The sequence below is a fragment of the Martes martes genome (assembly GCF_963455335.1).
Source record: "Martes martes genome assembly, chromosome: 11".
NCBI lineage: Eukaryota > Metazoa > Chordata > Mammalia > Carnivora > Mustelidae > Martes > Martes martes.
This window is the reverse complement of record NC_137899.1, coordinates 101,450,689-101,735,726: the sequence shown is the minus strand read 5'-3', so window position 1 is coordinate 101,735,726 and position 285,038 is coordinate 101,450,689. Positions and strand designations below refer to the sequence as shown.

The 285,038-nt window shown below is 49.4% G+C and overlaps 8 protein-coding genes across 10 annotated transcripts in view; 4 read left to right on the top strand and 4 right to left on the bottom strand.

The window, feature by feature from the left end:
• The first annotated feature begins 26,794 nt into the window (after positions 1-26,794).
• On the top strand, positions 26,795-48,651 carry ZNF746 (zinc finger protein 746). 2 transcript variants are annotated; one of them, XM_080818462.1, is made up of 7 exons: positions 26,795-26,917; positions 29,857-30,156; positions 30,289-30,370; positions 31,400-31,513; positions 43,165-43,356; positions 43,858-43,983; positions 45,315-48,651. In XM_080818462.1, exons 1-7 carry the CDS (start codon positions 26,894-26,896, stop codon positions 46,376-46,378), a joined length of 1,902 nt encoding a protein of 633 aa, XP_080674588.1. In that variant the 5' UTR covers positions 26,795-26,893; the 3' UTR covers positions 46,379-48,651. The 2 variants fall into 2 exon arrangements, with proteins under 2 accessions (XP_080674588.1, XP_080674587.1); XM_080818461.1 differs by having other exon boundaries at positions 30,244-30,370.
• Positions 48,652-59,854: 11,203 nt separating this feature from the next.
• ZNF777 (zinc finger protein 777) lies at positions 59,855-87,930 on the top strand (the record flags this gene model as incomplete). The annotated part of the gene is made up of 6 exons (XM_080818760.1): positions 59,855-59,971; positions 63,882-64,733; positions 65,682-65,808; positions 67,963-68,076; positions 82,845-83,096; positions 86,445-87,930. The coding sequence occupies 6 exons, from the start codon at positions 59,855-59,857 to the stop codon at positions 87,599-87,601; spliced, it is 2,619 nt and encodes an 872-aa protein (XP_080674886.1). The 3' UTR covers positions 87,602-87,930.
• A 47,342-nt stretch (positions 87,931-135,272) lies between these two features.
• On the bottom strand, positions 135,273-152,413 carry ZNF783 (zinc finger protein 783; the record flags this gene model as incomplete). Its single annotated transcript, XM_080818982.1, has 7 exons — positions 135,273-138,440; positions 140,301-140,393; positions 141,465-141,593; positions 148,926-149,054; positions 149,218-149,344; positions 149,428-149,829; positions 152,390-152,413. 7 exons carry the CDS (start codon positions 152,411-152,413, stop codon positions 137,602-137,604), a joined length of 1,743 nt encoding a protein of 580 aa, XP_080675108.1. The 3' UTR covers positions 135,273-137,601.
• A 6,953-nt stretch (positions 152,414-159,366) lies between these two features.
• Positions 159,367-174,917, bottom strand: ZNF212 (zinc finger protein 212; the record flags this gene model as incomplete). Of its 2 annotated transcripts, none has more annotated exons than XM_080818071.1 (5): positions 159,367-161,433; positions 162,173-162,262; positions 164,146-164,272; positions 164,567-164,956; positions 174,771-174,917. In XM_080818071.1, the coding sequence occupies 5 exons, from the start codon at positions 174,915-174,917 to the stop codon at positions 160,571-160,573; spliced, it is 1,617 nt and encodes a 538-aa protein (XP_080674197.1). In that variant the 3' UTR covers positions 159,367-160,570. The 2 variants fall into 2 exon arrangements, with proteins under 2 accessions (XP_080674197.1, XP_080674198.1); XM_080818072.1 differs by having other exon boundaries at positions 159,367-161,430; positions 174,771-174,912.
• Positions 174,918-182,120: 7,203 nt separating this feature from the next.
• ZNF282 (zinc finger protein 282) lies at positions 182,121-206,232 on the bottom strand. Its single transcript, XM_080818537.1, has 8 exons — positions 206,006-206,232; positions 203,299-203,718; positions 197,189-197,315; positions 196,575-196,694; positions 195,147-195,266; positions 193,113-193,226; positions 191,846-191,959; positions 182,121-185,356 (listed from the first exon to the last, which is right to left on the bottom strand). The coding sequence occupies exons 1-8, from the start codon at positions 206,168-206,170 to the stop codon at positions 184,563-184,565; spliced, it is 1,974 nt and encodes a 657-aa protein (XP_080674663.1). The 5' UTR covers positions 206,171-206,232; the 3' UTR covers positions 182,121-184,562.
• A 5,567-nt stretch (positions 206,233-211,799) lies between these two features.
• On the bottom strand, positions 211,800-241,545 carry ZNF398 (zinc finger protein 398; the record flags this gene model as incomplete). The annotated part of the gene is made up of 6 exons (XM_080818758.1): positions 211,800-218,284; positions 219,576-219,689; positions 228,816-228,929; positions 229,481-229,607; positions 237,930-238,286; positions 241,522-241,545. 6 exons carry the CDS (start codon positions 241,543-241,545, stop codon positions 217,134-217,136), a joined length of 1,887 nt encoding a protein of 628 aa, XP_080674884.1. The 3' UTR covers positions 211,800-217,133.
• Positions 241,546-260,617: 19,072 nt separating this feature from the next.
• ZNF425 (zinc finger protein 425) lies at positions 260,618-271,429 on the top strand. Its single transcript, XM_080818967.1, has 4 exons — positions 260,618-260,747; positions 261,686-261,812; positions 264,734-264,889; positions 267,223-271,429. Exons 1-4 carry the CDS (start codon positions 260,730-260,732, stop codon positions 269,175-269,177), a joined length of 2,256 nt encoding a protein of 751 aa, XP_080675093.1. The 5' UTR covers positions 260,618-260,729; the 3' UTR covers positions 269,178-271,429.
• Positions 271,430-277,587: 6,158 nt separating this feature from the next.
• ZNF786 (zinc finger protein 786) overlaps positions 277,588-285,038 on the top strand; it is a 14,459-nt gene continuing 7,008 nt past the window's right edge. Inside the window, exons 1-2 of the mRNA XM_080818790.1 lie at positions 277,588-277,709; positions 283,377-283,503. Of these exons, the coding sequence (XP_080674916.1) occupies positions 277,692-277,709; positions 283,377-283,503 (145 nt within the window). The 5' untranslated portion in view covers positions 277,588-277,691. The remainder of the gene's footprint in view (positions 277,710-283,376; positions 283,504-285,038) is intronic.

Sequence of the window (285,038 nt, the reverse complement as noted above, 5' to 3'; positions counted from 1 at the left end):
GATTCTTTTCCTCTCTTTTCCTGTCTTCTTTTGGCAACTATAGGAAGAGACCCCGGGAGTTGAGAGATGAGATCCCTGCACCGTGGAATGGAACTGGTAAAAATCCACAGGAGTCCATGGAGCTAACAGATTTCTCTTGATGATAGGATCACACAAAAGATGGTGAGTGTGAGGCTGACAGACCCTGGAACCAGAGTGTGTGCAAGGGAACCAGCAACTTCGTCTGCTATTGAGAGTGACCTAGACTCCTGGGATTGGCTTTTGCCTAGAATAAAAAACAAGGAGCTAGAGAATGAAATCATTAGCACTTTTCCTGTGCTGACCTGGGTGGGGACAAGTGTCTCTAGGGGACAGCAATTTTCTCACTGTCCACAAAAGGTGGACTCACGGAGATGCAGAACCCGATCACAGCTCCAATAAAGCCACACCCCTCCCCATAGCAGACACCTGACTCCTTTGTTTCAATTACAATCTCATCAGGGACATGCTTTCCTCCTCCTCTTCTGCCCCTCGTTCCAGCACAAGATGCTACCCCTGCTTAACAGACAGGACAGAAACAGCAAGACCGCAGCTCTTTGGTTTCCTGCCACATCTCAGAGACCCCTGTCTTCGCCTTTCTTCTTTCCTGTTCTTCTCAAGGAAAGCATGCCCTTCCCCCCTTCCAAGTAAACCACTCCATCTTCACTCTGGTCCCCATGACTGAACTGACTCAATTCTTTCTCCATCTTGTTCCTTCCCCTGGCCAAAAGCCTGCTCCGATCTCTAGCCTAAATTAGATTGGGCTTTCCACCTTCCCTGTAGCTCCTCTGTACTTCTCTCTCTGGACAAAATTAGTCCTCATTCTCCGACTCTACTTGCTCACACTAGTCCTCATCCTGTACATCTCATCTGTCACCAGGTCCTGTATATTTTATCCTGAAAGCTTCTCTGGAATTCTTTTTCTCCTCTGCATCCACTTCCTTACTCCATCTGCGTCACTGGCCAAGTTTTAAACTCTGTTAGCTTCGGTTTCCTCGCCTTAAACAAGGACAAGTTTCTTGCGACAAATATGGTTAACTTCAGATAAGCAGCTAGATATGGTACTAGCACATAGTAGGTGCTCAAAAAAATAATACCAGTTAAGGAAGGGTCTTTTGGCAAACTCGGTCATGTAAGCACTCTCTGTAATATCTCTTAAGTGATGTCCTGAGATGAAGGGACTGGCCTTGCTGTTTCTTGGCAGTCTACAGGACTCCCTATGACCCACAGAACAAAGTCTGAATTCCAAAACCTCCCTTACAAACAGACCCTCCTCTGTTGAACGTTCGTGTCTGACATTAGGTCACAGTCATGTGCCCTCCACCCTGTCCCCTGCTTAGTCATCATGTGCACAGACACACACGTGTGCACCCACTCTGCACGCACAAGTACTTGCAAACCGGTACCAATGCATACCTTCTAGACCCAGAAAGTGCTCCAAACATATGGCATCTTTGTTTCTTTGTGCATGTGCTCCCCACACACTGCCTGACATTCACCATCCAGACCCAACTGACCCCACCATCTCTGCAGAGCCCTCACTGAGTCAGCCCAGAGTGGCCAGGCTCCTTTCTAGCTAATATATTTTATGTTGCAAATCACTCTTCCTCACAAGGAGAGCCTCTGAAAAGAGTGAGGAAGGAAAACGTCTGAGTAGATTTCGCTCACCTCTGGACCCCTGGGCCTGGCCTCTTGCTCAGCAAAAGAAACATTTGAGGAATTTAACTGAGAGGGCTGATTGCTCTCTGGGGTTTTGTCCTGTCCCAGGGAGAGTGGGGGATGGGAGAGGGGAGGCTGCAGAGCTGCTGCCAGAGGGCTCCTAGGTGGCCCAGGGGAACCCGGGGTAAGGGAGCATATGCACCAGAAAGACAGGCGCATTTTCAGTGGGCAGCATGCCTGCTCCCTACAGGTCAGCCCTGCTTATTCAGGATGGGAAAACCACCTGGGTGGCTTCAACACAGGAAAGGTACTTGCTGGGAAGATACACTCATTCCTCTGTGGGGAGACAGGACACCTAATAGCTTAGATCTAGTGCACCAGACAGGAGACTGAGAGGTCTCTGGATCTCATCTTCATGCCCACTACTCACTCTACATTCTGTTTATTGAACTGTTGTTCAATGTCAAGATCCCTCTCCCTCAGTTAAGTGGGTGAGCTGTGGAGATCAGGAAACTTCTGTACCCAGGCAAGTTTCCAGCTCTGAGTCCTTGTCTGACTCAGGAACCCACGGCCTCTTCAACAACCAGGCAACTTTTCTCCCAATTCCATGGCTCTCTGAGGTGGGCAGGAGATCTGTTTGAGATGTCAGCCCACAATTATTCCCACAAGCTAATAGACTCAGAAGGCCTGCAGGAGGTAGTTGAGGTCTACCTTGGCCTTGGCCTTGGCAATGGGAGAGCAGCAAAAAGAGAAAAAGAGGATCACTGGAGGTGTGTTATAGGTTGACTGGGTATGTGTGAGGCTTAGAGGAGAGAGCATGGCCTTGAACCACAGCTGTGTCAACCCAAGACCTCCCTCACCTAGTCTCTCCCCAAACACACCAGTCCCTAAGAGTCCTATGTGACAAGAACATAAGTCTCTGCAGGAACCCTGCAGACCAGAATGCAGGATGCCATGCCCATTGCAATCCAGTTCCAATGCAAACCCTTGGAACATAAATAAGGGGGCACCTGGATTTGAACCAGGGACCTCTTGATCTGCAGTCAAATGCTCTACCCCTGAGCTATACCCCCAGGCTGCAGACTCTATATAATTAATACCTTTCATTGTCTCTTTGGTAACACTCAGCTCTGCAAAATGAAGTCATGGCCCCCTTCCAGAACTGACTTTCTGGAAGTTGCCAGACCTGGTTCATAGTAAGACATCCTCTCTCAGCCCTGCGGCTTCCCAGGCCTCAGTCCCTGGTGGGGTCATTAGCAAGGAAAAGAGAGAAGCCACCTGAAGAACCCCCAACCCATTGCCTTTTCAGTGTAGCCCAAGAGCTGGCCAACCTGTTACCAAGGAAAGGTTCTGACTTGCTTGCTGGGTTTTCAGCAGGCACCAGATTACCCTTTCTCCATCAAAACCACAGACCCAGGCCTCCCCGGCCACTTTGATTCAAGGAGAGCAGACAAGGTCAGGTGTAACCACGCTGCCGTTCAACACGCTTCCATTCCCTTAATGTTTACAGGAAGCTGGAGAGGATGGTCTCTATCTTTCACTGGCCCTGGAGTCCACAGACAGAAATGGACTGTTGGTTCAAATGCTATGAGCTCAACAGAGATTCAGGGTTTTTATTACATAAACTGGGCTTATAGGAACAACTCTTTAGACACCGGAAAGAAGTCTCTAGTTGGGAATCAGCTTAGACCAATCGTAGCATCTCTGCCACAGGGAACAGAGACAAGGACCCCCTCACCCCTGGTGGCCTGGTTTTATGAACTTCTCCAGAGGACATTGGTCCTAGAGTTTCACATCCACTGGAAAGAATAACGCAATATCCACTAAGACCAAAATCGTTGTCTTTAGCAGACACTCTCCAAAATAGTTCAATAATGAAAGGACACACGGCCACCATCTGTCCATTTACCAGAGGGCAGATTTGCAGCTGATAATAACAACTGACATCTGTGTTCTAGGTGGTGTTCTAAATGCTTTAAATTCTCTCTCTCTCTCCCTCTCTTTCCCACACACACACACACACACACACACACCCTATGAGGTGGTACTACCCCCATTTTATAGATGTAAAACCTGAGGCACAATGGAGACTGGGAGCCACTTACCTGGGGTGACACTCCCTACCTCACCCCAGCAGTGACCCCTAGAATCAAACCAGACCCCCCAGACCCCCCGCAGGAACTTTCGAGGTCTTCTTATTGCGGCTGGATGTATGCAAGGACTAACTTGTCTTCACAACTGCGAAGCATGGCAAAGAGCTTGGCACTGGCCGGTCACTGGTGTTCAGTGAGTCAATGAGTGTAACTGGATGATCTGTGCACAACAACCTCCTGGCGCCTTTCTTCTTAACTGGGAAGCAGCAGGAAGGACTATCCAAATTTACACATAAATAAGGGGGCACCCGGTTCACGGGGACCTCTTGATCTGCAGTCAAATGCTCTACCCCTGAGCTATACCCCCAGGCTGCAGAGACTCCGTAAGTAATACCTTTCATCATCTGTTTTATAACACTCAGTTCTGGAAAATGGCCTCCTTCCAGGACTGGCTTTCTGGAAATTGCCAGACCTGGTTCATGGCAAGACATCTTCCTTCAGCCCTGTGGCTTCCCAGGCCTCTGTCCCCGGTGGGTCATTGGTGAGGAAAAAAGGAGAGAGGCTGCCTGGAGAACCCCCAATCCATTTCTCATTGCCTTTTTTATTCAGCCCAGGACCTGGCCAGCTGTCTCCAAAACTACCCACCCCATCAGGGCCCCCACTCTTTACTTTTCTCCCTTCAGTGAAGACAGAAATGGACTCTAATTCAGACAGTGTTGCAGAGCTCCAATAGTTAGGCAACCCTCATCTGAGTAGCTAAGTCAGGCTTTAGACCCAGAAGGTTGAAGCAAGTACAGGAGTGGGCACTGGTGTGGGAAAAACCAGATCCCCAGAGGGAAATGTCTATCATACAGGGAGAGAACCCGGATGCTGTGATTTGTCTCTGTAGGTCTCACCATGACTCCACTGTGCCAAACTGTTTTTGCTGGGAAGAAGAGGTGAGGGCGATGATTTAAGGTTACCATTTACTGTCTGATCCTGGGAAGTACTGTCTGATCTCTGGTCTGCCCTGGAAAAGCCCAGCAGAATTCCCAGCATGTGTCTCTGCCTTCTCTTTGAAGACCTAATAGAGTGGAAGAAATTAGATATAAAGAGAAAGGAGAAAAAGCTAGATGCCAAGAGAGATATCCAGAGCATTGGTATAGGTAAACATGTAAGGGGCAATCCACCCAGATTGCCTTGTGCAAGGGCTGACCTGTGGCTTCCGATTTCAGGGAGGGTCATAATTAGCGTGGATGAAAGGAAATTGGAACATGGGCAGCAGCTGTGAATAGGAAAAATGATAGGGCAGGGGGCACCTGGATTTGAACCAGGGACCTCTTGATCTGCAGTCAAATGCTCTACCCCTGAGCTATACCCCCCTGCTTGGTAGGAGTGTCTAATAAGCACCTTTTACCTTCATCTTCACATCCAGAACTCCTATAACACATGGGGAGTTTCTACTTGTCTCCAGAGAGTTGATCAAACCAGCAATTTATTCCTCCACAAACGCACCCCAGAAAGGTCCTTGCCCAGTGCCCAGAGCCCCCAGCCTCTCCCCTCCACACGCCTGCATCTCCCCCTGTTCTTCAGTCTGCGATGACAGCAGCAGCCAAAGGAGCATTGACTTTGACTACTGGAAGGGCTTTTATGATTCACTTGTCTGAGTTTCTCTTATTCTACACCACAGAACAGCAACTTGAAGAGATCCTGCCTATCCTCTTTGGAGACACATGCAGTACTTACATCTGAAGATGTCTCTCCAGTATCCGTGCTTATTCACCAAACCTGGAGGGTGGTGGGGGCAGCTGGGGAGGTTAGTGAAATTTCCAGTCCCTGACCCAGACCAAGGAGCTGTCCTAGAAAATCACGGAGACATGAGGACTACACAGAGCCAGAGAACTCCTGAGCTACAATGAAAAGCTCTATCCTGAGCTACACCTCCACCCACAGAACATGGATGTTTTTAATATGATATTTTGTGCTTTTATTGAAGTATCTTTTTTAAAAGAGTTTATTTATTTATTTGACAGACAGAGATCACAAGTAGGCAAAGAGTCAGGCAGAGAAGTGGGCCCGATGCGGGGCTCGATCCCAAGGATCCTGGGACCTTGACCTGAGCCCAAGGCAGAGGCTGAACCCACTGAGCCACCCAGGCGCCCCTTATTGAAGTATCTTATGCAATTATTTTTAAGTCAGATAGTGTTTTTAAAGCTTTTCACAAAAAACTCAATCCTTTGTATCTCCCTCCTGCCACCCAGAGGCAACCACCCTTTACTGTTTTGTCTGTTTCTTTTCATCTCTTTGCTGCCATGATTTCAAATAATATAAATATCTCATAATATGCAACATCTACCTTAATCAAGTTTCAACATCAATTGTCTTAGTTTTATGATGAAGATTATAACTTATATATCTCCTTCCTTTCTCAATTTTCTGTTATAACTATATCTCAACTTTTGGTTAAATAATTTTCTATGTTTCTGTGTTTAATATTTTCACTGTTACTAGTTAATAGTTTTCATAGTGCTAAGTGGAACTAAGAATTCTGGTAAAACTTTTTGTTTTTCCTGGAGTTAGGGATAACCTCATGTTTCAACTGCTTAGTTTTCTTGGAATATCTAAGATTTTCCACAACCTTTTTTTTTTTTTTTTGATTTTCCACAACCTTTAATCACTCCCTAGCTACCCCAAGAGCCAAAATGAACTCCAAGGAAGCAACTCTAGCTTCTCCACCCCCACTCCCTCCTGGCTGATGGGGATGTCAGGGATGAGGACGGCCTGCTGAAGGCCAAGATGGGGACACGGGGTCGGGGATCGGGGGTCGGGGGTGTGGAGGGGAGGGCAGGTAAGGAGGCTGCCCAGCAAAGGAACAGGCCTGCTGGTGGGCTGGGAGGCACACTGAGAACAAAGGAAAAGCAACAGAACAACGAGACCCTGGGTCTCGGCTTCTAGGGTAAGAGTGCGGACCAAGAGGTCTGCTTCAATCCTGAGTGCCCCTCATGTAGTCTGACTTAACACGCACGCAAACGGTTCTGAACGTCTCACTACTTTGCACCTCCTGCATCATGAATCTGTAAAGTTTACAAATAAAAACCACACAGTTTGGAACCTTGACAAAGCCTACTCCGGCCTCAGAAAGATGAGTTCCTCGTGGCAAACCCCCTGCTTTCCCTCCTGGCCCCACTCACGGGCCCTCATCCAATGAAGGCAGCTTCCCAGAGACTCCTGGCTTACCTTGAAAAGACACGTTTACGCCTTGGGCCTTCAGGAAATAATGTTGATTAAATAGTACCACCCGGTTCTCCTCTGGAGGAGAAAGGGCAGAGTGGTCTGCGGTGCAATGCCGTGTCTTTCCCACCAGAGCAGAGTGACCTGACCTCAATGAGAAATAAAAATGGTTGCAGAGAGCAGAGGCGGGAAAGAAAAGTCTGGAGGGCTGAGAAAGGATGGAGGGTTTCGGTAGACTAAAACCAAATTCTGAGCCTTGAATATAAAGCCCTTCAATCTCTGGCCCCTGTTTCCCTTGGAGCTCCAGCCCACCCCTCCTTCTCTGTCCCCAGGCACTTAGGACACCCCTGGGGACACTTTATGTCCCAGCGTTGGGTAAGCTCTTTCTCCTGCCCTGATTGCCCTTTCCTGCATCTCCGCAAGAACCAAGAAGGCTTCCTGGAGGAGGCACCAGCTTCCTTCCACAGTGCTCAAAACATGCAAAGAAACCGCCTTACCCCTTACCACATAATGGTATTTGTCTCTTAGGGTAATATTTTATGTGACTAAGCAGATTGTAGCTACAATAATATTATTATGGACTATTATCATTCCCTTTGTTGAGGAGGGGGGGGGGACCTGCCAGGGAATATGCAGGACTGGGTTTTGATTTTTGCTTTTAGCTGTTGCCTTTGAGTCTATGGAGAGGTCAAATAGAGTGAGAGGTTTCCTGATGTCCCGAATGAGAATTTCAAGTGGAACGAAACAGAGCAGTAAATTGACACCTTGAAGTCTGATATAGCTTGCAGGAATGACTGGGCGAGAAACAGAATGTTGACCTGAAATGTGAACGCCCTTGAGGGACAACTGGTCCACCATCTAGATGCCCGCACAGAGCATACCTGAGCACTAATTAGAACAGAACTGAAACCACGGCCTTTCCAGTCTGCCTCCGAAATTCCACCAGCCAGCATTAAAGAACTCCCTAACCGGGTCACCTTGTTCGTCTTCCTGAGAAAACACGCTGCGGCATACTCACCCTGGTGGGGGCTTTCCGTCTGAGCAGCAGAGACAGGCGCGTGGAAAGCAGATACCCCACGGTGCATTCCCGGGGTCCCTGTATGGACGCAGGGGGCAGAGAAGTAGCCCCAGGGTGGCATAGGGCCTCATGAGCCAAGTGGCTTACAGCCCTTCATAGGCAGAAGCCAGCTCCTGGCCGTCAGCGTGCTCCCCGAAGGGCCCCCTCGCTGCCTTTCCTTAAGGCCCCTTGCTCTGTGCACGCGCGCCCTGCAAAGGCAGCTCAGAGCAGAGCGACCGGAGCCCTAGGGGTCCGCTGCGGGCACCGTCCTGTGCTCAGCGGGGATGGAGTGCGTGCGGGAGCAGTCGAAGCTCCGTTCTCCCTGCCACGGAGGTGGCCCTGTGTGATGACATCTGCAAGGCTCTAAGGGTAAGTGTTCACGGGGGATCTCGGTCAGTCCTGGAGAAGTTCACCTGCAGCCACAAGAAGCTGGATCTGGCAAAGACCGACACCATCCGAGCTCCCTTCTCTCCTTGCAGGAAAACTCAAGTTCGCAGGACCCAGGGGCGGAAAGGCAGTCCTTCCGAAGTAAAAACCTGAATAGGGTAGGAGTCGTGTGGATTGAATGAGAGACCACTTGATCTGTAGGTAGACCCCCTGTCTCCTCTGGTGCCCCGGTTCTAGCTGGCTCCTAAGCACGTGTGTCGCCCCATCAACACCTCTGTTTATCTTTGGTCAGCCCATGAGACCAGCTCCACCACAGACTGGATCCACTCCTGCCCACCTCCTCCTTCCCTGGCTCCGACCTCCTTCCACCTGGCAGTCCGGCAGCTTTCCCTCACCCCAGTGCAGGACCGAGACATCTGAATGCCCCGATGTTACCCTAGAAAGGCATTTAGAATGCTCCAGAACAGCAGTTGCTAAACGGTGCAGCCCAGAAGAATTATCTAGTGTTTCTGTGATGTGGGTGGATGAAAAGGAAGGAGGAGGGTGTCATTGAGAAATCAAGCTCCTCGGGCCCCACTTCAGGCCGGTAAACCAGACTCTCTGGACTGGGGGCCTGGGAAATGAATGTGTTTCACCATGTTCCCTGGTAATTCTCCTGCTCAGACACCTTGAGTCCCTATATCATCTTAACAACACAACACGGTCATGGCTTGAACCACATTCCTGGTTCTGGGACTTTCCTTTGTCCCAGTCTGCCAAACATCAAGGGCCAGGCTGAAGGTACCATTTGGTGTAGGTACTAAAACTAAACTTGAGTCAGGGGGCACCTGGATTTGAACCAGGGACCTCTTGATCTGCAGTCAAATGCTCTGCCCCTGAGCTATACCCCCTACTTTGCTAGGTGTCTAATAAATACCTTTTCACCTGCACTGCCACACCCAGCTCCCCTGTGCACTGAAATTTCTATTGAATTCTAGAAAGTTTCCCTTTAGGAAATGAGCCCCTTTTGGCCCTGTTCCTCCCCCCCCTCACAGAAATCCCCCCCCCCCACCTAACTCTAGCTCCCAGAAACTTCTTTGCTCACAATCTTGCAGCCTCGTTTTTCTTAGCCCCACTTTGAAGGCACTGCTTGGAAACTCACTGCTAAGAGCTGGACCCCTTCTGCCTTCCTGGTGGTCCGCAGCAAGCTCCAGCTCCTTGCAGCCTGCCTTCTGCACCCTCCCTCCCTCCCTCATCCCCCGCCCCGCTGGATGGGTCCCGGGCTTTGTTGCTCTTTTCCCCCTGCTCTGTGTTCTCGCCACCACCACCTCCTGACCTTTGTCAGGGTCCCGACTGAACCCAGACAATTACTGGAATTATTTAGCTGGAGAGGTCTCAACCCCCCATTCTGGGACCCAGGAAGCTGTCCCAACTGTCCCAAGGAGCCTCCTACCAGAAGGTCAGCCCAGCTGGAGGAGCAGGGACTGTGTGCGAGAACCAGGACCCGAGATGCCTCTGCTGGACGGACCCTATCGCCGAGGCCCAGCACCGCAGCCCCAGCGAATGAACCTGGCTGGCCCCTGGCCAACACACCACCAAGATCAAAAGGCCATTGACCTCAAAAGCATAGAGAAAAGACACCCGCCCAGAGGGCCACAAGAGGCCGTGAGAGTGCCTGGCTTGTGTGTGTCGGGGGAACCAGCACCCTGCAGGGCACAGAGACTTGGAAAGGAAAGCCCGGGGAAGGGGAGTATCTCCCTGTCATTCCTCCAGCCTAGTCTAGTGCCTTACATTTATTCCACAGGTAATACATCCTCCTTGTTGAAAAAACGCAAGACAGTATCTCCGCATTTTCTACAGCGCCCACCATGGCATTAAGCGTCAAAATTAGCAGGCGATAAATTTGTTGGATGGTCGTACAGATAGCAAACTTCACAAAGGCTTTTAAGCATGGAGTAAATACAGATGATCTGAGGCGCCACCAGCCCAAGCAACACCGCTGGTGTTTTGGTGTCTGTCCCTTTAAACTTCGGCACCCACTTCCCCCAAGTTGGGGCGCCCCTCTTTATTGCCAGAGATGAGCTGGTTCATGGCCACAGACGCCCTTACCAGCGGCTCTTCTGGCTCTCTTAGCCACATTCTCCTCTTTTACTGAGAAGGGAAAAGGCAGGGAAGGAGTCAGAGAAATCTCCAAACTAAAATTTCTCTTGTTAAAAAAAAAAAAAGAGAGAGAGACTCACAAAATCCATTAGGAGGGCGCCAACAACAATACAACAACAAAGACCCCCCCCCCCATGAGTCATGATACTCAGTGGGGCAATGTTGGAAGCCTTCTCTCGAGAGCTAGAAACAAGGCAAGGATTGTGCCTAAAACCAGAGACGGTGTGTTAGGACAAAAGAAGGGGAGGGGAATGGAATGGAAGAAATAAAACAGCCATCATTCATGGATACTCTGATTATCCCACTAGAAAATAACCACAAATTATTTGAATTATCAAGTTTAATAAACTTCAGGATAAAACATAAAGGTATTAAAATCAAATCTACTTCTGTACACCAGTCATGAAGAATTAGAAATAAAACATTTGAAAAGATGTCATTTAAAATTGTAAGAAAAATACAGGATCCCTAGGAATAAATTTAAGCTGTACAAAACCTTTTTTTTTAAAAGATTTTATTTATTCATTTGAGAGAGAAAGTGAGAACGCGCACGCGCACGTGGATGCACAAGCAGAGGGGAGGTGCAGAAGGAAGCAGACCAGAATCCTGAGACCATGACCTGAGCCGAAGGCAGATGCCCAACCGACTGAGCCACCCAGGTGCCCCCAAAACCTTCATTTAGACCATTTTTAAGTTTCCTTGAAAGACATTAAAGGAGACCTAAGTGAACAAAGAAATATGCTATGTTTTTGGATAGGACGAAATAATAATTTGGTAAAGATGTTAATGCTCCCCAAATTCATCTGTAGATTTAATGCAATTCCAATCAAAATCCCGATCAGGATTATCATAGTGCTTGACATTCTAGTGCTAAAGGTTATGCAGGAAGAGAAAGGGCTGGGGACAGATAGGGTTTTCCTAAAGCAAACGAGCTAGACATGAAAACTAGCCCTATTAGATATGGAAACTTATCATAAAGCTGCAAGGCCGTGTAGGACTGACACGAGGGTAGACACGCAAGACCAATAAAGCAGGTTGAAGACTCCAGAAATGGAGCCATCCATAGAGAGAAACTTGCTCTATGGGGGAGGTGGTATGGCAGGCGGAGAGCGGGAAAGGATGCACTTCCCAAGACAGGCACCAGGACAGCTGGAGACCCGAGCACAAAATAATCCCCAAGTGGATGGAAGACTTGAATGTAAAAGATACATCCTTTAAACTTTCAGAAGAAAATATAAGAGAAACACCCTGAAGGAACTTGGCATAGAAGGATGTCTTCCTTAAGACACGCACCTAAAATCCATGAATAAAGGATCGATGATGCATTCTAGTTCATTAAAATGAACTACCTTCTCTGTACTAAAAGCCTCCAGAAAAAAAGTGAAAAGGTGAGTCACACATCAGGAGAGATTTGCCGGGGGAGGTACAGTCAGAAATCAGAAACTACACTGGGCATTTCAACGGAGAGAACGTGATGGGGGGAACTGGTTCAGTCCTTAGGACGCACGAGGATAGAGAAGATAGAGAAGAGCCGGGCAAGGCAGGCTTCCAACCCCAGGAGCTGAGAGGGAAACAGGGAGGAGCTGGCAGTTATCAGGATGGAGAAGCCCGGAGGCGGGGCTCCGGAGAGTGGGGGCTCCGACGGGGCCCGTGAGGGGTGTTGGTGTCTCAGGATGGGGTGCTGGGGTTTCAGGGCTCCGGGAGCATCTTCCGGGGGAGCACTGCCCATCAGCCTGGTTCAGGAGCGCCCAAAGAAAGCCAACAACCGGAACCCATATTGTCCGTGTGGAAAGGATCATCCCTAGGGCTAACCTGGCAGGAACAAGCAGAACAAAGCACTCTCCGGTTGCCTTCTGTTCCGCTAGCTTATTTTGCATTTTCTAGGATAAAAGTGGAACTATACTTTATGTACTTTTTTGTCTAGCTTCTTTCACTCAGCAGAAATGCTTTGGGATTTGTCCCTGTTGTCATGTGTGTCAATAGCTCATTTCTTTCCCTTGCCGGGTACTGTTCTATGGTAGGGCTCTATTAACACTCACCACTCACCTGTTCTGGTCTTTTGTGTTACTTCCAGTGTCTGGCTATCATAAATAAAGCTTCTTATAAACATTCATGGGCAAATCTTTGGATATATGCTTTCATTTCTCTGGCTCTTCCCTGAGAGGACATGGTCATAATGCCTTGACTTGTGAATCATTTTAATGTTTTACATTTCAAAAACAAACAAAAAAACCCCCCACAATAAGTAGGAGGGGATAAACCTAAAAACAAATATAAACAAAACCCAAAAGCCTAGTGATATGTCATATTGATAACATGACCACAAAAAGAAAACATTCTCACTGCTATATATATATATATAGATTTTGAACTACAACGAGACATTGAACTTCACTTGGTAAGTTGCTTTGGTATAACTTCCAAAATCTATTTTTGAGCAAACGAGTAAATATATTGATATTCGGGGGAACCAGGGCTCTAACTGTGGGGGGCAGGGGGTATTAATGTTGAGTGGAGGAAGGCAAGGAACTGGAATTCCCCCTAGAGAGGGACTGGAATTGTCAGCAACAGTGTGATACACACGGATGTGCACACGTGTGCACACAAGCATTTCCTGACACCCCCCGCCAAAAATGTCTGGAAATGACATGGTGGCAATGAGCACTCCTAATGCTCGTATTGTGGTTACTAAATACCATTAAAAGGAACCAGGAACTCTTGGAGAAATGGGTGATTCCAGGGCCGGGCAGGAAACCCAACAAGTGAACAGTGCAACATCTCATGCCACAAAGTTTGAGAAGGTCCCAACTAGTCAGTACAAGTCAACAGAACGCAGGGCTCATGTGAAAAGGCCTCGTGCTAGCTCAATTTGGAACAACTTGAGCATCCGAACAAAGATAGGAATGTGTGATAGCTCATCAAAGAATCCATGAATAGGGTTTTTAAAAAATTTTAGGTGGAGAAAGAAAAGCTGTTCTTTCCAAAAAAGTCAACTAATCAATGTAAAAGGACTGATAGAAATATCAAATCACCATTTTATAACCATCAGTGTAATAACGGATCTTGGTAAGAATGATTGATTAAAGGATGCCAACTTTGCAAGGTGAGGACTGTTGGGAAATAGGATACAGAAAAATCCGTCAACCATCATTTTAACTGAACCATCAAATTCAGCTTCATCAGTAGTGGGGCCAAGTGGCATCATTGCCTTTTGCTGTGATGCACGGACATAAGGTAAATATATATATATATATATATATATATATATATATATATATATACACACACACACACACACACACATAACACATAAACATAAATATAACATAAAACGTGAGAAGGACGTAGTATATCACCTATGTAGTCATTTTGCCAAAATATTGAACTTCAAATAATGAGGAAACGATCAGACAAATCCTTCTCTCCAAAAGTAAACCACTATCCTAACTGTTAACACATCCTCGGGCCTCTTCGTGGACTTTACATACTCTTGGCGAGATCCAGCCGTGCTATCTTGCGAAAGCTGACCGCAGGGACCATTCTGCCAATCGCCCGACGGGGACCTTCAAAGCTGTCAATTTCACAAAAGAAAACAGAAGACTGGGTCGAAGCAATCTAAACACGAGGACCACCACATAGAGTGCGCGAGCCTTGACTGCATCCTATGTTGGAAAGTAAAGGCAGCTAACGACGACGTTATTGGGAGAATTGAGAAATATAGACTATGGATTGCGTAATAAATCCTGGATCGCAAGATTGACAAGCCTCCCACGTGTGTTGTGATTAGGTAGAATGCCTTTGTTCTTCGACTCTAGTCTAGTTCTCTAAGGAGTCAGGAAAAAACCCCATACACACACACACACACACACACACAGACACACACACACATAGAGCAAATATGGCAAAATGTTAGCAACTGGTGACCCGGGTAGGGTATTAAAATTTTCATTGTACCATTTTTATAACTTTCCTATGGATTTGAGACTTGTTGAAATAAAAAGTTAGATTATGTTTAGAACTCCCTTTATAAACAACAAGAAGAAACATCATTACCAGGAACCCAAAACCCACACCTGTACCTCCTCCCAGTCGTTAACAGCCTCTCTCCAAAGCAACCGCTATTCTAACTTCTGACCCTGTCTGTGTCCTATGTTTGGATTTTACGATATCTGTCTCCCTTTATTGCTTGTGATATCCTTCCACACTACCATGTGTAGGAAGGGTTTGTTGCCTTCTATAGCTGTATGGTGTTCTGCTAGATGAATATTCATTATCTAAATTCCTGTTGAAGGGGTGCCTGGGTGGCTCAGAGGGTTAAAGCCTCTGCTTTCGACTCGGGTCATGATCCCAGGGTCCTGGGACCAAGCCTCGAATCAGGCTCTCTGCTCAGCAGGGAGCCTGTTTCCCCCCTCTCCCTCTGCCTGCCTCTCTGCCTACTTGTGATCTCTGTCTGTCAAATAAATAAATAAAATCTTTTTAAAAAATAAATAAATAAATTCCTGTTAAAGAAAGTTTAAGTTGTTGCCAGCTTGGTGCTATTACGAAAAAGTAGCTAAGAAAACTCTTGTGCCTGTCTTTGATGGACTCGTATGTGCACTTCTGGTAGGAGCACAATTGTCAGATCACAGCTATGCAACCGTTCTGTTTCAGTAGTTAATGACATACAATTTTCCTGGATGGTTGTATCTCCCAATTTATTGGCCATTTGGACAGTGTCTTTTGTGGAATGCCTGCTCCACTCCCATTTTTTCTGTGGGGTTGTCTGTCTTTATTCTCACTGATTTGTAGGCATTACTTTTATATTTGGATACAAGTCCTTTGTTAACTATATGCATTGCAAATATCTTCTCTTTGACCTCCAGCTTTCTTGAAGCTGTCTTTTGATGAACTGAATTCTTTACTGCAATGGTCTGATTTATCATTATTCCCCTTTATGGTCCGTGCTTTCTGCATTCTCGTGAGTAAATCATTACATTTTCATCAGATCACAAAGATATGCTTTTCAGGTTTCTTCCAGAAACATATTGTTTTATTTATTTATTTATTTATTTATTTATTTATTTATTTTACATTCAGAGCCACGGTCTACCAGGAATTGATTTTCATGGACGGGATGAGAGTGTAGACCTTTTTCCACATGGTTTATCCAACTAACCCAGCCTCGCACGTCGGAAAAGCCATTCTTTCCCTCGCTACTCTGTGCACCAAGGTTGTCACAAAGCAGGTCCCCACATATGTGTAGATCCGTTTCTGGACTTTCTCTTTGGCTCCATAGATCCACATAATTTCTCACCCGTCATTACCACCCCATCTGATTACCGTATATGCGATCTCTAGTGGTACAGTTCACCCAGCTCTGCTCTCCTTCACAAGTGCGTTACTCTTCCCGGCCTTCTGCATGCCCATAAAAATTTTGGAATCAATGTGTCAATAGCCACAAAAAAATTATGTGATTTTGGTTGAGATTATTCAAATCTACAAAGATGGGCGGAGAACTGCTATTGTTGCTTTTCTCGGCCCTTCATTCTACTAACTTCGTATATCCCACTACCTTTTTTGTCTTTAGCTTTTCTCAGTGATGGTTTCTAGGTTTCTGTAGAGATTATACATCTTTATTTTTATTCCTCAGTAGTTGGTTTTTTGTATGATATTGAAAGAGAACTGTCCATGGTTTTTCTACCTTTTAAATTTCTGTTGTATGGAACTAGAATTGATTTTTGTATTGTCATCTTGTATCCAGTGATCTGGAAAATTCACTTAATTCCAGTGGTTCCTCCATATACTCTTTTTTCAAGATTTTTTTTATTTATTTGTCAGAGAGAGAGAAAAAGTTAGCACAGGCAGAGGAAGCAGCAGGCACAGGGAGAAGCAGGTCCCCGCTGAGCAAGGAGCCCGACGCGGGGCTTGATCCCTGAGATCATGACCTGAGCCGAAGGCAGTCACGTAACCGACTGAGCCACCCAGGCGTCCTCATCTGTAGATTCTTTGGGATTTTCCGCACACACAATACTATCAACTGTGATTAATGGCAATCTTATTTTTTCCGTTCTTATTATCTGTGCTTTTTCTTTTTTTCTTTCTCCTTACTGCACTAGCCAGGACCTTGGAAACATAGTCCAATAAACGTGGTAACCGTGGAGGTCCTTTCCTCTTTCCCAGTCTCAAAGGAAAACCTTCCAGTATCTCATTAAATGTGACGCTTACTGTGAAAATCTTCTAACCCCCTTTATCAGGTTAATCACATTACCTTCCACGGAGGGCTGAGTAATGGCCCTCGAAGATATCAAGTCCTAATCCTCGAATCCTATAAATGTTATGTTAGATGGGGAAAAAAATGTCTTGGCAGAGGTGATTAAGTTAAGGTCTTGAACTGGGAGATTATGCTAGATAATCTGAGTGGCCCTGAATGCCTTCGCAAGTGTACTTACAAGAGGGAGGCAGAAGAAGACTTAACAAGGACAAAATTGGAGAAGGAAATATGACTTAGAGGCCAAGACTGGAGGGAGGGAGGCACAAACCGAGGAACGCTGGGCAGCCACAGGAAGCTAGAAGGGGCGAGGGATGGGTTCTTTCTCTGGGGCCTGCTGATACCTTCAGGTCAACACAGTGAAACTGATTTTGGATTTCCAGCCTACAGAAGTATAAAATAATAAATGTGGGTTGTTTTAAGCCCCCAAGTCTGAGGCTCTTTGTTACAGCAGCCATAAGAAACTACACTGCCCCTGAGTAGTATGCTAAGTGTTTCTACATCATGAAGAGACGTCGAGTTTTTCAAATGCTGTTTCTGCATCTATGAAAATGATTGTGTGATTCTCCTCCTTTATTCTATTAATGCGATGAATTCTATTGATCAATGGTAAATCAACCTTGATTTGTTCCTGGAGTAAATCTGATTGGTCACGATGTTTTATCCATTTAGATATTCTCAGATGCATCTAGGTCATAAGAAAGATTGGCTTCTACTAGTCCATTCTTACCTTGTTGGGTTTAAATGTCAGCGTTACATCGGCCTCATAAAATATGTTAGGGAGTGTCCCCCATTTTTCTAACTCTTTGGAAGACCGTATATGTGTTTGCTATTAGTTCTTCCTTATATTTGGAATAGTTCCCCAGTGAACCCATCTGAGCCTCAAGTTTTCCTTCTGGGAACATTTCTAGTTCAGGAGTCTATTTAATAGACATGAAAATATTCAATTTTCTATTTCTTCTCGGTCAGTTTTAATAAATTGTGTTTTTCAGGGAATTCAACAATTCCTTGAAAATTCCATCTAATGTTTCAGATGTCTTGGCATCGAGTTGTTCATAATATTCCTCTTCTACCTCTTTGGTGTCTCCGGGACCTAAAATATTCTCTCACTTGCCATCCCCTCCCCCCCCCCCTTTTTAAGTAGGCTCCACGCCCGATGTACAGCTTGAGCCCGCCCCTGAGATCTACCGACTGAGCCCACCAGGGACCCCTCACTTGTCAGCAGCCTTCATATTACCCATATGTACCTTCTCTCTTTTTCTCTTGATCACTCTTGCTAATGGCTTATTGATTTTGTTGGCTTATTCAATGACAAACTTTGGCTTTGCCATCCTATCTACGAACACTTGTGCTAGCTTCGGCAGCACGTGTACTACCTACGAACACTTGTTTTCTGTTCATATCTTTGTGATTTCATTCCTTCTGCATTTGGGGGGCGGTTTACTTTGTTGTTCTTTTTCTCATTTCTTGAAATGGTCATTTAGATTACTGATTTCTCAGCCTTTCTTCTTTTTCTAATATGTGCATTTAAGGATTTAAATTTCTATCTAAATGTGATTTGAGCTGGAAAACGCAAACTTTGTATACGTTCCATTTAATTATCATTCATTTCAAAGTATTTTCTAATTTCTATGAATTATCTAGAAGTGTGTTGTTCAATTTTCTGCCCCCTCGTGCTTCAGACATTCTGTTTCCTGTCTGGAATGTTCCTTCCCCAACCTTGTCTGCTTTGCAAACTCCTGCTGACCCTTCACTGTTGGGTTCAAGTAGTGTGCTTCGAGAAGCCTTCTCTGCCCACCCCAACCCTCTAGGCAAGACGTAGCCCCCCTTCCCTCTACTGGGTTTGTCTCCGGATTTATCCTCTTCTCATTGCTGGTGTCCACATCCGTCCCTCACCGAACAGGGAGCTCCTTTTAGGTAGTGATGCACCTGTCATCATTGTGCTGAACCCCAAGTGGTTTTTGTTGAACAAATGAACTTGGGTGCTTGTTTTCCTTGGACAGTTTTTGGGGTTTTTTTAAAAAAGACTTTATATATTTACTTGTTAGAGAGAGAGCAAAAGCAGGGGGAGCAGCTGGCAGAGGGAGAGGAAGAAGCTGGCTCGCCGTGGACTGGGGAGCTTGATGCGGAGCTCGATCTCAGGACCCTGGGATCATGACCTGAGCCAAAGGCAGAGGCTTCACTGACTGAGCCACCCGGGTGTCCCCCTTGGACAGTTTTAATTTCAGATATTCCCTTTTATCCACAGGAACCTATTAAGTTGTTCCCAGATTTTCTAGAGCTGAGGTCCAAATTATACCTCCCAGACTATCTCTTAGCGCCAATAAGTGACATAAAAATCCTCTGTGATACTAAAACCCTGGGGGTTTTGTTTAGAAAATATGGTCACCTTGATTATATACTCTTCCTGCCCAGTACCAGGCTGAGAATCTGCTAGTAACTCAGTATGGACTTGTTGACTCATTTCTACTGAGTGGCTTTTGTCCCTAGCCAAGCTAGAAATAACTCAGTGTCCCTATAAAATACTCCTAATTTCAGCTGACTAGTCTTTGAAGTGACAGGTTCCCCCCTCCCCCGAAAATCATAAGGCAGTATTGTATTCATTACGAGGTCACCCAGAATGAATGACTCAAGGGTTAGCCTTATAAAACTTCAAAATCTCTCGTAAAAAATGAGTCAGAATCTAGTAATAAGCTTGATTCTATTGTAATTAATAATGTCTTTCCCGGGGTGGGCCATGTTCTGCACAGTAAGTGTTCTTTAATGTACACGGTGAGAAATCTAATTCTCCTATTTTCAAAAGCTGTGGGGAACTATTCAATAACTTCAGTTACTGACTGTTTAAAATAAAATTAAAAACAAACTCTGATGCTTGTTTCATGTAAGTCTAGATTTTTCCACATGTGGAGTTTGCTTAAAGGAAGGCCCACCTACATTCTTTTGCTATGTTCCTCATCTTTACCAGCTCCGAGTGACCTCACTTCTGCCCCAGAGAACCCAGACCCAGAGCCTTTCCCTCTGTTGAGGAAGCCTGGAATGCCCTAGGCTTCAAGCCTTCATTCCTGAGCCTCAGAGCTCTGTCCCCGTGGAAGGTGCAGGGACCCTGGGATGATGGGTCACTCTCTCAGTTGTCATCGTCACTGGCACCCTCAGCGTAGGCAAGTTCTGACATCAGTATATTAGAATAACTGAGGCTACAGAAGGTTCTAGAAAGTATGAAGGTCAATCACAGATGCCAAGGCCCTGAAACTTCCTCTACACATTTGCTACGTACCCACCTTACCCCAGCTCTCTCTCTCTCTCTCTCTTTTTTTTTTTTTGAAGATTTTATTTATTTATTAGAGAGAAAGCATAAGCACAGGGAGCAGCTCACAGAGGGAGAAACAGGCTCCCCACTGAGCAGGGACCCCAATGTGGGACTCGATCCTGGGATCATGACCTGAGTTGAAAGCAGACGCTTAACAACTGCGCCTCCCAGGTGTCCCTTACCCCAGCTCTCCTAAGCCAGCCACAGGGGCTGACCTCCAGGTTGGCTGAGAATGGAAACAGGGGACGGCTGGGTGGCTCAGTCGGTTAGGCATCCAGCTCTTGGATTCAGCTCAGGTCCTGATGTCATGGCTTGTGAGACCGAGCCCCGTGTTGGGCTCCACACTCAGCAGGAGTCTGCTTGGACATTCTCTCCTCTGCCCCTTCCCCTGCTCTCTCTCCCTCGCTCACTCTCTCTCAAATATATAAGCAAATCTAAAGAAAAAAAAAAAACAACAGAAACTCGGCAGCACTTGAGACCCCAAAGCTAGCTTTCTCCGAAGCATGGCTCTCCCCACCACCACTACTGGAGGCCCCAAGTGACAAGGGGGGTGGGAGCAAGAGAAAGGTCTTGAAGCATTGAATCATCATATTTTTTTTTCCAGTAGTCAATAAGTCCAAACAATCTTTTAAAATTCAAACAAGCATGGGAGTGTTATAAAGGAACTACAAGGTCGTCATGGATCGTCCTGGTGTTAGGAGAGGCCCTGGCACGGCCCCACAAAGGAAGTCCAGAGGCAACTGTGAATTCTCCAGCACTTTGCAACTCAGGCGCACAGGGCAGCATTTTCTGTAGGAGCCCGGAGTCCCTTCTTTTTCCTGCAGGGGTGAGAAGTCGGCCTTGAGCAGACACCACCTGCAGCCGAGGACACCTGCCCTCGTGCCTGGCCAACCTCCACCGGGTCCTGGTATCAGTCAGGATGGGCGAGGTTAAGCTGCGGTAGCGATCGACCCCCAAACTGTGGGACTTATTACAGCAAAGGGTTTCTGTTTGTTTGTTTGTTTGTTTGTTTATGTTCCTGTTGCTGGGTTGGCTGAGGGTCCTATCGAGTGTCTCCTCCCTCCAGGATGCAAGCTGAGAGAACAGCCCCCTTCTCAAATATTGCTGAGCACCATCATGGAGGGAAAGAAATCCCTGGAAGGCTCCAACTTACCAGGAAATGCTCCGCCCAGAAACAACAACTCATTGACCAGACCCAACCAGAAGAAGCCAGGAAACACAATCCAGCCACGTCCCTCGGGGGAGCCAGCTGGAAAGATTTGGGGACCAGCAGTAATGACTACCACAACCTTTTGGAAAGGTCTAACACTGAACCTTGGGGCTGTGTGCTTGGTCCCAAGGGAGCAGCTGGAAAAATGGAGGTCCCTGCACACGGCTGTACCTGTCCCAGCATAGGTGGTACAACGGGGGCTCCTGATTCAGCAGCCCCTACATCTGGACAGTCTGAACCACAGCATCGGGGCTCTCCAGTCCCCTGGGTTGACAGAAGATCTCATGCTCACCCGTTCCCCACCCTCTCCTGCTGGGTGAGCTACAGACCATCCATGACCACCCACCTTGGATTTTTCTAGAAGAGGAGAGTTGACAGCAGCAGCCATGGGAAGGGACCAGCAGGGGGTGATGCGTTTATGAGACCCTCACTCATCACACCACAGGAAAAAATTAAGATTAATACCATGGGGAGCACCTGGGTAGCTCAGTGGGTTGGGGCCTCTGCCTTTGGCTCAGGTCATAATCTCAGGGTCCTGGGATCGAGCCCCGTGTTGGGCTCTCTGCTCAGCGGGGAGCCTGCTTCCTCCTCTCTCTGCCTGCCTCTCTGCTTCCTTGTGGTCTCTGTCTGTCAAATAAATAAATAACATCTTAAGAAAAAAAAAAGATTAATACAATGGGATTACCACGTGCTCTGTTAACTTACCCTAGCAAGCACAGCAGAGGGGACAAGAAAGAAGAAACGGTGCGTGCTGTCAAGGAGCCTATAATCTGAGGCAAGTCAGGACACGGTGACCTTGTGTTATCATTTTTCGCTAAGTCCCAAATGAATGGTACCAATATGAAGCTATGGGCTTGGCCAAGGCAGAGTTCAACGGCAGACTTGATGGGAATGGAAAGGCTTTGTAGGAGACTTAGGGCATGAGCTGGTCTGGGACAGACTGGGGGCGCGTCGTGTGGATAAAAGGGAGAGGAAAGAACATGAGGAAAGGCACAGGCATGGAAATCCTCACGCCTGCTTCCGACGCAGGTACGGACAGACCGCACCATCAAGTTGGAAATGGAGGGGGAAGTATAGAAGGTCTTGTGTATTTTTTTTAAAAAAAATGGAGTGCCTGGGTGGCTCGGTCGGCTGAGTGGCTGACTCTTGGTTTTGGCTCAGGTCCAGATCTCAGGGTCATGAGATCAAGCCCTGTGTTGGGCTCCATGACCACAGCTGCTGCCGAGTCCATTTGAGATTCTCAGCCTCTCCCTCTCCCTCTGCCCTTCCCCCCCCCACTCATGCTTGCTCATGCTCTCTCTCTGTCTCTCTCAAATAAATTAATTAATTAAATAAAATTTAATCGAACGGGGGGGGAGAGAGGTCGTCTTTACTCTTTCTGCAAACAGAGGCTGGAGAGCCAGCTAGGGAGGCTTCGCGAAGGATTCTTGTCTTAGGTGGAAGGTTGGGCCACTCATTCTTTCCCCAGCTTGGCCGGGCATCAGAGCCCCAGCCCCACCCCTGCACCCACCCCCTGCTATAAGCTTGTTAAAAATAGATCCTCTTTCTTAAAAAAGATTCCTCCACAACACTCAGGACCTATCCCGCGGGGATTTTCCTTCTGTACATCTGGGATGGGATCCAGAAATCCATACCCTTCACCAGCTTTCCCACAGACAGAGCTGGTCTGAGAATCCACTAGGATGGGCAGTTTCTACCCAGAAATGGCACATTTCAAAAGTGGAATTTTTAAGTCACGTTCCTGAAAACTAGCTCCTGTTCATACTCACTCCGTTTCTACTGCAAGTATGCACCCCCCATTCTCTCTTTCTCTCTCTCTCTCTCTCTCCCTCTCTCTCTCTCTCTCTCACACACACACACACACACACACACACACACACACACACACGGCCGCTCAGCGCTGGCTGGAATTGTTGCTCACATCGTCTCCACTTAATTACTGCGCATCATTTACAGCTCGTTCTCTCTCTCTCTCTCTCTCTCTCTCTCGATTGTTCCTTCCTTCCTGTTCCAGCTCCTGCTGCATTTGGCCAGACGTTCTCTCCCTTCACGCTCAGACTCTGCAGGATCCTCCCAGTTAATCTCATCCCCCTCAACCCTCCCCACACCGTCTTCGAGCAGGTCAGTCTCCCTGTCCGCATCACAACTGGCTCATTCATGCTCAGCCCCAACTGAATCCAGCTCCTTTGGCCTGAGCAAAGTTTGTAGAGCTTATCACAATATGGCTCAGCCTATTTTCCCTTGTGGTTTAAAGTCCTAGCCAACCGGGACCATGACCGTGTTCCTTCTAAACATGCTTTGTACCTTCCTGCCCCCATTTTTTTTTTCTCTGCTGTTCCCCCAGCTAACATTTCTACTACCGCCCTCTGGTCCGGAATGCTCTGGGTTTATGAAAATTCTGCCCATCCTTCAAGATCCGGTTCGAATTTTTATCTACTTTAAAAGGTCTGCCCTGTTTGGAAAACACAGAGAAAACTATACACACGCGTAACACACACACGTGCACACCCACACTTTCTTCCCAGTTGTGTGCTAGGCAGTTTGCCAGCCTTGGAAAGTACAAAGATGAATGGGTCCAACCACAGGCGGGTTCACATGGGTGTGGCTTTCAACTCTGCTCGGAAGGGGCACCCTCTGTTGGAGGTGGGAACCGACACAATCAGCTCCTCCGTCCTGGGAAGAATTCATTCCCGAGACATGGGCTGTGCCCCGCCCCACGCTGCTCACACCCCCACGGTGAGGCGGTGACACATTGCATCAGGGAAGCCCGGGACCCTGAGGGGCCCTATCACCATGCAGGTAACACCTCTGTTTCCTTGGAAAGGAGAAAACCCCCTTCTCCAAGGTAATCCAGGAACCAACGTGTGGTATCGTGACTATGAACAAGCTATCATGCAGGGCCCAGCATGGAGCCCACGGTGGGAACAGACACAGCGGTCTTCACTTGGGTCAAAGCAAATTGGTGGTGGCACGAAGGCCAGGCCCAGGAAAGTCACAGAAGAGCCTCGTCCAATCTTCTCACTGTACATATGCGAGGCCGGCTGTCTTGCCTGGAGATCTGCGCCAGCTAATGGCACAACTTTCATTATTTCTCTGACTCCCACTTCCTCCCGCAATAACCCCAGGGCACACGTCCCAACTTAGACAGGCTTGGGTATGTTCCCATGGCTGTTTTTTGTTTCGTTTAGTTTTTTAATCAAGGACCTTACCATGAAGCTAATAAATCTTAAGATTCAGATCACCTGCCTGGCACCAGCTCTGCATCTACTTTTACATTTACAATTTTGTGAAGTTTTTTTTTCTTAATAATATTCTCTAAATCATATAAGATATAACCATTTCAAGCCCATAAAATGTGGGTCCACCCTGGCAGAGGAAATGTGTTATTTGGGAGGGGAAGGAATCCTGTGGAAACAAAGCTAGAAAGAAGAAACACAAATAGGAAAAGGACCATGGGCAGTTCAGGAACACTCTCCCACAGTGAGTGCGTCTATGATAGCCTTTCAGGGACTTATCCAAAAGACAAAGGGGTGCCATGGGCTCCAATGTGGCAATCCCCTATCCTTCGCCCACCCCATCCCTACATTTGAGGGGCAACCTTCAAGAGCTGGGGGCATCTGAAAACAGCTGGGCTTAGCATCAGTAAGAAAAGGAAACCTAGGCTCGGGGAGCAGATTCTGGAGTGAATCTCCCCCTACCCCTGGGGAGATTCTTTTACACGCAGAGAAGAAGGCATCGTGGGTGATCCCCATCGCATTGCTTGCTCATGGAGACAAAACAAAGAGCATGAGAAGAGCCCGCCTGCTAGACCCCAAAGCTAGACCCCAGTAGAGAGGTCTGGACCACGTGGGGCACAGGTTGCTTTTTAGGAAAGAGTCCCTCTTAGAGGAAACTCTGCAAGTTTGAAATGCGCCTTTGTGACCACATGGGGGCCCCATTCAAAGGCTCCGTCCATCCCGCTAGCCTGGGTTTGCCTCTTAAGGAGTTTTTCCAATTATTTATTTAATTTTTGCCTCCCTTTTGTTTAAAAAATTCTGTTCTTATTGCTACAAAATAAAAACGGGAGTTGAAAAAAAAAATGTTAGAAGACGTATAAAGAACGGCCCGTGGTCTCACTGCGCAAGAAAAAGGAAGCTAACTTGTGTTGCTCTGTAGGCTTCCCGACTCGCGCTGGTGTTTTTTCTTTTACACAAAACTGAGATCATTCTGGACAGACTTCTCCTCTTAAAATACCACGAACGCCTTCCCACAGCAAGTTCTTCACCAAAACAATTATAAATATGGTATTGTGTTCATTCCACTTAGAAATATTTGTTATAAATAATAAACACATTACGGAAAGTTCGAAGTGGCAGTCCACCGGGATTTACCGAACTACTTTCCTGTCGTTGGCAGAATTTATTCTCTTTCAACCCAAGACAGACGTGAGTTACAGCTGTCCAAATAAACAAATAAATACATAAAAAGCCCAAATTGCCTGGCAAAGACCTAAAGCCTGGGAGGCGACGTGGCGGATGCCCTGTGGGGGAAGGCACGGGTCTTCTGGGACTGTCGCCGCGGTCACCCGGCCCGGCTGGTCCCTGGAGCCGGGAGATTCCTTTTAGTAAGCGAGTCCCTCGGGGTGCGTAGGGTCCGGAGCGGGAGACGGGCAGTCGGAGCGGGAGTCGGCTTGGGGTCCAGGCGGTACATCCGCCTACGCCCAGCCAGAGGCCGGTGGGTCGGGGCGGAGGGGGGGTGGTCTGTAGGCGCGTGGGTCGGGGGGGACAGGGGCCAGTGGGTGGGGCAGCGTTGCGGGGGGGGCAGTGGGTCCGGGGGTCAAGAAACAGCATGGGCCGAACAGCATAGGTGGTGGTTCAGGGGGTCGGGAGGCTGGTGGGCGGCTGGCCTGTGGGTCGGTGGACCTGTGGATCCAAGTGGGTCGGCGGGTAGGGAGGCCGGTGGACCTGTGGGTCAGTGAGTCAGGGTGTCGGAGGGGTCGGCGGGCTCGTGGACTGGTGGATCGAGAGGTCAGGGAGTCGGGGGGTGGAGGGGTCAGAGGTCGGGAGGTCGGCGGTCGGGGGTCGGGAGGCCGGTGGGTCGGGAGGTCGGGGGGTGGTCTGTGGGTCCGGGGTCGGGCGGTCGCGGATTCGGGAGGCCGGTGGGTGGCGGGGCCGGGAGATCCGGGGATCCGCGGGCCGGTGGACCGGCGGGTGGGTGGGTCCGCTGGCCGCGGGGCGGGGCGGGGCGGGGCGGGCGCCGCGCCTGCCGTTCGCCTCTCCCGGCTGCAGGTGGGGCTGTGCGGCCGCGCTGCCTCCAGGAAGCCTCACGGGCCTGCGCCGGCTCCCAGGATGCAGTGTGGACCGGCCGGGCGCTGACGGCGGCGGCGCGTCTGCGGGCGGAGCGGCGCGGGCCGGCCAGCGAGGAGCGCGGCGACGCGGGCGGGGAAGGCAGGGCCGGGCGGGCGCCGCCTGCGGAGAGGCCGGGGGTCGGCCTGCGTGGAGCCGCGCGGCGGCGGCGGCGGCGGCGGCGGCGGCGGCGGCGGCGGCGGCGGCGACTTCCTCCGGGCCGGGCCGGACAGCGCACGGCCATGGCCGAGGCGGCCGCGGCTCCGGTAAGGGCGGCCGGCGCGCACGGACGCGCGGACTCGGGGCCCGGGCCCGGCACTCGGCGCCGCAGGCCCTGGGGAGGGGCTCCGTGGGCCGGGCCGGGCCGCCGGGCCTGGGCTCCGGCGGGCGGAGCGCGGGGTCCGCCGGGGCCTACGGCGCCCGCCGGCCGGGCCCCCCATTCGCGGCCGAGCCCGAGCAGGGCGGACCCGGCCGGCCCCGCAGCGGAGGCCGCCCCACGCCGAGTTCCTGCAGCCCTCCGCGGCTTCCTGCCCCCGCCCCATCCGCTGGCCCCTTCCTCTCCGCGCCCCCCACCCCGCGTCTCCTTTCTCTGCCCACCGCTCTGCCTCAGCGTTCCCTACCCCCCAGCTCCCCCCAGCGGCCTGGTGGCACCTGGGAGGTGTCCGAAGCCGCTTCGATTCCGTACACGCCGAGTGCCCAGCCTGATCGAGGTCGGGGCGGAAGACAGCTGCTCCTTCTCGTAGAAGCGGGCAGGCACCAACCCTGTTAGGCATTATTTTGTCCTCACAACAAACCTGTGGGGTAGGTGCTCGTTCCGTCATACAAAGGAAAAACCCGAGGCCTGGTGAAGTTAACTTGCCTAGGATCGTCCAGCTAGAAAGTGTGTGAAAAGACACAGCTGGTCTGTATTCAGGGACACATTGTGTGCTGGGGGAAGCAGACAGGTACACTGGTGAGAATGGTGCAAACAGTGAGTGAGTGGTTCTGGCATTGAGGCAGAAAGGTGCTGCGGGAGGGCAGGGGAAGGAGAGGGAGGCGCTGGCACCCCTTCACGGCCTGTGCTGCTGTGATTTGAGCTGGGCTTTTAAGGAAGGCTAGGATTTCATCAGGCTGAGTGGACCGGTGCAGCTTTCCAGGTAGGGAGGACAGCTTGCGCTCGGAGAGAAGGCGGTGCCCAGCGGGTTCAAGGACCAGCATCCAGTCCCTGCTCCATGCAAGATGGTTTTGGTGAGGAGGCAGTGGGAGAGAAGGCTGCAGGGAGAGTTGGAAGGGCTTTTAATGCCTGGACTTCATCCTATGGGGGGGCGGGGGCGGTTCCTGGATGGATTTGGAGTTCTCCTACCATGGGCTCCTCGAAAGCATAGGGTTTCTGCTTCCCTGGTTGGAAGTCCGAGGGCAGCCCCATATTACCCACCCACCGTTTAGTATGGAGCTGGGCCTGCGCAGAAACAGTCACCACCTCCCACTAAATAGTGCAGAGGCCCTAGGGCTCCCTGCGCCCGTTGAAATGGTAAGCACACTGCGTGCCTGACCTTTTATAAAGGGGTTTACGGAGGTGTCCTTTTCCTGCAACGCAAAGGTTGCTGTCCTGTGGCAGTCAAGGGCACTCAGAGGCTGAAAAGGATCTCAGTCGCTGGGGAGCTGGGTGACTTCTAGAGCAGGCTCTTGGAGGCTGGAGTCAGGTGGCAGGGACTGATCGGAAAGGACAAGTGGGCAAGGGAAGGGGTAGCGGCTGCTGTGAGGGTGGCCCAGGGAGCCAGTCCAGCGCAGTCCCTGCAGCCTCGGGGCAAAAGCACCTGCTTCCTGAGAGCAAGAGTCCCACCCACCCCAGCCCTCTGCCCACCAGCTCCTCCCCAGCGAAACCCCTTCCTTCCTCAGGTCAGAGGTCACCTCGCGCGGTCTCCTTCCAAACAACCACGGAAGCTCTGATGGGGCTCGACAGTGTTTTTGGCCTCTGCTCACACTCTCCTCTCACTCTTTTCCACCCATGTTGTAGTTCTCAGTGCCTTTCTCCAAATGAGCCCACACTGCTCCCTACTAGTCACTTCTTCGTTTTGCTATTGTTTGGGAATAGTTTCCAGAATGTTCTAAGGAGACATGGGTCCTCAGGCACAGCCAGAAGAAAGTGCAGATACCTGGACCTCCTCTCTGACCCAGAGGGCCCACCTTTACATGCGGGTGGGTCGGCCAGTTTGGCCCCTCCTCAAGGCAAAATGTGCCCTTTCCTCGTGGTCTCCCAACTGCCACCTCTCAGGTCACTCGGGCTACGTGTGACGTTTCCAGCAACAAGGAAGTCGTACGCATTAAAGTCTAACTTTATGGCATATGTTTTACCTTCCTCACCAGTCTGTAAGGTGTGTCCCTGCTCCCCGAGGAGCTACAGATGTCAGACTAGTTTTCCCCTTGGGAGCGGTGAGGACAGCGAGAGAAACAGAGTCTCAGAGGGCCCAGCGGACCCGTGTTGATTTTGTCCCCTTGACTCATGCCTGCCACGTGGGTCAAAAAGTCACTCTCGGCTGGCGGAGATCTGCAGTAATGGTGATTGTTAGTTTGAGGAAGAGTAACAGCAGAGGACAAAGTCAGACAGCACTGGGGGGAGAGGGATTAGCTGTTTGATTTTTACGTTTATTAAAAAAAAAGGCACGAGATGCTTCAAAACAAAACAAAAACAGTTGAGCAATGCTCATGTTTGTGCCGGTTCAGTGAACCAGCTGTTTTGTTTTGTCTTTTGTTTTTTGCTAGGTCATCATCCATAGACAGTCCTGCGTGATTATGATGGGAGGTGCTGGCTGGGCGCTGGTGAATCTGCGGTTTACTATTTATCCGCTGAAACGCCCCAGCAGCGCGAAGGCACTGTTTATTTAGCAGAAGTGCACTGAGCACCTTCCACGGGCCACGCACTCTGCTGCAAAAGCCGGGTTCAGGGATTCAGCTCGGGGAGATGCGGGAGGTCCCCAGCCTGGGCGAGCTGAGCCCTCCCCCGGCAGGAAGGCACCTGCCCAGACGGTGGCCGAGTCTGAGTTACCCAGAGAAGCCCATCCTAGGCTGAGATCGGGCTTGTGGCCCTGGGCATTCCTGCTTTTAATCCGAGCTCTGCGCTCCACGCCCCCCCCCCCCGCCCCGCTCCCCAGCACCCAGGGGAGAGGGGCTGAAGGAAGGCGGTGGATGGAATGAATGAGGGTGCACTTCTCTTTGATTCTGAAAGATTTCTCCATGGACGATGGCGGCCACAATTCAGGCCATGGAGAGGAAGATCGAATCACAGGCTGCCCGCTTGCTTTCGCTAGAAGGTCGGACGGGGATGGCCGAGAAGAAGCTGGCGGACTGCGAGAAGACGGCCGTGGAGTTCGGGAACCAGCTGGAGGGCAAGTGGGCCGTGCTGGGGACCCTGCTGCAGGAGTACGGGCTGCTGCAGAGGCGGCTGGAGAACATGGAGAACCTGCTGAGGAACCGAAATTTCTGGATCCTGCGCCTGCCTCCGGGCAGCAAAGGGGAGGCCCCCAAGGTAACCCTCGGGCCCCTGGGGTGGGACAGCCCGAGGGACTGTGCCTGTAAGTGTGTGGGTGAGCATGCGTGACCCTTGTGGTTCCAGGTGCCCGTGACCTTTGATGACGTGGCCGTGTATTTCTCTGAGCAGGAGTGGGGCAAGCTGGACGAGTGGCAGAAGGAGCTCTACAAGCACGTGATGCGGGGCAACTACGAGACGCTGGTGTCCCTGGGTAAGGCATGACACTCATTCTCCTGTTATGTGTGACTTTGGGAGTCCCCAGACCTACCTCTCCATGCTGGTGGTTTTCGTCGCAACAATGTGTAAATCACTAGAAAACTCTGACCACGCAAGGAGTTTTCTTCTTCTCCTACTAAAGATGAGCACCAGGTGACCGAGTCGAAAACTCCCTCTACCTGGTGACATTCATGGGTGGCCGCACAGAGAGGGGTGGTGGCGTTTCTCTAACCAGGCATGGAGCATGGACGTCTCCGTCCTGCCGAGACAGAGTCTAAAGCCTCGGACTGCTCTCGGGTCCAGGACGGGGCTGCTGTCGTCATCAGTGGGCCTGCTGTAAAGCCTAGGGCTGCTCTCAGGCCCACATTCCTTTAGCTTTCTCTTACAGGGGTATGTGGCCTTTCTGGTGAGTTAGTGGTTAGTGGAGAATATGGGCAGACCATGCTTCTCGTGCCAGCGCTGTCTTCACGTCTCAAGCTTCTGCTCCCTCAGACCCTTAGGGCCACTGTCATTGTCCGCGTGCAGTGGCCCCAGGAGGCTGTTCCTCCCTGAGCTGCTTTCCTCTTGGGATGGTTTCTGTGTGACCCCAGATCTGGAGGCAGTTAAGGTCTGCTCAGTGATGGTGGGAACAGGGGCAGGCGTGATGGTATATTTCAGTTTACAGAAACACACCGCTTCTTAACGGGGAGACCCTACCAGAGTGTCTTCACCTGGGCACGGACTTTGGGGCCAGATGATTGGTTGTCGTGGGGCTATTCTGTGCCGTGTGGGATGTTCCACAACATCCTGGCCTTGACCCACCAATGCCAGGAGCACCTCACCCCCAACCCCCAGTCATGACCATCAAAAATGTCTCCAGACTGCGAGATGTCCCCCAGGAGACAGAATTGCCCACGGTTGAGAACCAGTGCTCTGTACTAATCTAGAAGTTTCGATTCTGGGCCATTCATGGTTTCCCAGGCTGCCTGTCACCAGCTCTGAATGGAACCACATGGCGAAAGCTAACCTTTATGTCCTTCCTCAGACTACGCCATCTCCAAGCCTGAGGTCCTCTCCCAGACCGAACCGGGGAAGGAGCCGTGCAGCTGGCGTCGCCCTGGCCCCAAGGTTCCAGATGTTCCTGTGGACCCAAGTCCAGGTGAGTGGCTGAGAGAAGGCCAGGGACACCAGGCAGGCATGTGGAAACAGGAAAGTAGGGGGTCAGGGAGGGCGTGACTTTCCCAGGAAGAGCGGAAGAGAAACCTCAGACTTGAAAGTTTTAAATCTAGGTTTTTTAATAGCTGAGTTATGACCTGTAGCCTGTGCCCCTAGCACTCTAGGAATACTTCCCAGCGTGGAAGCAGGCGACAAACCTAGTCTTTTAGAAGAGAGACAGAGCCAGTACACACAATCAGGGAAGGAGGGGGCAGGACACGTACAGGGAAGGTAGGAGTGGGTTGGAGACAAAATGTAATTCCTCCCAGTTCTATGAAGAGCCAGCCTCGCCCCCCGCCAGGAGCCAGTCCCATTGGCTGGCCACATGTTTCAACACGATTAGGGCGACAGACTCATTTAAGGTGAATCTGGATACCTGGTATCACTGTTTCGGATTTTTCTGGAGCCAGCCAGCACCTCTGAAAGCTAAGGGAGGGATAGACGGAGAGAAGCCGGGAGGAGACCCCACCCCACGCCCACCCCTGCAAGCCCGAGCCTGCTTTCCGCACAGAACCGCCGTGTCTGTCCCACCTGCCTTGGGTTCCCCTGGCGTCCGGACACCTGTGTTGCTAAAGAGTCTCGCTGTGTTTCATTTGTGATTAATGACACGCGTCTCCCGGGTTCGCAGCTGGACCGCAAGTGGCGGGGGGGGGGGGGGGGGGTCCTGCTGCCGAGCAGCGCATGCGCAGAGCCGGCCACGTGGTCAGCGCTCCAGAGCGCGCTCACCAGGGGCGCTCACCTCCACCGACGTCCTTTGAGACTTTGCTAGGTGCCAGGGACAGAGCTGGAAGTGGAGGACGGAAGGATGACTCAGCAGAGCGCTGCAGAGTCTGAATGGAGAAGAGGGCGCCTCCGGGCCTGGGAGGGGGGTCCACGGTGGGCTTGGTTCAGTTGACCCACACCGTCTCCGGGGAGGCCTCTCCGGTTCGCACGCTGTCATCGGAGAGGGGTCCAGAAATGCAGTGGCTGCTGGCGAGACCCCCACACACCCTCCCGTCCGACACAGATTCCACTCTCTGCCTCAGGCCCCACAGCAAGAGCCCCGTTGCCCCCGCCCTAACCTCTTCGGGAGAAGCCAGACCCCAGCTCACTCCTCAACTCTCCTGGGCTCGTGCATCCCCCGGCAGACCTCCTCTCCACTTCTTTTCGGTTCCTAAATTCTCCCTCCGTGCTTTGGGGAGCTCAGTCCCCAGCAAGAGCTCAGATCTGCAGACTCTTCCCGGAGCATCCCCACCCATTCTTGTCCACATGAGTTCTGGTTCTTTGCAGGGCTTGGCACCGGCTGCAGGGCAACCCTTTCCCACATCCCTCCCAGCCCCGGCCTGGAAACCAGCAGTGTCCCTGCTCCTCCATATGGCTTCGTGCTAGTGTCCCCTTCTCCCTGGAAACCCCCACCTCTCATTCAGATGCTTCCTGTCTTCCTGCCGCCTCCTGCAGACCTCATCTCTGCTCTTACCACTGTAGCTGGCAAGGGCAGCTTGGACAGAAGGTGCTCTGTGCACTGGGAACACCCCAGCCTCCACTCCCGCTCCACCACCCACCCCGAGGTCATTCCCCCCTTGCTGACAGTGATGCACCCCTCGCCTCCTCTCACTTTGAGCTCAGCCCCCCAGTGCCCCGACCCCAGCATCCAGCAGAAACATAATGCTGGTGAAATCCATCTCCCTGTCCTGCACCTGCTCCCATGCAGCTGCACATGGCTGGGGAGACCTCCCCACAGCTCTCTTTTTCTTACCTGCAGTCTCAGGGGTGTCTCCTTGGTCCAATCAGCTGTGCAGAGGTTGGCAAACTGTGGCCCATGAGCTTACAATGGTTTTCATGTTGAACAAATACTTTTTAATTGGAAAAAAAAAAAAAAAGAAAGAAAGAAACAATACTCACAGCCCCCCGCCCCCGCCAACCGGCCTGTCTGTTGCACCTGGGCACTGTTCTCCATGTTTGCCACCATGGTCAGACACCCCCACCCCACCCCACCCCCCCGCCAAAGGTGCGCTCCACGGGCACTAGATCCAGTCCAGGCCACCTTAGCAAGGACTCACGCCCCCCATCCTTCCCACCATCATCTGCCCCTGCCATCTCTTGCTCGATTTGAACACCGACCCCTTGTGACCGCACACCCCTGTCGCAGCTGCCCCTTTTCTGCCCTCCTTGTGTCCTGCTCCCCAGGAGTGCCCTCCTTCGGTGCCTGCTTTCTCCCATTCCTCTTCCACTCCAGAGGTCCTTCCATCAGCACCCCTGTCAGGGCCACAGGGGCCCCCATAGCGTTAAAGGTCTGGTCTTAACCATTGGCGACATTTGCCACTGTTGATCACTCTCTTCCCAGATTTGCCGCTTTGACAGGATGCCTCCCCCTCCTGGTGTCCTCCTGGCTTACTTAACACCTTCCCTTTGCTATTTCCCAATGCTCTTTCTGGCCTCTAAGCGTCGGGGTGCCCTCCATCCTCTCTGTGTGGTGGTCTCCGCATGCCAACCGCTTCCGCAGTGTGTCCCCTGCCGGGCTCCTCCCTGAAATCACACCTGGCTGCCTGGTCTGTCCCCATCCAGGTGGGATAGACATCTTATGCCAAGCACGCGCCCAGCGGAGCTCCTCCTCCCCTCGTCCCCCACCCCCAGGTCTCCCCTGCTGCAGTAGACCACTGCCCACCCTCCAGCTGCAGGCAAGACCCGGGGGTCAGCCCCGACCCTTTCTCACACATACCGCCACCGGAGATCCTAGTAGCAAGCACTCCCTTCATACTCGTCCAGAATGCTGTCACACCCTGTCTCCTCTACCCTGCCACCCAAGCCCATCGTTTCCTGTGGTCACCTCCCGACCACCCTCCCCTCTCCTGCTCTAATCCCTCAGAGAAAGCCCTACGCCCTTTCCTTCAAAACCCCTTACCAGCTTCCCACTGACTCATGCTTCTGTTTGTGTCTCGCTCCCCCTGTCCCTGCCATACCGTCCTCCCTGCTGCTCCCCTCAATGCCCCGGGCTGCTCTAGTCCCCGAGCCTTTGCAATTGCAGTGCCCTCCGCCAGACACCCTTCAGGTCCCCCCGCCCCCCGGGGCTCCATCCATTACCTCCTTCAGAGCTATGCTTATTTAACATTTAAATCATCACCTTATTTAAAATTGTGTCCCCTGTTCCCACCCAGAATTTCCAGTCTCCTTTCCCTGCTTTGGTTGGTTCCACAGCAGAGAGCATCATCTATTATGTGTATTTCTAGATTGTGACATATATTTCACATTTACAGAATCAATAGGGATACAGACAGTATGTATATTTCAGAGAGAAGAGATGATAGATTTCGCATTTGTAGATTACTGTATGGCCAGCGGGGCTCTCTCCAGGAGGGTGTAAATTTCAAGAGGACAAACACTTTTATTTCTTTTGTTCATGTGATCATTCCAGGCACCTCGAACTGCCTAGCGCTGAGTAGAAATTCAACAAATATTTGTCAAATGTATGTAGTTACGTAATTTAAAATATTTTTGTGTAAAAATATGTGTGGTAAATTCCTTGTTAGATTTCCTCGTCTCGCTCCTCCGCAGGGTAACCCGTAGTCCTGAAGTGGATGTTTACCCTCTCCATCCGCGTTTTAAAACTTTCGTTTAAAACTGTTATGTCCACATGTAGCCATAAGCAATATATAATATGGTTTTGTGTGTTTTGAAAAATGGTATCCATGTCAGTATATTGACCACTCGGTACCGTGTATTTCAGATCTGTCTCTGTTGATGCAGATAGATCAAGTTCATTCATTTTAGCAGATGCTTAGTGTCCCCAAAGCAACTACATTCCAGCTTGTTCTCCACTGGTCTGTTGATACGCACTTCAGCTGTTTCTGGTTTTTCACTCTCACGAGTGGTGCCGCAGTGGGCAGTCACCCCTGTCTGTGTCCGTGTGCTGCGGCCTCTCCAGGGAACAGGCCGGGGGACCCCCTGCACCGCCAGGCATGCTTGTCTGCACCTCCGCCATTGCCATGGTTACGCAGCTGGTCCTGCTACTGTCAGCAGCCGGGAGTGCCCGTTGTCTCACATCCTTGCCCTCCTTCAGCAGTAGCTCCTTGCCGATCTGATGGAGGTTGAAATGGCATCATGTTTTAATTTGCCTTTCCCTGACTCTCAGTGAAGCGAAGCACCCTTTTCACGTGTATCTGGTTTCTTCAATGAATTGTCTTTTTCTGTTTTTCTGCCGTTGCTTTTCACTCTCTTACTGATTCAGACTTCCGTCTGTAGGTTCTGGATCCAAACACTTTGTCTGTTATTTGCATCACAAATATCTTCTCCCAGCCCGTGGCAGGTCTCTTAACTTTGTCGTGCTTGTCCAGAAGTTGTAATTTTGGGTACAATCAAACTTACCAGTGTTTTCCTTTATGATCTGCTTTTTCTATCTTAGGACAGCCTTCCCTACCGCCCTGCAGGTCAGAAGGACATTCTTCTCCATCTTCTTACGAAACTTTTAAAGTTTTGCTTTGCACATTGAAGTCTTTAATCTATCAAGAATTAATATTTGTGGGGTTCCTGTGTGGCTCAGGTCATGATCTCAGGGTCCTGGGATCGAGCCCCGAATTGGGCTCCCTGCTCAGCGGGAAGCCTGCTTCTCCCTCTCCCACGCCCTCTGCTTGTGTTCCCTCTCGTGCTGTGTCTCTCTCTGTCAAATAAATAAATAAATAATTTTTTAAAAAAGAGTTAATACTTGTGTAGGTTATAAGGGAGAATTTAAATTTTTTTCCCCACAAAGACATCTGATTTCCCAACAAAATCTGCTGAATAGGCTCTTTTCTCAGTGATTTATAATAACACCAGTTTGGTCATGAACCAGGTTCCCGTGCACGCACTTGGTTTCTGGGCTCTTTATTTGGTTTTTTTGGTCTTTGTCTCTGTGCCAACACTCCCTGTTTTAGCTTCATAAGAAGCTTTCATATCTAGAAGACTAAGCCTTCCCTACTTGCCCTTCGAAACGTTCCTTGACTATTCTTGGACCTCTGTTCTCGATGAGTGTCAGAATCTTGATGTCAAGTTCTCAGAAAATCCTGCTGGAATTTTGATGGGAACTGCATTGACTTTGTCATTTCATTTCTGGAAAATTATGAGCATATGAGCCTGTCTCCCCATGGGCAGACTCACTGAGTGAAGGCTGAGTGGCCTGAACGGCTTCACGGTTTTCTCCGATCGTGGTTTCTATTGTGGATGGCATTTTCGCATTCACTGTATCTTAAGTAGTTATTACAAGTCTATGGCTCTGCTCTTAACTTCCTTTAGTAAAAGACTCCTTTTGCCAACCTCATTATTTCTAGTAATGGACCTGTCACTTGAGATTCTCATGGATTTTGTTCTGTAGACAGTTGTACCTTCCTCAGATAACACCAAAGTTATCTCTTCTTTTAAAATTGTTATAACTTTATCCTTCTTGTTTGGCAATTTGTCCAGGATATTGTTGTGTGGTCCCGGCGTCCTTCTCTGTGAGGTGCTTCAAAGGTCTGGGCGGTAAGGATGGTTTTTGCCATAGACTTTTTTAGATTTTATTTATTTATTTGACAGAGAGATCGAGATCACAAGTGGGGGGGGGGCGGAGCAGGCTCCCCGCCCCCCGAGCAGAGAGCCCGATGTAGGGCTCGATCCCAGGACACTGGGATCATCACCCGAGCCGAAGACACAGGCTTAAACCACTGAACCACCCAGGCGCCCCTGCCATAGACTTTTGATGATACTCTTTTTATAATTTTTTTAATTTTTTATTAGTATATAATGTATTATTAGCCCCAGGGGTATAGGTCTTTGAATCGGCAAGTTTACACACTTCACAGCACTCACCATAGCACACACCCTCCCCAATGTTCATAACCCCACCACCCTCTCCCGACCCTCCTCCCCCTGGCCACCCTCAGTTTGTTTTGTGAGATTAAGAGTCTCTTATGGTTTGTCTCCCTCCCGAACCCATCTTGTTTCATTTATTCTTTTCCTGCCCCCCAAACCCCTACGTTGCATCTCCACTGCCTCATAGCAGGGAGATTGATGATACTCTTATTAAAAGTTTATAGACATGGGACACCTGGGTGGCTCAGTCAGTGAAGTGTCTGCCATCGGCTCAGGTCGTGATCCCAAGGTCCTGGGCTCGAGGTCCGCAGCAGTGCTGAGCCTGCTTTTCCCTCTGCCTGCTGCTCCCCCCTACTTACACTCTCTTTCTCTGACAAATAAACAAAAATCTTTAAAAAAAAAAAAAAAACTACATACAGAACAAAATCCATGTAACCCTTAAAGAATAAGGGTCAACACCCACATTCTCAAAACCCCAGCATCAGAAATAGATCACAGCCAGAACCTTCCATGGCCCCGAGGTCCCTCTCTGATCCCATTCCCCTCCCTCCCTTTTACAGGTAACCAGAAAATTCAGAAGGAGGTGTGATCAGTCCCTTGCTTTTCTTTACATTTTTATTCCTTACGTATGTATGTAGATATTCCTAAATAACACTGCTTCTCTCACGGGCCCTTGTTTCTGAGAGTCGCTCTGTGTTGACACAGTACAGCTGCCCTCATTCCTTGTCACCACTCTGGTTTTCTGCTTTACGAGGGCGACACAGGGCATGCATCCTTCTGTTGGTGGGCGTTTGTGCTGTTTCTAACATGTTTCCTTTTAGGAACGATGCTGTTGTGAAAATTGTGAAGCATGTGTAGAAGTTTCTCTAGGTATAGACTTGGGAGTGGAACTACCGGCTCGTAGGAAAGATGCGTGTTCAACTTCTCCAGGTCACGTCTGAGCGCTCTGTAAGCCAGCCTGCGGCCGACACCTGCCCACGGCGCCCGGCCGCCCACTGCCCCTCGTCCTCGCCAGCCCTGGAAACGCCTCCCATCCTCATTTCTGCCCATCTGGCGGGAGCACACCAGTTTAAAATTCCCATTTTAAAATGTGCATTTTCCCAATTAATGAGATTGAACGATATATCCTCTGTGTATAGGCCACTTGTCTCTCTTCTCTGGAATAACCTGTGTGTCCCTTTTGTCTGTTTTTCTTTTGTTTTCCCCTTACTTATTGACTAGTTGGAGCTCCTTTCTTGTTCTGAATATTAATCTTTTTCTCGGGCGTGTGTATTGCCGGTATCTTCCCCCTTTATGGTACATTTTAAAAAACAGAGGCTTTTGATTTTAATATACTTGAATTTTACCTTTATGGTTTGTCATTTTCATGTCGTATACAATTAAGAAATTTCCCCTAGGGGCGCCTGAGTGGCTCAGTGGGTTAAAGCCTCTGCCTTCGGCTCAGGTCATGATCCCAGGGTCCTAGGATCGAGCCCCACATCGGGCTCTCTGCTCAGCGGGGAACCCCCCCCGCCCCCGCCTACTTGTGATCTCTGTCTGTCAAATAAATAAAATCTTAAAAAAAAAAACAACAACAACAAAAAAAGAAACTTCCCTTACCTCAAGGCAGTAATCCACCATCTCACGGTTCAGCTCTGAAAGGTCTGCCTTTCACATTCAAGTTCTTAGTGGCAGTGGGAGGGCGGGACCCTGGTTCTTTCTCACTAGCACTTTGGGTCTTTTCCCTTGCTCTTCGGGGGTCACCTCCCTAGTGACCCTGTAACGAGTTCTGTGAGACATCCAGATGGCATGGTGCTTGGGCTTGCATTCACTCTACTAATCACATTGGAGAGAAAGGGCCCCTTTGCTGTATTGAAGCACGTTTTGGGGGGAATGTCCTAAGCCCCCTTCATTTAGCTCATCTGTCTCATGTGCCTCCGTGAAGTTGTAGAACTTTCTCCGAAGAAGATCTTGTATGGCTTTTTGTTGTTAGATATATTCCTAGGTTCCTTGTATCATTTTTTGTTTTTATTTTTTTAGATTTTTTTTTTTTTTTTGTAAATTGCTGTTGTCAGTGGTGTTGTTTCTTTGGTTTTGTTTTTGGTTTGTTTTGTTTTGTTTTCAGAGAGAGTTTGAGAGCTGGGAGGGAAGGAGCAAAGGGAGAGAGAGAATCTTAAGCAGGCGCCGTGCCCAACACGGAGCCTGACACAGGATTCCATCTCACAACCCTGAGATCAAGACCTCAGCCTGTCAAGAATTGGAAGCTTAACTGACTGAGGCACCCGGGCACCCCAGTGGTGCCTTTTTTTTAACATGGTTTTTCTGTTTGTTGCTGATGTCTGCAGGGAGCTGGGAGACAGAGAATTCTTTTTCCCAGCCCCTGTTCTCATCCAGGACGGGCTCAGTTCTGTGACCTCTCTCTCTCTCTCTCTCTCTCTCTCTGCCCTCGGGCATCTGTCCAGAAGGCCCACCAGGAACATACCTCATCATCAGAGGATGCGGGAGCAGAGGTGGACAAGCACAGTCCTCGCCCATCCATCATCTTCCCGTTGGGCAATTGGCCACCCCCAGGGGCCAGGCCCTCTCTGTTGTTTTGCTGAGGATAAGTTCCTTCACTGTGGCCCAGTGGGGGGACTTCTTATCCTAAAGTCAGTAGAGTTGCATTGATTACTTGACCCTTAGTTTTCTACCTGTCTTCTCTTTCTTAATATAAACATACAAAGTCATAAAATACCCTCTAAGTACCATTGTAGATGCAGCCCACACCTTTTGATAAATATTATCTCAGGGGCGCCTGGGTGGCTCAGTGGGTTAAAGCCGCTGCCTTTGGCTCAGGTCATGATCCCAGGGTCCTGGGATCGAGCCCCGCATCGGGCTCTCTGCTCAGCAACAAGCCTGCTTCCTCCCTTCTCTCTCTGCCTGCCTTTCTGCCTACTTGTGATGTGTCTGTCAAATAAATAAATAAAATCTTAAAAAAATATATTATCTCTATTAGAATTAGGTTCCACATATCTTCTCATTTTTCATTATCATTTGTCCTTAGAGCCTTGGATTGTTTAGAAAACATACATATTTTTAAATTTTAGTACCAAGGAGGAGTTTGGGATATTTGTTCTTGATTTCTGACTTAATATTATAGTTAGAAAGTAAGTGCATAAAGTATAAATCTTTTAAAATTTACCGAAGTTCATTTTATGCTCTCGAAAGTTCATTTTTCCTGACTTCTGTGTGGCTTGAAAAACGTGTGTGTTCCTTGTCTTTAGATTCTGCTACGTCCGTGTGACCAGGTTCTCTAATAGTGTCACTCGAATTTCCTATAACCCAGAGTCAGGTAATTTATCAGTTACAGAAACAGGTGTGTGGAAACCCGCCACTGAGAAGTTGGAAGCTGTTTATTTCTCCTGGGGTTTTGCTTTATTATTTTCTTTCTGGTCAGTGTAACATTGCACAGTGACCCTTTTTGTATTTTTGTGAATACTTCTCTTTTCAAAATGAATTTCCTCTACTACGGTTTAACTACATCTTTTTTATTTTTATTTATTTTTTAAGATTTTATTTATTTATTAGACAGAGATCACAAGTAGGCAGAGAGGCAGGCAGAGAGAGAGGGGGAAGCAGGCTCCCCGCTGAGCAGAGAGCCCGATGCGGGGCTCGATCCCAGGACCCTGAGATCTGAGCTGAAGGCAGAGGCTTAACCCACTGAGCCACCCAGGCGCCCCTGATGACATCTTTTCTAAAGAGGTCTTTATTCTGGCTTTTATTCTTTTACTCTGCTCTCGCATCCTTCTGTTTTAGGTGCGTCTTTTGCAAACAGCATACGGCTAATTTTCTTGTCGGTTTTTAGTGTGGTCATCTTTACCTTTTAAATGTCCAGAACGGTGGCCACTAGCCACATGTGGCTGTTGGTCACTTAAAAAGTGCTGCAAAGGGGTGCCTGGGTGGCTCAGTGGGGGAAGCGTCCGCTCAGCGGGGACTCTGCTTCTCCCTGCCCCCCATTTCTTGTTCTCTCTCTCTCTCCCAAATAAATAGATAAAACCTTTTTTTTTTCAAGTGCTGTAAAGAGGAAATATACCAACGTTGAACATTTTGGATATATCGGGTTAAGTAAAATATATTATTAACATTAATTTCACCTGTTTTTATTTATTTATTTTTAACATAACTACTAGAAAACCTAGAATGAGCTGTGTGGCCTGCATGGTTTCTCCAATGGACAGTGCCGGTCCAACCTGCTTACACCGATTGGGAAATTTTGCAGTATTCTCTCTCTGAATATCCTTGCCCGCCTTCTCCCTACTTGTTTATTTGGAATGTCTTCATACTATCCTTCGTAACAGCGCACGTTTCTTCGTATATTCAGCTCTGCCCATCATTTCTTATGTGTCTTCTAATTAGCTCACCGTTCTTGGCTTGGTTTGCGTTCTCTTGTTTCCCCTATAGATTGGATTTTTAAATTCCAGTGATTTTATTTTACAATTCCAAAGTTAGAGTTTTTCTTTTTTCAAACTCTGATTGGTCGGTTTGGGGAGTCTCTTATCTGTCAGAGTCTCCCCTTTTTATTTTTCCAAATATATTAAACTTTGTAGTCTGTGTGTGATCATTCCAGTAGCCCACATCTCTGTGGGCAGGTCCTGCGGCATAGGACCTCTCCGACCCCCCGAGGTGGCCGCTTTTCCTGTTGAGCTGGTGATCTGTAGTTGTGAGCCCCCCAATGCCTGCAAGCGGTGGAAAATGCTTTCCTCCTGAGACTCTCTGTCTGCCTCTGCTGGTCCTCGGGGCCACCACGGCCACGGCCTGGAGGCTTTCAGGCCACTCTGTGGTGTGACCCCGCATGGACAGCCTTGGGCACAGGCTTCGGTGCATCAGCTCCCAGGCTGAGACTTCGGTCTCTGTGCCCTTCCGCGTGTCCTTTTTTCTGTAGTTCTTGGGAGTCAGTTCGGCCATGACTCTCATGTCGTTTGGCCCCTCTTCTGGTTGTAAATTTAGTTTAGTTTTTTTTTTTTTCATGGGGACCTGAGTTGGGGGGGTGTCCCTGGAGGGCAGGTTTGCATTTGCCTGCGCTGGGGGGTGGCCTCCCGGATTGCTGGGGCGGTCAGCCAGTGTTTCCGTGCATTTCCCGGCGTCGGTTCTCTGCACCATGTCGGGGGTATGGATTCAGTGTGGACGTGGGGAAGTTCGCTTTCTCAGGGCCCACCCATGGCGCTAGACAGGCGGCAGCTTCCTGGTAGCGCCCTCGCCCTCAGCTGGCTGGAGTTTTTCTAGTCCCTGGCTCACTAGGACCAAGGCTCCTGGGCTCGGGCAGGCAGCTCAGCGGGGCTCCAAGCCTCGCTTGGGCATCAGAGCTCAGCCCCTAAGGCCCGTGTCCTGTTTCAGCAACTCGCTGGGTCGCTTCGCTTCTGTTTGAACTTTGGATTGACTTTGCATTTGCTCTTTGATTCTTATATCCGGGATCTTTCTTTTCTGCTCACTTATATACAGGTGGAGGGAGGTGAAGGGGGTATATTTGGGGTGACTATGTAGCATTTCTGTGTTAAAAGTGAGGGCAGGAGTTGCCAAGAGCAGCCCAGTCTTGTGCATGGATGGACCAGAGCCAGCCCTGAGAATGCTTTCCCTCCCTACCCTGTGCTCAATACCACATGACCTCAAGCTTTGCCCAGAAGGCCCTCGGTCCCTGCTGCTCCGGTCTTCCATTCCCACTGGGTTCTCTTGCTGCTTGACCCCTGCAAGGCCCTGTGTCCACGTCTGTGGCTGGATGTGCGTCCACCCCATGCCCGAGGGGGCCTGATGCTGTATGTTCACACCCTTTCCCTTTTTTAGGCTCGGGCCCCCCAGTTCCTGCCCCTGACCTCTTAATGCAGATCAAGCAGGAGGGCGAGCTCCAGCTCCAGGAGCAGCAGGCGCTGGGGGTAGAGGCGTGGGCAGCCGGACAGCCAGATATCGGGGAGGAGCCGTGGGGCCTCAGCCAGCTGGACTCGGGAGCAGGAGACGTCTCGACGGATGCTGCCTCTGGTGAGTGGCCGCACCCAGAGCAGACACCAGGAACGAGATGCCACAACAAAGGGCAGGGTGTGGGGAAGGAGCTTCTGGAAGCACTGCGGGCTCTCGCACATCTGGCCTGACTCACGGCAAAGTTTTCCCACCTGGAGGCAGAGGGCTGTACCAGATGATACTCTGCGGGCCCCACCGTGGGTGGCTTTGATGATGCCCCTAATCTTGGTATCCCTCGGCCTGACCTTCGCCAGCCGCACTCCTGCTCTTGCCCCCACCCGTGGGCTTTCAGATTGCCAGATGCCTCACATTCGAGAGGCGTGTATGAAATAAATACCATCTGAGCTTCCTGGGGCCTCAGAGAAGGGGCAAAAGAGAACTGGGTGCGGGAGAGGACGGGGCCGTTAGGCTCCCGCAGAAAAGGCCCCGCTGGGATCGTAGGGTCCAGCCTGCCCTTCCTTTCACAGGGGGGTCCCCCCTTCCTTCCCCTAACCCACAGGCTCTGATCTCTCTTCATTGCAGGCGTCCACTCCAACTTTTCAACCACTATCCCACCCACTTCCTGGCAGGCGGACCTCCCTCCCCACCATCCCTCTTCGGCGTGCTCAGACGGGACACTGAAGCTCAACACAGCAGCCTCCACAGAAGGTACGGGGCAGAGAGGACAGGAAAGGGTCACATCTTCCTGGGAGGTTGCCTGGGGGCCCTCACTGTTACCCGTGGACTGCCCTGACCTTTCGGCCAACAGGCTGTTAGGTGTCTGTGATGTTGGGACTCTGTCAGTCTGTCCTTTATCACCTTCCAAATTCTTTTTTTTTTTTTTTTAAGATTTTATTTATTTATTTGACAGACAGAGATCACAAGTAGGCAGAGAGGCAGGCAGAGAGAGAGGAGAAAGCAGGCTCTCCACAGAGCGGAGAGCCCGACGTGGGGCTCGATCCCAGGACCCTGGGATCATGACCTGAGCCGAAGGCAGAGGCCTTAACCCACTGAGCCGCCCAGGCGCCCCTCACCTTCCAAATTCTTAAGCTTGGACAGCCTTTCTCGACAATGTTTCCGGCTGTCCCTTTTTCATGTGGTCTTAACCAGTCAGCCCTGGGAAGCTGATCCCTTGAGAGGACGTACCTTCTGCCCAGGCTCAGCAATCCTGGCTCCTCGCCGGCATCGCAAAACCAAAAGCAAACCAGAACCGCTTCTTAGGTACCAGCAAAACAAAAGACAGGTGTCTGATGGCCAGAATCGGGAGGAACAACAGCCAAATTTATGTATTGGCTTTCCGTTTACTTCTGTTTTGAAGGCCGGTTGTCTGTTACTTAAACATTTCCATCATATTTTAGCCCCACCCCCAGAATGTGCTAGAAGCCTAGGTCCATGATCTAAAACTTCAGGATGTGAGATTCAAGTACATTTATATAAAATCAAACACATCGGTACTATTTCACTGAGACTTTTTCCATGAGCAAGCTGGCCACATTCACTGAATGCTTGCTGCCTTCCAAAGATCGTGCTGAGTGCTTTCAGACGTGTCGTCGGGTTTAATCCTCAGACAACCCTGTGAAACGGGGTCTTCACAGGGCGGAGAGCTGCCTGAAGCCCACAGCTGGGGGAAAGGGGGGTGTACAGTACAATCGCACATCCCCCTGAGCCCACCACGGGGCTTCTGCATCTTGGTTACTTGGCCACCTGTGCTCAGCCTCAGGAGAAAAGCATGATGAGCCTTAATAGCCAAAGTGAACCTGGGGCGTGGTGAGCTGCTGTGCTGGTGGCTTTGCCTGTGCGGGTCCTTCCCCGCCGACTGGGGCAGCCCCAGGCCCACCGCGAGGGGCTCTGCTGAGCCCCATCCTGAGGCTGGGAGGGTAGGGCTCAGAGGTGATGGGGCTTGAGTAGCTGCGGACTGACCCCGTGACAGTGCCCGGGCTTCCTTCTCTAAGCAGGTGTGGGGACAGAACGAGACGGCGTCTCTCTCTCTTTCTCAGCAGATGTAAAAATTGTGATCAAGACAGAAGTCCAGGAAGAGGAGGTGGTGGCCACACCCGTGCACCCCACTGACCTAGAGGCTCACGGGACCCTGTTCGGACCAGGCCAAGCCACGAGGTTTTTCCCTAGCCCCGTCCAGGAAGGAGCCTGGGAAAGCCAGGGCAGCTCCTTCCCCAGCCAGGACCCCGGGCTGGGCCTGAGAGAGCCCGCCCGGCCCGAGCGGGACATGGGCGAGCTCAGCCCCGCGGTGGCCCAGGAGGAGGCGCCCCCCGGGGACTGGCTCTTTGGGGGGGTCCGGTGGGGCTGGAATTTCCGGTGCAAACCGCCCGTGGGCCTGAACCCGAGGACTGGGCCCGAGGGGGTGTCCTACAGCTCCCCTGACAACGCAGAGGCCGTGCTGGACCCCAGCCAGGCCCCGAGGCCCTTCGGAGAGCCGTGTAAATACCCCGGCCGGACCAAAGGCTTCGGCCACAAGCCGGGCCTGAAGAAGCACCCGGCGGCGCCCCCTGGCGGGCGGCCCTTCACGTGCGCCACGTGCGGGAAGAGCTTCCAGCTGCAGGTCAGCCTGAGCGCGCACCAGCGGGGCTGCGGGCTGCCCGAGGGGGCGCCGGGGGCGGCGGCGGCGGCGGGCGGCGGGGCGCGGGACGGCAGCGCGCTGCGGTGCGGGGAGTGCGGCCGCTGCTTCACGCGGCCCGCGCACCTCATCCGCCACCGCATGCTGCACACGGGCGAGCGGCCCTTCCCCTGCACCGAGTGCGAGAAGCGCTTCACCGAGCGCTCCAAGCTCATCGACCACTACCGGACGCACACGGGCGTGCGGCCCTTCACCTGCACCGTCTGCGGCAAGAGCTTCATCCGCAAGGACCACCTGCGCAAGCACCAGCGCAACCACGCGGCGGGGGCCAAGGGCCCCGCGCGCGGCCCGCCCCTCCCGCCGCTCCCGGCCGGGCCCCCGGACCCCTTCAAGAGCCCGGCCTCTAAAGGACCCTTGGCCTCCACAGACCTTGTGACCGACTGGACTTGTGGCCTGAGCGTCCTGGGACCCAGCGACGGCGCCGACCTGTGAGGCACACACACACACACACCCCCAGGCCGGCGGGGGCGCCCCGCCCCCCCTCGCCCCCCCACAGGCTGCACGTGTCTCGGACCCCCCAGTCGCAGACTGCGGGGTGGTGGGGAAGGCTGAGGCAGGAACGGAGTCTGGGGGGAAGCAGATTTCCACGTTGCTGAACTGATCACTGGAGAAAGAAAACAATCCGGCTTCCACCTCTAAACAAAGTAGAATTCTCTGATTGTGAAACTGAGCAGCATAGAGTTTTAAGTAATTTAATTATGAAAACTTTTTTTTTTTTAAATTCTTGATGAAAAAAGCTGGAAAATAGTCGTAGCACCAGTTTAAACTTTAGAGTGTACTTTTGGTTTCTGGAGCGCGTGTTTGTGTGGCCTGTGTCCTTACCAAGTCTGACAGTGAGTGTGCCCGGAGTTGGCCGGCTGGGGACACGGGTGAGGAGGGTCCTTCCCTCGCACCACTGACTCCTAGGGATGGGCTCATGGTTGCACAGATCTTGGTGGAGGTGAGACACCTCTGGGCCCCCCAGGCTGTACTCCCGGCCCCCCCCCCCCCGGGGCTGTAAGCTCCTCCCATCACCACCTGCGCTGCAGTGTGGAGACCTGCCCCCCCCCCCACCTGGTGTCAGCTGGGAGAAAGACTTGCCCACCAGCAGCCAGTCCTATTTCCCAGCTCTCCTCAATCTGAAAAGGCCCCCCAAAGTGCTGGCGTATTACAGGCCACCTGCCACCCGTATGGAAAGGGATCTGGGTGGTGTCACCCTGTTAGGTGACTCAGAGCCATCTAACGGAGAGTCCTCTGAAAAACCAGTGTTAGGGCTGCAGAGGCGAGGCAGCTGAGGCCGGCAAGTGGGAGCCTTGGCCGTCACCTACCAGCAGAGCCAGGAGCAAAGCTGGCCTGCCCGCCCCTGAGCGGGGCCGCTTTCCACTCCAGCGAAATGCTTCTCTTTCCTTTTCTCTCTGTGTAGTGTTTCTTCATTGTCAAAATGCTTTCACTTCGCATCTCATTTGATGACTGTGACCTTGTGAAGCACGCAGGACAAGTGTTCTTTCTTGTTAGAGACGAGGAAGTAAATTCCTCAAGGGGGACACACCCCAGCCCGTCTCAGTCGAGTGCGCGGTGCCGCGCCCACGGGTGAGGAGGACTACGGACTGGACGCGGCTCATTTTCCCCGGAGCATCAGTCCGGGGGAGGGAAGGTTTTCGTCTTTGCCCTCTTAAGATTTGTGCCACATCTGCCAGAGCAGAGTCGGCGGGCGTCAAGACGTTACCTGAGCACCGGCCTCTTTGGTGAGTGTGCTCGGTGGCAGCTCCGAGAGGCTGGCCAACGGCCAAGTGCTTGCTCACTCCCCATCTGACACCTTCGAGGTCGAACTAGAAACGGCCCAGGTTTCTTGATTCTACCACAGTGCCGTCCCCGCCACACAAGTATCCATTCCCGTTTTGTTGGAGCAGCCGCCGGTCCCCTCGCCCCAAATGGGTGACTCGTCTCCCCCGAGGAGCGAGAGACCATGGCTTCCGTTCCGTCAGCTCCCTCGTGCGTACTTTTATTAGGCAATAGACTAGTTAAGAAAATTGTTTCTATGTACTGTATATTTTGTACCTGTTTACACTTCTAATATTGATATAACTGATATTTTGAAAAACAAATGAAGAGGAAACATCCTGTTAAAATAAAACCTAACCAGCACCAAGGCGCTTTGGTTGGTTCCGTTCTTAGACCCGTGTCTTCAGCCCTGATGCCTCCAGACCCTTCTCGCCGGCGAGCTGGGTGGCCAGCTTCCTCACGCCCTCCCCCTGCGCGTGGTCACCTCAGGTCCGGGAGGCCACCATCCCCGAGAGCCAGGAGTGGAAGAATCTGGAGAAGTTTGACTCTGTGGAGGGGAAAACTGTAGCCCGGCCCGTCACTATGCTTCAGAATATAATCATGGTCGGTGTAATTTGGCTTTATGTAATTTGGTACGATGTACATGAGGAAAATAGGTCTGGGAGCGAAAGGCAGAACATCAGAGAACACCGGATGCTGGATGTTCTCTCCTCGAGTCTTGTCTTGGCTGGCCAGGAGCGAAGAAAGGACCAGCGATGCCTGGGGTCGTTGCATTCCTGGTCCGGGACTGAAGTCGGCCCTCGGTGTCTGAGCCGGGCTCACACCCACGTCTCCATCAACCAGAGTTAACGATTGTTCATGTTTTCTCTTGTGCAGTCGGTCGTTGTCACATTTTGATCTTTGTCTTTTTAAGAAAATGAAAATGTGAAATAAAATCTGCGTAAAATTGCCCCAAGGGCATGGGAGTGGGACATGGAGAGAGAGTGGAAGTGGGTCTCACCCGCCCATTGTGGTGATGGCGTCCCTCCTGGGACCCGCGAGACATGTCTCCAGTCCTGGGAAATGAACAAGGGACACTTCTGGTGTCTGCCCCGCTCACCATGCCTCCAGCCCATCACCGTGCTCCGCCGTTCCCACACGCCTTCCCGCCACACGCCCTGGGTGCTGCGGGAATCCCGTGTCTCACGCCAAAGCCCTCAGCCATGTAGTGGTTCGCTCAGTGGACAACTCCCAAGGCTCTGGCTTGGGTGCACTCTCAAAACAGGGAATTTGGGGAGGACAGGGCTTTGTGGGGGCAGAGGGTAGAGTTGAGTATCAACACCCCGAAGGGACACTCAGTGAGCAGTTAGGGAGACCAGGCCAGCACCTTGGGCTGGGCCCCCCCCCCCCCCGCTTAGGCCAGAGCACTGCAGTCCCTTCTGATCTTAGTGTCCTCTTGCTGCTAGGAAAAAGGACCACAAACTTTGTGGCTTAAGCCAGGAGAGATCCGTTTCATACTTCTAGAGGTCAGAAGTCCAAACTGAACCGTGGGGGGCTAAAATCAAGGTGTCAGCAGGGCTGCGTTCCTCCTGAGTCCAGTAAAGCATCCGCGGCCTCGCCTTCTCCCACTTGTAGAAGCCACGCTTGGTTCGTGGCCCTCATCTCCCGTGGCAGTCACTCCAAGCTCTGCTTCTATCATCACATCATTTTCTGACCCGGACTCTCCTACCTCCCTCTCAGAATCTTGCAACGGACTCTGGGCCCACCCAGATAATCCAGAATAATCACTTCATTTGGAGATCCTAAATTAAACATACCTGCAAAATCCCTTTCGCCATGTGAGGCACTATCTTTTTTTTTTTTTAATTTTGTTTATTTCAGACAGAGAATGAGAGAGAGAGAAAGCACAGGCAGGGGGGGAGGGACAGAGGGAGAAGCAGACTCCCCACCGAGCAGAGAGCTGGGCGCGGGGCTGGATCCAGGAACCCAGGATCATGACCTGGGACATAGACAGATGCTTAACCAATTGAGCCACCCAGACGTCCCATGTAAGGCACCATACTCACAGGTTCTAGGGATTAGGATGTAGACATCTTGGGGGGGTCATGTTCGGCTTACTACACATTCCAAATTCCAGGGCAATCCCCAACTCCTGTCTAAGGCCAGGCCAAGTCCTCCGTGAAATGTCCTACGTTCTGGCATCAAAGTAATGTGCTTAAGTGAGAATGCTTGACAGGTCGTCATGCCCCGCCCCTCCCTCATCTCAGCCACCCTCTGCTGCCCATGGAAACGTACCCATCTGCGGCCCGCCTCCTCCCAACATCTTTCTTTACTTTCATCTTTCTGTGACTTCGTTCTTGTCCAAAGATGGCCCCCATCCCTTTCGACTTTCCGTTGTTCCGTAGCAGCGCTGTATCTTTGTCCTGATCCTGGCAGACTTAAGACAAGAGGGGTCAACCGCGCCGCAACCATTGCAACAGCGTCAAGACCAGTGAGGACGGGGCTGGCCCCTTTAACTATTACTCTATTTTGTCTCCACTCTCGGGCAGATACCCCTCCCCCTCGAGGTTCCTGTTACCTTCTCTCTCTCCTCTCTGTTGTCCGTCAGTCTTTATTCCACATCACTGAAGCCTCGCCAGAATCCTCCTGGACCTCGAGGATGGAACTCCCAGCCCATCCTGCCCCCACTCCGTCCCTCATACAGATCCGGGGTGACCTTTCTAACTGGGAAATCCGAGCACTCTCACTCCCTGGCTTAAAGCCCTTCGACGACACCCATGACCTACTGCTGAAAATCGCAATTTTAGGCCTGCATAGCCGACCCCTCGTGAGGGCAGCTTCTCCGCATATTTATCTTCTGCCTAAACTGAACTACCTCTCTTCCCTGAGCACTGTGCTGTTCCATGTCTCTGCACATGCTGTTCCCACTTCGTGCCGTTGCCCCCCCCCATCGGCTCCACAGTGCACCTGGTACACCCCTTACCCCTCAGGAGATGGCTCAGCATCACCAGCCGTCCCTGGGCTCTGCAGGCGGCAGTGATGCCTCCCCTGTTTCTCAGAGACCCTTGTTCACACTCCTTCGGTCTTCATACTAGACTCTCCCCTACTTTGTATATAATGTGTTCCTGGAAATGTGTATAAAGGTGTATGTATAAAGACAAGGCAGAACACTTACACAAATCCTAAAACAGGCTTTATTCCCTGACATCTAGAAACAAAGTTCCTGATTTGATGTAATTGTCAAGCTCCTTTTAACCCCGAGTCTTGTGCAAATTATACATGATTATTTAAACACATTAAAAGCACCACTTAGGCATTAAACATATACACTTAAATAATCTGTCTTTAAAAATAGGGCAAAAAGGTGGGGCACCTGGGTGGCTCAGTGGTTAAGCCGCTGCCTTCGGCTCAGGTCATGATCTCAGGGTCCTGGGATCGAGTCCCGCATCGGGCTCTCTGCTCAGCGGGGAGCCTGCTTCCTCCTCTCTCTCTGCCTGCCTCTCTGCCTACTTGTGATCTCTGTCAAATAAATAAATAAAAACTTAAAAAAAAATAGGGCAAAAAGGAATAAATGCAAATATTGTGGGTTGTAGAACCTGATAGAAACATCTGTAAATTCCAGATGGGATATAATAAACATAATTTTAAATACGGAGCTCGGAAAGGAATAAAGGGAAATCCTATTGTACCAGAAATGAAGACAAAACTACATCCAGGTTGTAAGCAGGCGAACAGTGGCTGCGTCTAACACGGTGGGGTGAGGAGAAGGGTATAGAGGCCTTGGGCCCGTGAAGATCAGAGTTGGAGCTGACGCTTCGTCCAGAGAAAGTCCTCTGAAGACCTCGACTTCAGAAAATACATGGTTCAGAAAAAATACACTCAACTCTAAAAGACGATGTGCTGGGTGGTCCTCAGGAAGGGGATGCTGAAACCTAGTTTCAGACAACAGGATGTTGTGTTCGCTTCAGCCACATACACACTGAAGTGCAGGACGTTTACTGCACAATGATGCTATAAATGGTAAAGGCAGAAGGAAGCAAGATTTTGCAGACAATGTCTCAGACCAGGACACAGACCTAACATCCATGGAAGGGAAGAGGAATGCGAGCAGGTTTGGGCAGCAGGAACAGAACATACTGTGGTTCTGACAGAGTTTGAGCCAACCAAAGGATTCTAGAGCAAATAATTCCTGTTAGGGGAGTCCTGTGTTGAGTGGAAACGCCCAGACCCTCGCACTCTACCTGCTCCCTCACTGGTTGGCGCTGCCCAAGAACAGCGTGGACTTAGCTTGAAAGCCAAGGCGTTTCCTGAAGGCATTAATGATTGGAGCTGTGGGCTAACTGCATTCCTTGTAGCTGGATGGTAAATTCTGAAAGATCTGTGTGGCCGAACACCATGGCTGTCACAAATGACAAAAAGCTTATGCCTCGGGCTGGGCTCTGGGTGATGGCAGTGGGCAGGGCAGCATCATCATTAAGAATCTAAAACCACAGCTTGTACATCATGGAGGCTGGGATCCAAATTTACATTACCCACTGGGCTGGCCAATTGACATAAAACCTGGACAAGGGCCAATGAGAGTGCTTGTGGTTTCTGGCTGAGGAAATGCCGAAACAGGAGGAACTATCCCACAGTCCAGACCACGAGCTCAGCTCACTATAAGCTCACAATCACAAATTACAAAACCCTCAAGGACACAGTCCACCATTAGTGAGACTACAACAAACACCGGGATCAAAATCTAAGAACCTGAATTCATGTACAGATCATTCAAGATCGAATGTAACAGGGATAGTTTTATAATGCGCCAAAAACTAACAGAGGGCAGAAAGTAGAAGAAGCAGCATGGGGAAAACCTGGTAAATAGAAACAAATCAAACCTTAAGAAAAAGCAAGGTACTATCAAAAAGAAAGTAACATTTGAAAAAAACAAAAAAATTTTTGGAAATAAAACAGTCACTGAAATTTTTAAAACTCAGCAGACTGGTTAAACAGTTGACCAAGACACAGCCAAAAAGAATTAGTGAAATGAGCTACAGATGAGAAAAATACCCAGAATGAAAGACAGAGAAAATCATGAATGGAGCTATACGATATGTTTAAGAGCATAGACGAAAACACCTTCCATACATTTATCTAAACAGATTTTCTCATATAGAAAGAGATAATTAAGAAATTAGGAGGAAATACATTTTTAAGAGAACGGCTGACAATCTCCAAGACTTGGAAGACATAAATCCTCAAATTCAAGAGGCCCGAAGGTAAAGCCACACATTAAAAAAATCGTGGTGAGGGGTCCCTGGGTGGCTCAGTGGGTTAAAGCCTCTGCCTTCCACTCTGGTCGTGATCCCCGGGTCGTGGGATCTAGCCCCGCATCGGGCTCTCTGCTCAGCGGGGAGCCTGCTTCCCCCCTACCCGACTCTGCCTGCCTCTCTGCCTACTTGTGATCTCTATCTGTCAAATAAATAAATAAAATCTTTAAAAAATAAAAAATAAATAAAAAATAAAAAAATCGTGGTGAAACTAGAATCACCAAAAACAAAAGGAAAATCCTAAAAGCTGCCAGAGAAAAAGACAGATTGACATGAAAGGAAAAGGAGTCAAAGAAGACTGTGGAATCTTCTAGGACAACAACAGAGGTCAGAAGACAATGAGCTAACACCTGCAAAGTGGTGAGGGGAAAACCGTCAACCTAGATTTTGTACCCTGCTCCATTATCACACACGACCAATGCCAAATAAAGACGTTTGTTAGGAGATAAAAACTGAGAACGAAGCAGTCATAGACCCTCACTGATAAACAGCTGAGGACTGTCTTTGGGAAGAAGAAACTTAAACCCAGTACAGAGGAGGAGCAATCATAAGGAGAATCATGAGGGGGGAAAACATAGTAAATATGGGTGTATATTAACATACGTGGACTTCATAAAACAATAATAAAGATAAATTTGGGAGATGCAAAACAAGGTATCTACGACACCAGACAGCGTGCAAGACAGAGCAGGAGGCCAGTGAAAGCATCCTGTGGTCCTTGTGATTTCCAGAGAAGGGCAATCATACATATTTGTAAGTCAATCAGACCTACTTAAATGTTCGTAACAGCCCCTGAAAGAATAGGAGTAGAGCGGCTCCTAGCAGTGCGAAGGAGGGTGAATTAGGAAAACTTGATTCATCTGACAGAAGGTGGGAAAGGGGGGGAAGGAGCAACGTTACGGTAAAGATCACAAAATAAGGTGACAGAAAAAACCCAAATAGGTCTCTCTAGTCACCGGGAATAGAAAAATAAGTTCATCCATCGAAACACGCATTGTCAGATTATAAAGCTAAACAAAGATCCATCTCTATGTGTTGAAGTTTTAGTGAGAAATATTCGTTGGGGCATGAATCTTCTCTTCTCCGACGACTGCCCCATGATTGCACTATGTCAGCCCTCCTCTCGGTGGCTATTTGGTACCATGATGACGTGTTGTCAGAAGTCCAAAATGTTTCAAAACTTGCCCTCACCAGAAAAGTCTTCCAGCCTCAGTCTGAACCGTGTTTGAACTTCAGTGGCAAACTCAGGCAGAACGCGTGTCCCCTCCACCCCAGTGTGGTCTCCATCTGTCTGGGGCCCCAGCAGCTTGGGGTGCAGAGAGCACAAGGTCTGGTCCTCCAACACTTCCTCCTTTCTCTCTCCGGTCTTCCCACACTTCACCTGGATTCCAACTTAGGTCTTCACAAAGCCTCACTTTTGGCCAAAGCATGGAGAGCTCCAGAAGGACATGAAGGAGGACATGCTCGTGTTGTGTTGCCATAGAAACTTCGTTCAGTTTGGTTCTGCCTGGGATTGCGGGGCTCGACTGGTACAGTGGTTTCCAGGAGGGGGGAGTGGTGTAGTACTCAGCTTTACCCCCAATTCCTCTGACGTGGAGAAGCATTTCCAGAGGGATATCAAGAAATGTCTGCCCCTGACTCTTCCCAGAAATGGCCCCCCATGATGTGGTCTGTGGCATGTGGGCACCCCAGGGGTCCCCTGCCTCCCCCCCGCGCTGTGCTTCCTCTACAAGAAGGCAAGGAAGTGGCTTGGGTCTTATGTTGCACCACTGGGGTTCGAGGGGAACTGGAGCAGGGTGGGACTAGCCCCTCCTTTTCCCTGTGATGTCTTTAAGCCTTCAACAATCTCTACATTAAAAGCCATCTGTGGGGCGCCTGGGTGTCTCAGTCGGTTGAGCGTCTGCCTTCGGCTCAGGTCACGATCCTAGGGTCCTGGGATCGAGCCCTGCATCGGGCTCTCTGCTCAGCAGGGAGCCTGTTTCTCCCTCTGCCTGCCTCTCCCCCTGTTTGTGCGCACTTGTTCTCTCTCTCTCTCTCTGTCAAATAAAATCTTAAAAAAAAAAATAAAACTTTTAAAAGCCGTCTGCCTCCATGTGCCAGTGTGCTCACAGACTTCGGGGGACACAGAGCAAGGGCTCCTCTTCTTCCCTATGAAGGAAGAGGGAGCCTAGAAAGGGCAGTGAGCAAAGTCCTGGGCTCCACAGAGGACACTGACTGCTCAGGAAGGGGAGGATTCTCTCGAGTCCTCTTTGTGTGCGCACGTGCAAGGAGAGGGGGTATCAGCTCCAAGGGGTGCTTCCCGGTAGAGCTCTGCAGGGGAGTGACTGTCCCAGCTCCTTCTGGCCACAAGAAAGTAAACTGTGGGGGCCTTAGCCTCGATCCCCAGACAAGGACAAAATGACACTTGCCGTCTTGTCACATGCTATTTTCAAGAGACAAGAGTTAAACTCAGAAGTACAACACGGTGCAAAGAGTTGGGGGAGGAAAGCTCCCCTAGCAAACACTCATGTAAAGGAAACCGACTAGTAAATACCTTTAGACAAAGCAGACTTTCATGCAAGAAGCATTACTAGGATAAAAAGGATTCCTGTATTATTATAAAAAATAATAACCTATAATGTACCTAACAGCATGGACTCAGGACATATAAAGCAAACAATGACAGAATTATGATGAAAATTCTGGAAAAAAATCACAATGGGACATTTCTATATACCTCTATTTGATAAAACAAACAAAAATTAGTAAGAATTTAGACTATTTGAAAAACCTGTTTAACTAATTTTATCCAAACAATTAGAGATTCTATGTTCAAGTATATATGAAATGTTTACAAAAACTGGCTGCAAAGCAAATCACAACAAATTCCAAATAACCAATTCTATTCAGACCCCTTTTCATAATCACAACGTAATAAATTAGAAATAATAAAATACACAAAGTGTTTGTAAAAGAGAAGGATGATTTAAGGGAAAAAAACCACCTTTTGCTGCCATTTTTTTTAAAAAAGGTTTTATTTTTTAAGTAATCTCTACACTGAACGTGGGTTCAAGCTCACAACCCCAAGGTCAAGAGTCACATGCTCTGGGCCACCTGGGTGACTCAGTCAGTTAAGTGACGCACTCTTGGTGACGCGGCTCACAATCTCCCGGCTGTGAGATCCAGCCCTACATAGGACTCCACACTGAGCGCGGAGTCTGCTTCAGACCCTCTCTCCCGGCCCCCTCCCAACTGTGTGTGTGCAAGTACCTGCTCTGTCTCTCTCTCTCTCTCTCATGCTCTCTCAAATAAATAAATAAATAAATAAATCTTAAAAAAAAAATCTGCATGCTCTACAAACATGTAAGCGAGAGAGCCGCAAGATTTCATTTTAACACTGCTTTCCATGTTTGGTTTTTGGGAGGCTTATTGGGCAGCCTGCTTCTCCCTCTCCCTCTGCCATTATTCCCCAATTTGTGCTCTCTGGCTCTCTGTCAAATAAATAAATAAAATCTTTAAAAAAAAATACATGTCTGGTCTTTGGAACAATTCCTACTGTAAAAAGTTTATAGCAAAAAAGTTCAGCTGATTACAGAATTTTTATTTAATATTATCAAATATACAACTAGTAATCTTGAGGGGGGAATATACCGAGAGGATATTCAGTTATAAAAGTAACTTCATGTAAAACATGTCAAAAGGAAGGCGTATTTTTATTTTTCCACTTTTCACATATGCTAGAAGACAAAGAAAAATAAATTCAAGCAGTTAATTAACTCTTGGGTGATTGAAGTCTTTCATTTTGTTTTGGTAACAAGAAATCCAAAATTAGTACTGAACTTCTCATCTTACATTTGTCTGAAAAAAAATGATCATATGTTCATTCATCTAGGTGTTTCTCCGTGGGACAGGAGCTGATTAGTTGATTTCCGGGCCCCATCAAGATTCTAGCTGGTTTAGTTGCAGAAATTCACAAGCTGACCCTAAAATTCAAAGGGAAGTTCAAGGCATCCCAAATGATCCAAAACAACTTTGAAAAACAAGAACAAAGTTAGAGGACTCCCTTCCTGCTGGTAACATTTAGAAACATAAAAGGTATGCTACCAATAACAAGGATGGTGGCTAACCCTCCGTAAGATTAATGCACAGATTAACACACCGTGGTGAGGGGGTATAACTCAGGGGAGGTAGGCTGTTCAAAATTAAAGCTGTATGTGTTAAAACTTAGGGCAACCATTAAAAATGAGGCATAACTAATAATAAGTGTACAGTGAAAACAGCATTACTAAAAAAAGAAATACTCCATCCAAATGCAGGCAAAGAAAGAAGGAACAAAAGAAAGAGAAAGAAATTACCGAAGACCTGGAAAACAAAGTAAACAACTAGTAAGATGGTCGATGGAAATGCAATCCTATCAGTAAGCATGTTAAGTCTGGTGACAGGGTTCATATCCCTAATACGTTCTTTTAAAAGCACCTATAAACCAATAAGAGAGGCGCCTGGGTGGCTCAGTGGGTTAAAGCCTCTGTCTTCAGCTCAGGTCATGGTCCCAGGGTCCTGAGATCGAGCTCCGCATCAGGCTCTCTGCTCAGCGGGGAGCCTGCTTCCCCCCCCCACTTGTGATCTCTGTCAAATAAATAAATAAAATCTTAAAAAAAAAAAAACAATAAGAAAAAGACTTCACAACAGAAACACTGGCAAAGGAAATGGAGAGAAAATTTGAAGAAACCAAGTGTCTAGGAAATGGGAAAAGATGTTTCATTCTTTTAATAATCAGAGACATAGAAATATCAATATAAAGGAAAGTAACTATCATTTCAATTCAAACTCATCGTGTTGACAAGGTTCAAAGCCCATTATCAGTAAATGTTGGCAAGGCTGTGGAAACAGGACCCCACGCCCAGCTGGTGGGAGTGTCACTGGGCACCATCTCACTGGTGAGCAATTTGGTGAATTTAGGGAAGAGGCAGACGCTCCTGTCACCCCCTCTTCTGTGTCTGGGGGTCGCTCCCAGAGAAGCTCAAACATAGGCAATGAGACATGAACACACATGTTGCTGCCAGCAGGTTTGTTTTCATCCCCGGCGGAGGGGGAAGTAAACTGGACTTTATTTATTCAATGAAATACTATACGGTGGTTAAAATGAATGAACCAGCTATTCTTGTTTAAACAGGACTGTATCTCAAAAACAATGATGCTTTTAAAAAAAAAAAAACTGTAACCTGATATGGAATGAATTACATCATTCACATAAACATTTAAAATACCCAAACCAGTGGTATGCCCTGTTTACTGATGCACCAAGACATAGGTGGGATCTCCAACCTCTGGGAAGGGAAGGAAATGGACCGGCCCTGGCCTTATCTGTATCCATAACTTTCCACTTTTAAAGAGACATGTATCTACGCTGCCAGCGGACTGAGCCCTGCTCCTGTCGCCTTCTAAGGCAGCCCCACCCCTGGCCTCCCTGGGGTCCCATTAGGTGAACGAAGATATTCTACTTTTCTTCCCCTCCCCCACTAAGTTAGTTCCAGTTGGGTTTTCTCACGTGGATCCAGGAGGCCTGCCTGTACTTTCTCTCTTCCTCGCCCCCCACCCCCTCCCCCATTTCATTTCTAGTTCTTGCCTCCTGGTAGATGTTCCACAAATATGGATGTACGTGAACCTGTCCAGGCAAGGGAGCCGCCAACTCTAAGATCTACCCTTTCTTTTGGGATCTCTCTCAAGGTTATAAAGAGCATTCCTGCAAGGGGCTGGAACAGCAACTTGGGGTAAACATGTCCCTTCCCACTCGGCCTCAGTTTCCTCCCAAATGACGGGTCGGGCCCCTTCCAGCCCTAGCACTCTATGATTCTCGGAATTGTGTCCTCTCCTGTCGAAAACAACACTCGGGCATTTCACAAAAGCACCCAACCCCCTTGTTACCCTTGGAACCACAGTCCGCTTCCCGGGAACCCGGACTGCACAGAGCTGGTCACATGAACCCGGGCTTGCTTTGGTGTGACGGGTTTCTTAGATCCCTTTGTGAGCGCAGGTTTTGAAAGGGAACGACCCGGGTTCTGGGTTTGAGAGGAGCAGGGGGATCCGGCGGGAGGAAGGCTGTCGGAGCCAATCAAGCCGCCTCCAGACCCCAGCACGTCGCCTCGGCCGCGCGCGGCGGTTTGTGCTCGGCTCTCCCGCCTCCGGGTCTCGCCCGAGGCTGCCCGGGGAGGCGAGGACCCCAGGTGAGAGGCCGGGGGAGGGGGGCCGGCCTGGGGGCGCGTGGGGGGGCAGGCCGCGCGGTTCGGCCCGGGCTCCACGACGGGCTGGCCCGGGGCTCAGGGCGTGTCCGTCGCCGCCCGGCTGCTCGCTCGACACTGTTCGCTCCTACCGGCTGTAGATGGAGCTGTCTGGGTTCCTGCAGCCTCCGACGAGCCTCGGAGTGTTTCTCTTTAAACGGCCTGAGAGGGACATGCCTCCCAGGATGCAGTTTGTATCAACATGGCAGCTGCTGTGCAGCTCCCCTGCTGAAGAGGCGCCGGGACGGCAGCGCAGCTCGCAGCCGGGGCCGGGGCCGGAGCCGGGGTCGCAGCCGCGGCCGCAGAGGGGCCGCGCGCGGGCCGGGGGCCGGTGCTGAGGGCCGGGGCCCAGCTCGCGGCCGGGGCGCAGCCCGCCCGGCCGGCCGCACCGCCGCGCGCCCCGCTCCGACGCCGCCGCCCGGCTCGGCCGCTCCGTCCCCGCCCGCCCTGAGCAGGCCGGGCCCGACGGCCGCGCGAGCCCGGGCGGGGAAGGCAGGGCCGGGCGGGCGCCGCCTGCGGAGAGGCCGGGGGGCCGGCCTGCGCGGGGCCGCGCGGCGGCGGCGGTGGCGACTCCGGGCCGGGCCGGACAGCGCACGGCCATGGCCGAGGCGGCCCCGGCTCCGGTGAGGGCGGCCCGCGCGCGCACGGACGCGCGGACTCGGGGCCCGGGGGACGGCCTGCGCGTCCCGGGCTCGGCGGCCCGGCCTGGGGTCTCGGTAAGGGACAGAAACGCCGCGACGTGGGGGGTTGGGGGGGGCCGGCGGGCTCGCGCGCCCCTTAACGGGGGCGGCGGGGGGGGCGGGCTGCGGGATGGGAGCGGGGCCGAGGATCCGGCCGCCGTCCGGGCGAGGCTGCGGGGACGCCGGGGCCTGGCACGCTCGCGGGCCCGGAGGTGGGCGCCCGGGGTGGCGCGCCTCGCTCCCTGCGGAGCCGGCGCTGCGTCCGTCGGGGTTGCCGCCGCACGTTTTCCGCAGAGCTCGCCCCCGCCGAGCCTCCCGCGGCCGGAGCGCGGCGCTGACGCGGCTCTCCCCATTTCGCAGAGCGGAGACACTGAGGCACAGTCACCTGGCGGCGACCTGCCCGGCCTGCCCCAAGGTCACGTAGCGAATCCTCCGTGGCCCGGTGCCCGCGTCCCCGGAAATGCCAGCCTTCTCGGGCTGCGGGCCTGGACGGGGAGGGGGCGGCTCTGGTGGCGGCCTCCCCTGGGTTAGGGGCCTGGCCCGGCGCGCGGTGGACGCGGCCCGTCGGGGGGGAGGTGACGGCGGGGTGAGAGGCTGGGCAGCGCCCAGCCGAGCGGTTGCGTCGTGGGGAGCAGGTGACCCTCGGGCTCGGGCGCCTGGGCCTCCAGCCTCTGCGTCTGGAGCTCCCCCCCCTCCCCCGCCAGATTTTGGGTGTCCAGACGGATGGGGTCTGGGGAGCGAGCTCCTAAGGGTTTCGTGGCCGATGGTCCTGCTTAGTGGGCCATTCTTAAAAACGAGCCCTGAAATCTCCCCGCAGACCTGCTCTTTGAGATGCAGTGGCCGTGCTGGAGAGCAGGATGGCTGCTGGGAGTCAGCGCCTGTGAGCCTCAGTTTACTGTTGTGTGGAGGGGGTCGGGATACATGCTTTCTAAAGAGCCTCCCGGTTCAGTAAAAATAGTAATCATCTATTGAAAAATAAAGCAAAATGGAGATTTAAAAATGCCTCCCTCTGGGCTTCGGTCTCCAGGGCCCTTGAATGATGGTATATAATTCTGAGTTAACCACACTGGGCCATTCAAGAAAATGGCACGGCTTTCTTTTTTTTATAAATCGGTATGAATGGTGATGTGTTTTTTCTGCTAATATGCATGAGTCCTGGGGACCCCATCCACTTGGGATGCATGAGGTAGGGAGGGTGGGTTAAATCCTAGGATCTATAGTCTAGAATTCTCCCCCTGCCCGCAACAGTTTGAGAATGCAAGCTTATTAATCTTAGATACTATATTCATAGCTCCATCCCTCTCTTTATGCTTAGGGTAAAATTGAGCCACAGGTTTACTGATACGGAGGACATTATAGCAAGGGGCTTTAATTTGGGGGTAGAGGATGGGCATGTTCCTGTGCCCCCCCCATCCCTCTACAGTCCTCCAAATCTGGAAGTGGAGAGAGCCAGTCTAGTAATAGCAGAGAAATGGTATTTTCCTTTGAGCTCTGATTAGACTAGTTGGTAACCGTATCTTACTCTGCTGGCTTTAGGCTTTAGGTACTGTACTGGAGCTTTTTATTATTAAAATTAGTTTTTTCATTGTTTTAGTTAAACCCCTGTATTACTCAGGGAGACTAACTTGGCCCCCGGGGATTTTTCCTTCTTCCCATTAGTTGTAGGCAAATACCTTAATCCCCCTTCGAAGGACAGGCCCATAGTGTACCTATTGTGTTCCGTTATGCTGGTCATTTTCTCCTGGCATCTGAGGCTCCCGTCCCAGAGGGCTGTCCTGTCTGCCCTCACCTGTGACAAGTTGAGACGTAGCTTGATGAATCTCCAGGTTTTGGGGTCTGTGAACCCCTCGAAAGTGTTTGCAGAATTGTGTGTGTGTGCCCACCTGTGGTTTGGTTTTGTTTTGTTAGTTTTTTGAGGGAGAGAATCCACAACTTTCATTAGGTTTCAAAGGGGTCCGTGAAATGTCTTTATGGGTAAGGCCTTCGCAACCATAGACCCTCCCACAGGTCTATGTTTACTCTCCAGGCGTCTCTGAATTTTAGAGGCAGAAAGGATTCAGAACACTTAACCTGACCTGCTACCTGGGTTGACAGCTGAGGCCCAGAGGCAACCTACGGTGTCTGCGGCCAGCCTGCGGTGTGACCTTGGGCGAGCGGGTTGGCCTCTCCAAACTTCCACGCCTCCCTATGCTAAGTGTGGGTAACAGTTCTCAGAGTCCCGGTTTCATAGGGCTTTCTGAGGATGACGTGAGAGATAGCCCTTTGAAATGCTTAACGCTGTTCAGGACGCACAGTAAATGCTGACTAACTGTTAGCTGTTATCTGACTAATAAGCTCTCACATCTGGTTAGCTGCAGAACTATTGGATCATACTACCTCGAGAACATTCCGCCTGCACAGGCCTTCAGTTTCCAATTCTTGGCTTACCGTGTGGTGGTGTCTCGGTGAAGGCCTCGTAAGTGAATGAATGAGCAAATAAAGGAAGGAAAGCGGTAGGAGACACAAATTAGTTGAGATGGCTCTGATAGAGGACCGAAGCAATGTCATTCTGTCCCCTAACATTGTTTTTTCACGTGACCCAATCATTTATACTGTTCATTCATTCAGCAGACATTCATTGAGCACATACTGTGTGTCAGACTGGATATGCTCCCTTTCAAACAAAGAGAATGGGAATTCCGGTTACATTAAAGATCACTTGTACTTGGCACAGCAATGGGTCCTTCAGCAGATTCACTGAAGAAAGATACGAGCAAATGGACAAACACGTTATAGAAGAACTTCTGTTCGGTTCCGATAGCGCTGTTGATGGGCTCCGTAAACCCAGAGCTGGCCTCTCAGAAGATCTTGGCTTCACCTCCCTGGTGACACAAGAATTCTCCCAACACGAATGTGGCAAAGGTCGGGGAACAGGGAGAGAGTGAATAATGAAAATCCCCAAAGGAATCAGTCTTTGTTTCAGTTCTAGTCCCCCTGCCGTCTTGACGGGAGTCACAGAATGGCTGACTTCCGCTCCATTTCCAGCCTCTCCAGGCCTTTGCTCCTCGTTCCCCACCGCACCGACCACAGGGAGGAACTCAGACCACCAGAGCGCACCTCCTGCAGTGGGCACTTTGGCTCCCGCGTACAAGGGGCTGAACTGCGGTCCCTTGGCCTGGCTCGGGCAGGGTCTCTCCTCTCTCTGTCAGCCTGGGATACCCAGAAGCCCATTCAGCCTCTCCCCATAGACATGCTTGGAGAAATTGTATTGATAAGTCCACAATTCAGCTTTTATCAGAGTCGGGGAAACTTAAGGTTTCCCTTAAGTTTTCCCTTAAGACAGAGGGCACAGGGACTGCCTGCTGACACAAGCAGGAGCAGTGGGGCCAGATGTCAAGTTCATCATCGAGGGAAGTCCTTTAATAGCCCTGGCCCCACTGGGGTCTCCTCCCACCTTGCTGGGAGTCTGGGGGTCGTAACGGTGCCCGGCACTGACAGTTCTGCTCTTTTGGTTTACAAAGTCTTATTTTCTTTGATGTTCCGTGCTCAAACTCAGTGAGGTGGCAGGTGTGTCAGATACTGTCTTTGTATTATGGGCAAGGACACTGAGAACAGAGAGGCCGAGTGAGCCGGCAGCAGTCGGCGTGAACAGGACCGAGAACAGAGGCCTGTATCTTTTCCTCTCGTCCACTCCTAGTCCTGGGTGGTCCCCGTGAGATGTGTGTTGTGAAGAAAGAGGCAGCTCTACCAACACAGAAGGTGGCCACCTCTTCTTTGTTGTTAATAATAGTTTTATAATTGATACCTAAATCAGCTCTAGGCTCTGAAGAAGAGACTCGTGTCCGCGCAATGTATCTTACTACCGGGAAACCCACGACCCTTTTCGGTGGGTGCCGATCCTTGGCATTTACTTTGCCATCTGGATTCTGTGGCCTTCAATCCTGTCCTTTCTCTCCTTGAAACACAGGTCCAGCAGCTGGACATGGAGACCCAACGCTCGTCACCTCTGTCATTCCCCAGTGTTCTGCAAGAAGAAACCCCGCGTCAGGCCCCTGCCGGAATCCCCCGAGAAACTCTGTTCCAGTCCCGTGTTCTTCCCCCCAAAGAGATTCCTTCTTCGTCTCCCCCCATTCCCCGACAAGGCTCCCTGCCCCAGACTCCCAAGCTAGAGACCTCTGGCCGAATGCCGCATGTTCTCCAGAAGGGACCCTCACTCCTGTATCCGGCCGCTTCTGAGCAAGAGACTCATCTCCAGGGTCCCCTGACTTCCCAAGAAGAGACCCAGTATCCACCCCCAGCTGCTGCTGAACAAGAAATATCACTTCTCTCCCACTCCACCCCCCACCAAGAAGCCCCACTCCACTCGCCCGAAGTTCCCGAGAAAGACCCCTTGACCCTTTCCCCCACAGTTCCGGAGACTGACATGGACCCCCTGCTTCAGAGCCCCGTTTCCCAAAAAGACACTCCCTTCCAGATCTCTTCCGCAGCCCAGAAGGACACACCACTCCCTACGGCGGAGATCACCCGCTTGGCCGTGTGGGCTGCCGTCCAAGCGGTGGAGAGGAAACTGGAGGCCCAGGCCATGCGGCTCCTGACCCTGGAGGGGCGGACGGGGACGGCCGAGAAGAAGCTGGCGGACTGCGAGAAGACGGCCGTGGAGTTTGCGAACCACCTGGAGAGCAAGTGGGTCGTGCTGGGGACCCTGCTGCAGGAGTACGGGCTGCTGCAGAGGCGGCTGGAGAACATGGAGAACCTGCTGAAAAACCGAAATTTCTGGATCCTGCGCCTGCCCCCGGGCAGCAATGGAGAGGTCCCCAAGGTAAAGCCATCCCAACTGGGGCCTCCCGAGGAGGGATCCGAATTGCACATGTGTTTTAGGAATTCCATATAAAAGAAGGAAGAAGAGGAGGCTAAGGAGGCAGATGTAATGATACCTAGTTGCCAGCGTAACTTCACCAAGCACATGACACGCCAACAGCACGTTTGTCCTGTTGGCTAAGCCCTGGGTGAACAGGTCAGAGAACCGCCTAGTGATCAGGGATGGTCAGTTCCGAAGGGCGTTCAGTTCGCAGTGAGTGGGGCTTGGTGCGAACGTTGGGAGTTCACTGTCAGAGGTGGACGGAGACCTTGGTGGAAGGTTCCGGGGCTCTGTCCTGCTCCACGTTTTATCAGTTGATTTAGAAATTATGTTAATGCCAGTAAAAATGTGATTTCAAGAGGTATCCTAAAAAAACAGAGAATAGTTAGGTTTTAATATTATTTTCCCAGAAGATCCTGAACTTGAATGTGGACTGGTTTTCTTTCTGTTCTTTTGTGTGTTGTCCCTGTACACAGCCTTGTGTAGGGACGGGACTTGGACTGTATTCTCTAGGCCAGCCCTTCTCAAATGTTAATGTGCGATCTTACTAAATGCAGAATCTGATTTAGTGGGTCTGCATTTCTAGCAAGTTCCCCGGTGTCATTGCTGCTGGTCTGCAGACCATGCTTTGTAGCCACAAGGATTATCCCATTAGACAGAAAAACAGACCAGACAAAATGAGACCCTTACTCTGTGGGGCCAGGACAGTGGCTGAAGTCAGGCCAGATTTCTAGAGAGGTCTGCGGTGAAGACCCACCGCTGGGCCCTTGGGCTTTTCCCACTGCAGTCCCGGGAGAAGGGGGTTGAACCAGGGCCTGGGGCTGAGAGCCATTCGTTGCCTTGGGATTTGGCGGCTGAGGGCCCATGACCGCTGTCCAGTTGGTCCAAGCTGAGTTTGTGTGGTTCCAGGTTCCTGTCACCTTCGACGATGTCGCCGTCCACTTCTCTGAGCAGGAGTGGGGGAACCTGTCCGAGTGGCAGAAGGAGCTCTACAAGAACGTGATGCGGGGCAACTACGAGTCTCTGGTTTCTATGGGTAAGGAGAAGGTTCACCCACGCTGGGGGGCTTCCCTGACACCAGCCTGAGGTTCATTTGGAGACGTGGGGAGTTCTGAATGCCAGTCCTACCAATAATCAGAAACAAGAAAAACCGAGTTTCAGTTTTTCTAACTGGTTCACGACCAGTTAGAACAAACGCCCCCAGGCACCAGGGTAGCAGCGATGAGGACAGCGTGTAGACAGAGCACAGCTCCACTGAAAAGCCACAGGGACAGGTGGGAAGGAGACAGACGTCAGGGTCCCACCTCTACATTATTTCCTCCCGGCTCTGTACGTTTATGTTTAATGAGTCTGTCCAGGAAATTGTTACAAAGCAGAGTGTGAAGGGCTTTATGAGAATCAAGTTACTTAATCCCCACTTCTCCCGAGAGGGCACTCTCGGGACAGGTACGAGCCCTCGCTCCCCTTCGCCCATTCAGGTGACTGAACACTGTCACTGATGGAGAGCCTATGTCCCCCGGGTTCTTATCTCCTCTGTGCAGAGAGGAGGCTGTGACCCGGGGGGTCGATGCTCATGCTGGGTTCCACCAGCAAGTCACAGTCTCACCAAGGACTCTCTTCCCTAGAAGTCTGTGCATTCTCATTGTTTCCATTAATAAGAGTATTTCAGGAGGAAAACCTGGGAGAATATACTTCATTTTTATACACATCCTTCTGTCTGGTATGGGGAACTCTTTGGGCACGCAAAAAAAGTTAGGAAAACATTTACATGTGCAAGTCTATGCATAGAAACTTGGATTCTTGCTAGAATTGTTCATTGAATCTCCACATACCTCCCCATTGAGAGAACTTTCTTCTATTTAACTAGTTTTTTGTTTTCTTTTTAAAGTATATGCATAATTGAAATTTCAGTTTATTGAAATTGTTGAAAATTTAACAATTTAGATTTATAGAATAAAGAGCAACCCCCATGCCCACCCCCAGAGGTAACCAACACGATCCCTTCGGCCTGCGTCATTTTCCATCCTCAGTTGTGCACGTGCAAACACACTCTAGTGCACAGGCCGCCTGTGGCCTGCACGGATGGGGACCGGTGACTTACTCTATCGAAGGATGGGCCCTAGGCCGCTTTCCACAGCCGCACAGGTAGGCCTGTTCAGAAGGATGTGTGGCCTTCCAGGGAGCCGCTGGGCGTCTGACCTTCTCGCTGTGGACAGAGAGCAGGCTGATCGCATCTCCTGCCTGCTGCCGAGTCCGGACTCCGCGACCCCATGTGTCCGTGTGTGCCTGCCTGGGTACCGCAGGAGGATGGCTTCCGAGGAGGGCGTCTGCTGGGCGAAGAGGAGGCCCGCTCACAGTATTGTGGCCACCTCCTCCCAAAGGCTGTGACCGTCACGCCCCTGAGCGTGGCAGTGCCGTCTCTGCGCACCCAGGCTCGAACTGATGGCCTTGTTTTAAATAGTTGTCCTTTCTGATGGGTGAAGAATGACACCTCATTATTTTCATACGGGGTTTTTTTGTTTGTTTGTTTGTTTTTTTGATGAGTAGTGAACTAGTGCATCTTTTCCTGTCTTTACTGGCCATTTGCATTTCTTCTGTGAATTACCTCTTTACAGTTGCTTTTTTATCTTGTATGAATCGTGGTGGCTCTTTAGATAGAATAACGGATGTTAACCATTCACAAAGAAGCCACGTGTGGGCGCACACGTGTGTGCACGTCTCCTCCGCGTGTCTTCATCTGGTAACTTCATTTCCGGAGAGCTTTAAACTTTTTTAAATGTGAGGGACACTATCCGTGCTTAGTTTTTTAGCTTCTGGATTTTTGTCAGGATTCGTTTTTTACCCTATAAAATTTCAACTCTCTTGTGTGCCTTTGTCATGAAAAGCCCCAGCTGGGATTGGCAGCCCGTGAGCAGCCACGGGCACCGGCGACAGGGTCACTTCCTGCTGGTGTGCACGTGGCTGCTGCCCCCCTGCCCGCGCGCGTGTGCAGGCCCCTCACACATGCACGCACAGGCCTGCACGCCGCCGGAGCCTTCAGGAGGAGGGCTGGGAACCTGGCGCATCTCTTTTCCAGCATTGCCACTGGTCGCGTGTCTCCTCCTCGTGTCCCACTCACACAGGTGACACCTTTAAAACAGCCAGCGTGACCTCACCACATAGCATGTCTTTTTTCCTTCTTTCTGCCCAGACTATGCAATTTCCAAACCAGACCTCATGTCGCAGATGGAGCGTGGGGAGAGGCCGACCGTGCAGGAGCAGGAGGACTCCGAGGAAGGCGAGACGCCCGCAGATCCCAGTGCTGGTGAGTGGCTCTTGGGTGGCCCAGAGCTCTGCCTTCCAGATCTTCCAGCCCTCAGGAGGCCCGGCGTGGGGTGTCGCCACCCGCAGCAGACCCCGGAGGGCTGTGTTAGCAAATGTGTGCAGGAAGGAGGCCTGCAGGTGTGAGACCTGCCTGACGCCTCCTTGACCCCCCCCCCGCCCCCCACCAGTGGCCCAAGCGGCTGAAAAATGAGAACACCATTGGGTTCATCATCTTAGGGAGTTTCTGACATGACCAGGTCTCACCTCCCTCTGGGCAGGAGACAAAACCAGAACTGAAAGAAAAGCAGTCACTTGTCAGGGTGCTAGAGATGGTGCCTCGTGGAGCATTCCAGAGAAGGAATGCTCACCCCAGTCCTGCAGCTGGTCAGTGGAGGGATAGGGACAGACAGACTGGACGGGAGACGTCGTGCGATGTGCAGAATGGTGTGTGGATGGGGTGGTATGACAGAGGCCGCGGAAAGGCGTGTGTCTCAAGTGTGGACCCGGGCGTCAGATACCTGTTTTTGAATCCCGGCTTCTGTGCTCACCGGCAGTCTGATTAAGTTAACTCGGCCTTTTGGGGAAGCTTATTTTCCCCATTCGTAAAATAGGACGGGTCCTAGTCTCTAGGGCCTGATGGGGTGACTGAGCTGTACTGGCAGCCCAGTAAACCCCAGGCGCGGTCATTCTGCGTGGGCGTTGTCCCTTGCCAGCCCCCGTGCCTGCCCTGCTCTTGCAGAGCGTGGTCTGTGTGTGGAGCTCCTGCTTTGGAATTGCCTTTGGACTTGAATCATCCACCTTGAAGGTCTGCAGTGGAAGCCGATCCTTGTCCTTCACAGCCAGGCATCAGGGGTGATCCTATCTTTGGAAAAAGGATAATCCAGCCGGAGAACTCACCAGAGCCAGAGGCCAGGTCTTGTTATGAAATAATGTCATTGGTTCTGGGACCTGTCAGCTGGATCCTCGCAGGAGGTCCAGCAACATCTAGGGTAAAGTCAGCTCCGATGACTGAGAGCTATAAGTGACAGAAGAGACAGAAGCCTCTGGAAAAATAAGTGCCGGCATCCCTCAGAGCAATCGAGTACCTTCCTTCCTGGAGATTTGCGAGAGATTTAAGTTGAGAATAGAGGCTGGTCTCAGCTCATTCTGGCAGACAAAAAAAGTTGATTTAAAAGCAGGTGAGGGGCGCCTGGGTGGCTCAGTGGGTTAAAGCCTCTGCCTTCGGCTCAGGTCATGATCCCAGAGTCCTGGGATCGAGCCCTGCATCGGGCTTTCTGCTCAGCAGGAAGCCTGCTTCCTCCTCTCTCTCTGCCTGCCTCTCTGCCTACTTGGGATCTCTCTCTCTCTCTCTGTCAAATAAACAAATAATCTTTAAAAAAATAAATAAAATAAAAGCAGGTGAGACAGGGGACTTGGGAACAAAGCATGGCATGTGGCAGAAGGTCCTTTTGTTTGGAAGAAAATAAGTCTGTGTCCACAAGGTTTGAGTGGCCGCAGCCAAAAACAAGGATCACGTGGGAAGAAGAGAGAAATTCAAAGCAGAAAAAGTAAGAACCAGGCCTGGGAGGCAGAGAATGAGAATCTAGGCGAGTGGGTCAGGGTAGATACCCTAAAATCTGATGTCCCAGTGGGGTTCTGTGGTCTAGGTGCTGCTCCTCGCGCATTATCTCACACGCGCTGGGACGACAGCCTCCGTCCCCTGCCCCGTCTGCTTGTTCACACCCTCGTCACAGACGGGCCTCCCACAGAGCAGGGCCAGAATCGAAAGCAAAAAACCTCAGCCCGCTGGGCCCCAGGCCGGGTTTGTTGTGGTACACGTGCGTCCGCGGCCAGAGCATCACAGAGGCTGCCTTGTGTGGCTGGAATGTGCCATTTGTTCCACGGACCATCCTCAGACACTTGGAGCCCAGATGGGAGGGAGCAACAGGGGCGGATGTGGGAACCCCCGCCACACAGGGCTGGCTGGGAGCTCGCACCTCCGTGTGTGACCGGGGCCCTGGCTGCTGGAGAGCAGGATTGCTCTGTGACCCTGCCCTTAGCAGAGCCTATTACCAGAGCTCCCACATCTCACCCCTTAGAAGGGGGGGCTGCAGAACTGGCTCTGGTGTGATCCTGGTGGGGAAAAGCCTAGAAACCTGAGATCTTCCAGAGTTCCAAGTACACTGAACATGACAATTTTATGAACTGGCTAAGTGAATGTATTCAATAAACTATTTTTTTATGGTTTGGATCCCTGAGGGCAAAAATGCTTCTGATATCGACCCAGCTCTCAAAACACTCAAGCGGGGGCTCCCATTCATGGCCCTCAAAGGGGGGTAATGAAGGTCTGGGGAGGGCAGGTCCCATTTTTACCTAACAAATTAGCAGAGAGTAAAATCAAACCAGAAGGCATGGCTGAAATCCAAGGTCTCAGTCTTTGTGAAAAGCAATTTGATATTTTTTTAGTCTTAAAATATGTTTTAAATATTTAAAATGTTCATATACTCGACCTAAGAATTTCCTTTGCTTTCTGAGAGTCTGTAGCACGGAAAGTAATCCAAACCATGGGGGCGCCTGGGTGGCTCAGTTGTTAAGTGGCTGCCTTCTGCTCAGGTCATGATCCCAGGGTCCTGGGATTGAGCCCCTCATCGGGCTCCCTGCTCAGCGGGAAGTCTGCTTCTCTCTCTCTCCCACTCCCCCTACTTCTGTTCCCTCTCTAGCTGTGTCTCTCTCTGTCAAATAAATAAAGAAAATCTTAAAAAAAAAAAAAAAATCCAAACTGTGGATTAAGATGGACAGATACTATATTGCATTATGCAGACTCTCATACGGCCACTAAAATCATCAATGAAGTTTTTATACCACATGTTTCATTTGTATGTTTATTCTTTAGTTCTTGTTTTTGCTTTTAAGGTTTCATTTATTAGCAAGCACAAGCAGGGGGAGTGGCAGAGGAAGAAGCAGACTCCCCGCTGAGCTGGGAGCCTGACTCGGGGGCAGATGCTTAACGACTGAGCCACCCAGGCACCCCTTCAGGGGTTTTTCTGGACCAGGCACTATGTCAGGAGACCGATAGTAATAACTAATCCCATCCCCCCGCAACCACACATTCCATCCACTAAGGAGGGCAGTGGTGCTATGAAGACAAAGCATCCGGGCCGTGAGACACAGCTTGGACGACTTTCTAGTGGGGACGTAAAGGGCGAGTAGGAGTTCTGGTTGCCCCGAGGAGAATTCTTTGGAGGGAAGAAAGTCTGGAAGCGTTAAAAGCCAAGATCTGAGCTGGAGACAGACATCTGGGCGTTGGTAGCATAGACCAGGTCTGGAGAGGGAGACGGGAGAGAGCACAGGCCATCCCCCTTGGGAACCCTGACTTTTAGAGCAGATTTGGAATATGCTGGTCTGGGTAGGGGCCCAGACGTTAATGTTCTTTAAAACAGTTCCAGGATTGGGACGCCTGGGTGGCTCAGTGGGTTAAGCGGCTGCCTTCGGCTCAGGTCATGATCCCAGGGTCCTGGGATCCAGTCCCACATCGGGCTCCTTGCTCAGCAGGGAGCCTGCTTCTCCCTCTGCCTGCCTCTCTGCCTGCCTGTGCTCACTCTCTCTGACAAAAAAAAAAAAACGAAACAGTTCCAGGATGATTCTCACACACAGCCAACTCTGAGAACCACTGTTGAAGGAGTTGGAGAAGGAAGGAGGAGGCAGAGGAACCGGAGGAAATAGAAGGACTGGTCAGAAAGGTAGCAGGACAGGAGGATAGGTGGGGCCCTGGCTGGCTCAGGCCGTAGAGCGCGTGAAGTTAGGGTAGTGCATTGTGGGGTCTTTCAAGAGAAGAGGGTTTCCAGAAGGAGGGGGTGTGGTCAGCTGTGCTGAATTCCGCGGTGTGGCTTAGTTAGGCAAGACTGACACATCCGTGGGACGTGCAGGTGGGCCGCGACAGTGACCTGGTGGTGTGATGGGGCAGAAGCCCGTCGGAGCGGGCTGAGGGGGGCCGCGGAGGTGAGGGAGCCAGCACACGTCCTCGCTGTTTCAGGGTTAGCCGTGAGCAGGGAGTGGACAGACGGGGCCTCAGCTGGGGGTGGACCTTGTTTGCTTCAGGTGGGCCTTGCTCACGTGACGCTGATGGCCGGGATCCCGTCGATAGCGGAAGTGACCGATGTAGAAATGGAAATGTAACTTGAAGTCCGTGATGTAAACAAAAGATAGAGAAAAAATTGAATGGAAATGTAACAAAATCGTATTTCTTTACACTTTGTAGAATGTTCTCGAGTAAGTATGTATTACTTATTCAGTAAAAATAATTTTTAAAAAACCCACATGAAGAAAGACCTCGAGTTAAAGATGGCAGGTTGAACATGTGTTTACTCCTACCTCCCAGAATCCTTCTAAAGCAAGAGCGAAGGGCTTTGAGAAGGAGTGAGCGGGGAGACAACAGCGAGCACATTCTGGAAGCCCCGCGAGCAGATGGCTGGGTGATCACTGATTTAGAAAGCTACATCCAAAATTGGGATTGGGGAATGCAGAAGAGGAACTGCATGTGCACTGCACCCCCATTCCCTCCTCCAGACTCGGGAAGGAGCAGTACTGGGGACCGTAGGTACCTCTGGAAGTGGGGCGAAGGTGGGCTTAAAAACAAGATAGATCAGACGTCTTTCACCTCCCCTCTGCGGCCTCCCTCGGTCCCTCCGCCAGCATCTGCCTCTCCCGGCCCTGGTGGACAGCTGGGCCTACTTCTCTGGAGAAGGTGGACAAGACCATGTCTGAAGGCGACACCGGGCCCCGTGGAGGGCAGGGCACCTCGCTGGCTGCACGGTAGGCAGTGAAGCACGACATGCAGGTACTGAGCTCTCCAGCCTTCCTCCCAGCCTGGCTCCCAAGCCGTAGCAGACATCCAGGATGAAACCCCCAGGCAGCATACTGGATGCGTTTTGCCTGGAGACTTCGGGGACCAGCCCATGGTATCTTCCCAGGAAATGACTCAGCCAAGCCATCCGGGTGGGAAGCCCATCAGCAGTAAGCCCTCCTTAAAGGCACCAAACTTTTCAATCTCTTTTGAGTGTTCTACTTTTAAATATAAACAGATAACCAATACCGCAGACATTTGGGGAAAGCCTCTAATAAAGGAAAAGAAAGCAGAAAAAATAAATTTCAAGGAAACAGAGACTATGCAGAGAGATTTCTAAAACTGGGTTTAAACACGTATGTATTTATTTGTTTATATTTACGTAATATATATAACATATGTATTTCACATTCCATAAGGAGATAAAAGAAGTGAATACATCCACTACACAACAGTATAATGCTTATTGGGGCGCCTGGGTGGCTCAGTGGGTTAAGCATCTGCTTTTGGCTCAGGTCATGATCCCAGAGTCCTGCATCGGCCTCCCTGCTCAGTGGGGAGCCTGCTTCTCCTTCTGCCCCCTGGTTCCTTGCTTTGCCCTCTCTCTCTCTCTCTCTGTTAAATAAATAAATAAAATATTTTTAAAGTATGATGCTTATAAATAATAGAAAGGAACTCTTGGAATTTAAAAATACTACAGATTAAAAACTCCAACTAACAGTGTTAGAAGATAATGTTGAGCACATGTCCCAGAAAATAGAGCACAAGACAAAAAAGAAAATAGTGACAGAATTTTAAAAAGTAAAGGGTGGAAGTCCAACATCCAGATAATAGGAATATCAGCAACCACAAAAGGAAGGAGCGAGAAGAGAAAAGAAAAGAACAGGAAAGAAAAGGGGAAAAAATAGGGAAGAAGGAATTAGCAATGCAGTAATTCAAGGAAAATTCTCAGCACTGAAAGACACGGTTTTCTAGATTGAAAGAGCCCAGCAAATATCCAGAACAGTGGATGAAAACAGACGCATGCCTTCGATACATCAGCAAGAAATTTCCAGGCAGCAGAGGTCAAAACGATCCTACAAGTCTTCAGAGAGGAAAAAAAAAAGCTCATACAAAGGAACAAGAATGCGAATGGCTTTGGACTTTTCAATGATACTGGAAGAAGACAGTAGAGCAATACCTTTAAAATTCTCTAAAATTTCAAAATTGGAAAATATTTTCCAACCATTCTAGAGTTTTATATCGGCCAGGTGATTCAAATTAAATGTGAGAGATGAAATCAAGACATGTTCAAGGTCTCCCGTGCACCCTTCCTCCAACTGGGGGAGGCAAGTCGCTGAAATGAGGAAGTGCACAAAGAAAGAGGTGTTGGGAGTTCCAGCAGAAATGAGGCGGGGGGCGGGGTCCCCAGGGCGCTGCCCAAGGGGGATCCCAAGAAGACAGCTGTGCACCTGGAGGCGACCAGTCCGCACTGGGGCACATCAGAAGGTTGTAGAAAATTGTTCTCCCAAGTCGATGAAACTGAGAAATACCCATTATGTCCGAATGCTTTGAGGAGAGGCAGAAGAGGTCGGGGAGTTTGGAGCTGACTTAATGAAATTCGTAAGCCGAGCCAAAGAAGGAATTATGAGCTCCAGGGAAAGCAAAAGACACATAGAAAATAGCTGTGGTATACTCCACAGTCCAATGTTATGTAACATTTATGTGATCTAATAATGTAAATGCCCGAAATTCCTCCAAGCGGACTTGCAGACTAAAATGAAGGCCTCGGGGATTTGGAAGAGGTTTCGCCTGGTTGGGGAGAGAGGGCCTCCTGTCCAGCTCTTGGAAGCCGACAGGTGATGTTTACGCTGAAAATTCGAGGGACTCCTCGAATACATCCACAGCACAGAAGTATGATGCTTACGGGGGCACCTGGGTGGCTCAGTGGGTTAAGCATCTGCCTTGGGCTCAGGTCATGATTCTAGGTCCTGGGATCGAGCCCCAGTTCAGGCTCCCTGCTCAGCGGAGAGCCTGCTTCTCTCTCTGCCCCTCCGCCTGTGCACACGCACGTCTGCTCTCGCGTGCACTCTGACAAATAAAATCTTTGAAAAAGGAAAGAAAGATAATTCAAGGAGTAGCAACAGGAGTGTTCCTTAGAGTTATGAAGGGAATAACAGAAGAGTCAACCGGAGGAATTGGAGGTGTTGGTCTGGGGCAGTGCGGCTGGGCATGGAGGAGAACTTTTTAAAAATAAGTGTTGAAAAATGTTAAAGCTTTGGTAACATTAAAAAACTTCATGTAGGGCATCTGGGTGGCTCAGTTGGTTAAGCGTCTGCCTTCAGCTCAGGTCATGATCGCAGGGTCCTGGGATCGAGCCCCGTATTGGGCTCCCTGCTCCATGGGGAGCCTGCTTCTCCTTCTGTGAGCTCTCTCTCTCTCTCAAATAACTAAAATCTTAAAGAATTTTTTAAAACTTGATGTAAAAACAGTATCGTGGATGTTAACGACAGAGTAAAGTTTCTGTGTCAAGGCTCGCTTTCAGATTTACCCCTAAGAGGAGGATTACCTTCATGACCAGAACTTACTGGTCATTATCCTAAAATGATAAAACAAAACGAAGGAGACCACAGCAGGCTTAAAGTGCTGTCACAAAAGCAGTTCCTCTGTATTAATGTCACAGTTCTTCTGTAAACCTAAAAATATTTCAAAATAAATGTTTATTTTAAAAAATTTTTTAAAAATCAAAATCAAAACAAGTTTTGAGAAACTAACCCTCAGCATGTGTGCATGTGTAACTTTTTAAAGATTTTATTTATTTATTTCAGAGAGAGAGAGAGCACGAGCGGGGGGGAGGGGCAGAGGGAAAGTCTCAAGCACATAATTGGAAGGAACACAGTGAAGAGAATAATGTGCCACTTTCCCTCTCTCTGCATTTATTCCTTCCGAATTATGCTGATGAAACTTCAGAGACTTACTGGAAAGTAAAAACCATGTTGCCACATTAACCTTCACAAGCGCAAGACAGAGAAATGATGGTCGACATTGGCTTTCCAGCATCTTTATGGCTGTACTTTCTGTTAGATTTTTAAAGTTTCTGACGTCTTCTTAAAGTCTTTCTTAATGCATTTTTTAAATTTTTTATTCTTTATTTTTTCAAGTTTATTTATTTAATCTCTGCACCCAACCTGGGGCTCGAACTCAGGAGCCAGAGATCAAGAGTCACACGCTCTTTGGACTGAGCCAGCCCGGTGCCCCGATTTTTAAAATGTTTTTTAAAAAGTTATACGGGGACACCTGGATGGCTTGTTGGTTAAGCATCTGCTTTTGGCTCAGGTCCTGATCCCAGAGTCCTGGGACTCGAGCCTCTAGTCAGGCTCCCTGCTCAATGCAGAGTTTGCTTGAGACTCGCCGTCTGTCCCTCCCCCTGCTCTCTCCGTCTCTCAAATAATAAATCAGATCTTGAAAAAAAAAAAATAGACTTTCTGCATCCAAAGATAGATCCATTTAAAAATTTGATACGTATTTTAAAATGTCCCTCAAAACATGGGCGCCTGGGTGGCTCGGTGGGTTAAGCCCCTGCCTTCGGCTCAGGTCGTGATCCCGGGGTGCTGGGATCGAGTACCACATCGGGCTCCTTGCTCAGCGGGGAGCCTGCTTCTCCCTCTGCCTCTCACTGACATTCTGCCTGCTTGTGTGCTCTTTCTCTCTCTCTCTGACATATAAATAAATGAAATCTAAAAAAAAAAATTTAAAAAAAAAGCCCCTCAAAGCAGTTGTGCCAGTTATGACACCTCCAGTTTATACACAGACGTGAGACTGCCTCTTTCCCCATACCCCTGCCAATAGTGGGTTTTATTTATCTTCTTATTATTTGCCCCAGTGATGGGTAGAAAAGACAGTATTTTGATGCTTTCACTCAACTTCTGTAATGATGTTGTGCCTCTTTTCATACCTTTATTGATCACCAGAATGTCTTATATTATGAATTATCTTCTGATCATTGTCCTTTTGGATTATTCATCATTTTATTATCGATTTGTAAAAGCTTTTTAAAAGTTAAGGATAGGGGTGCCTGGGTGGCTCAGGCCATGATCCCAGGGTCCTGGGATCGAGCCCCACATTGGGCTCTCTGCTCGGCAGGGAGCCTGCTTCCTCATCTCTCTCTGCCTGCCTCTGTGCCTACTTGTGATGTCTGTCAAATAAATAAATAAATCTTTAAATAAATAAATAAAAGTTAAGGATATTGGGCGCCTGCGTGGCTCAGTCGGTTAAGCATCTAGTTTCGGCTGTGTGCGTGCACTTGCTTGCTCTCTTGCAAAAATAAAATGTTTTAAAATTTTTTTCTAAGTTAAGTTATCCTATGTATGCAGATATAGTTATTTATTAATTTATTTGAGAAAGAGACAGCATGAACAGAGAGGAGAGGGAGAAGCGGGCTCCCGGCTGTAATGCGGGACTCGATCCTAGGACCCTGGTATCACGACCCGAGCAAAAGGCAGACGCTTAACCGACTGAGCCACTCAAGTGCCCCTATATTTTTGAATATATGATTTGCCTTTGTATTTAGTATTTGTGTGTGTGTGTAATGGATATTTTGAACTTTTGTGTGTTCAGATTTTATCAGTTTTAAGTTTCTATGTATTCAAATTTACCCATAACTAACTTTATGGTGTCTGGGTTTCATATTAAGTATAGAAATACTTAACTTAGCCCCTTTCATTCAGTAAACATGATTACAGGTCTTGGGCCTATGAGCTTTTTAAAAAGCTCTAAAAATATTTGTAATCTGAAATAAAATATTTCTTGCTCCAGAAAACAGAAAGAAAATTCCAAAAGGCAAATAGTCAAGTATTTTCACTAAGTATCTGCAAATATAGCATTATATCAGCTTCATTAACTATTAAATGTAGCGCTCACAAACACATGATACATTTGGAAACAATTCGTAGGGTTGATTTTTTTTTCTTTATTTCCCATCTTGCAAGAGTTCTCAGGAATAAATGTAATTACAGAGATCACAAACCAAGCACAAATTAGATCAGTTCCTCATCACCAAACAATGTCAAGGCAAAGCTACGGAAATTCTTCCCAAAAAATGTACACCTGAAAATGAGAGTTGGTTTGTGTTGGGCACACGTGACGTCTGCTGTGACCAAACAGACAGCTTCCAGAAGGAGGATCTGGAGTCCCAGGGGGCTGGGAATAGCCTGTTTTTTTCCTGACACTAGGACAAGTTTATTAGTTGTGTCTAAATTTCTGTTTCATCAGTAATTTACTTTGATGTGATGCCAGTTGTCGCCCCTCCATCCGCTCACTCCCACCCCATTTATTGAAAACTTTTCCCCAGGGGCTTGAAGTTCTACCTTTGATCATAAACTGTAGTCCTGCAATTTACAACGCTTTAACTTTTTTTTAATGGGAGAACAAATCGCTGCTTAGAAATGCAATCGGGGTGTCAGTACTCTTTCAAAAGTTGTGTGGGGTGGGGAGACTTTTTTGGTGGGAGACCACTGGCTTCCCTGCTGTCTAACAAATGGAGGAGAGGCACGCAGATGAGTAAATACAGCACCTTGCAAGGGGAAGGAAAAGTAAACACCATGGAGAGGGGCGCAGTTCCGTGCAGCTGAGAGCATCGTAAGAGGTTTGGCCGAGTGAGGTCTTGTAGTAGGGGCGGGTCCTGGAAGGCAGCGGTTTCGAGCTGGAGTACCAATGCCCCTAGAGGTGCGTGGAGACTTCCCAAGAGGGATATGACATAGATGGCTTTGAGGGTTCAGTAAGTCCTTAGTTGATCTGTTCTCATTCACAAAACTCGTCAGTGAGGGCACCCAACACATGCAGCCCATCCTCATCAGCCGCACCCCACCCTGGTCCCCATCTTATGAGGGAGTAGTTCTCCGATGTATAAAAAACCCTCTGGGTTACAGAGACAGTCCAGACCGTAGGGGCACGTGACCACAAATGCAGTGCCCTGGGGCCTGGGTGGCAAATTCTTTTTTTTTTTTTAAGATTTTATTTATTTGACAGAGAGAGATCACAAGTAGGCAGAGAGAGGGAGGAAGCAGGCTCCCTGCTGAGCAGAGAGCAGAGAGCCCGATGTGGGGCTCGATCCCAGGACCCTGAGATCATGACCTGAGCCGAAGGCAGAGGTTTAACCCACTGAGCCACCCAGGTGCCCCTGGATGGCAAATTCTTTTGCAAGTTAGATCCCTTGCAATACTTGGCTTTCAACAAAATTGAAAGAGAACCTAATTAAGTTGTCAGCTAATGGGTCATTAGAAACAATTTTTGATGCTATGTTAACCATGTGCTTTCACAGCATTATAATTCAGAGCAAATTCAGAGAATCAAGTGACGATTCCACAACAGAGCCCCTGCCAGCCCATCTATATGTCTATGTAAATGAGCTTTGCCAATGCTTTTGTTTATGAAGCAGATTTGATCCTGAACTCCTGTCTCAGTCACGTGATAAGAATATTCATTCTCAGATAAGCAAACTAATTAGGGGACAAAAAATTCCTCTCCATCCTCATAAGAGCTGTTTCCAACAAGTTTTTAGTTCTCTATCTTGAGTAACTGTGAATCATTATATACTACTAATAACGAAGGATAACTTAAGCCAGGAAAACAGTCAACACTTAGAGCCCCATGGTTATTAGAAATGAAAGCAAAATTAATCTTTCAATTTACATACACATTTGTGCAGCAGAGTGGTAGACCAGGAGATCAGTAAAAGGCTTCTCAGCATAAAAAGATGTTCTATTGGGATAAAATTCTGTGGGCAAAGTGGGAATGGAAATAGAAGTTCAAGGTGAAGAGGAATGATATAAAAATTTCAACTATCAAAGAAGAACTTGTTCGTGTAGGTTTTAAGTGAATAATAGTGGGTCGAAAATTGCCGCCGTTCTCAGATCCCACTGGCGACATTCAAGAGTGACGGAAGAGTTTATTTCAAACCATCAATATTTACAGTACGCCAGAAATGACATCTTTTGCAGTTACTGGAGCATTTTACATGTTTATTCAAAAAAGTGCAAAGGGGTGCTTCATTTTTGAAAACCACTTTAGAGGGAGGAGGCAAGCAAAATATCTTCAGGAGTTTGTGAAGTGAGGGAAGGCATTTTTATGATGCTGGGGTCCCGGTTGTGCTGGTGGCTGTAGGGCAGGGACAGGGATTACAGAGCGAGAAGCGGGCACTGCAGGGAGAGCGCGATGGCCCCAGGAACAGGGCAGGCTAAGGCAGCGAGCAGAGGCGTCACCGTTACCGTTACCGTGGTGCCTCCCCAGGTGGGAGAGAAAAGGGAAGTCAGCAGGGTGACTTGGAGCTAGAGCAGGAGCCAGCAAGGATGTGAGGGAGGGTGACCTCATCTTTTTTGTGAGACTGAGAATAGGAGGAAGAGGTTTTGGAAACCTGGTTGTAGGGGAAGCTAGGCAGGGTCCAGGTTTAAGGCTATGGCCGAGGCAATGGGACCATCCCAGCTACTTTATATTCTGCTGCTCCCCATGGCTATCAGGAGATTGGGTGGCAGCTCCGAGGAGAATGAAAGGATTGCCAGGCACCAGGGAGAACCCATTTTGGGTCCTGTGGCATCAGCTGCCCGCCTGCTGGGTGGGTCTGGTTTCCCGGCTTTTAGCTTGGGGATCACGAGTGGGCGTGATTAAGAGCAGGCAGGCTTCCCATGGGCATGGACGGTTGGGTTAGTTTCGGAGGTTCCCGGTGTCTTTCCTCTTTCCACAGCACTTTCCACCTTCGGACACCCCATACAATGTATTAATTCTGTTTATTGCGTTGGGAAAGGTGTATGAGGGTGGGGGAGCTCTCTTACGTTCACCAGTGTCTCCCACGTCATTAGAATACCCCATCGCACATAGTTGGTGCTCAGTAAGTAACTGGTGCTTCAGTGAATTCAGTGAAGGAATACATGCGTCTGCTGATGTGTTACACGTTTATAATCTCCTTCATTAACAAACAGATTTTCGGGGCGCCTGGGTGTCTCAGTGGGTTGGGCCTCTGCCCTGGGCTCGGGTCATGATCTCAGGGTCCTGGGATCAAGCTCCGCATCGGGCTCTCTGCTCAGCGGGGAGCCTGCTTCCCTTCCTCTCTCTGCCTGCCTCTCTGCCTACTTGTGATCTCTGTCTGTCAAATAAATAAATAAGATCTTAAAAAACAACAACAACAAAAAAGTGATTTTCAAGCTGTGAGGGAGTTTCTGCTGGCACAGCTCTCTCCACGGGGAAGAAAGTAAAGCTGAACCCCTACCTCACACTCCACACAAAATAAAAATAAATTCCAGATGGAGCAAAGACCTTAATGTATATAATAAAGCAATAAAAAGCTTGAGACATACTCCAGGAGACCCTGTGAACCATCCAGGAGCAGAGGAGACCCTCTTAACGAAGAAAACCCAGAAGCCATGAAAGACAGACAGACATGTGTGACCACAGGAAGACTTGAAGCAAGTAGTCTGATGAGAGATGGCTCAGAGTCAACAGACAGACACTAGATTTGGGGACTGTTTGAAATGCTGATAAGAGAAAACGGGTTATCTTTAGCACAGGAACCAAAGAACGCTCACCAGTTGACGAGAACAGAACACAGTTGATACGGAATTGACTTGAAAAGGCCAACAAGGAAAAGAAACAATATTCAATGACCCTCGTCAGGAAAGTGGGATTAAAGTATCAGAAAATTACCAACGTACGCCCGTCTGACTGAGGAAAATATGAAAGAGCAGTGGCGTCTGTCTCCAGCAGGGAGGTGGGGAGGAGGCTGGGCTCCCGCGGGGCTGGTGGAAACATGTATTGTCGCAACCTTGTTCAAGAGCAGCTCATGACATCTGTCAGATTAAAAATAACCACACCTTTGACTCTGCGGCCCCACTCCCAGGACTCGCATGGAAATCAAACCCCTATTTTATAGTGAGACATGTAAATCCACCTGTGATCGTGGGATAGTTTGGCATGTGAAGGGCCGGAACAAAACAGCGCCAGTTCCTCTGGAGGGGACGGTGGGACACGCTGCCAGCCTCACCGCGGGCTGTGGACAGCGCTGGGGAGGAAGGCGGTGGCCTACAGAATGGCTTTGCAGCGATTTCTGCAAGATAGCTAAGTGAGGAAGCGGATGGAGAGGACTGTGTAGATGCCCATTTTTTTAAACTAATAATGGCCAGAAAATAAAAACAGATAGACATAAATGTTTGCCCTAAATCCCTAGAAAAGCATAGAGGAAAATGCTAGGTTGCTGACAGGGCTAACCTGGGCAGGTCACAGCTGTGAACTGGGAAGGGAGGGGAAGAGGAGGACCAAACAAAAGAGAAAAACTGCCGCGCTAGAAGATTACATGCTAAGTCCCGTTTATGTCAAATGATGCCCGTGTGTGTTGACATGAGAAGTTACCTGCAGACCTATGGGCAAGTTAAAAAGAAGTCAGGGCAACGTGTGTAATCAGAGGCTGTTTTAAAACAAAACTGAGAGCTCCAAGTGCATGTGTGTGTGCGTGCTTGTAACTGTGGGCGGGGATGGGGTTCGGGGGTGTCCGGCCTGTCTGAATCGGACCCCAGGGGCCTGGGCTAGGAAGGTGTGCAGGGTGAGGAGGTGATTAGCCTTTTCATTATTCACCTTGACCGTGAGGGAGGGAAACTGTCTGCTGACTTTGACTGGCCTGACCCAGAAAACAGAATTAAGATCCCGTTTGTTCAAAAACAACAAAAAACAACCCTGATAATACTGTTTTTAAAATTGTAGGGGTCATAGAATACAAACTCCACATGTATTTTCACTTTACTCCGGTTTGTACTGATGTTCGAGAAACTTCTGTGTCTGCTCACTCGACCCCGCACTATAGTTCCTCCTGGTCTCTAAAATGAGAATTTTTGAGATGTAAATCCTAGGCTGCAGAAACCTCATGTAATGAACGTGTTCTGGGTTCTTCTATCCTCTCCCCCTCCCCACCCCCCCTGCCTCCGCAGCACACGACGGGATCGTGATCAAGATCGAGGTGCAGACCAACGATGAGGGCTCCGAGAGTCTGGAGACGCCGGAGCCCCTGATGGGGCAGGTAGAAGAGCACGGCTTCCAGGACTCAGAGCTGGGCGACCCGTGCGGAGAGCAGCCGGACCTGGACATGCAGGAACAGGAGAACGCGCTGGAGGAGTCCACGGAAGGCTCCAGTGAGTTCAGCGAGCTCAAACAGATGCTGGTGCAGCAGAGAAACTGCGCAGGTCAGTTGGAAGGGGTGCGGGCTGTGGGGGGGAGCTGCTGCCATGAGGCCTGCAGACAGGCCCCTGCTTGTGGGAAAGCTGGGCTTCCCTTCAGACAGGGTCGTTTGACCTTGACGGGTCGACAGGTGTGACAACCCCGGGCACGGATTCGGGGGTGGGTTTCTTGCCTCCAGATTTATAAGAATCTGTCTCTGGGCTTGGAAGAAGGTATTACAGCCAAAGACAAAGTCAGATGCAGACCCAAAGGGATCTCCGAGATCACCTCTCCAGCTCCCTCCTTCTACAGGCAGAGAAGATCAGACAGATTGCCCAAGGCCAAGCCGTTATGGCAAGGGTAGAACTTCCATCTCTGCTATGTTCTTTTTTTTTTTTTTAAGATTTTTATTTATTTATTTGAGAGAGAGAGATCACAAGTAGGCAGAGAGGCAGGCGGGGTGGGGGTGGGGGGGGAAGCAGGCTCCCTGCTGAGCAGAGAGCCTGATTTGGGGCTTGATCCCAGGACCCTGAGATCATGACCTGAGCCGAAGGCAGAGGCTTAACCCACTGAGCCACCCAGGCGCCCCTCTGCTACGTTCTTGATAGTTCTTAGGTCACATTAGAAGTCCCAGTAACCCAGAGAGCTCAGCCCTAGCCAGGCATGTGTTTTAAAATAACAGACTGTATGGTCTCTTCCTGGTACGATCTGGCCATCACTCATGTTTAATTATAAAACCTCTGGGTCACTCTCCTGCACACCTTTGGCTCCGTGTGAGTTCAAGAACAGTGAGGAAGTAGGCTTTCAGCGGCCTAACCTCAGGACATCTTTTGTGGCTGATTGTCTGACGCTGAACAGTCCTTTCCGTCCTGAGAAAAGCCCAGTCTGGTCATCACGGTGTACTTTTCATATACAGCATGAAATTCAGTGAGCTGCCACTCATTCAGGGGCTTTCAGCTATAGTCATAAATGAAATCAGCCTGACCCTTTCTTGAATGACCCCCATCTAGTTTTGGAAATAAGATTATACTCAACTTACATGATGGTGAACTGGGAAGCTTTTTCTTTTTTTCTATATTTTGAAAATAATGTATAAGGTAGGAATTAAGTGAATTCTACCAATTTTTTAAGGAACACACTTCACTTAGGTTTTGTTTTTTTGTTTAGATGTTTTCTTTACGTGCCAAAGAGCCATTAATTATCATAGCAGTTTTGATACTATACTATTGTACATAGAAATGTATCCACATCCATTTTATTTAATAGGTTTTTAAAAGTATGGTGCTGATGATTGGTTGTTGTTGGGTTTTTTTTTTTTTTTTGAGACTTTATTTAACACAGAGGGAACACAAGCAGGGGGAAATGGGAGAGGGAGAAGCAGTCTTCCCACTGAGCAGGGAGCCCGATGCAGGGCTCGATTCCAGGACCCTGGGATCATGACCTTAGCCGAAGGCAGACGCTTAAGCGACTGAGCCACCCAGGTGCCCCTGTGCCGATGACTTTTTACATTTTTTCATTTTGCCGGTAGAGAATCCCCTTTGCAGGTGGCCTTTCCGCACTTCATAAAATATCACGGACGTCTTGCTTGGTCAAAGATGTCGATCTAACCCCTTGCTTCTGAATAACCGCGTGATATCCCCAAAGGCATTTTAATCCACAGGCTGTGTCTGTAAAACAGGGGAAGGTGCAGGGCACATTGTGAGGCTGAGCTGCGGCGGGGCCTCACATAGAAATGTCAGCCTGCCCTCTGGGCCTTCATTCTAGTGGGACCTCAGGAAAGTTCACACGGTACTTGGTGGGACTTTGCATCCTGGATTGCGTCCCTTGCTGAGAATCTTAACAGGGCCCAGGCAGTGCTGGCCCTGACGAGAGGCCTGAGCTGGGACTGGCACATCTGTGTCCTGACTGTGACCCTGCTGTTTCTTGGGTTCTGAGGAGCAAGAGGAAGGCCCAAGGCCCAGTGGTCACTAGCGGCTACTTTGTAAGACCTGGGCCAGCTCACGCACACCACCAGCTTGTTTCCCTGGCGGTTGAGGGGGCAGACTAGATGGTCCCTAAGTTAGAAGCTCTGAAGAGGTCTGGCTTTACTTACTTAATTTGGAATGATCACTAGGTATCTCTGGGCTTGGAGGCCCCCCGTGTCTGTGAAATGGGGCTAATCCTTGCTTGGCTTATCCCATAAGAGATTGTGAATAAAACAACAAGCTCTCAGGCAAGACCTGGAAAAGTTCTCATTAGTTTGCTGTTAAGAATTCTGCAAAAGCAGACTGTAACGGCAGCTTTCATCTGACAGGGGCTCAGAGAAGGGAGCGCCTTTCTCGTGTCACACAGTGACTAAAAACAGACTCTTCAAGTAGCCGTGTTTAGGGAGTGCATAAGTACAAGGCATTTAAGAAAGTGCAAAGAGAAGTCAGAGGGCACTTCTTTTCTCTAGGACTAACATTCTTGGGGAACACTCTAGAACACCGTGTAGAACAGCTAACATCTTGGGCCCTGAAGGACCAGCCCAGAGGACAGAGAGCTGGGAGGAGGAGGACATCCTACAGTTGTGTTCAGGGAGCCCTTCCTGGATGGGAGGGACCCCACACCCGAGGCTGGGGGAAAGGCAGGAGAAACCTTGGCCCTAGCTTCAGACTTGGTAAGGTCACAGCAGGTGGGTCACCCACCTGTGTGGGTGTCGTGCTGCAGGTGAGGCCAAGGTCCTAAGCCCTGGGCAGGCACCCCAGTGAGTGTTGCTGGCCCAGGAGTGGTTGAGGGCCGCACTTTGGGACGGTCAAGGAAGATTTAAGGGCAGAGCCGGGACTGGAGCTGGGTGGTATGTGGCCTGTGTGATTTGGAGGCAGGGAGAGTAGGGGGACATCGCTGGAGGATGGGGAGTACAGACACCTGGGGAGAAACCCACAGGTGCCTTCAGGAAAGCCACAGACCCGGGAGGCTGGGGGATTTGGGGTAGAGGAGGCCTTAGAGCCTGAGGAGTCAGCCCTCGGGTAGCTCCAGTGGAAAAGGGAGGGTCCGTGTCAGGTGGTAACTGGTAGGCACCCTGGGCCCGAGTGCCCCCCTGGGGGCCCCTGCGGGCAGCTGCTCACCACCCGCTCGGGAACATGAGCACAGGCAGGGCCGCCTGCCCCTTCCTAGCTGCACAGGGTGCCCAGAGAGGGTTCCTGAACCGAACCCGAGGCCCACGCGGGTAACACCTCCAGCACCGGGGAAGTGGGGACCGTGGGCAGCGGGGAGCGGAGGGGAGGGTTTTCCCACATGGGGCCGGCAATGTGCGGGGGCACCAAGGCGAGGCCACCACACCTGCCTCCGTCCTGGGTGCAGGCCCCCGGGCCGCCCCTGACGTGTGTCCTTCTCTCTCCCTGTCCCTGGAGCAGAGGGGATCGTGATCAAAACCGAGGAGCAGGAGGAGGAGGAGGAAGAAGAGGAGGAGGACGAGCTGCCGCAGCACCTGCAGGCCCTGGGCCCGCTGTCCGGGCGCTACGAGGCCGCCATGTACCAGACCCCCCTGCCCGGGGAGCTGTCCCCCGAGGGCGAGGAGAGCCCCCCGCCGCTGCAGCTGGGCAAACCGGCGGGGAAGAGGCTGGCGCCGCCGGCGCACGGGGAGCGACACCTGGGCGACAGCCGCGGCCCGTCGAGCCAGCAGCAGCGGAACCGGCGCGGCGAGCGGCCCTTCACGTGCATGGAGTGCGGCAAGAGCTTCCGCCTCAAGATCAACCTCATCATCCACCAGCGCAACCACATCAAGGAGGGGCCGTACGAGTGCGCCGAGTGTGAGATCAGCTTCCGCCACAAGCAGCAGCTCACGCTGCACCAGCGCATCCACCGCGTCCGCGGCGGCTACGCGTCCCCCGAGCGCGCGCCCGGCTTCGCCCCCAAGCACGCGCTCAAGCCGCGCCCCAAGTCGCCCAGCTCGGGCAGCGGCGGCGGCGGCCCCAAGCCCTACAAGTGCCCCGAGTGCGACAGCAGCTTCAGCCACAAGTCGAGCCTGACCAAGCACCAGATCACGCACACGGGCGAGCGGCCCTACACGTGCCCCGAGTGCAAGAAGAGCTTCCGCCTGCACATCAGCCTGGTGATCCACCAGCGCGTGCACGCGGGCAAGCACGAGGTCTCCTTCATCTGCAGCCTGTGCGGCAAGAGCTTCAGCCGCCCGTCGCACCTGCTGCGCCACCAGCGGACTCACACGGGCGAGCGGCCCTTCAAGTGCCCCGAGTGCGAGAAGAGCTTCAGCGAGAAGTCCAAGCTCACCAACCACTGCCGCGTGCACTCGCGCGAGCGCCCGCACGCCTGCCCCGAGTGCGGCAAGAGCTTCATCCGCAAGCACCACCTGCTCGAGCACCGGCGCATCCACACGGGCGAGCGGCCCTACCACTGCGCCGAGTGCGGCAAGCGCTTCACGCAGAAGCACCACCTGCTGGAGCACCAGCGCGCGCACACGGGCGAGCGGCCCTACCCCTGCACGCACTGCGCCAAGTGCTTCCGCTACAAGCAGTCGCTCAAGTACCACCTGCGGACCCACACGGGCGAGTGAGCGCGCCCGCCGCCCCGCCGCCCCGCCGCCGCCGCCGCCGCCGCCGCCGCCCGGCCCGCCCCGGACATCTGCCGGCCGCCGCGAGGCCCCAGCCGGGTGGGCGGGGCCGGGGCGCCCCCAGCCCCTTTGCTGTGAGCCCCCCTCCCCCTCCTTTCGTCCCTCCTCCCAAGGACACCGGGGTAGTGAGACCAGGTCGCTTGCTGCCGTGTTTACCCGGGTGGGGGGAGTGCGCGGACCTGGGGAACCCCTTCGGGCTGTTAATTTCCTTGACAATAAAATGGATGAAACCAATCAGCACGGGGGGAGTGATTTGGCCGCCGGCCACTCGGAGGGGCGGTGCAGGGCCACTTAGTTGGGGACTAGAACTTTATAATTACCTTTTGGATACTGTGGTTCTATTTGATAATAATAGAGTAATTTTTAAAAGACGAGCGTTTCCTGTTTGCCGTTTTTGTTTGGTTTTGAAGGGGAGGGCTTGAGAAGCTGGCCGAGGGACCTGTGTCTAGTGTCGCTTGCCAGGTTCCCTTGAGCCCCTCTTCTGTGCTCGTTCCCGTGTTGGGCGGCGGTGGGGGCTCAGATCCCACAGATTATAAAGTCAAGGAGGAGACGGGGCTGCCGAGCTTGAGGTAGTGAATGGATGTACGGAAAGGCAGCAGCTGCTGGCTGCGGCGAGGAGGGGGGCGCTCAGGGGGGGCAGGGCGCAGTGGACGGTGGTCAGGGAGGTTTGGAATGCGCTGGGGAAACAGTTACACTGTTCAACGGCAAAAGCTACGTGCCTCCCCCAGGACCAGGCCGACTTCCCTGCCAGCTCGAAATGCAGCTCGGGGCGCAGTGGCATGGCCCGGAGTGCAGGGGGGCACAGGGAGGGGTGGGGAAGGGGTCCGGAGGCCCCTGGTGCCAGTCGTTGGGGAAACCACAAAAGGTTCCAGTGAGACCTTTTTTTATGTGTATGTTGTACCAAAGCTACCCTATTTGGAGTTGTCAAATGCGCAGATGCACCCTGGGTCTAGGGACCGGTTCCTGTCCAGTGGCCCTCCAGTGAGGTCTAGAAAGAGAAACTGAGGGCGCGTGACACTGGCCACAGAGTGAGTCACTCTCGCCCTGCTTCTGGGCTCCTCTGTGACCTGGAGAGAATTCGGGCCATCAGAAGGGACAATTCCTGGAGGCCCGCGGAGGGCCGGGCTCAGCCTCCTTGGCCTGGGGAGGCCAGACTTGGGCCGAAAACAGGGAGAAGAGCTGGAGAGACGAGGACTGCTGAAGGGAGGAAGATTAAGTCATGAGTCAGGGCGGAGAGGAGTGGACAGCGTAATTACAGAGTTCAGAAAAGAATTTAAGAGCGAAGGTGCCATATTTTTGACTCGGAAGAGACCAAGAGGTCACCAACTGCCTCCTTTATAGAGACGCACAGAGAGGGGAAGTGATGCTCAAGGTGTCACATTTGAAAGGTTGGGACGTCTGTGTTCCCTGAAAATTGTCTGCAAGGCTGGTAGAGCAGGCAGCGGGAGGAGGGCCGGGCCGGGCTGGGACGGGGAGCTGGCAAGGCTGGTCTGGGTCCTGGGCTGCAGAACCTGACCCAGGGCCAGGCGGTGACACCGTGTGCAGTAAACCAGAGGTGCCAAGAGCGGGTTGGGTGCTCCACCCACCACAGGAAGAGGAGCCTGGAGACGTCAGAACCCCTTCTCGGGGGAGTGGGGTGTCAGAGTGGATCCTGTGGGCTGGGGAGGAGTCCAAAGTTGGGAAGGTGGGTAAGGCCTTGTCCGTGCAGGGATTCTTAAAGGGGGGGCTGTGGAAAGTGGGCTCCCGTGTGAAGAAGCAGTAACTAATGACACCCGCAGAACTGGAGAAAGGGTTTATGTAGAAAACCAAGGTCAAGGAGGTTGGCTTGAGGCGGACTCGGCGTGCACAGAGGGTCTTGGATCTGGGATCTCCCACGACTGTAGAGTTTGGTTTGAGCGTGTGCGGGAAACCACTGCGGAGTAGGGAAGAGGCGTGAGGCAGTTGGGGCCAGGAGACCGAGGCTGACGGGCCGGAAACCGGCCGTGGTCTGCCATCTGGGTGAGCCGGCCAGGTGCAACGGGCAGGCCACAGACCGTCTAACCGGTGGCTGGAGGTTGCAGGGATGACAGAGGAAAGGGTCCTGGGCCACACCGGCACATCGAAAGCCCGGAAGAGATGTCAGCAGAGGTATTTGGAGATACTTGGTGGACGGCCACTGCCACCCAAAACCTCTACTAGTCCAGGAATTTGAGGACCAGAGGGTTCTGGAGATGTTTAGACGAGAAGGAGACCACAGTGGTCCGGGGAGGTCACAGTGGCTTTGTTATACGTGGTTACCAGGACATCCTCAGGCCATCGTGGCTCACGTAGGAATGGTGAGCCTTTCTTTTCCTAGGAAATCTGGTTGTAAAGGGTTAAATACAGTCGGAGACTGGTACTTCTTGTGCAGAACTGGGCTGCAGGGGGGCTGCAGGGGGTTCTCTGTGATTCTACCTTCCCTCCCTTGGCTCTAACCCCCTCTTCATGCCTCTGCCCCCGAGGGGCCCTGAACTCCAAGGTGTCCTCTCGTCCCAACTCCCTGGCCCAATCGTAATTCTCACTTCCCATCCACCATAATCTCCGCGGCGCCAGAGGCCAACAGCTATCAGAGGACGGTCACTAGAGCGTAGACCGACTCCGGAGTCCGAGAGATGTGCATTTACACTTGACCGTTGTATGGCCTTGAACCGGTTAATTAACAGAGTGTCCACCTCGTCATCTTTTCAGTGGGGATAATAAGCCTTCCATTGTTCTGAGGCGTCAGTAACATGCAGAATAGATAGCAAAGACCTTGGCGCATAGTAAGTTCTCGATAAAAATTTGCTAATTTCATTATTAGTTCATGGTTAAAGACGACTTGGTTTAGTAAACACGGAAGTTCAGGTAAGTAGTGGGCTGTGCTGGAACCTGAAAGAATGAGTCTCTGAGAAGGAAATGTCCCCCACAGGCAGAAGCAGAAAGGTATTTCGGCGCGAGGACATTCAAAGCACATGGACCACTCCATCTTGGTCTCGAAGCCAGAGCGGACAGGGATTTAAACTCACCTCTCAGCCACAAGCCAGAGCCCGCAGTGGGCAGCGCCCCATCTTTCTGGGGATCGGACACCCTTTCCCAGGGTTTTCTTAGGGGGCCCTTCCTTGAACTAGAAGGCCAGACTTTCAAACTCCTATCTTGTCAGTCACCATTGGCCCCACAGGGTTGTGCACCAGAAAGAGTTAATTGTCATGAAGCAAATGCTTCTTTTGAAGACTTTAGGTCACACACATTTTATAGGTGAAGAGCTTGAGGCTCCGAGAGGTTAAGTAGACCCAAAGTCACACAGCAACCAAACGGGACAGTCAGGATTTGAACTCCGGCCTTTCCACCTCCAAAACCCACGAGCCTGACCGCCGCGTTCTTTCCCTGGGATCCGAACGGTCGTTGGAAAAGGAAAGCCAGCCCTTCTTTCAGAGTGTTTCATTCTATCCTGAGGGCAAACTTTGAGGAAACGGTAGATCTACTGAGCCGGACAGTCTCTGAGCCATATATTTGCCAACACCACAACCAGAGCGAGAGACTAAAAAAGAATTTTAGAGGCAAAAAAAGGCCTCGGGGTCAAGTCTGTGGCATTGCAGCTGGACAAATTACTGTCCGTGCTGCCTCCTCCCTCAGGTGTGTGTCGGGTGGAGGGGGCCAGAGGGGCAGCGGAGGGAGCAGGGGCTGGGTCCAGGGCCCTGGGGACTGCTCGTTGTCCTACAGCTCCCAGTGCTGAGGAAACACCAGTACTCCCAAGCGGAGTACTGGGCTCCAAGGCCAAACGGGGAGGGAAGAGGAAGCCGTCTACCACCTTGACAGCGCTGAAGACTGCGGCCTAGTCCTCTCGACCAAGCCTGTGGGGGTCCGGAAAGCTGGGACCATCCCAGGCACATTGAGGCACCGTCTTCCCAGCGAGAACCCCACCTCCGTCTCTGCTCTGTCCCTCCTGTCTGTCAGGGTAGCTTTGACCAGCCAGGTGTCTGTGGGAGACCTTTCCCGAGGCACAGTCATGGAGGCTCCTCGGATTAAGGGATCAGGGACGGAGGCCTCCGGGGGCCCTACTGTTGCCGGGGCAACGGTGAGTCAGGCCAAGGCCTCTCCTCCAGCTCTGGAAAGCCTCTCGCTGCTTCCCAGGCATGGTGGGAACGTCTAGGTTTCAATTTTTTTAAAAATCCATTCTGCCGTAACCACTTCTAGCTGGGTTCCTTGACGTGAGTACTGTTAGTTCAAATATAATAGAATCTAACACTTTTAATTTTACTTCCTGCAAGAGGTCACTCCAGGCAAAAAGGATTTTCTTTTTTTTTTTAAGAAAGGGAGAGAAGAAGGAAAAGGAAAGAGAGAAACACTGAATCTAGCACTAACCGTGGCCTTACACAAGAGCTTCCGGCCGGCCATGAGCCCCGGCCTGGAGTTCATCAGGGACAGTAATAATAACCGCGATTCACGGGGTCTGCCATGTTCCAGGCACTATGCCAAGTCAGTGCTTTCATTTCATCTCATCCTGCGACGACCCGAGAAATCGGTATTCGGTCCCACTTTTCCAGATAACGTTCAGAGAGGTTAAGCCACGAGTCTAAGATCACACAGCCAGAACCGAAACCTCAGCGTGTGGGACCAAAGTGGGTGATGTTATTAGGGGCTGTTATATACGGTCCCCCAATTTCATCCATGTGGATCCGCAATGAAAATGGCAAAGAGTACTATTTCTCTCTGATTCGCAGCTCCGACTGTCCCGTGGGCACTTGGGAAATTCGGCTGGCACCCACCCTGGGCAGGCCCGGATCACCTGCGGGCTGGTCGGGGTCATGCAGAGAGGTTGCGGGGTGCTCCCATGGGTGGGCCGCCCAGCTAGTCCCTGTTTTTTTTTATTTTTTTATTTTTTAAAGAGTTCTTTATTAACTTGAGAGAAAGAGAGCCAGGGGAGGGGCAGAGGGAAAGGGGGAGAGAGAGAGATCCTCAAGCCGACGCCATACTGAGCACAGAGACTGATGCGGGACCCGATCCTGTGACCCTGAGATGTGATCTGAGCCAAAATCAGGAGTTTGCTGCATAACGGATTGAGCCACCCTGAGCCCCCTGGCCCCTGTTTTTTTTTTTTTTTTTTTTAATTTATTTATTTGACACACAGAGAGAGAGATCCCAAGTAGGCAGAGAGGCAGGCAGAGAGAGAGGAGGAAGCAGGCTCCCTGCCGAGCAGAGAGCCCGATGCGGGGCTTGATCCCAGGACCCTGAGATTATGACCTGGGCCGAAGGCAGAGGCTTTAACCCACTGAGCCACCCAGGCACCCCTGGCCCCTGTTTTTAAACATGAGCCCCCCTCCTGCTTCAGGCATTTGGGAAGAGAGCTACATGTCAGGGTCAGGGCTCCCCTTCTGTTTGTTTCAGAATTGGGGACCTAATTAGCAAGCCATTTGCTTAACAGAGAAGGAGCTGGGTGATTATTACAAAGAAAACGCACCTGCTAATAAAATCACACTCTCGCCTTCCAGGTCTACACCACCTGTTGGTTCTCACCGTCCCTTCCACTGCCACCACAAGAACGAAACTCCCTTTCTCTTTGTAAAATAATACCCAGGTTCTCAAAATAACTCGAGTATAAGACAGGAGTACCACTACTGTCTATCAGCCAGAGTCATGGAAAGTTGAATTTTAATGGCAAAATATACCAATGAAAATGTCTATGCTCATCAGTAATTTTTATTTAAATAATGAATATCAGGATAGCCATTTCCTTTGAGATTCAGTATCGTCTAAGTATACAACCTTTTTAAGAACTATATTTAATCAGGGGCACCTGGGTGGCTCAGTAGGTTAAGTGTCTGCCTTTGGCTCAGGTCATGACCCCAGGATCCTGGGATCAAGTCCTGCATCAGGCTCCTTGCTTAGTGGGGAGCCTGTTTCCTCTGCCTGCCTCTCCCCCTGCCTGTGCCTGTTTTCTCTCTCCGACAAATGAATAAATAAAAATCTTTTTTTAAAAGTGTGATTTTAAAAAGAACTATATTCAATCAGTTCTTTGTTTACAGGGTACACAAATACTATGGCTGTGCCCTCAAAAAATTGAAATTGATTGGATTTAAGGTAAATTCAGCAGAAAATTAAGCAGGTTATGAAACATGACTTTTGCCATTCTCCCACTGAAGATATGACCCAAGAGCCACATGGTTCCACAATCAGATTTTCTGCAGGCAAATTACTTATACAAATTCTAAAATCTAAGATAAAATGATTTTGCGTGTATTATCCTGCTTAGATTAATCGTCATCCCTAAAAGTCACATTAATTTTGTCCAAAAGTAAAAGCAGTACATTGGTTTGTATAGTTACCGCTTTGAACAATTTAATAACATATATCCAACTAAAATAACGATTATCCCTTCCCATTTAATGCGGTGGATTCCTTCGCTTATCTTGACTGCATTGATGATTTACTAGCCAAAGGTTTGTAATACATTTTGAAATAGGTTTGGGGAAAAAAATGAAACTTCAAACATTTCAGAACATGCCAAAAAACCAAGTCAATATCCAGACCAAATTACACCAATCTCCAGTATATTTAATTTAAACAGTAGACATACTGAGAAGAAAGACACATTTTTCTTGCCCGAATCTGTGCCAGTTCCTTCAAGTCTTGGAATGAGCAGAAACTGCATACAAACATGCTGGGGTGTTCATTTTACCAAAAAGACGACTCACATTAGTATGTAATAATCGCATAATAGAATTTCAGAATTTAATTTAAAAACCCTTCTCTCCCAAAAGAAAATAGCATTGTTATTTGCTTTCTGTGAGAGGAATTTCTGAGTCCCAAACAATAAAAGTTTATCTTTTTATTGAATGAGCCCTTTATTTCTTCAAGAGAAGGTATCAATTCTCCTCCGAAAATGTAACAGAAGAAATCATTTTATTTACCACCAGTATGAGGACGTTTAACCACCTCCACACCTGTGAAATGAAGCCGATTCCTTGGAAGAAATGAAATCGGTAGGAACGAAATCTACAATATTTTAGAATCTCGGCTTAAGAATTAACACATCTTCATTAAATTTACAGTGATCAGCCAAAGGCTCTGCGCGGCATCTGGCCGTGTTTTCAGGCTTTTGTTTTTAGCCCCAGAATCTCATTTAAACACCTCCGCCTTCCCAACGTAAACAAGTGAAGTAACCGGGGTCGGGTGTCACGTTGGAGCACCCCCACCTCGGGGGAGGGACTACACCCACCTGCTCCGCCCTCTGCGGCCCCGGGGCTGCCCTGGAGGTCTCTGACCACCCTCTTCCCTTACTCCAGCTTCTCCCAGTTCAATCCAAACTCTGTGTGTTGCTTGCACCCAGCGCCACATCGCAGGCTTACTTAGTTCCCTGATAGGACAGGGGGGTTCTTAAGTTTCTTTCTTCTTGGGGGGGGGGGGGGTATATGCATTTCTACTCTCGGTAACCTCTCCATCACTGGGCAGATGTTCTCATCAGACAGTGGCGAGTCGCAGTGAAATCCAGCGAGGTGACACTCTCCAAGAATCCCTGGAAGGCAGGGGGAAATAGCACAGATGGCCAGAAAAGCCCTGTCAGAAGCTGCAAGGATCCCCAAAGTTATTTTTACAGCAGTCGCCTACACGGGGAAGGCGAGAGGAGATCCAGGTCCAAGTGGCGCCTGCAGGACCCTTGGCCGCACAACATGCCTGCGGGCAGCCTGGAGGGTCACCCGGCTCCTGGGGGCTCCCCTGGGCTCCCCCGAGCGCCCCAGGCTGACCCAAGCGAGGGGCTCCGTGCACGTTAAGCGATGGGGTGAAGGAGCCACAGGTGAGTGCGCCGGACGGAACACAGGTAATGGCCCCGTCTCTGCCCCATGGGGATGCCGACGATTTTCTTCATTCAAGCCAAGACAAAGCCTTTCAGAGATACGTATTTTATCATTCCCTCCGATATTTCAGCCCCAGTATTAGAGCCCCCGGGTCACTGCCAGATCCTCCTACGGCAGTCGCGGGCTGCCCAGCGCGACGACAGAAAGCCTCCGGGCTGCCCCGCCTCGGGAGGAGGGTGACGCAAGGGCCCGCAGGCAGCAGAGCCCGGCCGCGGGCAGAAGGAGCCAGTGGCATCTCCCTGGCCGCCGGGGAGCCCTCCCTCCCCTCCGCGGCCTCCCAGAGCTGCGAGCCGTCGCCCTCGCCCGCCTGTTCGCACAGGCCCGCGGCGCCGCCGAGGCCGTTCCGCTCCCGGCGGTCGCACGCTCAGCCCCCGCATGGCCCGGGCGGCCCCGGGACGCGACCTCCCGCCGCGCGGCCCCCACCCCCACCCCGGGCCCGGCCGCACCGCGCGCCCAGCCCCCGCGCCGGCCCTTCCCGCCCGAGCCCTCCACGCCCCCGCCCGCCGGGCCCCGAGCGCGCCCCTGGGTAACGGGGACCGGCGCGGCCAGCCGTGCTGCGAGCTCACGGAGGGGCAGGAAAGCCACAGTTTTTAATTTCAGAACGTTATTTCCAGAGATTTATTTTAAATACACGTATATATGCGTTATGCACATTTAATCTTTAATGGCTTAAGTTTTTAAAATTCCTCGGCCCGAGCGGCCTCCCGCCCCGCCGCAGGAGGCGCCCCCGGGCCCTCGGCCTCGCTGCCCGCGCCCCCGCCACGTGGGGCGGCCGCGGCCGTGCTGCCCCCTGCCGGCCGGAGCCCGGAGCCCGGAGGCCGCCGCGCGCACCTGGCCGCCCGCGGCCGCTCTAGGAACGCGGGCCTCTCGGTGGTGGCGCGGGCGGCTGCCGCGCGCCCACCAGGGGCCCGTCCCCAGAAGCCGGGGGTCTCTCCCTCCGGGGCGCCCCGGGGCCGCCGCCTGCGCCGCCTGGGGCCACCGTTTCCGGCGTCCTCGGCTCCTCGCGCGCCCCGCCGGCCCGGCCCCGTCCCCCGAGCTTCGTGGGGCCCGTTCTTTGTGCAGATCCGGGCGCGAACACAAAGGCGAGGCCTCGGGGTTGGCCGCGCGCCGGTGGCGGGGGGGGGTGGGGGGGGCGGCAGCGACCGCCCCGGACTCCCGCAGCCGCGGGAGGGGAGAGCGGGAAGGGGGTCGCGAGGCGCCGCGGGCCGCACTTCCTTCGGCCGCTGCCCGCGGGCTCGGCTCGCCGGAGCGGGAGGCGGACGTCTCGGCCCCCCGCGGAGGTGGACCGGGACGAGCGCCCTGACGACGGGCTGGACTTGCTTGCACTTGCACACAAGTGCGGTACTGGTCTCGCTGTCGCCGAGAGGTGGCATTGCCCTGTCAAAGGGTATGGACGTTTTCCCCCCCCAGGCTTCTGATGCACACGGCCAGGCCTTTCCCCAGAGCGCCCACCAGCTGCTGCTTGTCTGCGGCCGCAGGTCCGGTCCCCGCGGGCTGGGAGCGGGGGAAGGCGGCTTCTGCGGGGGAGGGCAGCGGGGTGCACAGTCGCCGGGCGTTTGAGGAACAGCGTGTGGGGTTCCGTGTGACCCGGCAAGGCTTTGGAGCCGGGGCTCGGTCCTCGTGGGGCCCGACTCTCGGCTCTCCATGGATTTGAATGCTTGGAGACACGGAGCACCTGGACGGATCCTGTGAAAATGCGATTTGACCGTGATCTTTAGCTTGTCACCCTCAGCGGGGCTCCCCATTGCTCTGAGGGCAAAATCCAGAATCCCAGCGGGGCCCACCAGGCCCTACCTAGGTCTGCAGCGATATCGTGGGCTTTGGATCAGTTTCCCAGAGTTGCCATAACAAAGGACCACAGACTGGGTGGCTTTCCGCCACAGAAGTTGAGGGGGAATCTGTTCCCCACTTCTAGCTCCTGGCGGTTGCCAGCAATCCTGGTGTCCCCTGCCTTATGAAGGCTTAGGTCCAGTGCCTGCCTCTGTGATCACATGGCATCTTCCTTGTGTGTGTCTCTATCTGGGTGTCTCTCCTTTTATAAGGACAATGGCCGGATTAGATTAAGGACCGACCCTAATCCAGTATGACCCCATCTTAATTTAATTATATCTGCAATGACCATATTTCCAAATAATGCCACATTCTGAGGTTCCTGGAGGCACATGAATCTGGGGGGACCCCATTCAGCCCCCAAGGGGCTGTCTCCCCTGACTCGGGCATCCTGCCCTTCTCTCTGCTTTTCGGCTCAGGCTTCCAGCTCCTGCGCCACTCGTCTCCACCCAACTTCCCTTTCTCCCGAAAGGTGTGGTGATGACACCGCCTCAGAGAAGCCCTCCGGAGCCCCACAGTCTAGGGTCACCCCGCCCCATGTCCAGGGTCATGGCAATTATCACAGTCACCGCTGAAGGAGTACCTGAGAGACGGTGTGTCTCCCGAGGGACCGGCGTGCCTCCTCCACTAGAAAGTTCCCTCCACGTGGACGGGAGCCAGGTAGACCGAATGAACAATAACAAACCTAAATTCATGGCCAAGGGGACTTACAGACCGACACGGCAGGCCCTGGGTTGAGTCCACTGCAGAGAGCCCATGAGGAGGGTCTCAGAGCTGGTGACGTGGGGACACAGGCAAGACAATCTCCATACAGCCTGGGCTCCGCCCTTCCCTCCATGACACACAAGATAAAACCCACCGGCTGACCCTGCCCCACCTCGCTGCCCTCCACTTGATCCCCTGTCCCGCTCCGTCCCTTTGCTGTGGCCACACTGGCACAGGTCACACTCCTCCGTCCTGCCAGGCTCGTCCCTGTCCGAGCCCCAGCAGAGCGGTGCCCACAGCTGGGAAGGCTCTGCGTCCGCATCGGACCCACCGGCTTATCATCCAGACTTGCGCTCGAATTGCCACGTCCCTGAGTACCGCATTTCGCCCCTGTCACCCTCCGTCCCATCACCCTGCTCCGTGTTCCTTTCGTGCTTTCCTTCTCTGCAATCATCTGCTTCCTGTCTGTCGCCCCACACCGCTCAGAACACGGGTTCCTAGAGGGCAGTGTTCACTGCTGAGCCCTCGCTCAGTGCTAGCCGGAACCTGGGACGGAGTGGATTTTGTCGCATGACTGAAAGTTATTTAAAACCCTGTAGTTTCTGTTTCTTCATCTACAAAATGGGCGTCCTCTTAGCTACTTCCCAGGAGGTAATAGTTGTACCGCCTCCGAGGGTCCTTGGGAGGATTAAATGGGAAGAGGCATGAGTAGGGCCTCCGACGTGCTAAACACTCAACATACCCGAGCTACCGTCAACGTCTTAGGTTGACACACATCCTCACCCGGAGGGGACCAGGTTGGCGGCTGGGGTGGTAGGACTTACCCCCGGGGATTCCACCCTCCTGCTCCTCCTGGTACCCGCCCCCCACCGCCAACAGATGGAGTGTGGTATCGTGGAAACAGCCACGCACCTGGGCCCAGGAGGTCTTGAAACTGAGTCTCTTGGAGACTTTCGGAGGCTGTGTCCTCATCTTCAGAGTGGAAGAAACGATTCCTACAAAAGCTTAAGTGCGTAATATGTAAATTATAACGTATATTTCCCAAATTAGTATTCCATTGATTCTTTTGATCGTAAAGCAATTACTTATTAATTTTATCAATAGGAAATGGTATTTATTGCAATTAGTAGAAGGGAATAGTGTTTTGTTTTGTTTTGAGAGAGAGAGAGAGAGCACATGCGAGTGGAGGCAGGGCAGGGTTGGGGCCCCGAGGGAGAGAGAGAATCCTAAGCCGGCTCCTCGCCCAGCACAGAGCCCGACATGGGGCTCCATCCCAGGACCCAGAGATCATGACCTGAGCCAAAACCAGGAGTTGGACACTTAACCCATTGAGTGACCAGGTGCCCCTAGAAGGGAATATTCCTAAATTTGTAATATTTATTGGTTTTTCTGATTCTGAAAATAATACATTTTATTGTAGAAAATTTTTTTCTAATTTGATAAACGTAAAATATTATAATGTTTTAATTTGGATTTCTTAGGTGCCTTGTTAGCGCAGTAGGTAGCACAGCAGTCTCATAATTTGGATTTCTTTGGTTTTATTAAGATTTATTCTGATTTACTGCGATTGAACACATCTTCGATGGCCTTTGTCATTATACGTGGGCTCTTTAGTCATGAAAGATATTAGTCTGTAATATTTTGTCTATCATAAATGATGAGGATATTTTCCAAGTTGCTATTAACCTTTTGATTTTGTCTACCTACCTAAACTTTTAATGCTTATTAACCAAATCTATTGCTATTTTCTGTTGGGATTTCTTCTACTGGAATGCTTTCTTTGCTGTTCCCAAATCAGTTAGATATTCATTTTTACTTTTATTTATATATCATGCTTTAGTCCACTTGGACTTTATTTTGGTACACAAAGAGAAGCTTAAGTGCTACTTTATTTTTTTTTAAGATTTTATTTGTTTACTTGACAGAGACACAGCTAGAGAGAGAACACAAGCAGGGGGAAAGAGAGAAGCAGGCTCCCCGCTGAGCAGGGAGCCAGATATGGGGCTCAATCCCATGACCCTGGGATCATGACCTGAGCTGAAGGCAGATGCTTAACAACTGAGCCACCCAGGTGCCCCTAGTTGCTACTTTAATAATTTTCCCAAAAGACCAACTGAATTTTTCCAGCGTCGTTTACATAAACGGCCTTTCCTTTCTGTGTGGCTCTCAGGCTAAAACCCGGGGGTGAGGCGTGTAGACAAGCTAGACTGCTTGGATTTGCAACCCCACTTGCTAATCACTGCACTTCGGATTACTTATGTAAGATCCGGGGACCTCAGTTTCCTCATCTGTAAAATGGAGGTAACAGTCACAGCCCCCGTGGTCCGGGATTGTCTCGAACATAATGATGGCGAGATCAACCTTCGTGATTATTTTATTACGCTGTGACCCTGCCATGGCGGTTCCCAGGTCTGGGACTCAGGTGTGCCATCTGGCCTTAGGCTGTTTTCGGTCGCCTGCTCTAGTAGACAGCCTCTTATTTGCTAGGACAAGCCCTCCAGTGCTGTACGTGTTCTTTTCACAGTTCTGGCAACTTGGCTCCCCTATTCTGTTTTATTTACTGGGCCTGGTCTCCCATTCACAGCGCAGGCCAGGAGTTAGTTTAGGGAAGACGATACTGGATTTAGGAATGGGCCCATGAGGTCTCAGCGGCTTGGAGAGGGGAGCAGAGCGGAGCAGAGGGCCCTGAGTGACACCAGGGAACAGGGCAAGAGGCACAGAAGGAGGGCAAAGGAGAGAAAGGACTGCAGGGGCGCTGATGAGAGAAGATGTTAGACGGGAAAAAACCAGGTGGTCCGAGCTGCGCATGGAGAGGGCCTCTGGAGGCCTGGGATTCCGAGTCTAGATAAGGAGAAGGTCCCCGATTTTCTGCTGCCTCTGGCTGTGGGCACCCGACCCATTCATCCACCTAACCCGGGGAAGAGAGCGAGCCGGTGTTCAGAGCAGAAAGGCCAGTTCGGGAGGAAGCTGGAGGCCAGGGAGGCCACAGAGGCCACAGAGGCTGGTAGGACCAGTTGCAGCTGGGTGGGGTAGAAGAGTGTGTATGTGACAGGATATGTATACCTGGGGGTATAGCTCAGGGGTAGAGCATTTGACTGCAGATCAAGAGGTCCCCGGTTCAAATCCGGGTGCCCCCTGTGTGCACTGTTTTATCCCACTTTCTGGCAGCTCTGGAGTCACAGGTGAGGTCAGCCTTGCCAGCCCAGACATAGTACGCAAGCTACTTACCTAAGTTTATATTTGCCAGTAGGCACTTTAAATAAAGTTAAAAAAAAAGGGGGGGTGGGGGTGGGAGGGTGGGGCGGTGGGTGAAGAGTGTCAAAAGGTACAAATTTCCAGTTAATTACAGTTAAGTCCTGGGAGGTAAGGTACAGTGTGCTGGCGACAGCTAACAATACTGGGTTGTGCGTTTGGAAGTTGCTAAGAAAGTAGAGTTTTTATAAAGATTTTATTTATTTAGAGAGAAAGCAGGGGGAGAGGTAGAGGGAGAGAGGGAATCCCAAGCAGACTCCACCCTGGAGCTCTCACCCACCCAAGATACAACCTGAGCCCAGTGCGCCACCAACTCAGCGCCCCAGTGGCCTCTACCAGAGCACCTCTTAAAAGTTCTCATCACCAGGGGACAAATGTCTAACTCTATGAAGTGACGGATGTTCACTAGACTTCTTGTGGTGCTCATTTCACAGTATACACAGATACTGGGGAATTAGATCATTACGTTAAACTAATACAATGTTAAATGTCAGTTATATCTCAGCAAAGGTGGGACATTTTTTAAAAAGATTTTATTTATTTATTTGACAGAGGGGAGAGAGAGAGCGTGTGCGCAGATGAGCAGGGGCAGAGGGAGAGGCAGAAGCGGGCTCCCCACTGACCAAGGAGCCCGAAATGGGACTTGATCCCAGGACCCTGGGATCATGACCTGAGCTGAAGGCAGCCGCTCAACCGACAGAGCCACCCAGGCACCCCAAAGGTGGGACACTTTTAAAAATATAAAGTAGAAAGAAACTGGTGAAACTGATTCTGTATTTTGATGAAATAGATCTGAGACATTATCATTTCAACATGTAATCAATATTAACATTTATAAATGAGATATATCTTATGTTCTGTGGGATTTTGGGACTCTCTGAAATCTGGTATGCACCTTCCTCCTGAAGCCCCTGTCCCTCTGGACCAGCCACCTGTAGATGGTGCGCACTCCTGAGCGGGGGGAGCCTCGTAGGTTTCTGGCAGTTTGCAGGGGATAGGTGGGTGTGGGTGTGCTGGTCGGGGGGGCTCCCCTTGCTTCCCACCACTATCACCATCTTCATCAAGCATGACAGCGATACCTGGGATTAAGTCATATAGAAATACACACACACACACATATAGATGTCTCGCTAAGATCAGTTTCTCTAGCACATTAGAAGTGTTCAGTAAACATTAAGTCTAGTTCTCCCGGGTGTCTTGGGTGTAGCTACCAAAGTGAGAAGTCCCAAGCAGGTCTGCCTGCTCAGGCGGGGAGCATAGCTCAGGGGCAGAACACTGGTCTGCAGACCGTAAAGTCCCTGGTTCGAGTCCACAAGTCCCCTGTGGTTACTGCAAAGCTCTCTCCGGTCTGTTGCCGTCTTGCTCTCAGCCCTGCCTGCGCCTCTGATGCTGGGGTTGCCTTTCTCGAAGAACTAGCGCTGAGCTCCCCTCTTATAGAGAGAAAGGTTTGCAGGCAAGTAATGTCATTATTTATATTAAATTATGTGAAAAAGCAAGTGCAGTACAGTGTGTACAGTCTGCTACCATTTGTGTTTATTAATAAAGTCCGAGAGAGCCTAGTTGTAATTCCTCCCATGCACGGACTGTGGAAGGTCGTAAAAGAAGCTGTTAATCGGGCTTTCCTCCACGCACAAGAAGAGGGAGCCTTATACTGTGGAAAGAGCCAAGATGCCCTTCAACAGACAAATAGGTAAAGAAGATGTGGTCCATATACACTATGGAGTATTCTGCCTCCATCAGAAAGGATGAATACTCAATTTTGTATCAACATGGACAGGACTGGAGGAGATGATGCTGAGTGAAATAAGTCAAGCAGAGAGAGTCAGTTATCATATGGTTTCACTTACTTGTGGAGCATAAGGAATAACACGGAGGACATGCGGAGATGGGGAGGGGAAGGGAGTTGGGGGAAATCGGAGGGGGAGACGAACCATGAGAGACTGTGGACTCTGAGGAGCTAACAGGGTTTCGGAGGGGAGGGCTTGGGAGGGGGTCGGGGGAGCCTGGTAGTGGGTATTGTGGAGGGCACATACTGCATGGAGCACTGGGTGTGGTGCGTAAACAATGAATCTTGGAACACTGAAAAAATAAAATTAAATTAAAAAAAAAAAAAAAAGAAGTGGAGCCTGAAGATGGGATTCGAGTTGCTACAAACTCATGATAAAACTTTCGTGGATGAGGCTGTTGTTTCTCATGGATGAGCAAAGAGAGGTTTCTTGAGATGGGATCTACGCCTGGTGAAGATACTGTGAAGACTGTTGAGATGGTAACGGAAGATTTAGAAGAGCACGTAAACATAGCTGATGACTCAGGGGTCGGGTTTGAGGGGATTGACTCTAATTGTGAAAGAAGTTCTCCGGTGTGTAAAATGCTATCAAACAGCATCCCCTGCTACGGCAAAATTGTTCGTGAAACGAAGACCCAGTCGATTCAGCAAACTTCACGGCTGTCTTCTTTTAAGAAATTGCCACAGTCGCCCTTTTAGCAGCCACCGTTCTGATCGGTCAGCAGCCTCCGACACTGAGACAAGAGCCTCCACCAGCAGAAAGATTATAACTCACTGAAAACTCGGGTGATGGTTAGCAACAGGTGTTTTTAAATTAAGGTATGTATATATATATTTTTTAGACAATACTATTGCACGTTTAGTAGGCTGCATTACAGTGTAACATAACTTTTACATGCACTGGGAAATTTAAAAAATTCTTTTGACTATTAAAAAAAAAAAGAAGAGGGAGGCTTGGGAGAGTTTTGACTGCATAAACTTTTTCACATTTTATTCTTTAAATCTGTTTATTTATTCTTAACATTTTATTTTTTTAGGGGCACCTGGGTGGCTCACTTGGTTAAGCATCTGCCTTTGGCTCAGGTCATCATCCCAGGGTCCTGGGATCAAGTCCCCCATGGGGCTCCCTGCTCCCCCAGCAACCTGCTTCTCCCTCTTCCTCTGCCCCTCCCCCCTGCTCATGCTCTATGTCTCAGTCTCTCTCTCAAATAAATAAAATCCTTAAATTAAAAAAACTCAGGGGTGCCTGGGTGGCTCAGTTGGTTAAAGCCTCTGCCTTCAGCTCAGGTCATCATCCCAGAGTCCTGGGATCCAGCCAAGTATCCCACTCCTGGCTCCGCAGAGGGCCTGCTTCTCCCTCTGCTCCTCACTCCAACCGTGCTCACTCTCTCTCAAACAAATAAATAAAATCTTTATATATATATATATATATATATATATATATATATATATATATATATATATATTTTAACCTTTAGGTTCACGGCAAATTGAGAGGAAGGTATAGGAATTTCCCACAAGCCCCTGCGTTCCACCCCGGCCCCCTCCCCATACCCTCCGTGCTCAGCCTGTTGATGTCTCCTCACCCCCCAAACCCCTGGCGACCACTGGACTTTTGACCGTCTCCACAGTTTTGCCTTTCTCGGGGAGCCACACAGCGCGCAGCCCTTCCAGACTGGCTGCGTCCCTCAGTCACGGGCCCCGAAGCTCCGTCCACGGCCACCCCGCCCGTGAGCTCCTTTCCCTTCACGCGAAATACTGTGCCTTTGTCTGGACGCGCCGCGGTTTATTTCTCTCTTCACCTCCTGACAGTTGCTTCCAACAGCAGGATTTTTCGTGCCTTTTGAGCATTATGTCCTATGAATTCTACGAGTCCAGTATTTATCGTTTTAAAATAAAATATACGATTTTAAAATAAATTATTTAAGGTCTCACCCACCCAGACTGGTGGGGAATCTGGTGGGGGTCTCCTTGAATGTCCTCACCCTTTCCACTGAGTTTTGCCAGAATGCCCAGTGTGTAGGGGGCATCTGGGTGGCTCAGTGGGTTAAAGCCTCTGCCTTCGGCTCAGGTCATGATCTCAGGGTCCTGGGATCGAGCTCTGCATTGGGCTCTCTGCTCAGCGGGGAGCCTGCTTCCTCCTCTCTCTCTCTGCCTGCCTCTCTGCCTACCTGTGATCTCTGTCTGTCAAATAAATAAATAAAATCTTAAATAAAAAGAAACACACAAAACATGCATTTAAAAATCCATTAATTCGTTAGTTTGTGTGTGTATATATATGTATGTATATATATATATACATATATTTATATTAAAGCTCTCACTGGTCAAATCTGGAGGTTGCTAAGGCATCGATTAATTATTCTGGAAATTCACAAATAAAAGGAAAGAATCAAGCATTTGTTCTATACCAGCAGAACCAAATAGCTGGTAAAGGATATCTTTCCTTATAAAAGAATTTGAGCTAATGAGGGAGAGGACTGGAATAAAATCATCTGCAGCTCTTAACGACATAAGAGATGTAAGCAAGTATCACCGAGGCCGCTAAACCCATGAGATAAATGTTTGATGGGGAAATTGACCAGGTTAATGACACCTCCACACACCACTTAATCCCAGTTCCACCAACACAAAGAGCAGCAGACGTGCGCGTCCTGACACAGCTCTTCCAGCGACATCATCCAACCGAAAGGCTGAACTCTGATCAAGGCTCCTTCTGTAACCAGCTTGGCCATGTTGAAAATTGTTAAAGCTGAGTATGATGGTTACTTTTACGTGTCAGCCTGACTGGGTCACGGGGTACACAGATATTGAGATAAACATTATTTTGGGTGTGCCTGTGGGGCATTTCCAGGCGAGATTAGCATTTGGATCAGGAAAACCTAAGTGAAGCCAGTTGCCCTCCCCAGTGCCGCCCGGCATCATCCAAGCTACTGAGGGCCTGAATGGAAGGAAAGGGCAGAGCCTGGGCAGGTAGTTGTCTCCCGATTTGAGCTGGGACCGTGGCTTCTCCTGCCCCAGGGTACAACTTAGATCAGCGGCTCTCGGGTTCTCAGACCGGCAGGCTCAGACTAGAACCACGTCACCAGTCTTCCTGGGTCTGTAGTTGGCAGATGTGCGGACATGGGACATCTCAGCTTCTACAGTCACAGGAACCAATTCCTCACCATAAACCCCTCCCTCTCTCTCCCTCCACTCCCCCCACCCCCACTGCTTCTGTGTCTCTGGGCCTCTGGAGAACCCTGATCCGTACACTGAGTGATGGACACCACTACTCTTGTGTATGTTTGAGATTTTCCAAAATAAAAAATTAAAAATCTCTTTCCCATAGATAAGTCTGTTTAAATATAACAGAAGGAAATTACGCTCCCCAATTAAAAAAAAAATGTGATTTTCATTTTCTGGTTCTGATGAGGGTTTGTATCTTACATGAATCAGCCGCCGCCGCGCATCGGTGTGTGAGGAGGACCACTTTCTTTATTCCTCTTAGCACCATGGAGATAGGTTGACTTCCCAAAAGGGACGTCTCTGAAAAGCAAAGAGAAACAAAGAAGGGCACTCGCAGACCCAGTCGCTATGGTTTCACTCATTAGCGGCTTCGGAGGTATCATCAGCAATGCAGGCGAGGTCACGACTGGATCGGCGAGGTGATGAGTGCTGGCTGCTCGGTGCTCCTCCAGCCAACCCGGCTCCTGCCTCAGGCATTGGGGAGATGACTCTCCTTGCCCAGAGATTGGGGGGAGGGCGGGGGTGGAGGGGTAAGGAGTGCGTCCCTCCAGCTCCTAGGACCTACCCACTTTGGTTCATACGTGGGCTGGTGATACCCCTAAAACGTGAAGATAACGCCCTGTGAATGTGAAACCAGGATCAGCACGCAGCGGACGGGACTGGCCATCGGCAGGAGTGACAGCTGTGACCTCATTAACTGCATCACGGCCTCAGCAGCCTACAGTAACAGGTGATACACCGTTATCTCCCTAATATTTCAGAAAAGAAATCACCCAGTAAGGAACTGGCCGAGGTTTCGTCTAGTCCTGCTGTGCAGAGAGAGACCCGATTCACTCGTGCGTTAGAAAAACATCCTGCAACGTGGTCCCCAAACTTTAGTCCCGGAGTTAGACTGGTTGGACTCCTGACTTTCTCTAAACCTTAGTTTCTTCATCTGCAACTTGGGGATAATAATTGTGCCCAGCTCAGGGTGGATGTGAAGACACAAGGCGACAAGTCACAGAAAGCATTCAACGCGGAGTCGCAGGAAGGCCCCTGCAGGACTGTCTCACGGGATGGAGGATCCCGGCTCAGCTGAGGGGAGGCAGCGGCTGAATCTTCCTACAGCTCAGGTGCGGCCGGTCACCATGGAGATGGTATCCTACATCTCCCACCCCTCTGGCTCCTACTCCACCCACCCCACCCCCCGTGCCCTGCGCCCCAGCCAGGCAGGGAGAGCTTGCGTCCTTCATGTCAGAGGGGAGGGATAAGCCTGGAGAGGCACTGTCCGTGCTCAGCTTTCCCATTCCCGCCATCCGGGCGCTGGGGGTTCAGAGCCAACAGACGGGCACCTGCAGCCACCTCCATCCCAGCGTGGAAGGGCCGAGTGGGCAAGGTGGCCAGTACCAGGGAGCCACGCAGAAGACGCAGACGAGACCAGTGTGGGATCAGAAGGTCCCGGTGCTCACAGTGGGGTCAAGACCAGGTGGCAGACCAGACGCCCACCTGCCCCAAAGGTGGGGGTACTCTGAAAGCCCCTTCAGAACTTAGGCACAGGACAGGGGAAGTTGTGCGGGACCCCAGAGTCGAGTCATTCAATTTCTGTCCTTCATCAGGTTGGGACACAAAGGAGGGATCAGGCTGTTTTGTGGAGAAATGAGGTGACATATCCTCTAGCCCTCCCTCTGGGGACCAAGATTAGGACACACTTACCAGGTTGGAGAGTGGAGACACGAGACGGGGAAGGGGTACAAGAGACGGGGTGACAGGACCCAGCCACACTGAGATGCCCACTTTGGTGGGTGTGAGTATTCCGGCCTCTAGAGAAGGGACAGTACTTTGGAACGGGAATAATTCACTAAAATGTTCTGTGGCCTGAGGAGAAAACCTTCAGGAACATTCCATTCCATTTGCTCTGATCACAGCCTCACTGAGCAACCTTCTGACAGCTAAGTTGGTTTCCCAGGGAACCTGGAGGGCATCCTGGCTTCCTATGGCTCTGTACTGTGAGGCCGACTAGGGAGGTGTTGAGAGCCAGGTCCGATCAGGTGGCGCCTGCGAATTCGGGGGTCTGCTGGGGGGTCTGGGAGCCCAGCTCCATAGCCGGACGACCACACCGAGGTTGTACCGATTCAGGATTAGCAGACGCTAAGCTGATTGCTGCCCCATGCTGAGGGGCAGGGTCCGTGCTGAGACCAGGCAGGGGGTGGGAGGGAGTGGGGGGTGAGGGGGGCGCAGGGGAGGGACATGAGGGGGGAGCAGCCGCTGGGGAGGGCACCATGCGAGCCCGAGCCTGACGGTTCACTTTGAGGACTCCATCCTGGCAAATCAGGAGAAATGGGCCACACGTGCGCTTATGTTCAGCAAAGTGCTGTTCATAGTGCTGGAAAAAATCACCCACTTTCCAACACTCTCGACCCTTTTTTTTTTTTTTTTTAAGAAAGGCAGACTGCCGCGTACAGCACCTCATTTGCGTGTGTCCGGAGTATTGGGAGTGTGACTAGCCTTCACTAGCCTCCATCGTCCCACAGCCGGACCTGAGAGTTTGTTGGAAGGTTCTAGCACAGGGAGCAGCTGCTAGCAGACCCTTGAGCAAGGAACCAGTCTCCTCTGCCGGGGAAGGCCAACCTCACTTCAGAGTCCTCTCAGTACAAGAGCCAAAAATTCTGTCCGGTAGTACAGGACAGCAGAACCAAGAAAGAGGCAGACGGACACGCAATGTAGGCTCAATATTGGAAATGGGTCACAGCCAAGCAGGGGCTCTTTGAGATCAAGTACCCTGTGCCCAGCCGCCAGGTCCTCCCGCCAGCGGACACCTGGGCTGGTCTTCGCTCACTCTCCTCCCTGCAAAATCTGGGGCTGCAGCTCTCTCCCCGGCCACCCCGGTGCCTCCCCCGGGGTACACCCAGCCCTGAGAGCCTCTGATTAGTCCCAGGTCTTAGTCCGTGGGAAAGGAAAGCAAAACAGAGCGACACATGCAGAAAAAGAAATAAAGCATCTTAGATGTGGAGGGTTGGGTAGGATCCCTCCGGTACCCGGTAATCACTACCGGCGTCGTCATCACCTGGGAAGAGGGGCGTTCACGAGGACACAGGTGCGCAGACGGGAGATGGAGAGCAGCTTCTGACAGGTGGGGAGGCGGGTGCCCAGAGAAGGCGCTGGGAGACCCACCGTGGGAGCACAGCTGGGAAAGACTGGAATTATGGACGTATCTCAGTAAAAGGATGGAGGGAGGTGGGGGTGTAGCCCAGGGGTAGAGCATTTGACTGCAGACCAGTAGGTCCCCGGTTCAAATCTGGATGTTTCTAGGTGGTGGGCCTTTCACTCCAGCGGAAGCACAGCGCCTTGCCACCCCTAGACCTCCCGGCATCTCTTTCCAACAAGTAGTAAAGACTCAAGTGTGTCATGTTTATCTCCTCAGCCACACTCATTTCCTGAAGGGATAGAGAAGATCTGCCCTAGGCTTTCTCAGTGTTTCCCTTGTGCCTAATTATTACCATCCTGATTTTATTTGTTTATACCAAGCTTGCTTCAAAAAAAATGGAATCTGAGGCCAGCTTGCAATAAAAGATACATAAAAGTCCAACTGATCAAACAAGTATATACAGGACTGACTTATACGAGGTTGTCAAAATCATGGCAACAGAAAGCAGAAGGGGGGATGTTAGGGGCTGGGGGCAGGGGCGTGGGCAGTTACTGATGAACGGGGACAGCGTTTCAGTTCGGGAGGATGAAAAAGGTCAGAAGGCGGACGGTGGGGATGGTTTGAACGACCATGTGAGTGTACTTAATGCCGCTGAATGGTACGCTAAACATAGTGAAGGCAGTGCATTTTATGTCATGTATCTTTTATGACAATTTTTAAAATTGCAGGGGGAAAAAAGGCAAGGACTGAACACTTAGGAGAGGAGGGGAATAATTATGCCCGAGAGCCCAGGTTAGGAGAAGCTACTCTTCCTGAATATAAATCCCATCTCTGAGCTTCCTGGTAATCAAACAGGAGTAGAAACACGCCCTTTTATCAACAGAGTGAAATATTCCATGAGCTCCGAAATAGAGCAGGCATCCATACGACAGGTCTTTATGGGTAGAACCCTGGTAGGGTATGATTCGCCTGCTGGTTGGAAAAGGGGGTTCTACAGAGGGCTTGCATGACTATCTTAACAGAGTGGTAAAGTCATCCCTCTGCTCACGTGGAGTCCATGGTCAGCATGTCCTCGAGCCCGGTGCCCTTCAGTATCCACTTCGCTGAAGCGAGCAGGAGCCTGGTGCCATTCAAAGTGTTGTCCAGGAGCTTTCTGGCAATGCTTAGAAATTCTACAACAATCTGACGCTCGGGTGCTGGGGGGTGGGGGTCTTGAAGTCCGCAAGTCTGATGCGCTGTTATGGAGCCATGAGAGGTTTTAGGAAAATAAAAATAAAGCTGGTCCTTCACTGCAGAAAGTTGGAAAAGCTTTGCTCGACTTCATCGCCGCTCGGGGATGCGCTTGTCAGCAGCATGGAGCATAAGGCACGTGAGGATGTAGCCCGCTGTGACAGTCAGAGCCCTCGGGTCCAGCAACGGAAGCCAGATGGAGCCTCACACGTTTATTGCAAATATCTGTCTCACCAGGGAAGAGGAGGGGGAAAGCCGTCTCCAGACTGGCCTTCTAGAACAACGGCCAGAGCCGAGCTGCAGACCCGGCGTGCTGAAGAAACACCCCCACCCCTCGCCACCCTCCATCACCCGGGGCCAGTCTGTTTCCACCCGAAACCAGCACACGCTCCACATCTGTCCCCAACACTCAAGGCACCATCCTGACACCAGGCTGACACAGCCCCCAAATCACGAGCTAGAAAGGATCAATTCTCTTCTATCAAAATGTAAATGTGCGTAGGATAACATTGAAAAGCTGGCAATGAACATTCTGGACATTGTTCCGTGAGCGGCGCCTTACCCCTGGGGTTCACTTTCTGCCTTTGGAAAGCAAGCCAGGGGCAGACTTCGTGGTCTCAGATGGAAAGTTCAGGGATCTTCCACGCTGAAGCCAAGAAGGGATGGTGCGTTTTTGGAAAAGGAGGATAGTCATGGCACGAGAGGGTGTGCGTAGAGTTGCCCAGACCCAGCAGTTCTGTACGGAGCCTGAATGAGCAGCTTGTGTGTGGAAGTCTAAGTTTATTAATCACACAGCACTTCTAACAGGAGGGGGTATAGCTCAGTGGTAGAGCATTTGACTGCAGATCAAGAGGTCCCTGGTTCAAGTCCAGGTGCCCCCTTTCGGAGCCTGGTTTTTTCCTCCTTCACCTGAAATGACAAAATTGAGTGGTAGAGACACCGTCCTCTAGTTCCCCAAACAGGAGGAGGCTGGGTTGAGTCTGTGGACCAGCACCCACTAAGGTCATGTCAGAGACTCAGCACCACACCCAAGAGTAAGGTCAAGACCAAATCCTTCCTGAACGTCCTCGTCGAGGGTCTGCTTCCCCAGAGCTGCCATGGTCCCAACTTCAGGATCATCCAGGGTCTCGTCTGGAGGCAAAAGTTACCCCTGTCATTTTGACGAAGAATTTAATATAAATAATTGTTAACGAGTGTATCAGTTTCCTAAAGCCGCTGTAACAAAGCTGGCTGCTTAAAACAACAGAAATTTACCGGCCCACGGCTCGGGGGCCCAGGGTGGGAAATCAAGGTGTGGGCAGAGGGTCCTCCCTGCATCTTTCTAGCTTCTCGTGTCCGGTGGCCACTCTGTCTGCCCATGGCTGTCATCACCCCGTGTGTCTCTCCTCTTCCTGCCAGGACCAGGTCCTACTGTGCCCTGCCCCTCTCCACCGTGACCTCATCAGAGCTAATTGTCTCTCCCATGACCCCATCCAAGTAAGGTCGCATGCTGTGGTACCGAGGGAAAGATTTCAGCAGATCTTTTTGGAGATCCAACCCCTAACCACCGGCACTAGAGAACCGAAAGACGACAAGGAGAGACTGAGTGTCACGGAGGTAGTGCCTGGAAGGAACGTCTCCCGCTCTGGGGCCGGGGAAACAAACAGAGGAGGAGAACTTGGGAAATCTCACGGGCTCGGGGAGTTTCTCTGTGGATCCCGGCCTCAGATCCCTAAGGAGGCACTGGTGTCCCCGAAGAGTTGTGGCGAGGCGGGCCCCGTGAGCACCAGACTGCAGGCGGCGGTCACGGTTGCTCCTGGGACCGACTGCCACTGCTAGGTGACGCTGGCAGGAGCCACAGCAGGCACAACAGGGGCTCCGGCCAGCTCCGACCTTCCCGCCTCCCTCCGAGAGCCCTACTGGGGACCAACCAGGAAGCCACCTGGCAGAGGGTGAGGGTGGTTTACAGAGTCCCAGCACGGCAGGGCAGAGCCCAGAATGGGGGACTTGGAGCCTAGGGACAGTCATTTCCTCAGGTGGCTCGTCTCAGCCAGCAGTGGAAGGGCTGACCACGTGGAGATCTGAGGCCACGAGACAGGGCTCTGCCTGCGTCCGAGGGAGTAGCACCGTGCGGGGAGCTCTGACCCATCGCCAGGCCGCGTGTGTTCTACCTTTTAAGTGGTGCAGGCTTAGCCAACCGCTGGGCGTTCTGTCTCTGTTTTCGGGTGCGCAGCACAGGAACCACAATACAGGTGTTACGGTAGATCCTTCCAGCCGTCAGGGAAGGCTTCCCAAGTTGCTTCCCGCCCAGGATCCGCAGATGGAGAGGCTGCAGAGCTGGGGGAGAAAGCAACCTGCTGCTGCTGCTTCTACGCAGGGACAGGAGTTAGCAGTAAAGCAGGTCCTGCAACTCAGCCGACCAAGCTGCAGGGGCATCTACGGCGGGAGTTCTGGGTGCGGCTGCACAGGGAAAGGGTATTAACTGGCTCTCCCAGTAGAGCAGGGGGTATAGCTCAGGGGTAGAGCATTTGACTGCAGATCAAGAGGTCCCCAGTTCAAATCTGGGTGCCCCCTGGCATTTTAGCAAACAGTGGTGCTAAAGAAGTTGCAGTTTCCTCTCCTCTTGCCGAATCTGGTTTCTGAGCTTTCCGGCAAAGGGTGAAGAAGCAGAGATCACACCCAAGCAGGCAGCTCTGCTCTGGTGACGCGTTTGTCCCCTCTGCTGATCTCCCCTCACCTGGTCCTGCACACGCCATTGTGTACCTGGTCCCCTGGCTGAGGGTGAGGACTCTGTCCTTGAAGGTAGCCAGAAGGAAATCCGAGATCATCTATAAAAGGACCGTATTTCGGGCGCCTGGGTGGCTCAGTTGGTTGGTGACTGCCTTCGGCTCGGTTCGTGATCCCGGAGTCTAGGGATCGAGTCCTGCATCAGGCTCTCTGCTCAGCGGGGAGTCTGCTTCTCACTCTGAACCTCCCCTTCTCGTGCTCTCTCTCAAATAAATAAATAAATACTTAAAAAAAAAAAAAGGACAGTATTGCAACTGCTGTATGACTTATCAACCGTTGCAAAGGAAGCCAGAAAGTAGTGCTATAACACATTCCATATGTTGCGGGGAAATCACAGTCGGCTCTGAATTCTATTCCCAGTCAAACTGTTCTTCAAGAACAGACAAAAGCTAAAAGAGTTTACTGCCAACAGACTCTCACTAAAGCAATTTTTAAATATATACTTTATTTATTTATTTTTAAAAATTTTATTTGTTTGTTTGACAGAGATCACAAGTAGACAGAAACACATGCGGGGGTGGGGGGAGCAGGCTCCCCGCTGAGCAGAGAGTCCAAAGCAGGGCTTGATGCCAGGACCCTGAGATCATGACCTGAGCCAAAGGCAGAGGCTTAACCCTAAGTATATACCTTATATTTATGTATATATATATATATATACGGGCACCCCTAAATATATACTTTAGAGAAAAGAAAAGTGATCCCAGAATGGGAGGTTTGAGACACAAAAAGGAATGTTGAACAAAGAAATTATAAGATATGTAAATAAATCTAAACAATCATTTACCACGTAACACAATATTAATGTCTAATTTATAAAGTTTTTTTAAAAGATATAACTAAAATAAAAATACTGGTTAACAATAACATCTAAGGAACAGAGTGATAAGAGATAAAATCCTTACGTAATTTGTGAGGAAGATAAAAATATTGATTAACATTAGAATTTTAAGATTTGAAAGCAGAAATTTCTAGTGTATCATTTCAAAAGTTGTGATTTTGCCAGGCAAAAGGGGATAAAAGAATGCAGGGTATATGCTGACAGTCTTGCTTAACACTCATTAACTCTAATAATTTCTTTGTTGATTCATTTTTGTTTCCAATGTATATGCTCATATCAGCTAAGTAGTTTGCAAGTTTTATTTCCTATGTTCCAGTCCTTACAGACTTTTTCCTTACCTTGTTGTACTGACTAGAACCTCCAGTGTAATGTTGAATAAGGGTATTGACAGTAGATATCTTGACTCATTCTGATTTCAAATGAAAGCTCTCAACATTTTACCGTTAAGTACATATCGTGAACTATACTTTTTCTCAGCAGTCTTTATCAAATTAAAGAATTTTTCTTCAATTTCTAGTTTGCAAAAAAAAAAATTGTCATGGATTGATGTGAGATTTTATCAAAACCCCCTTTTGCATCTGTTAAGATAATCATATGAGGGGCGCCTGGGTGGCTCAGTGGGTTAAAGCCTCTGCCTTCGGCTCAGGTCATGATCTCAGGGTCCTGGGATCGAGCCCCGCATCAGGCTCTCTGCACAGGGGGGAGCCTGCTTCCTCCTCTCTCTCTGCCTGCCTCTCTGCCTACTTGTGATCTCTGTCTGTCAAATAAATAAATAAAATCTTTTTTTTAAAAAGGATAATCATATGATTTCCCTCTTTTAGTCTATTTACATGGTGAATTGCACTCATTGCTTTTTTTTTTTTTTTCAAGATTTTATTTATTTATTTGACAGAGAGAAAGAGAGAGAGAGAGACCCCGCAAGAAAGGGAACACAAACCAGGGGAGAGGGAGAGGGAGCATTTTAGCAAATAGTGGTGCTAAAGGCAGGCCTCCTGTCAATCAGGGACCCAGTGTGGGGCTCGATCCCAGGACTGCAGGGTCATGACCCAAGCTGAAGGCAGATGCTCAATGACTGAGCCACCCAGACACCCCACACTCATTGCTTTTTGTAAAATTAAAGGTACTTTGCATTCCAGATATAAATCCAACTTAGTCATGAAGTCCTACCCTTATATATATATATATATATATATATATATATATATATACACATATATATGTATATATATATTTTTGTGAATTCTGTTAGATAATAATTTAATTTTTGTACCTGTGTTTATGAGTGAGATTAGCCTATGCATTCTTTATTCTGTCCTTGTTGGATTTTGGTATCAAGATTGTGCTAGTCTTGGGATGCCTGGGTGGCTCAGTGGGTTAAGCCTCTACCTTCAGCTCAGGTCATGATCTCAGGGTCCTGGGATTGAGCCCCACATCTGGCTTCTACTCAACTGGGAGCCTGCTTCCCTTCCTCTCTCTGCCTACTTGTGATCTCTCTCTGTCAAATAAATAAATAAAATCTTAAAAAAAAAAAAAGATTGTGCTAGTCTCACAAAAGGAGTTATGGAATATATATATCTTTTCTATTCTTAGATTTTTATAGTTATTGCTTATTTAAGTATGAGACAAAACTTACCAGTAAAACCATCTTGTCTGGATTCTTTTGTGAAAAAGTTTCAAATGACAGTTTGACTAAAACAACTACTTAAAACTTAGAGGACGATTCAGCTTTTCTATTTTTTTCTTGTGTCAGCTTTAAGTTGTATTTGTTTAAGTTCTTGCTCAATTTCAGCATAGCATAGTAGCAAAGTCTTTGGACTCCTAAGATATAATACATGGGTTCAAATTCTAGGTTCTGAGTGGACTTGGTGAAATTTATTAACTCCCTTAGCCTCAGTTTTGCCATATATAAAATGGGCATGATGATAGAAATGAGCACAGTGTTAGTGCCTCATTTGTGGAGATGTTATGAAAATTGAATAAATTAATATGTTTAAGTACATAAAATCATGCTTGTCACATAGTAAGTTCTTTTTTCCGTAAGATTTTAAAATTTTTTGTATATTTTTGTATACTTTTTGTATATTTTCATAATGTTAAGTATTCATTAAAGTCTGAAGAATCTGCAGTTTTTCTTTTTAATTTCTGATATAGGTTTATTTGTTTCTGTTTATTTTTCTTAGCAGTTTCACCAGAGGTTAATCTATCTTTTCTTTTCAGAAACCAACTTTTAGCTTTGTTAATCCTGTCTGTTTTGTGCTCTTTTTTTTAAAGTCATTATTTGTCTGCTTTTTAATTATTTTTTTAAGGCTTTATTGATTCATTTGAGAGAGAGTGTGAGAGAGAGAATGAGAGCTGAGAAGGTCAGAGGGGGAAGGGGACTCCCCATGGAGCTGGAAGCCTGATGCGGGACTCGATCCCGGGACTCCGAGATCATGACCTGAGCTGAAGGCAGTCGCTAAACCAACTGAGCCACCCAGGCGCCCTTGTGTTTGTTTTCTATTTCATTAATTTCTGCTCTTTCCTTTCTTCTCTCAGACGTTCTTTTATCCAGTTTTTCTAACTTCTTGAGATGGATTCTTAGTTTATTTCTGTTCTTTTCCAGCATAGTAGTGCTCCAAGCCACAGTATTTCTCTAAATGCTGATTCAGTGTCCATCAACGATGAATGGATAAAGAAAATGTTACACATAAACACACACACACACACAAACACACGCACACACACACGCACAGTGGAACATTATTCAGCCATTAGAAAGAAGGAAATCCTGCCATCGGTAACTACATGGATGAAACCGGAGGGAATGGTATTAAGCAAAATAAGCCAGACCCCCCACCCCAAAAATGTAAATACTGTATGATATCACTTATACGTGGAATTTTTAAAAAAGCCAAACCCAGAAACAGAGAGTAGATTGGTGATTGCCCGGGCCTGAGGGGTAGAAGAAATGGGGGGGGGGTGTTGATCAAAGGGTAGAAACTCAGTTATAAGGTGAATAAGTTCTAGAGAGCTCATGTACAGCACGGGCATTACATTACAGTTAATAATACTGTATTGTAAACTTGGAAGTTGCTTAGAGAGGAGATCTTAAACATTCACACACACACACACACGCAGGCACACAGGTAATTATGTGGGGTGATGGGTGTGTTCATTAACTTTTTTTTTTCAGTCCCCCACTACCATAAATTATGCAGCTGAGTTTCTCCCACATTTGGGGAAATTACGGGCGCCAGCACATTCAGAGTGCAATGAAGGAGCCTCACCCCAGAAAAACCGCCTTCATGATCATGGTATCTCCCCTGCCTGGTATGTGTGGGTGTGTTAATTGACTTGATTTTGGTAATCATTTCACAATGTAAATGTAAATCATATCATTACATTGTACAGTTTATATTACAATTCTACTTGTCAATTACACCTCAATAAAGCAAGGGGGGAAAGAAACTAAAAATTGTAAATTATTCATGACAATTTTTTGTTAATTAATGAGAAAGGTATGTAAAGTTTTTCCACTCTAATTCTATACATGTTTATTTCTCTTGGCTATTCTTTTTTTTTTTTTTAAGATTTTATTCATTTATTTGACAGAGATCACAAGTAGGCAGACAGAGAGAGAAGAGGAAGCAGGCTCCCTCCTGAGCAGAGAGCCCGATGCAGTGGGGGACTCGATCCCAGGACCCTGAGATCATGACCTGAGCCAAAGGCAGAGGCTTAACCCACTGAGCCACCCAGGCGCCCTCTCTTGGTTATTCTGTCAAGTTTTTGCCTTACATATTTTGAAGCTATATTACTAGAAGCATAAAAATCAGGAATTCTTACATCTTCCTGTTAAATTCAGCCTTTGGTTATTAATAATTTATCTTTTATCTCTAGTAATATTTCATTATTTAAAGACTATTTTGTCTGGGGGTGCCTGGGTGGCTCAGTTGTTAAGCGTCTGCCTTCAGCTCAGGGTATGATCCCAGGGTCCTGGGATCGAGCCCCGCATCGGGCTCCCTGATGAGTGGGAAGCCTGCTTCTCCCTCTCTCACTCCCTCTGCTTGTGTTCCCTCTCCCGCTGTCTCTCTCTCTGTCAAATAAATAAATAAATAAATAAAATCTTTAAAAAAAAAAACACTATTTTGTCTGATAGTAAGATACACCTGCTTTCTTTTTGTTAATGTTCTGTCGGATATTTTTTCATCCTTTTATTTTTCAATCTTTCCGTATCCCAAATTTTAGATGATGTCTTTTGTAAATAGAATACAGTCGGTGGGTTGTTTTAACCCCAGGATGATACTCTCTGTCTTTCAACCTGGGGCACTTGCTTTATGTACTTGTGACATAACTGCTGATGTATTGGTGGTCAAGTGCACCTCATTTTATGCTTTCAATTTACAGTGCTTGTGCTGCTTATAGTACTTATACTTCACATTTTTCTCTCTTTCTTCATTTTTTTTGTTTGAGATTTTTCTAACGCTATTATTTTCCCCTACTGGTTTGAAAAATATAAATGCTCTTTCTTCTCTTTTTAGTGATTATGCTAGAAACTCCATGTGCACAGTTACTTCTCAGAGTCTGTGGCTAACCAATGGCTTTACCCTCTGCCCAGGTAATACAAGCATCTTAGAAAACTTAAAAAAAAAATTTGTTGTTGTTTACAATTTCTTTTTTTTTTTTTTAAGATTTTATTTGACACAGTGGTGGGGGGTGGTGGAGAGCAAGCACAAGCAGAGGGAGTGGGGCAGGCAGAGGGAGACACAGACTCCCCACTGGGCAAGGAACCCGACGTGGGGCTGGATTCCAGGACCTTGCGATCATGACCTGAGCCGAAGGCAGCCGCTTAACCGACTGAGCCACCCAGGCGCCCCAGCATCTTAGAGTACTTTTAACTGAACTTACTTTCCTCCCAACTTATATGCACTTTTTATCTTCTACATTATCCCACAAGTTGTGTTAACCTCATTATTGTTACTTGTTTACAGTCAATGTTCACCCAGATTTATTCAGTTATTTACTATTTCTTTGCCTCTGTCTTCCTTACTACATCTGTCCTTCCATACAAATCATTTCCCTGCTGCTTAGAATATACCTTTTAGAATTTCTTTGCATGCCTCCTTGCGATGGATGAGTTATTTCAGTTTTTATTAGTCTGAAATTGTCTTTATTTTACCTTCACTCCTGAAGGATTTTTTACCTGAGTACGGAATTTTATGTTAACAGTATTTCAGTAGATGTAATTCCACTGCCTTCTGGTTTTCATTGTCACTCTAGAGAACTCAGTTGTCAATCTCATTGGAACTCATTGAAAATAATGTGTTTTCTTTTTACTATGCTTTTGAGTTTCTTGTCTGTGATTTCCTGCAATTTTATTACAGTAACTCTGGGTATGGATTTAATTTTCTTTCCTATGTTTGAGATTCACTGGGGTTCTTGAATATCAGCATTGATGTCTTTCCTATGTTGCAAAATAGTCTTAGCCTTTGTCTCTTCAAATATTGTCTCTACTTCATTCTCTCATTTTCTCTTCCAGGAGACCATTTAAATGTACATTAGACCTCCTCATTGTATCCTCTAAATTTGTTACTCTCTATTCCGTGTTTGCCATATTTTTGCTTGCACACTTTATAGTGGATGTGTTTCGTCCCAGTGTTCTAATTCACCAATTTTCTCTTTGGCTGAAACCATTGACTGACTGTAACATGGACATACTCATTGAAATTTTAATTTTAGTTATTAATTTTTAGATACACACTTTTTATGTTGTTTTCGTATCTTCTTAATTACTTCTTATGCTTTCCATTTTCCTACTGAAATTTTCAAGCTTGTCTCGTCTCTTCTTGAAAGGTGCAAGCTTTTTTTTTTTTTTTTAACAGTGTGTTTCTGGCTGTTCTAATATAAAAAAAGTCCCTTCCCTGTGTTAGGTCTGTGGTCTGTTGTTTCTACTGATTTTCATTGATGATTTTTGCCTCCTTGTGTACATAGCTATTCTCGACTATATACTGAGCACTGTATTCGAAAATGTATTTGGAGAACTAATTTGAAGCCAGGTGGAGATGATAGTATCCTTCATTTGTTTTTTTCCAGAGATCTGAGGGGCTCTAGCAGTCAGGATACCTTAATATAATTTCAAGGCTTGAGTTTTCCGGGCCATCCAGATGTCATAAAGACCAGCGACAAATTCTTGCAAGGACTGTTTTGGTTCAGTTCGCCTTTCCTCCTTAGGGTCCCAGCCCAAAGCCAGAGATGGTTTTGACCCATGGCCCTACTCTAGGTGGGCCCAGAACTCTGAGCTCTATCCCCCTGGTCCTGAGAGACTTCCAGAAATTCACTTAGCCTCTCTTGGACTGAAAACCAAGGCCAGGGCCAAAGCAGCCTCTCCTGCGGAGCTTTATCCTTCTGTTTTCCATTTGTTCTGAATCTCCATCTTGTACTTCGTATTTAACTAGTTAGCTCTTCGAGGCTTTTTTTTTTTTTTTTTTTAAATATTTTATTTTATTTATTTATTTGACAGAGAGAGATCACAGTAGACAGAGAAGCAGAGAGAGAGGGAGAGAGAGAAGCAGGCTCTCTGCTGAGCAGAGAGCCCGATGCGGGACTCGATCCCAGGACTCTGAGATCATGACCTGAGCTGAAGGCAGCGGCTTAATCCACTGAGCCACCCAGGCGCCCTCTTCGAGGCTTTTGATGAGATGTTTGTAATACTTCCCCAGCTTTTTTATTTGTCATCATAGGAAAGATTGGTTCAAATTACCTCTTCATTAAGGAACATGGAAATTCCTCCGTGGGATTCTTGATACCATTATATGTGTTTTAAATCTTTTGACTACATTTTAAATAATTATTATATAAATTAGGGCCTACTCCTTGGCATTCTCACCAAAGAAATATGGATGCAGGTTAAAAAAGAGAGAGTGGGGGGCACCTGGGTGGCTCAGTGGATTAAGCCGCTGCCTTCGGCTCAGATCATGATCTCAGGGTCCTGGGATCGAGCCCCACATCAGGCTCTCTGCTCGGTGGGGAGCCTGCTTCCTCCTCTCTCTCTGCCTGACTCTCTGCCTACTTGTGATCTCTCTCTCTGTCAAATAAATAAATGAAATCTTAAAGAAAAAAAAAAAAAGAAAGAGCGGTAAGAGAGAGAAGAAGGAGAAGGGAGAACCAAGTGGTCCAAGTCTGCCCTCTGACAGATTCCCAGGGAGAGGACAGGGGCTCTGTTTTTGATATGCTCTCTAACTCTTTTTTTTTTTTTTTTGTAAAGCTTTTATTTATTTATTTGACAGAGAGAGATCACAAGTAGGCAGAGAGGCAGGCAGAGAGAGAGGAGGAAGCAGGCTCCCCACCAAGCAGAGAGCCCGATGCGGGGCTCGATCCCAGGACCCTGAGATCATGACCCGAGCTGAAGGCAGAGGCTTAACCCACTGAGCCACCCAGACGCCCCAGATATGCTCTCTAACTCTTACAGTCACTTTTGGGAAGCAGGCAGGTGCATATCCACCTTCACAAGTGGTTCTCTCTCTCTCTTTCTCTTCACAAGAGATAACTTTCTCTCTGGAGATTATAACAAGGTTGAGAAAATGAGACACTGAGAGAAAGGAAGTCTCCCCACACACCATGAAAGGCAAGTCTCCAGGTAGGTCAGAGCGGACTGAGCCAACTTCATCAGCCCCTTCACTGAAGTGTGACCCCAGTAGCTATTGTCTGGGTGATGCTCAAGGAAAGATTCTTGGAGCCGGTCCTGGTGCAGAGCCTAAATTTGTATCCCAAGACAAAGAGCATTAATTTGATGGTTATACGTGGGGGGAAAGAGGCAGAAATGCCAGCACCTGCTTCATCTTTTAGAAAGTAAGAAAGGGGGCACCTGGATTTGAACCAGGGACCTCTTGATCTGCAGTCAAATGCTCTACCCCTGAGCTATACCCCCACCTGTTGATGGCTTCTCATTATCACCTTTTCACCCATGCACTGCACTCAGGATCCTGTGTCCATATTTGGCTGTTTTTTTTCTGCATGTCCCAGGAGGTGGCAAGTCTCCTCCACTATAGTCCACTTCGCTGTCTTCCCCTCTCAGCCTTAACCAGTCCTCCTCTCTCCTGCTCTCTTCCTCAGGCTGTAGCAATGACATCAACCTTCACACCCAGAAAGATCATTCGAGTCTATAGTAATCTCTCTCCCTAGGCTGGCACATAGTCGTCAGAAAGAGTGGTTGTTTCTGGGTCCTAAGGGAGCCTCACGCTCAGTGTAGGGACAGCCTCCTCCATTCCCCAAGCCTCGGGAAGTGCTCATTGTTTCCTTCCTTCATTCACTCAACAAACACTCTTGGAGCCCGACAGGTGCCACGCTCTGTCATCCATGTTGAAGACACAGACTACTAAAGCGTTATCCCTTGTCCTCAAAGAGTCTCAGTCCAAGCAGGAGGCAAACCCACGAACCGAAGTATTTCCACAGAGTGGCGAAAGTCCAAGCAGAGAGCTGTGAGACCAGAGAGTAAGAGGCTAGGCAGCTAGGAAGTCAGGGGGGGCTTTCTGGAGGAGACAGCAAGGACGACCCTGCCAAACTGAAGGAGCTGGGGAGGGCAAGGAGGACTGAGACCACCGGAGGAATAAAGAAAAAAGTTTTTAAAAAGTGTGTCTCGAGATCAGCGAGACTAAGATCAAAAGGGAACGGGTGCTCATCACGCCAGGAAACATTGCGGAAGTCTGGATTCCTGCTAATGCAATGAGGGTGCTCCCAGACAGTGTTGCTGGGGAAAGCCTGTGACACTGGCATGACTAGCTGTGACCTCAAGGAACCCTCACAACCACCCTCCCGGCTGTCCAATCCTAGAGATGAGGACAGAAGAGAATCCAGGCGCAGAGGCTTCATTCAGAATGACTTGCCTCCTTCTTGTTTACCACTTCACAGCCAAAAGGGACTTTTGCAAGGAGGCACCCGGATTTGAACCGGGGACCTCTTGATCTGCAGTCAAATGCTCTACCCCTGAGCTATACCCCCAGGCCTGCCCTTGAATCTTAATTGCACCTCTTGAACTGTGCAGTTGCCTTGTTCCTGGGCTGCTACACGCGAGTTCCTGGAGGCAGGCAGCCTGCCCGGTGACGGCCCGGCTCTCCCTGTCGTCCCTCACGCATTCGTCCGCATACAAACGCCTACTAACCAGCTTCTCCGTGCCAGGCTCGTCCTTCCTTCTCCTTCCATTTCCTCTTCCCTCCTCTCTGGCTCACCTACCTCTGGCACCCCCCCCCCCCCGCCCCGTCTTTGCTGCGCTGGCCAGGCACGGGCTTGCCCATCCGAGCAGACCCTTGGTCCTCGCCTCGCTCCCTGCACCGCTCTGCACGGATGCAGGAGCAGCTCTGGGACAAGAACCCGGTCGTGACACCACAGCCCGAGGCGCAGAGGACCTCCTTTGTCCCTGCCCACCCTACGCTCGGCCACTTAACCTGCTAAATACTGGGTGGGAATCAGGTGGACCAGTTCCAGATTCCCGCTCAAGGAGAAGACCCACGGACGACGGCCGGGACCCTGGGACAGCTTTCCTGCGGCCCCGGGGCATGGAGAACGGTGGCTTCCCGGATGCCACGGCAGAGGCAGGCAGCTCTGGGTGAGACTTGTTTGAGCAGCTGCGCTTGCAAACAGGCCCGAGGGGCTGAAGCCACCAAGGGTGTGTGCCCTGGGGTCGGCAGGGCGGGGACGCGGGGAGAGAAGCATCTCGTTGGGCTTAGCCCCTGGGGAGATGGCCAGAAAGGGAGACCCAGAGAGAAGACTGTAGGGGGACATGTGTGGGACAGGCAGAACTGCTGGGCCCCGGCGCCGGGAAGGGACAGTTCTCCGACACCGTTCTCGCGACCTGTGGTCACTAAGAAAGAAACCATAAGTGAAAATAGCCAGAACGTTAAATTTCTCAGGAAAGCAAGAAATGTGGGCTCTAGGCAGTGCAGGGCTGTGCTGTTGTCACTGTGATGAAGTAAATTCTGGCAGAATGGGTCACAGCAGCAGCGGGGACAGAGGACAGGATGCGAGGCTCCCTGCCCCGTTTGTTACACGCAATGTTCAAAGGCGCCGCTCCTGCTGCGTCGTGTTGGGGAAGAGCAGGCAACTTCGACACTGTCGTACTGAAAACCAGAAATATTGGGGCTTTTACATAGAAAATTTCATGAAGTTTTTACTGACACGTCATATTTCCAGCCATCAAAGAAAATCGGTTTCCTTCTGAGACGAAGAGCCGGTGGCGTGACTTCGAGGGAGGCAAACATTTCTTAAATGTGACACCAAAAGCTCACTTGATAAACTGGACTTTAATTAAAAACCGTGCTCTTTGAATTAATTTTAATTAAATTAAAAACCCGTGCTCTGGGACGCCTGGGTGGCTCAGTTGGTTAAGCAGCTGCCTTCGGCTCAGGTCATGATCCCAGCGTCCTGGGATCGAGTCCCACATCCGGCTCCTCGCTCAGCGGGAAGCCTGCTTCTCCCTCTGCCTCCCTCTGCCTCCGTCTGCAAGTGCTCACTCTCTCTCTCTCTCTGACAAATAAATAAATAAAATCTTAAAAAAAAAAAAGTGCTCTTTGAAAGACACTGTAAGGGGTGCCTGGGTGGCTCAGCGGGTTAAGCCTCTGCCTTCGGCTCAGGTCATGGTCCCAGGGTCCTGGGATGGAGCCCCACATCGGGCTCTTTGCTCAGCGGAGAGCCTGCTTCCCTCTCTCTCTCTCTGCCTGCCTCTCTGCCCACTTGTGATCTCTGTCTGTCAAGTAAATAAATAAATAATAAAATAAAATAAAAAATGAAAGACACTGTTAAGACAATGAAAAGGCAAGTGATGGAGAGGAAGTATTTGCAAGCTGCGTATCTGATACAGGACTGGCACCCACAGACAGAAAGAGCCTTCAAAACTCAATCATGGGGCATCTGGGTGGCTCAGTGGGTTAAGCCTCTGCCTTCAGCTCAGGTCATGATCCCAGGGTCCTGGGATCGGGCCTCGCATCGGGCTCTCTGCTCAGCGGGGAGCCTGCTTCCTCCTCTCTCTCCTCTGCCTGCCTCTCTGCCTACTTGTGATCTCTGTCTGTCGAATAAATAAATAAAATCTTTTTAAAAAATTCAATCATAAAAAAACAAACAAGCCAAAGGAAAAAATGGACAAAGGATCCGAGCAGATACTTCACGAAAGAAAACATACGATGTCAGGGCGCCTGGGTGGCTCAGTGGGTTAAAGCCTTCAGCTCAGGTCATGATCCCAGGGTCCTGGAATCTAGCTCCACATCGGGCTCTCTGCTCAGCGGGGAGCCTGCTTCCTCCTCTCTCTCCTCTGCCTGCCTCTCTGCCTACTTGTGATCTCTGTCTGTGAAATAAATAAATAAAATCTTAAAAAAAAAAAAGAAAGAAAAGAAAACATATGATGTCAATAAGCCCATAAAAATAACCTCAACATCAGTAGCAATGAGGGAAATAAACATTAAAACCACAATGAGAGACCACCTTGTGCTAGAATGTAAGTCAGAAAGACTGCCCGTGACCAACGTCGGCGAGGATGGGGGGCAGCTGGAACATTCATTCGCTGCGAGGCCGGCGTGAAACGGTGTGGCCACCCTGGAGAACAGTTCAGCAGGTCCTTAAAGGGTGAGGCGTACCCCTTGCATAGGACCCAGATACTACACTCCCAAGGATTTCCCTGAGCGGAATGAAAGCACACAGGCGGGCACGGGTGCACAAGTGTCCGCAGCAACTTTATTTCAAAAGCCAAAAGCTAAGAACAACTCAAACGTTTACCAACAGGTGAAAAGGCCCACGACAGAATAATTCTCATGGATAAAAACGAAGGAACTATTAATACATGGAAACATAGGGATAGATCTCAAATAATTATCTTTTTTTTAATTAAGATTTTATTTATTTATTTGCCAGACAGAGAGAGAGAGAGAGCACAGGCAGGCAGAGTGGCAGCAGAGGCAGAGGGAGAAGCAGGCTCCCCGCCAAGCAAGGAGCCCGATGCGGGACTCGACCCCAGGACACTGGGATCATGACCCGAGCCGAAGGCAGCCGCTCAACCAACTGAGCCACCCTGGCGTCCCTCAAATAATTATCTTGAGTAAAAGAAGCCAGACCCAAACCAAACAAACAAGCAAAGAAAGGAGGGGTGGAGTACATATGCTCTGATTCCATTTATAGAAAATTCTAGAAAATGAAACCTGGTCTGTGAACACAGAAAGCAGGTCCGAGGTTGCCTGGAGCTCTGGCAGGATTTTAAAGGACTAGAGGCCGAGGGGTGGGCGATTCTGGCTCGGACATACAGTGTGTTTCATCCCTGTCCCAACTTCCGCTCCCTTCCCAAAGCTCTGCAGCCCCCCAGACCCCCGTGGGCGGGATCCCCCCCCCACCCCACCGCTCTCTCCCAGCAGCACCACCAGACATCACTTGCTTTCACATCTAGCAGGGGTGTTCGCTGCTCCTGGACCACTCGTCTTCTCATCTGTCCAGAGAAACTGAAGAATGCACCACGCATTCCTCCAAGCACCCGGAGTCAGAGGTGGTTCTGTGATCTGGTCCCCTGCATCCCCCCCACGACCCCCCACCCCACCCCCACTCCGGGGACGGGGGACTCTGCCTTCTTCCCATCTCCCTGAGCCTTATGGGAGTGCTCTAAGCGGCCTGTCAAGCTCCTTGTCCATCTGCACAGGACAGGAGCCCCTCCTGGGGTTTCTCTTCCTGCCATCCCGCTCTCTGTTCCTGGCTCCTCTCTAAACAGGGGGCTCCGCTCTTGTGAACCTGCCTCCTAGCCTCAGGGCCGCAGCGGTGGCGGCCTCCGGGATGCTTCCTCCACGCTCTGGTTGTGCCTGGTGATCTCTGCATCCATGTCCATGAGCCTCTCCCAACCCTGGTCCCTCAGGGCTTTGACCTTGGCTCCTCTTTGGCCAGAGGACACAGCTGGGACCTGGTTATCACTAGAAACTGCCCCCCACTCTGAAGTTGCCCTTCCTCCTGGTAATCTCTACCCCTCCCCTCCACCACATCCCTCTGTCCTTCTCCTTCCCTTGCCCCCGACTGTACAGCTCTTTCCTGCCTCCTTTCACCGTCCTGCCCATGACAGATGCCATGCTCTGCCACTGTGCTTGGCTTCCTTGGCTGTTCTCACGGGGTCCCAGAGGGCTAGGGCAGTGGGGACCAAGACTGCTAGAAGCTCCAGACTCTGGGAAAGCCTATATTCATCATAATTTTTATTTTCTGTACAGGCACATCTCATTTTATTGCACTTTGCTTTATTGTGCTTCCCAGATTCTCTTTTTATACAAATTGAAAGTTCAGGACGTTCACAGAGGAAGTCCCTGCACTTGGGGTGGAAACCGCAGGCGACCAGAAGCGGGAGCGGAGCCCGAGGAGGGGACGCGGCTGCCGCAAGCTCGGGGTCCGCCGGGACGGCGCGGGGGGGGGGGCTTCCTCGGAAGGAGCAGAGCGAGGGGCTCCCTGAGCTGCCGGGGGGGGGGGGGGGGAGCGACGGCGGGGCCTCGGCACACGACGGGGCCGCGCGGCTGAAGCAGCGGCAGGGCTCGGGGGCACCGACTCCACTTCTGAAGGCAGTTCCGTGGGTAAAACGCCATCGGGCAGCACCGCTGGCCGCCGAGCAACCGTTCGGGACGGAAGAGCCATCGGTGCGACAAACCGCAGGGCCGTGCGGCCTCCAGCGCCCAGCGCCCCGACGGGTCAGCAGCGGCAGCGCCGCCGGGACCCCCCACTGGCAGAAGGACCGACCCGCTGAGAGCTCAGACGGCGGGTCGCATGTTTTAGCAATAAAGTCTTTTTCAGTGAAGGCACGTACGTTGTTGTTTTAGACACAGCGCTGTTGCACAGCTCACAGACTGCAACAGCGGGTGCGCGGAACGACCGTGCCCTGGGAAACCAAGCATTCCTTGGACCCGCTTTATGGCAGTATCAGCTTTACTGCAGTGGTCTGGAACCCCGCCCGCGGTTATCTCCCAGGTGCGCCTGTACTAGGGATTTCTGAGGACAGAGACAGGTGTCTCGGTGGAAAGAGTCCTGGGCAGGTTGTCAGGAAAGCCGGGAGAGCCCGGCCCACAGGTAACAGGCTGGGAGCTAGGACAGAGGCTGTTATGCTGTCCCCAACACCACGGATCGCCTTCAAGTCATAGAACATTTGGGGTGTTTTTTGCTGAGCATGTGGCCACCTAAATAGGACCATGTTTCCAGGTCTCCCCTGCAAGCAGGTGTAATTGTGTGGCTGGTTCTCCTCCACGGGGTGTGAGAGGGAATAATTTATTCAGCCGCTCTGTGCCTTGGTCTCTTGATCTATAACATGAGTAAACAAAAGGTTGTAATGAGGCTTCAGTGGGTCAATACTGATAAAGTACATGATAGGCACTAAATATGTGTTAATTAAATAAGAAGTAAAGACACCCGCCGTCCTTAAAAGGAAAGAGTGCCGCGCCCCTCCCTGCCTCCCTCTGACAGACTATGGATGGTAGTGACCATCGGGAACCATGGCACCATGGCAACCAGGCCCCATCCTGGGACGGGGAGAGCAACAAACTGGAAGGAGCCTGGGTCTGTGCCACCGAGAGCCTGTCAGGGCAGAGCGAGCACTCACCACTATCTTGTTGGAGCTATTGATTCATTGTTCGTTTTGTGTTTCTCCATCCCAGTTCTGGCAGCCAATCACGTATCCTACATGACACGGAGAGTGTGAGTCAATGACCTTCAAGGGCTAAGTGACCTCCCCAAAGGCACCGATCTCTAAGAGCCCTGTTAAAAATGGGGAATGATCACTGCTCCTCCTTCCCGCCTCAGCCATCGGAGTAGGCACAATTCTTGTTAAATCAATGAATGAACGGAGAACATTCCAGGCTACAATATCTAATGGCAACCCACACTGTGCAGCAGCGAGCCAGATTCTGTCCCTAGGATGACAAGGGCTCAGCATGTCCCTTTCTGCGGTCCCTGGAGGCACCCCTAACACAGTCATGCTGGGGAGACGGCCAGCCAGTCCCCTGTGCCCGGTTCCCACACACCAGGCCGGCTCCACAGTGAATCCCGGTCCCGGACACCAAGTTCCTTATCCTGCAACCAGCCCAGCTCCCAGAGAGGGAAGTAGATCAAAATGTGCCAAACCTTTTCCTGAAGGTTCTAAGGCACACTATTAAGGGAAGACAACAAGCTGCTGGATGACATGTTCACTACAACATTCTGTCTTTGCAAGCCTGTATTTTCCCAGCTCCCACGTGTATGAAAATATGAGAGGAGCCTGAAATGTCACATGCCACAGTGACAAGGTGGAGTCCCTCGGGAGGGGCTGGGGTCAGGAGGCGCCCGACGGACACAGCCCTTCCGCTTCATCTGCGCTTTTTACATTTCGTGGTGGGAATAATGTACCCTTGTAAGAATACATTTGCAGAGTCCACATGCAAACACCTTCAGAGAAATCACCAACCTCGCTTCTCAAACGTGGACCTGCCCAGGATCCCCTGAGGAACACCGGGGGACGCCCAGAGTGAAGCCCAGACCCCACCCAGGCCTACTGAAGGAGAACCCACATCTACACTTTCCCTGGGAGCCCAGGGGGGAGAGGCCTGTCCGTGGAAGTAGCCGGTAAATAAAGCAGTCCCTGGGGCCTCTGCGTTTGCAGCGGAGGGCCCAGAAACAGCTCCCGGAGTCAAGCCTGTCCTGGGCGGGGAGGGAAGAACCGGAGCTCTGTCCTGCGGAGTCTGGAAGAGCTTCCAGAGAGAGTGGAAGGCAAGAAAGTGCCCGTGAACGAGGCCACGGGACAGACCCCACGTCCCCCGAGGACCTCACTCCCCTGCCTCCCACGGCTCCCCTGAGCCCGACTCGGGAGCAAACCCCAGCTCTGCCGCAGAGCTGAGCTGGGGCTGTGGGCAGGTCGGCCAACGAACAGCCCAGTCCGGCCAGCCCGGCCGCAGGGGCCCAGCCTGGGACCCCAGACACCCCGCAAGGGCTGCCCGGGCTCCTGCCTTTCGAGCACTCACAGCACGAGCGCTGGGCTGCCACCGGCCCTCCCGCTCGCCGCCTCAGCCTGCTGCCCGGGGCCCCGACACGAGGCCTGCCCTTGGCCGCCTTCCGTCCATCACTCATCTCCCGGGTCAGCACCCAGCTTCTCTCAGCTCTGAGGTCAATGTGACTGCGTTCACGCGCTCAGAGAACTCGCTTCAAAAGCAACCCTTTCTCCCCAAATAAAATGTCTGAGTCTAGAATGCAAGGTACAGGTGTCTTGGCAGAGCCTATGTCCTGAGAGAACCTGTCCCCTGCTTTAACCAGAGTGGTCCTGCTCTGCCCGGGGCTGTAGGTTTCCAGCTGTTATTCAAATAAAGGGTTCCTGGCCTTAAAAAAAAAGAAAAAAAAAAAAAGGCTTTGAAAACTGCATGTTGAAGGCACTGCTACCATCTGAGAGAGAAAAGACAACCGAGCTACCGTTGTTCATCCTTCATCTAATTTTCCAAAGGGCCAGGCAGTGCGGGGGGCGGGGGATAACACAGGCATTCCCTGGGCGCCAGCCTACTGGGTCTGGCCCTAACGGCCCCTCACTGCACCCCCCTGTCTGTTTCTCCAAATGGGGGGACTCCTGACACCAGAATGCCCTCACCAGGTGAAGGGGGAACGCGGGGCCTGCACTTTTCTCGAGGGGACGGGCTCTGGGAGCTGTCACCCCGCTCCGCTGCCTGCTTTGCCGCCCATCTCTGCTGGGGTCTGGAGCTCGGGCTCAGTGGTGGCGCGGTCTGTGAGGGAGGGAGAGAGGCCTGGTGCCCTGAAGGCAGTGATGGGGCTTGGCTCTGCAGGCCTTAAAGGGAAAGGGTGCCTGCCAGACGTTTCGAGTAGAATCCACCCCCCCCTTCAAGATGTGTAAAGGACGGCACGAGTGTGGGGTACAGCAGACCCCCCGTGCTCCCTTTGCAGACAGGGCCAGTGACCAGGCCAGGAGGAAAGCCCCCAACCTGCTGCCCCGACGGGGGATAGAGTAGAATCCAAGAAAGGCAGGAAGAACCCAAAGTCACCCAGTCCCGCCACCTCATGCGACAGATGGGGAAGCTGAGGCCCGGGACAGGGAGCGAGTCACGCGCGGAGGGCGGCTGTCAGTTTGTGCATCCTGAGTGCAGGCCGACTGCGGCCCTCCCTTCCCCTGCTCCCCTGCGCCCAGCATCTTCCCTTATCCCGTGGCCGCGCAGCACACGGGACTATCTTCTGGAAGGGGAACACTGGTGGCCAGGCAAAGGGAAGGAAGCCACCTTGCTCTGGGCCTCAGCCTCCCAACTGGGGCGAGTAGACAAAAGGCCACCTGCTGGGCAGCTCGAAGCAGCGGGAGAACTCAGGTGTGCACGCTGAACTGGGATGGGAGTGTGGCAGCTACAAAGTCTGTTTCATCATGTCTTACACAAACACACACGTGCACACGGACTCAACCTCCTTTTCTGGACCTGTCTTAAGAAGATGCCTCCAATACAGCCTTCATTCAGCCATTTCTGGAGAACTCAGAGTGTGCGCAGTACAGCTCAGTGAGTCCTAGAAGTGCAAATATCAGGGGGAGGCCGCAGCTCCCCAGAGATAAACAGGCTGGCAGATGAAAGATGTGCGTGTAAGAGCTGCCCCTGGTGCCACGAGAAGGGCAGTACAGTGAGGAGAGGCCGCGGAGTCACAGTCTCCATGAGACCTTGGATAAGTCATTCCACCTCCCTGCATCTCATGTCATGTCATTAAACCCAAACACGGGAATTAAGGATACCTTCTACCTGCTTGAAGACAGTTGATCAAAGGACCTCAAAGTGCTTTTAATCCAAGAGGCTCATTTGGTTCAGTAAAGGAGTAAAGCCAAGGACTCTGGGCCCGGAAACCCAGGAGCCCGCCTCTTACCCAGGGAGACCAGAGTCTCACCGTGCCCTTTCACATGCTTGCGGAGCTCTTTCTGCCGGTCTCCCAGGCTGCCCCACTCCTGATCAGAGTCACACGGCCGCATCTTCTGTGGTCGGGGACACGTGGAAGTGTAAGTTCCCCACCAGCATGAGTCACAGCCATTTCAGAGAATGGTAAAACCAGCTCGTCTCCTCTCCCCGCCCCCAAACCAGAGGGCATTGCTGGCCAGACCACCAGGCAAATGCAACCTCATCTCCAGCACACCTGCTTCAGATGAGCGCAGGGACCAGTGGCTAGAAGGATTCAGGATCAGCACTCCTGGGTTCTCGTGCCCTCTCCCAGGTTCCCATGCAGTTTTTGTGATTTCTCCAACCCGAGCCAGGCCTCACCCTCCGAGGTCACTCTGGAGCGGCAAGCACGACCATAATCCTCCCGGCCAAGCCCATGCCCTTTGCCCTGAAGCCCTCTCCACTGTGTCACACTTCTCTTCTGAGATTCCTCAAGCCCTTTAAAGTCAACTGGTGACTGGCATCAAGAGCCAAGAGGCCCAGGGGGCGCCTGGGTGGTGCAGTCAGATAAGTGTCTGACTCTTGGTTTTGGCTCAGGTCGTGATCTCAGGGGTGTGAGATCCAGCCCCACATCAGGCTCCATGTTCAGCGCAGAGTCTGCTTGGAATTCTCTCTCAAAAAAAAAAAAAAAAGGAGCCAAAAGGTCAAGTTTTAGCAGACATGGCACTCCCTCCACTATGAGTCTGAGGACACTGCTGGAGCCAAGCAAGTTCCTGTACCTTGGGGGCCTCCCCTTTGCTGCCACCATGAGAGAGGTACCAGAGCCATTCCCACTACAGGGTCCTTTAAAATGGGGGAAACTTGTTTGGATGCCACAAGACCTCTCTGGTCAGACCCCCAAACAGACCCTGGCCGGCAGTGGACGCTGGACACCACAGAGCCCCCAAGGGAAGAATCCTGAACCAAGACCCAGGGGCAATGGAAGATGCATAACAAAGCATTCCGTCATGACTGGACAGAGTGTAATGGATTTGAATCACAGCTCAACCACATAATAGAGATACTGGCTTAGCCAATTACTGAGCCAAACTTCTTTCCTTCATCTGGGAACACAGCCCAGAAGTGAGGAAGTGAGTGGTCCAGAAAACTTCCCAGGGGACCAGTGCACTCTGGGGATGCTATGTCAGCCGTGGAGCGTTCTAGAGCAGACCTTCCCCCATTACTCAGAACTCAGAGGTAAGGTTCTGTTGTTCTGGCTTTGGTGTCTCTAAGGCCCTCCACCCTGACATTTACTGGCGTGTGACCTCCTGACCTGCCTATTAGCACCCCGTGACCCAGGTGCCTTGTTTACCAGCCCCGAGTGCCCTCCACACTGGGCCGGTCCTAGCTGCCAGGAAATGGAGCCAGAGAAAGTTGAAAGCCAGCACCCGAGAGCAGTCAGAACAAGGAAATAGTTCAAAAAATATCCTGCCCCAGGGCATAGAAAATTTATCGCATATTACTAGAAGTAATCGAGTCAGAAATTCAGGAGTGCCTCCCCAGAGACACCTGAGGTATATTGGAAACCTTCCTCGAAATGCAACTTTACTAGAAGTTGACTCGACGCCTCTCCTGCTATTCGAATCCTGCATGTTTTGCGGGTAGTTGTGAGGATGAAGTGAACTAAAGGTGTGGAAAAGCACTCGGCGTGTATTACTGGCTTTGGCACATGTTATTATTACTAAAACAAACATAAAGGCTGAGGGCCGACAATCAGACTGTGTTGTGAACCAAAGACTGATTAGCCCAATTCTGTGCAACTGAGGCTCCCCCGATACCTCCTCCAGAAAGCGCTTTGCAAAATGTTCAACACGGGCTAGGTACGAATCATCAGACTCTTGTCCCTTCCGTCCTTCTCTCACTGTGCCATTGTTCCATCTCTGAGTCTGGCTTCCGATCAGTGCAAGGTGTAGCCTGGAGGACGAGGATCTGGTCTGCACAGATTAAGGATGAACAACTTCCAGTCCCGTAACGCGCTGTCATAGATCTGGCACTCAGGAATGGACCTAAAACCATTTCAGAGCTATTTTCTACCAGGAGATGACATCTCCACCTTCGGAGAGGAGGGAAAATCTCGTCTTAACAGTTGTCACATCGGCTAGGGACAGACTAAGTCCAATCTGAGCCTGGAGCACACATAACCGAAGGTCCTCTCTAACCCAGACCCCCTCCCAGCAGCAGCAGGAAGGATTTCTTGGCGAATTGCGGAAAAGAGCAAGCAGGCCCTCAAACGCAGCCTGACTGAAATCAGAGTTCGGGCCTGGAAGAGTTTTAGGGGATCCTCCCAGTCGGATGGAAGACAGCTGCACAGGAGGAAGGCAAGGGCCTAGGCTGGGGAGGAAAGTAACCCCCCAAGATGACAGCAACAGGTCTCAGCACGGAAAAGGGGGTGACAATGGGGTGATGGTCTCCCTAAGGGGTCAGTGCTGGGGGCGGGGTGGATGGGCTGAAAGGCAGGTCCAAGAGGGGAAAGCCGGGGAAGGTCTCTGGAGTGAGGACGTCCGCGGTCCATGCTGCCCCCTCCCCACAGCGCGGGCTCCCCCAGACGTCGGCGCTGGCGGGAACCTCGGAAATCCGGCGGGTAAGTCCGTACACCGGCAAACTGCGGCCAAGAGAGGAGAAGGTCCTTTATCGTTGACCTCACACAGCGGCGGCCTCGAGCGTCGCGGTGGTCATCACCCCTCCACGCGGGCTGCGCCTCCCCAATTCCAGGACATCCTCCGGGACGACCGCGCTAACCGGAGCGCGGGCCGGGCTCGAGGAGCGCGCGAGCATGGCGCCGACGTCTCGGCAGCCCCGGCAGGCGGCGGCCCTGCCCCGAGTCCCGGAGCCCGCTCCTCATTGGCCAATCCCATAAGCTCCGCCCCCAGCACGCCCACGGCGCAGCCCCCAGGCCGGGAGCCGGTCTCCCACTGGTCGGGGAGAGGCCCCGCCCCCCCCAGGGGACTCCCAGGGTGGGCGGGGCTAGCGGCTGATGGGGCGTGGCTCGGGGGACGCTCTCACGCACCGGCGCAGCCTGGGGTCCCCTGGCCCGTGCGGGGGCAGCGGGCCGACCTGGAGGTCAGACTGCCCGGAAGGGCTGACTCCCGGAGAGCAAGCAACGGACCATGCGCACTCATCAATTCAACATATTTATTGAGCACCGATGAAGGCAAAGGGCCGCCACCGTCAAAGTTCCTAAGGGCCTCTAGCACCAGGACCGCACCCTTCCTTGTTTCCAAACAAGGAAGCCAAGACACAGAGCTAGGAGCCCCTCGAAGGCCAAACCGGTTTCTAGCTGCCAGCTTCTGGAACACCACTCTGGCTCCCGCACCACGCTGCATGCGTCGGCTCCTTTCAGTGTAAAGAATGTTCTCTGAACACCTATCGAGTGCCAGCAAGCTCACAGGGCCCGACCACGAACCAGCACAGAGTGCTTGGGAAGAAATGAGAGGGTCTGTGTCCAGCGATCACCCCTGGTTTATACTATTGCTGGAGTACCCGTGTTACACAGGACATTTAGCCTTAGAAAGGTCTAGGACTTTCGAGCCTTGAGGCATCCCCAGGAAACACCCCGAGACGAGCTCTTACAGGGAAGAGGAAGGCTCAGAGCAGCTCCATTTGCACCATATCCTGTCTGAACACTTGGCAGCCCAGCCCTGACTGGCGGGGCCCCTCCTGAGGGTTGGGGATGCCAGAGGAGACGAGCAGAATGCATAGTTGGGGAGGGTGGCAGCCCTTCCTCCCAAGCCCAGGGGAGCTTGGCTGGGCTCTCACCGACTTGCATACTCACTCTTGCCCCAGAGATGATGGCAACGTTCCCATCTGCCCTCAACTCTGTTCAGGACTTTGGGAGAGGGAGGAGGGTCAGAGGGACAAGAAGTGGCACAGCCAGGGACCCAGACGCCTGGAAGCGGTCTGAACGCTGGACACTTCACATAGTGCCAAGGCCAGTAAGACAACAATCAAAATAGCTGAGGACGCAGTACTCCAGTTTCAAATCGCCCAAACCAAGGGTTGCTCTCTAGGCAGCACCCAAAGTGGTGTGACCGAAGAGGCACAGATGCTAGCTGCCACCAAGACTTCTCCAGGAGGCCTGACGCTATTGCCCGAACTTCTACGGTCCGAACCTCATTGCTTTGGTAAGAATTTGTTCCACTGAAATACAAAGGGCTCCTTGCGGATATAGCCCAACGGGAAAGTCTCACCTCGCTCTTCACCCGAGACCTTCCACTCACCCTAGAAAATAAAGGTCTTTCCTGAGGGATTCTGACCGGGGCAAAGAGCTGGAGAACATAGAAGAGAAAGGGGGGTTCTGAACTGGAAAAGAGGATACAACCAGGCTTCCTGTTTGCCCCACTGCCTCTTAATCTTTTGCAACCCTGGAAAAGCTAAGGTGAGGTAGGATGCACCGGGGTCATTACCCCCTCTGACAGGTGAGGAACATGACACAGGAGGTGGTTAAAGAAACCCACCCCCATCTCTTGGCCTATCTCGGCTACCAGCCCCAAGTTCTTGGAACAGACCACTCCTTTAACGCGACAGCTCAGGCCTTGGTAGCCCAGGAATCCAGCCTGGCTTCCCAGCCTCATCCACATCAGGAGCTTCCTCTCCGGGAGGAGCTTCCTGGGCTGGGTCTGCACCTCCCCCACCCCCTAAGTCCATGGAGCGTGCATACCCATAATACTGAGACCTTGGGGGAAGGGTCCGCCACTCCAGACCTCGGTTTCCCCTCTCAACTAATAACCAAAATCAATCACGGATGTTGGGATATTGGGAAGCACTCTGGCCAAAGAATGCATACCCAGGAAGGCACCCCATGTCAGAGCAGCAGCCAAGCCCCCACCAGTACCTGGGCTGATCTGGACAGCCCCTCCACCATCCCCACATGCAAGGAGGTAGCAGAATAATTCCTGCCCCTCAGGGCTCCTGGTCCCCTTTGCAATCACACGTAACCCTTAAAAAAACACTAGGAAAAACTCCATAAGGAAGGGAAAAAAAGGTTTCAAAATAACATAGTAGGAAAACTCAAATTTCCAGCACCTACTCTTCAAACTGTCCACTCTGCTGTGACCTCTGTGTACATTAGGAGCCGCAGGCCCTCCGTGTCTCCATCGCCCCCTACTGGAAGGGCCACTATCTCCAGTCCTCTTGGCCCTCTCAGGTACCCACCAAAGTCTCTCACCAAAAGTTGGCATTCTCAAAGCCTTAAGGGATCCTTTCTAAGTCAGGAATGTAGAAAAGGCAGCGAAGAGTGACAAACTTAGGAAATAGGAAATTGAGGCATCTGGTCATACACACACTGTCACCAAAAAGGTCACTGCTTCCCATCTGAATGGAAAAAAGCTCTCTCCAAAGCTATTCCAGAACGAGGAACCAGCGCCAGGCACCGGGGGTAAGGCCTGAAGGCGGACAGAAGTCCTGGGGGGTGCCCCGGGAGAGCCGGAGGGTGCCCCTGCAGGCTCCTGGCCGCTCAGCCCTCCTCGCTGTGGCTGGGCCGGGGCCGCGGGGGGCTCCGGGGGAGGGCCGGGGAAGCAGGGCAGTGCGGGCCCGCCTGGCCTCGGGCGTGAGTCTGCATGTGCACGGCCAGGTGGTGGTTCCGGTTGAAGGCGCGGCCGCACTGGGGGCACTGGTAGGGCCGCTCGCCCGTGTGGATGCGCTGGTGGCGGAAGAGGTCGGACGGCCGGCGGAAGGCCTTGCCGCAGTAGGGACAGGCCGGCCAGCCCTGGCTGGTGCCCGTGTGCAGGCGCTGGTGCAGCAGCAGACTCTTCCGCTGCTGGAAGAAGCGCAGGCACTCGCTGCAGTGGTACACCTTGCCCGCCGCCGGCCGCCGCGCCAGGAGGGAGCGGCCCGCCAGGGAGCGGCGGCCTCCGGGCTCCTCGGGCAGCCAGCGGATGACCGGGCCGGGCACCACCACCTCCCCCGGCTCCAGAGTGGAAGCGGCCTCCCCCCAGCCGGGGGGCGAGCTCCCCGGAGTCTCCCTGGGCTCCTCCTCCACGTGGGTCCGCTGGTGAATGGTCAGGTTAATCTTCAAGCGGAAACTCTGCCCACAGTCAGGGCAGGGGAAGGTCCGCTCTCGCCGGCGAGGGAGGATGCGGGGCGGCTCCCCCACGGCCCCGGGGACCCGCGGGTCTCCCGCCCGCACCCGTGGCACCCCTGCCGCACGCAGCCGGCCGGGGCCCTCCGTCCTGCTCCTGGGCCCCTTGGCCATCCTACACACGGGCTGGCTGTGGGACTCGCCCAGGAAGAGCTGCTCGGGTGTCATCTCGTCCTCGGACTGGGCTTCTGTCTTGATGACCACGCTGCCACCACCTGGAGAAAGGAATCTCCACTGACTTCAAGCGGGCCACACTGGTGCCCACCGAGGCCACGCCACCCAGCCCGGGGCTCCGAGCACAGCCCTAGCCATATTGGCATCCCCTTGCTCCCGTCTTCACGGAGCCCTTTCTCCTGCAAGTGCTCACAGCACACACACCAGGGACCCTTATCCCTTGGCCCTACTGAGCAGGCACCGTCGCCTGAGCAGCCCCCCACCGGCTGTTTGCTGTCACAGAGCCCATTCCTGGAGGCCAAGCTACGGACATCAGGAGAGAGGAGACAAAGCCACAAAACCAGAAGCCAGGGCGCCGGGGGTCAGAGGGTAGACGGAGTGAAAGCAAACAGGTCAGAGGATGCAGAGGAGACCCTGCACCCTGAGACACACTGGCCATACAGGATCCCCAGGAGTTCTGATGATGTTAGTTCCCATCTGTGAATGACAGTGAGCCCTGGGGCCACCGGGGCAGGTGAGGAGCCTCAGGCCCGGAGGAGGAGGGCGTTTCAGCCACACTCGGAGCTCCTCGTCCACGTAACAAATCTACCTGAGCATCCGCTCCCTGTCTGGCACCTGCTCTCCGGGGACAGGCGGGAGGCACGAGGACCTCCGCTTCCTGGCTGGACCTCAGTGTAAGTCAACACTTGACTCTGAGATGGGACTGAGGCTGGAAACTGCCAGGACAGAGGAGAGTGGGGGCTTGGAGGCAACACACGGGCCCTGGTGCTGGGAAGGAAGATCCCGGCCACAGGCCCTACCTGGAACACCGTGAACTCTTCGAGATCCTTCACTTCTGTTCCCCTCTGGGCTTTTCTGGAATCAGCCCCGACTGGTTTCTCTGACCTCCCCCAGGGCCCAGCAGCTCAGTCTGTTCGAAGGCTGACAGTGAACCTTACCCTCTGCCTATTAGAATGGAACCTTTAGCCCCTTACGAGCGATTTCCAAGGTCCAGAGCAAGAGGGAGTTCTCTTCTTGCTGAAGCATGAATTTAAATCCCATCCCAGGAGACTGCTGCTAACTGCCGAACCTTCTGGACCAGCACCTGATGTCAAGACCTCAGGGTTCTTTGCTCAAGTGCAGCTTCCCAGCAACCCTCACAAATAACTCCGGACAAAACTTTGGTTTCTATGTTGGACATGACCCTGCCATTTGTAATTTAGTCCTACAGCTACAGAATCAGTTAAGAGTGTCTAAGAATCATCTGAACTTTGCATCTGAAGTGTTGCATTTAATGGGCTACCGTGGTATTCCTAAACTTGGGGATTAGTGTGGGTCTCCGGCCCTATTCCATATGAAGGCCAAGGTTCCCAGACCTCTTCATTTGGAGCCCATCTCCAGCTTGGACTCCCACCGTGCCACAACCCCAAGGTGGGTCCACATCTCACCTCTGCCTCCCATCAAAGCAGGATGGAACCAGGTGAGAACTGGAGCCCTTTCTGTCAGGACATAAAACCACCCCAAAGCTAGAATGGGCGATAATTGCTACATTTTTTTCCTGCTCATCAGGGTGTAAGCCCGGTTTTGTGGCCTCTAGGCGGGGGACCTGAATTTAAATCGTAGACCACCGCATCCAAACTGTGAGACATCGGAGGTTGTGCGCCGGGACGATTCACAGGGTTGCCATGAGGCCCTTCTGTCACCGGACCCCAAACCTGGTGCGTGCAGCCTGTGTTCGAGCAGCACCTTCCCACCAGGCCAGACGTGATGGGGGAAGACCAGGACCTAGACGGTCGGGGTCGCGAAGAGCCCCAAGGCAACAGGACCTGGGAATGAGGCAGGGACCCCTAGGAAGAAGCACCTTCCCGGGGCCCACTGCCCCGCCTCCCACCCCACAGCCAAGGGCCCCTCCCGTCACTCACCTGGCCCCATGCCGGGCAGCCTCTCCCTGGGAGGGGATGTTGGAGACGCCCCACCTGAAAATTCTTGCTCCTGTTTAACCGCGGCTGGAGGCCCTGTGCGAGAGACACTGTGAGGGCCCTTCCCGGCACCGGGCTCGTGCAGGACGGCACAGGCTCCAAGCAGACCCCGGATGTGCTCGAACGCCTGCCAGGAGGAGGGGGCCCCAGGGCTCTGCCCAGAGGACTGCCCGCTCCACGGCCTCTGCTTCGGAGGGGAGAGGAAAGCCGTGAAGGCCGTGCCCCTAGTTCCCACCCGGGCCAGCGGACAACTCCGTCACCCTCACGGACCGCCGAACGACAGAGGGTTTGGGGAGGCCCCTGGGGCCCGGTGCCACGTCTGCAGGGGAGCAGGGACAAAGAGAAGGTCCTCTCTGCTCACACACTGGCTGGCAGGAGGGCACCGGGGAGAGAGGGAGGGTCACCCCCACCCTCAGGGAGCTCATAGTCACTGGAGGGAAAGCAACCCAGACTGAAAAGTCAGGCCCGCGGGAACGAGGAGGACGAGGGCAGGAGAGGGCAAGCCAGCAAAGCCAGGCTGGAGGCCGAGAGCGGGGCGCTGGAGGAAATGCCACGTGTGAGGCCAAATGCCCTCGGCGTTGTGCTCTATTTTTGTGAAAGGACGGACAGGAACTTCCTTCACACACGAGCAGACAGAGAGCACTGGAAGGGGAACTGAAGCCAGAGAGTCCCCCACAGGCCTCCAGAGAGAGGACGTTTGCTAAGGAATGAATGCACGTGCCAGCACCGCACTGGGCCCAGAACACACACCGCCCGGTTAACGGGACCATCGCAGGAAGCCTGAGGAGGCCCAGTACCCGCCTCCGTGTGCCCTTCCCCTCGCTCCAGCCCGGCCAGAGGGCCTGGCCCCCAGCAGGCCTCAGGAACCCACACTTCGGCTCAGCCCATTTTCTCCTGCGAAAAACACCCTTCGTTCCCAGCTAAACTCCACGCTTCCTCCTCGAAGGCCTGTCGCAGGGTCCCCTTCCCAGGAAGCCCGTCCAGCTCAGCCAAGCCTGGTGCCCGCCATCTGTCCCACCCTCACGCTTCGGCACGTTTCTCAGTAGCACCCGTCTGGTCGTGTCGTCAAGGTGCTCTTCGCACGGCGGCCCGGCGGCCCTCACTCACCCGTGCTGGCTCCGGGTCCGGTCACTCCCGCCTCGGAGTCTTGCCGGCGCCTGGCGGCCTGCTCCTCTTTTGGTTCTTCCCGGGCAGGGCTGACGGGGCCGAGGATGTGCTCTGGACGTGGAGGGACGCCTGGAAAATGCAACTCAGTGACGCCAAGGACAACACAGAGATCCCTCCCGGTGGCAGGCGCCTGTGATGCAGGGCCGCCTGCAGTCGCTGGGACTGGGGGGCATCAGGTCAAACACAGGCTAGGACATTTAAGTGGACTTCACTGATACTTTGTGGCTAAAAGAGAAGGAAAAGACACAGCATAGTAACGTCTCAGCGTACCAGACAAGTCATGTGGCTTGTTAGGGCGTCCCGGCTCAGAACAACACAACAGTGGCTTCCGGACCCAAGTCCTATGCCTCCCTGATGTATAGGGATCCCCCTGGAAGCACCCCAAGATTCTCATCGGTGGTTCCGGGTAGGCCTAGGAATTACGCATTTCTTGAAAAAGATTTTATTGTATTTATTTTTAAAGATTTTACTTATTTGAGGGGCAGAGACAGAGACAGCGAGTGCATGCACGCACAAGCAAGTGGAGGGGCAGAGAGAGGAGAAGCAGGTTGCCCGATGAGCAGGGAGCCGGACATGGGGCTTGATCCTAAGGTCCTAGGATCATGACTGGAGCCAAAAGCAGATGCTTAACCAACTAAGTTACACAGGTGCCCCTGCAGTTTTGTTTTTTTTTAAAGATTTAATATATCTGAGAGAGAGAGAGAGCGCACACGCACAAGTGTGAACATGAGTGGGGAGAGGGAGAAACAGAGAGAGAGGGGCAGAGAGCAGCAGACTCCCTGCTGAGCATGGAGCCTGACTCGGGACTCAATCCCAGGACCCTGAGATGATGACCCGGGCCAAAGTCAGATGCATAACCGAACGAGCCACCTGGGCGCCCATTAGTTGCATTTTTAAAAAGGTTCTAGGTCAAAACAGATGAACAAAGAGTTCACAGAGTAAGAAATTTAAATGGCCCATAAATAACAAGATACTCACCCACCCTCATGTAAGAGAGGTATCATGAAAAATACACTGCTAATGGGGCGCCTGGGTGGCTCAGTCGTTAAGCATGTGTCTTCGGCTCAGGTCATGATCCCAGGGTCCTGAGATCGAGCCCTGCATCAGGCTCCCTGCTCCCTGCTCAATGGGGAGTCTGCTTCTCCCTATCCCTCTGCCACCCCACCCCCTCATGCTCTCTCTCTCTCAAATAAATAAATGAAATCTTGGGGGGGAAAAAAAGGATTAAACACCATGACCAGGGGCACCTGGGTGGCTCAGTGGGTTAAAGCCTCTGCCTTCAGCTCGGGTCATGATCCCAGGGTCCTGGGATCGAGCCCCGGGCTCTCTGCTCAGCAGGGAGCCTGCTTCCCCCCCACCCCCCTGCCTGCCTCTCTGCCTACTTTGTGATCTCTGTCTGTCAAATAAATAAATAAATAAAATCTTTTTTTTTTTTTTAAGATTTGTATTTATTTATTTGACAGACAGAGATCACAAGCAGGCAGAGAGGCAGGCAGAGAGAGAGGAGAAAGCAGGCTCTCCACGGAGCAGAGAGCCCGATGCGGGGCTCGATCCCAGGACCCCGGGATCATGACCTGAGCCGAAGGCAGAGGCTTTAACCCACTGAGCCACCCAGGCGCCCCAAATAAATAAAATCTTAAAAAAAAAAAAAAAGATTTTAAACACCATGACCAAGTGGAGTGTATTCCTGGAATGCAATGTTAGTTGAGCATATGAAACAAAACCAACAGAATACAGTATTAACAGAACGAAGGGAAAACACCTCATGAAAACAGGGAAAACATCTCAATTGATGCAGAAAAAGCATCTGAAGAAATTCAACACCCTTCCATGATAAAACCATTCAAAAGACCAGACACAGAAACTATCTCAACATAATAAAAGCCATATATGAAAAACCAACAGTGAACATCACATTCAATGGTCAAAGAATGAAAGCTTTTCCCCTAAGATTAGGAACAAGGCAAAATGTTCCAGTCCAGTAGGACTGGAAGCCCTAGCCAGAGTAAGTTAACAAGAAACAGAAATAAATAACATCCAAATTGGAAAGGAAGAAATAAAATTATCTCTTCAAAGATGAAATATGCAGAAAACCCTAAAGATTCCACAAAGAACTAGCAAACTAATTCAACAAACTAGCAGGACAAAAGTCAATATACAAAAATTATTATTTCTATACACTAATAACAAACAATTTGAAAAGAAAATTACAGAAACAATTCCATTTATAATAGTATCAAAAAGAATGAAACCCTCAGGAATTATTTAACCGGGGCGCCTGGGTGCCTCAGTGGGTTAAGCCTCTGCCTTTGGCTCAGGTCATGATCTCAGGGTCCTGGGATCAAGCCCCGCTTCAGGCTCTCTGTTCAGCAGGGAGCCTGCTTCCCCCCTCTCTCTGCCTGCCACTCTGCCTACTTGTGATCTCTGTCTCTCTGTCAAATAAATAAATAAAATCTTAAAAAAAAAAAAAAAAGGAACTATTTAACCAAGGAGGTGAAAGACCTTTACAATGAAAACTACAAAACACTGCAGAAAGAAATTAAAGGCATAATAAGTAAATGGAAACATACCATGTTCATGGATTGGAAGGCTTAATATTGTTTATATTAACTACTAAAGTGACCTACAGATTCAATGCAATCTCTATCAAAGTCTCAATGGCATTTTTTACAGAAAGAGAAAAACCCCATCCTAAAATTCATATGGAATCTTAAGGGACCCCAAAGAGTGAAAACAATATTAAGGAGGAAGAACAAAGTGGAATGATTTCCTAATTTCAAAACTTACAAAGACACTGTAATCAAAACAGTGTGGTAGTACTAGCATCAACAGAATAAATAAACAGAACTAAGACATAAACCTTCACATACCTAGTCAAGTGACATCTTAGAAGCATCCCAAGACCACTCAATGGGGAAAGGACAGTCTTTTCAACAAATGGTGCTGGGAAAACTGCATATCCACATGCAAAAGAATAAAGTTGGATCTTTATCTAATTCCATATATAAAAACTAACTCAAATGAATCAAAGATCTAAATGTAAGAGCTAAAACACAAAACTCTCAGAAGAGGGGTGCCTGGCTGGCTCAATCGGTTGGGCATCTGTCTTCGGCTTAGGTCATGATCCTGCAGTCCTGGGATCAAGCCCCACATAGGGCTCCTTGCTTATCAGGGAGCCTGTTTCTCCCTCTCCCCCTGTACTGTCCCTGCTTGTGCAATCTCACTCTCTGTCAAATAAATAAATAAATAAAATCTTTTTAAAAAAATGATTATCTATAGGGACAAGGGAATAAGAATGGAAATAAGACTTTCCTGAATGCATCCTTTTAAACCATTCTGACTTTGCAAACATAACATGCTTTGTGTATTCAAAATGTTAAATGAAAAGGTAAAAAGAGCCACTTCTAAACACCTAAAAATAGGGCCACCTGTGTGGCTCAGTCAGCTAATCCTCTGCCTTCAGCTGGGGTCATGATCCCAAGGTCCTGGGATAATAAGCCTCACACTGGTCTCTCTGCTCAGCAGGAGGCCTGCTTCTCCCTCTCTCACTCCCTCTGCTTATGCTCCCTCCTTGCTATGTCAAATAAATAAAATCTTTTTAAAAATTTTTTAAAATCTTTTTAAAATAAATAAACAATCTAAAAATAAATAGAAACAAATGAACTTAACTGTATATCAAGTTGGTGACATAACCCCACAGAGAAAATAATTATTTCAAGTGACTTTAAAAGGCATTACTTCGGGGCACCTGGGTGGCTCAGTTAAACGTCTGCCTCTGGCTCAGGTTACTGTCCCAGGGTCCTGGGATTGAGCCCCGCATAGGGGGGTCCCTGCTCAGCAGGAAGCCTGCTTCTCCCTCTCCCACGCCCTCTGTTTGTGTTCCTTCTCTCACTGCGTCTCTGTCAAATAAATAAATAAAATCTTTTAAAAAATAAAATAAAATAAAAATAAAAGGCATTACTTTGTCTATAAGTCCTGAATGGAATATGTTCAGAGGACAAAAGAGCTGCAGAAAAATTTCAGCCTTCAATCAAAAGTCTAATTGTTTAAGATTTCCATGTAAAAGAAAAGTGATACTCAAGTATAAGATCAAAGAACATTAAATTTGAATGAGAAATATCACTATGAACTCATGATTGTTTCCTTTCCAAAAATACTTATTTTTTTCCTTAAAAGATTTTATTTATCCACTTGACAGAGAGAGAGAGATCACAAGTAGGCAGTGAAGCAGGCAGAGAGAGAGGGGGAAGCAGGCTCCCTGCTGAGCAGAGAGCTCGATACGGGGCTCCATCCCAGGACCCTGAGATCATGACCCAAGCCGAAGGCAGAGGCTTAACCCACTGACCCACCCAGGTGCCCCCAAAATACATATTTTCTAGGGGCGCCTGGGTGGCTCAGTGGGTTAAAGCCTCTGCTTTCAGCTCAGGTCATGATCCCAGGGTCCTGGGATTGGTCCTGGGATTGGTCCTGGGACCGGTCCTGGGATCAAGCCCCGCTTCGGACTCTCTGCTCGGCAGGGAGCCTGCTTCCCATCCCCCTCTCTCTGCCTGCCTCTCTGCCTACTTGTGATCTCTGTCAAATAAATGAATAAAATCCTTAAAAAAATATGTATTTTCTAAAAAAAAATTTTTTTTTCTGAAAAGGCCTAGAAGTAATGCCAAAAATTAGCAATTACTAGCACTCATATTGAGGTATCCAAATATTATTTGTCACTGAATCAATACTCCTTGGAGAAATTTGTATTCCAGGTCTGAGGCAGGAAATACACTAGATGATTCTAGAACATCTTATGGTATCCGAAAGCCACTGAAGTCACATCAAAATGACCTCAGGGCCAACTTGAAAGGGCTCCCATAAGCTAAAGATGGGACAATTTAAGCACAAAAAATAATGGCTGCAAATGATTGGCATATATAAAATATTTAAAAGTCTGTGAAATCATTAAAAAAAGTCAGAAAAAAAAAAAAAGAAAAAGCCCAAGTACTGGTCACCTTTGAAGGCTCCTAAGGGAGTAACTTCACTGTGAAAACTGATAAAGGAAAAGAATTAAGCTTCTATCCTGCCTCTTCTGTATAGACTATTTCAGGGTAACTAAGAGTTGATTAGGGAAAGCACTGTTTGTAAAAGAATTTCACCGATGCACTGCCTAAGTATGACAGACTCTCACCATTTTGCAACCCCTAATGGAATAACAAATCTGGGGAACAATGTTCAATGACCAGTAAAATCAGCAGGTGAGAAGGTGATGGGGAGCTTTGTAACAGAAGACAGAGCCCAGGATCACCAGAAGGCAGGCGGACGGAGCCTCGGTGCCTCGTGCCGAGGGCCTGGCAGGGAGTACACGCCACCACCTCTGAAGCCATGCGGCCCCGTGAGGTTGAACTTGAACCCAAACCCAAAGAAGCCTCCTGATCTACCAGTTTATAGGAAATTCAAGAAAGAGAAGAATAAATGACACCAAATCCAGAATACGGGAAATGATGGCATTTGAAAAGATAAATGACTTTATGGTGCGCCTGGGTGGCTCAGTAGGTTAAGCCTCTGCCTTCAGCTCAGGTCATGATCTCGGGGTCCTGGGATCGAGCCCTGCATCGTGCTCTCTGTGTGGTGGGGACTCTGCTTGACCCTCTGCTGCTCCCCGTTTGTGTTCGCTCTATCTCACTCTCTGACAAATAAATAAAACCTTAAAAAAAAAAAAGATGAATGACATTAGAATGTCAACAAATAAATAATATTGAAGAGGGGGAGAGGAGGATGGGCATGAACCGAGGAGCGGAGCGACAGAAGGCAGCAATGTGTGTGCCCAGGGAGGCAGTGCCGCAGGCCACAAGGTGGGGAAGCCCGGAGCACGCGCTCAGTGACAGACGGCAGACATGAAAGGTCGCACACAGCAGGACTCCGTTCACGTGAAATGTCCAGAACAGGCAAATCTAAGACACAAGAGAGCAGATGAGTAGTTGCCTCGGGCTGGGGAGCAGCGGAAGGGAAACAGGAAGTCAACACCACGGGGACAGGCTTCTCTTTGGCGGGCAAGGAAAGTTCCAGCTGTGGTGACGGTACACAGCTGTGAGGAAGAGTGACACCGAGCTGTATACTCCAATCCGGGAACTGCCTGGGATGCTAACTTTATCTCAACAAGGCTGTTAAATTTGGGGCGGGAGGGGGGCTTTTTATAAATCGAATGCAACAGGTGGACTTCCGTGTCCCCGCATCAGGACCTGCCACCTACAGCAAACAGTTTTGAGACACTTGGGGAAAAGAGCACCCGGACGCGGGGCAGGTGTTCATCTGCTGCTTCCGACACTGGTAGGTCGGTTTCGCTCAAAGAGCGGGAAGAGGGGCACCTGGGTGGCTCAGTGGGTTAAAGCCTCTGCCTTCAGCTCAGGTCGTGATCCCAGGGTCCTGGGATCGAGCCCCGCATGGGGCTCTCTGCTCAGCAGGGACCCTACTTCCTCCTCTCCCTCTGCCTGCCTCTCTGCCTACCTGTGATCTCTCTCTGTCAAATAAATAAATAAAATCTTTAAAAAAAAAAAAAAAAAAAAAAAAAAAAAAAAAAGAGCGGGAAGAGACGGGGGAGGCCAACGTGGCCAATGCTCGATCGCCGCCCCACATGGGTGACGCTCTCGCAGAGGTTTGCTGTACTCCTCTCTACGACCATTTTTTTTTTTAAGATTTTATTTATTTATTTGTCAGAGAGAGTGAGCACAGGCAGACAGAGAGGCAGGCAGAGGCAGAGGGAGAGGCAGGCTCCCTGCTGAGCAAAGAGCCCGATGTGGGACTTGATCCCAGGACCGTGGGATCATGACCTGCCGAAGGCAGCCGCTTAACCAACTGAGCCACCCAGGCATCCCCCACTTATTTTTTTTAATTTAACTTCTAAAAAAGCCTCCCAGAAGGCTCTGAAGTCAACTTGGGAACCGCATCGTCCCTTACCACACCAGCTGTGGGGACCAAGTCGGCCCTGGCCGCTCCCTGGGAGGGCCGTGTCCACACGGGGAAGCCGTAGGTGACGGGCCTTACAGCCGCAGGCTCACGTCGGGGGTGGGGGCAGAGGAGGAGGGGGCGAGCTAGAGGGGCAGCAGGAGAGCTGCGGCTGCTCGCACGGTCACCGGCGGCCCTAAGTCCCGGCTTACACAGCGCTCGGCAAGTACGAGCCAGACGGCCGCCGTGTCCCGGAGTCCTCACGACAACCACACGATGCCAGTACCGCTGGCCGCCGGCTTCAGAAGCCGAAACCCAACGGTTCTAAGCTCCGCCCCCGCCCCTGACGAGGCTGGCCTAGGACAGAGTGGGCCCCATTTTGGGTTCAGGGCCTGTGCCCCTTCCTGGCCTCACAGCACGTCTGGAAAGCCCAGGAGAGCAGTGTGGCCCACTCACTCCCCCGTCTCGCCCCCCACTCACCAGGGCTTGGCCTCCTTGGCTGGGCTGCCTCCCTCCTACTTCCCTCCTCCTGGCCCCACGGGCCTCCAGGACAAGGCTCTTCTCCCCTCTCCATCCGGGTCAAGATGTCTGGTTTGGAGATGGCATAATCTGTATATGGGAGGGAAGGAGAGCCGGGTCAAGCCGGGACACCCGCCCCCGCAGCTGTCCGCAGAGCTGCAGAGACACTGAGAACAGAAGTCAAAGCAAAGACGCAGACCGCTGGAGGCCGATCTGTGGACACAGACCCAGATCGCCGCCTCCGCAGCCTTACCCAGGGACACCAGCATCTCGTAGTTGCCCCGCATCACGTGCTTGTAGAGCTCCTTCTGCCACTCGTCCAGCTTGCCCCACTCTGGCTCAGAGAAATACACGGCCACGTCATCAAAGGTCACGGGCACCTGGAACCACAAGGGTCACGCATGCTCACCCACACACAGGCACAGTCCCTCGGGCTGTCCCACCCCAGGGGCCCGAGGGATACCTTGGGGGCCTCCCCCGTGCTGCCTGGGGGCAGGCGCAGGATCCAGAAATTTCGGTTCCTCAGCAGGTTCTCCATGTTCTCCAGCCGCCTCTGCAGCAGCCCGTACTCCTGCAGCAGGGTCCCCAGCACGGCCCACTTGCCCTCCAGCTGGTTCCCGAACTCCACGGCCGTCTTCTCGCAGTCCGCCAGCTTCTTCTCGGCCGTCCCCGTCCGCCCCTCCAGGGTCAGCAAGCGGGCCAGGCAGGAGTCCACCTTCTTCTCCAAGGCCTGGATGGCGGCCACCACCGTCCACAGTGTGATCTCCGTGGAGTACAGGTAAGAGTTCTTCTCCGCAGCTGGTGGGGGTGACAGAGGAGGTGTCGAAGGGCTTTCATCCTCTGTCTGCTTGTCCCTCTCGGGAGCCTGGCCACAAGGAGAGAAAGGGGAGATGGTCTCTGAATGACACCAACTAAATGCGTACTTCGAAAAGCCTCACGATGACACCTGCCTGGGGAAGGCCCCAGCTGGGATCCTAAGGGCCAATCAGGCAGGTGTTGGAGGGAGGCAGGGACATCAGTGAAGGGCAGAAAACACTGGCTGGACCAAGGCGTTAGCAATGGAAAACGGGAGGAAACACAGGGCCAAAGACAAAAGCATCTGCGGCTGGGGGGGGGGGGGGGGCTTCCATCTTGGACCTTAGTCTCCTCCTCCGCAGACGAAGGGATAGGCCTGGAAGCGCAGAGAACATGAGCTCTGCTGCCCGAGAGCCCCGGTCCAAGCGGCAAGCCCGCCGCTCCCAAGCTGGCTGCCTCTGGGCACGGTCTTCCCACGAAGCTTTCAACTTCACTTCCACGTCTAGAAAACGGTACTCACAGGAGATGATCGTGAGAATGACCCAGTCTTTGTTGAAAGCACTTAGCACGTGGTACACACTCAAAACACGCAAGCCCCACGTGGATTCAGCTAAGACGGTAACAGTAAGGCTGCTGGCAATGCTGCTGTTGATGGTTCTGGCTCAGGGACAGGACAAGAAATGGTTCCCCTGGGCTTTTTTTCTTTTTTTTTTTTTTTAATATTTTATTTATTTGACAGACAGAAATCACAACTAGGCAGAGAGGCAGGCAGAGAGAGAGGAGGAAGCAGGCTCCCTGCAGAGCAGAGAGCCCGATGCGGGGCTGGATCCCAGGTCACTGGGATCATGACCTGAGCCGAAGGCAGAGGCTTTAACCCACTGAGCCACCCAGGTGCCCCCCCTCCCTGGGCTTTTTTTCTCCACCTTTTTCATTCCATTGTTCTTCGACACCTTGGAAAGAGCTTCTAGAGTGCCTCGACTCAACCCTGTGCCTGGTGCATGAGCCAGAGCACGTACAACAGCCCAGTCCCAGGACCTGGTGCTAAAAGCCTTGTTGGGGGGAGGTTCCCCGGGTGGCTCAGCTGGTTAAGCTTCCGCCTGCAGCCCAGGCCATGATCCCAGAGTCCAGGGATCAAGCCCCGTGTCAGACTCCCTACTCCGCTGGGAGTCTGCTTCTCCCTCTCCTTCCTGCTTGTGCTCTCTTTCTATTTGTCTTTCTCAAATAAATAAATAATATCTTAAATAGAAAAGAAAAGAATGCAGGTATGCATCTGCCTGGGTTCTGGTTTGTTTCCCCCAGAATGTGAGTTCCCCGAGGGTGTGTGTGATTCGCCATTGTATTCGCAGCTCCTAAAAGAGTGCTAACTGCTGAATGAATGAATGAATGACCCCACAATTAAACATTCATTCAGTAACAACTACCTTTTTACAACCTGCCGTTGTAAAGGGACCATGGGGGAATGCAGAAAAAATTATGTGGTTCTTCCTTCTCCAGAAGAAAAATTCTGTATAGAAGCAGAGTTGGGAGCAAATCATTCCCGTTTGTAAAGTTTCTTGGCAATCTCAGGTACTGTAAGATGACAAAAGGGAAGGAATAAATGGAAAGAAATGGTCAAAGTTCTGAGGGATTGGCCACGGGCTAGGTGGGAGCTGGTGATGTCACCAACGCAGTTCCAGAAAAGCCCTGGGGGCGTATTCCCCAGGGGCAGGGCCACAAACCACAGTATTCCTACCCCCTTTCTCTCCTTGCACTCAGGGAATCCTAAGGGAAGCACACACCAAACTCATTAATTAAAGGAGTTGGAGTGGAAGTTCCTCCTTTCAAAGGAGCCACAAAAATCAAGGTTTCAAAAACTTCACTAAGAGGTATTAATAATAGCAGAAACCATTTACTGAGCTCTGTTTGCAAGGGATTTTCTGGTGTATCAAAACTAGCCAAAAGATTTTCTCGGAATTGGGCATACTGCGCATTACCGGCCAACATTCTAAAATAATCCAAATAATCTAATCCAACATGCCAATCTGAGAAACAATCTACCTACAGTCCCTCTCGTAAACAGCATTCGACACCTTTCTCTTCGGTAAATGTAGAACACCGGGTGCCTTCCTTCGTGAGAGTGTAATCCCGAAGTTCTGGCCTAGACGTCGGGCCACCGTCTGACTCGGCGAGTGACCTTGGGCCAGTCTCCTCCCTGAGCCTCACACTCGCGCTGTCTGAACCGCGTGGCGCTGGGCGACAGTCGTCCCTGCGTGCCTCCGACCAGACAATGGACGGGGGGAGGGGGGGCCGGCGGGACACACAGCCAGCCCGCTTCAGGGCAAGGCCTGTCATCTGAAGTGCTGCTAGGAAGCAGGGCCTGTCCCCCAACGTCGGGGCCGCCCCGCCGCGCCCCGCAGCCCAGCCTGCCATTTGGGCCGCCCGCTCGGTCGACCCGAAAGCCCGGCCCGGACGCCAGACCCGGGGCGGCGGGGCGGACCGCGCCGGCGGGACGCGGCGGGCGCCAGCCTGGGCGGAGGCGGAGGCAGGAGGCCGCGCGGCGGGGCCGCCCCACGCCGGCGGGGCGCAGACCCTCGCGGCGGCGGCGGCGTTGGCCCCAGGCCGTCCGGGCGTCCGCGGGCCGGGGCGCTTACCCGGGCGGGCGCCGCTTCGGCCATGGCTGCTTGCGTCCCTCACTCGGCGGCTGTCCTCGGCCTGGCCTGGCGGGCCTGGCGCAGCGCGCGGGCGGCGACGGAGGCGGAGCGGAGCCGCCCAGGCTCGGAGCTCCTGCCGGGCGGCCGCGAGCTGCGTCCGAGCCACGTGCCCCGTCGGCCCTTTAAACAAGAGCTGCGCTCGCGGCCGGGCACGAGGGTGCGCACAGCGCCCCCTGCAGCCCGAAGGACCGCACGTCCGCAGCCCGCGGCCTTCCGCGCGCGCCCGTCGGCCCTCGCGGCCTCGGGGGTCCCGGGTCCGGAGACCGCCCGCCCGCCCTGGCCTGGGCCGCGGGAGTGGACGCCGGCGCGGGCTCCCCGCAGGCCCCGTGCAGGGGCAGCTCGGGGGGCCCAGCCCTGTCCCCTAGTCCCCCTCCAGGACGCTTGGGCCCCAGCGTCCCACTTGGGAGAATCGAGTCAGGGAGCTAAGCAGCCGCTGTGCAGGACGCTAAGAAAACGTGGGAGTTCCCGTGTCTGGGGAGGAAGGGCTGGCCTTGCCGGGGAATCTGAAGTATCTGTAGCTTTCCCGCCGCAACGCCTCTCAAGGACCCAAAGTGACTCGGTGTGGGTACACACGTCGCGCCGGGCGAGGGAGGGGTAGGGGGGGACAGATTTTAGAACTACTTGTTGCGCGCCTGGGGGACTCAGTCGGTTAAGTGGCTGCCTTCGGCTCAGGTCGTGATCTCAGGGTCCTGGGATGGAGCCCCGCATCCGGCTCCCTGCTCAGCGGGGAGCCTGCTTCTCCCTCTCCTCCCTGCTTGTGCTCTCTCTTGCCATCTCTCTCTCAAATAAACAAAATCATACATTAATTAAAAAAAAAAAAACAAACTACTTGTTTGGTTTTCCAGAACAAATAGTCTCAAGAAAAATTTATTTCATTAAAAACAAAAAAAATCTCTCTCTCCCTTCCCTAAATCCCCTTTTGGGAATCCTGGGTCTCCTCCTCCTTCCCAGGGGACCTACGTCCCCAGCACTCTGCTCAGGGATGCTTCGCAGAGTCCCCTGGAGCCTTCTAAGCCACACCCAGTCTTCACCTGCCCATCAGCCACCAGGCGGGGATCTTCTGTAGCTTTGGCTCCAGGCGGGGAGTGCAGCAAGAATAATCCAACACTTAATTCGGACCCTCACACTTCTCTAATAAACCACTCAAGCTGGGACCCATCTTCCTGATCTGTAACCCAAGAGTCTTATTTTGGAAAACCAGAGTTAACCACTAAACATAAAGTAAAACGTGCTACATGCAGTTTAAGTTTTATCTTCTATCTTTTCCACATTTCCCGTTCATCTTAGTCTCAGAGCCTTGAGCCTATAAACTCTTCCCAGGGGAAATTATTCTGCAGGCTTTTTTTTTAGTATTTTCTCTTTTTGGAGGAAGGGGAGAAAATTCTTTGCCCATATTTTTGATCCAAGCAAAGGCATGGTCAGCTGACATATAAGAAAGAAACTGATATCTTCTCCAAGTAAGGTGCGCCCCTAGACTTTAGGGCAAGCTTAGGAAGTTTAAGAAATACAATCAATATGTAGATCATTCATTGTGGGGATGACTGTTGAAATAATCCAACCGTATAACTTGCAAGTGTGTTCTGAAAGCATCAAGAGCATCCTTAGGCTCTCAGGGGGGTTGATCAGATCAAAATACTAAGGATTATAAAATACTGGTAAGTTGGGGCACCCTGGGTGGCTCAGTGGGTTAAAGCCTCTGCCTTCGTCTCAGGTCATGATCTTGGGGTCCTGGGATCGAGCCCCACATCGGACTCTCTGCTCAGCAGGGAGCCTGCCTCCCCCCTCTCTCTGCCTGCCTCTCTGCCTACTTGTCATCTCTACCAAATAAATAAATAAATTATCTTTTAAAGAATACTGGTAAATTGTGAGCTTATAAGATTCAATGCCCATTGCAAAGAGTCTGGAAAACGGATGGGAGAGGGAGAAAACACTAGTATTTAATAAGCTCTGTTCAGGGAAGAGTGCTCTAATTTTCGCCACGTGTCTTGGATTTTTAGAGTTTCAGTCAGTGGTAGTCAGACTTGAGTGTGCGTCACGCTTCCTGGTGTGCTGGTTAAAACACAGACTGCTGGGCACCTGTATCAGGGCGTCCAGGTCTGAGGCTGGAGTGGGTGGCAGTGGCCAGAACTTGGACTTCTGACTAGTTCCCAGGTGCTGCTGATTCTTCTGGCGTGGTGATCACGCTGTGAGAAACACTGTGTTTATCAGGTTCCTACAGCTGCCTCCCATTCCCATGCTCTTATTTTATAAATATTTTAAACAAAAAGCGCAAAATCTTTACCCCATCATGTGGCTTGCTGAGCAGACCAGCCCGGTATAGCTCGAATATAAACTACAAGTATCTCCATTCTTATTTACTAATGTTACCTGTGTTTGCTCTTTTTCTGGATGAGACCTCCCGAGCCTGAATACCTCCCGGGGAGCTGACACTGCATTTCCAAAGTGGAGGCGCAGACCCTCGAAGAACAGGGGTGGCTCCACCAAGGCACAGGCCACTGAAACAGCCCATCACCATGCCTCTCCCCCAAAAGGGGGTGTCGTCATTAGTCGAGGGCCCATGAACCACCATCTAGGGTCACTCAAGTGGGCTCAAGATGCTAAGGTACTGGTGTCCCCACCAGCACATCCCAGCCAAGAGAGAGGGCAGCTCGAAGGGAGAATGCATAGGACACCCCTCCCCCAATTTCCAGGCATGTAAGTTAGATTCGGAAGTGGACCCCCGCAGAGTTATAAAGCATTAGGAAGGGAAGTCTTAGCAGAGGAAGACCAGAAGTATAACCAAGTCCCCCTTCTTCCGAGGAGCTTTCCCAAGTTCAGACAAGAGTGAGCTCCCTATTCTGTGAATACCCATGATACATGTTCATTCAACAAATATGGTGAGTACATCCAAAGCCCCAGTGTGCAGAACTGTGGAGTCTGGTCCCGGTACGAAAATCATCACATCCTGTTGATTCCGCCTTGGTGGTCTTGTCCATCCAGCCTTGCCCATGGCTCTCTTCCCACTGCAGCTGCTCCCAGTCAAGCCCTCATTGGCTCTTGTGGGTCTCGTTCAGAAACCTAACATCCCCCAGCCCCAACCAAAAGCAAACCAAAAAACCCACATGATAGAACTCTCATTAATGTTCCTAAATCACAGCTAGAATCTGGTCACCCTTTTGCTCAAAGTCTCGGCTCCCCATTACTAACTCAATAAAATCCAAACTCCTTAGCCTGATCCCAACCCATCTTTCCAACCACGTCCCCCAATACCTGCCTTCTCACATCTTAACCTCTAGCCAAATCAAATGAATTACGTGTATATGGCCAGAGTGTCTTCTCTCTTCCTCCTGTAGCTCCAACTACAATGTCCTTCCCACCCTTAAAGATCCAGTTCAAAAGTCACCTCTCATAGTCTTCCCCAACACCTCACAACTAAACGTAATTGTTCTCTGAATTTCGACCTTTTTTAGCCTCACTTGGGACATGTAATTTTCTAATTGAATTAGATTCCCTTAACAGCCTAAAAACCCAAGAGCAAGATCTCAGATTTAACCGTACACGCCTCCACAGACCTTGCACATGGGGGCTACTCAGAGACTCGTGCGTGACACACAAACAGAATGGAATCTTGCGCTAGTCTGGGAATGGTTTATACAAATGTGCAGCACAGGAAGGAGACAGATTTTGATAGAATATAAATTTAGGGCAAAGATCTGCTTTGTACACTTACTACATCAAGTATTTAAAACAGTGCCTAGGTATCAGGTGTTTGATTTTGTTTTTTAAGGAACTGACATCTTTATTTATTTATTCATTTATATATTTTATTTTATTTTATTTTAAGATTTTATTTATTTATTTGACAGAGATCACAAGCAGGCAGAGAGGCAGGCAGAGAGAGAGGAGGAAGCAGGTTCCTCGCTGAGCAGAGAGCCAGATGTGGGGCTCGATCCCAGAACCCTGGGATCATGACCTGAGTTGAAGGCAGAGGCTTTAACCCACTGAGCCACCCAGGCGCCCCTCATTTATATATTTTAAAGATTTTATTTATTTGACAGAGAGAGAGAGATCACAAGTAGGCAGAGAGGCAGGCAGAGAGAGAGGGGGAAGCAGGCTCCCTGCTGAGCAGAGAGCCAGATGCGGGGCTCAATCCCAGGACCCTGAGATCATGACCGGAGCCGAAGGCAGAGGCTTTAACCCGTTGAGCCACCCAGGGGCCCCTGATATATATTTATTGAATAAAAAAGACAAATGAGGGAGGCTTTCATAGAAGGGGGCTTATAAACTCAGCAGTGAGAATTTGGGGTGGGCACCTGGGTGGCTCAGTCGTTAAGTGTCTGCCTTCAGCTCAGGTCATGATCCCAGGGTCCTGGGATCGAGCCCCACATCTGGCTCTCTGCTCAGCAGGGAGCATGCTTCCCCCTCTCCCACTCCAACTGCCTGTGCTCCCTCACTCACCGTGTTTCTGTCAAATAAAATCTTTAAAAAACAAAAAACAAAAACAGAATTTGGCTCACAGAGAAGGGAATTCCTAGAAAATGGACAGCATGGCTTATTCACTAAATGGCTGGAAGCCCAACATGGCAGCAGCACAGATAATTTAGAGTGAAAGGTGAAGAAATTTGGAGCAGGTTAGGTTTGTCAAAGTCTAAGTTCTATACTAAAAAGCTCACTCTTTACCAGTAGCCAGTCACATCCTTGTAAGTCTTGGAGGAAAGCCCATGTCCAGTTTGTGTGCCAGGACATTAACTCTGCTAGCAAAAAGGATGTGGTTAAGGGTAGAAGAGCAGCTGGGTTCTTGGAGGGTTTTGGTAGGCAATGATCAGGACCCTACCTGTAGGAATAGGAAGAGTCACTAGTGTTTGGTACTTAATTCTTCCTCATGTGTTGAGTTAATCTTTTTTTTTTTAAGATTTTATTTATTTATTTGACAGACAGAGACCACAAGGAGGCAGAGAGGCAGAAAGAGAGGGGGAAGCAGGCTCCCTGCTGAGCAGAGAGCCCAATGTGGGGCTCAATCCCAGGACCCTGGGATCATGACCCGAGCCGAAGGCAGAGGCTTTAACCTGTCGAGCCACCCAGGCGCCCCTGATTTAATCTTTCTAACTTGATCATCCCTGTCCTTCAGACAGCTCCATTTCCTGTTTCCTTCTCAGCACCTAACAGCGCTTTTTTTTTTTTAATATTTTATTTATTTGACAGAGATCACAAGTAGGCAGAGAGGCAGGCAGAGAGAGAGGAGGAAGCAGGCTCCCTGCTGAGCAGAGAGCCCGATGCAGGGCTCGATCCCAGGACTGAGAGACCATGAACTGAGCCTAAGTCAGAGACCCAACCTAGTGAGCCACCCAGGCGCCCCCAGAACTGACTTTTGATAGACAATTGAAGCAGGGAGGGGAAGCTGATATTTTGTTCTCTCTCAAGAAGGTATTTCTGTGTACAGAGATTGACCTGGAGATCTGGTTAAAATCTCCAGATTCTGGGGCACCTGGGTGGCTCAGGTGGTTGAGTCTGCCTTTGGCTCAGGTTATGGTCCCAGGGTCCTAGGATCAAGCCACACATTGGGCTCCTTGCTCGGGGCGGAGTCTGCTACTTCCTCTGCCCCTTCTCCTGCTCCTCTCTCTCACTCGCACATGCTCTCTCAAGTAAAATCTTTAGGGGCGCCTAGGTGGCTCAGTGGGCTCAGGTCATGGTCTCAAGGGTCCTGGGATCGAGCCCCGCATCGGGCTCTCAGCTCAGCAGGGAGCCTCCCTTCTGCCCCCACCCCCCCGCCTGCCTCTCTGCCTACTTGTGATCTCCATCAAATAAATAAATAAAACCTTTTATAAATAAATAAATAAAAATAAAAATAATCCCTTGCACAGAGTGCTCAGTACTAGCCGTTATTACTGCCCACCTGCCTAATGCAATTATCCTCCTGCCTCAAGGAAAACACTGCCAGAGAACCAGAATCCTACCCTGTAACTTTTTCTCCCCACAATGCAAGACAGACTGGGCACACTAGAACACTCAACAGGGGGGTGGGGGCAGGGGCGCCTGCGGGGCTCAGTCGATGGGGCATCCGGCTCTTGGTTTTGGCTCAGGTCATGAGATGAGCCCCGGGGTGGGCTCCATGCTGGGCACGGTGTCTGCTTGAGAGCCCTTCTCCTCTTCCTTGGGTCCTCGCCCCACTCCTCCTCTCTAAATACAGACACACACATACACACATACCACTCCGTTGGGACGTAAAAATAAGGATGGGGTATAGGGGAATCTGGGGCAAAAGCATGAGGGTAGGAGACTACAGAAGGAATTCAGGAGAGTAGCTCCTTAGGGTTTCCCACATCTAGTGCAGCTGACACCTCAGCTGAGCACGGCGCCCGCCCAAGACTTCCTTCCACGTTCAGTTGCTCCACCAAGACCATCCCATTCGTTACAGCGACCCAAGTTTATTTTTATCTATTTATTTATTCCTTTTCATTCCCATATCCCACTCCCTGCTCCCACAAGCAACTGTAAGGCCTTCAAGGTGTAACTTTGGGTTTCTACGTGTTCTTGCCCAATGTTTTGTTTTGTGTACATGCATTTTGACTGTACATATCCAGGACTGACACAGATCTCAATCAATCGCTTCCATTTTCCTACTCGGCATTGTACGTTTCTCTAAGCCAATATCCCTAAGGGCTACTCAGGACTCCCCGGTGCACCCACCGCAGCTCACCCGCCCCATCTTCCACCATCTCCAACAACCAACAGCCAGACCGCCTGCAGCCCTCAACCACCACACACAGGGTCCCAGGACTACTCTCATACATGCCCTCTGCTCATCTGTTCTAAATTTAAGTAAATGCACGTCAGGCTGGGACCTCAGGCCTCTGTCACTGTTACCCATCAGCCGCCTCCTCCACCCTGGTATTCCTAACAAAGGGAGAAAAATACCCAACGTGAGCTTTTTTTTTTTTGCTAATAGCCAAGTTTTATTCTAAGCAACTATAAATCATCAAAGGGGACATTCACATAGGACCCAGGAGCCCACTCCCATCTCCCCAAACAACAGCGGGGCAGGCAATTCAACACTCCTGAGAAACAAGCATTTTTGTGCGTTTTCTCCACCACCTCTGGAACAGTCAATCCCAGAATTTGGAAAATGTGTGTGATCTACACAACCTCGAGAAACAACTGGTGTAATAAGAACAAACTCCAACACCCACGGGAACAAGTCAGACAACCGTAAGTAACAAGCAGTCTTCTGCCCTGGGCGGCGGCAGGACCCAGCGAGGACTATGACGGAAGAGGAAGGTTCTGGTGAGAAACCTGGCCTCCCGAGGAGCAGCAGCAGCAGCAGCGCGCTCTCAGCTGCGTCCCAGGGCTCTTCCTTCTCAGCAGGGGCGGTGAGGTCTCCCCACTCCTCCTCTCGCTCCTCTGGATTCGGTCACCCACGTGAGCAAAGACCCCCACAAGAAGGAGCTCAGCACTCTGCCCCCCCGATCTCTGAGCTAAGTGTGGATGGGCTAAAAGAGCCCCATAAACAAATCCCTCGTAGAGGGCAGGGCCAGTCCCCATGTTAGGAACGACTTCTACAATGCTGGAAATTTAAAAAAAACAAGTGTCAGACTGTATTTTTTTAAATCAACTAAAATCTAATTCCAAAAAAGTTTCCTCAGAACAGGGTAAGCAGTCATTTAAATTATTTTTTTCTACGTGTTTTTAACAAAGAGACTACAAAAGAGGAAAGAGAGGGGTGTGTGTCCCACAACAACTCCTCCACACACCTGCTCGCTCCACTGGCCGACCCAACCTCTGGGAAGACCTGACATGCTGGCACACGACCTGGAACCAGCCACCAGTGCCCACAGGGTCAGAGAGCCAACCGCGGCCCACAAATAGCAGCCCCGACAGGAAAACCAGAGACTTGCAGGTGCCGGAGACAACAAGCCCCACAGCAGGGTAGAGACGGCAGGGCGAGGAGCGGCCCCGGACTCCTCCTCTTCCACAGTTTCCAGGACAGCCTCTGGGCTTGGCCTGGTGCTTGGCGAAGGGAAGGCAAATCAAAGCGACTCTCCTCAGGAAGCAGTCAGCCCCTGACTGTGCACAGTGTCTCTTCGGGGGGGACCAATGCCAGCCCCTTCTGCCCCCCCCACCCGGACGGACAAGGGGCTGGCGCCCTTAAAGCAGGCCATTGGGCCTTCCGGGCTCCAGGGCCGGACCGCCCCGCTCCCGCTGGTGGATCTTCTGGTGCTGCAGAAGGTGCTGCTTCTGGACAAAGCTCTTCTCGCACTCGGAGCAGCTGTAGGGCCGTTCGCCCGTGTGGATGCGCTGGTGCCGCACCAAATCCGACGGATGGCTGAAGCTCTTGCCACAGTAACCACAGATGAGGGAACTCCGGCTTTTCCTCCAAGGGATGTGGCCAGGCAGGGCCACCAGGCTGTTGGGTGAGAACCTCTCCTGGACACGGCGGCCGGCACTGGGCCCCTCCTGCAGGTGGCAGCGCTGGTGGGTCACAAGGCTCACCCTGCAGCTGAAGCTCCTCATGCACACGTCACACCGGTGCAGCCTCGCTCGCTTGGACTGGGGCTTCAGCTGCGGCCTGGGTCTACGGCTCTCCTCCGGCTCTGCGGCTGCGTAAGGCCCCCACCCTGAGTGGGTCTGCAGGTGCGTAGCGAGCTGCTGCTCATAGTGGAAGCTGACCTCACACTCGGAGCATTCGTAGGGGCCAGAAGCGTCCCTTTTCAACTTTAGGCCCTGCCCGCATTCCTGACCCAGCTGCACCTGCCTACTAGGCTTTGGCTTCGGGGGGCAGCTCAGAGTTCTGCCACTGCTAGGGTCTCTGCTTCCCTCAATGGGATCCTCCAGATTAGCGTCCCTGGGGCCTGAATCCAAGAGGACAGAACCACCCTGACCACCCCAGAGTTCAGTATGCTCTGGGCTCAGGAAAGCCTGCTCTTCGGCAATGCCCGAGAACTCTCCAGGAAGATCCGCAGAGCCTTCCTGAGTGTACTGGATCTCCTGCTTGATCATAACCCCTTCTGCTGCCAAGAGAAAGAAGACCAACAAAAAAGATCACATTCTAGCACTTTCGGTTTCTTCAGAGCTAAACAAACATCTGTGAATTTCACAAGAGCTCCAATCAAAGCACCCCACGATAAGGGCATTAGGACACTTTGGAGAAGGAGACTGGGTTCTAAGACCTGAAAAACTAAACCCATTTTTTTTAAGGACAATGTTATAAATAACAGTTCTCTAAGCTTGTCCATAAATCTGTATTCAATTCCTGTAAAAAAAAAAAGGCAAAATATACTATAACTATACTAATTTAACAGCTTAAAATAATAAACGTGAACAATTAAAATAAAAAACAAACCCAACCACCCTTAAACCTAAAGCTTAAATATTCATGTATCCAGCTCCAGTCTTCCTGCACATCCCTCCCCCCACCAATACCTGGCTTATAAATGCTCTGCCTGCCTCTCACCCCAAGCTTCACTCCTACAATCTGACCAACCCTATCCTCAGTCTCCAGCGGGTTTTCACTTGAGCTACTGCTCTGCTCTGTACGGTAGCGCAGATGTGAAGCAGGATCCGTCACAACACGTAAGGACTCCCCAGTGGTAAGAAATGAAGACACAGAGATGTTAGGTGAACTCATGAAACTCATAAAGAAATCTAAAATAAGTAATACCAGATAGGCTGCTGATAACCAGTGTTCGGCAGTTTGGCTCGCTATAGGCCGCAGGGTGTGGAGGAATGGAATATTCTGGATCCACTCACCTGGGTGGACATCACCAGGGCCTTCCTCCTCCAAGTCACCCAGCATCCCTGCACCCAATTCCGCTTCTTCTTCTGGCTGGCCAAGGACCTCTGGTTTGGAATAGGCACAGTGTGAGCCCAGGAGACGGTACAAGCTCACTGCGCACTGCGCAGGTGCCAATGAACAAGGTGACCAATGTCAGGGGTTGATATTAAAAGTTCCAAAGATTAAAAGGCTACTGTTCTTCCCACTTCCCCACCAGTGGTAGCTTGAGACGAGTGGAAAATTCGAGCTGATTTGAGAAATCTATTCAGTCAGCTGCTGCCTCCAACGGTCCTTCCTTAGCCACTGCGTTTCCGGCACTCGGGCTCCCCAGCCCGCTCCCCTTCCCCGACCACCCTGCCCTCACGTGCACACAGTCTCAAGGGCTGCTTCCTTTCAGCGTATCTAATTTCGTCCACGCTGACACGCTGCAAGGTGAGGTGGGCACCATTATCCCCAGCTGGGACAGGCAAGGAAACGGGCACTAGCAGAGCACAGAACTCGGCCCAGGTTACACACTCCCCTCTACCCCTTCTGCTCTTTCCCTCTCTGCTGCAGTCACACTGGCCTTTTTGACACTCCTCCTTGGAGCTCAGTTTTAAAAGATTTTGTTGGAGGTGCCTGCGTGGCTCAGTCGCTGAGTGTCCACTCTTGGTTTTGGCTCAGATCATGGTCTCAGGATTGTGGGGTCGAGCCCCATGCCAGGCTCTGTGCAGTCTGCTTATCCCTCTCTCTGTTCTTCCCCACGCTCGCTCGCTCTCCAATAAATAAATAAAATCTTTAAAAAAAAAAAAAAGACTCTGTCTACCAAAATCTACTTACTAATAACTAATATTTTATAAAGATTTTTTAAAAGATTTTAAAAAATCTTTTTTAAAATCTATTTTTAAAAGATTTTATTTATTTGAGAGAGAAAGAGAATGAGAGAGACAGCATGAGAGGGGAGAGGGCAGAGGGCGAAGCAGACTCCCCACGGAGCAGGGAGCCTGATGTGGGACTTGATCCTGGGACTCCAGGATCATGACCTGAGCCAAAGGCAGTTGCTTAACCAACCCAGCCACCCAGGCACCCCAAGATGTATATCTATTAACCAGCACTTCTAATTAACACAAAATATAAAAACAAAACAAAATAAAAAACAAAAACTGAGCTCACAGGGACTGAATGTAATTCCACCCAAGGCCAAGAAAAATTTTTTGGTTAACCTGTACTGCCTGCCTCATCTCAGGTAACAAAAGGATTTCTTGTCAAACAGTTTTAAGTATTAAAAACCGCATGAGGAACCCTGCTCACATAACAGTACAATACATATTATGCTATAATGATGACATCTTTTAATAAATATTATCAAGAACTATGTGACCATAGAGAAGAAATACAAAATGCACAACACTAAGACCTTTCCAAGTCTTCATGAACTGAGGACCTAAAGACTCCCATTTCTTTTTTCTTATTTTTCACATTTTTATTTAAATTCTAGTTAGGGGGCACCTGGGTGGCTCAGTGGGTTAAAGCCTCTGCCTTCGGCTCAGGTCATGATCCCAGGGTCCTCGGATCAAGCCCCGCATCGGGCTCTCTGCTCAGCGGGGAACCTGCTTCCCCCTCTCTCTCTGCCTGCCTCTCTGCCTACTTATGATCTCTGTCAAATAAATAAATAAAATCTTTTAAAAAAACCCACAAAACTTTAAATTCTAGTTAGTTAATGTATACCGTAATATTGTTTTCAGGAATAGAATTTAGTGATTTATCACTTGCATATGACACCCAGGGCTCATCACAAGTGCCCTCCTTAATGCCCATCACCACCCAAGCCTATCCCCCTACCCACCTCCCTCCAGACCGAGAGAGGAGCCAAAGCCAACTAGAGTCACGGGTGTAGTCTGAGTCACACGCTACCGGGCCAGGGACGTGCAGACGTCTGCAAGAGAATTGGGATGGAAGTGCTACTCACTCAGCGAGACCAGAGTCTCGTAGTTGCTCTTCATCACGTTTCTGTAGAGCTCCTTCTGCCAGTCCTCCAGGTTTTCCCACTCCTGCTCTGAGAAACAGACGCCATCGTTTTCAAGTGACCTGGACACCTGAAATCACAAATATCGTAGCATGAGTACCTCCCGTCATAGCCACGAAAGCAAAGCCAGCAACTTGAATCTTAAATAATAAAGGGTAGGGCACCCCATTCGGGCTTTTAAAAAAAGATTTTATTATTTGACAGAGAGAGAGTGACACACAGTGAAAGACGGTACACAAGCAGGGAGCCCAAATGTGGGTCTCAATCCCAGAACCCTGGGATCATGACCTGAGCCGAAGGCAGACGCTTAACGACTGAGCCACCCAGGCGCCCTAGGCTAACTCTTAATTCCCAAGGGGTCTACCTTGGGAACCTCTCCACTGCTGCCCGGGGGCAGCCTCAGGACCCAGAAGTTGCTGCTCCTCAGCAGGTTCTCCATGTTCTCCAGCCGCCTCTGCAGCAGCCCGTACTCCTGCAGCAGGGTCCCCAGCACGGCCCACTTGCCCTCCAGCTGGTTCCCGAACTCCACGGCCGTCTTCTCGCAGTCCGCCAGCTTCTTCTCGGCCGTCCCCGTCCGCCCCTCCAGGCTCTGCAGCCGGGCGGCCTGGGCCTCCATCTTCTTCTCCACGGCCTGGATGGCGGCCACCACGGTCCAGAGAGAGAGCTCTGTGGTCTGCAAGTAAGAGCTCTTCTCTGTCGCTTGTGGGGGAGATGTGGAAGAGGTCAAAGGTGTGGAGCGGCGTTTCCTCCTGTGCTGAATGAAGAATCAGACACAGGGCCAGTCAGTGTCACTTCCAAACATCGAGTAAAGAAAACAACGGGTCCAGTGGGTCCAAGAGTCTTACAGCTACTTAGTTTCTACCTTTTTTTTTTTTTTAAGACTTTATTTATTTGACAGAGAGAGAGAGACAGCGGGAGCAGGAATACAAGCAAGGCGAGCGGGAGAGGGAGAAGCAGGCTTCCCGCTGAGCAGAGAGCCCTACCTGGGGCTCGATCCCAGGACCCTGGGATCATGACCTGAGCCAAAGGCAGACACTCAACAACTGAGCCACCCAGGTGCCCCAAAAGTATGCTCTTTTACACTCTGTTACTGTAGATTACACATACATGTACATTATAACACTGAAAAGTACAAAGAAAAGTTATGTAAAATACCACCATTCAGAAATAACCTGTTAGAATTTTGATTTTTTTTTTAATCTTTTAACTGGTTTTCCAAAGTTGAAATAATACTGTACACGATGTCTTATTACCTGCCCTTCACACCTGGCAGAGTCTCTAAGACGAACCAAGACACAATTACTCAGCAGGACTAATAAAGCTCAACTCATTTACCTTTGCACCCAAGCAGCTAGTACAGTGAGTAACACCAACTAAATTTTTTTTAAGATTTTATTTTTTTGTCAGAGAGAGCGAGCGAGACAGCAAGCCATAAGCAGGGGGTGAGGCAGGCAGAGGGAGAAGCAGGCTCCCCACTGAGCAAGGAGTCCGACGCGGGGCTGGATCCCAGGACCCCAGAATCATGACCTGACCCGAAGCCAGATGCCTAACCGACCGAGCCACTCGGGTATCCCCAACTAAATCCTTTGTAAATATTTACGGACAGGATTTGACGAAGCCTGCTGACATTTTCCTTACACGGCTCATTTTTATGATCCAGCCCTGAGGAGGAAAATCACTACAGCTGAAGCTCAACATTACTAAAGCCAACATGGTGGGGGGGGGGTCTCCTCAGTTTCCTCTGACCCTGAAGTACCACTGCATGTTCACTTCAGTTCTAACCCCCAAAGCTTCACGATTTTATATGGGATACACTTTCTTCAAAGCTGCTTCTCTATCCACAAGAATAGACACCAAGTTGGGTGATGGACATTGGGGAGGGCGTGGGCTATGGTGAGCGCCGTGAAGTGTGTAAGCCTGACGATTCACAGACCTGTACCCCTGGGGCAAATAATATATCATATATTAAAAAAAAAAGAAAAAAAGAAAAAAAGAGCAGACACTAAGAGGAAACAGTTTTGAAAGAAGCGCTGGGGCCAGGACTTAGTGTCTGGAGAAACGGGACAAAACGAACCCAAGCAGCACCTAAATGAACATGTAAGCTTGGCCATGACCTATTCCAGTGACTCAACTCAGTTCATAACCGAGCATGTGGGTTTAAAGCTTAACTGTCCCCCCTAAGAAGGATTTAAATAAAAGTTTAATGTAAAAGATCATCCCTCTCCCGCTCTCACTGCTTGTGCTCCCTCTCTCTGTCTCTCTCTGTCAGTAACTACAAACGAAACAAGACAGAACGTCAGGCTGCTGGACGGGCTCCTTTGATCCCATGTTCTGCTTTTCTCTTTCAGTCGCTCATCTCCAGCTCTTCGCAGCTCCCTCCTGCAGCTCCAGCCTTCTGTGGCTCAGCATTTTGTCGCTCGCTTCGCACAGGAAGGTGGGTCAGGAACTGAGCACTAAGCAAAGGCGGAAAAGAGGTGGGAAATCCAGCTGCTGCTTCTGTTTTGAACGACCTACTGAGATGGAAACAATTCAAATGTCCACTGACTGGTGATTCAATAAACAAAACAGTCCATCCATATGTTACAGGTTGAATTTTCTTTTCCCAAAAAGATATGTTGAAGTCCCAACCCCCAGGACCTCAGAATGTGATCCTATCTGGAGAGAATCTTTACAGAGGTAATCAAGCTCAATGAGGTCATCAGATGGGCTCTAGTCAAACATGATTTGGGGGTGCCTGGGTGGCTCAGTGGGTTAAAGTCTCTGCCTTCGGCTCAGGTCGTGATCTCAGGGTCCTGGGATCGAGCCCCACATTGGGCTCTCTGCTCAGCAGGGAGCCTGCTTCCCCCTCTCTCTGCCTGCTGCTCTGCCTGCTTGTAATCTCTCTCTGTGTGTGTCAAATAAATAAAATCTTAAAAAAAAAACACCACAATTCGGTGTCCTTTATAAAATAGGGGAGAGGGGCACCTGGTGCTTGCATGGCTCGGTCAGTTAATCTGCTGCCTTCAGCTCAGGCCATGATCCCAGGGTCCTGCTCAGTGGGGAGACTGCTTCTCCCTCTCCCTCTGCCTGCTGCCTCCCGTACTTGCGCACTCTCTCTTGCCAAATGAATAAATAAAATCTCTTAAAAAATAAAAAAAAATAGGGGATAAATCTGGACAGAGACAGACATGCACTTAGTGAAGACACACGGGGAAAAGACAGCTATGTGACAACGGAGGCAGAGGTCGGAGTTCTGCTGCCACAAGCCAAGAAAATGTGTGGGGCCATCCGGAGCTATGAGAGAAGCCTGAGATTCTCCGTTGTGGCCCTCAGAAGGCATCAAGTCTGTGGACATGCTGATTTCAGACTTTCAGCCTCTAGAACTGTAGCACAGTACACTTCTGGTGTATAAGCCCCTCAATTTGCAATACTTTATTATAGCAGCCTTAACAGTATTAATACACCATACAATAAAATACTGTTACATTATTAACGTAGTAATAATTAATGTGTTAAACATGTTACATCAGCAATAAGAAGGGAACAAATTACAGATACACCTAACAATATCGATCCCAAAATTATGCTATGTCAAAGAAGCCAGACACAAAATGCCGCCTACTCTATTCCATTCGCATGACACTCAGGAAAGGCAAAACTACAGGGACAGAAAACAGATTAGTGGGGGCGCCTGGGTAGCTCAGATGGTTAAAAGTCTGCCTTCAGCTGAAGTCATGATCCCAGGGTCCTGGAATCGAGCCCCATGTCTAGCTCCCTGCTCCGCTAGGAGTCTGCCTCTGCCTCTCCCTGTTTGTGCGCTCCCTTTCTCTCTCAAATATATAAATAAAATCTTAAAAAACAAAAAACCAAACCAGATCAGTGTTTGCCAGGAGCTGGAGGTGGGGGAAGATTGAATGCAAAGGAAAGCTTTCTGGGATGATGGAAATATTCTGTGTTTTGGTAGTCTGATCATGGCACACATTTACCAAAACTACCTCAACCGTGTGAATGAGTGAATGTTGCTGTAGATGAATTATCTCAGTAAGCATGGCTCAGTATCAAGATAGAAGAAAATGTTAGCTGACAAGAAAGATGCCATAAACAAAGTGTAAAAAAAAAAAATGGGGAAAGGATATTTATAAACAAAGTATAAAATGGAAAGAAAAAAAATAACCCCAAATAAACCTGCAAACTGTAAGTAATTATGAGAACAGAAATGCAGGCGGTCCAAGAAGCAGTTGGGAGCACAAATACAACCAAGGAAAACCGCTTTTCACCCACCAGGCTGCCCCACTTGAAAGAGGGATAAGGAACTACAGAGAAGAGTAGGATATAAAACTGGCATTTTTTTTTTTTGAAGATTTTATTTATTTGACAGACAGAGATCACAAGGAGGCAGAGAGGCAGGCAGAGGGGCTCAATCCCAGGACCCAGGGATCACGACCTGAGCCGAAGGCAAATGCTTTAGCCCACTGAGCCACCCAGGTGCCCCAAAACTGGTACTTTTATTAACATTCCTGGAAGGAATGAAAAATACTACAAACTTTATGGAAGGCAATCTCATAAAAGTCACTAAAAACCTTTTCACCTAGCAATCTCACTTCCAGGAATCTATTTTGTAAAACAAAAGGGATTATTTACTGACATCCAAAATAAAAAAATAAGACAATTACTGGTCATATTCTTTGGAAAAGCCAAAGCTTGGAAATAATCTCCAGGTTTATGCATAAAGGAATGGTTAAATAAATTACGGCACAACCAAAAATGACACTATACTACCTTTAAAAATAATGATCTGTATTATGGTTTGGAAAAGTTTTCATCATACCATGCTGGTTAAAAATTCAACTTTTAGGTAAATATATTTATTATGATTCCACTTTCCGAAAGAAGAGAAAATACATTGGTGTTTGTGTGTTTCAGCCCACAGAAAGGTCTGGAAATCGATTCGTGAAACTGAACTGGTAACAGGACTTACCTCAGGGAAATGAGAGGGAGAGATTTTCATCATTGCTTGTTAACTATTGCTTGTTTGACTTCCTCAATAGACATGTATTTTTAAAATAATTTTTCTTTTTACATAAATTCCACATGTAAGAGTATCCCTGATCACAGTGAGAAATACAAAAAGTACACTTACATCCCCCACACTTCTGGAGTTTCTGGGGCAGTTCTGTTGGATCTCCTATCATACTATCAGATCAAGGCTACTACAATGGGTCTGCCGCTACAGTCTGAAACCTTCACCAGTAAGTATAAGACACGGTCCCTGCTGCTAAGACACCTTCAATCTGCTGGAGTAAAATACAAAATAAGCAACATTCTAAAGTGGCATCTAAGGTGAACTAGACAATATTTAAGGTCACTTCCAACTCTGCGATACTATGACTTTGTAATACTGAACAGTAAAAAACAACTTCTATAATACGTAAGATACAGAAGGGAATGGTGACAAATCTCCATCAGCTACCACTCCGTTATCAAATATTGCTTCTGAAGTTCTCTGCATGACTCCCTACATAACTACGATCCTGAATTTGGTTTTTCACTAGTAATTGTCTTTTTTCATATTCTCACCAAATGCTTTTTCCCCAAAACGTGTTCTTTAGTTTTCCCGATCTTAGGACCTTACATAAATGGCATCCTTATTCCACAACACCTGAGAATATCCTACTGTTGCAGATGGCTGTAATTAATTTTCACTTCTGTGTAACATTCCGCTGTGACAATACCACAACTTCCTTTTCCAGTCCATTATTTATTTGTCCCCATCTTTGTCATTACAAGTAGTGCTACAACGAATATGACTGTGCACGGCTGCTAGTATGTATGGGCAAGTTTCCTGAGGGTATAGTCCTAGGAAGGAATTGTTGGCTAATAGGGTATATACACAACTTGAACTTCCATAAATAATGCCAAATGTTTTCTAAAGTGGTTGTACGAATTTCATTCCTGTCAGAAGTATTAAGTATTCTAGATGTTTCCCAACTATGTCAACACTTGCAACTGTCAGACTAAAATTTTGTCCCTCTAGGAGGTCTGAAATGTCATCACGGTTTCCATCTACTCGTTCTTTGATTACTAACAAGGATAAGCATCTTTTAAATATTTATTGGCCATTCAAATACCTTTCAGTGAACTACCTGCTCAAGTCTTTTACCTGTTCATCTTTTGGGTTATCTTTCTTCCTTTCTATCTCAGAATTTCTCTGGTAATTCTGGATACTATTCTTTATCCACACTGTATGTGTTGCAAACAACTCCTCCTTATTTGTGCCTCATTTAAAAAATTCACTTCACTGGGGCACCTGGGCAGCTCGATCGGCTCAGGTCAGGGTCCCAGGGTCCTGGGATTGAGGCCTGCATGGGGCTCCTTGCTCAGTGGAGACCTCTCCCCACCGCTCCCCCTGCTGTGCACACCGGCGTTTGCTCACTCACTGGCTGGCTATCTCTCTCTGTCAAATGAATAAATTTTTAAAAATCTTTAAAAAATACAAAAATAGAAAGAACAAAAATTCACTTTACTTTTTTAATAAAAAAATTAATGTAGTTGAGTTTCATCAATTCCTTTATGGTTTGAACTTCTGTGTCAGGTGAGAAAAATATCAATAATCCAGAATACTGTCTTCTAAACACTCCATAGTTTTGTTTTCACGTTTGAGTAACTCAACTAGAACTGATATTTGTGTGTGGTGCAGGGCTCAATTTTCACATGGGAAATCAACAGATCTAATATTATATGATGAAAAATCCATCGATTTACCCAAAGATTTGTAATGCGATCTCGGTCATGAGACAAGCTTTCATACATAGCAATCTGTCTCTGGCCTCTCTAGTCTTGTTCTATAGGGTATTTTTTGTATTGCCTTACCAATAGTATAGTTTTAACAACCATAGGGGTTTTTTTTTGTTTGTTTGTTTTTTTTAAGATTTTATTTATTTATTTAACAGACAGAGATCCCAAGTAGGCAGAGAGGCAGGCACAGAGAGAGGAAGGGAAGCAGGCTCCCTGCTGAGCAGAAAGCCAGATGCGGGGCTCGATCCCAGGACCCTGGGATCATGACCCGAGCTGAAGGCAGAGGCTTAACCCACTGAGCCACCCAGGCGCCCCAACAACCATAGGTTTTTAAAAAATCACTATTGAGGGGCACCTGGGTGGCTCAGTCGTTAAGCGTCTGCCTTTGGCTCAGGTCATGATCCCGGGGTCCTAGGATCAAGCCCTGTATCAGGCTCCCTGCTCAGCAGGGAGCCTGCTTCTCCCTCTCCAACTCCCCATGCTTGTGTTCCCTCTCTCACTGTGTTGTCTATCAAATAAATAAATAAAATCTTAAAAAAAGGTATATCCTTAAAAAAGTAATAATTATTGATATTTGGTAAGACAAGTCCCACCTCCCTGTTTGATAGTATTATCTTGACTATAGTGGATGTTGATATTCTTTACACACTTGAAAGGTCTCACAGGGGCACATGGGTGGCTCTGCCTTTGGCTCAGGTCATGATTCCAGGGTCCTGGGATCAAATCCTGTTCAGGCTCCCTGCTCAGAGCGGAGCCTGCTTCTTCCTCTCCCTCTGCCCTTCTCACCAGCTCAACACATACTTGTGCGCAGTCTCTCTCAAATAAATATCTTTTAAAAAGTCTCATAAAAGTATCTTTAGAGACTCTGTCTACATCAAATCCATAGATAAATGTATCCATACACAGTTTGCCACTCCTTTTTTAAGGTATTTTTAGTATCTTTCAATATTTTAACATATTCCACTGATTACCACACAACAAATAATCCCAGTGTTTAATGGTTTAAGACAACATCTACTTTGCTCATGAATCTGCAATTCAAGAAGGGTTTGTGGGGAACAGTTTATCTCTGCTCCACTCCATGTCAAGTGGAACAAGTCACAGGCGGGCAGGCTCTGGAAAACACCTGAAAAATCCTAAGCTACATGGAGAAAACATATGGAGATATTCTGTTCAAAAGCCCAAACTAAGGTCCCAGACTATAGTCAACTGCCAGAACACACTTTCATTTCTAAAAGGGCTCTTTAAAAAAAAAAAAAAAAAAAAAAAAAGATTTTATTTATTTATTTGACAGAGAGAGATCACAAGTAGACAGAGAGAGTGGGGAAGCAGGCTCCTTGCTGAGCAGGGACCTCAATCCCAGGACCCTAAGACCATGACCTGAGCTGAAGGCAGAGGCTTAACCCAGTGAGCCACCCAGATGCCCCTAAAAGGGCTCTTTTGCTCTCTTCACTTTTTATTCATTAATCTCTCTATACAGGCATACCTCAGAAATATTGCAAATTTGGTTTCAGAACACCACAATAAAGCAAGTATCATAATAAAGCATGTAAAATTAACTTTTTTTGTTTCCCAGTGCATATAAATTTACACTACATTGTAGTTTATTAAGTGAACAATAGCATTATATCTGAAAAAATGTACATACCATAATTAAAAAATATTTTATTGCAAAAAAGGAAAAAAAGGCTAACCATCATCTGAGTTTTTAGCAAGCATAATTACTGGTCACAGAACACCATAACAAATATAATAATAAGGAAAAGGTTTAAAATACTGTGAGAATTATCAGACTGTGACAAAGACACAAAATGAGCAGACGCTGTTGGAAAAATGGCAGCTGAGACTTGACACAGTGTTGCTACAAACTTTCAATTTGTAAAAAAGAAAGAAAGAAAACACAGTATCTGCAAAGTATAATAAAGCAAAGCTCAATCAACCTGAGGTACACCTATACACTGATATGATGTATTGACAGATATATGGACAAAAAAAATCTTACCTGTGTTGTCCAAAAGCCACTAGAAACACATGGCTATTTAAACCCATATTAATTAAAACTGAATTAAAAATTTAGTTCCTCAGCCACACTACCTACATTTCAAGTGCTTAATAGCCATAGATTTCTAGTTACTATATTGAACAGTACAAAGCAGAATATTTCCATAATCTCAGAAAGTTCTACTGGATGCACTACACCTTAATTTTTTCTGCTGCTTAAAAGAAACTAAGGTTTTGTTACAGTCTTCTACCATGCCAGTTTTCCTTGTAGTTCTGTTAATCTCCTTTATATATTTTGAGGCTATATAATTACATGCAAAATACTAGAATGTCTTATCAAGCTGATAAAATGAGTCTGACCATCACAAAAGAAGTAGTAACCTCGATCTCTAGCAGTATTAATACAGATGAACCAATTTTTTTGATTTGTCTGGTACGTTTTCATATTCTTTTATGTTCAACCATTTCTGTAGCTTTGTCTTTTAGTTGTACCTCTTACAAACCATATAGTGACAACTCTTTGCCTTTTAACTGAACATTTAGTCCATTTACATTTATTGTAATTGTTGATCTATTTTTATTGATTTTTGCCCTTTTTTGGTCTTGTCTTTCTTGCCTTCTTTTAGGTGATCTTTTTCTTACTCTATTTCCCCTTCTAACTTGTAAGTTTTAAAGCCAATTTCTAATGTTTTAGCAAGTATCCTAGATATTACAGGAAACATACTTCTAACAACCTTGAAACAAAAGAATTCTGATCTCTTCCTAACTTTTACACCAATGCTGCCACGTATTTTAATTTGCCTTTATTTTTAACCTCACAAGAGATTATTCCCGTTATGGTCAATCCATACATGTTCAAATTTATCCGTTTCCATGGGTCATCACACTTTCTTACATTTTCAGGCTTTACATTTGGGATAATTTTCTTTTTACCTGGTATATCCTTTACATTTTCCAGCTGCTAGGTGGCTCGGTCTGTTAAGCCACTGACTTTTGATTTCGGCTCTGGTCATGATCTCAGGGTCATGAGGTGGAGCCCTGCTTCTGGCTCCCTGATGGTAATGGAGCCTGCTTAAGATTTTCTCTCTCCTCCCAACCCCGTTCCTCCCCACCCCCTACCCCGCTCCTCCCTACCCCCCACCCCCCTCCTCCCCACCCCGTCTCTCACTCAAAAAAAGAAAAGATTCTCCCTCTCCTTCTGCCCCTACACCCCCCCCCCACCGCGAGCTCTTAAAAAAATTCCCTCCCCCTCTTCCCCACCGCTCCTGCTCTTAAAAAAATATACACATATAAAATATAGATATATATATATTTCTCTCCCCCCTACCCCCTGTTGCGCTCTCTCTTAAAAAAAAAAAAAATCTCTCTCCCTCTGCCCCTCCCCCCGCCCCCCGGCTCGCTCTCCTCTCTCTCTCTCTCAGAAGGAAAAAAAAAAAAAATCTGTCCCCCTGCCCCTCCCCCAGCTCGTGCGCGTGCTCTCACGCACTCTCTCAAAAAAACAAAAAACAAAAAACAAAAAACAAAACCCCCAAAACCCAAAAAACCCAAAACAAGCCTCGGAGAAGTTTCTCCGCAACGGTGTGTGGCGCTGGGGCTCCGGCCCGACGGGGAAGGAGCCAGAGAGGGAGAAGGCAGTGACCTGGGGTCGTGGAAGGAGGCGGGTATTCGCTAGAAACAGCCCGGGGAGCCCCAGGACCCCCAGCCCCACCGGAGTGCGAGCTTCGAAGCCCCGCCCCGGCCAGGAGCTCCGCCATCCCGAACGCGCCCGCGATCCGTGCCGGGATCACCCTTACCCGAGTAGGCGCCGACTCCGCCATGGCTGCCAGTCGCCCCTCAACACCCGGGCCCCGCCCGATACCCCTCGCGCTGCGTGCCGGACCGGTGGGCGCCCCAGCCCCTCCTCGAAGCCGCCACCAGCGCCGTGTTGATACAAGGTGCATTGTGGGAGTTCGGCCCTCCAGCGCCAAGAGCCTCTCCAGCGGCTGGTCCTCACCGCGCGGCATTTCCAGGGCGCCCCCGTGCGGCAGGAGGATGAACAGCAGCTCGGCGCTCGGGCCAGAGTGTGCGACCAGGCAAGGGCTTTGCTCCCTCCACGTCAACCGCGGGTTGAGAATCGAAGGCAAACGCGGGCCTCGTGTGTCTTCTACGTGCGCAGCACTCGGCGAGGTGCTTTGAGCGACTCAAAAATGCATAAAAGTCAGACTTTGCTCTGAGGGAAGAATATGTAACTTAGTTGGGGAAAAGAGATACGGTGCCAAATGGCATGTGTTTTATTCCATTTTGTTCATCTGTTATTTGGCTTTCTAGAAACTAGAAACACATGGGGCGCCTGGATGGCCCAGTTGGTTAAGCGTCTGCCTTCGGCTCAGGTCATGATCTCGGGGTCCTGGGATCGAGCCCCACATTGGGCTCCCGCCCCTGGGGGACCTGCTTCTCCCTCTCTGCCCTTCCGCCTGCTCACACTCTCTCACTCTCTCAAAAGAAAAGAAAAGGAAGAAAAAAGAAAAGAAAAAAAACTAGAAATACACTTTCCCATCAATAGTATGGAGTCAAGGTGCCCAGGCCAACCCACTGTATCCTATTAGTTATTGCAATCACACGCCTTGGAAAATCCAAGATAGTCCCGATTTCAAATGTTTAATCCCGTCCACATGTTACTGTTAAATGATGAGTTTGGAATTTTGATTTGGAAAGCATGGCTGCATTTCCATTTGATCACCCAATACAAATCACTACTGCAACCACACTTGTCTAATTTGTACCACATGGTTTCTATAGAGACAGGCAATGAACTTCCCCTTGAATTATAGTTCTGAAGACCTTCCTCTGAGAGCTAAACTCTTAAGATCAACAAACTGGCTCCTTCTTAGCATGCAGGGCTCAGACTTTACCTCCTCTGATACATTCCCTGTCCCCGCTGCTTCCAGCCCAACACCCTTCTCCATCCCAACCCTCAATCCTGATTCTCTGATCAAAAGTTTTCAGAGTATTATCACTAACAGAAATAACGTTTTTTCATCAGTTTACATGGTAAGGATGTGTCCATTTCACTAAAATGTCCCTCCACAATATACACCATTTTTTGCACACAGAAGTGCTCATATATATCTTTGGATGACTGAATGGTGAACCAGAGAATAAGGGTAGATAAAGTCACCTCCAAGAGAAGGCATAATGTCCACAGCAACCAGATTAACAGGAGACTCACTGAATCATTAATACATCTAAAGAAAGGATGAGTTGGGTCAGGGTACCTGGGTGGCTCAGTTCTTGTCTTTGGCTCGGGTTATGATCCCAGGGTCCTGGGATCGAGCCCCGCATCTGGCTCCCTGCTCAGTGGGGAGTCTGCTTCTCCCTCTCCCACTCCCCTTGCTTACATTCCCTCTATTTCTGTCTCTGTCAAATAAATAAAATCTTTTTTAAGAAAGAAAGAAAGAAAGGAAGAAAGAAAGAAAGAAAGAAAGAAAGAAAGAAAGAAAGAAAGAAAGAAAGAAAGAAAGGAGGGAAGGAAGGGTGGGTCAAGCTGAGGAAACCAGTCAGTCACTGAGATATGTCTGGGGTCTGACCTACTTTCTCAGACCAAAAAAAACTTACTGTCAGTCACAGAAAAAAATGTATCATGTCTGTGGAGACAGACATAATCAGGACATAGGATACTGGGTACTGGGGTCATTAGCAGTTCAGTTCTAGAACCCTCTGTTCTGTTTCTGTGTTCACCAGGCAGTCTGATGATGCACGTTCCCACAGAGCTACTGGGAGACAACAGGCAGGTCAGACTGATACAAACATCCAGTCCACCCCCTGGAAATGAGTAAACGGATGCTCCGGCGTATCCATCAGTTTCTTGAGCATCACCGTGATTCAGCACCCCTGACTCTGAGCCCGGAACAGTGTGAAAACATTTAGATCAAATTTCCAGTGTGCAAAGGAGGCAGCACCAGGCACTGGTCTGAATCTCATGGGCTTGCAGAGATGGTGTGCGTGATGCTTTAGGAAGTGGAGCCCAGGATGGGGGAAATAGGTGAAGGGGGTTAAGAGCACACTTATCTTTTTTTTAAGCCTTTTTAAAAAAAGATTTAATTTATTTATTTGACAGAGAGATCACAAGTAGGCAGAGAAGCAGGCAGAGAGAGAGGAGGAAGCAGCCTTCCCACTGACAGAGAGCCCGATGCGGGGCTCGATCCCAGGACCCTGAGACCATGACCTGAGCTGAAGGCAGAGGCTTAACCCACGGAGCCACCCAGGCGCCCCTAGAGCACACTTATCTTGATGAGCACTGAGTAATACGGGGAACTGTTGAATTACTAAAAAATAAAAAAGAAAAGAAAAGAAAGAAAGAAACCGTTTTTTCAAATTGCAAATGTTTTAAAACTTGGGGCAAAATAATAGTGTCTACATTGATGTCAAGGGAGAGAGAAAGAAAGGGAGAAAGAGAGAAAGAAAAAAGCAGGACCATTGGTTTCTCCCAATGTGGGCAAGTCATTAACTTCTTGGTGCCTCCATTTCCTCTTTATTAGTGAGTAATCCGTGTCTTCCCACTGAGAATACAAACATCACATCCTTGGGTTATTGAGGGGATTAAGAGAACACACACACGTAAGTAAAGAGCTTACGTCGCTGAATGCCCGGTGTGTAGCAAGCGCTCTATGAGCAGCGACTTTTCATTTGGGTGTGTTTTTGCTTTAAGAAGGTCCAAGCCTTGAGCTGCGATGAATTCACCAATAGAAATGTCACCTTGTTGTGTCTCTTAGAAGCTTTCCATTCCTTTCCCAATGACACTAAGATCTTGACACAGGCCTTTAAATAAACTTTTAAATATGACTCATAATTATTCCCATCGTGGCTGTGGTATTAAGGGACTCGAGAAAATGTACTTAGTACTTGTAACCTGTCATCTGTGTGTCTATAAGGCATAAATGTGACACGCAGAACTGAAACTGACCTTAGATGTCATCTCACCAACATCTTTGTTTCTAGTGACAGAAAAAAGTATCCTTTGACTCACATACAGTACAAATTAAGTTTCAAGTAGTGCTTTAGGGGCACCTGAGTGGCTCAGTCATTAAGCGTCTGCCTTTGGCTCAGGGATCGAGCCCCACATCGGGCTCGTTGCTCTGTGGGAAGCCTGCTTCTCCCTCCCACTCCCTCTGCTTATGTTCCCTCTCATTGTGTCTCTCTCTGCCAAATAAGAAATAAGAAAATAAGAAATAAGAAATAAGAAAATCCTTTAAAAATAAATTAAATAAAATAACGCTTTAAAAATATTTCTCGGGATGCCTGAGTGGCTCAGCGGGTTAAGCCGCTGCCTTCGGCTAGGTCATGATCCTAGGGCCCTGGGATCGAGTCCCACAACGGGTTCCTTGCTCAGCAGGGAGCCTGCTTCTCTCTCTGCCTCTGCCTGCCACTCTGCCTGCTTGTGTGCACTCTCTATGACAGATAAAAAAAAAAAAATCTTTAAAAATATTTCCCTTAAAAAAAATATTTCCCTTGTCCTTTAAATGTTCTCTTGTGCATATGACTTCTAGCATACATATTAACATACATGTAATGTTATGTCCAAACATTATTTTACTCGAGAAAGTTACAGACCTTGGCTTATCCCACTTAGTTGAGACCCTTTCTATTCTGTTCTGCTTATTATCCCACAAACCTCTAGCTGGCAGAGACCAGGTCTGTCGTGCTCCTTCTCTCACATAAATAACCTCCTGGGGAGCACACCCCCCCAGCCTCCAGGTCAGTGTGACTCCTAGAATGAATCCATCTTGGTTCAAGCCGCACACCACCCCTGCGCCCCATATATGTATGCGTATATGGACACGGTGGACAGTTAACACACACAGTGTGTCCACAGGCGGTGGACATCTGTTAGCTTTGTCAGCCTAGCACTTTTCCCTTCTTCTGGGCATAGATGCACCTCTTCCTCTTTGGGGACACCCCCTCCCTAGGCTCTAGCCATGCACTTGGAATGGGTACAGCCATCTTGTTCCATGATAATGGCAGCCAGGTCACAGCGGCTGCGCAAGGGTGGGCGTTTGACTCAAGCCAGTCCAATCATACCATCCTAGCCTCCTGGCCACGGTAATTGACCCGGGGGTGGGCATATGACTTAAGCTGGACCAATCAGAGCTCTTCCCTGGGATCATTTATTTATTAAATATTTTTATTTACTTATTTGACAGAGAGCAAAAGAGCACAAGCAGGGGGAACAGTAGAGGGAGAGGGAGAAGCAAGCTCCCTGCTGAGCAGAGAGCCAGATGTGGGGCTCAATCCCAGGACTCCAGGATCATGACTTGAGCCGAAGGCAGATGCTCAACCATCTGAGCCCCGAGGAGCCCCTCCCTGGGATCTTTCTAACTAGACCTGAAGGGACAGGTTAATTTCCTTTGTGGTAAAGCTATAAATGTATGGGTCAGGAACAGTCTTGTCCCCATTTCTTGGGGTAAGTTGGTTTGAAAAAATGATTCCAATATAAAGGAGCAGAGATGAGAGACACATTTTTGTCTCTGTCCAGGATTGAAGGTTCAACCGTTCCTCTGAATCCGTGAAGGATTCTGGCTTCCTTCCAGAAACTTCCCCTTTCTCCATAGTTGACTAGTCAGCCTCAGGTAGAGCAACGAGGTTACTGGGTGACAGGAGTTTTTTGTTTTCTTCTGCACATCCTTTTATCCATTTGGAATTTTGAATGTATTATTGTAAAATCTATTTGAAACTCCATGCATGGCTTAAAACCTGATGCAGAATTTCTTTTAGGGTTCTAACAGCATTATGTTTTGCAAGAGAGGCCATTTTAATTGTGGAAAAACAGGCCCTAGGGAATGGCTTGGAAGGCAGAAGGTGAGGCAAAATAAAACTAAATTGCTCTCCATAATAAAACTAGGATTTGGGGATCCCTTGGATACTTTGGGAGGGAGGGCATGAGACCTCAGAAAGGGGGATGAGAGCTACTTCTTAGAGAGGCAGGTAAGATAGATCAAGAATGGGAGCTGGTGAATTCTGAGAAATTCCTGATGGTGAAAATTTTTCACGGTCTTTTAAGAACAGAGATAGTACATATTATATGTCTAATTTTAGGTCATTTGCTGTGCTAGGCTGAGATGAGACCCTCTCTATAATCTCCAAAGGATAAAAGTCTACCACACATAAAATCTTACCTAGGGAAAGCAAAGACGAAGAGCTGTCTGGGTTAATGCAGAGCTGAGAGCAGGCCAGCAGCACGAACGCAGACATATGTCAATTTGTGAATCCAGAAAGCATGAGCTAACAAAGGAAAATGAACCTGTCCTCACCCCCACATCCTTGAGATGTGGGGCAGGGGATCCCGGTTGGGGACTCAAGTCATTTTATGGTCAAAGGGTATTGGCCCCATAGGGATGGAAGTTGTGGGGACCCCCAGGTAACCAACATGGGCTTTCACTTCTAAGACTGGATGTGGGGTCTCCCTTGAATCTTGAATGGGATACAAATCAAAGGCGGTTTTCTCTTAACAGAAGGAAACCTACAGAAATTACTATGCTGGGGTAGGATGCTGGTTTAAAATACATATCAAGAGATCTGAATAGAGGTTCTCAACCTCTAGGACACAGTGCCAGCATCACACTAGAAGATTCTTATGGAAGGGGACCTATGGGAACCTCACAGGTTGGTGTGGGCCGGGAGAGGGGAGTGCGACTCTCACACCCAAGATCCCTCTTCTCAAGAATTCTTCTTCTAGGGGCACCTGGGTGGCTGTTGGTTAAGCGTCTGCCTTTAGTGCAAGTTATGATCCCACGGTCCTCAGATCCAGTCCTATGTCAGGTTCCCTTCTCATGCTCTCTCTCGCTATCTCTCTTGCTAAGTAAATAAAATTTTTTTTAAGATTTTATTTATTTATTTGGCAGACAGAGATCACAAGTAGGCAGAGAGGCAGGCAGAGAGAGAGGAGAAAGCAGGCTCCCCACCGAGCAGAGAGCCGGATGTGGAGTTTGATTCCAGGACCCTGAGATCATGACCTGAGCTGAGGGCAGAGGCTTAACCCACTGAGCTACCCAGGCGCCCCTAAATAAAGTCTTAAAAAAAAAAAATTACTCTTCTAGAAATATCCCTCCACAATGTCTCTGAGTCAGTGGCAGACAGAATGGCAGCCATGGCCTTCCCCAAATGGTCCTATTCAGGGCCCCAAGCTGATATGATGCTCTGTTGCATGATTTTCCAACAATCGGAAAAACCAATACCATTACGTATCGTCACAGGCTGGTTCGTCTTCAGCCCAGTATGACACTCCCTTCTTCCCCTTACTGTCTAACACCCAATATTCTGGGACCAGATCTGAGAGAGCCAGTTATGGTGCCCAAAGCCTTGATTCTAAGAGAACTAGTCCCCTGTCATTGCTCATTTTCAGTGGTGTCTAGCTTAAACTTGGTGTCTCGAGATTTCCATTTCCATTCCTTCTGACCTCTTAGAGCTATACACTCTGGGCATCTGAAGATTTTTTAGGGCTGCCTGGTTGGCTCAGTTGGTTCATTGTCTGCCTTCAGCTCAGGTCATCGTCCCAGGGTCCTGGCATCAAGCCCATGTTGGGCTCCCAGCTCAGTGGGGAGCCTGCGTCTCCCTCTCCTGGTTGCTTGTGCTCCCTCTCTCGGCACCTCTCTCAAATAAATAAAATCTTTTAAAAAAAAAGTTTTTAAAGTAATCTCTACAACCCAATGTGGGGCTCGAACCCACAATCAAGGGTCACATGCTCTACAAACTGAGCCAGTCAGGCACCCCTGGGCTTCTAAAGAGTCCTAAGGGGGCTCTGACAGATCTGTGGCACAGCAGATCCCAGGCTAATTGATAGCCTGTCTGTGGCATAGTCTTGGCATTCAAGACCTTCCGTGGCCTTGACTCACCTTGAAACTACATCGCCTACAACTTTCTCACATCCTGAGTATGACCAGGCCAGTCTCCTGTCTTACAACCCCAATTCCTGCCTCCCTGCCAAGTATCATCTTCATCACACATTGCTTCTGGCCTCCTCTCCTCTGGCCCCATCCAACTCATCCTCTAAGCCTTGATTTCTCCAGTTCTGGAAGGACATACAAAAAAACTCTTAGCAGTGGATATCTCTCAACAGGGAGTCTGGTAGGAAAGAGTTTTACTCTTGTCTTTTTTTTTTTTTTAAACCATTTAAATTTTTACTGCATGCATTTTTAAAATTAAAATAGTTAACTTTAATTAACACATTATCAGAAGGAAAATAAAAATCCACCTTCAAAGCAGGACCCTTGACCTTTGTCCTGCTTCAGTAAATGGACTCCAGGGTCCACACTGAGGACCCCTGCTGCCTGGTAGAGGTCCACACCAAGTGCTACCACCTCTGATCAGCTCCAAGGGTGGAGCTCAGTCTAGGACATGCCCAAGGCCAGTGCCGGGGGCCCTGGGGTGTCTCCTGGTGTAGCCAAGGGACACTTGGTGCAGTGGCATCTGCCGGACCAGGATGTGGGAACCAGACGGCCTGGGCCCTTCTCACTGGCTCAGTCACTAACCCTCTTTGGGAATCAGCTCCTTGAGGTTAAAATAAAGGGAGGGACTCCAGCTACGCGTTCAGGTGTTCCAAACCCATGTCTCAAATGGGATTTCTCCCCCTTCACGCTCTCAACAGCCACAAAAATAAATTAATTTTAAAAATTAAAAAAAAATTGTTGGTCTTATTCTCCACAATTTATATTATCAAAATATTGATTTCCTGCATATACTTTTTAAAGCAGAATACTGCCTCCTCCCAACCAAAACACTGGACTAGAGTGGTCTCTTCTGCTCTAAAACAAACAAACAAACAAACAAAAAAACACTCCACTGAATTTGTCTGTTTAACTTCTCAACTCTTCTTAGAAAGCAGAAGGAAAAAAAAAAATCCGGGTTAGTTGGATTCCGGTTCTCTAAGGAGCCACACTGCAGAACCCCTTGGCCTTGCGAAAATGCAGTCTGCAATCTGGACACCGTTTATTTAGTTTCGAGAATTCCCTTTGCATGGCAAAAAGGGGTCTGAGAAAAGCAGAGCGGCGCAGATGAGGGGAAGGGGGGAAGCGGAACGCTGGCGAACGTGGTGCCGGCTGCCGGCTGCCCACGGGGCTCCCTGAACCGGGAGAGAAGCAGGATCGACGGGAGGAGCAGGAAAAGTCATTCTTGACACAAACAAGGGTGTCGGGGCGCGCCACCCCATCCCAGTGCCTGGTCATGCAAGATGCAGAAATGGAGACCGTGGCCCCTCAGGACCACGGAGTGGATGCACCAGCTCAAGGGAGTCCTTTGGGCGCCTCCCCGAGGCGCCTGCAGGGTCTGGGGCCGAGTGGGGTCTGTGTCCATGTCCTTGAGCATGGTCAGCGAACAGATAGCACCAGTGGGGAGGCTCAGGGCAGGAGACTGAGGCTCTCAGACTCTAGCACCCACTTGCCCGGCCCTCCTGGGAAGAGACTCACTTCCTGTGACGGCTGCTCCGGCATCGGGAGCCCCTCCCTCACCCCTTTGCCCTGGGGAAACTGGAATAAATCGACAAAGTGAGGTCTGACCCAGGGCAACAGCTGCCTCTGGAGGGCCGGGTCACTACTGGGCAGTGACAAGATGCTGCACCAGATTGAAGGACTGGAGGTGGGAAGGACCGGCTGGGGGAGGGGACCTGCCGCCTGGGAATGCCTAAGCGGGAAGAGCCTTTCAGATGCACTACCCAGGGCATTGTGTAGCTGATGGGTTCCCCAACCCCCAGAAACCCCGGCAGTTGGTCCCCTGCTGCTTTCTGAGTCTGGGGAGGAGACCGGAGAGAGAGACCGAGAGAGGCCAGGCCAGAGCAGCCTCTCAGCCGTGGGAGGTAGGCAGTGTGTGTGGTGGGGGGACACTGCACTGGGGTCAGGAGCCCTGGTCCCAGCCCTGCGGCTCTCTTCTTGTGTGATCCTGGTAAACCAGCCACTTGGGCCTCTTTTCTCAGTAGGGACAATCCTACCCCTCAGAGGGACAGGCTAAGGGTGAGAACGGATAACGGATAGAAAACACATTTAAAAAAGTATAAAGCGCTATTAGAACGCGAGGCAGTGCTGTCATCAGAGATGGTACCCCTTAGCTCATCCCTCACCTCCCCGTCACACTTCTGCTTCCTTATTCAGCCTCTCTTAACCTCAGGACCTTATTTATCTCAGAGGGTTTCTGAGACTGCCTAGTTGCTTCCCCCATCACCAACTGTGACTCCAGCGGCAGAACTGGACAAAGTGAGGTCTGACCCAGGGCACGCTAGGTGGCGGGGCATCCGAGGGGGCTGCCCGAAGCCTCTCGCCTCCTCACTGTCCGTTCTGGCACCTTCCCCGGGGGAAAGACACTCAGCAGGCCCCTTGGATCACCCCCACGAGACGAGCTGGCCATCCATTCAGGCCGGACAGGTCTAGGGGACCCCTGTCCGACCCTCGGGGGACCCTGTCTGGAGTGCAATCCCTCTTCCCAATTTCCAGCAGGTGGCAGGCGGAGGGAGGGAAGGCGCGCCGAGAGAACCAGGGGCAGGATCAGGGGTGCTCCGGCCACCTCCCAGGCCCGCTCCCCCAGCCCCGCTCTGGCCTCGGGCCCTCCCCTCCCCCAGCCCAGCCCTAGTCGTGCTCCGGCGGCGCCTGGAGAGGCCGAGGGGCGCCGAGCCCCGGGCCGCCGCTGTGCACGCGCAGGTGGTCCTTGAGCGACTCCTTGTAGCGGAAGCTCTTGCCGCACTCGCCGCACGTGTAGGGCCGCTCGCCCGTGTGGATGCGCTGGTGCTTGAGCAGGTTCTGCTTGCGGATGAAGCTCTTGCCGCAGAGCGCGCACTGGAAGGGCCGCTCGCCCGTGTGCAGCCGCTGGTGGTTCTGCAGGTGCTCCTTGCGGCTGTAGGTCTTCTCGCACTCGGAGCACTTGTAGGGCCGCTCGCCGCGGTGCGTCATCTGGTGGCGGATGAGGCCCGAGTGGCAGTTGAAGCTCTTCTCGCACTCGGCGCACTCGTACGGCCGCTCCTTGGTGTGGCTGCGGTGGTGGATGATGAGGCTCTTGCGCACGCCGAAGCTCTTGCCGCACTCGGGGCACGAGTAGGGCTTGCTGCGCGCGCCGTGCAGGAGCAGGCTCCGCCGCAGGCCGCCCGGGCAGCAGCTGCCGCAGCCGCCGCCGCCGCCGCCGCCGCCGCCCCCGGGGCCCCCGCCCGCGCCGCCGCCGCCGCCGCCGCCGCCGCCGCCCGCGCCCCCCGCCTGTGCCCCGCCCGCGTCCCGCTCCCCGGCCAGCGCGGGGAAGCCCTCGTCCGGGGGCCCGGCGCCCGGCGCGTTCGCGTTCTCGGCCACGGGCAGCACCGGCAGGCTCGGCGGGGCGGGCGGCGGCGGCTGCTGCGGGGCGGGGGGCGGGTTCTTCACCAGCAGCAGGCTGTCACCTGCGGAGGAGGAGACACGGAGACGTGACCGGCTGGACAGCGCTCGCTCCGGCCCGCACCACCACCACCCGCCTCCACCGTCCCCGGAGAGGGGCCTTAACCGACTTCCCCATGGCTTGGTGCGAGTCGCAGGCGATCTGGACCTCAGTTTCTCGGGAAAATGAGGGCCCTGAGCAAGGCCGGCGGCCACGTTCGCTATGGCTCTTGGGCTCCCTGACCCTCGACCCGTCCCAAGCCACCTGGGGGTGAGCACCAGAAGCGCGTGGAGCAGGTAGCAGCAAGCAGTTAGGAGAGGAAACACCTCGGGAAAGCAGGGGCGGGGTCTGGGGGTCTGGGGGGCCTGGGGGTGGAGCTCTTTGGAAGTCACTTGGAAGGCACAACTGGCAGGAAATAATGAGACTGAATTGCATTCTGATGTTCAGTGCTAATTTATGTAAGGCGAATTTCTCACTGGGAGGAAAGAATGTACTAGAACATATCCAAGGTGAAAGCCCGACAGGAGGCCCACGGAAACGAAACGCAAGGAGCGGGGACCAAAACCATGAGGCGTTTTTCAGTCCCGTTTCCTCTAAGCAAGTGGCCTTCAGACTCGAACAGCTGCCGGGTCCCAGGCCCACCCTGGCGTCTGGCCCCATCTGCGCCCTGACCACTGCGCCCACTGTAGTTAGGGGTCCTCTCACCCTTCACCTCCACCACCCCACCCCCACCCACCCCAGGTGCCTGTTCTCCGTCCTCTCTCCCTGCAGGAGCCCCTCCTCCACTGAGGGGCTGCTGGTGGAAGAACAGTAAAGAAGCCTTTGCTCCCACCTCTTGCTGGCATCCTCGGCCCAGGTCCCTTCTGCTCCCTGGAGGCCATTTCCCCGGCCACATCTGCCCCGCTTCTACCCCCCCACCCCCCTGCGCATCGGTGTCTGCCTGAGGCCCGTCCTCCTTACCTGACACCCCTAAGCACACAGGGCCCAGCCGGCCCTCTCCGTCCCCATCAAAACTGAGCAGGCAGAGAATCTTCTCCATAAGACACGGGCCAGCAGCAGAGGCTGAAGAAACTCTCCTGACCTTGACCCCAGGTGCCAGGCCTTCCATCCTGGGGGGCTGACTCTGGGCGTCGTCTGTCCGTCCACACAATCTGCTACTCACTCCTTCATAGGCCATATTCTCGGGAGGACCCCAAGGAAACCACACGCATGGGAGCCTCCATCTCAGGGGCCGTTTCCCCGGAAACCCAGCCTGACCCGGTCCTGTTCCTACCCTAATAAGGCTTCAGACTCGGTGTGTGTGTCAATGCGCTTCTCTCACCCTCTGATCTCCCCTCCTGACCCATCGTGGCTCCCGTGGTCAGCACTGGGGTCACTCGCCATGACACGCCCCTTATGCCTCTGCTCCTGTCCCCTCCGCCCTGCTTGCCTGGGGACCCCCAACCGCACTCAAGCAGCCGAAGACAGCTGGAGAAAACTGCACAAATCTCAAAACACCCCACCCCCCCTCAGCCAGGCACCCTGCTACACTCCTCAGCGTGCCCTACTTCTTCATCCTCTGCGAGGGTGTCGTCACACCTTCTCCTCCAGCCTCTAACGTGAGCACTTTTACCCTGGATGTCACTGGCTGGGAACTGATTCGGACACAAGCACGTGGCCTCCTTCTGGCTGATGACACGTGAGGAGGGGGCTTCTGGGAATTGCCTCAACTCCTCCGAGTGTAGGGAGAAGGATGGCCCTTCCTTTCCCTGTGGTCTAGAGGCGACTGCTTGGCACAGCTGCCACCATCTTGCTCCAGCCATACCAAGGATGCGGAGTGGGGAGCTGGAAAGAACCTGGGTCCCCGATGACCTCGCCTCATCCTTGAATCAACTGAGGCGGAAACTGAACTGCCTCTTCGCTCTGTAGGAGAAGAGATGTCTTTGTCCCTCGAGGTAGTCTGACTCAGGGTTCTAAAGCTATCGGAGCGCACCCTACTGGACAGAGGGGTCCAGTGATCCCCCAACTTAAAAGAACTCTCCCTGGACCCCACGTGCTCCCAGGCTCCAGCCACCGTCTCTCCTCATCTCTGACCTCATCTCTGTTCCTTTTCAGACCAATATTCCTGATGAATTCTCCACCCTTGCCTTTACCGTTTGCTCTGGAACGCCTGAGAGTCCCGCCTGTGTCCCAGCACACCAAGGAAACAACTTTTGTCAAGGTCACCAACAGCCTCCAGCCTGCCAAATCAATCCGCCTGCCTCTTCCCAAGCCTACACATTCATCCTAACCCGTCGCTGGGTTTGAGCTAGTTGGCCTCTCCCTCTCTTGAGAGTCTCTTCTCTTAGCCTGCGTGATGCCAGGCTCCTCTGGATTTCCTCCAGGCTCACACCTGCTGCTCTTTCATTCTTTGTCTACATTCTCCCTGGGTCGCAGAGAGGCCCCAGCCTTAAACAGCCTCTGTGTAATAATTTAACAGGGCTTTGTCCTTGGTTCCTAGGAGATAGCCTCTAAATCCTTGGAATTTCCAGGGTGAGAGGAGTGTCTTTGTTATTCACGGTGGGCTCCTGTGTTTTATGCCCAAACAGTTTAAGCTAAAGGGAGGACTCGGATGGGGGCTGGGTATGCCAGAAGGAGCATCCACGGACAGGATTAGTGGGCTGGGGCTTTGAGCCCACCCTCTGGAGAGCGGACAGGCTAGAGAACAGCTCACCTCAAGGTAGTTTAATCAATAAGTATGTAAAGAAACTCCAGTAAGAACTCCGGACACAGAAGCGAGCTCTCTCATGACCAGTACTCTGCATAGTGTCACCCATCGCTATGCTGGGACAGTGACACTTGCTGATCTCGCACGGAGTGGACAACAGAAGCTTGCTTTAGGACCCCCTCCAGAATTAGTCCTATGGATCTCTCCTTTCGGCTAGTTCTGATTTGAATCCTTTTGCTCTAATAAAACTAATTATGAGTGTAGCAGCTTTCCTGAGTCCTGGGAGTTGTTCTAGTCAAATGCTGAAGTGCAGGGGTTAATGGGAACCCCTGCATTTGTAGGGCTGGTCGGAAGTGAGTGGGCTGGGGACCCTCGAACTGGCAGCTGGTGTTTGAAGGCAGAGCGGTCTTGTCAACTTTACCTACGAAGTTTGCTCTGATTCCGGGGAGCTGCTGCAGAAATCACTGCAGGTTACAACGCCCAAAGTCATCGAGCCCCGAGCTCTCTCTTGAACATTCACCTGCCTACCGGGATGCCATCTCAGATCAAACAGACCCGAGGCAGAGCACTGGGTTTACTCGGTAAACCGGCTCCTTCCCAGCACTCACCAAGTCATTAAAGGGCGCTGCTGCCTCCTGGTTCTTCAGGGCCCAACCCTGGGTGTCACTCCTGACTACTCACCCACCACACTCAACCACTCAGCGACACGTCTGGAGTCTGTCCTGAATCCGTCCACTTCTCTCCTGGCGCACTGCCCCCATCCCAACTCTGAGCGACGGTCATCTCCTCACCTGCTCTGTGTCAACCACGTTAGCCTCCTAAATGGCTCCCCTGCTTCTGGCTCATGGTCCCCTCCCCACTCCAGTCCGTTCCTGACCTTATCTTTTTAAAATGTAAACTAGGGGGCACCTGGGTGGCTCAGTTGGTTTGGCATCTGAGTCTTGATTTTGGATCAGGTCATGATCTCGGGGTCCTGGGATCGAGTCCCACATCTGGAGACTGCTTCTCCCTCTCCCTCTGCCTCTCCCCACTGCCCGTGTTCTCTCGCTCTCCCTCTCAAATAAATGAATAAAATCTTAAAGAAAATACACATTCTTTAATAAAATTGAGGAATCCCTTTTACTAAAATGTAATGTCCAGTTAGGCTGAAGTCAAACAGGACACCAGGTCTTCATTGCAAACCCCCGGGCTGGGGAAGGAGTTTGATAGGGACGGATACCCTATAGTTCCATGTTTTACTCTCGACTCCCACTACCCTCTCCCCTTCCAGGTCCTCTCCAGAACACACGATTCCATGTCTTTAAACTTCAGAGAAATCACAGGTGAGATACTAATTTCATTAACAAGTGGAAGGTAGGGCGCCTGGGTGGCTCAGTGGGTTAAAGCCTTTGCCTTCCGCTCAAGTCATGATCCCAGGGTCCTGGGATCGAGCCCCGCATCAGGCTCTCTGCTCAGCAGGAAGTCTGATTCCCCCTCTCTCTCTCTGCCTGCCTCTCTGCCTACTTGTGATTTCTGTCTGCCAAATAAATAAATAAAATCTTTAGAAAAAAAAAAAAAAACAAGTGGAAGGTAGGTCCACTTTGGGAGAAAGTCAAGAGGCTCTGGTGACTGGGCAGGTAGGAGAAGCATTTCCAGATGCTTCTGTTGCCCAAACTCTGGGCATTGCCCACCCCCCCCCCCAACAAATGCTAAGGTTCGAAGACCCTCCAGAGATAAAACAACATGAAGCAAATTGTTCTATGACTCGACATATCCAAACCGAGGAGGTAAAATGATCTGGTCACTTGCAAGGTCTTGTACACTCGGCACAGACTTCCCTAGTTCCATCCCCACGACCACATGGGTCTCCAGGAAAAGGCACATCCAGGCCCATGCACCCCTAGCCAACTTGGACAAATCAGACGGCAGCATCGAGGGACAAAGGTCTGGGCAGAAATCCTGGCATGAGGTTGGATAAACTAGTACATACACCTACAAGGCCAGAAATAGTGGCCTGGGGCGCCTGGGTGGCTCAGTGGGTTAAAGCCTCTGCCTTCGGCTCAGGTCATGATCCCAGGGTCCTGGGATCGACCCCCGCATCGGGCTCTCTGCTCAGCGGGGAGCCTGCTCCCTCCTCTCTCTCTGCCTGCCTCTCTGCCTGCTTGTGATCTCTGTCTGTCAAATAAATAAATGAAATATTAAAAAAAAAAAAAGAAAGAAAGAAATAGTGGCCTGAGTACCGGCAAGAAAGAAGTGGAAATTGCTGTCACTTCTTCCTGTCCTCACAGACGGCCACCTGGCTTCCCTGTCCCACCCCACCCCAGCAGCAGGTCGGGAGAGGAACCGCTCTAAGTTGTATTTGAAACAAGGGCATAACACTGCTCCTCTCTGGCTCCCTGCCCACCCCTCCGGCCCCTGCCTGCCCTTCCAGGCTGGACTCAACTTGCCTGACACTGGGACCCACTTACCTGACTTATAACGGCCTTCCCGGTCAGAAATAATCTATGTCCCCAGCTCTTCCCTCACTTTTAAGCTCCTGGGGGGTGTCAGGGGCGAGCACGAGGAATGCACTGTTTGGCTACTCCAGCGCTCTGACCAGCAGACGCTAAGTCAGCTATCTTGAAAACAAGGTGATGGTAGTGGTTCTAGCAAGGAACACCAGCCAGACGCTAAGAGTGTTCAATAATCCACGAACATGTGCCCAAGTCACTGGCCAATAAGTGGAATTTAAAAAAAAAAAAAAAAAAGACCCAGGAAGCCCAAGTCAGGTGAGACGTTTGGTTCCATATCTGTTGTGGGTTAAAAAAACAACAGCAGGGGCGCCTGGGTGGCTCAGTGGGTTGAGGCCTCTGCCTTCGGCTCAGGTCATGGTCTCAGGGTCCTGGGATCGAGCCCCGCGTCAGGCTCTCTGCTCCGCAGGGAGCCTGCTTCCTCCTCTCTCTCTGCCTGCCTCTCTGCCTAGTTGTGATTTCTCTCTGTCAAATAAATAAAAAATATTAAAAAAAAAAAATTTAAAAAAAAAAAAAAAAAAAAAAAAAAAAAAAAAACAACAGCAACAATCCCCTCCTCCTAGCCGACCTTCGGTCTCTCCACCAGCTACTGCAGGGAACCCACTTGGGGCTGGCTTGGGGCTCCAGTCAATGTTTTCTGGTGCGCGAGCCACCTGCCCCCATCACTGCCTGCTCCGGTGCCAGCGGGTCAGCCCCCTCCCAGCCCACCTTCCTCTCCCTGCTCTTAGCGGCCCCGCTACGTCCCTCCAAAAGCTGCACTGAAATTCAAACCCCACGACTGCAGAAAGTGACCTTCTTTGGAAAGGGGCTCTTTGCAGAGGTAATTAGTGAAGATGAGGTCATACTGGAGTGGGGGAGGCCCTGATCCAGTCTGATTATGTCTTTAAAGGAAGCCAGCCAGGTGAGGACACAGACACTCAGGCAGAACGCCACGGGGGGCAAAGGCAGAGACGAGCGACACATCTACAAGCCAAGGAACGCTAAGCATCGCCACAACGGCAAAAGCCAGGGATAGGCAAAAGAGGGTTCCCCGACAGCTTTCAGAGAGGGCATGCCCTGCCGACCCCTTGACTTTGGACTTCTGGCCTCCAGAGCCCAAACAGACAACACATTTCTCTCGTCTTAAGCCACCCGGTTTGTGGTACGTTGTTAAGACAGCCCTCGGACAGAAACACAGCCGCCATCCTCCAAAAGGAAAGGGGATGGTGCTTCGATGGAGATGGGGGAAAGGCTGCCAGGACAGGACAACACCTCTGGGGGGCGGGGGGAGGCGGAGGCAAGCCACCATCCCCATGGATGAAAGACCCAGGGGCCCCAAGGAGGGGGGCGCGTTACTCACTGGGGCCGGAATCTAATCCGAGCTCTCCTTCCATCGAGTCGCGCGGGCCCCATGGGTACGGCTGCTCCTCCTGCTTGATCCACGACAGAATGTCATGCGCTGAGATCAGAGACTCTGCGGACGGAAAGAAGGCAGTCTGAGCCCTGTTCCCTTCCACGGAGCCTCCCCTCAGAGGGGAGAGAACCGCCACGGGCAGAGGCCACTGCCGGCGCTCGAAGGACACGTGGCAGCTGTGGTCTGTTTCATACTGGCCGTCCTCACCCTCCCAGCGGCCCTCGGACACGGCGTCTCGCTCGGGCTCGCTCCTTCTGCAGCTGGCCCGGGAGGAGGAGGCCCGGCCCGGAGTCTGCGCAGACGCAGATCGGAACCTGCATCTTCCAGCTCTGTCCACGGAGCCCCAGGGCAAACCGTGGGTCCAGAACAGGCCAGAGGGCAGCGTGCTGTCTGACGGCCCATGGGACAGGACCGAGGGCTGAGCAGGACTTCAGAACCAGCAGTGGGAGAAGCAGTGAACCAAGGTCTCCGCAGAGCGGAGGTGTGGACTGCTGACTCTACCGGGAAGGGCTGGCTCTGCCACGTGGCCGGGAGCCCTTCAGCTCCTCCACTGTGAAGTTGTACAGTGGAAACAAGGAATGCTAGGTTTTATGTCTGTTCTTCTCTCCCCGGCATGTGGGGAAGGATGAGACTCTGGGATCGTAACCAAACAAGAGGACACGGGACTTCTCTAGCTGTGAAACACATGCGTGCCTGCGTACATGCACACACACACAGACACCCATGCAAGCGTGTGCGCGCGCATCCACACACACACACACACACACACACACACATGCAGGCCCCAGAAAATGGATCTTCTTTATTGTTCTGTATGCCTGGACCCTACCCAGAAGTTTCTTGGAAGACATTTATTCAACTAGTGTTCACCCACAAAAACTTGCAGAAAATGTAAATTTCTTTCTGTCACAGAAATATACACAACTTTTAAAAGCTTTTCAGGTTATACTTACTGTTCTAAAACTGCCGTTGCAGAAATAGTTTCAGTATTGGTTACGCTGACACAATAGATGATCCGTTTAATGATTCGTTTCGAGAGCCCTCTGCACTTTACCAAGGGTTATATTCCAAAATCTGCTACTGGAGGATACGCTGCGTTTTATTCTCTGAGCCTTTCAATTGCCTTAACCAGAAGCGATCAGATTGATTTCCTGGGACACAAAACTCAGTAAGAATCTCCTTGTCCTTGATATCATCCTGGTATCCTGCTCACCTGAATTGGGGTCCGTTGGGATATCTCTCTCTGCCAGATCCTGCTGATCCCACACGCACGGGTGCTCCTCCTGTTTAATCCGGGACAAGAGGTCCTGGGCAGAGGCCGGTGAGTCTGCGGGAACAGAGCAAAGGACATGTCGGGGGACACGACAAGCCTGCCAGTTTGTGTGCTGGGTAAATCTCTCATTTCCTGCAATTACTTCTTTCCCCTAAAATTCAGGCATAATTAAAGGATACTAATTAATTAAAGGCTTAAGTCGGCCTGGCCCCAATTAATGGAGCTTTTGCTGCCAATAAGGGTATCCTACAGGGGAGCCCATTCCTGCGGACTCCAGGCCTTACACGGAGACTCAGCTTGAAAGCAGAGCACCAGCACGGACAAAGGCGTTCCTATGGGGATTTTCCAGGAACATGATGCCTTCCAGGAAGCCGTTTAAATCCAATGTTTCACTGGGATTTTTCTTTCTTTTTCTATTTACGTACTTATTTTAGAGAGAGACAGAGAGTGAGCCTGTGAGCAGGGGGAGAGGGAGAGAGAGAGAGAGAGTGTCTCAAGCAGACTCCGTGCTGAGCACAGAGACCCATGCGGGGCTCGATCTCCTGACCCTGAGATCATGACCTGAGTTGAAACCAAGAGTCAGAAGCTTAACTGACCACATCACCCAGGCGCCCCCTTATTGGGATTTTTCTAAAATGTATGCTACGTCTTCTTTCTTCTGCGGTCTGTTAAACCTCATTTAACTTTATTGCCTTCTTATCTCTTACGGATTTCTTTGAAGAGACTAATACTGGGCCGCTGTCCAGGGGCACGCCTGATGGAAAGGGACTGGCCTTTCCCCGACTCGGACGCCACTATCACTTACCTGGGGGGGGGAGTGAGGCTCTGACCAAGAGGGGGCTAAGGTTTGTGGGGTTCCAACCTGTGGATAAGTATGTTACTAGATCTTGTGAAGGATAATTTTGTAACTGCCAGGCCACAGTACCCACATAGTTGCCCAGGCATTATTCCTTTCTTTTATTTTTTTAAGATTTTATTTATTTGTCAGACAGAGAGTGAGAGCACAAGCAGGGGGAACAGGGGGCAGAAGGAGAAGCAGGCTTCCCGCTGAGCAGGGAGCCCGATGCGGGGCTTGATCCCAGGACCCTGGAATCATGCCTTCATAATGAAGGCAGACACTTAACCAACTGAGCTACCCAGGCGCCCCTAGACATTATTCTAGATATATTTCTGTAAATGGAGTTTTTGTTTGGTTTTGTGTGTGTGGGTTTTTTTTTTTTTTAGAGAAGATTAATATTTCAATCAGTAACCCCTGTCTTCCATAATGGGGGGGGGGGGCTCTTCCCAACAGGTGAAGGCTTCCACGGAAAACGATGGCTCACTCCCAGGGATGAAGGAGTCCGGGCGGAAGACTGTCCTGGGTCTCCAGACCGCAGCCTGTGGACATGGCAGCCTCTACAGTCCCTGAAGCCAGTTCCTTAACATCGGTCTGTCCGTCTCTCTCTCCACACACAGACACACACGCACACACACCGTGTGGAGTTTCTCTGGAGCATTCTAACACACATATGCTCTCAGAGGCTTCTCACAGAGTCCAGCTGGAACGTCATATAAGAGGAACCCCCCAGCCTACCCGACGGGCGCAGAGGCAACAACCCATAAATACTTGTCGAAGACAACGAAAGCCCTTCCCAGTCAGGAGCAGGTGCTACGGACGGACGGATATATTCCCGGACCACAGCGCCTATCACTTACTGTTACACGTAGTACTTCCGCCCTGATGCTCCTCTTCAAGGGGAGGAACGGTTAAAAGCCGATACAAAAAAAGAGAGAGGAAACAGGACGAGCTAGGCCCAGACGTGCTGCTGGTGCCCCACGGGAAATCCCAGCTCTCCGCGCATCCCAGACCCAACTTCTCCACTTCCGGCTCCGGCCTCTGGTCGGCCACACGCAGCGGCCGACGGTGGGGGCCCGCAGAGCACGCTGGCCCTTTCCGCTCCCTCCCCGGCTTGGGCAGCCACTGGACCCACTCACCAGTAATGGACTCCGTGGGGACGGCTCTTTCCTCCAGGCCCCGCTGCCCCCGGACACACAGTGCTTCCTCCCGCTTCACCTGCGAGGACGAATCCTGGGCAGGCACTAGGGGCTCTGCTCCTGGGGCGAGAGAAGCATGTCATCTGGTGTATTTTTTGGAACAGTCCTCACCCCGATGTTCTTGGCGTCAGGAATGCAGGCGACGGCACTTGTCAGCATGGGAGACCTCGGGTTCCCGCGGACAACGGCGGGGAACCCCAAAAAGCGGAAGGTCTCGGGAGCACAGAAATAATCAGTGTTCAGGACCAAGGGGTAGGCCAAGCCACAGGATGAGATGCAGTAAGGCTGGGAGAGAGTTCCAGAGAACGGCCCAAGCTGGGTTTTGTGCTCATCAGGACGAGGCCAGAAGTTTGACCTCTGTGTACAGAGGCTCCTTTTTGTTTTTCACCCCAGCCAGAGAGAGGCGGCCACACACACACACACACACACACACACACAATCATTAACAAGCCTTCCACCTGGCCGCATCCTGCATGGATAACGCACAGCGTCCTCACACATACAAGACAATGACATGTCCCCTCTGTAGACCCGAAGGTGTGACAAACGGGGTGTGTCCTTCTGATGTTCCATGATGCAGGGTACGACCCCTGAGAGCAGGTAGCTCAGGTCGGGGGCAAGATCAGAGGAAAAACCCGAAGACCTGGGTCCTGGTTTCCACTGTGCCCCCAGCCCAGCAGGGGAGGCAGCCGACCTCTCTGGCTCAAGGCCTGCTCGTTCCACCCACAACACGGGCACAGCAGTCACCGTCCCAGCTCATGCACAGGGATGGATGACAAGGTGACCCCGCTGAGGGCCAGGGCCCTGCTGAGCTCAGCACCCGCAGTGCTGGAAAACGGGGCGCAGGGCGTTCAGATGAACTGTTTGCAACAGGCCAATGCACAGAGACAGAGTCGATCAGTGGCGGCCGGGGGCAGGGGGCCGGGGGAACGCGGCAGTGACTGCTCACAGGTCCAGGTTTCCCATGACGAAGAGGTTCTGTGCTGGTTACACAACTTTGTGAACCCCTGAATTATACACGTTTAAGGGGTGACTTTATTTATGGCATATGGGTTATATCCCAATGAGGAGAACAGACTGGGAAGGAGGGGGCTGCCTCCGAGCGACCTTCTAAGGGAACTTCCTGAAGGAGGGGAGAGTCTGTATGAAAAGGCAGAGAACACGGCTCGGGCTCCGCTGCACCCGGGGCAGCCCCGCTCCGGAGAGCGGAGGCCCTGAGGAAAGGCCTCCAGGCCACAGCCGGGACCAGAGCCCTGGCACCTTCCATCTCGGTGGGAGCTGACCAGGGGCGGCGCTGTCTGGAACGAGGTCTCCTCGGCTCCTCTCCTGCCCCTCCCTGGACCTGGGGCTCTTGTCAGCCGCCATCACCTGTGTCTGGATCCATCAGGATTTCTCTCTCTTCTGGGTCACGCTGCTCCCACACGCAAGGCTCTTCCCTGGGCTCCACCTGCGATGGGGCATCTGGCTTGGGCACTGCACCCTCCGTGTCTGGAATGAGTAGGAGGGGAAGGGAGGACATGGTGAAGTTGACCCATGGACCCCGATCAAGGGCGGCGGCAGAAGTCTCCCCACTCCAGAGCCCCTCTAGACGGTACCCTCACCTACGTCAGCTCATCTCTTGGGAGGAACCCTGAAAACAAGGCACCAGATTCCCAGTTCTGGTGCAGAAAACAGCTGGACCCCGGAGCCAGCAGCAGACCGGCTGGGGCTCGTGCAAGGCTATGGGGAGACGGCTCAGGGTCACGTGCCAATGACGCGGTCTGGCCACATGCCAGAACAAAAGCAGCGCAATGCTATGGTGACAGGCCCTGTTACTGGGTTTCTAACTGTCATCTGGTTATACTCGTTCTCTCTCTCTGGCCTCACGAGCAGTCACTCGCATCTCCATTAGGGATGAACGTGAACGCTCCGCCCGCGTCTGATAACGGTTCCACTGCGCTCTGCCCAGACTGCCTGCCCCGGAGGAGGGAAGGAGCTCTTACCCAGGGACATCAGGGTTTTATAGTTCTCCTTAACGAGGTTGTTGTAAAGCTCCTTCTGCCATTCGTCCAAGTTCTTCCACTCATCCTCAGAGAAGTAAACGGCGATGTCGACAAACGTCACAGGAACCTTGGCCAAAAGGAGTCTTAGTCTGACACCTGCGCGCCTCCCCTCCGTCGGCCGCGGGGCCCCTTCCGCCCCAGAGCCCGCTTCTGCTCGCCACGGCTCCCCGTCCCCCAAATCCCAGCCCGGTCCCCTGGAGTGGAGTCAGCCCACCCTATTCCGGATCTTCTCATGCTCCCAAAACAAAGAGGGTCAACACTGCCTCTTTTTTTTTTTTTTTTTTTTTAAGGCATTTCACCATATCCTCTGTGATTTCACTTTCAGGGGAACTGGGTCCCTGAAGGTAAAGCCAAAGTCAGTGCTGCTTTTGGCACTCAGGGTGAGAGCGGTGTGGAAGGTTCTGGGCAAGGGGACCAGTGAGCCGAGCACAGTAAAACCCTGTTCGGAAACCTGTCTTTCCAGTCAGGTTACTACCTCAGCAAGGTACGCAGTTAACATTTTTGTCATTAAAAACATGTACATCTAAGGGCAGGCGCTGAAGCTCCAGGACCGCGTTCTGTTTTGTTCACGGCGACATCCCAAGCCTCTAGAAGCAGAGTCTGGAGCCAGCAAGTATTTGTTGACTATGTCGAGCGGCTGTTGCCAACACAAGGAAGAGCCCCGGCAGCCTGAGTCATCCGTCCCAGATGCCGGGCCCCTGTGCGTCCAGGCAGTCTCGTCTGTTCCATGAGACTGTTACTTCGGTTTGACAAGGGTCCTCCTTTGGACTATCTCAGGCGCTCACCAGCGTGGCCTCGCCTTGGTCCGCATCACTCAAAAGGGTTTCACTTCACGACTTTAACGTCTGAACTTCCCTTCTGGGACACGTAACCCTGCCCCGCCCCCAACAGGACCAGTCTTCCACTCACCCTGGGAAATGCAACCCCCACCCTTCTCCCCGGCCCTAATTTGAGTCCACTGGTCTTCACACCTGCACACAGGGCCAAAGCTAGCCCAAGTGGCACCTCTGTCCCCATCAGGAAAGGACAGCCCTCTGGGCTCCAGGCCCTCTGATTGTGCAGCTCGGTGAGTGGGTGGCACCTTCCCATGACTTAGAAATGTCTGTTCTCACATCAGGTGCTCATAACCCCACGGGTATCCTGTGCAGGTGTGGTGGGCACACGTGTGTCACCTACTACTGACAGCTCACCCACCACCCAGCTTTAGAGACAGGGCACAACTTTTAATTTCCTGGACCTTCCACCAGACTGGGGCATATCCCCAAGCTGCGAGAATGGATACAGACCACTTTCTTCATTTTCATTTCCTGCCCCTAGAAAACAGTCACAGAGTTCTGCAAGCGACACCCACCATACGTTCAGGCCACTCGTCCCCAGGCTGCTTCGGAAGCCTCTGGGGATCTTGTGGGCGTCTCCCGTGCTCCCTGGGAGGCGTCTCTCGAACTCTTCCCTCTCCCCAGCACCCCCCCTCCCTCAACTTCCCCATCCAGGAGCCTGGTCCCAGGTGGCGGCCGGCAAGCTCCCTTCTCACCAAGCCAACGCCCTGCTAACGTGCCCTTCATTTCTCCTCCAGCACCTGCCTGTGGAACTCAAACACTCAAACTTTTCTCCTTGACATCTCAGGCTCTCCCTCCCCAACGGCTTTCCCTTGCAAGTCACCCAACCTAAGACGAACCACCCGCCACTCAACCCTACAGTCTCAAGCAAACTCTACTCTGCCTCTTCACTTGAAACACCCCAAGAGACATGTTTTGTGCTTCCTTCTTCACAATCCATGCATCCTTTCCCACCTTAAAACCTGACTGTGAACCAACCCCCATGCTCGGAAACCACACCCGGGAAGGCCACCAGTAGCCATCGTTAACCTTTACCCTTTCAGATCGCCTTTCTGGAATCCACTCTTGCTTGGTTTCCCCGACTCTGCTTCCTCCGGCCCACCCAGCCGACTGCCTTCTCCTCCTCCCCCAACCCCCTGGCTCTGCCCTTCCCCGTCCCTCTGCTTTCTCCTCGGCAAGCCCGTTCTTCGCACAACTCCGGTGATTACCCCTTTGCCAACGATACTCTCCCGTTTCCCTGGCTCCCTTTCGGGTTCACGTTTCAAGGGCCCTCTGAGTGGCTCCATTTAATCATCTCTGAAGTACCTCAACTAAATGTCTCCAACACCAAGTTCATCATCTTTTCCAACACGCCAACCCCTCTGCGTCACCTCACCATTTCTATGAAGTGTCACAGTTCTGGAATCAGAGTCGCACAGTTGGAAAGAGACATCAGGACATAAAAACTTCCCTGGGCCAGGATACTGTGGAAGTCTGAGTCCGGCCAGAGACGGCAGGGAGCCTACCTGTGAGTTATCTGTCAGCCAGTTAACAGACACACTAGAATCCAAGAGGCGCGCGGGATCTGAGAGACAACAGCTTTCCCTGAATCCCACAAAGAGAACGCACTTAACGGGGTTGACAGTACACAGTGAATTATAACTATTAATAGTAACATTAATTAACTCTCTTGTGGTGCTTCATGGTGGTGGGTTTTAAAATACATCTACAAATTCTCTGGCAGTCCCTTCAAAAAGTAGAGCCCAGTGTTCCTCCCCTCGAGCGTGGGCAGGATTTAGTGACTTGCTTCTAACAAACACAGTAAGGAGTGACGTGTACAATTTCTGAGACTAGGTCATAAAAGACAGGACAGCTCCATCCGGGTCTCTCTCTTGGCTCACCCACTCTGGGCGGAGCCAGCTGCCATGTTGTAAGGACACTCAAGCAGCCATGTTGGAACGTCCACACAGTGAGGAACTGAGGCTTTGCCAATGGCCAAGCGAGTGGGCCGTCCTGGAGGCAGAGCCTCAAGCCTCAGCCAAACCTTCAGATGACCACAAACTCAGTCAACAGCTTCTTTATAACTTCATGAGACTCTGAGCCAGAATCACTCAGCCAAGCTGCTCCTGAATTCCTAACACACAGAAAATGCAAGATGGCAAATAATTATATTTTTAGGCTCCAAGTTTTGGGGTAATTTGTTACCCGGCAATAGAAAACTAAGACAACGGGCTACATGGTCTTCCCCATCAACACGATCAGTGACTCCTCACAACCCGGGTCATAAATGTGTTCTCATCTTCGTCTTACAGATGAGAACACTGAAACTCAGAGTGCCCAGCCGGGTATTTACTGATGAAATTATGTACTTATACTTTATTTCTTTCAAAAGATATGGAGACCTAGAAGACCCAGTCCCTCACATGGAAGCCTGAGCTCTCCCGCTGGACACAGTCACACGGCAAATGCTTTCTGGATACCGACCGAAGCTGGTGCAGTTATAGGCAAGGAGACACAGTGGTGAACCAAGCAGAAATTACGTTCCGGTCAGGGAAGACCAGCCAAGAAGACAAAAAATGAAGTAAATATTTAAGGTGCCCGATGGCATAGCACTTTGGAGAAAATGGGAGCAGGGACGGGGAAAGTGGGTGCTGGGATTGGGGGGACGTGGTTCTTTGGTGTTGGGGGGCCCATGAAAGGGCAGACCCCTGACGGAAGCGACAGGGAGGGAGCTTTCCCATGGAGGAAAGTCCCTGAGGTGAGACTGTGTGGCTAGATAGGAGTGGACAAGAGGGGCAGAGGGGAGATGAGGTCAGAAAGGTGGGGCTGGACAGGGGGCCCCTGATGGAATGAGGGCTTTTAAGCTGCATGAGGTGGGAGGCCAGGTGGGGGGTTAAGCAGCGGTAACTGATTTATATTTTTAAAGGATCACTCTCGCTGCTCTGCTGGGAACAGATTGTATAGGGGAAGGGACAAGGACGGAGCAAGGAGACCAGGCAGGAGGCCATGGCAACTCTCAGAGGCGAGGTGACGGTGGCTCTCCCCAGATGATGGTGGGAGCCATGAAGGTGGAAAGGAGTGGTCAGCTCGGTGACGGTATTTTGAAGAAAAGTCAGATGGCATTTATGAATACATCTGAAGGAGGGTTGAGAAAGAGAAGCAAACATGACCCCAAAGTTTTTCGCTCAAGCCACTGGAAGGGCGGAGCTATCTTCATGGAGACGAGGATGGGGCTGAAGAGGTTTCAAGCAGGAGACAGGAGCTCAGCTTAGTTGTGTTAAACCTAAGACATTTCCTGAGTTCTGCTGCAGTAGCAGGTAAGCACGTGAATCTGGCTTTCAAGAAGGAAGTCTGGGCAAGAGACGGGGAGAGAGGGGGCGGGGGAGACTGCCTTTGGCAGCCGACAGCACCCAGGCTGCACTTAAAACCTGAAACTGAGTGAAACCATGAGGGAGGGAATGGAGATAATGAGCCAAAGGCCAACAACACCCAGCCCTGGACCATCCCAAACCTAAGAGGTCAGGATGAGATGGGGAAGCCCGTGAAGGAGACTGAGCAGGAGCCACCAGGAGATAGAACCGAATCAAGAGAGGTCGCCTGGAAGCCCCGGGAAAAGGTGTCTCAAGGCAGGGGGGCGGCAACCTGCGTGCAACGTCACCTCGAGGGCAGAGAAGATGATGACAGAACGGACTGTGGGCATCATGAGGGCGTTGGTAAGACCAACAGGATGGAGAGGTGGGAGCAGAAGCCTGATGGGCAGAGGCTCCAGAATGATCCAATCACCACCTTACGGGGATACTGAGAATAGAGGAACACGTGCAATGAGACTGTGGAGGACGCAGCATCAGAATGAGGATAATCGGAAACTCAAGGGGACGCATGGCCTAGTATAATCTGCAGACAGATTTCAAGGAAAAATGACAGATGGAGGAGGAACCGAAAGATTTTACGAGACTTAAAAGACATAGCCCCTTCTTACGTTCTCATTCAAACAAACTAACAGAAACAAATTAAACTGCATTTGGAAGAAAAGAACATTTGAACACTGACTGGATACTTGAGTAGGTGGAGGCTTTTGTGGTGGCGGTAGTAACGCTGAGGTCTTATTTCGGAAAAAGAATCTCCACCTTTCAGAGCTACACACTGAAATATTACCAAAAAAAAAAACAAAACCCCAAAAAACTGATGCCTGAGATTGGCTTCAAAATAAAACAGGAGGGGAGGGGGGTCGGGAGAGGGCGGTGAGGTTATGGACATTGGGGAGGGTATGGGCTATGGTGAGTGCTGTGAAGTGTGTAAACCTGGCGATTCACAGACCTGTACCCCTGGGGCTAATAATACATTATATGTTAATTAAATAAATAAATAAATAAATAAATAAATAAATAAAACAGGAGGGGATGTGGTGAGTGGGTGGGGGGAGTCAGTGAGGGGTGGAAGAGTGGGCCAGCAAGGCCGCAGGGACAGGGAAGCCAACAGGCTCGAGGTGGCATCAGGTAGATGAGCACAGTGGCTGTTTCTTGGAGTGACGCTATGTTCTCAGTAGACCAGAAGGCTGGGTCATCGATGGACAGTGCAGTGTCGATGATCCAGGAGGCGGGAGGTGGGGGCGGGTGCAGGAGAGGGAATGGAAGGGGGAAATGGAACATGAATTCTGAGCTGCGAGAAAGCCCGCAGAGGGGATGGTCACAACTTCCTAGCAACTCCTGTGAGCGTGGTTTGTCTCAGCCGCATTCAAATGCGCACGTGCAAAGGTAACCAATGACCAAGGGTCCTCTGTAGGTGCCAAGTGGAAAACCCAAGCATGAAGAGTGGCAGGAGTCTCCAGACAACCAGATACCTTGGGGTTACTGGGAAAGGCGACAGGAAAGCCTGACAGAAGCAGGCACAGTCTGTGGGGAACGGGTGGAGATAGCACATTCGTGACTAAGTTAAGTAGAGGCAGGCTGTAAGAGACACTGAAATCAGGGGTGCCTGGGTGCCTCAGTCGGCTGAGTGTCCAACTCCTGATTTTGGCTCAGGCCATGATCTTGGGGTCACGAGATCAAGCCTCAGCTCCACACTCAGCACAGTCTGCTTACGGGGCTCTCCCTCTTCCTCTGCCCGCCCTCCCTCCCCGCCCGCCCCCCACACAAGAGGGAGCCAGAAAGTGTTGTGAGAAGGACCGGCCAAAGGAAATCAAGAGTTTTGTGCCGGTCCTCACTTCCATCTCTGCCCCTGGGGACCACCACATACCTTGGGCACCTCCCCCTTGCTGCCCGGGGGCAGCCTCAGGACCCAGAAATTCCGGTTCCTCAGCAGGTTCTCCATGTTCTCCAGCCGCCTCTGCAGCAGCCCGTACTCCTGCAGCAGGGTCCCCAGCACGGCCCACTTGCTCTCCATGTGGTTCCCGAACTCCACGGCCGTCTTCTCGCAGTCCGCCAGCTTCTTCTCGGCCGTCCCCGTCCGCCCCTCCAGATTTAGCAGCTGGCTGGCCTGGGCATCCACCTTCCTCTCCACGGCCTGAATGGCGGCCACCACGGTCCAGAGTGAGATCTCCGCCGTGGGCAGCTGGGGCTCTCGCATCATGCGGTCAGGGAAGACAGGTGCCCTATCTGGGAAGGGCGGGAACTGAAAAGGCATCGGTCGCCGAGCATCCATGTCCCACTCTTGAGCCTGTGTGCAGAGGGAGAAAGTGACAGCCTGGGCGGAGACCCTAGGTGAGGCGGGGAGGGGAGCCTGAGAGCAGAGAACAACGAGAACAACGAATCGGATGCCACAGCTTCTTGCCCTTCTGCTGTCCCCGCCCCCCAGGCTAGGGTGTTCATTCCTATCCCCAGCAATAGCTCAACTAGTCCCCCAGTGAACCTTCCCATTTCCGGCCTGCAGGAGTCACGACGGTCACTGGTTCACCCACCTGACCCTCCGCAAGTCAAGGCTGTGGACCGCCACCCATGATGTCACCTACCCCTTTTACAGCACAGCTGCTCTCTTCAGGGGCTAGGCCTGATGATGAACTCTCTCTAGAGTTGCCTAGTGCCTTCTGATTCAAAGTAAGAATTCCCCCGTTTAGGTCATCTGACCCTAATCTCCCCTGCCATCTCTGAGCAGGTTAGGGCAAGAATGATTTATATCTGCTTTGAAGATGATGGGATCGAGGCAGAGAGACAGCGATGGCCATTCCTCGGCCCCTGGCTTCACTGCCAGCCGGAGGAGCGCCAGGTGTTGTGGGTGACAAAAGCACGGTTCGGGTAAGCTGCTGCCCCCGTCCCGGCAGCTGCTACCAAGGGACACTCCAGAGAGTCCACAAGAGTGAGCAGTCGAGCAGCGTTTTTTCCATATCCAACTCCTGATTCACATTTTCTAAAATGAAAATAGGTTTGCTAAAAAACGTCACTCACTGAGGAGGAGAAGAGGGGACATGCCTGTGAGGACTTACCAGGCCCCTTCTTACCCCTCGAAGCTGAGGCCCCATGGGTCCACGTAGGGAGCTGAGCTATGACCAAGAGAGGGTGGTCCCAGGTCACTGGTGACCTGGGAACTGGTCCCATACCGCACCAGGACCCGGGGCTTCCCGGCCAACAGCAGCGCTGATAACCAACTCCCCTTGCCATGTGGGATGGGAGGGGGTGTCATTTTCTTTCCTCCCTGTTGCTGCTGATGAGGCCCTCGGGCTGGGCAGAGCAGAGGCCTGCTGCTGAGAGGTGACGTGGGCTGGCCAGGGACAGGCATGCCAACTGCCCTCTCCAACTCAGAGCAGCTGTGAGAGCCACAGAGGAACACCCCACAGCTCCCAGGGAGTCCACCCTAGACACGGGATAGAGGGGAGCAGGGCCCCGGGTGCCAGACCCTGCTAAGTGAAGAGGCGGTGTCTCCATCAAAACCATCCACCTGAGCTCACGCAGGCCTCGCTCTTGCCGGCCCAGAGAAGGGAAAAGGGCTGATGGGGGAAGTTCAGGGCGTCACCAGGCCCAGATGACTTTTGGAAGGTTCGGAGCCCTGAGACCAAAAAACGATCCCACACAGCACAGCAACTCCTGGCTAACTGGTGAGAGCCGGGTGGAGAAGCAGGCCGGGGCTCGGGGGGCTTCTGCGGGGTGAGCCCGGGGCGGCTCCCACACTGGCCCCGGGAACACTACTCAGCCCTCACGCTCTGCACAGTGCCCCGCTCCCAGACCCCAGCGCGCACTGAGATCCTTACGGGGCTTCCAGACCTGACCGGGGTCCACTCTCCACCCCGAGACGCCGATCGCACAGGCTGGGGACAAAGTTGGGTGTCGGGAGTCTGAAAAGCTGCTCAGGTGACTCCAGGGTGCAGCCAAGTTTGCCAACGGCTGCAAACGAGGCAAAGTCACCTCTCAACGGCCCCCTTCCTCCGCCACACCCGGTGCAACGGGAAAGTGAATTTCTCGTTGCACTTGGCGAGAGACGGCAGTACAGCGCTCGTGCACACCTTTCTGTCCAGGTGGCTGGGGTGTGACCCCGCGGGGGCACTCCGGGGCGCACACGGCCGGTGGCCGGGGGACAAGCGCGGCGGGCCGAGCGCTCCAACGCCCAGCGCGAAGGGGAGCCCGGGCCGCGGTGGGGTGGGGTGGGGTGGGGTGGGGGCCGCGGCCACGGCTCCGCTGGGTCCCCGCCGCCTTCCCCGCGGGGCCTCCTCGGGGCGCCGGCACCGGGCCCGGCCAGCACGCGGCCTCGGGGCCTGCTGCTCGGCTACGCGCGCGCGCGGGCCAGGCCTGCTCGGGGCCGCTGCGCCCCGCCTGCCGCGCGAGTCCGCCCGCGCCCCGGCCCGCGCCGGGCCTCGGATTCCGCCCCCGGCGCTTCGCCCCCACCCCGCTCCCCACGGCCACACCCCCCCCCCGGCGCCCGCAGCCCCGCGCCCGCACCCCCAGCCCCGCAGCCCCGCGCCCCGCCCCCACGGCCAGGCGGCGCGGCCATGGCGCTGGGCGGGGGCTGCACCCACCTGCATGGGCGGCATTCCCTCGGCCATTTCCCCGCGCAGCGCCGGCTCCTGGTGGCAGACCTCGTCCGGGGGCAGAGCCTGGGCCCAGCTCCAGCTCCCGCTGTCCAGCCCCAGGCCCTGGATGCCCAGCTGCTGAGGCTGCGGCCGTGTTGACACAAACTGCATCCTGGGAGTGCTGTTCCCCGCTCGGGCCGGCCAGGGAGAAGAAGAACGTTTTCCAGGCGCCTTCCCCCTCTCCGGGGCCGGACAGCTCCATCTACAGCCCGTAGGAGCAAACAGTCCCCTTCGGCGGCGCTCCCCGCCCCTGCGCAGCCAGCTCGCCAGCCAATGGTCTCCGAGCTCCTGCCCGCCTGCGGGGACGGCGGGGGCAACGGGGGGGGGGGGGGGGGAGCGGGGTCGCTCCCACCGCCGCCCCCAAAGTGGCCCTGGGAGGATCTGCTCCCGGGAGCCCTCCGTGTGGGACGGCCTGCCCTAAAGTCGCAAACAATGCCAGGTCCTGATTCCTGTTAATTCTGCAAATATGTATTGGGTATCCCAGAGGAAAATGGTGACTGACCCTTTTGAAATTTTTGCAAGACTAATCCTGGCCTTTGCCCTTCCCTCCTGCCTTTGCAGGCTTTACCTCCCACTCTCCCTCCCCAGTCCAAATTTACTGGGACCAATTCCAGGCCTTTGCATTGGTCTGGATGATACAGAAGGGATCTGGGCTAATGTGTCAGAAGAGGGCGGGACTCTCCCTCCCAAGTAAGGCACAGGGCATTTTAACAGCAGGCTCTGCCGAAACCTTTAAATGTAGGTCAACGTCACTTTAAAACATCAAAGCCAAATCAGAGGAGGAACCGGGGAAGGCCCAGGTAGGCCGCTGGAGAAGAGGGTGAGGGTGGAAATTCACCCGTTCACTCCACAAATATTTATTGAGCAGCTACTAGGCGCCAAGTACAGCTTAGGCAGAGGTGGGCTTTGCATTTGCATATACCTGAGTTTAAGTTCCTAAATCACAGCTCTCTAGCTGTGACTGTGAGCAATTTCACTACTCTGAGCTTCCCTCAGTCTCTTCAAATTTGAAATGAAGCAAATAATGTCTACTTTGCAGCTGTACAGTCAAATGAGGTGAGATCAGTGCTTAGCCCGTAACAGGCACCCAGCAAGGGTGATTAGCCCCCAGAGATAAGTCTTACAATCATCCTTGAAATTGTGGCTACTCTGTGTTCCTAAATGACTGGTTCCTATCTTCTTAAGACAGAGATCTCCAGAGCCACTTACTGCCCTGTGTGGAGACAGACCTACCACACAATCACCTGAGGCGGATACCCTTTTGTCCCACTGCACTTAGTAAAATAAAGGGCATTATCCGCCCAAGTGAGCCGTGTGCTTAGAGCATCATATTCAGAACAATTACCAGGTGCTTTTGCTGTTCGGCATCCGGATGCAGAATGAGTATCTTGTGGACCGTCTTATCCTCAAGCGGCTTACAGGCTTGTGAAGGTTATGTTCCCAGAAGTCCGTGACCGCCTCCCCTCCACTCCCTGGCCACAGGCTGTCCCTTGATTGTGAAAACCATGTCCACTGTTGTCGGGGGAACCAGACAAGCAGAGTGTGAAGAGTTCCAGGTAGGGACGCCTGGGTGGCTCAGTTGGTTAAGCCGCTGCCTTCGGCTCAGGTCATGATCCTGGGGTCCTGGGATTGAGTCCCGCATTGGGCTCCTTGCTCAGCAGGGAGCCTGCTTCCTCCTCTCTCTCTGCCTTCCTCTCTGCCAGCTTGTGTGTACTCTCTCTCTCTCTGACAAATAAATAAAATCTTTAAAAAAAAAAAAAAAAAGAGTTCCAGGTAAATTCATTCCCACGAGTGAGACACATTTCAGAGCGCATCTTCCGACCTACCAATCGACAATCATCTCGCTTTCCTAAAGGTGGGAGAGGCTGGTTTAGCCCCAAAGGTTTAAGCCATTTTTTTCAGTAAAAAGTTACGTCTCCCCTCAAGCATTAAACGAGTTATAACAGTAGTCACAACTGACTTACACAGTAAGTCACCATCACAGGACATCCGCTTCGTGTTTTTCCTTCACAGAGGGCGGATTTTCACGAAGCCAGCCACACACCTGAAACCCCCGCAGTCAGAGTGGCTGCCCAGGGCCGGAGGTTGCGTTCAGTGCCATGACATACACAAAGCAACTCAAATTCAACAGAAGTTAAGTGCATGGGTTTCGCCGTACTAGAGAGGTTTCTATAACCGCCACGCCTAGCGACTGCAGGCCACAAAAAGTGGCTGCAGCAGGGGGAACGTGAAGCAGGGCAGGGGGTGGGGGGATCAGGGGACATCTCCCAGAAGGAAAACAAGAAGGGCGTGAGGAAGGGGATCCTGTAGCTGCACTGGCCCGTGGACCCTCTGTTGAGTACTCCAGTGACCAACAGACTGGCAGGGCTGGGAGCTGGGCTAGGAAGGGGGAGATCCTGTCCTAGGAGAGCTGTCGGGTCACTAGGCTTGTTCCTCTGAATCACTGGGTAACTGTGAGGCACTTGTCTAAGTTACTGAGGAGCAGGGTCAGCACCCCTGGGCAACGTGGATCATAAAATGTCAAGTGTCAGTGTTAATGAGCATCTCTTGGAAGGGAAGGACCCAGGACTGGCCCGTCCCTCTCTCAGGTGGGAGCTGCTTTTCACCTCCTCGCTAGGATTCTAGAGCTACTGCTCTAGACAGGAAATTTGTAGTGATAGATGCTGAACCAGAGCATGTGGGAGAGGCCAAAGGAGAGGGGATGCGTAAGTTCTTGAAGGGGTATGTGTCGTGATGGCTAATTTTATGCATCAATTTGACTGGGCCAACGATGACCAGATAGCTGGTAAAACACTTTTCTGGGTGTGTCCGTGAGGGTGTTTCCTGAAGAAAGCAGCATTTGAATCCAAAGACCAGAGAAGATGCTCTTACAAAAGTGACATCCAATCCACTGAGGGCCTGAATAGAAAAAGGCAGAGGGGGTGCGGATTAGCTGACATCCATCTCCTCCTGCCTCTGGACATTCACAGTCCTGGTTCTTGGGCCTTTGGACGCAGAATGAATCCCACCACTGGCTTGCCTGGTTCCCCAGCTTGCAAATGGCAGATCATGGAACTTCTTGACCTCCATAATTACAAGAGCTAATTCCTGGAATAAATGTCAACTCATAGGCGGCTGCATATCCTTTTAGTTCCGTTTCTCTGGAGAACCCCAATACACGTGTCCGTCGTTACCTAAGTCTTCCCGCTGCTCCCGTGCACTCCAAGCCCCACCGACAGCTCCAAGCTTCATTTGAGAAAGGAGACCTCCAGATTCACGCAGCTAAGTGAACAGTGTAACCAGATTTGCACTGCTGTCCTGCTGTCTCCCCAGGCCTAATTTAACAAGCAGGCTTAGTGACGACAGTGTAATCCATGGGAAGGGAAAAGGAGACAGCTTCGGTCCCCCTCACCCACTGACATATCTGGGGTTACAACTTGCTGTCTTCACTTGAGGATCTAGTTATGCCAACCTCCAAAGGAAGGGGAACCTGTAGGCGTCCAAGTCACCGGCATCCTAAGTGTGATTAAGAGTCAGAGGCATGGCTTATGGAGGGGAGGGCACTATTTAGACAAGGGAGAAAGTGTTGATGTGGGGATCACAGTGAAATATTTTGTATCACAGTTTTTAGGTCAGCTTGCTCCCGCTGATGAGTTTTCAACATGCTTGCCTTTTCAGATCCGCCTTTTACCAACATTTTTTATTCAAACTTAAGTGTGCCCGTGCCCATGCACATGCACGTGCACACACACACACACACACACACACACACTTTTTCCCTCCTTCTCACTAACTTTTGAAAATTCCTGCTTTTCAGAAAGTTTAGAGAAAGTACTTTTTCCCTCCTGAGTTTACTCTCAGCCTACTACCAATAGGCATTTCATCACCTTTTTTTACAAGCCTTGACACAGTAGATGAGTGAAGTTTGTTGGCTTTTCTTTAGTTCTTAATGACTATGTGGTACTTTGCTCCGTCGTAATAAACATGTAATTGTTCGGGTGACTAAGCGAGTTAGCTGTTCAAGGGTTCTACCCCAACGGTACCCAGGGCTTAGAAACCCTGCATAGGCAGGACACAGGTTTTATGTTGGGAATTAACAACTGTAGTATGTTCTCTCGAATCTTCTCAATGGGTATCTCTTCAATTTTTGAGTGTGGATTTGATTACTAAAAATGGCCAAAATTCATTCAAAATCAAGTCTGGAGCGCACACGGAATAATACTGGTTTTTCTAAATGCAACAAATAAGAGGGTGTGAAACCACACGTTATTGTTAAATCCGAGCTGGTAATGACATCACCATGGTCCTTCTTCATTCTTCAGCAATCTGCTAGCGTCACCACAACAGAAGTCAGGGTACAGCGCAGGCGCCCGGACGGTTCCTGGTTCTCGGTTCCCGTGTGAGCTCATGTGGGATCCCGCCGGTGTTTCATAGACCAGGTCTCCGGACAGCGTGAGCAGTGGTCACTGCTGAAGTGAATGCTGCTTTTCCCACGGCCTCTAGAGGTCCTAACTTAACTATAGAGATCGGTCAGAACTTTTTCCACAGCAATTCTCATAGCCTGATTTCCTACTAAATTATGATGTCCCAATCCGGATTCATCTACCTTTTATTAATCTCCAGTCCAGACCCCCCACAGTCCACAGCCTCCGGTAAAGCTGGCTAACTGGTCATTTCCAGTCCAAGAACTTACTTTCTCTTTCTATGATCTTCTCAACTTGCAGGCACATTAGAATCATGTGGGGGAACTCAAACAAACAAAACACTCGGGCTCTGCCCCAGGCAAATTAGATCCTGCCAGGGTGGGCCCTGGCATAAATATTTTTAAGTTCCCCGATGATTCTAATGTTCAGCCAAGAACATACCAGCGTAACAGTCTCCCTCCCCATGTGCTTGTCCCAGCCTCACGGGATCACCATGCAGAAACGAACATCCTGAATTATTACTTAGTGGCTATTAAATGTAGGATTGATTTAATTATTGTCCATTGTTTTTATCCTGCTGCTTACTTGGTGAGGTTGGCTTGTAGATACTGTTTTTCTTACACAATTTTTTAAAACTGTAATTCAAAGCCAAGAACTGACTTATATGTACTGCTTTCTGCGCTTTCTGCTTGCTTAACCCAATCTCTCCAGTAACATGCCTGCCTTCCTAACTCGTTATAATTCCTCGGGTACATAAAACCGGTTATCTTGCATAAGTTGCTGGTACAAGTCAACACATTAAATAGGGCTACCCGACATTTTCTGGAGCACTTAGTTTTTAATCTCTCCTCACACATACTGCTTTTGTTCCATTGCTCCCCAGACTGTAATCTCAGGCTAGCTTCTCTCCAGCACAGGCGAGCAAACTGGGAGTAAAGGAACGATCACTGCCCAGTCTTGAATGAAGAGAAGCATTGGAAACATCCGGGAAATTGTTAAACTGCTCAACAAGTAATTCTGCATCGACTATGTCAACACTTTCACTGGCCTGGAATGTTTCAAAGCACTTCTGAAGACCTTTCCTCATTTGAAGGTCCCAACACCTACGTAAAGTTGGTCGAGTGGGTATTATCCTCATGCTAGGAATGAGAAAACGGAAGCACGATTAAAACTCTGGCCTCCTGAGTTCGTTTCCAAGAACTCTTCCATTCCAATAATCCTTATTCTTATAAAGTATTATAAATGCTGTATATAAAATATTTCACATTATAAACACAGGGAAAAATAACCACCAAATGACCCCAGTACCCTAGAACCATCATTATTATTTTGGTAGGTCTTTTTATTTTCCTATGCTTTAAACAAACGCAATGAAATGCATACTGCGTATTTAAAACATTTTTTAGTTTCGCTAGAACTTTGTCAGTTTGTGTGGCTTTGGAGTACTTATAAGATTCTAGGGATCATACCTCTCCAAGGCATTTATTCTGCTGCGTCAAAGCAATCTCTCAATAGGGCAGAAGGCGGGGAGAAACCAGACAAGGAACACAGGACCCAGACATAAAATCTTAAATTCCGTGATCTTAGAGCTGGAAGGGATTGGATATTACCATCGTGTTCCATCTGAATTAGGAAAATGAGACTTACACAAATTCAGTGGCTTGCTCGGTATCAAGTAGGCAGATAGTGTTGGACAAGGACCGGAACCCAGTTCTTCACCCCCACCCTGGGGGTCTTCCCACTGGGCGATCATGCGTTGAGCACCCACGTCCCCCCAGCACGGGGCCCAGAAGGGATACAAAACAAGACACGGCCTCTGTTCTTGGGTAGCTTACTTTTCGGAATAAGATTTTACGGTAAATACTGGCTTCGCTGATGAACACAAAGCCACATAGCTCAATGAGATTTTGTCAGATAGTTGAAATGGACCTGGCGATGTCTGAGAGTGTGACAGTGACAGCACACTGCTTTTGAGGTCTCCTGGACTGTGCTCTGTCAATCTGCCTTCTTTAGCGGTTGATTGGTCCCAGGGTGAATGTTTCTGTTTCGAAGAGGCAACTCAACCAAGTTGATGAAAGTCCTTGTGGATGTGTGTATGATTATGATCAGAGTTACACGTTCAAAAAGACAACTACAGAAGGGTCATAAAGGGAGGAGGAACTCCCTAGAAAGTGAGAGATTGCTCCTTTTGCAAGATACATAAATAGTACCTTCCAGGTCCTTTATGCTAAGCACAAGAAGTACTGGTCTATGAGAGTCCGAATGAAGTAGAAGTCTTTGGAGGAACCCTGTCATAGGTGAAACAAAAATTCTCGCCTATCCTAGTAATACTAGAAGTGCAGTCTGGGCCACCATTTGCCATTCCCAAGTGACTCTACCGGGCCCACGGACGCTGGTGGCAGAACACAGGCCCTTTCCTCCTGACTATAGTGGACTGAACCAAGGTGCACCTGTAACCCGAGGGCAGCCAACCCAAGTGTTGGCTGGAAACTTGTGTGACTTGGTAGAGGAGGAGGAGCTGGGTCAGCTCCCTGCTTCAGAATCTGAAGAACGACAAAAGAACCTGAGCCACATGGTGTCCTGGTACACGGGACCTTGTGGGAGCCAGCAGGCACAGAGAAGACAGGGCACAAGGACAGGTTAAACACCAGAGAAGATGGCAGGCAGAAAGCTGAGACATCCGGCAATGGCGTGCACGCTTCGGTAGAGCAGCCCAGACCTGGCCATCTGTCCGGTCGGTCCTGGACACCTTTGATGACAGCTGCCGTAGTGACACCTTCTGTGGTAGGCTCTGTGCTGAGGACTTCACACCGGCTTCCTTTCCCTCTGAGACAAAGACCTTGTTCTCACTTTACAGATAAGGAAACTAGGCTCCTGACGGTTAAGTAACATATGTTACTTGTGATGATGCCAGGACCTGAATACAGGTCTGACTCAGCGTCTAGGCCCATTTCGCTGTACTCGCCCACGTGTGTCCTCAAGTTAAGTGTCTGTGCACTCCCCCACCCTCCTCCACTCCCTGCCAGTCTGACCTCACTTGAGGTCTTTTTGCTGCTAAGAGCCCGACACTTCCCTGGTCTAAGACTGTCTTGCACACAGACCCTGTGAGGAGTGAGTGCTTCCTTTGTAAAGTGAACAGAGCAGGGTCGAGAGATCCACCAACCACACAGGAAAAAATAAATCTGATGGTAAGAGTTCCTCATCTGTAAGCCATTTAGGGAAAGGCTGGCTTTTAGGCATTGCCACTGAGCAGCCCCCAGATAGTTTTTTATTGTCCAAGCAGCTGTGATATGGGGTGATAGGTGGGGAGCAAGCCTGGGGTACCTGACTCTCCTGAGACAAAATGTGAGCATCCCGTTTGGAATGGGTTTTCCATCCTGTTTGGAATGGCTAAAGGAACTGAGACCTCGAATATTTGTTATTCCTCAGTAAGCCATAGGGTCTGATCCTGGTTGAGCTAGGCTCGGGTCATCCAAGTCTCTCCAAAATACGCCAAAAAGAAGCCCAGCAGAGGCCCCCACCGGGAACTCTGCAGTTATTATTAATGTTGAGAAAGTCATGTAAAGCACTGCGCTAGCCAGAGCCCAGCTATGGTGTTTCCAGTATGCAATATCCAGCAAAAAGGATCAGAGGCTTCTCTCACTTTCTAGACAAGCAATTGACTTCCATTTATTTTCACATCTGTGGCTGAAACAGAGGCTCATCTAACGGCGACAATGAAACACGTAGTAAGCAGAGTGAATCTGGTCATAGTGACATCTGGATCTACTCTGAGGAGAGGGGCCTATTGTGTGTGACGGGCTTCTTCGGGGGGGGGGAGGGGAGCACACTGATGAGGAGCACGTTTCTGGGTTCTCCTCACTCCTGTCTCGTCCTAACAACCAACCCTCAGTTACTTCAAATACAATTAAGTGCACGTGTTCTCCCACGAGCCCTCGACGGACCAAGTGTCTCCACACAGTGAAACCCTTCCACTGGACTTGACTTTCCCACTGAGAGCATTTTATGTATCGGCCCTTGAATCTCAAGCAAACAAACTCTCGAGCCGGCCTGGAGTTCTACCGGGTAGAGGACGGGTGAAGGGAAAGGAGACCGTAATGCACAGCTGAAAACCCGTGGGGTGCGTGGGGCTGAGGACCAGAACGCCCATTTCCATCCTTCTGGCATGGCCCTGCCCATTCCCTTCCATTCGGCTTCACGGCTCTTGCCTCATTGGTATGTGAACCGTGTTCACAGCCTGCCGAAGTCTGGGTCCCTGCTGGCTACAGCTCCTCGCAGAAAGGACTGTGGGATCTATCTGCAGCATTTTAACCCACAGGTCTCTTTCATTAACAAGCTCCGTGTCCTCATTCAGTAAAATTCAGTAAAAAAGAATTTCTGATATTATCTAGACCAACATCACACCTAATGCAGGAATCCTTTTCAAGCACACCCTGGCAAATGTTTCCATGCCTCCAGAAAAGGGAGCTCACCACCTAAAGGCAGCACTTTGATTCTTCTCCCTTTTAATTAGGAGACCAAGGTGCAAACCGGAGCTGGGTCACACACCAAGCTCCTAGTGGGTCAGCAGTGAAGCTGGGACCCTGGATTTGGGAGCCCCAGAACCCCCACATTTACGCATGGCATGGGTCTGGATTCTAGCTAGAAAGCTCTTAATCCCAATATGCCAGGGTTCTGTTCATCAGTCATCTTGAGAGGGTATAGCTCAGGGAAGAGCATTTGACTGCATCAGTCATCTTGATTTGCTCTCTCTCTCATTTTTTTTAATCACCTTTAGACTATAAATTACAGCAGCAGACTAGGTCTCACACCGATTTCTTAGGTCTCCCAGACCCCTGGTGTTGTGAATGTCCCAAGCAGATGTTTCATAAATGCAGTCATTCTAAAGAGCGGCATGTTCAGACAGAGCCTTCCCAGGAGCAAAGCTGGCTAGGGTAACACTTTTTCCTAGTTGTGTTTTGGCAGAGGTAGGCCAGGTGAAGGCTGAGCTAGGTGATAAGGAAAAAATGGGTCTCTCCCTTATCATTTCATCAAGAAAGTGTTCTAAGTTTTGCAGACCTTGTTTCCAGGCATCTTGGAAGGATTCAGGGGAAACAGAGTAGAGGAATAAACAGCTTTACTGCCCAAGACTTAGGGCCGTCTCTGTCTCCCACCTCGGGCTCCCAGCAAGAGTAAGACAAATCGAGTTCAATCAAGTTTCAACAAGGATGTTCTCTGCTCTGATTTGCGGGGTCTTATTTGGCTTTGCCTGGATAGAAGCCAGAGATAGAGAATTTTGGCAGAAGAAATATGTCACAAGTTTTATGATTTTTTTTTTAAAATTTCTAGCACTCACTTTAATCCTTCCACCAGCCTCACTGTGCAGATGAAAATCTGCAGTCTCTAAAGGGAAAGGGACTTATGCCCCACTGCAAAGCCACTGAGGAGGAGGACCACACTCAGACCCTCTCCTCTGACTGAACGTCCCCAACAAAAGAACACACGGTCACCAAGATCCCTAAAAGCAGAACAAGCAGCAAGAGACTATCCTCATCTGTATGTAGTACGTAGTGCTCAGGGATCTAGAGAGTTCCTCAATCTGCCCATTGCCAATGGGGAGAGTCAGAAGGGATGAACACACGCCCTGCTGGCTCAAGAAAGCTGCATTATAACACCACCATCTCACAACTGGGGAAATGAAAGCTGAGATCCACTGGCATTTTCTAAAGCTCCATCATGCTTCCGGAAAGTGCTGTGATCTTTTCTGCTGAGGACTGTCAAGAACACGAGACACCAGGAACGGAAAAATCAGCTTATTAGCTTGGAAATACAGAAAAATTGGACATAAATGACTCCTTATAAGAAACATGGTTCAGGCACAAATTTTAGGCTGATCTGAAATTTCTCTGGGCTCCCTAGATTTTAAAGCTAGTTCGGAGAACACCGCTCCCACTTTTTAAACCAGGACCTCGGCAAATGTTCCCAGCAGTTTAAATGCCAGTAAAAGCCTGAATTCTGCAAATCAAACTATTCAAAGACCCGTTCTCCTTAAGAAGCTTTAAAAGTCAGACTTCTTTCTCCCCACCCCCCAAATTAAACAAAATGTATCAGAAGAATTAATCTAGGAAACCTAGGAAGGCAGTCTTGAGTTACCATTCTGGGAGAGGCAGTGCATGAGCACAGGAGTCGACTTTAAGCTCCTACCAGGGAGAAGCGGTACCACTGCCCGAGTGTCCAACACTCTCTTCTAACAACCATCTTACCATCAGGGAATCAATGAGGTTCAATGAAACACCCTCATGCCTCATGATGGGCTTCCAAATCTGGAGGCTCCTCCCATGCACCTGTCTCTACCTAGAGCCACAGTCATTATCAACTTATCACCCTGGGATGGACTAACCCGGGCCAAATCTCACTTTCCAACCTCTCTGCAACCCTCTTACATAACTTCTGCTTAGGTAATACTTCTGTAAAGATCGGGATGCTGGGCTCCCTTCCAGGTCTTTCCGGATGTCGAAATGTGTTCTTGGGATGTTGCGAAGTTCCAAACTTCGAGCATGTCTCTAGTCAAGTGTCTGCGATCCCCAATCGCCGGCGAGCCGTGGAGCGATCGCTGCAGGGGGTGGAGGGCGTGGAGGGGCTCTCGGGCGCAGGAAACCAGGGAGCACAGACAGCCACCGAAGGAGCGAGGCTCACAGAACGCCCCCTCCGCTCCCGTCCCCGTACCACTGACTGGCCTCCAGCCCCTCGGTGCTTGCGGCCAGGCCGGGGGCCTCGAGCGCCGGGAGGAGGGGCCCTGGGGGGCCAGGCGGCTGCCCAGAGGGGTCGCCGTCGGCCCCGCAGCCCCCGCCGTGGCCCGACCGCAGGTGGTCCTTGAGCGTCTGCTTGTAGCGGAAGCTCTTGCCGCAGTCGGCGCAGGGGTAGGGCCGCTCGCCCGTGTGGATGCGCTGGTGCTTCATGAGGTGGTGCTTGCGGATGAAGCTCTTGCCGCAGTGCGCGCAGCTGAAGGGCCGCTCGCCCGTGTGCAGCCGCCGGTGGTTGAGCAGGTGCTCCTTGCGCATGAAGCTCTTGCTGCAGTCCGGGCACGGGTACGGCCGCTCGCCCGTGTGGATCATCTGGTGGCGGATCAGGGCCGAGTGGCCGTTGAAGTCAATGCCGCACTGCGGGCAGGAGAAGGGCCGCTCCTGCGCGTGGCCCCGCTGGTGCAGCAGGAGGCTGATCTTCAGGCTGAAGCTGCGGCCGCACTGCGCGCAGCGGAACGGCCTCTCGCTGGCGTGGGCGCGCCGGTGGCTGCTGAGCCGCGCCTGGTCGGCGAAGCGCTTGGGGCAGTCGGGGCAGGGGAAGGGGCGCTCGGCGCTGTTGTGGACGCGCAGATGGTAGGTGAGTCTCGACGGGTGCGTGAACGTTCTGGCGCAGTGCGGGCAGGTGGGGGGCGTCTCGCTGGCGTGGGGCTGGGCGCCGCCGCCGAGCTCGGCCTGCGGGGGAAAGTGCTTGGGGCACGGGGCACAGGCTAGCGGGTGCTCCGCGGCGTGGCCACACTGGTGGGTCAGCAGCATGTCCTGGCCGAGGCTCTTGCCGCACTGGTGGCACGAGAACACCTGCTCCCCGGCGGGAGGGGGCAGGGGGTAGCTGCCCAGCTGCGTAAAGGTCACTTGGCCCTCGGAGGCTTCGGCCAGGTCCGTGGCCGGACGTCCAAAAGGTGCCATGGAGGCGGACGGCTGGCTTTTGAAAGCCACATCCGAAAAAGTATCCTTCGCGGCCGGTGGTGAAGAGAAGGTGACTGGGACCTCTGGGCACAAGGAGGCTCTGGCGAGGCTTTCGGCTTTGATGACGAGATCTTCATCTGAAAGAAAGGACTCAGAGTCACACCTGGCAGCAGCGCTCTGGGCCTCGTGGCGGCTCCCTGCAACGCCACCCGGCTGCCGCAGGTCGCTCGGAGCTGTAACTGGCCCAGAGAGGAAGTCAGTGGCGATCCGAGACAAGCGTCAAGGCCTGGACGGTCCCTGCGGCAAATCATCAGAGAGCTCTCCGCGGTGCCTGTTCGCTGCCCCCTGCTCGGAAAGGGAGAAACGCCCGCTTCCCCCCTGCCAGCGCTCCTCTCGCTAGGTTTCTCCTCTGCTCCCGGCCTTTGACTCTGTTCCCTTTTGTGACAAGGCCTACAATTCCTCATTCACCCACTCCTACTCCTCTTCAGTCTGCCAGATGAATCCTTCCTGTGAGCGCTCCCTGCTTTCCCTGAAAACCGAGCCCCTGTTTCTGCCTCTGCATCCCTGCTCAGGCTGCCCTCCCTTTTGTAGCCAGCACCCTCTTCCCGACTTCCCGAAGTATGCCCAGCCTTATCACACCAATCTTGTAGGGCCCAATTCTGGCTTTGCAGCCTGCTGTGGGCCTTATCTGGACACCCAAAGTAAAACTGACGTATGTTCTCCAAACTCCTCATTTCTTTTATAGAAGTCACCCGGCCCACTCACCGCGGACACTTAGCAGTAGGCACGCCCAGGACTGATGTGTGTGTGCCCGATATAAATACCCGAAGAGCAGAAACAGTTATTTATTTCTGTTTCCTAGAGTCTAAAAGAATACAGGGAATAGAAGATCTTTAAAAATAGCTTGCATTAAGTCATATAATGGGTTCCTTCTGGCCTCAAGAGTCTCTTCTGCAATTCAGAAAGCAAAATTTCGCTGAAGTTAAGGCTCTTGGAAAGAAGCGATTTGCTGCTTCTGCCACCGCCGACTGTCCTGAGGGAGAGCACTCCGGAGACACTCGCGCCCCTCCAAGGACGCTCTTGTTGCTGTGGCTAGTCTCCTCCCACTTTTGTTCTACCCCTTTCTACATGATCCTCCCATGTCCTGTGTCTTTCCTGTTCTCATGCGGTTGGTCCCTCTGAGTGTACTTCTTCTTCTTCCTCTAACAAATCTACTTTGTTTTTATGCTTAAAAGGGTGTGTTTTCTCATTTAAAATTCATCTTAGTTTGCTTTCATTCTCATCTCTAACTTCCTTGAGCCTGTCTCCCCCCCGCCCCCCTTTCCCCTTCCACTTCCTGGCCTCCGCAACCCCCTCCCATCTGCCGCTTCCCCGCCGGTCCTGGCCTGAGCAGAGGCTGGGTGTGGACCTCTCGGATTCCTCACTCACCAGCATAGGCGCCCTTGTGCATGTCGCTCTCCTTGGTCTCCTGTGGGGCCCCAACCTGCGGCTCTTCCTCTTGTTTGATCCAAGACAGAATATCCGACGTTGAAATGCCAGGCTCTGTGTGGGAAGAGAATGGCCTTCAGGGCTCGACTCGGAAAGTGAAAATGATCATGTTGGCTTATTGAACACTGTCTTGCCCAAATATTTATCTCTGATTACAAAACCAAAACTGCACCAGCCTTTAAAAAAAAAAAGGCATACAGCATCTGGAGAACCAGTTTGAAATGAAGCCAAATTTATGTATTTTTCCATGGTATACTCAACTTCAGTGACTATTTTCAGTTTAAAACAAATCATAGGTTTTATTTTGGAGAGGACACCTTGATATACTTCCAGAATCAGCAGTGCCTTCCATTTTGTTAGCCCTCTCACTTCCAAAATGTTTTCACTTCCTCTCATAGCTTTGGTTATGAAATAATGAAGCAGGGTCTATTTTCTCCATTTTGGTAGAGAGGGCCCCAGAGGTTAAATACATTGCCAGTAAGGTAGTATTTATGATGAAACGCCATATTATCAAAGGTTTGCTTTAAAATAAACAGGAAAAGGGCAGAAGAAACCAAGATTGACCAAAAAGGTTTTTCTTAGATGTTAATTAAAAAAACAAAGGAATCCCCAGAATTACAAAGTCAGGTCTGTTTAAACACAGACCTGACTCCTTAAACATACTTTCCAGGTTCCCAATTCTGGGCTCTAAAAGATTGTATTACTTCTGCCTATTAAATGATACAGCTCGTTGTTTCCTGAACCCCCAGGAGAGAGGAGAATAGTCTCTGTGAGTCCCTCCAGCCTGGCTGGAGGAGAGGGGGGTGTTCTTTTGGAAAGAAAAAAGAACAGCCTCTAAAAGCTTTGCACATAACATGGCTCATTTGGTCAGTACAGAAACAGCTGTGCGTGTTACCCCAGCCAAGGCCTATATAGCCTTTTTTGGCCTGAAAGGACAAGCTGGCAAGCTGACAAGGTGCAGAGAGTAAATTCAAACTAGACTATTTCGCCAAAGAGCCTTCTAGGCAGGTTCTGGTTTTATGTGTAACAAATAGGCAGAACTCACTGTTTTTGCCCAATGCCTTTTAAATCAGAGACCACAGACATCTAAAGGTGTGCCCCAAGCAGAAATACGAGGTTGACGAGACTGAGGCCCAAACGACGGGCAGTTGTGCGGCGACACTGGGGGATGCAGGTTTTGGCGCCCGCAGCCAGGCTCCCTCTTTAAACTACAAGATGAAATGTATTAAACACAGTCCAACCTTATCTTTCTTTGCTCCCAGATTTTATACCCACACATGTAGAAAGAGAAAAGCAGGAGAGGACGGACAGGGTTTAAGGAGGAGGATCTTTTCGCCGCTCTCCAGAAGACCTTCCTATTCGTCAAAACTATAAGACTTTTAAAACGCACAATTGTTTCTCTTCATCAGTTTTCTGAATGAGTTAGTGCGCTAAAAACCTTCCAATGTCGGGGCACCTGAGTGGCTCAGTGGGTTAAAGCCCCTGCTTTTGGCTCAGGTCATGATCCCAAGGTCCTGGGATCGAGCCCCGCATTGGGCTCTCTGCTCCGACGGGAGCCTGCTTCCTCCTCTCTCTGCCTGCCTCTCTGCCTATTTGTGATCTTTGTCTGTCGAATAAATAAACAAAATCTTAAAAAAAAAAAAAAAAGGTAAAAACCTCCCAATGTCATTCAAATGGTTTTGACTTTTTTTTTTTTTTTTTTTTGGTTTATCATTATGAACTCGTAGAATGTTATCTGTTTGATGAGTTTCAATTCATCGCTCCAATTGTCCCTTCCTTGGCTAGCAGGAGCCTCTTCAGAGCAGCTCTGTCTTTTCACATATCAAACATCTAGTTTCCTTCATTTCTGATGTTACAGACTGTCCCAGGTGCATCCTGTACATTTCTGGCTCCGTCCGCACAATCGCTGATCTGCGAAGTGGAATTTAGAGACTGCGATCTGGATGAGAAGGACGCTAACTACTCATAGGTTGCTGTTGCTTCTAGCTCGTTTCCATGGACAGAGCTACTAAAATATGTTATCTTGTAGAAAAAAGTTCATGAATTTATCTTAAAATTTATGATTCATATTTATGATTACAGGGTTTTAATTAAGTCCTTTTACTTTGTTTTAATTAATTAATTAACTTGTTTAAAGATTTTATTTATTTATTTGACAGAGAGAGAGGCAGCGAGAGAAGGAACACAAGCAGGCGAAGTGGGAGCAGGAGAGGCAGGCTTCCCGCTGAGCATGGAGGCTGATGCGGGGCTCGATCCCAGGACGCTGGGATCATGACCTGAGCTGAAGGCAGTTGATTAACGACTGAGCCACCCAGGCACCCTTAGAAAAAAGTTCATGAATTTATGTTAAAATTTATGATTCATATTTAAGATTACAGGGTTTTATGTCCTTTTACTTTATTTGAATTAATTAACTAACTTAAAGATTTTATTTATTTGACACAGAGAGAGAGGCAGCAAGAGAAGGAACACAAGCAGGGGGCTTGGGGGAGGGAGAAGCAGGCTCTGCGCTGAGCAGGGAGCCCAATGCGGGGCTTGATTCCAGATCTCTGGGATCATGACCTGAGCCAAAGGCAGATGCTTAACGACTGAGCCACCCAGGTGCCTCAGGTCCTTTGATTTTATATTTGTATATTATCTCCCTTACCCTGAGAGTTTTGGTTCCTCATGACATTAACATAATCTCTGCCTTATCTGAATACTTGTATCAAAATAATACCAATATATCAACAAAAATATGAACTCAATTTAAGATTATTTTGTGACCCTTAGTCTTCAGGGTCTATCCCTTTAGGGATATACAGTTAAATATTGTTTTAGTCATTTGAAAGAAATCTATTCTACATATGTATGTTACACATATATCATACGGTAGTTATTTCAGCCTGTGCCTGATTTTTTAAAAATTTAAAAAAAAATTTTTTTTAAAGATTTTATTTATTTATTTGACAGAGATCACAAGTAGGCAAAGAGGCAGGCAGAGAGAGAGAGAGAGAGAGGAGGAAGCAGGCTCCCTGCCGAGCAGAGAGCCCGACGCGAGACTCGATCCCAGGACCCTGGAATCATGACCTGAGCCAAAGGCAGAGGCTTTAACCCACTGAGCCACCCAGGTGCCCCTAAAAATTTTTTAAAATTTTATAAAATATTTATAAGGTTCTGAAATCAAAACTATAAAATACAATGAGAGGACTAGCTTCCATCTCAAATCTCTCTCTCCTTGTATAGAAAGTCACTCTTACTGGTTTTTGTTTTAATTTTCCATTGTTTCTTTGTAAAAATAAAAGCAAATATCTATACATCTTCATTTTTTCCCCTTCTTTATATGGCATACTACTCAAACTGTTCTGTACCCGTTTTTTACTTGACAGTATATTCTGGGCATCCGTGTGTAGCAGTACACAGAGATCTTTCTCATTCCTTTTACAGCCGCACTATGTAGCAGTCCCATTGTTTCTTCAAGAGTCCCTTATTGATGGGTATTTGGATTCTCTCCAGTCTTTTGTTACATTAGTCAGCAGTCAACCATAAAAACCATGGAAGGGTAAAAAAAGTAACTCAGTTCTCCAGAAATGTAAACGGCTGTTGTTATTAGAACCCACTGGCTAAGTATATCTTCACAGAACCTGAGAATCCCAGGAAGCTAACCCTTCCTGTTCAATAATGATGCTGAAAGTTCCTTTGCTCATTTAACTAGATCAGTACAACTAAGGAATTACTGATTTGATAAAATAACTGGGGCTTGGTACTACTGTCACAGAATGCACAGCATACTGTAGGGGCTCCTGTGATTTGGTGGGAGGATAGCATGAGGACCGTTTGGAAGCGAGAAGAAAGGAGCGGAACTTGAGTACTGTGATGGCCTCCTACGGACACCTGCATGGTGACAGGATATGGCAACTGCCGGTCAGGCCACCACAGCAGGTCTCAAACCGCAACCCTCACAGGCCTGAGGAACCCCAACAGTGAAGATGTACAGAAACATAGGACGAAAGTAAAATCATTGGTTCACGCCAGCAGCAGGCTTTGGAGAAAGCCAGAGAATAGAGAAAAACCTGAATACTAATCAGGTAGGAGGAAATGGAAAAATGCCAAGGTTCTAGTTTTGAGAGGAAGTTAATAATAGAAAAGCTGAGGGGGGCTTGGGTGGCGCCATCGGTTGAGCTTCCAACTCTTGGTTTTGGCCCAGGTCATGACCTCAGGGTTGAGAGATCAAGCCTTGTGTAGGGCTCCGCACTCAGTGGGGAGTCTGCTTGAGATTCTCTCCCTCTGCCCCTTCCCCTGCTCGCACGCTCTCTCTAAAATAAATAAAACTAAAAAAAATAAATAAAAATAGAAAAGCTGATCACGAGAAAACATAAAAATTTAATGTCTATGCCGTCTGAATGTCATTTTAACTATGAGGGAATCTGATGGTGTGTGCTTGTGCGTGTGTGTGTCTGTGTAAGTGTGTGTAAGGACCCACGCTGTCTGCAAAGAAGCTAGAATCTTGAGGTTCTGGGTATGGACGAAAGTATAAACCAGGTTAAAATGGTGCTGAGATTGGACTTTTTAAGCAGACAACAAACAATACTTGACACGTGAAACAACCACTGGTAAAAATACAACAACTTTCTTTTAAAACTTTCTGTGAAACAGATGTGGGACTAAAACACTGCCAGGTGAATGTGTTAAATGGTTGTGTAATAAGTTAAAACCTCCAAGTTCTATCATTCCCAGAATGCTTCTTGTTCTCCAATACGACAAACTAAAATAAAAGGATTATCATATTGGGATGTGCCTTAATCACTGATTTTGTTTAGGAAAAGACAGCCTTGCTGGACCAGAATGAACAGATTCAGACGGGATAGACAGCATCATTGCAATGCACCCAAAACAATAACCCACAAAGTCTCCCCACAGCTGCAAGATTTAGAAATGAATTCACTCTCCTTTTGGGTCATGCTACAGTCTTGGCATGAGTTCATGGCTTCTGAACCAGAAGAAAGGCAAAGATAAAGGACTTTCAGTAATTACTCCATTTGAACTTCCTGGGTCAAGTATTTCTCCAAAAATTCTAAAAACTTGGTAGTTCAGTGTTCAAGTTATAAGTCACCAAATAATGGCCACACTCACACAGCTGGTCTGCATGTGGCCCTAGTGATACATACAGTTGAAGAATTGCAGAAAATCTCAAGATTATATTTTTCTGTGTCCACCCACTCACTACTGTTCTCCACTAATTATATGCAATTTTATCCAAGACACCAGGCATCAATGACTATTCCTTAGGGAGATATGATAATTTTTCTTTCTCTTCACCAAATTCAGATGATGGGGACAGAGACAGAATGTAAAACTAATTCCAAGATATTTGGACATAAAAGGGAAGGGCTGTCACATTTTACCATCACTACCGTCAAATCCCTCCTACCGTTCTACCTATAAACTTAATTATGAAATACAATAATAAATTGTGGGCTTTATAAGAAATATGGATAAAATACAAATGTATTTTAGAAAATTAAGGTTGGTTTGTTTGTTTTAAATTAAGGTTTCTAGGGGCCCCCGGGTGGCTCAGTCGTTAAGTGGCTTCCTTTGGCTCAGGTCAATGATCCCAGGGTCCTAGGATCCAGCCCCGCATCAGGCTCCCTGCTCAGCAGGAAGCCTGCTTCTCCCTCTGCCCACTCCCTCTGCTCATATTCCCTCTCTCACCGTCTCTGTCTCTCTGTCAAATAAATAAAATCTTAGGGGCACCTGGGTGGCTCAGTGGGTTAAGCCTCTGTCTTCGGCTCAGGTCATGATCCCAGGGTCCTGGGATCAAGCCCCACATCGGGCTCTCTGCTCAGCGGTGAGCCTGCCTCCCTGTCTACTTGTGATCTCTGTCAAATAAATACATAAAATCTTAAAAAAAAAAAAAGGTTTCTAAAAGTACATCAATATTCCGATATAAACACGCCAATCTAACAACAAATTACACAGTATGTGAAAATTGATTTTTAAAAACTATGATGTTTTAGAAAAGAGAGGCTGCTTGCTGAAAAGCAAAAAAAAAAAAAAAAAAAAAAAAGATTCTTTGGGTAAAGCGATTACTTAAAAAAAAAGAACCCTAAATGTAGAACAATCTATCAAAAAGATATTTTATTAGTTATATCACTAAAGTGGCCTCAAATTAGTACCTCTACCTAGTATTTGTGTGGGACAATCTATTATGAACCCTAATAAGCAGACAGTTTATTACAATTCTCCACAGAAAGGAATCGGGAGTTTTTTTGTGTGTTAGGAGAAAGAAAATCTGAAAGAGTCAGCCTGAGACCGCCTATTCTCAAAAGGGCCTGCCTGTAAGGTTTACATCCCTGTGCAGGTAGAAAACTTGCCTGCAGTGTTAGGAGTGCTGCATCAGGCCTGACCTGTTTGTGCACTGTCACTGATGCTCAGCATCTGTCTGCCTTCCGGGGTCTAGAATTCTGGTGTGAGGCAGAGGAGGCCTACGTGACCAGCTCACGGTGAAACCCCTGGGTGCTGAGGCTCTAATGAGCTTCTCTGGGAGAAAGCACTCTGCACATGTTGTCACAACTCATTGCTAGAGGGACAGCAAGTGTCCTGTGAGACTCTATGGTGAGAGGCCTCTGGAAGGTTGCCCTTGGTTCCCTCCAAACTCTTTGCCCTGTGTGCCTTTTATCTTTGCTGGTTTTCTCTGGGTCTTTTTGCTGTAATAAACCTTAACCCTAAGCATGACTTTATGCTGAATCCTGTGTGTCCTCCTAGTAAAGGACCGAACCTGGGGTGGCCTTGGGGATCCCCAGCACAGCCTAGAGCATATTTGTGTGTGTATACATATATATATATTTAGGTTTTATTTTTTTGAGAGATAAAGAGGGATCATAAGCAGGGGGAGCAGCAGAGTTAGAAGGAGAAACAGGCTACCTGCTGAGTGCAGAGCCCAACTTGGGGCTCAATCCCAGGACACCAGGATCATGACCTGAGCCAAAGGCAGACGCTTAACTGACCAAGCCACCCAGGTGCCCCTGGAGCATATCTTCAAAGAAAACAAGTACTGAGGCGCCTGGGTAGCACAGTCCATTAAGTGCCTGACTCTTGATTTTGGCTCAGTTCGTGATTTCAGGGTCATGAGATCGAGCCCTGCGTCAGGCTCCACGCTCAGCAGGGAGTCTGCTGGGGATTCTCTTTCTCCCTCTCCCCCTGCCCCTCAATTACACACACTTTCTCTCCCAAATAAATAAATAAATCTTTAAGAAAAAAAATAGGGGCGCCTGGGTGGCTCAGTCGGTTAAGCATCTGACTCTAGATTTTGGCTCAGGTCGTGATCTTGGAGTCATGGATTGAGCCCCGCATCGGGCTCCCTGCTCAGTGCAAAGTCTGCTTGTCCCTCTGTTCCTCCCCCTGCTCTCTTTCTCTTTCTCAAGTAAGTAAATAAATAAATAAAATCTTTTTAAAAATGCTATATATTGATCAGTCCAAATCATTAGAATCCTGTCCTCAAGTTCTAGTAAATATCTAGATTGATAAGCAGCAATGTAAGCTAAAACTACACACAATCTAACCAAAGCATTAAAGAAATCCAATGCTTACAGTGTTTGGTTTAATTTTATGTAAATCTGTGCTAACATATTTGGTTGACCACCCAAATGGAGTCTTAAAAACCATGGTAAAAATGAACTGGCAAGATGGCAGCTAACTAAAACTTTCACACATCATTACAAAACCAAGTTACACCTCTGCCATTTGTCCCCCAATATAAAATGACACACTGATTTATACTAGCTGAAAAATGTCAGAGAACTAATAATGTAAACTAAGGAGTAATGTCCAATAATTACTGTAATCAAATCACCCATCTTTTCGATATGATTTCAGATTATTTATATCCATGACATAAAGTTAATCAAATTCAACCTGTTACATTACCTAATATAATCACCCACACATTCTTTCCTGTTTTTTTTTTTAAAGATTTTATTTATTCATTAGAGAGAAAGAGCACAAGCGGGGGAGTAGCAGGCAGAGGGAGAGGGAGAAGCAGGTTCCCGTCAAGCAGGGAGCCCCACACAGGGCTTGATCCCAAGACTCCAGGATCATGACCTGAGCTGAAGGCAGATGCTTAACCAACTGAGCCACCCAAGCGACCTCACCCACACATTCTTAAAGATAATATGTGCATTCCTCATGCATGCACATGCATTCCTCAAAAGTCAGAGAATGTTAAGATCTGAGCAGTTCATTGTATGTAAAATTTACCTCCAAAGAAAAAAATATTGAACTCTAGGTTAATGATATTCATCCTGAACTATTTATGGGGAAATGTATTAATGTCTTTATTGATTTGGAAATACATTGAAAATAGGATGGATTGACAGAGATGCAGAGATGGATAAATACTGCTAATGAAGAAGAGTAAAATATTAGCGGCAGAATCTAGGTAGTAGGTATCTAGGTGTTCACTGCAAAATTATTTCAACGTTTCTGTTTGGAAAGTCTCATAATAAGATGCTCGAAAAAAGTAACAGCGTATGGGAGAGGGGGTAGGTGGTAAGAAAAGTTCATCTAATAGAGATGTCTGAAGGGTGAACTTTCTGTCCAGCAAAGAACGAAACGATGAGCTTTTGCTGACAGCAGAGGTGGGACGTGAGAGAAAGAAAACCGCTGGACTGGGCTGAGCAGTCCTTCCCACTCAGTGTCAGGCAGCGGCCGCCGAATAAACTAGGGAGAGTTCGGCAGCTCTAGCCGCCTCCCAAGCCAGGCGAAGTCCACTTGGCCCAGGTGGACATCCTCAGGCTCTGCTGGCTCAGTGCGTCTCCCAGGGACCGTGCAGACGCCCAGCCCAGCCCCAGCATTTCTGAACAACTGGGTGTACACTCACTGAAGCCACTTCCCCTCACATGAGCGCAACTACTTCCCCTGCCATCTAAGGACATATTCATTTTATTAAATAATCAGGTCTCAGAACTTTGTCGTGGGATACCGTTAAGAGCCCCAGGTTCGCGGTACTCATGGCAGAAGGCAAAGGACCCGCAGTGCCTAAGTGCTCGCTCCTATTTAAATGCCTGAGGGTCCATGCACGGTCGAGCTGCTTTGGCATGGGAAGCCTCTGGAAGCCCCAAGCCCTGCTTACTCGGCTCCGAGCCACACTGTCTCTGACCAGGAAAGGCAGACAAGGAGGGGACAATCTCTTCTGCTACTTACCTTCACTGGGGTCTGTGGGAATCTCACTTTCCTCTGGTCCTGGCTGCTCCTCTGTATTATGTTCTCCTTCCGGCTGAATCTGAGATAAGACATCAGGTTGATTCATGGCATAATCTAGGAGACGAAGAAGGGAAAGGGGGGATGACCAAGAGATCAATGAGGACGACGACGAATTGCCATTAAGCCTGAGCTATAGGCTCTGAGATCCACGGTCCCAGGGGATTCCTTTCCCAATCTGTAGCACTTGGCCCCGCTGATTTACCTCCTGTACGGATGCTATCTCTTTGGAAAGCATGTAAGAGGAGTGGTAACGTGTGGGAAGGTACGCGTGCCACGGCAGCACTGGCCGCCTGCTGCTTTCACTGAGGGACAGGGACGATGTGCCTCGAGGCGGAGAACAAGGCCCTTTCAGAGTGAAGGACACGCATGGAAACCGCCCTGCGGCCCAGCCAGAACCCCGAGCTGCATTCTCCGTCCTGCAAATCAGCAGAAGGAGAGCTCATGATTTCCCACCTAGCAAGGGCAAACCGGAAATCTCTGGTTTGCTATCAAGCATGAAGTGTGTGAGGACAGAGTGAAAATGAGGACTGCTGGGGACAAGGGCCTGTTCAAGGCCCCCTTGGAGCCGCGGTCACCTCATTCAAAAGGTGACAGCTTGGCCTCACCCATGGAGATGAGAGACTCGTAGTTGCCCTTCATGATATTCTTGTAAAGTTCTTTTTGCCATTCTTCTAATTTTTCCCACTCTGGAGTGGAGAAGTAGATGGAGATATCATCAAATGTCACCGGCACCTGGAATGATAATCACACTGGGGTTAGGTCCCCCTGCCGCAGTTCAGTCATTTGGTATCTCACTGAGTCCCTACTTGTCACAAAAAACTGTGTGAGTTGCTGGAAGGATACAGGAAAAACATAAGGCACAGATTCAGCCTCCAGTCCAAGAGGTTTTCAGGGAGAAAGGTGATAAATTAGGGCTCCGAGTTTTGGGAGGCTGGAGGACATTACTTGTAAACAGTCCCTCACAGAGGCCCAAATGCAGAGCAGCTATTAAGTTCACACAATACAACATATTCTGAATATCCACTAAGTACAAGGCTTATCCTCATTATCAAGATTATAAAAAAATGGTTTCTGCCGAAAATAAGCATATGACTACATTCAAATTAAAGACATGGACCAGAAATTTTAGGTATTAAGCTACAATGGGTATGGGATGAGTCTAGAAGAGGTGGGGCTCTGGTTAGTCCTAAAGGACGGACAGGTTATAGACAGGCCTGACGGGAACAGGAAAACATGGAAGCACAGAAGACTGAAGAGTACTTTGAGAGGAGAATTCCGAAGCCTGCCTGGCTGGAGTTCAGGCTTCATGTAGGGAATGGTCATTTGCAGAACAGAATCCCCCCATCCTCCAGCATAGTTTTTTCTAAAGCGAGGCACTTTACCCTGGGCAAAAAGTGGAAGGTTCTCCTGGAAAGAAATACAAGAGTTGCCTCCCCAGGTACCCAGTGTGGACACTATCACCTCCCACAACGCTTCCCCGTTCTGTTCAGCTGCTCATATGAGGCTAGCTCACCCTCCCATCACTGGAGTTTCCTGTCGTTAAACCCTGAAAAACAAGCTAAGCACGAAGTCTCAATGACCAGTTAGAAAAGCCTGCCACATGGACAGCAAATGAGGGAGGAGGGATGCCTGGTGGCTCAGGTCATGATCCCAGGGTCCAGGGTTCGAGTCCCGCATCAGGCTCCTTGCTCAGCGGGGAACCTGTTTCTCCCTCTGCCTGCCGTGCCCCCTGCTTGTGCTCATTCTCGTTCTCTCTGACAAATAAATAAAATCTTTAAAAAATAAAAAAAATGAGGGGGTAAAATGTGTAAAGAACAGAACAGGCAACAGAATTTAAAAAACAAAACCACACTACTACTACCTCCTAATTAGTATCCCCACAAAGATCTGAGAGATATTACACCACCCATAAAATAAAACAGGATGCCATGAGAAAAGGAAAATCAGAGAACAAGAAAGACTCGTCATAACTACTACTACTACACACACACACGTTTTCTCAAGATTAAAAAATAAATAAAAAGAATACATACTCGGGGCACCTGGGTGGCTCAGTCAGTTACGCCTCTGCCTTCGGCTCAGGTCATGATCCCAGGATCCTGGGATCGAGCCCCACAACAGGCTCCCTGCTCATTGGAGAGCCTGCTTCTCCCTCTCCTTATACTGCTCCCCCTGCTTATTCTGTCTCACTCTCTCAAATAAATAAAATCTTAAAAAAAAAAAAAAGCATACATACTCATCTTCATAAACTTAACATACCCATTAAGAAACAAAGGTCTAGGGGCGTCTGGATGGCCCAGTGGGTTAAGCCTCTGCCTTCAGCTCAGGTCATGATCTCAGGGTCCTGGGATCAAGCCCCGAATCAGGCTCTCTGCTCAGCAGGGAGCCTGCTTCCCCCCCCCTCTGCCTGCCTCTCTGCCTACTTGTGATCTCTCTCTCTGTCAAATAAATAAATAAAATCTTAAAAAAAAAAAAAAAAAAAAGAAACAAAGGTCTAGGGGCACCTGGGTGGCCCAGTGGGTTAAAGTCTCTGCCTTTGGTTCAGGTCATGATCTCAGGGTCCTGGGATCGAGCCCCACGTCGGGCTCTCTGCTTGGCAGGGAGTCTGCTTCCCCTTCTTTCTCTCTGCCTGTCTCTCTGCCTACTTGTGATCCTGGGATCGAGCCCCACTTCGGGCTCTCCGCTTGGCAGGGAGTCTGCTTCCCCTTCTTTCTCTCTGCCTGTCTCTCTGCCTACTTGTGATCTTCATCTGTCAAATAAATAAATAAAATCTTTAAAAAGAAGAAAAAAAAAAAGAAACAATGGTCTAGGGTGTCTGGGTGGCTCAGTGGGTTAAGCCTCTGCTTTCGGCTCAGGTCATGATCTCAGGGTCCTGGGATGGAGCCCTGCATAGGGCTCTCTGCTCAGCAGGAAGCCTGCTCCCCACCCCCCCACCCCCCGCCTCTCTGCCTACTTGTGCTCTCTCTCTGTCAAATAAGTAAAATCTTAAAAAACAAACAAACAAACAAACAAACAAACAAAGGTCTATACAATACTATGAGGCAACTGGCTTTATTTTCCAATTGCTTCATTTGTGGAATTTTTCCCCCCCAACTAGAAATTTTGTTCTTAAGGACTAGAACGATAATTAGTCATTTTATACTTTGCTCAGCATCTCAAGCCAGGGTGGGGACAAGTATAGATACTCAATAGCATATTTTCATCTAACATCACTACACAAGAGATTTGACGGTACAAGAGAAACATACATGATAAAATCATGATAAAAATAAAGGGTCAGGATGGGCTTCTGGTTCAAGACTATGAACTAAGCCCATACATATTTCCCTTCCCTCCCAGAGCGCTCCTGAAATGCCAGCAGATTAGATCAGCAGGGCCCAAATCTAAAGCAGTGCCAAGAATGGGGAGAAGCCATCGTCGGGCCAGAGTTTTTGAAGAGCTTCTCACTGTGACACAGAGGACAGGCATGTGCTAGGCCCCAAGGTGCTCGAGGGAGCTGCCTCTCTGACCATGCACAGGAAGGCCTACAGTTGAGGAATCCAGAGAATTCCAAGCTCAAAGCTCGCAGAGACACGGAGCAGGAATAAAGGTGACTAGAGACTGCAGTTTGAAGGTCTGTCTTCAGAATAGCGGGGACCCTTTCCCTGTCATCTCGGCAGGCCTAGCACAGCGAGCAAGCAGCAGCACTGACCCCGAAGCCGACACCGCAGACATCACCTCTAAGGAAATGGAACAGCGCGCCTGGAGTCAGCATGCGGCCCCGGGGTGGGTGGTGACAACACGGCACTGCCTTACTCCTGGCCTCTGGGTGGTCCCTGCACTCCCTATCTGCTCCTTGTCACAGCACCTCAAAGTGAAGTCCACCGAGATCTAGCATCAGTAGAGATAGCTCTCTCCTGTAAAAGAAAGATCTTTTGGCTAAAGAGACTCACATGGGGGTGGCTGGGTGGCTGGGTGGCTCAGTTGGTTATGTGTCTGCCTTTGGCTCAGGTCATGATCCCAGGGTCCTGGGATTGAGCCCCAAATCAGGCTCCCTGCTCAGCGGGGAGTCTGCTTCTCCCTCTCCCGTTCCCCCTGCTTGTGCTCTCTGTCTGATAAATAAATAAATAAAATCTTTACAAAAGTAAAACCTTGTAAACAGACTCACATGGTGGCAGAGAAAACAGGTCAGCTTCCTATAATTAACCTATTAATCAGTCAAATCCTTACACATATACAACCTAGCATCATTCAATATTTAAAAAAAAATTACAGCACAAGGATGAACAAACACTAAGAACTATCCTAGAAGAAAAGAAACACCAACAAATCAAACAAACCTCTAACACGTATTTCCCGGGAAATTCATATATTGCATCCATTTAAAAAAAATTCAGATTGGTGGGGCGCCTGGGTGGCTCAGTTGTTAAGTGTCTGCCTTCGGCTCAGGTCATGATCCCGGGGTCCTGGGATCGAGCCCTGCATCAGGCTCCCTGCTCAGCAGGAAGTCTGCTTCTCCCTCTCCCTGTCCCCCTGCTTGTGTTCCTTCTCTCACTGTCTCTCTCTGTCAAATTAAAAAAAAAAAAATTCAGGTTGCTTCAAAAAAAGGAGCTAGAAATAAATATCCTTGAAAATTAAGTTGTTAAAATAAAAATGAGAAAGGCTGGAAAGAATGGTCAGGGAATTCCACTAATCGTGAATAACAAGAAGGGAAACTTAGAGACAAAGATGGTGATCCATCTTTCCTGAAACAACAGGAGAAATGGGGATGAGACATTATAAAAACAGAATTATGGAAGAAAAGTTCCCAGAGCTGGAAAGACACCCATTTTCTGACTGAAAGCTCATACCAAGTGGCTGACAGAAATATTAAAAGATCTACCTCAGACACAACTCCAACACATTATAGAAAAACAAGTACAAATGGAAGATGAAAACTTCTAGAGAGAAGAAAATACATTTCTTACACATGGATTTTGTATTTACTCGGAATACCGAGATACTAATTTGGAATTGATTTGACACTATAGTTTTCATCAATGGCATTTGATGTTGAGACAAAGGACCAATGCCTTTAAAGTTCTGAGAGAAATGGAGTATTACTCAGCCTTAAAAAGGAAATGCTGGGGTGCCTGGGTGGCTCAGTTTGTTAAGTGACTGTCTTTGGCTCAGGTCGTGATCCCGGGGTCCTGGGGTCGAGCCCTGCATCGGGCTCCCTGCTCATTGGGGAGCCTGCTTCTCCTTCTCCCTCTGCTGCTCTGCCTGCTTGTGCTCTCTCACTTTCTCTGTCAAACAAATAAATTTAAAAATCTTAAAATAAAAAGCGGGGGGTGGGGGGAAACGCTGACACAGTATAACATGGGTGAACCTGGAAGGTGTTATGCTGCGTGAAATAAGCCAGTCACGAAAGGACAAAGAGTGGATGATTTCACTCATATGAGGTCCCCAGAATAGTCAAATTCACAGAGACAGAAAGCAGAATGGTGGGTGCCAGGGGCTAGGATAGGAGGGCTGGGGTGTTTAATGGGGACAGAGTTCCAGTTTGGAAGGTTCTGGAGATGGACGGTAGCAAAGATCACACAGTAATGTGAATGTATTTAATGCCACTAAACTACATTAAACATGGTTAAAATGGTAAATTTTATGTTGTATTTATTTCATCACGAGTTTTTTTTTAAAGATTATATTTATTTATTTGACAGAGAGATAGCACAAATAGGCAGAGCGGCAGGCAGAGGGAGAGGGAGAGGGAGAAGCAGGCTCTCTGCTGAGCAGGGAGCCTGATGTGGGACTCAATCCCAGGACCCTGGGATCATGACCTGAGCCAAAGGCAGCCGCTTAACCGACTGAGCCACCCAGGCGCACCTATTCGCGAATTTTTTTAAAGATTTTATTTACTTGAGAGAGAGAGCAGGAGCAGCAGAAGTGAGGGGGTGGTGGTAGGCAGAGGGAGAGGGAGAAGCAGACTCCTCACTGAGCAGGGAGCCTGATGTGGGGCTCAATCCCAGGACCCTGAGATCATGACCTGAGCGGAAGGCAGACACTGAACCAACGGAGCTACCCAGGTGCCCCTATTTTACCACAATTTTAAAAATTGAAACTAGGAAGAAAACTGTGGGAAAATTATTCTGAACTTGGCCCTCAAAAGTAAGGACAGAATAAGAGCATTTTCAACAAAGCAAAGACAGATTTTACTTCCCATATTTAAAGCGAGTAAATCATCAGTATATTCTAATTTCATGAAGAAATCTTTAAGAAAAATCCCATTATTTTATATATGATTTTGGAGTTTAAGATGGAGAGTTCACTTTTTTTTTTTTAAAGATTTTATTTATTTGGGGAGGGAGGGGCAGAGAGGGAGGGAACTCAAGCAGACTCCCTGCTGAGCATGGACCCTGACATGGGGCTCCACCTCACAACCCTGAGGTCATGACCTAAGCCAAACCAAGTCACGTGCCACCCAGGCACCCTAAGAGTTTAACTGTTACCCATTTCTCCAGGTAAGAGAATGGATACACACTTTAACTTAGCTTTTCTGCTAATCTCCAGGAGAGGCTGTAGACACACAAGTGAACCACACTGGGGGAGGCTCTCTGTCAGATGTGGACTGATGTCCCTCTCTGCAAGCCCGGACAGAGGCATCGGTCATCATTCTCTCTTCCCCACTCACTCTTCAACCTGCCCCCTTTCAGATTTCTATCCCTCCCCCCAACCCCACCCCCAACACATGCACGGGGCCAAGAGAACTCTTGGCAAGGCCACGGGTTAGGTCTGTGTTGCCAAAGCATACCCTCCATCACGGTCTTTCTGGACCTCTCAGTCACATGCAACCCAAAGGACAAGGCCCTCCTGGAATGCCTGTTCTCCTTGCCCTGCGACCCCACACACTTTCCCCTCTTGTTCCCATCACACTGGCCACTCCTCTTCAGCCTCCTCTGCTGGCTCTGCTGCTCCTGGAGATGATCCTGGGACTCTTCCCCCTGCTTCTCCACTTTCTCTCCTGAGGCAATGACCTCCAGCCTCATGACTTACAGTGCCATCTATGCAAATACTCCTCATCTTTGAGCCGCGGAGACCACTTAACATCTCTCCTGAACGTGTCACGAGCATCTCAAACCCAATACTGCCAGAAGAGAAGTCCTCGTTCCTTGCCACCCCTCAAGACATTCCCCATCTCGGTAAATGCCCCCACCTCCCATCCGGGAGCCTACATGTCAGCGAACCTATGGTGGGTCAGAGCATACGTTCTGGAGCCAACTGGGTTACGATATCACTTTATTATTTGTATTTCCCACCTCTGTGATCTTGGGCAAGTTAGGGTTGTTCTAAGTGCTTCAATAATTTTCATAAGAGCCCTAGGGGCTCCTGGGTGGCTCAGTCAGTTAAGCGGCTGCCTTCAGCTCTGGTCATGATCCCAGAGTCCTGGCATCCAGCCTTGCATCAGGCTCCCTGCTCAGAGGGGAGCCTGCTTCTCCCTCCGCCCCCTCCAGCCATGCCTCATGCTTGGGGCGCTCTCTCTCTCTGAAATCAATCAATCAGTCTTGAAAAAAAAAAAAAAAAAAAGCAAGCAAGCATTATTAATGTTTAGGCCCTATCTGGGACCCACTCAATCAGAATCTAGCTGTGATGGCCACCAAGTGTAAGAAGTCAGGGCTGAAAAACTGCCCTGCATGACCTGACTGACCCCTACCCCCCCCCCACAGTCACCACACACCAGCTGATGGGCTTGTCCCCTTGCCCCGAGTGCTCCCTGTTTGTCCATGTCTCTGGGACTCCGCACTGGGCACTCTCTCCGCCTAGACAGCGCTTCCTCAGACCTTCACAGCCAGGTCCTTCCTGTCGTTCAGCCTCAGCCTAAACATCAGCGCCTTTACGAGGGCTTCTCTGAAAATCCCATCTAAAATAAGTCACCAATGGGGCGCCTGGGTGGCTCAGTGGGTTAAGCCTCTACCATCGGCTCAGATCATGATCCCAGGGTCCTGGGATCGAGCCCCGCATCGGGCTCTCTGCTCGGCAGGGAGCCTGCTTCCTCCTCTCTCTCTGCCTACTTGTGATCTCTGTCTGTCAAATAAATAAATAAAATCTTTAAATATAAATAAGTCACCAAACAGCACTTTTATTTTTATCTATGCACTTAAATGGATTTATTTTCTTGTTTGTTTATATTATCTTTCTTTCTCCACTAAAATTTAAGCTCCAGGGACCCTTACATGAATTGTTCAATGCTGTGCTTTCAGGATATAGATATGGAGCAAACAGTTCATGCTCCAGGAAACTAGCCTCCTCAAGGCTGTAGTCCATGGCTTATTAAGAAGGATGTTCATCTTCTTTTGGTTTTTGGGCTACTCCCTCCAGCAGGGCTGGTCCTAGCACAGCACACTTCTGTAAAGGATGCTGAAGGTCCAAACTCTATAGGTCCAGACCTTTAGCACCCCAAACCCTTATATTAACCATTTACCCTACAACTCTTCCCTCGTCCTCTTTTTCGCCAGAACTACCAACAGATTCAAACAGGCTGATTTAATTAATTAATTAATTAATTAATAATAAAAAAAAAAGATTTTATTTACTTATGTATTTGTCAGAGAGGGAGGAAGAGAGAGAGCACAAGCAGGCAGAGGCACAGAGAGAAGCAGACGCTCTGCTGAGCAAGGAGCCTGATGTGGGACTAGATCCCAGGACCCTGGGATCATGACCTGAGCCAAAGGCAGTGGCTTAACCAACTGAGCCACCAGGCATCTCTTAAATACTTACTTTAGTTTCCACACCAAGATTGAGACAAGTGGGTTAACAAAAAGAAAAGAAAAGAAAAGAAAAGAAAGTGAGTCGGAGAGAGAGGGTAGGAAAAAGCATAAGAGAAAAAAAAATCTATCTGCCAGGTAGTCAACTGTGAACTGGAAAGAGTTTGCCAGTCTTAAGTTTGACACTTCAAATCACTGCTAAATAGTAATAAAATGCTTCCCAAATGGATAAACAAAAAAATCTTCATCTTTCCTTTAGCCTGATTGGCCAACAGGCTTCCTCCTCTTCTACGGACCAGGGGCCCCACTTTCCATCTAGAAGGGAGGGCATTACCTTTGGGATATCTCCTTTAATGCCCGGGGGCAGGCGCAGGATCCAGAAGTTCCGGTTCCTCAGCAGGTTCTCTAGGTTCTCCAGCCGCCTCTGCAGCAGCCCGTACTCCTGCAGCAGGGTCCCCAGCACGGCCCACTTGCCCTCCAGCTGGTTCCCAAGGTCAGCCACTGTCTTTTCACAGCTGGCTAGCTTCTTCTCGGCCGTCCCTGTCCGTCCTTCTAGGTGCAGGAGTCGCCGGCTGTGGACCTCCACCTTTCTCTCGATGGCCTGCACGGCTGCCACCACCGTCCACAGGGAGATGGCTGCAGTCTGCAGGTGCGCCTCATTTGCTGCTGGGGGCGTGGGAAGAGGAAGGGGCTGCAGGGATGTAAGGCATTCAGAGTCCCATTCAGAAGTCTACATGCAGTGGAGAGACGAGACAAGACATTGAGTGTTGGAAGGAGCCCTACGCCAAACTAAAATCAAAGGAGGACTGGTTAACTGGCTGACCAGCTGAGATGAATCTAGATCTAGTTTTCATACTGCCTGCATAAGCCTCATCTTTGTGGAGCTCATCAGCATCAAAAGCCAAGAGAATTGCTTTGGTGGGTCAGAGATGAATTAAGAAAGACAGTGAATGAGTGAAACGGGGTGGAGAACCAACCTGGCACATAACCTGGGACGCTAGGCCCTAGAGCCAACTGTCCAGAGGCTCAGGTTGCTGATGTACCCTCTATTTCTGGAAAAGGCCTAAGTGCATCAGATCTTTCCAGCTTTCACTGAACTCACTGCCTTCTGATAAACCCTTTACCGACATGCTCTGGCCCTGTCCACCACCCTGCTTACAAACCACAACCATACTATTCAGTAATAGTTAATTAAAGCTGAGAATGTTGAGCATGGAGAAAACATGATGGCTGTTGTCAAATATTTGATGGCTATAAAACACAAGGCAGAACACACTTGTTCAATATTATACTACTTCACTCCAGAGGGCAGAACTAGAACCAACATGGAATTTTCAGGCAGGCAAACCCTGGCCTATATAAATAATTTTTGAAACTAGATCTCTCCAAGAAAATAACAGGCTGCCTAGTCACTGAAAATGCTGCAAGACAAAAAGTGTCTTAAAAAAAAAAATTCTGGGGACGCCTGGGTGGCTCAGTTGGTTAAGCCGCTGCCTTCGGCTCAGGTCATGATCCCAGGGTCCTGGGATCGAGTTCCGCACTGGGCTCCCTGCTCGGCAGGGAGCCTGCTTCTCTCGCTGCCTCTGCCTGCCTCTCTGCCTGCCTCTCTGCCTGCTTGTGTGTACTCTCTCTCTCTCTCTGGCAAATAAATAAAATCTTAAAAAAAAAAATTCTGACAACAAATAGGAGTGGACCAGAACGACCTCTACAAAGCCCTCCGACTCCATGAATCTGGTAATGCCCTCCCCTGGCCACAACCTCCAACTCTCGAGCTCACTGGCTACTTGCTCTTCAATCCTACTAAACCCCTGACCATGCCTTTTGCTCCTGGCTTACTAGCCTGTTCCTGCCTTTGTTTTTTTCCTCGGTTGATCATTTCAACCACCTCCAACCCCTTCTCTGCCTCACCGGCTCCAGCTCTGAATCAAATTGTTCTTTCTCTCTTCCTATAAGCAAGCTGGTAAACCCTACTAAAGGAAGTCACACAACAGGGAAAACTGGTGTCACCACACACCAATGGTCTCTAAGCAAAGAAGCAGGAATTCAGTGCTGCCTGGTGCCCTCCCCCTCACCCCCCAGGGCTTCTCTTCCCATTTCATAAAGTGGCCACTACAAACCCCAGCACACTCCTGAAACTAATGTGCTTAAGAATCATTTGGAGAGCTTGTTACAATGCAGACTTTGAATCAGGAGGTCTGGGAGGAAAACCCCGATTCTGCATTTTGATTCTGATGCTGATGCTGCTGGTGCTGGTGCAGGGAGAATGCGACCAGCACTAAGACTCTGGTGCCCTGCAGGCCCCCTCAATCTCAGGGGACAACATGGCCTCCTACTTTGAGAAGAAAATTAGAGTAATGACACTGAAACTCTCTCAACTTTCTCCTTTTTTTCCACATCCCTTCCCACTTCAAACTCATCAGTAGCTTAACCCATGCTTTCTCCATTCCCACAGGAAAAGTTTCATCCTCTTTAAAACTAATCGGTCCACTTAGCATCTAAAAGCCAACTCTTGCCCCGTTTTTAAGGATATTGTTCTTTTCTCTTTTTTTATGGTCAGTATTTCAATCTCTCCTGATTCCTTTCTCTGGAAGACAGACCTGCACTATTCAGTAGGGTAGCCACATGTGGCTACTGAGTCCTTGAAATGTGGTTATTTTGATTGGGATGTGCTGTAAGTATAAAATACACACCAGATTTTGCACACTCAGTATGGGGGGAAAACGTAAAACTTAATTAAGTTGTTAATATTGGTTATGCACTGAAATATTCTGTAAGCACTGGGTTAAATAAAATATATTAAAATTAATTTCATCGATTTGTTACTTTTTGAATGTGACTACTAGAAAATTTAATGTTAAATTTGTAGTTTCCATCATATTTCTTAGATAGGGTTGGCCTTAGAGATATAATCATCTCTACCACATTAAAAAATATATGTATATCGGAAAAAGGAAAACAGGTCTCAGGGCCGAAACTGCATTCCCATCTGCCCTACTCCCCACCCCAATGCTTCTGTTCCCTCTTTTCCTTCCCGTCTCACTTTCCAGGTACTCCTCGATTGCCCATTCTGGCCCCTGGCCCATAAAACGCCGCTCCTTGGGGGTGACCAAAGGCTTCTTAGCTGACAAACCCAAGGCATATTTCAGTGCTATGCCACTGGACCCGTCCCCGTTCGTCCTACGTGGCTCTTGTGCGCAAGGGCTCTCTTGGTCATCCCCGCAGCTATAGCAACCGGGAGACGGCTTGGCACGCTGCGCGCCTGCGGTAAACACCCGCGGAATGAATAAACACGTAAAAGCTCATCCCGTCTGTCCTCGGAACCCGCACCAGTCAGTCCGTCATTGAGCAGTCCTGGCCGAGGGCCTCCTGCGCGGCGGGCATTGTCAGATACTGGGCACTGGGGGTCCCCGAGCTCACGCAGACCTTCCTCCCGCCGAGCAGCTCCCGTCACCGCCGCGTCTGCGGCTGTGCGAGGCTCAGGTGGCCTGCACCAAGGTGATTTTGAGCCGACGGCTCCCGGAGCCGAGAACGGCTGATGGCCCCCAAGTCTGGCCGGCTGTAGGGGGGCTGACACCAAGCGGGAGGAGCCCCTCTTCACTCATTCCTCTTTCATTAGCGGAAGAGGCGCTCTCCGCCACGAACGTCCAAATGGGAAGGGGGAGCCCTGGGCCTCGCACCCGAGGCGCGGGGGCTTCGCCATGGGGGAGGGGGCGCGCCCTCCCAGCCCGGAGCTCGGCGTCGGCGTCCCACCCGGCCCCTCCGGCCTCTCCCCGCCAGCGGGACCCCGGGAGCGCCTGTGCTCCGGGGCCCGGCGCCTGACAGGCCGGGCGCCCCGTCCTGCTCCTCTCCCTCGGGTCTGCGGCGCAGAGCCCTAGGCGCCCAGACCGAACCGGGCTCGCAGCGCTCGGCGCGCGGGCCGCCCTTACCGGAGCCGGCGCCGCCTCGGCCATGGCCCTGCGCTGTGTCCGGGCCGGCCCGGAGTCGCCGGAGTCGCCGGAGTCGCCGCCGCCGCGCGGTCCCACGCAGGCCGGCCCCCGGCCTCTCCGCAGGCGGCGCCCGCCCGGCCCTGCCTTCCCCGCCCGGGCTCGCGCGGCTGCTTGGGGCGCGAGGACGCAGCGGAGGTGGTGCGGCCGGCGGGCGAGGCTGGGAGGCGGCGGGCAGGCTCAGCGGCGCTCGGCCCGCAGCGTCCCCTCAGCTGGCGCTTTGTGGACACCGAGCGCACCCTGGGAACGGCTCCGGCCTAGACGCGCCGCCCGCCCGCCGCCGCAGCGCGCCCCCTGCCGGCCCCGGCGGCCACTTCCGCCCCGGCGGCGGCGGAGCGGCGCCCGGGGGTGGTTTGCTCGCTTACCCCCGGAGGCTTTCGCACGGAAGAAAGCCAGCCCCAAACCCGGGCTCTCTCTGGGGCGCGCTTTTCTTCCCCAAGCCCCACTTAGCGGGCACCGCCCGAAGGGAGGCGGGAGGGCGGGGGGGCGGGAGGGCAGCCCAACTTGGAACGGCGGCGGTGGGCGGGGTGCGAGAGCGAAACCGGCCGAGCGAGCCGGTGCGTTGCACCGAGTAGCCCAGATCCGTGACGGGTGGACGTTCCTCGTTTGCAGAAACAGCACCTGCGGCGAGCGCGGGGTGGCGGCTCGGGTCGCACGCGGCCCCTGTTCAGACCCAAACTGAAGTCTACAGTCGTCTTGACCTCTCGGATTATTGAGGTTGTCGTTTGCTGGGTCTGTACTAGTGGACGGGGAGAGCCCGGCGTTGTCTGTGGAGGTTTTGTGTTTCGGGTTGACAGAGTGTGAGTTGCAGTTAGGATAAGCACGTAACCCTGAGTTTCCAGCTCAGTCCTCATTTCAAACATGCCCAGAATGATTGAAGATCTTCCCAAACCTGGATTTCTACAAAAGAATCAAGTCAATGTCCCTAACAAAGTACCAGATCACGAAAGTGTGAGACCGTCCCGTTGGGACACCTGCTCTGGAGCGCACGAGCTATTTTCACAGTGTAGTCACACCTGCAGTTTGAAGTCGGCCGGAAAATATATTTTGGTCAAAATGGTGAATGTTTGATAGTTAAAATCGCTATTCTCTCAATGTGAATGTCGCCATAACAGAGTGAACTTGTAGAAAGTAAAGAAAAATGCGAACTTCCTTGGAAAGGAAATTCATTTTTCTGATCTTATCTTTAAAAACGTAGTAGTTGGGCTCCTGGGTGGCTCAGTTGGTTGAGCGACTGCCTCCAGCTCAGGTCATGATCCTGGAGTCCCAGAATTGCATCCCGCATGGGGCTCCCAGCTCAGCAGGGAGTCTGCTTCTCCCTCTGACCCTCACCCCTCTAATGCTCTCTCTCTCTCTCTCATTCTCTCTTTCTCAAATAAATAAATAAAATCTTTTTTTAAAAAAATAGTAGCTAAAATGTTAAAGTTTGGGGCGCCTGGGTGGCTCAGTGGGTTAAGCCTCTGCCTTCTGCTTAGGTCATGATCCTAGAATCCGGGGATCGAGGCCCGCATCGGGCTCTCTGCTCAGCAGGGAGCCTGCTTCCCCCTCTTGCTGCCTGCCTCTCTGTATACTTGTGATCTCTGCCCGTCAAATAAATAAATAAAATCTTTTAAAAAATAAATAAAATGTTAAAGTTTGGCCTTATAAGGCAAGAACAGTCATTTCTCAGCCCTGGAGACTGCTGGATGTTCTCACCGCCAACAAAGAGGAACATTTGCATTACTAAATAAGATACTTCCAACTGAGCTTCATGGAGTAACAAAAGCTACTTCTGCCAGTTATATGGTAATACTGCCACCAGTTTATTTTGTTTCTTCCTCTAATAGGAAATTATTATGGTAAAGACTTTGGTCCTTTTTAATTCTTGGCCTTGATAATTTCTTGGGCAATGACCTGATTCCATGGAAACAATTTCACAGACTGCAGTTTTGTGTATTTTCAAGAAGATGCATGATATTTTCAGAAGCAGATTTAAGATGGTCGTATTCATATTTTAATGTCTAATTTCTAATATTCTTGTCCGTTCTTGCCGCTATGCACAATCACTAAAGAAAAATTTGTCCTTAAAGTTTGGGTGGATCTAGAAATATGACAATGAAGCAATTTAATTACTCTCAAGTCAAGAAAATAATTGAAGTTTCCACCTGTATCTTGGCTTTCCTTTCATGCACACCGATTTCAGCTTCTTCCCTGGAGAAGAATCAAAGAAAGATCTTTTCAGCAGGTAATCATCGTTCGGGAAATACACTCTTAAGGCACATCAATTTATTCAGCAAGTTACAATAAACTGCTTTCTATGTAACTAACCTTTGGTTATTAGTATGTTGGTAGCATTGGTAATGTTCCTTGGGAAATACAAAATTAAGGCCTTACTGATTAGCCTTTGAAAGACATAATAGCTGCTCTCCCACCTTGATTAAATATCTTGTATATGTATGTGACAAGACAATTTCACAATCTCTTGTATTGTATAATTTGTTATGGGGTGAAGAAAAATTATGGAAGAGGTCTAAAATCTTTTGCAGCCAGTCATCTTTTATTATATCTTTTAAAGCTATAACGATTTTTCTGAATATAAAACTGAAAGGTGTGAACAAATTACAGTATGTTTGTGCTCGGAGCCTTTACCAAATTTGTTGTATAGTCAATGAAAATTTTGTATACTTGTCTTTAGTGATTTTATATTCCATAAATATTTCTCAAAGTCAGGTTCACTGTGTGAAACACAAAATCTTTCATAAAGTGAGGAAAGTAATCCTCTATGTTGTCAAATCTAAAAATAAATTAAAGTTGATTCTTCCAACCTTGTGTCCAGATGTCACACCATATAATTTAGGAGCACATTCAGCGTTTTCATTAACCTTTTTGTGCATAACAAAATATAAACCAGGAAAAGGTTTTTAGGAATGTTTTCTAAAATGAAACAATATTTAGAATCCATAGCTTAGGGTAACCCTTTCGGATTCCTTCTCTCTTTGGGAGCTTTGTACTATCACTCTATAAACTTTGCTTCACTATCACTCCATAAACCTTGCTTTGATGCCCCGAAAAAAAAAAGAAAAAAAGTAGAATCCATAGCTTCAGCAAATCTCAAATATCCTTTCTCTTCCACTGCTGAAATGTTTCGTTTGGTTTTTGTTCTTTTGGTTTTTTTTTTTTTAAGATTTTATTTGGGTGGCTCGGTCGGTTAAGTGTCTACCTTTGGCTCAGGTCATGATCCCAGGATCCTGGGATCAAGTCCCATATTGTCTCCCTGCTCAGTGGGGAGCCTGCTTCTCCTTCTCGCCCTGGCCTGCCCAACCATACCCCTCATTCCCTCTCTCCTCTGTCTCAAATAAATAAGCAAAATATTTATTTACTTACTTGCTTAAATTTTATTTATTTATTTGTTAGAGACATAGCAAGAGAGGGAACACAAGCTTGGGGAGTGGGAGAGGAAGAAGCAGGCTTCCTGCAGATCAGGGGTCCTAATGCAGGGCTCGATCCCAGGACCCTGGGACCATGATCTGAGCTGAAGGCAGACACCCAACAGCTGAGCCACCCAGGCACCCTTAAATAACTCTTTAAAAAAAATAAAGATTTTATTTATTTATGAGCGAGAGAGAGCGTGATTGAGGGAGAGAGAAAGTATGAACGGGGGAGGGGGAAGGGCAGAGAGCGAAGCAGGGAGTCGCGGTGAGCAGCGAGCCCTTGTGGAGCTCCATCCCAGGACCCCAGGATCATGACCTGAACCAAAGGTGGACAGTTAAGTAACAGAGTCACCCAGGCACCCCTGATGAAATGGTTATTAAGCCATTGCAACTATTTCTACAAGCCTCAAAAAGGCTTCACAGATACTGTTAGGTATTATCTTATTTAAAGCATTCTTGGGGCACCTGGGTGGCTCAGTGGGTTAAGCCTCTGCCTTCGGCTCAGGTCATGGTCTCAGGGTCCTGGGATTGAGCCCTGCATCGGGCTTTCTGCTCAGCGGGGAGCCTGCTTCCCCTTTCTCTCTGCCTACTTGTGATCTCGTTAGGGTCCATGTTCAAAGGAGCGAGACTGATACAAAGCGAAGGTCAAGCAAAGCTTTATTTTGCACCAAGCAACGAGAATCAAACTGATGGGTCAGGGCCGCCTCTTACAGAGAGGGCGACCACTCCCAGCCTCACAAACTAACTTTTATAGAGCAAAGGCCATGTGGTTGAGCCTGGCCACACACAGGTGGCCAATGAGATTGTAACACACAGAGAAAGTTGCATAGTCATGCTAGGTCACACACGGGTGGCCAATTGAATTACAATTTACCCTATAGTAGCTATTTGAACTAGCCTATCACCTTGGTCAGAATTGGTGCCCAAAAAGCGCCCAAAAGGCGGGGCCCATATTCTTTAGGGAGATAGTGATTGGATGTCTCCACCTGGCCTGACTCATCCTTACATTCGGGCTCTGTTATTTCCACCTGACCTGACCCACCCTTGTATTTGGGCTCTGTTATCAGGGACCGGTCGACCATATTTTACTGCATAAACGACAAAATGGCTGTTTAATCCGAGATGGAATCGCTCTGGCTAAGTAGGCCCTTACAATCTCTTATCTGTCAAATAAATAAATAAAATCTTAAAAAAAAAAGAAGCATTCTTGAAAAGTTCATTGTTTGGAGAGAACAAATGTATTTTGGGTGTCTGATTTTATCTACATGTTCTTCTTTTTAAATACTGTCTCTATACTTTAAATCATGACTCAAAGATGATTTATCATATGTGTGTTGTAGATGAGTTTTTATGTCTTTGTGAAATTTTGGGGTAGCCAAGTTGACATTTTGCTGTTAATTTATCCTCCTAATATATGAAAAATTATGAAATAGGGCTTTTTAAGATTCACAGACTAAGTGGAATTAGTAACTAAAAAATAAAATAAAAAACATTTTATACAAAATATATAGAAACTAATGTTTAAGTAAGCTGTATGCCCAACATGGGGCTCGACCTCATGACTCTGAGATCAAGAGTCACATGCTCTACCTACCCAAGCCAGCCGGGCGCCCCCGTACGGAGTTTATTTAGTGTTATGAATGCGATTGCATCAGAGAATTCTATAGTAATCAGAGTTATGATATAAGCTAATCTTTATTATTTTGCCCTGTGATAGTATTTATATGTTTATAAATATCTGTAGGCTCAAAACATATTCTTTCTAAAGTTATCTGGGGCACCTGGGTGGCCCAGTTTGTTAAGCCTCTGCTGTTGACTTCCCTGCTGAGCAGGGAGTCTGCTTCTCCCACTCCCTCACCCCTCTCTCTTGCTCATTCTCTATCTCAAATAAATAAATAAATAAATAAATAAATAAATAAATAAATAATTTTTAAAAAATAAAGTTATTTGGATAGTATTCTTTCAATACTCACATTAACTGCGTAAACATATTTATTTAATAATTTGAAAGTTTTGTTTATTACTTAGAACCACCATCTTTCACAATCCTCAATAATTATTGCAGCATTTTGCTTTTTTTTTTTTTAAAGATTTTATTTATCCATTTGAGAGAGAGAGATGAGAGAGAGCATGAGAGGGGAGAAGGTCAGAGGGAGAAGCAGATTCCCCGTGGAGATTCCAGGATCATGACCTGAGCTGAAGGCAGTGGCTTAACCAACTCAGCCACCCAGCTGTCCCCAGCATTTTACTTTTGCAAAATTTTTTTTTAAAGATTTTATTTATTTATTTGAGAGAGAGAGAGACAGAGTGAGAGAGCATGAGAGGGGAGGTCAGAGGGAGAAGCAGACTCCCCATGGAGCTGGGAGCCCGATGTAGGACTCCGGGATCATGACCTGAGTTGAAGGCAGTTGCTTAACCAACTGAGCCGCCCGGGCACCCCTTACTTTTGCGATATTAAACATACAATCATATATACTTCAACTGACTGTTAGCAGTTCAACAGGGAAAGCACATCGTCAAATTTAGCATTTCAAGTTACCAAGTTATCTGGAATTTAGAATACCTACACTTGAAAGTAGATATTCAGATATTAACAAGAACTATGAATGACATGCTATGTTTATGTTATCGAAGATTGATGCCCCGATGGGACGCGATAGAAATCTACCCAACCGCACAGCCCTCACTCTTGGACAGGTCTAAGAACACCAGCAACGACACTGAGCGAGCATCCAGCTAATCCACTTTGCAACGGCAGTGCGATCTTAAAATGTGGAAATGTGGGGCGGAGAGCACAGGTGCACAGGATTAGAGCGGTTGGCAAGCTAAATGAATTCATAGAAGCTTGACAAAAGGGGTTTTGAAAGAATTAAAAACAACAAGTACCCGTCAGGTAGTAAACTAACGTTGAACCGGTGATTAACATTTATCGAGCACTTCACACCATCATCTAATTGAATCCCTCCATCAGCTACATCAGGTGGATGTCACCAGTTTTTTTGTGGGTTTTTTTTTTTTTTTTACACTTTAGTTTATGTGAAATTTTGCTGGGCAATTCTCCATGGTGTTTTTACATGTGTTGTGACAGCTTTTATCTTGGACAAGCTTTTCAAGGATATTTGTTTGGCAAACAGCCTGAGAAAACAGAGGTAGTGTCTCCCTCTGGGGGAGAAGGCAGATTTGTTTCTTCACCAGGATAATAAAGATACCGGCTTCCTCCAGGTCGGAGGTTGCGCATGTATGCTATCATCACCCTAATAAGATCGGGACAGGACTGCCAGGTGAAATATTGGATACCTAGTTAAATTTGAATTTCAGATAAACAAGTATGCCCTATACAATACTTTCTTTAAAATTTTATTTACTGGGGCGCCTGGGTGGCTCAGTCGGTTAAGCAGCTGCCTTCGGCTCAGGTCATGATCCCAGGGTCCTGGGATCGAGCCCTGCATCAGGCTCTCCGCTGAGCAGGGGGCCTGCTTCTGCCTGCCGCTCTGCCTACTTGTGTTCTTTAAAAAAAAAAAAAGAAAGAAAATTGCATTTATTTATTTATTTATTTATTTAAGAGAGAAAATGAGTGAGCAAAAGCATGGGGAGCGGCAGAGGGACAGAGAGAGAAGGAAAAGCATGCTTTCTGCTGAGAAGGGACCCAGAGGCAGGACTTGATCCCAGGACCCCCAAATCATGACCTGAGCTGAAAGCAGCCGCTTCACTGACTGAGCCACCCAGGCGCCCCTTCCTATATAACACATAACACTAAAAATGTTTTCTTGTCTATTTGAAATTCAAATTTAACTCAGTATTTAATTTTTAAATTTGAGTTAAACTCAAGTTTAACATCAGTATTTCTACTTGCTAAATCTGGCAACTCCAATTCGGGAGTTTCCTAAGCTTGCTGTCCCTTTATTGTGACACAGATCCATTGTGTGTGAAACAGACACTTGGGCCATACTACATTGTCCTTATGAGCGAATTGAGGGGAACATGAAGTTCATGCTGCCTGCTGGTCTGGGAGTAATAAAGTCCTTTGTCTCTGAGCCAGGAGTCTCCTGCCTTCTCCAGCATCTCTAGAAACTATGGCAGGGACGCCTGGGTGGCTCGGTTGGTTAAGCGGCTGCCTTCAGCTCAGGTCATGATCCCAGCGCCCTGGGATCGAGTCCCACATCAGGCTCCTTGCTCCGCAGGGAGCCTGCTTCTCCCTCTGCCACTCTGTCTGCCTGTGCGTGCTCTCTCTCTCTCTCGGACAAATAGATAAATAAAATCTTAAAAAAAAAAAAAGAAACTATGGCAGGCTAACTAGTGAATTTTTTTTTTAAAGATTTTATTTATTTATTTATTTGACAGAGATCACAAGTAGGCAGAGAGGCAGGCAGAGGGAGAGGAGGAAGCAGGCTCCCTGCCGAGCAGAGAGCCCGGTGTGGGGCTCGATTCCAGGACCCTGGGATCATGACCTGAGCCGAAGGCAGAGGCTTTAACCCACTGAGCCACCCAGGTGCCCCTAACTAGTGACTTTTTAAGTAGAGTAAAACTTCAGAGCCCACAGTTCCTTACTTGAAACTATCCCCAGAGGAACACTGAGGTTATTTCTAATCTAATTAGATAATATTACTATTATAAGCAATATTGTTACAAATATCCTGCAACATACTTCTCTGTACATAGGTACAAAAACATCTATCGGAAAATTTCCTGGAAGTGGAAATGCTGGGTCAAAAGGTGTGTACACTTAAAACGTTGAAACATATCAACGAATAGTTCTTCGTAGAGGTCATACCCGTAAACCCTCACCAACGATGCCTAAGAGTATCTGTTTCATTCCCCACTTGAGGGGACTATATTCTGAAGTTGTTTGATCTTTGGCAACTTAATAAGTAAAAAGTGGGAATTCATTTAGTATTGCTTCATATTTCTCTTACTATGAGTCAAGCTGAACATCTTAAGCTTAAAAGTCTTGTGAATTTCCTTGTCTGTGAACTGTTCACATTTTAAGCATTTTTCTGATGAGTTGTTGATATATTCTTTTAAGTTTTTATTTTATTTTATTTTTAAGATTTTATTTATTTATTTGAGAGAGAGAGCATGAGAGAGGAGAGGGTCAGAGGGAGAATGAGACTCCCCGTGGAGCTGGGAGCCCGATGCGGGACTGGATCCCAGGAGTCCAGGATCATGACCTGAGCTGAAGGCAGCTGCTTAACCAACTGAGCCACCCAGGCACCCCTAAGTTTTAATCACCCAGTGCTCATCATGACAAGTACCTTTCTTAATCCCCATCACCTATTTTACCCATATTCCCCCCGGTGCCCCCCACCTCCCCGCCCGCCAGTAACTCCCATCTGGTAACCATCAGTTTGTTTTCTAAAGTTAAGACTCTGTTTCTTGGTTTGTATCTCTCTCTCTTTTTTCCCTACTTCACTTGTTTGTTTTGTTTCTTAAATCCCATGTGAGTGGAAAGAAAACAACAACAACAACAACACAAGAAACAACAGGTATTGGCAAATATATGGAGAAAAAGGAACCCTCTTGGTCTGTTGTTGGAAATGCAAGCTGGTGCAGCCACTCTGGAAAACAGTATGGAGGTTCCTCAGAAAGTTAAAAATTGCATTGTATTGCTATAAATTTTCCTCTTAGAACTGCTTCTGGTGCATCCCAGAGGTTTTGAACCATTGTTTTCATTTTTATTTGTTTCCATGTACTTTTTTTATTTCTTTTATTTCCTGCTTGATCCATTCATTGTTTAACAGCGTGTTATTTAACCTCATGTATTTGTGGTCTTTCCAGATTTTTTCTTGTGGTTGATTTCTAGTTTCATAGCATTGTGGTCAGAAAAGATACAAGGTATGACTTTGATCTTTTTTTAATTTGCTGAGTCATGGTTTGTGGCCTAATATGTGATCTGATCTATTCAGGAGAACGTTCCATGTGCACCTGAAAATAATATGTATTCTGTTTTAGGATGGAATTTTCTGAGTACATCTGTTTAAAACATCTGTTCCAGTGCGTCATTCAAAGCCATTGTTTCCGTGTTGATTTTCTGTTTGGATAATCTGTCCATTGCTGTAAGATGCGTGGTAAAGTCCCCTACTACTGAATTATTTTTTATTAGTTCTTATGTTTGTTAACTTTTATTGTATTTTGGTGCTTCCAAGTTGGGTGCATAAATATTTATAATTGTTATATCTTCTTATTGGAGTTTTCCCTTCATTATTGTATAATGTCCTTCTTTGTCTCTCTCTCTTTTTTTTAAGATTTTATTTATTTATTTGTCAGAGAGAGACACAGTGAGAGAGAGGGAACAGAAGCAGAGGGAGTGAGAGAGGGAGAAGCAGGCCTCCTGCTGAGCAAAGAGCCTGATGTGGGGCTCGATCCTGGCACCCCGGGATCATGACCTGAGTCGAAGGCAGACGCTTAACGATTATGCCACCCAGGTGCCCCCCTTCTTTGTCTCTTATCATAGTTTTTGTTTTATTTATTTGTTTATTTATTATTATTTTTAAATATTTTATTTATTTATTTGACACAGAGAGAGAGAGAGAGAGAACACAAGCAGGGGGAGTGGGGAAAGGAGAAACAATCTTTCCACCAAGTGGGGAGCCCAGTGTGGGGTTCGATGCCAGGACCCTGGGATCTCGACCCAAGCCAAAGGCAGACGCTTAACTGGGCCACCCAGGCGCCCCTATTTTTATTTTTAAAGTAGGCTCCATGCCCCCATGTGGAGCCACAGAGGGCTTGAACTCACAACTATGCAATCAAGACCTGAGCTGTATCAAGAGTTGGGACACTTAACTGACTGAGCCACCCAGGTACCCATTTAGTCTTCGTTTTAAAGTCTATTTCATCCAATAAAAATATTGTTACTCCAGCTTTCTTTTGACATCCACTTGCATGAAAAATATTTCTCCATCCCCTCACTTTCAATCTGCAGGTATCATTAGGTCTAAAATGATCTCTTGCAGACAGCATATAGATGGATCTTTTTTTTTTCTTTTCCATTCTGACATCCCATGTCTCTTGATCGAAGTATTTAGTCCATTTATACTCAAAGTAATGATTGATAGATATGTATTTATTGCCTTTTTATTACTGGTTTTGTGGTTGCTTTTGAAGATTTTCTCTGATCCCTTCTTGTCTCTCTTTCATGGTTTGCTGGTTTTCTTTAGTGATAAATTTGGATTTCTTTCTCTTTATTCTTTGCATATTTATTAGTGGTTTTTGACTTGTGGTTACCATTAGGTTTGTATATAACATCTTCTGCATATAACAGTCTACATTAAATTGATGGTCATTTAAGTTTAAACCCATTCTTTACTCCTCTTCTCCCCACATCTTAGGTGTATGGTGTCATTTATTATATCCTTTTATATTGTGAGTTCCCTGGATGATTTTTTACAGAAATTCCTATTTACCGCTTTTGTGTTTCTACCTTCCTTCCTATCATTTTTTGGTCTTTCCTCTCCACTCAGAGTCCCCTTTAATATTTCTGGCAGGGCTGGTATAATTCATGAACTCCTTTAGTGTTTGTTTGCATGGGAAACCCTTTATCTGTCCATTTATTCTGAATGATAACCTTGTTAGATAGAGTATTTTTGGCTGCAGATTTTTCTTATTCAGCATTTTGAATATACCATGCCATTCCTTTCTGGCTTGGAAAGTTTCCACTGAAAAATCTGCTGATATTCTTACATGGGTTTTTTTTTCATATAACTGTCTTTTGTCTTGTGCTTTCACGATTTTTTCTTTATCACTATGTTTTGCCATTTTAATTACAACGTGTTTTGGCATGGATCTGCTTTTGTCGATTTTGTTGGGGGTTCTCTGTGCCTCCTGAATCTGGATATCTGTTTCCTGCCCTAGATTAGGGAAATTTTCAGCTATTATTTCTTCAGATAAATTCTGTGCTCCCTTTTCTCTTCTTCTTCTGGGTCTCCTATAATATGAAAGTTTTTACATTTGATGTGTAAATTCCCTAAGTCTAAATTCCCTAAGTCTATTCCCATTTTACATAATTCTTTTTTCTGTCTTTTGTTCAGCTTGATTACTTTCCATTACGCTGTCTTCTAGGTCATTAATTCATTCCTCTCTTTCTTCCAGACTGCCATTCATTCCATCAAGTGTGTATTTCATTTTGATTATGGAGCCCCTTATCGCCACTATGTTATTCCTTATCTCTGTGTTAACGGTCTCACTGATGTCCTCCGCTCTTTTCTCAAGTCCAGTGATCAAGCATGTTACTTATATCTGTTTTGGTTAGATCTCTTGCCATGGTCTTGTTTTATTCTTTCATCTGGGACAAATTCCTCAGTCTTCTCATTTTGTCTAAGTCTTTGTGCCTGGTTCTCTCTGTTAGGAAAGTCAGCTATGTCTCCTGTTCTTAAGGGTAATTGCTTTATGAAGAAGAGGTCCCATAGTGCCCTGCTATGTAGTGTCCTCTGTTCCCCAGGGCCTGGCACTTCTGGGAGCATCTCCAAAGTGTGCTGTGTGGGCTCTGCTGTTGTGTCCTGGCTGCTTTATCCTTCAGGCCGGTCATCTGCAGAGGCTCTCTTTGCCTGTAGTGGGCAGTGTTTGGTCCTTGGCCTAAACGTTCCATGTTTTGCACTAGGTGTGCTTGTGAAATGAGACTTATTGCCACCGCCACCAGAACCAAGGCACTGCAAAACTCCCTGGTTGGGAGACACAGTGTTGGCAGGGGTCTGGGCTGGTCCTCTGAGGAAAGTGGCCACTGTAATGGGCCTTGGAAGGGTGGTTCCACCAGAGCATGGGGGGAGGCGGTGGTTGGTATAAGCAAGTTAAGTAGTGAGTGCTGGCTCTGTGCCTTGTGTTTATAATGAGGGCCGGGGAGGGAAATGGCTCCTGACAGTTTCTTTGTTCCTGGAGGGGTCTCTCATGAATGCTGCCTCTTTGGGGCATGCTTTGAGAAGAGCAACTAACCTCCCCACTGTGCGCCCCATGCGATCTTCAGATCGCTGTTTCCATACTGTAGGTGTGTGGGCTGTTTGCCCTGCCTTCTCTCTAAAAGTAGCCCCAATGTCCTCCAAGTTCTCCCACAGTCAAGCAGGCTGACCTTTAAAACTCCAGGTTCTAAGGCCCTCTCACTTTCCAAGCCAATTGCTACAGGGATTCATTTACCCCATGGGCTCCCCTGTGTGCTAGTCCGTCTCTCGTGCTTCTTTCTCGAAGACTGCAGCTCCCTCCTCACTGTGGCAACCAGGATCCATTTCTTTCCCAAGTCAGTCCCTGTATTTCCTACCTTCTTCTACGTGGCCTCTGGTCTACCTTCAGTTGTGGAATTTGTTCTGACAGTCTTGAGATCAATTCCTGGGGTATCTGGGATGATTTGATACTTATCTAGTTGCATTGGTGGGACAAGATGAGCCTAGGGTCCCACCACTCCACCACCATCTTCCCCTCCACTATGCATTGATATTTTTGAGTTGCATGAGCCATTTATACAGTACATAAAATAAACACTTGTTTTTCATGTTATATATACTTTACCTAGTAAAGACAGCTGCCATTTGGCATCTTATCAAACAGAAATTTAGAATTTTTATGTGAACATTTTCAGTGTTTTATGACTTTTGGTTTTGGCACCTTGCTTAGAAAGGCCTTCCCCTCTCTGTTTTTTGGTTTTGTTTTTTTAATCCTTCTCAGTTTTTGAAGAAGTCTTCATGAATGAAGCAATGACTCAAAACTTCAGCCTGGCTTTGGAAGCATTTTGTATCTCTCTAAGATACTTTTGGTTCACTGGCATTTTGACAGCACAAGGTACTTACTAATAAATCGGCACACTTGGATGACTCAGCATTGGCACAGCAGAGGCTGTTTTGAGATTTATCAGAGGAAACTCTTGACCATGTCTGGGGTGTTGAAGTCCCAAGGAAGCCCTCTCTGTTACTTCCAAAATGAGACTTTGACACTGGATTCAAGTTTCACTATGCGAGAAATAGAAATGTTCATACCATGAAAGCAAAATATAGCCAGAACAACAAACATCACTTAATTTGATAAGATGATGAGGCAACAATCAGGGTCCCAAGGCTTCCAATGACCAGTTTCTCCAAATCCACGTTTTATAAATTCATATATGCCTCTGGGGGAGTTATTTCAGGAACTCCCTATCTCTATTATTGTTACAGTTTCTCCAACAGTTACAGGCAGAGAGTTTTGAATTAACATATCTTTTTCTTATGTTCACTATAACTGGAAAAGCTTCCTCGACTAAAAGTAAGAGGACCAGATCTTCAGAAAGGAAAGGGTAATTTGACTACCAGGTGATGCACTTTTATCTGTTATGGCACATAGGTTTGGCTAACATGATTTCCAAAGAAAACACAATGACAGGGTTCTGATACTGTGCAACTAGGGACCAGACAGCTACATTCTTACCAAATTCCTGCATTCAATACAGACTCCCCCATTCATTCCTGTTTGGAAAACAAGATTTTGCTTCTTGCTTATTAAGGAGAAAATATCAATGTTTGCCTATAAATAGCGATTCAAATCAGACTTCAAACTTGACAAATATAACCATGACAGTCTTAGCCGCAGGTTACAGTGTGTTTTCTCTTTGGGGGTTAATGTACACCTACCCCCTCATTTCTAGCACCTATAGTAAACAGGGAACAGATCCTGGCTTAGTAAGGCCCTAGAGAGAAAAAGTAGAAATAAAACATTATAGAGTACTATAGGTAATTTTGGGTGAGATTCTTCCTCCTTGTATGAGTGTAGGTATGATTTTTCAGAATCTGTTTTCTCTTAACCACATATTTTAAAAGGACTAGTCATATATTTTCATTGAAGTGTATATGATGCTTCTTAGTGAGATGAGAAAGGCAGTTTTCCATCTGGTTCTGGGATTTTTTTTTTTTAAAAAGATTGTATTTATTTATTTGACAGACAGATCACAAGTAGGCAGAGAGGCAGGCAGAGATTGAGGAAGCAGGCTCCCAGCTGAGAAGAGAGCCCAATGCGGGGCTCGATCCCAGGACCCTGGGATCATGACCTGAGCTGAAGGCAGAGGCTTTAACCCGCTGAGCCACCCAGGTACCCGAACACTGTAGCTTTTAGTCCTCATAGTACCCCCATGTGACAGATACTTCTGAAGTCACATCTTGTGTGTTTAGTGGAGTAACCCTTTCACTAAAGAAGTCTATTTACTATGTTAAGGTTATAAAGACTTAATATTAATGTGGAATGGAGGACATCCAATAGGCCGGCAGCAACACTTTCAATTTCTCCCTCTGTTGCTTCACTACCTCCAAAGACCTAATGACTATCTTAGAGGCAGAATGGTTTGAATGCATAGACATCTATCAATGGACTTCCATTTTCTTCTTCCTTTGATCTAAGCGAGTGGTTCTAAAACATTAATGTATGTAAGAAATGCTGTACAGAGTTGCATCAAACCATTTTTACTATAGTTTATATGTTAGGAGCAATTTAAGAGATGTTCAAGGTGATTTTGAATATAAATGATTTTTGCCTAATATGTTGGCTTTATGCCGAATCATCTGCAGGGAAATGACACAGGACCAAGAGATTCAGGCTAGGAAAGAAAAGAAGACTTGAGAGAAAAGAAGGAAGAGACTTCTAGGTAAGCTGAAAGAGAGCCTATCAGGATACTGGACAATCTGAGGTCGAGGGAGGTGGGAAGGAAGCTAGGCCAGGAGGAATGAATGCTAGATACTGTGGTGAAAGTGCTTTATCTATGCTATCTCAATTATTATAGAAACCCTTTGGATATGGAAACTAAAGTGATGGGTGTTCAAATGACTTGTGCCTGGTGTCACAAAGATGGCAGATGGTTGAGTCAACATCCAAACCCAGGTCTTTCTCACTCTAAAGTTCAAGGTCTTCCTACCATAGCTGGCTTCCTTATAGGTTAGGACTTCCTGAAGTCAGTCAGAAAGAACTTTCAGGAATGGAGATATGTTGGCTTGGGGTGACCTAAAGCTTGAGGCACGATTCCTGTAAGGCCGTGTAGGGAAAAATCTTCATTCCTCATGGAGAACAGACAGGCTCACCTGGTATGGATAGTTTAGGAAACTAAACAGAATTTTACAAAAATAGCTACACTCTTGCCTATTCATGATTTCTTTCCTTCTGAAAACATAGAAGAGGCATCAAGACAGTGGGCTCTCATGTACACAGCAAGTGTGTAACACGTGGTGGTGTCCTTCAGGTGCTCACTTCTCTGGTCCCCTGGGAATATAATTTTAGCGTCCCAGTAAAAGACATTGTAAACCCAGAAGCCAGACCTTAATTAGGCTGAAAACTGTAATCACTCTAGAAAAAATCCCCCAACTTTGAGGATCTGCTAGCAGCTTTAGAAGAAATAGCCATGGGCTACAATGACAACAGTGGAGATGTGTAGCTAACCCTGCCATGCTCATTGGCAGCAGGAGAAGGCAGAACACTAGAGAAATATAAGAACCACTAAAGAAGTCAGGGAGTACCCCAGACACTCATCAAAAAGAAGGGGCTCCATTGGCTTTGAAGGCTCATGAACACTACTAGCTAAGGGTGTAAAGTGAGTTTCACTGTAATAGAACAAAGGCTGTCCATGTAGTAAAACTGGATATTAGAATAGGTAAGAACTACTTTGCATTCACAACTAACACCATATACTGCTATAATTATACATAGCCAATGGCTTTACTCAAAGAAAATAAATGTGATATGAAATTTACATAAATATGTAAGTCCGTTTTCTAGGATCCATCAGCGAATTATCAAATAGGAAATAAATAAAGAGTTTATGATGAAGGAAAAAGGAATTAATGCATAGAAAATCTATAACTTCATAAAACTAAACACACACACACACACAAGTACCAGTAAAACATGGGCTCTCTCTGTATTATTTCTTATAATTCCAGTTGAATCTACAATTATATGAATAAATTTTTCTACTTAGAAAAGTCTACAGCCTCAATAGTAATTAAACGAATGCAAATCAAAACAAAATTAAGTTCTGGTTATATAACATGGATGCTAGAGCAAATGAAAAATGTTGGCAGGGCCTCCTGGCTGGCTCCTGATCTTGGGGTTGTGAGTTCAAGCCCCATGTTGGGTGTAGAGATTAATTAAAAGTAAAATATTTTGCAGGCACCTGGGTGGCTCAGATGGGTAAGCGTCTGTCTTCGGCTCAGGTCATGATCCCCAGCTCCTGGGATTGAGTCCCATGTTGGGCTCCCAGCTCAGCTGGGAGTCTGCTTCTCCCCCTGCTTGTGCACTCTCTGTCTCTGTATCTCTCTCAAATGAATTTTTAAAAATCTAAAATATATATATATATTTTTTTTTTAATTAATTAATTTATTTGACAGACAGAGATCACAAGTAGGCAGAGAGGCAGGCAGAGAGAGAAGGGGAAGCAGGCTCCCCACTGAGCAGAGAGCCCGATGTGGGGCTCAATCCCAGGACTGGAGATCATGACCTGAGCCGAAGGCAAAGGCTTAACTCACTGAGCCACCCAGGCGTCCCTAAAATATATTTTTTAAATGTCTCAAAAAAGATGGGAGACACGTTACCCTCTTACATTGTTAATAACATTACAAGTCAGTTCAATCAGTTCTGAAACAATCAGAGTTTAGCATTTTCTACAAGTTAGAATTTTATACAGGTCATTGTGTAGTTCTTTTTCCTTGGATTTTTTAATTTTGAAAATCCTGCATGCTTCTTTTAATATGGGTAAGAAAGGGAAGATAAAGGAGTAATGAGAACTCTCCAAACTTAACACACATTTTTCTGTAAATTTAAAACTGATCAAAATAAGCCTATTAATTAAAAAAGAAAGAGGGATGCCTGGGTGGCTCAGTTGTTTGAGTGTCTACCTTCAACTCAGGTCATGATCCCGGGGTCCTGAGATAGAGTCCTGCTCCGAGTGGAGCCTGCTTCTCTTCCTGGGCATGCCACTCCCTCTGCTTGTGCTCTCTCCCTCTCTGACAAATAAATAAATAAAATCTTTTAAAAAAGAAAAAAAAAGAAGGCGTGAATACACGAAAAGTTATTAAACTATATGCTTTATTATTTATTTATTTATTTATTTATTTTTTATTTGCCAGAGAGAGAGAGAGAGTACACACAAGCAGGCAGAGAGGCAGGCAGAGGTAGCAAGAGAAGCAGGCTCCCTGCTGAGCAAGGAACCCGATGCAGGACTCAATTCCAGGACCCTGGGATCATGACCTGAGCCAAAGGCAGCTGCTTAACCAACTGAGCCACCCAGTCGTCCCTAAACTATATGCTTTAAATTGGGGAATTGTTTGGTATATTAATTACATCCCAATAAAGCTGCTTTCTTTAAAAAGTAAAAGAAAATGAAATATGTATTTTGTAGTTCCTAAAGCAGCCACGAAATAAAATTAAAAAGATATAGTGAAAATTATAATAAGTAAATTAAAATGTAATACTAAAACAGGTTCAAATAACCCAGAAAAGGGAACAGAGAAGTGAAAAACAGAGAGGGAAAGCAGATGATTAATAATAAAATGATAGATGTAAATCCAGATCTACCAATAACTACACTTATTGTAAACGACCTACACATAAAATAAAAGAGACTATCAGAGTAGTTGAGCAGATTGCTAGCAGCTCTATTGTAAGTGTGGGAATTCTAGGCTTTGGGCTCCTCATCTGTGACACAAACCCATCATAGGTGTAGTGCGCACCTGGTCCCCCCATATCATTCCCATGGGACTTGGGGGCAAGCAAATGACGTGAACTTAAAGCTCATGCTACTTATGACCCACGAGCCTTGTGTTTTGCCAAAATGAATGAAACTATGTCAGGTGGATCTGTTAGCTTGTTCGAGGGGTGGCATTTCAGACGCTCCACAGTTTTTTACTGTGAGGTTTACAGCAGGAATGCAAGGCTGGTTCAATGCTCAGAAATCAATCCTTCTAATCTACCATATTAATCGCTTAAGGGAGAAAAACTACACAGTAATAGAAATTTATGCATTAAAAGCATTGGGTAAAGAAAGATCCCACTCACAATACACAATCCCAGCAAACTAGGAATAGAAGAGAACGTCCTCAACCTGCGAAGACGTATCTACAAAAACCTACAGTTAAATATCAGCTCGGCCTGTGTCCAAGGTAGACCAGAAGCGCCCTCGCTGAAGGAGGGCAGGATTGGGTGGATAGATTCCCAGCCTCCCGGCCCCTGGCCCCTGGCGGGAGGATTGAGCAGATCCGCACACTCTCAGAGGGCCCGGCACCACAGACTCCGCATTTGCCCACGGCGGGGACCGGCTCCCTGACCCCCTTGGCCGGCTCACGTCCCTCACAGTGATCCTACCCTCGCCTGGGGTCGGCTTCGGGGAGGAACCAATCCCCGCACCCCCTTTCCGTCCAGGGCTCAGCGAAGAGCGAGTCTCCTCCCTACTTGCAGCTCACTCTGCGTGTCCACCTCTCCGTCTCCCTCTCTCCAGCGCCTTTGAGCGCGTCTGGGTCTCGGTCCTCGTCGTTTGGAGACCCCCCGGCAGAGCGAGATGATCTGCCACCCGCGGTGCCAACAGCCGCGGCGGCCAGCCCTGCCCATGCGGCTCCCGCGGACGACGCTGTCTCCTCCGGCCCGCAGGGGGCGCTGTGGGGCGCGGATCAGGCTCGAGTCCCAGCGTGCACCGCGCGGGGGCTGGGCCTGCGGGGCTGGGCGGGGCAGGAGGCCGCGCGCGGAGGGAGGTGCTGCGGGGCCGCCTAGGGTCTCGGTGTCTGTCGGGTGGAGGACTCGGCGGAGTCACCAAGGGCCATGGCGGAGCCGGGTCCGGTAAGCGGGGTCGTGGAGGGTGCGGGCCGTGTCGAAATTCGTCCCGTTCGCGGGCTGGAGTGGGGTCCCGAGCCGGGGAGTGAGGTAGCGGGGGACTGTCCGTGCCGGAGTTGCTCTGCAGTGGAGCCGGAAGAGAGGGGCCGAGTGGAGAAATCCAGGGTCTTACCGGTCGTCCCCTCAGGTCACCCGTCTTTTCCCGCCGTGTGTCGGGGCTCTTTGCACGTCGGGGTTTCTCTCGGGCTCTTGTTCCGTGCTCTGCTGGTGGAAGTAGCCTCTGCGGCTGCGTCTTTATAAACGGATGAAAAAAGTTGCGGGAAGGAAGAGCGGGCATGAGAGGACCTGCAGACTGTGGCTCTAGGAGAGGCGAGAACATGTGAAACCAGTGGAGTTGTTAATGGAAAATGTGAACACTGGTTTTAGAGTTTAAAACGCATATCCTGAGCTTAATCCATGAAACTGTTAAGTTCAATTAAGTATAATCTGCCTACCTATGCAAGTTTTCCTTCTACCCTTCCTGAAATTTCTTATCTAATAATCTTACTAATGTAATGCATTTTCTTCCCTTCTGCTTCTCACCCCCTTCTGCAACCGGTGTAGGATACAGGGAACCTTTCTGGACTAGTATCTTTGCAACTTCTTATGAGTCTGTAATTATTTCAAAATAAAAAGTTTTTTTTAAAAGTCTTGCACAGCAGTAATTGCTTGTTGCTAAGTAAAGGATCCCCCTCTAGAGGGTACACCGTCCTCAAAGGTCTGCTAGTCATTCATTCACTCTGTGGGTCCCGTGGACTTCTGTGACCCTTCTATTACATCGTTCATGGCACCAACCAGAGAGAAGGAGACTTCAGCATAGATTCCTCTTGTCTGTTAGAGACGCGGACGTTGAAAGACAGTAGCTTGAACGTGAAAATGTACGCATGTACTGTTTGTGATTCCAGGTAACGATGACTTTTGATGATGTGGCCTTATACTTTTCGGAGCAAGAGTGGGAGATCCTGGAGAAGTGGCAGAAGGAAATGTATCAGCAAGTGATGAAGACCAATTATGAGACTCTTGATTCCCTGGGTAAGATGGCTTCAAAGGAGTCATTTTTGGGGAAGCTGCCTACTATCAATAGGCTTTCTGTTCTGTATTAGCTATTGCTGGTTGAATATGATTCTTTGCCTAATTTACACTTGGAATATGTCATTAACTTCTATTACGGCCTGGGAATATTTAACTTGTCCCTTTTTATCTCGTGGCATCTGCACTCCTCAGTCTTATTAATTCTGCAGTCTCTTTCACCCAAACCCTCCCTTGTTTCTCCCACAGTTAGAATTACTAAATAATATAATCATCTCTCTCTCTTTTTATGTGTACTCTTTTATTTTTTTTTAACTGATACTTTGATGCCTACTTATATTGCCTAGATATGATGAATTTTCTGTCCTCATAAGAACTGGGAAAATAGCTCTCTGGTAGAGGGAGAAAGAGCAGTGGGGTGGGACATCGAGGTATCCCAAGAGAAATACTGAGCCGGCAGATTTGAAGAGAAGTTTGTGGAGATTATACCTTGCTCTTTATCCAGCTTGCTCTAATTCATTCATGTATCATTAAAACCATTTCTACTGTTTTCACTTTAATAGGTGATCTCAGTATAACCCGTAGCATTCTCTCCCTCCTTTGGGGTTTATAACCTCTTCCATCTGAGACACAAAGGACAAAATGAGTCAATTGTGTGAAATCAGGGGGAAGAAAATTCTAAGCAGAGGAAGGACCAGTGCAGAAGTTCAAGGGTTGGAATATATGTGGTCAGTGTGTGGTGGGAGCCACAGGGAGGCTCCCGGAGCACATGTGTAGAAGGCTAGGAGAAGGGGACAGTGGTATATCAAATGAGGAAGGGGCCTCTAGGATTTTATTCTAGACAAAGGGAAGGTAAGATGATGAGAGGATTTACACAGGAGTAATATGTCAACATTTGTTTAAATGTTGAGTAATTAACTCAAGTTAATTACTTGAGTTGCTATGTGGAGAGTGAAAGGCAGTGCACAGCAATGAAAAGAAAGACACCGGGGCGCCTGGGTGGCTCAGTGGGTTGAAGCCTCTGCCTTCTGCTTGGGTCATGATCTCAGGGTCCTGGGATCAAGCCCTGCATCGGGCTCTCTGCTCGGCAGGGAGCCTGCTTCCCCCACTCTCTCTCTCTCTCTGCCTGCCTCTCTGCCTACTTGTGATCTCTGTCTGTCAAATAAATAAATAAAATCTTTAAAAAAAAAAAAAAAGAAAAGAAAAGAAAAGAAAAGAAAGACACCAGCCAAGAATCTCAGCGGGGCAAGTGAGGTGTCATGGGGCAGCTGAACCGGATAGTTAGTGATGAAGAGAGAAGTAGATGGGCTCTGGATATCTTCTGGAGGTAGCATTCCAGAGTTTGCTGGTGGGTTGGATGTGGAGCCGCAGGGTGACAGAAGAATCAGCTCCCAGATTTTTGGCTCGAGTATGTTGGAGGCAGTGGCTCTCTTCACTGACAGGACGAAGCTTGGGGAGAAAGCCTTAAGTTTGAGATGCTTATTAGATATTTATATGGAACTATATATAAGTGGGTATCCGAGACCAGAATTTCAAGTGAAGATCAGGACTGGATTCACAAATCTGGTGTTTTAAACCTGAGGCCTAGATGGGGTCATCTAGGGAGAACATGTAGATAGGACAGAATACCGGGACCCTTCAGCTTTTGGAGTTCAAGCTAAGCAGTCTGAGGCCAGTAGAGTACGAGAGACTAGAGCCGTGTGCTGATCCAGTGTTGAGTTTGGAGCTAACACAGCTAGTTGTCTGCGGGCTTGGAAAATCCAGTCTGATTTTCCCACATTTTAAAACCCAAAGGGCATTATTTACAAATGATTTTCTTTCTCTCTCTCTTTTTTAAAGATTATATTTATTTGAGAGAGCACAAGCACAGGGGAGGGGCAGAGGAAAAGGGAGAAGCAGATGGTCCGCTGAGTGGGGAGCCTGATGTGGGACTTAATCCTGGACCCTGGGATCATGAGTTGAAGGCAGTTGCTTAACTGACTGAGCCACCCAAGCGCCCTACAGATGATTTTCTTTACAGGACGTCCAGATACCAGCCCCAGAGATTAGGATTTAGCAGGTCCAGTGTCAGGCCCAGGAATCTACATTTTTAACGAGCACTTCAAGTGCTATTAATGCTGGTGGTACCCAGTGCACTTTAATAAACACTGACCCGAGGGCTGAGCAGTAGGTGACTCTACTACCTGTCCGTTGCATCTGCTAAAATCACTCCATTGCTTTATAACCACCCTTCTTCCCTTCATGCTTATGTCCTTAGACACGTTACTGCCTCCCCCATCATAATTGCTGTCATTGAACAGTTTTCCTGGTTCCTTCATTGTACTCAGTAGTTAGTTTTCTTGGATGTGGGGAGTCTAGTCAGAAGTGTTTAGTGAGGGGCACCTGGGTGGCTCAGTGGGTTAAAGCCTCTGCCTTCAGCTCAGGTCATGATCCCAGGGTCCTGGGATCGAGCCCCACATCGGGCTCTCTGCTCAGCAGGGAGCCTGCTTCCTCTTCTCTCTCTGCCTGCCTCTCTGCCTACTTGTGATCTCTGTCAGCTAAATAAATAAAATCTTAAAAAAAAAAAAAAAAAAAGAAGTGTTTAGTGATCAGTCTCCCTCCCTGACCCCCTGTGATTTTGCTTTTTATTGTTCTCATAATGATCATTTATTTGTTAATGCTTTCTGCTTTGATCTATTGGCCTTTTAAAAATCATCGCCCTTCACTTCTCTTTCCTTTAACTTTGTGAAATATTGCAGAGGACATCTAAGCTAAACAGTTTTGCTTAGGCTAAAATTTATTGTCATTCATGTAATTTCAAGGGTTTTGATCTTTTTAACCTAACTTTGATGATGTATCACAGGAATCAAACTTAACTGTGAAAATCACGTTTAGTAAAATACTCAGGTAGTCCCAGACTGAGTCTGCGTGGACTCTCCTTGCAGGTGGCATTTTCTCCAAGCCAAATTTGATCACCTGGATAGAACAAGGGAGAATGCTGTTTATCAGAGACCGGGGACCCTTGGAGAAAAACATGACACTCAGCCCTTCTACTGATGAGCAGTGGGACTTGCAGAAGTCTGGAAAGTTGCTGTGTTTTGGTAAGTATGATGGATTTAGGGTCATGACTCATTTCATTTTCCTGAATCTTCCTGGATAGGCAGCTGGACATAGTGACTAAGAAACATTGTTTTGGTGGAGAATATTAGTTTTTTTTTACTCAAGTGGGAAACAAACACAAGAATGTATTACTTTTTATAAAGAGGGACGTTGTGTATGTTTCATTTAAATAAAAGAAAAAAATTAAGACCCTGGAAAGCAGTACCCGTAAAAGAGCAAGTAAAGGACACACTTGCCGAGCCCTGAGGAACAACCACCTTCTCCATCACACCATTGTGTCCATTTGAATATAGAGAAATGGAAAACTGTCCGATTTGGTATAACGTATTACTTTTTATTATGCACAGTTTTAGAACTTGGTTTTTTTTTTAAGTTCCTTTTGAAGGATTCCTTTTTGAATTCCTTATAAGAAAAACATTGGAAACACTTTATAACACTTTAAATACTTAAGGAAATATGTCATTTTTTTAGACTATGCTAATGTTTTATTAAATGGAGACCTTCTAAGTCGTGGGTAGTCAAGGGATTTGAACCCAGGGAATGCATGATGCGGTCCATCAAAAGAATAAAAGAATTCCCAAGGACGTTATTTCATTGCCACCGTCTCTTATTTCATTCATCTAATGAGTATATAGTCCCTACCATGTTCATAGGACTGTCAGTTATTACTTAGGCTGGGGTGGGGCAGAGAGATCTACGTATCTGTATGTATATTCTCCTGTAGGAGTTTACTGTCTTCCTGACCTGTCATTAACTGGCAGTTAAGGGGGCGCCTGGGTGGCTCAGTGGGTTAAAGCTTCTGCCTTCGGCTCAGGTCATGGTCTCAGGGTCCTGGGATTGAGCCCCGCATCGGGCTCTCTGCTCTGCAAGCGGGGAGCCTGCTTCTCCATCTAAAAAAAAAAGTGGCAGTTAAGTTAGTCGATTCTGTTGAACTGTTGGACTAGTCCTCTATGAAATAGGACTGTATACAAGTTAATAAAATAAGTGGCAGTGGTAGTAGAGTTATAGGGATTTAGGGGAGAATGAGTGGAGTAGAAGTAGCAGTTTCCCAAGAGGACTTCTAAGGAATTAGGATTTAAAAAACAAAGAATGTATAGATTTGGTCAGACAGAGAAGATCAGCAGGGGTCATACAGGAGCTGAGACTCAGAGGTGGGAACAAGCCGATTGTATTTAGAAAATGTATAGCCGAATGTTATTCTTGGGAGGGTATGGGAAATGGAGAAGGGGAAACATAAAGTAATGTTAGATTATCTGAGGCTAGGAAAGCCGAGGCAGAAGTTTGACTTCATCCCATAGAAAGGTAGGACCTAGAAAGGTTTCTGAGTACCAAAGAATGAACAACTTTAGTGGCTGTCCCTAAAAACTAATGTTCCCTTCGTGCCAAGTGGCACTCACCCAATAATCAGAACTGCTCCTCTGCCTGGAATAAGTAGTAAAGTGGTAAGAAATAGAGGAGTCAAGGAGGTAGAGAAGAATGATCTAGACGTCAGCTGTGGAGCGCTTAGTAAATGACGTCACCCAGTTGGAAGCATGACCTATGTTGTCGTTAAGATGACCACAGAGCATAATCAGAGTCCTTTCCTGGGGGCAGGCCCACCCTTCCCGACAGGTGAATCTTCCTCCTGTGTTAAGAGACTTAAAAAAGGAGAGCCCCGGGACTCAGTTCAACAGGTGGGAGAAAAAGCAATTCTGAAATACAGAGGCTGCAGTTCTCTCCAGTTTTTGTGGATGAAAATAAGGTGCCATCTCCCTGTTTCTGGTCATCATGGCTTTTCCTTTGGGAACAGCACTGACTGTGCTCATATTAATACCTTTCTGATAACTCGGAATTATCTCCATAGTGTTCTTTGCGAATTTAATCACTTGCCATTTGACATTCCTAAGAAAGATGCTTTCTGTGAGCATTTCTTCCAGAAAACTTTTCCTGAAATCTGTGGTAGAAGGGGCAAGAATATGACCCAAAGCCTTATTTCACAAATTTCAGGAATAGAACGGTCATATTCTCAGACTCTCCTCTTTATTTTCTTTCAACTTTTGCTTACCCTCTGAGGGTCATCCATAAGTTCACAAGATAGAGTTCCCAGTTCCCTGCAGTTTTTTTTTCCGCTCATGAAGCCATTTCTTAACACATAGTGGAAGGATTTGCATATCACAGTTAACCTTAAATATAATTTACTTGTGGAGGCAGATGCACAGTCATCGATCAATGAGATTCCTTTTTCCGTGCTGTTAGAGATGTGAAGACAATTCTTGAGGCCACCATAACCCAGGGACATTACTGGTAAGGGTGGGTCTTCTTTTTTTCTCTCCAGGTGACCAAGGAACTCTCGGGGCCAAAGAGGAGGAAGGCCATTTAAATGGTCTAAAGCAGGGCTCATGTGCTACCTTAGCAGGGCAGGAAAGAAAGATCTTACCAGATCACAGAGCTGCCTTACAGCATCCAAGTCTCCAAGAAATAGGGATTGTACATAGAAACCTTGACCTTGGAGCATCTGGTCAGGATAAGAACAATCCATGGCATAAGCTGACAGGTACTCCAGACCACCTGGAAATTCCACCAGGACCAAGATTTTATTCCTGCTCTGTCTGTGGGAAGGTCTTTCAGCTGAAGAGGGACTTGGTAAAGCACAAAAGAAGCCACTCTAAGAGCCAGCCCTGTAAATACTCCAAGTACAAAAACAAATCCAGAGGGAACCCCGAGCTCGGGTGGAACCGGATAATCCCACGGAAGAAGCCACGTTTCCAGTGTGGCAAGTGCGAGAAGAGCTACTGTCTCCGATGCAGCCCGGTCGCTCACCGCCGGGTCGTTCACTCGGGGCGGCGGCGCTATCCGTGCCCCGAATGTGACAAGAACTTCCAGGGTGAAGCCACTTTGAAGAAGCATCTGCGTTTGCACAGAAGGGAGAAGCCGTTCTCCTGTGAGCAGTGTGGCAAGGGTTTCCTCCAGCGACGCGAGCTCAGTGAGCACCGCGGGGTGCACGCTGGGGAGAAGCCTTTCCGGTGTCCCGAGTGCCACAGGACCTTCCGCCTGCAGAGGGGTCTGAAGGCCCATCTTCGCCAACACAACGAGAAGAAGCCCTTCCGTTGTCCGGAATGTGGCAGAAGCTTCTCCCGGAAGGCTGCCGTGAAGGCCCACCAGAGGACGCACAGCGGAGAGAAGCCGTTTGCTTGCGACGAGTGCGGTAGGAAGTTCACACACAAGACGAAACTCACTGAGCATATCAGAGTCCATACCGGAGAGAAGCCCTTCCAGTGTCCCGAGTGTAAGAGAAGTTTCCGCCTGAAGAGAAGCCTAAAGGCCCATCTGTCTCAGCACAGCGGCAAGAAGCCCTTCCAGTGTCCCGAGTGTGACCGGAGCTTCTCTTGGAAGAACGCCATGAAGGCGCACCAGCGTTTACATAGTGAGGAGAAGCCGTTCTCCTGTGGCGAGTGTGGCAAGAGGTTCACCCGGCCCTCTAAGCTCACTCGCCACGGCAGAGTCCACAGCAGGCAGAAGGAGTTCTCCTGTGGGGAGTGCAAAAAGACCTTTCCTCGGCAGTCGAGGCTCACGGAGCACCTCAAGGTCCACACCAGAGAAAAGCCCTTCTCCTGTGCTGAGTGCCCCCGGAGCTTTAGCCGACACGCGCACCTCGCCGAGCACATGAGACTTCACAGCGGGGGGGACCCTTTCCAGTGTCCCGAGTGTGACAAGAGCTTCTTCTGGAAGGCCTCCATGAGATTCCACCAGCGGATACACAGGGGCGAGAAGCCCTTTGCCTGCGGTGAGTGCGGTAAGACCTACCCGCAGCAGTCTCAGCTCACCGAACACAAGAGAATCCACAGTGGAGAGAAACCCTTCCAGTGTCCTGAGTGCCACAAAAGTTTCCGTCTCAAAGGAAATCTGAAAAGCCACCTGCTCCAGCACAGTGACAAAAAGCCATTCTCCTGCGTTAAGTGTGGCAAAAGTTTCACTCAGCAGTACAGGCTCACGGAACACATTCGAGTCCACAGTGGGGAGAAGCCCTTCCAGTGCCCCGAGTGTGACAAGAGCTACTGCATAAGGGGAAGCTTGAAGGTCCATTTGCACACGCATAGTGGAGAGAAGCCCTTCAGGTGCTCGGAATGTGGCAAGGGCTTCCTCCAGAAGCGGAGTTTGAAGACCCATCTGCACCATCACAGAGGGGAGAGGCCTTTTTCCTGTGATGAGTGTGGAAGGAGCTTTACGTACATGGGGGCACTGAACACCCACGTTGCGGTACATGCCAAGGAGAAGCCCTTCAGTGTCTAGGTCAAGCGGCGCGGAGAGGAAGCAGCGACAGCTTTCGGGGGGATCTAGCAGCTCTTGGATCCGTGGCGTAAGCTGGATGAGGAATTCACAGACTGTTGGCCTCGGATACACCGGCCAGCTGCGCGGCAGGCAGAGCGTGCTGGCTGCTTGACAGAGACGCCCCATAGTCCAGGCATCTCCGCGCTGTAATCCCCACGGGCAAGGCCTGCCAGTCATGGGAGGAGCATTTTCTTTCCGCTTCCTGTTCCCAGGCCTCCTTACTTAAATTTGTGTTGAGATTTTTCAGTGTTCTCATAGTGAATTTTCATTTTCTCCCGCGTGGTGAGAGAGCATCTGTGTCTCGGGAGGATTTCTCTCTGTTGCCAAAAATAAATGTCATCTCCCATCTCCTTTGTTAACGGTGGCGCATGCAAGTGTCATTTCCCCTCTGGGTTAATTTAAGTCACCTAAAAGTCCACGATTGCAAGTAACGAAGTCTTGTATCTAACCCCTCTGCGTATTCAACAGTGTATGTCAATTCGCCAAGAAACAGACTTGCCTTAATATCGGGGTCTCTTAGGTAAATACCAAAGGGAAAAATACTGCCAGTCCAGGACATCACTCCATTTTTTTGTTCTGTGGCTTAATCTGTCATCATAAGGTGATTTTCCAGCCTGTTCTAGCAAACCTTTGTCTGTCTTTTGGACTGTCTTTTAATATCATTCCTACAAAAATGTATAGATTTGCCTCCTTAGGGAATCCTTGGGGCCTATGTAAATTTTCCATTTTCGTAGTACGTGGTGGTCACGGATTACCTGAATTGGCCGGAACCAAGGGCACCCTACAAATCAGTGTTTATACAATAAGGAGAGATGCCACCTCCGGTTGGTCCATCCCTGTAGGTGCAAGCATCTCGTGAATCAGTGGTGCCTTTGTGCAAAGAAAAAGACACTTTCCCTAACCCGTGCCAGGGTGCGTGTGGGCTGGACATCAACCTTGGCTGGCCTCTTCACCAGCGTACCTCAGGACAACTCTGTGCCTGCCTGAGAGACATGTTGAAAATACAGGCCCTGGGGACCGTCCCCAGATATACCGAGTGACAGTCTTTTCAAGTGAAGTTGTTTGAAAAGTTTCGGAACGTGATGTAGTGAGTGGCGAAACTGGAAGAGGGAAAGCTCTGTTTGAAAGCATTCTAGTCATCCCGTGAAGTTAAGGTTAGGCCTTTTCCTTCAAGCCTTTTCTCTCCTCTGTTTTGTAATAAAGCTGCTTATGATGATAGTTTCTTACATTAGGGATGTATTAGTTCAGGCTATAACAAAATGCTCCAGACTGGGGGCTTAAACCACAGAGACTTACTTTCTTACAGTTCTGAAGGCTAGAAGTCTGAGATCAAGGTGCCAGCAGGGTTCTGATGAGAACTGGCTTCCCGGGTCCTCATATGGCTTTTTCTTTGGGTGTGGGCTAATCTCAGGTGTTCCTTCCTCTTATTAGGAGGACACCAATCCTATTGGGTTAGGGCCCCAACCCTGTGACCTCTTAGCCTTAACTAATTGATATTGGAGAATCTAATGATGTGCACTAGAGCTGAACAAAGTGAATGAGGAGGCACAGAGATTAGGAGTACTGTGCTTTCTTAAATGGGAAAAAATACCAAGAATGGTGAAGAAGCACCCCCACCCAAAAAAAAACCCCAAACTAACAGCTAGCTCTGTGTGTCTGCCCATCTCTCTTCTGAGCCACAGCTTGGGTAGTGATGTCATGTGTTCTCTCTTAGGTGCTGATGACTTTCAGGTCTACAGATCCATATCCATAGTTGAACTTCCTCCTGAGTATTTCTGACTTCCATAGGCATCTCACACACAAAATGCCCAGGATAGGACTCCTCGTCCGTATCAGCCCTCACTCTGCACATCCTCGTATACTCTTGTATTTCCCACCTCTAAAGTCACACTAACTAGTCCCCAGATCTGATAATGATCTAGGTTTTCCTACACCCAACCTGTCTTCTAAATTTCCTCCCAAATGCCCTTCTTTATCTCTACCATCACCCCTAACTGAAGCCAACTTTTAAAAATTGTTTAGTGTTGGGCGCCTGGGTGGCTCAGTGGGTTAAAGCCTCTGTCTTCGGCTCAGGTCATGATCCCAGGGTCCTGGGATCGAGCCCTCCATCAGGCTCTCTGCTTGGCAGGGAGCCTGCTTCCTCCTTCTCTCTCTGCCTCTCTCTCTCTGCCTACTTGTGATCTCTGTCTGTCAAGTAAATAAATAAAATCTTTAAAAAAAAGTTGTTTAGTGTTTATATTAACAGTTTTTTCGGGCAGTGCATTCATCCCCCTTGTAACAGATTGGTTTTCCTAAAATGCAACTCAAATGTTACTCTCCAAATAATATTTTTAGAAGTTTGAGATTTTATTATAAATGCAAACTCTAACATGACATTAGGAAAAAACCTCCAAGCTGACCCAGACCTGCCTTTTCAGCTTAAGCTTGTTACCTCTTCACCATATGAACTTCACTCTTAACCAAACAACTGCTCTCTTTCCCAAGTGCATCCTGTCCTCATAACTGCTCCCACATCTCCCTAACTCCTTGTTCCAGCATTCGGTCTCAACACCAGGAACATTTGGGGTATGTGCACAGTGTCAGCACATCCTCTAAACTCCTTTCTCTAATAGCACTCTTCGCATCCACCTGTAACCTGCCTGCTTCCCTCATACACTGAACTCCCGCCAGGGCTGGAATTTGATCTCGCTTTTGCATTTTCTCCAGCCAGATGAAGCCGTTCTGTGGCTTAATACTTGGATCTATACTATACCCACTAACACAGGGCGGAGTGGGGGTGAAAGAGCACCAAACCACATAGGACTCGATTATGGACTTGAGGGTTCTAGGGAATCAGGTAGACACAACTACAAAGCAGCTAGCAGGAATGGTTGGATGTGCGCATGTTCTCACATATACAACAGAAACTCTACCAACCCCCTTCTGAATGATCCTGTAGACTAATTTCAGAACCCGTAAAGAGATCTAAGTTTAAGTGGCCCAACAAGACAAAATCAGAAGATGAATTCACTCCATATAAATTTAAAGTAATAGAGAATTCTGGAAGATAACTTAAAATCAGTACACTTCATTCACCAAAATATAAATGGATTCTAACATTTAAAAATACTAATAAATAAAAAGTGAAGAAGTGATATACAAACAAGCGGGTATGAAAAAAGAGCCTTGGAAACGAGAAGGTAAAGTTACTGACTCACCTGAGACCCTGAATAGAGCAAGCTTTAGGAATCTACCCAGAATGCAGTAGAGAGAGAAATATGAAAAAGTATGAAAGCAGTGAAGATAGAGCATTGAGAGCTTCCAATATATAACTAACAGTTCCAGAAGGGAAAAAAAAAAACCAATAATAAGGGGAGTGGCTTGAGTAGCAATACCTGAAAATGGCTGAGAGGTTTCCAAAGTTCTCAACTGAGAAGTGCACTTCCGTTTCATAGGAGGATGGTAAAAATTAATCCATACCCACAGTGATGGTGAAACGAGCTTCAGGAATAAGGAGAAAAATCAGGGCACTTGGGTGGCTCAGTGAGTTAGGCATCTGTCTTTGGCTGAGGTCATGATCTCAGGATCCTGGGATCGAGCCCTAAGTCGGGCTCCCTGCTCAGCGGGAGTCTGCTCCTTCCCCCTGTTCATGCTCGCTCTCTTGCTCTCTCTCAAATAAATAAATCTTTGCAAAGAATAAAGAAAAGCATGAAGGGCATGGAGAATTTGGGGGATTATAGGTACGTTTATTATCGTGATTCTGAGGATGTTTCGTGAACTTACACATATGGCAAAACTTAGCAAATTTTAAGTTTTAAATATATACAGTTTATGGTATATCAATTGTACCTCAATGAAGCTGTTAAAAAAATCAAGATCGATCACTAATATGTTAATATATAGTTTCTGAAACAGCTGAAGGAAAAAGGAATACAGAAAAGTTTCAGTCCACCTGAAGGCAGGAAAAGAAGGAAATAATTTCCAGCGTGATGAAAATAATAAAGTAATGAGTTAAGTACACAGAAGACTGTCAGATATTTTAAAACTTCATACTTACTCTACAAACTTTACAAGAGCGATGACTACAGACAGTAAAGAATGAAAATAAAATGATAGAAAAAGACACTGAATGAAGTCCAGTGAAACTATGTGAGAACAAGTTAGAATTCATGGCAAAATCCATAAAAATCCACTAAGAAGATCTAAGAATCATGAACTTGTTGAAAAAAAAAAAAAGAATCATGAACTGTAAACACCTAACAATGTGGATTTGTAATATGAAAAGCAAAAGTTATAGGGTGCCCAGATGGCTTAGTCGGTTAGGTGTCTGCTCTCCACTCAGAGCTGAATCTGCTTCTCCCTCTTCCTCTCTGACCTCTCTCACTTTCACTCACTCCCAAATACATAACATCTTAAAAAAAAAAGGCAAAAGTTAACAAAATGACCAAAATAAATGTACTATACTTTTAGTTGGATAGTTAGCATAGCTTTCATAAATGTGTGCATCAGACAATAAACTTAAGAAGTATTAATCTGATATGAACAGCAAAAAATTTACTAGTTTTGCCCAACTGAAAGCCCTGTATAGGAAATAACATCCGTTTCAAACACATACAGAGGACTTATGAAAATTAACTATGTTGTAGGTTACAGTGAAGTCTCAACATATTTTTTAAAAGACCATTTTATGGTGATCAAATTTCTCCTACCATGAAGTGTTAATTTAGGAATAAGAACGAAAACTTTAAACTAAAAACAAAACTTGCTAGGTTTAGAAACTTTAAAAATACCCTCCTAAGGAACTAATAGGTTAAAGAGGAAATCACAATGCAATTTTAGAATAAGTGTTAGAAGTTATATATTACCGTATTTGTGAACTGAAGTTAGAATGACAGATAAATCGTCATTTGTACACATATCTATTGTAAAATTTTGTGAAAATAGTTTCATAGTCAAAAAGAAGGACAAAGGGAGTTTTCAATGAACTCTTCCTCTGGAGATAGCTAATCCTTTCTTTAATGTTCCCATAGCGCTTCATACTTCCCCTCTGTTAATAGTATTACTGAATATTGTTTTGACGTTTTTTCACAAGCCTGTGTCCCTCCCCGTGAGATGGTAAAACTCAGTGATGACTTGATTAATTTATTTACATGTATCTTGCAAAGTTAAAGATATTTTGAAGGTGTGGGGCATCTGGGTGGCTCAGTCGGTTAAGTGTCTACCTTCGGCTCAGCTCTGGATCCTGGGATCGAGCCCCACTGTTGGGATCCCTGCTCAGCAGCGAGCTTGCTTCTCCCTCTGTCTCTTCCTTCTGCTTGTGCTCCCTCTCTCTCTCTCTCTCTCTCTCAAATAAATAAATAAATAAATAAAATCCTTTTTTTTTTTTAAGATATTCAGATGATTCAGATGGTGTAAAGAATGTTTACCTGTGAGCCATTGGCTCAGCTTGAGTAATAAGTCATTAGCAGTACAGATCTGTGACTTACAATGGGGTTATGTCGCAGTAAACCCGTCATAAGTTGAAAATACTGTTTAAAACACCTGAACCTACGGAGCATCATAGCTTAACCCAGCCTGTTAAAGTGACAGACAATGGCTGTGAAAGTGACAGACAATGGCTGTGTGGGTACCGATGGTTGTAAGCGTATCGGATTTTGCCCCTTGTGATCGCATGGCTGATTGGGAGCTGCAGCTGCCCACCATTACCAGAGAGGATTCTCCAGCATTCACTAGCCAGGAAAAGATCAAAATTCAAAATATAGTTTCTACTGAATGCATATTGCTTTCACACCATTGTAAAGCTGAGAAATTGTAAGTGGTACCATCACAAATCGGGGGGCCATCTGTACTGATGGAGCACCTGTATAACCTTGGTTTTGGTCCTCTCCTCACCACCCCTTCCTCATCCCAGCTCCCAGAGGTAGCTACTATCCCATCAAGTATTCATGTACATGTCTGTACGCTTTTCCCACATGTGTATTACTCCTAAGTCATATATAGTGCTATTTTATATCTTCTAAAGTTTCTGTAAGAAGTACCATATTGTATGTAATCTGCAACATGCCTTTTCACTCAACATTATGTTACTGCTGTGCATGTATGCTGTTTTTAGCTATAGTTCATTAGTTTTTGTTGCTAGACATTTAAATTGCTTACCTGCTTTTGCTCTTAAAACAATGCTGCTAGAGATTCTTAAATATAGCTCCTATGTAAATGGCCAAAAATAGCACCAAGGTAAGACTTGCTGGGCGATAGGATATGCACATATTCATAAGTAGATACTGCATTTCCCTAACAAGATGGAACATTTTTGTGTTTTTATTGTCATTTCATTTTTTTTCACCTTTCTGTGAATTCACTGTTCATAATTTTGCACATTTTCCTCCCGGGCAGTCTTTTGATTTTTAGAAGTTATTTCTATTCTCTGGATGCTTTTCCTTGTTGTAAATATCTTTTCCCAGTCTGACCTAATTTTGGCTCTGCTATTGTGTTTTTTGATGTAAAAAAAAGTTTTAACTCTTAATCTAATTTAATGTATTGGTCTATCCTTTGCGCTTTGTACTTTCTATATTTTAAGACTGTGTATACGAAAATACTCAAGCAGCATTATTTATGGCCACATTTTTTTTAACTGCCCCTAAATATTTAATACTACCCTACCTTCTGTGGGCTGAATTGTATTCTCCAAAAATTCCTGTGTTGAAGTTCTAATCCCCAGTACGTCAGAACAGATCTGTATTTGGACACAGGGCCTTTAAACTGGCAATTAAGGTAGAACGAGGCCATTGTGGGTGGGCCCTAGTCTAATATGAAGAGATTAGGACACCCACTGAGGAACAACCTTGGCAGGACACAGCAAGGACGTGCCCATCTGCAAACCAAGGAGTGTTGAGAGGAAAGCAAACCTGCTGACACCTTGATCTCAGACTTCTGGCTTCCCGAACTGTGAGAAAGTTAATTTCTTTTTTTAAAAGATTTTATTTATTTATTTGAGAGAGAATGAGTGGGAGAGAGCATGAGAGAAGAGAAGGTCAGAGGGAGAAGCAGACTCCCTAAGGAGCTGGGAGCCCAATGCAGGACTCCATCCTGGAAGTCAGGGATCATGACCTGAGCCGAAGGCAGTCGCTCAACCAACTGAGCCACCCAGGTGCCCGAGAAAGTTAATTTCTTTAAACTGTCCAGTATGTGGTACTTTGTTATGGCAACGCTAGCAAATTAATATATTGCCTTGAATTACATCCATTTAAGAGTATAATTAATAAGATTATGAGGAACATGGAAAAACTTCGATGTGGTAAGTGAAACAAAAAATGATATGTGTCTCAGAACCATATAAAAAGTACATGGCTGTGGACAGAGACTGGAAATTTATATGAAGAAATAGAGCATTTACATGAGACCATCAGAATTATAAACAACTTTTACTTATTAAGTTTGTTTATTGTTAAATTTCATATTTTTAAATGATTTTATTTATTTATTTGACAGACAGAGATCACAAGTAGGCAGAGAGGCAGGCAGAGCGAAGAGAGGAGGAAGCAGGCTCCCTGCTAAGCAGAGAGCCCGATGCGGGGCTCCATCCCAGGACGCTGGGATCATGACCTGAGCTGAAGGCAGAGGCTTTAACCCACTGAGCCACCCAGGCGCCCCAAAGTTCATATATTTTTAATTTTTTTTTTTTTTTTAAGAAAACCTTTAAGGTGGGGATAGCAATTACATGTATCTCAACACTTCAACCACACTGGGTGGTCAAGAGTGAAAGACTCTTAAATTTAAGGTCCATTTCATATTTAGGTTATAAGACAATTTTTTTTTTTATTTTATAGACTGTAAGTCATGCTCCTAATTTAAGTCCATGGGGTCAGCGATGCCCTATGTCTGCCTGACTCCCCGAGAATGAATTCCCAGCCTCCTGGCCCCTGGCGGGAGGATTGAGCAGATCCGCACACTCTCAGAGGGCCCGGCACCACAGACTCCGCATTTGCCCACGGCGGGGACCGGCTCCCTGACCCCCTTGGCCGGCTCACGTCCCTCACAGTGATCCTACCCTCGCCTGGGGTCGGCTTCGGGGAGGAACCAATCCCCGCACCCCCTTTCCGTCCAGGGCTCAGTGAAGAGCGAGTCTCCTCCCTACTTGCAGCTCACTCTGCACGTCCACCTGTCTCCCCCTCTCCAGCGCCTTTGAGCGCGTCTGGGTCTCGGTCCTCGTCGTTTGGAGACCCCCGGCAGAGCGAGATGACCCGCCACCGACACAGCCGCGGCCAGGGTGCCCAGTTCTGCAAGGGCGGCTCCTGCGGCCGACGCTGTCTCCTCCGGGCCGCAAGGGGCGCTGTGGGGAGGGTGGGGGAAATCGGGCTCGAGTCCCAGCGTGCACCGCGCTGGGGCTGGGCCTGCAGGGCTGGGCGGGGCGGGAAGCCGCGAGCCGAGGTAGGTTCCGCGGGGCCGCCCCAGAACTCGGCGTCTCCCGGGCCGCCGACGGGCGGGAGCGCGGGAGCCATGGCCGAACCGGCTCCGGTAAGAAAGGCTCTCCGCGCGGACGTCCGGGTGCGGGGCTCGGGGCGGGCTCCGGGCTGCGGCTTGGCGGGTACCCATCCGGTTTCATTCGGGGCGGCTGCAGAGGACGGGTGGAGCGGAGTCCGGGGGTCGCTCGAGGCCCCGAGTGGCCGGTGACCGCCACTTGTGGGACTCGTCCGTGGCCGCCCTCGCGAACAGACCGAGCGTGGACCAGGCCTACTCAGCAGCGGGCCCAGCCTGGGCCGGGGCGCCCGGGCGTGGCGGAGGCGGGCAAGGGAAAGCAGAGAAATGGATCTGGTGCCGGGGGTGCGTGTTCGAGCTCAGCCGGTTTTACATCAGTTACTGAGTTCAGAGCAAGAGTTTTAAAAGACTTAAGATTTTGAGGGTTGAAGCGATTGTCTGGCAGCGGCTTGAATAAGGTAATTTAGCCGCTAGCGTGTTACAGTTTGTGTTGAGTGTAAGGAGGGAAAGAAGACAAGTTGGAAGGAATAGAATAGGATTTAAAAACTGAAACAGAATATACATTATTTAGTTATTTAATGTTTTGTTGTAATCCAAGTTTAGAGGGAATGGCCATTATGTTTTTTTAAAACAGCGTATAAATTTTCATTTTGATCATTTTTCCTGATGACTAAACGAATTCATGAGGTTATTGATTTCCAAATAACGTTAACAGTCTCCGCTAAGAAAATGTAATTTCTAGGATTAAATATTTAAAAGATATGCCGCACCTTTATGGAGAAACTATAAATAAATGGGAGATAACCAGGCCTATAAATGGAAGACTAAATACAGTAAAATGATACTTTTCTTCCAACCTCATATATACATTTACTGCAGTTTCATTAAAATGGTAGTAAGATTTTTGTGAATTTAGACAAACAGATTCTAAATTTCATTTGAAAAAATAAAGGTCAAAATATGATTCTGAAAAAAGAACAACGAAAGGGGAATTGCACTAGCAGACAAGAAAACTTATTGTAAGTCCATCGAATTACTACTGTGCTGTTTTGTGCAGGGACAGACAGAGCAGTGGAAATGGAAAGAGAACCCAGATGCAGACTGTACTGTGTTGAATAGTGTCTCCCCCAAATTCATGTCCTTCCTGGAACCTCAAGATTGTGTGACCTTACTCAGAAATAAGTTGTTGCAGATTTAATTGGTTAAAATGAGATCATAAGGGAATAGGGTAGATTCTTAATCCACTATGACTGGTATCTTTATAAGAAGAGATACAGAGACCCAGACACAGAAAGGGAGAACACCCTGTTACAGTGGAGACAGAGATTAGAGTTATGTACCCTTAAGAAGTACCAGGGATCGCCAGCCACTGCCAGAAGCTAAGGGAAAGGCATGGAAAGGATTCTCCCCTGGAGGCTTCAGAGATCGGGTGGCCCTGCTGACACTTGATACCAGACTTCTAGCCACTGGAACTATAAGAAACTACATTTTTATTGTTTTAAACCACCCAGTTAGGGTACTTCGTTACAGCAGCTTTAGGAAAGTAATACAGACACCTTCAAAAGCAGTACTGGGACAATTGCCTTTTCCAGTTGGAAAACAGCATTGAGGTAAATCACCACTGTATACCATAAAAAATATTATGTTCCGGATAAATTTAAAATCTAAACATGAAAAGTAAAACTTAAGCCTTTTGGAAGAAAATTTAGTATATCTTTGCAACCTACATACGAAATTTTTTTTTAAAACAGAGAAAGCAAAATGACCTAAGACTGATAACATTTGCATTGAAACTGAAAATATATGTACAATATAAGCATAAATAAAATTAAAAGATAAGACATACACAAGGAGAAAGTTTTTTTTTTTTTTTAAGAGTTTATTTATTTATTTGACAGCAAGAGAGGGAACACAAGCAGGGGCAGTGGGAGAGGGGCAGGCTTCCCACTGAGCAGGGGGCCTGGTGTGGGACTGGATCGCAGGACCCCAAGATAATGACCTGAGCCAAAGGTGGATGCTTAACTGACTAAGCCACCCAGGCGCCCCTAAAAGAGTATATACTTAATGAAATTAGAGTACTTTAACAAATATATAACTTACATGCTTCTAGTTATACACCTTAGAAAGTGTTTGATTTATCCAAGGCATGTTTAAATGTTAAATGTTTAAAAAATGTTTTAAACACATTTGCATGTGTTATTATTTTTAAAAAAAGAAAATTTAATGGGACAAACCCCTCAAACATGGTAGCAACAAAAACTCTACAGTTTGTAGGAATGAACCTATCAAGAATTATATAAGGTCTATATGAAGGAAACTAAATTTTGCTAAAACACATAAAAATGTCTAGATAAATAAGAAAGATGTTTTTGGAAGGAAAGATCCCGTGTTTTAGAGATCCAGTTCTCTCAAAATTAGTATATTCCTATCAGAATCCCAATAGAATTTGTATAAATTTGACAAAGTATCTTTCCTGTGTATGTAGATGAGAAAACAGACAAGAAAAGTCAAGACAATTTCCTGTGGAAAATGATGGAGGTGGTAGTGGATGACCACGTCCTCTTAAATAGCAAAATATCAGATAAAACTAAGAATTAACCCAAAGAACAAATAATCCAATCAAGAAACAGGCAGAGGACATGAACAGACATTTCTGCAAAGAAGACATCCAGATGGCCAAAAGACACATGAAAAAGTGCTCCACATCACTCGGCATCAGGGAAATACAAATCAAAACCACAGTGAGATACCACCTCACACCAGTCAGAATGGCTAAAATTAACAAGTCAGGAAATGACAAAGGCTGGCGAGGATGCAGAGAAAGGGGAACTCTCCTACACTGTTGGTGGGAATCCAAGCTTGTGCAGTCACTCTGGAAAACAGCATGGAGGTTCCTGAAAAAGTGGAAAATAGAGCTACCCTACAACCCAGCAATCGCACTACTGGGTATTTACCCTAAAGATACAAACGTAGTGATCTGAAGGGGCACCTGCACCCGAATGTTTATAGCAGCAATGTCCACAATAGCCAAACTATGGAAAGAACCTAGATGTCCATCAACAGATGAATGGATAAAGAAAAGGTGGTATATATATACAATGGAATACTATGCAGCCATCAAAAGAAATGAAGTATTGCCATTTGCAACAACGTGGATGGAACTAGAGGGTATTATGCTGAGTGAAATAAATCAATCGGAGAAAAACAATTATCATATATGATCTCCCTGATATGAGGAAGTTGAGAGGCAAAGTGGGGGGTTTGGGGGGCAGGGAAGGAAAAAATGAAACAAGATGGGATCAGGAGGGAGACAAACCATAAGAGACTCTTAATGTCACAAAACAAGCTGAGGATTGTCAGAGGGAGGGGGGTAGGGAGAGGGTGATAGGGTTATGGACATTGGGGAGGGTATGTGCTATGGTGAGTGCTGTGAAGTGTGTAAACCTGGCAATTCACAGACCTGTACCCCTTGGGCTAATAATACATTATATGTTAATAAAAAAATAAAAAAGTATTTTAAAAAACCAACTAAAAATTAAGCAGTGCAGTACTGTAGCAAAAAAGACACATTCACCAATGGAACAAAAATATACCCAAGTATAAATGGAAACCTAGTTGATGAAAAGTGATCCCAAATTAATGGGAAAAGAATGGACTATTCAGGAAACTTTGTGATGAGTGAATATCCACTTACAAAAGGAATTATATTCCTTCTGGTTATGATATGCAGAAATAAGTTCCAGATGAAGAACGTCTAATTCTGATAAAAGTTACAAGAATGTTATGAAGAATTTAGGAGAGTATTTTATAATCTTAGGAAGTCTTCCAAATCAACATACTAAACCCTGAAGCCACAAAAGACATTCTTCTGCAAAGTATAATAATAAAAGAAAAAAGCAATGTGAGGGGCACCTGGGTGGCTCAGTGGGTTAAGTGTCTGCCTTCAGCTCAGGTCATCATCCCAAGGTCCTGGGATTAAGTCCCACACCATCCCACATTCCACATTGGGCTCTCTGCTCAGTGGGGAACTTGCTTCTCCCTCTGTCTTCCTTGCTCATGCTTGCACTCACTTTCTCTCTCCGAAATAAATAAAATCTTTTAAAAAAAAGCGTTTGCTAGTCAATCAAAGGATATTAACCCTAATATGAGAAAGTCCGTTCAAATTATAGGAACCCACTAGAATGTTGAGCAAAGGATGTGAACAGACCTACACAAAGTTATGTGGAATGCTCCCCTCCCCAGAAAACTATGAAAAGGATGCTAAGCTTCACAAATTAATGCAAATTAAAAGAATGAAGTACAATTTTTTTTACCCATTACAGTGGCAAAATAAAAAATAAAAAGGTTTAAGAACAACCTGTGCTGGGGGTGCTTAGGTGGCTCAGTGGGTTAAGCCTCTACCTTCGGCTCAGGGGCTCAGGTCATGATCCCAGGGTTCTGGGATTGAGCCCCGCATCTGGCTCTCTGCTCAGCAGGGAGTCGACTTCCCCCCACCCCACCCCACCTGCACCTCTGCCTACTTGTGATCTCTGTCAAATAAATAAAATCTTTAAAACAAAAACAAAAACAACCTGTGCTGGCAGAGGTGTGCAGAAATAAGGGGCGCCTGGGTGGCTCAGTGGGTTTAGCCTCTGCCTTCTGGTCAGGTCATGAACCCAGGCCCTGCATCAGGCTCTCTGCTCAGTGAGGAGCCTGCTTCCCTTTCTCTTTCTCTGCCTGCTGCTCTGCCTGCTTGTGATTTCTCTCTCTCTCTCTGTCAAATAAATAATTAAAATCTTAAAAAAAAAAAAAAGTCTTACTAGCAAAGGCAAAAATGCTGATTCTTTTTGGAGGGCAATCTAATGGTATTTATTAAACTGTACATGTTTATAACTTTTGATTTAGTAGTTTTCCTTTTTAGGCTTTATCTTACAGAGGTAAAAGTACTAATATATTGGGAAGCATATCAGAGTATTGTTTATAAAGGAAATGGAAACAATGTATGTCCCATCAGTGGGGTTTATGTACCCATGGCATGAAATATACTGCAATTTACAAAAACCTGGTTTTGCCTCTACATACTGACCTGGAAAGCTATCTTTAATATATTAAATGAATGAAGTTACCCAGTGATTTATTTCCACTGTTGTAATTTTTTAAAAGATTTTATTTATTTATTTATTTACTTGACAGAGAGAGGTGACAATTAGGCAGAGAAGCAGGCGGGGGTTGGGGGAAAGTAGGCTCCCCGTTGAGCAGAGAGCCCGATGTGGGCCTCGATCCCAGGACGCTGAGATCATGACCTGAGCCAAAGGCAGAGGCTCAACCCACTGAGCCACCCAGGCACCCTATTTCCACTGTTTTAAAAGAAAAAAAAATTATTTACTATCCATATTCATACAGAGTTTGAACAAGCGTAAAGAACTGTGGTGTAGTGGGTAACAGCAGAACCACATGACTGGAGTAGGGGAAGGAGTATTTCCCAAGGAGGAAGCTGAATAGACAAGCAGTGTCCACTACAAAAATTTTTAAATTGATGACAAGGAGGGGCATCTGGCTGGCCCAGTGGGGAGAGCGTGTGACTCTGGATCTCAGGGTTGTGAGTATGAGCCCCACCTTGGGGATAGAGTTTACTTTAAAAAAAAAAAAAAAAAAAGAATTGATGAGAAGGAGCTGAAATCCTTTTGAAGCACTAATGCCTGTGTATGTATATGTCTGTAATTTCAGTTACCTTTGACTTTTGAGGATGTGGCCATTTATTTCTCCGAGCAAGAATGGCAGAACCTAGAGGCGTGGCAGAAGGAGCTTTACAAGCACGTAATGAGAACCAATTACGAGATTCTTGTTTCTCTAGGTAAGAAGTACTCAATGTTGTGGGGAAGTCATGGAACTGGGTCTGGAAGAGGTCTCGGGCATTTGATGGTCCTGTTTGTTAGGTCAGATTTCTCAGAAATGAACTCAGAACGGTATTTTTTAGCCTAGAGTCCTCTTTGTTAATACTTCTGTAAGCATTGCTAATCCTTACTCAAGGGTAGACATTTAGAAAGGAGAATATTTAAGACTTTGATGTGTGATGGTCAGCGGTGACTTAGGGCTTGTAGTCACTACATGCTCACAGGTTGCTGTGATTTCCATATGGGAGCACTCCCAGCTCATGTCCATAATGTATATCTTTACCCTAGGATGTCACTACCTGTTGGTTTTTACCGTGGGGTCTGTATAACTCAGAAAGGCTAAAATATTTCTCTCCAGTGAGATTTTCTAAGGCTATACCCTGAGATTGTTAACAGCAGCAGTCTCTTCATCGTTATGGTAATGGATGCTCTTTTTAGCCTTTTTGCTTACTGGGTCTTTCTTAAAATTTTTTTTAATGTATCAAATGAGTGATATAGTCTCTGCTTCATCCTCACTCCTGTACTCGAATAATTCCCCAAGGCAACCACTGTTAACCTTTTCTGTTTAAGTTCTTTTTTTTTTTTTTTAAGATTTTATTTATTTATTTATTTGACAGGCAGAAATCACAAGTAGGCAGACAGGCAGGCAGAGAGAGAGGGGGAAGCAGGCTCCCCGCTGAGCAGAGAGCCCGACGCGGGGCTCGATCCCAGGACCCTGAGCTCATGACCTGAGCCAAAGGCAGAGGCTTAACCCACTGAGCCACCCAGGCGCCCTTTCTGTTTTAGTTCTTACTGGACTTTCCTCCAATCTAACTATCCATGCTTCTATCTCTATTACTTTAATTTATCGAGTGTAGGCAGCATTAACTCATTATGCTACCCAGGCATCCCTCAGTGCTTACATTTAGGTCTCTGATCCATTTTGAGTTAATTTTTTTATACAGTGTGGGGTAGGGATCCAGCTTCTTTTGCATATGGATATCCAGTTGTCCCAACACTTATTTTTTGATAAAAGTATTCTTTCCCCCATTGAATTCTCTTGGCACCCTTTTGGAGAATCAATTCGCCATAAATGTAGAAGTTTATTCCTGGATTCTCAACTCTGTTTCATTGATCTATATGTTTATCTTCATGCCAATACTATGCTGTTTTGATTGCCATTACTTTTGTCAATTTTTGCAAAACAAAACAAAACAAAACAAAACAACCACAACAACAAAAAACAGATTGGATTGGGGCACCTGGGTGGCTCAGTGGGTTAAAGCCTCTGCCTTCGGCTCGGGTCATAGTCCCGGGGTCCTGGGATCGAGCCCCGAGTCAGGCTCTCTGCTCGGCAGGGAGCCTGCTTCCTCCTCTCTCTCTGCCTGCCTCTCTGCCTACTTGTGATCTCTCTCTATCAAATAAATAAATATTTAAAAAAAAAAAACAAAACCAGATTGGATTTGGGGAATATTGTCATCTTTTTTTTAAAATGTATTTTATTTTTATATTTTAC

Bases quoted from the DNA above. Each gene is read 5' to 3' on its own strand.
- ZNF746 (XM_080818461.1), top strand. From the start codon at position 26,894: ATGGCCGAGGCGGCCGCGGCTCCG. The intron at 30,157-30,243 runs GTAACCCTCGGG...TTGTGGTTCCAG, and splicing joins GCAAAGGGGAGGCCCCCAAG to GTGCCCGTGACCTTTGATGA. The intron at 43,984-45,314 runs GTACGGGGCAGA...CTTTCTCAGCAG, and splicing joins CACAGCAGCCTCCACAGAAG to ATGTAAAAATTGTGATCAAG.
- ZNF425 (XM_080818967.1), top strand. The intron at 261,813-264,733 runs GTAAGATGGCTT...CTCTCCTTGCAG, and splicing joins TGAGACTCTTGATTCCCTGG to GTGGCATTTTCTCCAAGCCA. The intron at 264,890-267,222 runs GTAAGTATGATG...TTTTCTCTCCAG, and splicing joins TGGAAAGTTGCTGTGTTTTG to GTGACCAAGGAACTCTCGGG.
- ZNF282 (XM_080818537.1), bottom strand. From the start codon at position 206,170: ATGCAGTTTGTGTCAACACGGCCGCAGCCTCAGCAGCTGGGCATCCAG. The intron at 197,316-203,298 runs GTATGTGGTGGT...CTTTTGGCCAAG, and splicing joins GCAAGGGGGAGGTGCCCAAG to GTTCCTGTGACGTTTGTCGA. The intron at 195,267-196,574 runs GTGATGGCGGCT...CTCTCGCCCCAG, and splicing joins CCTGATGGATCCAGACACAG to GAGCAGAGCCCCTAGTGCCT.